This window comes from Lonchura striata, chromosome 4, assembly GCF_046129695.1.
Source record: "Lonchura striata isolate bLonStr1 chromosome 4, bLonStr1.mat, whole genome shotgun sequence".
Lineage (NCBI taxonomy): Eukaryota > Metazoa > Chordata > Aves > Passeriformes > Estrildidae > Lonchura > Lonchura striata.
The window spans coordinates 43,819,324-44,107,681 of record NC_134606.1 but is presented as its reverse complement, the minus strand read 5'-3'; the positions used below and the strand labels follow the sequence as shown (position 1 = coordinate 44,107,681).

The 288,358-nt window shown below is 43.0% G+C and overlaps 4 protein-coding genes across 7 annotated transcripts; 3 read left to right on the top strand and 1 right to left on the bottom strand.

Annotated features, from left to right (window-relative positions):
* The first annotated feature begins 76,331 nt into the window (after positions 1–76,331).
* On the top strand, positions 76,332–81,971 carry DUSP4 (dual specificity phosphatase 4). Of its 2 annotated transcripts, none has more exons than XM_021532596.3 (4): positions 76,332–76,725; positions 79,449–79,585; positions 80,003–80,222; positions 80,361–81,971. In XM_021532596.3, the coding sequence occupies exons 1-4, from the start codon at positions 76,332–76,334 to the stop codon at positions 80,744–80,746; spliced, it is 1,137 nt and encodes a 378-aa protein (XP_021388271.1). In that variant the 3' UTR covers positions 80,747–81,971. The 2 variants fall into 2 exon arrangements, with proteins under 2 accessions (XP_021388271.1, XP_077639057.1); XM_077782931.1 differs by having other exon boundaries at positions 76,332–76,854; positions 79,425–79,585.
* A 74-nt stretch (positions 81,972–82,045) lies between these two features.
* On the bottom strand, positions 82,046–207,369 carry TNKS (tankyrase). Its single transcript, XM_021532595.3, has 27 exons — positions 206,871–207,369; positions 199,308–199,532; positions 178,791–178,886; positions 144,785–144,821; positions 143,849–143,924; positions 125,784–125,878; positions 122,727–122,793; positions 122,112–122,298; positions 120,052–120,173; positions 117,466–117,557; positions 117,297–117,375; positions 108,499–108,670; positions 107,243–107,322; positions 106,097–106,242; positions 104,981–105,146; positions 102,093–102,312; positions 101,716–101,825; positions 99,061–99,249; positions 97,493–97,730; positions 96,755–96,837; positions 94,888–95,008; positions 94,181–94,278; positions 92,750–92,824; positions 91,430–91,535; positions 90,397–90,583; positions 89,475–89,631; positions 82,046–87,473 (listed from the first exon to the last, which is right to left on the bottom strand). The coding sequence occupies exons 1-27, from the start codon at positions 207,358–207,360 to the stop codon at positions 87,387–87,389; spliced, it is 3,801 nt and encodes a 1,266-aa protein (XP_021388270.1). The 5' UTR covers positions 207,361–207,369; the 3' UTR covers positions 82,046–87,386.
* Positions 207,370–215,236: 7,867 nt separating this feature from the next.
* Positions 215,237–250,556, top strand: MFHAS1 (multifunctional ROCO family signaling regulator 1). Of its 3 annotated transcripts, none has more exons than XM_077782937.1 (4): positions 215,237–218,426; positions 244,133–244,259; positions 246,449–246,891; positions 248,375–250,556. In XM_077782937.1, exons 1-3 carry the CDS (start codon positions 215,237–215,239, stop codon positions 246,450–246,452), a joined length of 3,321 nt encoding a protein of 1,106 aa, XP_077639063.1. In that variant the 3' UTR covers positions 246,453–246,891; positions 248,375–250,556. The 3 variants fall into 3 exon arrangements, with proteins under 3 accessions (XP_077639063.1, XP_077639062.1, XP_077639064.1); XM_077782936.1 differs by having other exon boundaries at positions 247,692–250,556; XM_077782938.1 differs by lacking the exon at positions 244,133–244,259 and having other exon boundaries at positions 247,692–250,556.
* A 2,014-nt stretch (positions 250,557–252,570) lies between these two features.
* Positions 252,571–261,172, top strand: ERI1 (exoribonuclease 1). The gene is made up of 7 exons (XM_021532594.3): positions 252,571–252,682; positions 253,286–253,461; positions 255,546–255,756; positions 257,078–257,161; positions 257,807–257,916; positions 258,991–259,105; positions 260,276–261,172. Exons 1-7 carry the CDS (start codon positions 252,608–252,610, stop codon positions 260,516–260,518), a joined length of 1,014 nt encoding a protein of 337 aa, XP_021388269.1. The 5' UTR covers positions 252,571–252,607; the 3' UTR covers positions 260,519–261,172.
* Positions 261,173–288,358: the final 27,186 nt, after the last annotated feature.

The following is a 288,358-nucleotide window of genomic DNA, read 5'->3' as shown; positions in this document are numbered from 1 at the left end:
ATGCATAAAGCTTTCCTGAAAGTGCCATTAACAACTGGGACACCAGGCAAAGGACAGGACCTGCCTGCTTGGTAGCTCACAGCTGTCACACGTGGCTGTGTTGGTTTTGATGCAAGGATTATTGAGCACACATATGAGGACAAGCAGAGCCAGACCATATCTCTATTGTATTTGGCTGCCAAAGTGCTTTCAGCCCATCTGAGGATAAAAGAAGGACCCAGTTGTATCACTGCCTGTTAAGTTACTGTATGAGTGACTAGGAAATTCTTGGCTCTGTCTGAGAAAATGTCCTGTACTACAGAGAGGAAAACTGACATGGTTCTGGCCTGCCCCTCTGTAGGCTGTTACTTGGTTTCTCACTGTGGTTTTCCTTCCCCATCAGTTTTCTGCACTAATTTTGTAATAACAGTTAGCGCTGGATTTCATAACACAGACATACAACATGCAATTAGAAATTGCTTTGTGTGAAATAAAGTAGCTGTGAGTCATATCCAGACAAGTGAATTATCTGTGATTATTCAGCCAAGAAGGGAGACAGTGGTAAGCAGAGGAATTTGCACACCAAGGGCTACACATTATTATTAGCATTTCCATACTGTTAGGAAGCATAAGGAGGAAAGCAGTATACTGTGGCAGGGTTTATTGGGATGTCTGTGTGTAAACATCCATGTGATTAAATCCTCATGGGGAGGAACAGGTGATTTTCTTCTGATCCTAAGACTTATGCATCCAAAGAATAGCAACACACAAGTGACATTTCTACATCTTTCTCTGTTTCTAAAAAGAAAAATAATAATGGGATAGGGGAAGATACATACATATCTTTTAGAATTCTAAATTTATGTGAAGCAAATCTTGTATATGAGGACTTAGCCTAATGGGGAACTAAGATTTCTTCAAAGGGGGATGGAAAAAAATAGATTTTTAGCACAGCCCTTGTTTGATGTATCTATTTGATCTGCTTCTTCTTGTCCTCTGGGAATGAAAGGTCATCTTATGAAGGGGCCTTGGCTGCGCAGAAACAGCTGGGAAACCTTTTGTAGTGAGGGGTTGCTGGCTTTGTGAAACCAGGTGGGTTTCGCAGTGGTCTCCCAGTGTGTTTGTTGTTTATTGGCAGGTGCCTCCCTGCTCAGGAGCTGGGGCTGCAGTCTGGGGTGTGGGCAGGGGGCAGTTTGCATTTCCCCAGTGCCAGTGAATCAGGCAGTGAGAGAGACAGTGACAGCAGGGACGGCGTGGGCAGGGAGCGTGCCAGCTGCCGGCTCCGCACCGCTGCACGCTTGTGTGGGAAGGGCGATTCCTTCTGCAGGTCGGCATTGAAGCTGGAGCTCTTTCTGCAAGGCAAAGAGACTGGCAGCACTTGCTAAAGAGCATCTTCACAGTCCTTGGGGCATTGCTTCGGCTGCCCAAAGAAGTTTGTTTTCCATCCACTGCAGAGAATCAGTTGACCCTTCCCCAGCCAGTCACAAATGCCTCCATCTGTAAAATGACAGTGAGAAATGCTTAATCTTCCAAGATGAATCTAACAGATGCTTCTCCCAGGAAATGAACTAAAGGTTGCAGCTTTGCTTGAGCGATTGTGAGTCAGGTATGAGTCATTTCTCCCTTGAAGGGCATCTGGATGTGCTTTGCTGATAAACACACAAAGAGCACAAAGCCTGGGGTGAAAGGTTATCCCAGGAAGGAGAAACTAGAAAAAAACCCAAAAACCACAAAAAAACCTCAGAGATATACCAGGGTACCCAGAACCTCCTCTGTGGCCCAGAGGATGCATTAGCTGTGGGTTTTAATGACATTGTTTCTCAACTTCCATTGCATGCTAACTTGGAAAAAGCTGAGAGGAGCTTTCTGTTATAATGGAATTTGGATATTAGTATTTTATCTATTGCTTCTGTGGCTTCTGATTGCTGCAGGTGCATTGAAACCAGGGAAGTGGGAGTTGTGGAAAAAGTACACTTTCAGCTGTTTTTCCACACCAAAGCAAGGTGGTCTGAGTACAGATTAGAGTCAGAGAGTGATACTGCAGAATATCTGACACCTCAGTAACTGATCTGTGTGAAAAAATAGTCATTTATAGGAAATACCATGATACTGGCTGGCTTTCCAAAGCAATCATAAATTAATAAAGTTGGTGCAGAATTTGATGGCCAAAACTATCTGGCCTTGTGCTATGCAGATCAGAATAAAGAATTACAGTGTTCCTGCTTAGTTTTAAAAAGATCACAGAAAAAGGCACTGGACTATAAAGAATTAGGTGTAAAGCTTGTTTCCAGGAGCAAGGCACAGCTGGTTTTAGATGGTCCTGTTAGCTTAGTGGTAATCCCTACTCCCACAGAAGTAGGAAAGCTGGCTGCAGCAGCAACTAATTAGCATTAATTGTGCTTCATCTGATGGGGCTGATCCTAGCCAAGTGCAGCCAGGCCAATTTTTATACATTGTTGTTCTGACCATTTTACTATCAAGCTGTTCCTTAGTGATGTACACTTATTTATGGCACTGGGCCTACAAAAAGAGCTGAGCACCCTGCTTTAGGAAGCCACTGGAGCGTGGTCTGTAGGAAGAGCTCCTATCCTTTACCAGGCTGACAGCTATATCAGAGAGGGGCCAGACAGGCTTGCCAGCACACAAGGCTATTCCCAGGTCAGGCATGAAGAGGCTTCTTCCAAGTAGAGGTAGGTCAGGAGCAACTACTGTGAGTTCAATTTAATTATGCTAATCAATCAAACAATTAGAGGGATAAAGATGCTGACTTGTGGGGACAAAGAAGTAGCTAGCTTTTTTGGGCTAGTTATCAGCTGAGTTTGGGCTGGGAGTAGAGGTGGTGGGGAAGATTGATATAAAAATCTCTCATTGTGTCTATGGCTTTAGATGTTGTGAATGTTAGGATTTTTAGATTTTAGCCTTATCCAGATTTTTAGATTTTAGCCTTATCCACTTTGTCATGTGGCAGAATAGGTACACTGGTGGAGATGCAATATCTTCTGGTTGCTGCCTGCTTTGAGCTGGTGCTGGCAGATGCATGGAGTATCAGTGTTCCTTGTTTATTTGTGTTACAGGAGATCCTTGCCCTCTCCCTATGCTGACTGAGAAAGCTCTAGCTCATCCCTAGGACCATTTCACATTTGTCATCTTGACAGCTGGAGGGTTGGATCATGTTTGGATCATCTCATAGCCAAACTGTCGTGCATGTCCCTGACCTGAGCAAGAACATTATCTTCTGCACCAGCTACTCACAAATGGATTTTCACCTGTGGCACAGCCACGGTTTCAAAATCATCAGTAAAATGACAGACCAAAATGTGACTAAGATTGAGAGGTTTGCCCTTGGAGCCCTGTGCCATGGTGCAGATGAGAAATGCCAACCTTTTGAGGGGCATAAATCTGCATAGCCAGGATGAAGCAATAGCACAGAGGAGGGTCTGTTTGGGCTTGAGCATCTCTTCCAAAAGTGCTCTTAACTTGAGATGCTGAAGCATTTACTGTGTCCCTTGAAAGTCGTTTTATCTACGTCAGTTACCTTGACTGGAAAAACACAAGCAAAGAAAGAGCACACCCTTCTTAAAGCAATAGGTATCACTCAGTAAAGAACACATTTTTTTATCCTTCCTCAGGTCTGAAATAGAAGCAGCAGACTTGAAGGTTAAACCCAAGCTACACAGTATTGCATTAGGTGTGTACTAGTGAGGTCCCCTCTGCAAGAAGAGGTGTCTGATACCTGTGAAATAGAGGAGGGAAGAGGGAAGCAGGAGAGGATGTCTCTGAAGGGAGAGAGATCAGTGTGTCCTGATGAAGAGGGTTGTAATGGCTGCAGCTTTTCCTGCCTGGAAGTGAAAAGCACCTTCAGGCCAGACCTGCAGGGATAACATGTTAGCCTGCTCTGTTTTCTCCTCCAGACCTTGCTGTCACATACAGGCTTTGACAAAACAGAAGCAAGGCGGGCTGGAAAACTTCCTCAGAAATAAAAAAGTCAAGAAGTATTCTACTCAGAAAAAGGCTTCCCAAGGCTGGTGACGTACTTCAAGGTAGTGAGCGATCGACCTCAACAGCAGAAGGGAAAAAAAACAACAAAACTATCTGTTCTTCCCTCTGGCAGGCTCCAGTGCCTTGGGAGACAGCTCTGCTGACTCATTCAGAAAGCAGTTTTCGAAACACGACTCCTTCTCTTGTATCTAGACAGGCTTTTTCCTGGGAACAGCAGCCCACCTGCCCCAATCAGCAAAGGCAGGCTTGGAAACCTGTCCTCCTCCTGCTCTTGACTGGCTCAGGTTCCTTGGCACAGGCACCTTCCACTCCTTGGCTGGCACTTAATTCTCAAAAGCCCAATTGCATAAAAAGCTGGGGTCTGATGTTTGGAAGTTTCTCCAATGTGATGTTCATCCCCTGTGCTCTAGGGTAGCAAGCCATGAAAACCAGTAAATAAATAGCTATTAAAAATACAAGGAACATTAAACAAAAGAGATTGCTGGTTCAGTTTTTTTCCTGTTACACAATTGGTTTCTTCTACATAAAGACAGGAGCCTGGTGCAAGGTAAATATAACTGCCTGCTTTAACATGCAAATTCTGTCCCAGGGAGGTGGGTCTGTGCTGGTCCCCCTGCAGGATCTGTATATGCAGGTGTACTCGTGCTGCTGTTGGACACAGGGTGCTGGCAGCATGGCATGTTGGATGGCCTTTTTTGTGTGAATGAATCAGGAATCCTTTATCTAGCTCCTAGCCAGATGACATCACTATGTCTATTTTGTAGGTGCTAAGGAGTTTTGTTTTTTTTTTTTTGCTTATGGGCAGATCAGGGAAAGTTACTGGGTCAATCAGAGTATCAAGATGGATGTGTAGGAGGTCAGCCCAAACAGGGCCTCTTTGGTACCAGAACTCTTTCCACAGGGAACTTTTAGTGCTGGCATCACTGCAGCCTTCCCCCAAGCTGTGGTTGTGGTGGCTGTGTGGGGAAAAAGTAGAATTTTATTCACATAGCTCTTGGCAGGGCTCACTCAGTCCCAAAGAAGAGATCTGTGCTGGAGAAAGGAGCAAACTCCTCAAGGTTTTCCCTACAAATTGCCACGAGTTTGACACAGCTGGAATCAAGCTAGCATCAGTAACATCATTCTCTGAGCAACCTCACAGCAGTGAAACTGATAGGAATTAGGAGAGCTTCCTCTGGGAACTGCTTGGTGGCAGCTTGGATGAAAGGGAGGATACACAGTAGTTGCCTCATCTAAGTGGCACAAGCAGGCTCTTGTGAGCGGATCTGCGAAGCATTTTATCTCTAGTCTGCTTCCCAGGAAGTCAATTATTCTTCCCCACTTTGCAGGGGGCAGGCAGCACATGCAGTTTCTGTAGGAAATAAGGGGCTGGTGAGCAAAGAGGACCTGGAGCCTGGGCATCTGTTTTACAGGAGATTGGATCAGATCTGAGGGCTGTGACTGGCTCATCTGCCTTCCTGGCTGGTGACAGCTGACAGCTGTGCAAGACAGAGGGAGAGAGGGAGGCTTGATGTGAAAAGAAAGGGAGCTGGAATTGCAAAAACGTACTGATGATGGTTTTGCTAGGAGAATTCCAATTCCAAATCTACATGTGATGAATTAAAACCTGAAATGGTGTTTAGCAAACGCTGCTTGCCAGGCCAAATTAGCAGCCTCATTTGTTGCCAGTGGCAGCTCTTTAAAACTCTTAAAGACGGGCTCCTTTTAAAATGTGGCATAAATAGGATGTTTTCTCAACAGTAGCATTTCCTTGCTTGAGCATCGCAGTAATTTTTGTCCCCTTTGGTCTCCCACAGCTGGTATACCAAAAGAAAACGCCAGCACAAAACCCAGCCAAGCTCCTTGGAAATGTAAATAGACCGGAACCACTGGTGTCCTCTTAACACAGCATCAATCACTGCTGGGTGCTGGAAGCGGCAACACGTTTGTTGCAGTCCGGGCAGCCACCGAGGGCAGCAGATGGAGAAGGTTTAAGACCTTGTAGCACAGTTTTGGAGTTTCTCTGCAGAAAATGGAGCACAGATGGGGTGTGCTTTGACCTGCTCACTCAGTAACCGCAAAATCCTTGTCTTTTCAGACCAGCTCTGTATTTATCTCTGGGTGTCTCTGTTTATCTCTGTGGCATGGCTTGGAAACCCTGCACATAATCACTACTCATGCTGGTCTTTGTTGGCTGTTGGCTGAGCTTCCTATGGACTTGAGGTGAGTTAGCAGACAGTAAACTAAGGCAGATCCTCATCTGCTGGTGGGCTCTTCTCAAGAAAAATTAACCCATTAACTTTCTCCTAGCAGACTGTGTTTCCAAAACCAGTAGTTTTTGGAGACAGTTGCTGCAGGGGAACTGCAGCTGGTGATCAGCACCACATCTATCAGCCAAAAGAACAGAAACAGATCCATGCACTACAGAGGATTCCCATGCCACAGAGACTTCTCCCAGAAGGCAAAGGAACCTTAGAAAGCAGTGGATGATAGGCTCTCCATTGGAATGGTGGTGTTATGAGATGCTTTGAACTGGTGATGGAAGTGTAAGGGAGGCTTTTAGCCAGAGTATGTTCTGAGCAGTAAATACTGGCTTTACCAAACAAAGAATAAGAGGAAGTCTGCTGAGAATTTTAGGGCAAAGGGAGAAATTCTTTTAAGGAGAAAGTAATATAGTAAATACTGTGTTATGCTCTGGTTTGCCTTGCAGTATAGCTCTCATTAGGAAATAAGTGCAGATGTGATTTATTGGGTATGCCACATTTGTGGTGAACAGGCAAAAGTCTCAACAGTGGATGGAACTTCACCTGTCTTGTTTCAGATTTCTCTTGGCCAGGTCTACCAGACACACACCTGACTGCTTCGCTCTGTTGGTCATTAGGAAGGTAGTAAGTGATCCTGATGGACACAGGAGGTTAGAAGATGACTATTTTGGAGGCTATACCAGAAAAACTGCTTTCAGATATTGTTTTATTAGAGCAGTATTTGTTTGGTTTTGGGGATGAATTTTGGGCTGTGTGGAGCAGGATAATGCACTGTTATATTTTCCTGAGCACCTCATGTAGGAGTATGCCAATTCTTGGATGTCCTTGTGGGATGTTTGTTTCACAGCCAATTTGTGTTTCAAAGCTTGCATTTTCCAAGAACACCAGGTGGTTAAGCGAGTCATTGTTTTTCAGGTTACTCTCTCTTTCATGCCACGGAGCAGCAAGGGGTGCATGACGCAGCTGCCTACAGGAACTGCTGAGGATTTGTAGTCACTAAGGCTGGCACATACTAGAGAGGATTATGGTTGTGCTGATGGTAATGGGACTGATGCATCAACCCAGCCTGTGCAGAACCACAACTCAGAGCAGGGGATGATTTCTTGCCACTGTGGGAGGATATTCACACCACCTCTTTCTTTTAAGATGTTTATCATATGTTGCCTCCAGGGAGGATGGTTATGAGGCAGAGCCCAGCCTGGGAGCTGTTACACATCCTTTTCTCCTCCTCTAACTACAGGTGGAGCTGAGGGGCCACTTTCTAACTTAGGAAATAATTTGACGAGTCTTGCTGCCTGAAGTACATAGATTTCCTTTTTCCCTGAGTAAGTCCTCCTGATTGCCTTCATCTCCCTTTGCCAAACCAGTTTGGGAGCTGATTACACACACACATATACGTACATGCAGAGCAAAATTACTTCACTGATTCTGCTCCCTGCATCCCACAAACTTCAGGATTAATGCAATGAAAACGGTGGGCAGGACTAGACATCTCAGGGCAGTGACCACCATTGTCAAAAAGACATGAACCGGGACAAACCTTAAATCCGAAGGCCCATCTTTGGGGATTCTGACCTTGAAGGAACAGCCTAGAACTTGCTGGAGATGGCAGAAGATATTACTATTGAACCTGGGGAGATGCTCAGAGGTAAACAAAAAGCACAATGATGCTTGGAGGAGCACGGCTTAGCTCCAAAGAGATGCAAGGCGGTGTTGATACTTGACTGTTGATACCTGAGCTGGTCCTGCCCATCTGTGACAGAAGTGCACTTTGATGTAGAGTAAACCCCACTGGTGTGTGCTAAGCATGCAGAAAACCTCAGTTTCCAGAGCATCTCTCAGAACTATGTCAGAGTTCCCTGCCACAGGAGCTAACCCATTCTTCTGCACACCTGCCGATGCCCTTCAGGGATTAACAACCCATGGCAAAGCCTGAGCTGGATCTGGCACAGATGGACTCTCTGTCCCTGACTGCTGCAGCTGAGCAGCTGCTGGCTCTCAGGGCAGGGGCCCCTCTCAAAGCTCCTCTTTTGGAGACAGGATAGCTCTTCCAGATGCAGCATGGGGGAGTCAGGGAGGAGGCAGAGCTTGGCTGTAGATACAATTGGTTGTAAAGGATGTAAAACCAGCAGCACTGTCTACTTTCTGCTCAGCATGGACAATACACCCTCACCTTCCCACGCAGTACCACAGCCATTGCTATTGTATTTATTATTATTATTATTTTCCTCTCCATTGTTAGAAGACATGATTCCATTGTTGTTATTTTTAGCCTGCTGGTTTCGGAGCTTTAGGATGCTACCTGCCGAGCCTCTGTTTTGATTCAAATCATACCTTTCTCCTGGTGTCATTCCTATCACAGTGACAAGCCCGCTCCTGAAAACAACAATGGTGCATTATTCAGACTTTGACTTTGCAGCTGATGGGAGATAAAATTATAAAGAAGGGTAGGTGAATCATCTGCTCTGAAGCTCTGATGAATACACACAAGACGCTCAGTTCGCAGCTCTGTGCATTACAATGGATGAGTGGAGAAAGGGGAACAGTAAGAGACTAGGACAAATGCAGGGAAGTAAAATGGCCATACATGCTGGTAAGAGGATGTCTTTCCCACTCACATGCTGGACTCTCCTGGCAGAACTGGAGCATTATGAGAGTGCTTTCACTTTTTTTTTTTTTTTTTTCTTTTTTTCTTTTTTTCTTTTTTTCTTTTTTCACTCCTGCCTTGCAGTGGATTCAGTGAGAAGAGGGAGTTGCTGTGGTATGAAGATGGGGATCTTTCTTTCATTGTGTTGTCACTGTCACCCACATGGTGCTCCACAGGGTGTGTGAAGGCCTGGAGAGTGGCATCAATACAGGACTGGTGGCTCAATAGAGGACTTTGAGAAGAAGCTCCTGCATACACCGAGGCACATACAGCTTGGGGGATGGACCAAAGTAACAGAGCTTCATGTTCATTTTTAAAAATCCATAAAATCCTTTCCTCTACATGTTAAAGAAATAGAGAACATATTATCTTTTTCTCTACCAAACTCTTTCCTTTGCTTCTCTTACCTCAAAATACAGGAAAATGAGCTTGCTTTGAGAGCTTTTATGTCTTAAAAGTTGAGAGGGTGGAAAGCTCTTTTGTTCTTTATTTTGCTTCACTTGGAAGACCTGGAAAACACAAAAGAAAGTACTTCTTTGAATATTTGGTTTTGTTCTGTTACTCTCCTTCAAGATGTGTCCTTCAAGCTTATGAACAAGCTTTTTGCATTTTTACAGAGGAACCAGAGGATTCAGAAAATAAATCTACACTTTTCTAAGTGCCATATCTCCGAGGCATGAATCCTGCCATAATATCACAAATTTCTTTAGCACTAGACCAGTGCCAAATCTCACCAGTTAGGTGAGAAGTCCAGAAGGTGACCTGAACATGGTGTCTCCATGTGCTGTAAGAGATCAGACATTGCATGCCAGAAGGCTCCTTCAACTTGTAGGGTCAGTTCCAATAAAAAATGAGAAATAGCTATAACAAATAAAGCTTGTTTATTTTATTTACCAGGTGGGTGGGTGAACCATTGGCATGAAAATTGAGGGAGATATCTTTCTGGTCAAAATCAGCTCACCTAAGCTTTCCAAAATCTATAACACAGTATGAAGCAGGCTATTTTTAAGGAGAGAAGGAAGGACCATTGACTCCATGCTGACGGCTCATTTTGCTGCATTGTGGTTGAAGCATGTGCTGTGGTAGAAAGGGCTGCAAACCAATATTAAGACTAAACTACTTGTTCATATGTATGAAGCACTATGAAGGAGCTGGATGTGTCAGTTGCTTTGTCATTTGCAATAATGTAAAGATAATGGGCATAAGAGATCTTGCTCCAGATGTAAAAGAGGAATGAAAAGTGTGAGGGTTTTCCCATATCCATAGAGATCAGCCCCAGGGCAAGAGACACAGTTTCTTTTGGAGCAGTTGTGCTCTGCCCAGGCTGTACCGAGAGCTCTGATTCTTCAGGGTCACAGAGGCTCTTGGTACCTTTCTCTGTAGCATTGATCCTCTGTAGTCATTTAATAGCTTCACATTTATTGCAAAACCACTATTCACATTCCATTAGACTGGGGGAGGGGAAGGCTGTGTGCAGCAGTAGCAATGTACATTGTCATGGTTCACAAACTCGTGGCATTTGACAAGTGAGAGGAAATTGCATTTTTCCCCCACTGTAAAGCAGCTACAGCAATGGAAGGTATGAAATTAGTCAGTCTTAGCATGCATTAATCAAGGAAAGGAACTTGAAAATGCCCTTGGAGAAAGACAGACTGAGAGGCTGGGCCTAGAGCCTGTTTTTGAGGGTGGCACATGCTAGAGAGACATCTCTGGTCAATGGCAGCAGCTGGCTGGGTATGAGCAATGGGTGAGAGACAGTTCAGTAGCCAGTCTGGAGAGACCATGCTATCATGGAAACAGCTAAGATCAGAGGCTGATGAGAATTTCAGCACTGGGAGCAGGAAGAAGGGGAAATTTGGGAACAGCAGGTCCAGGGGAAGCTTTCCTGGAGCACCTGGGATGTTGGTATCTTTGGGTTGTTCCCAGTGAGAGACCTCCCGCAGAAGCAATTCACCTGGCTCCGCAGCTTCTCTGCTCCAGTGCTGTCCCTGCAGGTGTGGCAGGCGATGGATCTGCACAAGGTGTGTGTTCCCCGGTTGTGTGGACCTGCAGGTGCCCGACTCCTGACAAACCTGCTCTGCACAGGACAACACTGCATCCTCCTCCCTGCAAGCACTGCTTTCTCCTGGGTGGCTGTGACACTGAGACACAGAGACATTCTCTTTATGTCATTGGGCTGGGGGAAGAAATATCTGGAGAGAGAAGTTTGTGTTGTCCCCATTCCCATGGGAATCTGGCTGGAAAATCCCAAGCTGGCCTGAGGTTTAGTGCCTCTGGAGTGCCAGGAACAGTGTTGGAAGTACAAGAAGAAAAGACCATCTCAAGCCAGCATAAAGACAGTGATAATCACTGTGCTCCATGCACAGCCAGGAAGGTGCTGTTCCCTCCAACTCTGCCTGCAGAATCACTGAGAGCTCACAAAAAAAAGCCAGCTTCATCTTTGCAGCTTCTTTTATTCAGTGTGTAATTCACCCTTCCACTTTAGCTTATAGTTGTGTTTGCTTTCTCCTGTGTTTTGAGGCTGTGTGTTTGAGATCTCTGGGTGGACAATGATTGGGATTGGTGCTGAATACAGCTTTTTGGGGTTGATGTAAGACTGATTCTATTCATGAAACTTAAGGTGACTTCTTAGCTCTAGAAATATGAAATGAGAGTACAGCTCACCTTGCAGATGGTTGACTAAAATATTAAACAGTGATTCACCATTACTCACTGTCGCATCAGCTCATAAATTTAAAACAACTTTCTTTCCTATCTTTTTTTATTTAAGGAAAAATAAAAGAAGTAAAGCTTTATCATGCAGAACTATGCTAAATTGATTCTCCAGAGAGGTTAGCTAATAAACTTTTAACTGGATTCTGCCTCTTAACATTCGTTGAGAACTGAAACAATCAGGGGGGAAGAAATCTTGCTTTTCTATGTTAATAGAAAAAATCCAGGAGTGGTGACATCTCTGGCAAAAAAAAGGTGGAAATGTGAATGCAATTGTCCATTATACTGCTTAGAAGGATGAAAATAACAGCTGAACACTGTGATTACAGGCCACAGGAAATAAGAAGGTGCTGTGAGTTGTTTCTTGGGTCCCTATTAGCTGTCATTAACCATTGCCTAGGAAACAATTTGTTTGCCCCGAAATCCTCATTAAAGAATTCTCACAGATTTCTTCCTATAAAGTAGGCAGGTTCTTCTTTCCTTCAGCAAGCCTCTCTCTCCTAGGCTGAGCACTTACTGCTGCTGGGAGCTCTGGCATGTATTTTTCTATTTGTTTTCAATTTACAGCAGGTTTGGTGTCTTGGTGTTCAGAGTGCTATGGGGAGTAAATCTGCTGAGTGGGAAGCAGTCCTAGCCTGAAAATCGTGCAGCCAGAGGAGAGACTGCAAGAGGAGACCAAGACTATCAAGGTGAGTGGCAAAACTGGAAATTTGAACTCCTGGATCTCAAGCCAGGACTCCCTATGCATACACCAGCCTACTTAAATTGACTTCCCTTGGAAGGGGACTGAGGCCCCTCTCCACCGATTTGAGCTGCTCCTGAGAGTTGATTTTGTCCCTGGTACAAGCTGCCTCCCATACACAGCCATGGCATGTGACTTACCAGTGTTTGTGCCTTCTGGAACTCATCCAGAGGTCTCCTATGGTTGAAGGAGTGCCTGCTGTAGAAACAAAAGTTGATGAGGGACATCCAAGAGGATGGAGCCAGTCTCTTCTCAGTGATGCAAGTGGACAGGAGGCAACAGGCAGAAAGTGATGCACAGAATTTCCACTGAAACATGAGGAAGAACTTTTTTCCTGTGCAAGTAAAACATTGCCCAAGAGATGTGGAGTCTCCGTCACTGGAGAACCCTCTGGACACAATCCTGTGCAATGTGCTCTGGGATGGCCCTGCTTGAGCTGGAAGGTTGGACCACATGACCCACTGTGATTCCTTCTAACCTGACCCACTCTGTGATTTGCAACATCTCTGCTTGTGAGAACCCCAGCCTTGCTCTGGGGTCTCATAAGGTGGTGAAATGCCTCCTCCAACCCATGCTTTCAAAGAAAAACTCCGCAGGCTTTTGCTGTTCAGTCTCAAGGCAGTTTATTGTTAGTTATCTAACAGATTGTCTTCTTGGGCTGCGGCTGCTTGGTCAGCAGCCTGGGTAGAGGCACACACACACCCTGACATCCTCTCTGTCTGCTGTCTTCTTCTTCTCTCTCCCCGCCCAGGGCTGCTGCTATCTTTTATAAGATATATTACGTATTACATGTTTATAGTTTTCTCCCAATACCTACTACCTATATTACAAAGTGCTTTTCTACTCTAAACCAATGTGAGTGCCAACATCACCAAGAACATGGAGGTAAGGAAAAGAAGGAGGAAGAACAAGATCAGCTCACTTTCCTCCATCTTAGAACTTCTGACCCCCATGTACAAAGTAAAAACCCCCCTGTACAAGTGTTAAAACCCCCCTGTACAATACTAAAAAAATTTTCCCTCTGTTTTGTAACTACTTTTACTATACTATCTAACCTTTTGTGACTGCTTGTTCCACCTCCAAAGTTGGTAACTCATTCCGTGGCTCAAACTCAAAATCACAACTGTTTCCAGTTGTCTGCCAGGGTCTAAAATGCTTCTGACCAAGGCCTGGAACCTCTAAAAATGTCTGAGAGACATTTTGAGTTCCTACATCTGCTGACTAATACCAAAATTCAATGATTTTGCTATCTTGTATCATCTCTCATCAGCCTTTAGTGGTTGTAGCATTTATTATTTTTAATGTCAAGTAGAAAGTAAGCCCCATTTTTAATGATTATTCTGCTTCTGTGAATGAAAGCTAGTGGGACCATAAGCATCTCTAGGCTGCCAGAACGTTGTTTGCTCTTTCTTTCAGCCAAATAAAAGCAGAGAGAGTCAGCCTAATAAAACAGCATATCATGAGCCCTTGTCAGTGACCAGCAAACAGTTCTGAAAAGGAAGGATGGCAGAAAAGCACTGTCACTAAGAGCTTTGAATCATAGCAGTGAGATGAACAGAGTGAAAGCTTCTCCTTTTTATGCTAAAGTAGAAAGGATCCCTAGCTTACATCTGGTCTGGGGTTTTTCTGACACTGGCCTGTCCCATGCAGGAGTGAAGCCAGAATGCATCCAGAAAAGGTACTTTGGTTCACTGGGCTTCTCAGGAGTGATGAAGTTCTGCCACAAGACAGGTGTCTTCATTGTGTTTGTCTCAATTGCTCTCTTGTAATGAACTTTGCCCAGAAACCAAGTTTTATGGTAGAGTCCCGATGTTGTCTGTTATCTCACCATGTCCTTAAGCTCCCGGTTCATTCTTCAGCACAGGGTAGGCATGCCTGGTGCCTTTGCAAAGGTTGGATGCAACAGATCTCCTGGCAACCCTGGGAAGCAGAATTTGGCTCATGCTTCAGAGTTCTCTTGGTGGAGCCTGGACCTTGCAGTAAGCATGATGTGTGAGTGTTGGAGAGAGAGAAAACACCACAGGACCTGAGGCTCAAGCTCTTCAAGGCCTCTTTCCCAGCTTTTCAGGTGAAGATGGGCTTTAATATCACCCTTGTTTCTGCCCCTGGCTCCTCTTTGCAAACCATCACTGTGCTGGTACTGGGGTTGTTTGGAAGAGGAAGCATTGCCACGGGCTCCTGGAGAAGTTTCCATGCTGTTGTGCTGCATCTCTCCTGGTGATCAGTTTCCCTGTTTCAGGGGCTGATCGCATCCAAGCTGCCCTGGAGCACTGAGCTCTTGCAGCCAGGGACTTCAGGTGCTGACCAGCGTGAGTGAAAGAGGGCAGGCAGTGGTTGTGCAATGTGCATCAGCATTCATGCTTCCCATATGATGCCATTGGTAGGAGTCTGAGAGCTGTTGTAGATCTTGTTTGAGGGAAAACTGTCTGGAGAATGGCATATTTGTCACTTGGATATTGGATATGACAGGAAAAGCACATGGTTCTTCCCTTCCTTGTGCGCTCTGCCCTTAGACACCATGGCAGCCTGGGAACAGCCAGGATTTATTTTGGTGTGTTGTTTGCCTGTGCTGTCCTGGTGAAGGGTGAGTCCTATGCAACCTTTCTGTCCCTTCAGGGTTCCTGTGAAGATTTCCTGCTTTCCACCATAAAGAGGGCCAAAAATGCTTAAGGAAATGGTAATTTCCGAGGCAACCACACTTAACAATTTCATCAATTAATCAGGAGGAAACTAAGGAAGAGAATGGGAAGCAGATGCTCAGAGCAGGACAAGTCTATGAATGATTGATGCCATCTAAGAGACAAGGCAGAATTTACTCCAGGAGAGACCTCAGCCTGGGGCTGAGGTGACTTCCTATGCAAGAGTTCATTACTGCAAAATGATGGCAGGGAGCCAGGAATGGCTTCCTAGGTATCCAGTCCAGTATGTAGAAAACGACAAGGTATGCTGCAGAAATACAGGTTGGCTCAGAAAGGCATGTGAAGACTCACGGAGGGATGGAAGAGAAATCATATACTGGTTTTCCCTACCACATGCAACAGTTCTGTTGAGCCTAAGAAAAATTGGATTTTTGATGTTCCCCAGTCAAAGTTGCAAGTAGGTGTGATCTCTTCAAGATGTTAATATCCTGCTGCATTTGTGATCATTGTGTGTTAGCTGACCTGTTTGCTGCAGTCCAAATGCAGGACTGCAGCAAACACATCCAACAACCAGGACTGCCCTGAAGCATTGCTTATGTGTGCAAGGCAGCTGAGGGAGATGTTGGATTTATTCTGGGTGTCCATGGTGGAAATAAAGGCTGTAGAGGCCTTAACCAAAGTTATCTGCTCTTGTTCAAGCCCTGCTGAGAGCATCAACAACAAGGGGAGGAAATCATGCAATGATTTGCCAGGTTATGGTGAATCTTTGTGTTGTAACACGCAGTCAGCTCCTCTCACCGCGATTCCCCGAGCGGTGCCGTGCTGGGTGGCGAGGGAAGAGAACGGGCGGCCGCTCCCCCTGGGAAGCTCTGCTGTCCCAGTTGGTGGTGGGGAACAGACGGAGGCGACACGGGACTTGGAGATGAACTGGATGGTTTATTCAGTGAGCCCCACGACCGTGTGCGGAGGGTGAACAAAGATTTTATACAGGAACTCAAGAGGCAGGGTGTAGGAACTATAACCAATGAGGGTAGGGCTGGGGAGGAGTTTAGGATGGGACTAACATAGCACAAACCTATCAGGGGAAACGGGAGGGGAGTAACACAAAGTAAGCAATAGGGTGTTGAGCCTCACCAAATAGAGAATGCTCTGGAAGCAGGGGAGGGGGCTAGGAGGAATGACAGGGAATGTTCTAGGGAAAGGGGCAGGGAAAGGGAGGATTGACAACTTGGAGAGGAGGGGGTTAAGGAAGAGTTTGGGAAGATTGACACCTGGGGAAGGGAGGAGATTAGGGAGGGGGGGTTGAACATACACAGAACAAATATCAAATTAAAGAAAAACACACCACAACAACTTTGCTCTTCTCTTGCAACTTGATTGGAATGATAATTAAAAGGTCTTAAAGATGATACAAAGAAGTGAAAAATGTCATGATGAGATAGAAATTTGTTAGAGTAACTTTGAATCCATGCTTTATTTTCTTTGCTTTTAAAACATATTTTATACTTTTTTTAATGGCATTTTTTGATTGTTCCTTTAATTTCCCTCCACATTTAACAATGCAACTTTTTTTTTTTTTTTTTCTTTCTTTCCGGTAGAAGCAACTAACTGAACCAAATGATGAAAACAGCATTGTAAGCATTCCATCTATATGCAGCAGAGCTTTTCTCTAGATGAATTCATGTGACACTGTATTCTTTCCTTAACACTTTCATTTAAGTGAGTGCTGGAACAGACCTTTTGCATAAATCAGCAAGAGAAAACAAACCATCTCTTGCTATAACCATTTGTTCCTTTTACTTCAGTAATAAATCCCTCCTGGGAATAAGGAGTTCATGTAATTTATCATTGATCCTTGTAATGCACATTGTAGTATTGTATTTCACATGCCTGGAGTGCATCTTTTGATTAGAGCAGACATCAGCTTTCTGCTTGTAAAAGCAAATGAAAATATGCTCTCAATGGCAAAGTTGAAATGAGTATTAATTGCATTAAATAATCAGTGAGTAAAAGGGCAAGATTCCAATAATCAAAGTGTTCATAAGGAGAAAAGCTAATCAGAAATGTTAGAACCAGATTAAATTTGTTGTCTTTCCTAGGATGGATTTATTGTCTTTAATGATATCAGCCCTGTGGCTTTTCATTTTCTGATACATTCAAAAACCATTAAGTACATGTGCCAGCTTGCATTATGGATACCTGAGATAAAAGACATTTCAGCCTTTGATTTCTTTAAGTTAATTCATTTTAGACCTTTTCTTTGGTAAGGACTTTCACACAAAAACAGGATTAAGCAGCTTTTCCAAAGCAAGGGAAACCTTGGGTTCTTCCAGGTGTAATTTTCTGCCAGGTTCAGGGATGAGCAGAGACATGCATCTCTCTGCATGTATCAGGTTGGGCTGGTGGTCCATGATGGTTCAACACTGCATGTATGTCAAGTCTGTGTCAGGAAGAGGAATGAAATGTCAGGGCCTCAGCCACGACAACTTTCACAAACAATGGCATCCTCACTCTCCCCAGGTGCTTCCCAGTGGCCCAGAAGGTCTTTTCTCAGGAAGTCTTTTCCAGGTGGCAACTCAATCTTTCAGTTAGAAAAGGTATGAGGCTCAGGGATGTTCCTGAGATGTGAGATGTTGGGAAGTAGCTTGCCTGAGTTATGGGCATGACCTCCTTTACTGTGGGAGCTCAGCACTTCAGTTACCTTCCCTTGCCTCTCCTGATAGTGTCTTCCACCTGGCAAGCAAGTAAAGAAGGAAGTGAGAAGGTCAGAGACACCGAACAGTGCCATCAGGCAGCTCTTCAACCATCCAGCTCAACTGCTGTCTAAACCTTGGGAGAGACATAAACTGGGCAAGGAGTTGGTTCTTCCCCTAGCCAGTGTATTGCCCTGGAGTCTGTTCCCTTAGTAGTGGGTCAGGATTGAGTGATGGCCATTTCCTAGGATGACTGGGGAAGACATTCAGTGGGTAAAATGACAATCCTGAAGGAAGTCTTACACCAGACTGTCAGAGGCACCTACCGGGGGTTGTCAGCTCTCCCTCCCATGATGTCTTGGTGACGGCCCTTGTTGCTGTAAATCCTAGACACATAGGAAAAAAGTTTTGATTTCTTTCTCTCTCTCTCTCTTTCTCTCACTTTCTAAAATCCGATTGAGATGCCAAATGCATGACTTTTGTGTTGGTCTGCCGAAATGAGAAATGGCATGGGGTAAGTGAATTGAACATCAGACTGAGTGAAGGAAGGGCAATTAGTTGTGTGGTCTAACCCATAAATAGTGTCCAGAAGCCTGACTGCAATCAGACACCACTTCATTAGTTGGACTGTGCTAATTATAAGCCAGTACAGTGGGAGCGTAAGGAGAAGGAGTGATGTGCTCTCTTGCGCAATGAGAGCCGTGTGATGGGCTTAGTTTCCATTTAGCAACAAACATTTGTGTCACAGTTTCAGACCACAGAAGCTGAAAGTTCTTTGTGTACAGGGGAAAATGCTACGGGTCAGCTGTGGTTAACCTGTAAATAACAGTAACAAAAGCAAGTATATGTCCATCTGAATAGATTGCAGAGTCAAGTACACCCATGATGAGGGCTTGGCTCATGGTCAAAACTAGGGTGTCACAAGAAGGGGTGACAAATGCACTGCAGAAAGTTGATGTGCTTTGTTTTGCTGTGTGCTGCTTACGTCGATGACAAGGTTCTCAGAGGAAACTCTTGTAACCACAGCATCAGTTTGAAGTCCTTCCTGGCCAGCAATGGACAAACTTTGATTAACCCTGGCATAACCAAGGTCAGAAACAAATCAGAGAAATGTACTTGTGTGCACATGTATCCACCACTGGTATGACCAGGAATACTGCTCCAAAATTGCTGAATTAAGTAAACTTCTGGAAACACTCTGTTTTCCTGGGAAAAGGGATCTGTCTGTATTTCAAGTTGTTTTGTTGTTACTCAGCAGCACCTTAAAAATATTGACCCATGTTTTGTGATCAGACACTAAATGGCTTTTTAAATTAAAGAACAGTGGCACTGGAGAGGTATTCTTTGTAAATCAGAGGACTTGCTCTTTGAGATATGTTAGATGCTTCTCACTTCTGAAAAGTCAGGAAAAACATGCATGAGAGAGCAATTACAGTGTCTGCACATTGCCTGCATGGATGTAGACTGCCAGCTAGGAAAGCCTTTGGCTGTGGTTCAGCACAGAGTAATGAACTGGGCAGCAGTTTGGTTTCTTTGCCTGAAAGAGCTACACTGGTCTGATTGCAGAAAGGGGCACAGGTACTTGCTTGATATTTCCATTTAAAAGATAGGGTTGATCTTTAGGAATACATTATTCACTCAAGCAGCAATGTCCTTGGTGCCTGCCTGGCCCAGGCTTGATGTAATTGCAAAATTCAGCTCGAATGAGTTGCCTCTTTCTCAGAACATGGTGAGGCAAAATGATGGATTAAAAAAAATTCTGACATCTTCATGACTCTTTCTGCTTTGAAGCAGAATGTGATATTTGGTAGAAGAAAGTCAGCTCAGGGTCATGCTTTCCTAGCTCTAACTAGGGGCTGTATTGATCAAAGCTATATATATTTTTTTTTTGAGTCAAAACTTCCTGTTGTAAAATATCAAGCATAGAGATAGAATCTGAGAGTGGGTAAGTCTGCTCAGCTCAGACCACAGATGTCTTAGTGTTTTGGAGGATGCAAAATGCATCTTGATTGTGAATGTTTTGGGCAGAGCAATTCCAGAGTGGAAGGGGCTGAAGGAACTATAGGTGTTCATAGAGACAAAACTGGTCTCAGTACTTCTGTAACTAATTAAAAGGAGAAATTTTCTCTTGGCTTCTGCTGAAGGAAGGTAATGTCTGGGGCAGATACTTCCTCAGTCATGGCCTCCAGTCTGCAAAAAAAAGGGCATTTAAATAGATGAGTATCGATGGAACCAGAGAACTCCTCAGCTCCTTCACCCACAGACTGACCTCTGCTGACCTTCTACAAGCAGGCAGAGGAACTAACACTGCTGTGGGGTGGTGAGGAAAGCAAGGGAAACCAACTGTGTTCCTGTAAGAGGTGAGGATGTAGTTGCATCCTCTGGGCACCTGCTTTCCTTGCTGCAGGTGAACCTGCCTCCCTGATGGAAGAACTCAGCACAAGCTGATCTCTGATCTGTTGAGCAGGCTGGGAATAGATTCTACTGCTCTTGGTAATGTGGAAGTGATGTGGGATAGGACCACTCTCTGGGGTTGTCCAGCTCTATGTTTGGTCATACTTTGCTTTATTTTATCCAATCATCTAACATAAACTCATAAACTCCAGAGTCCATGTGATATTATTCTATGAGCTATATTGCTGGACAAAAGGGAAGATGCACAGAACATGAGAAAAACAGGAAGGGAGAATACTAGGCACTGGTAGTGGAGGTCTGCTCTCTCCTTCTAGGGCAATGTGTTTGCTTATTTTTTTGCAATTTATCTTATCTTTCCAAAGAGAAAGAGAAGATTCATCTGTGCCTTCAGAAAGAGGAGCAGTGAATGATGTCAGAAGACAAGATGCTTGTTAGCAGGGCCATTGGTGCTAACAAGAGTTAGAGCAGCTTAGGAAAGTTAAATACAAGTGTTCTATAACCTTGGCTTTCCTAATTAGAACGGGATTGTGAGCTTAGTTGTGAACCCATCCACATCTCTGTCTTGGCTCTGACTATCCCAGCTTGCAGCACTGCCTGGCTGTAGTTCAGGTGAAACAACAATCAGGTGAATCAACAACAAACTCCCTGGATGGATAGACAGAGAAGAGAGTTTAGTTGTATGAATGTAAATTATGTCGTGCTGCTCCAGGCCAGAGAGGGAACCTTGGCCTGTGTTATTTCCCAGCCCAGATAAAGCTACTCAGATTTCAGCCCGTGGTCAAGACCTATTGAAGCGGTGATGCCTTTGAGTCACTCTATAGAGTCAGCAGAGCATCATCTCCTCTGGAGAGATAAGCAGCAGCATTTCCAGCATGCTGCAGTCTCTAGGGAGGGAACTTTGGCAGCTGAGACATGGGGAGCTGCAAGTGCTGGGGCAGGGTCCCATGTGCTATCCTCTGGAGGCCCACCTTGGTATTTGAGTCAGAATGACTCTTCTTTCCCTTTCTGAGTCACTGCTACTGTCTATTTTTGGCTTTTGCTTTAGGAAGAGTGGTTGATAAGAATGAGATAAAGAGGTCAAAGCTGGTACCAAGGGGTGCATACCAAAAAATGTTTGCCATTACTAGACGAGTCCAGTTGGGCTATACTTTGTATAGCTCTGCTGTATATAGTTCTGGGAAGTAGATTGAGGCAGAAATCCAGCACTGCTTGGGTTCACTGAGCCCAAAGGATTGGGATGGGGTTGAGATTGCCTCCAGTAGTGGAGATTTTTCAGGTGCCCTGGTGCCCTGCTTGTGAAATGCATGTCCCTGACATAGTTCCAGAGCCCAGCCTTAGCTTGGAGAAGACCTTAGGGAACACAAGAAAAGTTCATCCTTTACTTTCTGGCCAGAAGATGACTCTGGAAAGAGGGACTTACTACTGTTAGGTCAGTCCTGGAGGGGATGGGAGTTGTACCTTAGAACAGCACAGGCACAGGTTTTAGTCCAAATACCTCATCTCCTGAAGGGGTTCAATTCTCTACTCCTGTATATCAGGTAGGGAGAAAGATTCCCTATCTGGAAGGACTTGAGTCTGTCCATGGACTTCACAATACTGAGCTTGAAGAAGATTGCTGAAAGCAGGTGGGAAGACTCCCCCTCACCCTGGTGAATAAAGTGGCAGCCCATTTGCACTGAAGGTTTTGTAAAAGAGGAGGTTTCTGGGATCCAGCCTTTTGGGGAGCAGGATACAGACTCTCTATATAAGAAGTGTTACTGACAGTGCTTGAACTTGAGCTGATGGCTGCTATACTCTGGCTGAGCACAGACTGCATTAAAAATGGCATTGAGAATAACCTCTAGGCAGTGGAAGATCTTTGTCCACTCAGAGAATGAGAGATTGCTTCTCATAAAGGTAGACCTTAATGTGGAGGCCAACCCAGCCTCCAAAGCGGTGGTCACTGGGGCTTCCACTCCGCTCCTTTGGGAGGGAGCAGAGAGGAAGTGAGAGGCATCAAAACAATCTATCATTTTAAAATTAAGTGATGTCTCCTCAGTTCACAGGGGAGCTTGGAAGTAATTTAACACCAATAAAAAGAACAGAAACAAGCCCTGAGAGAGGCAAACCTCTGAATGGGCTCTGCTAATGCTCTCCAGCTGTGTATGCCATGGCCTCAGTGTTTGGTGTCAGCAGAGCCCTCTCAGGGTGTCACTACCTTGTATGCACTCCAAACCAGCCATTTTATCTTTGAATATTAATTTACACAAGCCAGATTAAGAAACTGTGCACATGAACTGCCCCTTCAAGAAAGATGACTGAAATTGTTGTTAATTAGCCAATAACAGTAATGAAAGAAGGTGGCTAAATGGTCTGAAAGACAGAAAAGGAATAGCTGAAAAATGTCAGGCAAGGCACAAGGTGAGATGACTGATATGTCATGGCTAAATGGAAGCCAAAACACCCCCTAACATGCACAGGGTAAGGTCCTGCAAAAGACATCCTTAATTTATTAATCTAGCAGAAATTATTCTTTCTAATTTTAGCACAGCTTTGCTGCCTGTATGTGATGAATGTTCCTGTGTGGAAGTGCACTGGAACACGGGGAAGCAAATGCTTGCTGGAGGGGTATCTTTCAGGCAGTGGCTGTGACCCAGCAAGTGGTGTTCCTGGGCTTCCCATCAGGGCTCCACACCTCAGCAGGCTTCACTGTGCCCCTGCTGCTCTGCCCTGAAGCTGGCTCTGGGGAACAGCATGAGCCTTCCTGTCAAGAAACAAAGAGACAAGGGGGTCTGAGAGTCTCAAGATGGATTCCCCATCACATTAAGGGAATACACTGGGACTTGTGCTCTCACAGGACCAGTCAGGCATTGGTTTTATTGGAATAAGAATTGATGTTAGGAAGGAGGAAAAACATTTATGTTCCGTGTCAAAAGTGTGCAATAGAAACACAGCATGCCAAGGCAAGAGCCCTGTCCCCAGTGGAACATACATCTCCTCTTAATTAAATCTCCTGCAGCCAGCAAGCCCCATTCAGTCCCAGCAGTGAGCTGTGGATGATGTATGAGCTAAGCCTTTCCAACCCACCCACGCTACACATCTCTGCTTGCTCTGTGCTGGTGGGCTGCTCAGGATAATAGCAAAGCCAGATGCAGGGAGAAAGTCCCTCCACTGGTAAACAAATTATTTACAATATTATTTTTTTTAATCTACTCCCTCCCTGCCCCTGCCCTCTTGGAAATATTGAGCATGAGGAATTTCAAACAGTTAGGAGGTTTGAGAATGACTCCTGCTGCATCTGTACGGCTGTATCATCCACAGCCTGGGGGGGAATGTGTGCTTCACAACTGGTTCCAAAAAAAGAGAGGCAGCTTATATGCTGTGGGTCTGTAAGGGGTCTCTGAGCCAGCCAGTTACCTTCCCTGGAGCTTCCTATCAGTCAGAGAGGCCAAGGTCTTCACCTGCCTGTTACCTGACCTTTTTGAGTACCAAGTGCATACCAACTCACATGGAAGGCCAGAAAACCTGGCCTGACTTTTTGAAGCAGCACTGTGTTTTACCCTTCCATTTGATGATGAGCAGTGTTGTTCTGAGGTGGACAGAGCATCCTGTCTCCTGGAGGAGAAGTCAGGAAACAGCTGAAACCTCTTTTTTGCCAATACTGTAACCAAGAAAGTAAATTTCTCTTTTCCAGGGGTCAGGTCATATCAATCAAGTCATAGCAATGGCTCTGGTTCTTCAGTGCCTTCTCTGGCTGCTTATGCAGTTTCTCCTGCCTCAGTCACAACAGAGGCTTTCTAATAATCCCTCTGAAACCCTCTGTGCCATGCTGGTTACGCATTTCAGTGAGCTCACAGAGGTCCAGGTTTTGCACGAAGGCTTGAGCCTGTAGTTCAATTTGCACCATGTTGTCTCTGGTCCTTGTGTTCTTGCTGAAAAATACCTAGATGAAGTCCAGAAACACTTTACAGCGGTACATCATCTCTCTGCAATAATAGTAAGGATATTTTGTCTTTTTATTATCCCCATTTGCCACCATTCTTGGGATCAAAGCTCCTGTAAGCACCTGAAAGCTGTATTACCCTGACTTTCAGCCGGTGTGGGCAGATGCATTTGCAGGGTGGTTTCAGCAGGACAGGGCTAAAGATCTTTTGCTTGCCAAAGTTGGCAGGTGAATCTTTGCTGATTTTCATTCATCTTCTTTACTCTTTTCCTAATGGAAGTCTGCTTCTCCCAGGGTGTAAACAGCATGCCAGGTGTTTCTGCAAAGTTAAGGCGATTAATTGAACCAGCCTCTCCTGCTGCCCAAGCAATTTAAGACAGTTCTTTCAGTTCTTTGCTTTTGCTATTATTTCCTTGATCAAGAAAAAAGATTGTTGTTCTCCAAGGGAATGAAGAAAGAGACTCAGGGAAAGGTTTGGGGAAAGAAGGTTTTTAAAAAAATGGTTCAAAGAGTTACCCTGGGTCCCTCTTTTTGGATGACTTCACTGGAATTTAACTCTTTCCTTGCAGTGAGGATTTGTTCCCATTTATGTTAGCATTAAAATCTGATTTGTTCAACTTTTTGAGTGGCAGAAGGAAGGTACACCTAGCACACCTATATCTCCCTGCTGTTAAGATCTCAAATCTAAATTTGATGAGATTTGTTGCAATGAGGCATTACTGTTTTTGTGCTTGCTTCTTTTATGCAGGTGCTGGACTAGGACAAAGCACCATTTCTGAAGGTTATGATGGGACTGTAAAGACCGTAAAGACCTGCAGAGAATGAATCATCTGCACAGCTTATGCATCCATCCTGGGATGAGATGAAGCCCATCTGCAAATAGCTACATCAGCTCCCTGAGTTTGGATGCATATCTGATGATCCATCAGACACGAGGGAAAAGGTTCATAAGCAAATATAATGTTACAAATTTAGAGCTGTCACACTGGCATGGCAATCTAGGTTTTGTCTTTTCTATTTTCTTTCTGTTTTTGAAAAATCCATCAGCTGTAAATATTGACTCCACTGATGGGGGGAAAGATGAACGGGGCTCTCAGCTCTAGGAGAAATCTGCCAGCCCTGGGAAACTTAACCTCAATGCCCAAAAACCCACCACCTCTTCATGGACGAAAGGTACTACCTGGTAAGCTGAAAGCTGAACAGTATTAGAATCAGGTTTGTGATCTTGAGGGTTTTTCTAAAGTTGTTCCTTTTTCTTTTGAGAAAGCTACACATTTGTGCATATTCACAAAACTAAACCCGGGTTCCATACTCGCAGCACCCAGACCAGGCAGACCTCGATGAAGGCCAGGTTCAGTCAGGAGCGAAGATCATCACTGAAGTTCCTGGTGACAAGACACGTCCTCGGTCAGTTTAGGAGGCCATCCTGCAGATGAGAGGCCAGACCCACAGGTCTGTGGCCAGGAATGGGCATAGCTGTGGCTGAGCAGCACCACAGCACAACTTCAATAGGAAAGGAGAATCCAGGGGCTGGGCTTCAATGGAAGTGTTGGTTGTGACTATGCTTATATGCAGCCAGGGCCTTGACAAGTCAGGAAACCTGGCTTACAGACCTATTCTTGGGGACTGGACCATACTGTTGAGTTAATAAACCAGGAAACTTGAAAATCAAGTGCACTGAATTCCCATATTTATTGACTTGAAATATTCAAGTTGGATCTTATTGGTAGGTCCCTGGGAATCCCTGCACAGTTGGATGGCTGCAAAGCCACTTGAGTCATTCTAGTGTAAAAGTGATCCTTTTATGAGTTTAGCTGAAGGACAAGAGAAACTGTTATTGTTATTGATTTTTTGCTTATCCAGTAATTGTAGAAAGTACAGGGCAGTCAAAAGGTGCTAATGAGCAGTCATAGAAGCGTCTTTCTTTGGAGAGGAGAGTATGTTTCCTGAGAGGCCTGTGCTGGCTGTTAGCAGCTAAAGAGACCTGTGCTAAAAAAGAGATATGCAAATTTGGGGGAATTGTGCTTTTCCCTTTGTGTGTTTTCCAGCAGGAAAGATCATAGCATCATAAAGCAATTTAGGTGGAACAGAACTTCTGGAGATTTGCCTCCAAAATCTGCATCAAGCAGGCCCACCCTAACTGCTACATTATGTTGTTCAGAGTAATTAAAACATCTCCATTCTCTGGACTTACAGAATGTCTCTGCAAGTTAGAGCTCAGAAAGGAGCTGGGTCCAAAATGCCAGCGGGAACAGACCTGGTTTCAGCATGCATTTAGTTTATTTATTTTTCTGAAGAAACAATTCCATTGCTGGATCTTATTCATAATGCAGCTTAACACACAATTCTGACTCAATCTTATTTGTTGTGTGTTGTTTTCAGGAAAACCCTTTTCCCTTTCTTTTCCTTCACTGATCTGTATCACATGAAATAAAGGATGCAGCCTTCTCTCACATGCCTGCCTTATGCCTTAGGAGGGTTCTGCAGTCAGCACTGGACTACAGGCAGCATGCAGGGTCTTTGGACCATACCTGCCTTGCTGTGCCTGCCTGGGACATGAGCTCATGCTTGCTCTGTGGTCTGTGCATTCCTTCACTGGCCTTCTGGGATCTGAGTCATTGTGCCCTCTCTTAGGTGTAGAGTAATAGCAAAACCAGTGATGAATAATCATAGTTAATAATAATGCTTGCCTAAGGTACTTGGTGCACTTTGCTCCCAAATAACTGTTGAACGAAAACACCCTGTCTGCTGGGGACATGCCGTGGCTCTGCAGCACTGTGAGATTTAACAACATCTGACAACAGCCAGCCCCCTGGCAAGCTGTAGTTTTCATCCAGCCATTGCTGAGCCTTTTTTTTTTTCCCCATGGAAGTGCTGAAAGTCAGCTAAGTAATGCTCTTCCAGTGAATTAATTCCCCCAGCGGCATGTGGACCAGAGTGGATCCATTCCCTGGGTGCTCACCCAGGAAGTCATTAGCAGCTTGCAGGCAGAGGTCGATCCCATTACCATGGTTTTGTAATGCTTTGTTGAAAAAAATAAGCCAGTGCCTTAGGATTGAAGCTGACCTTGAATGAAGAAGGAGGAAAATCCATCATGTCTGGAGCCTGTCTCCGTGGGCTGAAATGCACTTCTGTTGGGATCCTAATTTTTGGGAAAGCAATTTAGGGAAAGGAGGAAAGGTGGGAGCAAAATTTTGGATGTGGAAAAATTGTTTCATCAATGTATGTCTGCTCCTAAAGAAGAGCATTTAGTTGACTCCTTGTGTCCTCTACAGTATGACGGAAAGGCAGCTGGAAAAGGAACTGACTAGTGCACTGATCTCTGTGCAGATGTTCTGGATGTGACTGTGTAGCAGTCAGTTGAACACATGAACAGACTTCATTTCCCTGCTGGCAAATAGTACTCATTTATCTTCAGAACTAGGGTGAGTCCTTTCTATGAATGGAGAGTAGATCCTTTCAACCAGTAGATCCTGGGTGGTTGGCAAGTACCCAGATAGAAACAGAATCCAAAGGAAGTCAGGTAAGGTATCCGGCTGCATGACTCACACATTAGTCCATGTTCTTTCTCAGCTGGATTTTCTGTTTTCCGCAGTTTTAGTTTTCAGAGTACAAGTGGAGGTGATTGTGAAGAGGGGGAAGGATAAGATGTCTCTTGCTGTGGACCCATTTGCTTTTCTGTGGTTTGAATGGATGAGGGGGAGCTCTGTTCCAGATAGCTACATGACTACATGCAAGGGGATTGGAAGAAAGAGACATGCTGTGGTTGACACTTGCACAGCTTTAGGGATGTCTTCTGGTGTCACTAGGTGCTATCTCATCCAGATTTGGACTTCCTCTTTTCTGCCTATCAGGCTCTTCTCTGTGATGGCCTCTGTTAGTGAGTCAAAGCATACTATTCACTTTGATGTAGTAATACAAGTGTAAGCTGCTTTCTGCTTAATGTGGGTCCATTTGCTTCTATTTATAATGAATTAATATTTTCTTCTGTGCTGTGAACAGTAGCACTAAGCATACAGCAGGTAGGCTGCTAATTTTGCCAGCAAAGCTGGTTAGGGAAGGAGATAAGAGGAGAAAGAATGAATCACTGAAGGGAATAGCTGGCTCAGGCACTGGTGTGTTATCATCACGACCGCACAGCAGTTTCTGTGCCTACTCACCCGCCCAGCGTGAGGTCCATTTGGACCTGCAGAGACGCACTGTGACATGAAACTCCCCTTCCTTTAGGCTTCCCAGAAAGCTCTGGGCACAAATGAGCTGGCAAAGAGGTAGCTCAGTCATGATCTCCAACCACTGGGAACCTGCAGAGTATTCCTGACTGCCAAGTGCTGCCTGATCCAGTAGGCAGAGGCAAGTGTAGTGAATGGATCCAGATATGAAGCAGTTTAGGGAAAAGCAGGAGGTACTGAGCTTTATTGCCTGGGAAGTAGATTAAATCTTGGGACAGCTCATGTGGTAGATTCCTCAAAGTCCTTGCACTGAGAAAAGGTATCACTTTCTACATAATGGCATCAGATGTAATTTTCTGAAGAGGCACACTGTTATGAGTGATGGGAGAATGTGTTTGAGCAATTGGCATAAATGGAACGAAAATCAAACACTACATGGTGGTATTGGATCACCAGAGACCTCTGTAATACGAAGGTGAATAAGTTGTTATAGAGTTCTTAGCATCTTCCTATAGCATTTCCTGGTGCTGCTACTGTTGGGTCCTCCTGGCTCCTCAAATTGATGTATTAAACATTCCAAATTTCATAGGGGTGCCCACCCACATATTGCCATGGTTTTAACTGTGTAAAATTGTCTTTGGCAGAAAAGAAAGGATTTGTTCCAGGACAAACAAACCATTCAGCTCAATCAGAAAAGCTTAGAGATAATCACACAATTCTGCTTTTGTATACAATAGCAGATACTATGTGATACTGACCTAGGTCCAAGTCCGACACCTCCAAGTTCATCTGCAAATCCTCTTGAATTGCTGGAGAAATGCCAAGTGTTGTTTGTTTTTGAAAAACAGCAGAGAAAGTCTCTCTCTTCTTCATTTTTCTTCCTCCTCCTCATCCACAAGTTAAAAACCAAGGAGGATAAAAAGAGCATCCTAAGGGGGAGAGTTACCACATGCTGCTGCCAGTGTTAGGAAAACAGCACTGAGTCACACAAATAATTTTAGATGCTTCTAAATACACTGTGCTCTCAGCAGGCAGCCTTTCCAGCTATAATCTCGCTGGCTGTCCCTAATTCTGAGCACACAGTATACTCTGCTTCCTTCCTGGTTGCAAATGAGTCAGAATTTCTCTGTCACTCACCTGAGCCAGAAGGAGTTTGCCAGCTCAGTGCTTGAACACTAATACACAATTACAGGGTGTATTCCCTCACCGTGTAAAAAACCCACCCTCTCACAATCCCAAACAAAAAATGCAAGATACAATTGGGATTCCTGACTGAAATGCAATAGCCAGGGAACAGTTTTAGCTGTGTTGGTGTAGGGGGCTGGGAGAGTTGTCTGGCCAGCCCACTTCAGTTTTGCTTGCTGTTTGAGGAGATATCAGCTCTCAGCAGCCAGAGGGTTGCCCAGAGGAGTGGCCAGCATGGACACTGGAGGCCCCCCGAGACTCAAACCACACAGCTCTCACTAGCTCCATTAAAAATAATCTAGGAGCAGGCCTCTGAAGAAAAGAAAGTGGAAAACAGAAGGGGTCAGTCCAGGAATGAGGAGGAGTTTAGAAATCTCATGAGTCTTCCTATTTCTATACTGCTATCATCCATGGAGAGCAACTCAGCTGGTGGTTGGCTGGTTGGTTGGTTGGTTGGTTGGTTGGTTGGTTGGTTAGTGGGCTGGGTTTTGTTTGTCTGTTTGGTTTTTAAGTAAATAATATTTTAAAGGAAATTTGGAAAATTCTGTCAATCCCAATGTGGGAAAAAAAAAAAAAAGAGAGGCAAAGTTCAGTCTTAGATGAAATTATATATTTGCCCAATTCTATTTTTTTATCAGATTAGAAGAACTTTGCTTTATTTTTGTCTGTAAAAATCAGGTAAGTGAAAACACTCCCAGATTCTACCTCTTCCCTTAACTTAACCTTGATGGGTCTTTAAGTTTATCCATATTTATTCCTTTCTGTGTTCAGTATACACAAATACTTTTTATTCGATCAAACAAAAACAATAAAAAGTTAATTAGGAAAAAAAAAATCTTATCTAGAAAGCTGTAAAAGGCTTTATTATCTTTGTTTTTGAAGGGCAAAAGAAAGGGGAGTGCCAGAAGTAAAGATGTGAAACATCAAGGAATGAAATGGAGAACACACACACACAGAGACATACACATAGAAAAAAGAATGCAAATGAGAAAAGAGTAATGCTAAGGGGAAAAATTATCCTGGGCAGTAGTAAGCACTCTCCAGAAGAATAATAGGATCATGACTCAGGATCATGACTTGTTCTGGCATCAGATGTGGACCAATGAAATGGCAAAAGTGTACATTAAAACATGGCAATGCACAGAAAGAGCAAGAGGTCGCCAAAGGAGATGTAACTGGCTCCAAGGGATACCAAGAGCAATTTATTATCAAAAGATGTTCAACTTAGTTAAAAAAAACCCAACACTAAATGAAACATTGTCCAAGTGTTCTCAGGGGAAGGAGAAGGACAGATGGCAAACAGACCCAATAGCTCCCTGGAAAGGCTGGAAATTGCTCATGGAAAAGGCAATGACGAAAGAGCAGGTGATGAAAAAGTGGTGCGTCTGAAGATAGACTGAGCTCCATGAGCAGATGGGGCATTGGGTACCTGCTGGCAGAGACTGAAGGCACACTTTCAGAAACTGTTTCCCAAGTAAAGTGGATCAGATCTTGCCCACACTGTGCAAAAAGTGAACAGGGAATGTCCCTGTGGTGCCTACATGCTATGTGATCCTGTGAGGCTGCCATGAGCTCCAAATGCAGTGTGGAGGTCATGAGACCAGCCTTTGATCACTGAGAGTTGAACTGTCTTTTAAATTCCTTCTCGCTAAATCCCCACTTTGGAAAAATTGAGAGCAAATTACTGGAAAAATATTTTGTATCTTTTCAAAAGAAAAAAGGTGTGCCCACAAAAAGCATATTTGTTTTTTAAGGTCAGGTTTTGGTAGTGACGGGAGGCTACAGAGGTGACTTCTGTAAGAAGCTGCCAGAAACTTCCCCCATGTCTGGCAGAGCCAACGCCAGCCAGTTCCAGGATGGACTCACGGCTGCCCAAGGCTGAGCCCAGCGGTGGTACTGGTAGTCACTCTGAGATAACACATTTAAGAATGGGGAAAAAACTGCTGCAGAGCAGCAGCAGAGACAGGAGTGAGGCTACGTGAGAGGAGCAGCCCTGCTGACACCCAGGTGAGTGCAGAAGGAGGGGCAGGTGCTGGAGCTGAGGTTCCCCTGCAGCCCTGGTGATGACCATGGTGAAGGAGCTGTCTCCCTGCAGCCCATGGAGGTGCACAGGAAGCAGAGATCCTCCTGCAGCTCCTGGAAGACCCCTTGCTGGAAGAGGTGGATGTCCAAAGGAGTCTGTGACACTGTGGGAAACCCACACTGGAGCAGGTTTGCTGCCAGGACTTGTGACCCGTGCAGGGAAAGATCTCTCTTTCCTCAGCTAAAAAGCAAATTTAAAACTCCCAAGATTTTTGCTGCAATTTGTCATTTCTAAGGAAGGTGGTGAAAAAAAAAATCCAAAAATTAGTGGATATATAAACTGCTGGGAGACTTCTGTGCTCAAGTTCTCAGAAAGAATTTTCTTCTCCTAGTCTCCACTCAGAAACAAGTCTAGATTTGGCTGGCAAACCCTTCTATTGACTTCAGTAACACCATGAGCTGGGGCAGGAGGAATGAAAGTATAACCAGGTAGGTGGAATTTTCAGAAGAGAGTCTGGAGTGCTTTAATACTAGCCAATGGCTAAATTTATTATTGACCTTGGCTTTGTTATTGCAAACATCTGAAACAGTTGTCATAAGGGTTTCAAAATATGTGGGCAGGAAAAATGGCAACTTGACATCTGGGAAAGCTCTCAGCAGCTTCTTCCTTCTCTGAGAATTAGGCATCAGATTGAATCAATTTGGAATTGCTGTCCTTTTAGTTATCTGCATGCTAACAGCTTCCCAAGCCTCCCTGAATCTAGCAGAAAATGGAAAAATCTAATTCACAGAACAGAGCTAGAAACCACTTCCCCTCATGCTCTAATTATATCGTAAAAATGGGAAACATTTTTTATTTTTATTTTCTAAGAAGTGCTTCTCAGTGCAATCGATGCCTCTGTCTTGGAGTGGTTTTGTGCATTATCAGGGCAGTATCATTCAGTAACAGATGGAAGCTATAGGAATTATTTCCATCTGTTACGGGAAAGGAAAATCATTTTGCCTTTAAGTGGTGCAGCATGGGAAAATAACCAGCTTACATTTTTTTTTCAGGCGTATTTTCTTGGTGGGTTTTGATGTGAGGTTGAAGAATTTTGGGATGAGTATCACTGTGGTCATTGCTGGCCTGCAGTGACCACAGATGTTGTACAGGACAGCTGCTCACCTTTCTGTGGGGACATTCTTGTTGGTGGCCCCTGAGATGGGGAGTGAGAATGAATGGATATCACGTGGGTGACCAAATGCATAATGTGTTTTTCTCTGTCTCTGTCCTACCATTTAAGGCACCTGTAGAATGGACATGGTCAAAATCCAAAGTATGCTTCCACCAAAGCATTCACTGAAAAGCAGTCTGACTATCAAAAGCCATCAACAGCAAATGCTGCATGAAACCAAAATTCTGTGGAGACATTTCAGTGCTGTCGATACATTTGTGGATAGTTTGGGAGATTATATCAAATTAAACCAAACTTTCTCCTGTAGTAGGTCAGGTGCCCTTTAAATCAGGGCACATTATTAGTGTGATATACATTGACAGAAGATGTTGTGATGCTGTCCCAGGTGACAGACTCACAATTAAGTTGGGAATGATAGCACAAGTTAGACTATTGTTAAAAATACAGAATAGCATAGAACAGAACAGAACAGAACAGACCAGACTAGTTCAGTTTGAAAGTACCTCCAATGATCATCTGGGCCAACTGTCTGACTGCTTCAGGGCTGACCAAAAGCTAAAGCATGTTGTTAAGGTCATTGTCCAAATGCCTCTTAACCACTGACAGGCTTGGGGCATTGACCATCTCTTGTTTGGCTGCTGTCTTGGTAAGGAAATGCTTCCTATCACCCAGTCTGAACCTCCCTGGTGCAGCATTGAACCATTCCCACATTTCCTGTCACTGGGTACTAGGAAAAGAGCTCAGCACCTCCCTTTCCACTTCTCCTCAAGAAGCTGTAGAGAGCAATGAGGTCACCCTCCAGACTCCTTTTCTCTAAATTAGATTAACTCAAAGTCACTCCTTACTGGATATGCCTTCCTCATGCGTCTTTATTTAAAAAATAAAATAAAAACAGTAGTTATCAGTAGTTTGCTGGCAACTGTCAAACTGGAAGGGCTTTAGAGATCCATCTTCAAGGATTAATATATTACTAAATTGGACATATTAAATAGCAAGTGGCATGCTATTTAATTTGTGGGGCCAAATTACAAGAACTTTGGCAGCAATGATTTTAGCATGATCTCTTGAACTGGAAAGAAAATCTGCAATCAGTGAGATAAAGTTTGATAAAAGACAAGTGAAAACTTTGCACTTCAGAAGTTGAATTCCCAATGCCATGCTAGCTGGACAGAATTAAAAACCTTGTGAACATGTGAGCTATGATCTTTATATGAATGGAAAATAACTGTCTGAGCAGTACTTCAGAAAAACATGTGGGGGTTGTAGAAGAGCACAGACTGACTGTGAGCTGTCTGTGTGATCCTGCTGTAAAAACAAGGCAGGACTCAGAGATGCTTTAACAGCATCATTGTCTGTCTTCTACCTAGTGTTTCTGAAGAAGCAAAGGAAAGAGAAAATATCATTCAGGAGGAAGAATGTAATATGTTGCTCAGAAACTTTATCCTTTTGTATCCATTAAATGTAAAATTTCCTTCCTCCCAAGATCAGATCATGATGGGATTTCTTCGGCTTATAGAGGTTGATCTAAATAAACTTAGGATGTCTTCACATCTCTCGAATCCTGCAATATAAAATCACAAGAATCCTATTTAAAAATCATGTGCACAATAAAAATAAATGCAAACCTGCATCTTTAAGAGCATAGATATTTAAATACTCACAGGAGGACTCCACAAGTAGAGGACACTTTGAAGGACACTCCGTCCTGTAGACTTTTTGAGTCAAGACCAAACAGAATTTATCTTTGGCTTCAGCTGAAGATTCTGATCTTCCTGCCATGAAGATTTCTTCAGAACCTAATGCAAGAATAACACTTGCGCACACTGTACCTTTCCTGGCAGATCAAAATTTTCTGCGTACAAAAATGTAAGGTTTGTGGTACCTCAGCTGTGAGGGTATTTTTTGATCACATACATTTTTTTTTCTGGACCACTGTGCTAAAGATGTTTTTCTTGGTTGGCATTACATAGATATAGTAATGAGGCAGAGCAGGAATTCCTGTGATACCGACATTTTGCGTTTTGGGGCAAAAGGTGCCTTGTAAATCCACTGCTTTCTGCTTTATTTGCCTAGCAATGGAGAATTTGCCTCTTTTGACAGCAGTGATAAACCCTAAAAAAAAACCCACAGCCACTTTAGTGTAAGCTGCAGAAAAGCAGGATGCAGACCTGTGTCTTGAGGTGGTGAAGAGCTATGAATTGATGCCTTCCTCGAGAACCAGACCTGTGAGGCTCCTAGGCACGGTGCAGGAGCAGTTGGATGCTCTCAGCGACATCACCGTGCTGCTGTACAATATTACTCTGGTACCAGCTCCAGGAACTGATGTCAGTGCCTGGGATCTGCTTTTCACCTGAGGTATGGTATGCCACATCTCAGTCTGTAGAGGATCTGGATGAAAATCTGGGATATAGTTTAGGTTTGTTAGCTGAAGTAAACTTTGAGTCCTCGTTGGCTGTGCTGACACATTAAGTCAACCTGCAAATGACAACAATCCATATTTAGCAGATGAGGTATTTCTGTTAAAATTTATGAGCCTCTTTAAACTTCCAACCCATTCAAAATTACTGGATTGCTTCACCTTTTCTAGTGTGAAGCCATGAAAACAAATTGGCAGTATCATCTAGAATATCTTCCCTGTCAAAGCAAGAAAGGGGCAGCAACACATACCTAGAACAGACGGTTTGGGGTCTTGCATCAGCCAGCCTGTGGTGTAAATATTTCTGCTCCAGCCAAGCAAAGATGTGTCTGCTGAGGTCAGCTCTGTGTTCAGCCCTTGGTGTGCCATTGTAGGATGGCAAAACTCATGCAGGGCACCTCCCAAAATCCTCTTGTTTTTCAGGGAGGCAAGGGCTTTCCTTGGCTCTCCCTCATTGCCACCAGAGGGCTCTGGGAAATCAACAAGCAGATGTGCCCTTCTAGTTTGGCCCTTTAAGCTGCACTACACAATTGCAGAAGTCTGTAGATTCTACAAAGGCAGCTGAGACTAGGTTGGCTTGGAACAATATATTGGCAAAGGTCTGGAATAATCCACCAATATTAAACCTGCTGGGTGTCCACACAGCTATTGTGTGTCAGGACAGCAGAAGAGTCGGAGTGGCTTGAGTGAGATGGGAACTAAACAGAGTGCTGCAAACAGGGGCTGTACACAGGAAATTTAGAAGAAACCATCCAGGGTGAAGACCCTGCTATTTGTTCTGCAGTGGGTTGGCTGCAGTTGACCATTTCCACACCTGAACCATGTCTCAGAAGTTTTATGTTCACAGCCCAGACAGCACGGCCACATCTGTCCTGGTGCCTTTCCTTCTGAAGGCTGGTTTCACAGGGCACAGGGGGATGTCTGGCTGAACTGGCCTTCCTCACCATGGCAGGACAGCATGCTGAAGGATGACTTACACATCCATGGGGAAGAGGCTTACCCCTGGGTGACAGGAGAATGGTCTGGGGCGGGAGGGAAGTGTACACCAAGTGCCATTTTAGCAGCACAAGTTTGGGAGGGGAAAATGTATTTTTTCTTTCCCAAACTTCCCACTCTAAAAGTAGCAGAAACTTTGATTAGATAAGTGATTAAAGTGTATGCATGTCGCTCTCCTTCCTGTTTCTTGAATACAGCAGAAGATATATTGAGGTAGTAAATTTGTCACTTAGGTGGAGTATTGAAATCAAAGACAACAAGGTTTTTTTCTCATTTCTCTGCATTGTAATTTAGTTTAGTTCACTTATTCTGTAGTAATTTAAGTAAATGACTGGGAAATTATGAGCTCATTGCTGCACACCATGTTGTGATGATGAATTCATTCAGCTTTTTCTTAAATGTCACAGATGGTTACAGATGAAAGCCCAGAATGAGGTGGACTCACTCACTAGAGACAAGATGAAGGGGGAGAGGCGGAATTCCCCTCATTTTAGTATTTCCTCTTCACTCAGCAGACTTAAACTATTCTCAAACCCTCTAAGCATATATTTTGGGGGGAAATACCAGCCAAATAGGATCATGTGATCAAAGATGCCCATGAATTGTTTAAGAGAAGCTCTGCTGTTACGTCCCAAACAAGCATCATGAATAAAGCCGTGGGAGGGAGGCAGGAGGGAGAAGCAGAGAGTCTAGCACACAAGACATGTTGTTATCTAGATCTGGATCTTAAGACATCAGGAGGTGTTTGAAACAGCAAAGGGACAGACCATATCTCAGTAGTGGCATCTCAGGAAGATCAGCAGTAGGATGAGGCCTCTTGCAATTGCCAGGGAAGTTAGTGGGAAGATTTCCACTGAGTAATGCTGCTTGTTTGTGTCATCTACAGCATAAAACCTTTAAGGATGGAAGGAAGCCATTCTTATGACTTGGAAAACTAACCACAGAATCACCATCTGCTCTGGAGTAGGGACCTTCCCCTTCAGAGGGATGGCCTTTGGGACACCTTATTAAGAGGCAGATTGGTGAGAAGAAGGAACAGGTTAACTCTTCAGCATTTCAGCATCCTGTGTCATCCTGAGAGCTGTGTTAAATTGCTCCCTTCTCTCTTCTCTGAGGTTTTCCTGTGGTTAATTAATTACAGAGAGAATTCAGAGCCTTTTGTGGGTAGTTTGTCAACTTTGTGCTATGAGTCAAGAGGAGAGCACCTCAACAAGTTCTGGAATGTGGGTTGGGCTCTATGAGGCATTCCCAAATTTGGTAGTTTATCTGGATTTGTCTGGGACACCTTGCATCCTCCTTGTGTGGCCAATCCATCTTGCTTTCGAGGCAGCACATAGCATGGAACATGCAGCAAGCAAAGAGGGTGGTAGCAGCCATCCCAGGGAATTGAGTTGATCTTGAATTCACCAAATGGATGCAATATTGCAATACCTTTCCTTCAGCTTGCCATTGATGTTGTAAATGGCAACAATGAACAGAGAAAATCGTAATGAAATCCTTCCTTTCCTATTTTATATATAATAATGGTACAAGAATATGAAAATCTGGACATATTCTCCTTCCTTCTTAATAACCAAGAGACTGAAGAGATAGCTAAGTATAAGTGTACCTTTGACCTCCAGACTCCACAGTTAAGCCCAAACTTACACAAAATATTAGCCCAGAAAAAGCCATGTCCTTCTGAACAGCAGGCACATTTTTTGGCATGACATGGGTTCATCTCCTTACCATCTCTTCAGAGGTCACTTCTCCAGGAAGGGTTTCCTCCTGCTCCTGTGTAATCTTGCGGCTCAGGCTCATGGCATTACCACTGTGGAAAATCAAAATACTCAGTGTTCAACTTGCAGGGGTTTGGTCATAACTTACCAAGTATCCCCCGAGGAGAGGCTGTCTTATTTGAAAAACCTCAGGTCTGTGGGCAAGCTCAGGTTGTTTCAGCAGGAACTGCTCTTATTTGTGGTTTATTACTATGAAGTGAGCTGGAAGAAATTATGAAACTACTTCAGTGACCAATCATACAGCTCAATAACAAGTGCACTGGCACTCAGATGAAGTTGAGAGTCCACTGGCAGACACAGATCCAGCAGATACTGGGCTGAAGAAAAAGATAGTCTTGTAGGTAATTTGCAAGCAGTAAATTGGTGACATTATGCCATAAGGGATTCAGCAAGTCCCATTCCTTGTCTTCCTGATTACTTAAACAGTGCAGTCCATGTTTTATGTGTTTGCCTTCTGCCCTGCTCACAGCATTGCGTAAATCCACCTGTATGAAGGAGTCTTGAAAAAGAAATGGAAAAAGATTCGTAAGAAATTAGATTTAAATGGCTGGTGTGTGAAGGAAAGAACAATGTTCAAAGATCAGTATAAGGGTATTAGGAGTATTTGTCATTCAAGGCCTTCTGTATTTTGATGCAGTATATAGCAATCTTTCTTTAGTGATCTTTTTGGATGTGTTCCCACATTAAAATTGTGTACTAAATCTTAGAGCTTGAAATCACAAACAGGAGAGAGAAGTGATAATGGGAGGACCTTAGTAACCATGGGCTTAAAACAAGGAAGAAATTTTGTTTGTACTAGCTGTCAGCTTCCTGGCTATCAATTGTAGGATTCCTTGGTTAACCCTGACCAGCTATCTGAGCAGACTTCAGTTGACAGTCACAATTGGTTTGGGCTAGTTATGGCTCTTCTGCTTGCCCACAGTAGATCTTGAATAAAAGGTCAGTCTCTGTATCCTCTTGGCTGCGCTTTCTCCATGAGTCAGTCTTCTCACAGGAAGGCAAGACTTTTCCATCTTTTCCAGACTTGATTCATAGTAGGATCTTGGAATCTGCAAGACAGATCCTTGGGACTTCTCACTTGAGAATACAAGTGTGACAATCACTGGGAAACAAGAGCACAAGACTTGGACTAAAACACCAACAAGAGATGTTGATGCTGGTGTACATAGTTAATGGAATGTACAAGTACAGAAAGTCATATCTGAATCTTGAACCCAGCCTCCTGTTTCCTTTTCACAAGCTATGAATTAAATGGCATAATCTGTGGCCTCAAATTCAGCTTCTGCTTTTCCTAACCTATCAAGAAGATCGGATGGGAACTTGAACGTGTAAACAATCCATATACTAGGAGAAGACTGTGAACATGTGTTGGGCTTACTTTCCTGGTGCATAATTATTACAGATACTTAAGTACCAGAAAGGTTGCACAATACCTTAATTACTGTGTTTAGATGCAGCCTGTTCAATGTAGGACTCATATTCTCTGGCTCTACTTTCTCTTCAAGGTGTAATTTGAACAATCATTGCTGAGATACATGGGTGGCCAGCGTGCACTGAAGTGTTCAATATGGCTCATACAGATCAAAAATGGGTACTTTTTGTCCTGCTTTTTAAGGTGCAGCACGTTGTGTGCTTGTGGGCTGTTGTGTAAAAGTTGCCAATCCTTTGAAGTAGAAAGAGGGGAGATTCATATCCATGTGTGATGGAGATTCAGTGATTCCTCTTATAGGCACCTTTTGGTTGTTTCCTCTTAGTATCTGAAACATATGTGCTTCTGCACATACTTGTACTACCTAATCGAATTGGTATCCAGATTATTAGGGGAGTAGAAGAAATTTTCAGATGAATCTGTGCATGATTCTAGGATGGTGCACTACAAACATATTTGGTACCTGGTGGTACACCTGAGTTGACTGTTTTTCCTTCGAAAGCTTGAATGAAATTAAAACAAAACAAAACAAAAGAGACAGGAGATGGATTCAATTTCACATAAATCTCATGATGCAGGTCCAGGAGAGGGGGGTCATCCTACCTGGCTTCAGGGGTGTGCAGTCTAAGGTTGCTGCTTGGTGCCAGCATAACTATTGGTGAGGAGGCATTGTAGGATGTGGTGTCTGTAAACTTCCATCTTTTCAGGGACTTGGTTCACCCCAGCAGCAAATCTGTTGTAGATGAAGAATTTAGTGTCCTTGTCCTTTCTCATCACTGTCCTCAGTAAAATTATATGGATAAATCAAAGAACCTCATCCCTGTTTCAATCCCCTAACTCAGCACTAGGGCTGCAAAAGCATCTGAGGATTTTGAGAGAGGCTATATCTCAGGTGGCTTCTCACTTCTCAGCCTTGGGTAGCAACTGGTCCAAGCCAGGTCTAAGGAATTTGGGCAGAGGGGTCAGTAGAAAAAATAGAATGGAAATGAGCTGTGGCAAACAATTCCTAATAGAAGTACCGTGTGAATGGAGCACCTATGTTGGACCTTGAGGATTTATTCCATCTTCTCTCAGTCATGCCAATGCTCTCAGCCACAAGCAGATTCAGCAATCCCTTAGGCTCATTCAGAGTCACTGAACATCTACACTTTTGTTGCTCTCTTGGAGACAGTCCATACTCAGGATCCCAAATTGGGCCACTTCTTAGACCACAGATAGGTTAATTAGGACTGATTTCCTTTGGGGCCCCTCGCTAGGAACATGTCTTCTAGACCCATAGGCCTAAACAAAACATTAGTGTCTCAGCTCATCTAATGCTGTTTGCTTAGCTGGCTCTTCCCTCAGCTGTTTTTTTTTTTTTTTTTTTTCCTATCTGAATGAATAAACAAAGCCACCCAGTTTAAATACCTGTGTTACAATTTTTATCTGAGCAAGGGAACATTTCCCAGTAGCTACAGCCACGTGCACAACACTAAGGACCTGTGGCAATTAGCAAGTGCGGGGAGAGAATATTGGGTCATGTTGAGGCAGGTTTTTCAGTAATTGTAGAGGGACAACAATTAGAAGGGGCAGGAGACTCATTAGGTACTCTAATCCCCCAGAGTAGGCAGTGGATTGCAGAACAGCCTTCCAGTCCAAATGATTGCTCATAGCTCATGGTGTGCCTGAAGTACAGTGAAAAAAATACTCACTGTCTTCTGAAAGGTAACTTGTGTGGGTGCACATCAGTGATGGGGCTGGAGGAAGCAGTGTGGGTTCTCTGACTCTTTTAGTCATAACTCTCAGCTTCTGCAAAGCAAAGGGACCCTGGTGCAAGACTACCATCAGCCTTCCTTGGTGATCTCATTTGTTCCTCTTCCCCTTGTACCCTAGCCTCCAGCTCTTTGCCCCCTGGAGACTTTCACAAACTCAGTGCTGGCAGCTCTCACAAGCAGGGCAGGGGAAGTCAGCTGAGAGATGAGAAGAAGCAGATAATGTTCAAGGAGGTGCAGAAGGAACTGGGTATGCTCAGCCTGGAGAAGAGAAAGATGTGTGTAGGAGAGGGATCTAGCTGCTGTCCATCTCTGCCGAATGGGGAATTACAAGAAAGAGTCAGATTCTTTTCCATGCTTAACAAGGACAAATGTCTCAGCTCTTCAGCTTCTCTCCTCCTATGGCATGTGCTCCAGACCCTGACCATCTTGGTGACCTCTGCCAGACTTGCTCCAGCTTATTTAAACTTCTCTTGCACTCAAGAGGCTCAAATCTTGACACAGCATTTCGGATGCACCTTTGTAAGTGTGAAGCAGAGAGGAATAATAATTTCTCTTGGTCTGCTGGCTGTGCTTTAGCTAAAGTTAACTAGGGAGCAGTTGGGCTTTGTCGTTGTGGAAGCACAGTGCTGACTCACATTCAATGTCTTGTTTGTCAGGACCCTCAGGCCCTTTTCTGCAGAGCTACTTCCCAGTTATCCAGTCCCCAGTCTGTCCTGGTGCAAAAGGTCCTTCATCCCAGGTGTAGGAGTCTGCCCTGGACTTGATTAAACTTTGTGAGGTTCCTTCTGGCACAGTATTCCAGCCCACTGCAGTCCCCCTGGATCACAGCCCTGCATTCTTGCCAACGTCAGCTGCTTCCCCCAGTTTGGAGTCATCCTTGAAACTGGAGAGAGTATGCTCAGTCTCATAAATCCAGCTGATGAACAAGATGGTTTATGTATTACTGCCCCCTAAAAATTCAGATCTTAAAGAGGTAACAATTGCCTTCAGAACAAACTCAAGTTTTTTTCATGAAGTGGGAAGAAATACCTATCTTCTGGACATGTTTTAAGTAAAGTATTAAGATTTTTCTAGAGCCACAGGATTCTGAGGCCTCAGGGTTTCAGATGTTGTAGGAAATACCATGAGACCTCACTACATGTTAACAATTAAGCTTATAGTTTAACTACATGCCTTTTGCTATTTTCTGGTTTTATAGTCATCTGCTCTTTGTGGGATTACTATATATCCCAAATATATTGCACATGGGCTACAGTGATGTGCAGTAGGGTCACAGGAAGGTGAAAGCTGTTTACTATGCCTCTGCCCTGACCAGAGCTAGTTCCTGTGATTTTCACAGGAAAGGCATTTTTTTTCTCCATGGAAGAGCTTTCTGGGGAATGTCAGTGCTGCTATTTTGAAGCTCCAAATATCCTGAGGATCTTTGGTCTCTTTTTTCTGAAAGAGTCTAGTATCACCAATGGACTTGTTCAAATCCTTCTGCAAAAGTGAGATGCTTGTTCATCATTAAGTTAATAATGGATACACTACCAAGGACACCCCAAAAGGAATTGTGTTTTCATGTCTAGAGATATGCTTTGTCAATGTCTGAGGCACTGGCCATAATTAGGATTGCCGCAGGAAAAAGTCCAGCAGAGACAGAGCTGGAAGGAAAGATGTGAAACACACTTTGCTTGAACATTGGAGATTGACCACAGCTAAGTGTGGAGGATGATGATGCATCTATGGATGCTAGCAAGTTTCCCAAGCATCCAGCTGCTGTGTCTTGACTAGAGTTAAACAGAAAATCAAATGTGGAGTCAGGAAGGAATTTGAAGTAAATTGGATAGCAAAAGCAGTGTTGAGTTAGTTGTTGTTTTGCTTTCTGCTACAGGGATGTGGTCTGTTTACTAGGCACCCATGGGAATTCCACTTAGCAAATTTCTCTCCCTTGCAGGGACCAAGGACGCTGGCAAAACCTTCATCTTGATGTCTTCCTGGAGTAGGGATTTTTGTTGGTTTTGGGGTGGGTCTGTTTGGTAGACAAGCTTAAGAGCATTGGAATTGCTCTGTAGCCACCTGCTGTACATTCTACATCAGACCATGCAGTGCCTATCAGACTCCTGTATCATGGACAAGTGCAGCTCTTCTGAATCAAGTTCCACCAGAAAATTCTGAGTCTTGGGGCATCCCCCAGACCAAGCTACCAAGATCCACTGACCAGTCCTTGCTGAGCTGCTGCAGCAGGAACAAGAAGTACTGTTTGTTCCCTCATTACACACATAAAACCTATTAGCAAAGTTCTGTCCTGGGCTCTAGACCATTTCACTGCTGTCTGCTGACCTGATTGGAATGAAAATTTTAATGGCTTCTAGAACAGATCTTCTCACAGATTGGGTCCAGATGGAGTGAAAAATCTGTTGGATCATGTGTAAGCCCCTGTATATCAGAAGAAAAACATATCAGAAGAGAAGCTGACGGTTCTCTGCACACCCGCATTGCCACAAAAAGAAAGGTTCAGATGCTTCTTTGAAAGGCAAACAAGTATATGGCAGACTCTATCTTGCGTAATACCTAATAGAAAGTCTGAGCCACCTCCCAAAAGATGAGTGACATGTCTCCCCACCTTTGATAAAACATTGTTGACAAATAGCAGGTTTGCCATAATTAGAAGCATAATAGCTAGGAAGTGCAGCTCAGAACCAATTCAGGCATCTAACTCTCTCCAGCTGCTATTAAAGCTGATGTCTCAGGCAATCAACTGCGAATGGGTATTATTTTCTAATTGAATCCACAGCTCCCTACATGTGAGATGTGAATGAATGAGGTAAACACACGTGCAGCCAGCAAGTCTCACAGTTTGCTGTCACCCCTTCAGTGCCACTTATGTGGTCCTCACTCGTCCCAAAAGCAGTAGGGACTTCACTAAAGTTTTGCAGAGGCCTCAGGGTCTAACACTGTTAGCCAGGGAAATTACATCTGCTTTGCTTCTGATGTTTTGATTAAGGACATTCTTAAAGCTGCATGGATATTCTGCAGGCACAAGAGACGTTGGAATACACACCCACAGTGAATATCTGCACACCATACAAAAGGGCTGAGCTAGGAACTATGAAATAGCTTGATAAAACACTCCACCTGCTTTATCTGGTCTTGGCTCCAGCCTTCTTTCTGATGGAGGCTGTCCTGTCTTGTCAAAACCCTGTCAGAAAGGAACTTGCAAGAGATGCTACAGTGCTGAAGTCCCAGACTGAGCACTATGGGAACAGTAGCAGCACCAGACTGGTCTGTCCCTGTTGGAGTGCCACAGACATACCCAAAAGAAGTCTGCCAGTCCATTCTGTATGTGTGAATGGACAGAGGTGTTTTTTTTTCTTCACTCCTGGTAGAGCTGTGATGCCTGTGTGGATGGAGGGCTGTAGGCTTGGTGTACCCTGAATGCTGCAAGTGCCTTATCCCTTCTGGGAGTGGTTCAGAGCACAGGAACCATGTCTCTGGCAAAACAGCAATGTTCGACCAGAACACAAGGAAGGAAGAAGATTTAATTAGAATTAAATGGCAGGGCAGCTTCTGAGATTTCATACATTGTGTACCTTTTCCCCCTTCCTTCAGCCTGCATTTGTCCATTGTCTGTGTCCAACCTCCGGATTCTGTTTTGTGTTTGCCTATAAAATTATAAATTTCAAATGTCAGAAACCTTCATTCAGTCTGGGTGCATGTAGAGGTGTGTGGTCTCTTTCTAAGCTAAATAGATGAGTCTCATCCACCTCCCACTGGGAGAGAGTCTATCCAGCCTGTATCCTACCATTCTTGCCACTTTCCACCTCAATGCTTTCTGTGAGTCAGCAAGCAGTGTGTGACTCAGTGAAAATACACATAGGCAAAACAGCCATGAACTAAATTCAGTGCTTGCTAAAGAACATGCAGGTGTTATTCTGGGGATCAACAAATATTATAATGATGATGCTGGGTGGATTCTGTCCAGAAAGGTGTGCTGTGCTGAAGGAAGGTGGGAGGAGAGCCTGGGAGCAATGCAGCAGAATTTGGAAAGAAGATTTGCCTCCACAGAGAGACAGCTTGTCAGGATTCACAGCAGAACAACAGGAAGAGCTATTGGAGGAGGACTAAGTCTGTGGTACCCCTAAGTGAGAGAGCTGCATGTGGTGGAGGCAAATACAGTAATTTGTACGTTAGAGTTGCCCTCTCCAGATCAGCTGTAAGGTGCTCCCATTGCTCTGAAATGTCAGAAATACCTAGAGGCAGAGCAGCTCCCAGGATACCATGGGGTCTGGCAGGCTCATTCAAGTCAAAATACAAGGTGCCCTTTAAGCAGGGAGCAGAGCTTGGAAAATCTGCAGGAAAACCCGCCTCATTGTAAAACAAGAAAGTTAAAATAGAGAAAGACATACAGAAATGGCTGGTTCGGTGCAATCCTGATGTAAAAGACCTGATGCAATCACCTCAGCAGAGTTCCTGCTCCTCCTGGCTTGTGTGAGTGTTTCCTCAATGCATGAGACATACATTCAGAGGGCAACACCACTCCCTCCTCTACCCTTCCCATGCCCAGAAGCACTTCTGACCGTGAGAAAGTTCTGACATGCAAAGAAGACTCCTGTAACAACGCCTTGCTTGCTGTCAGCTGAAAGCAAGTGACACCCTCTCTAATGACTAGTTTCAGAAAGAAAGCAAATACACAAGGATGCGCTCACCTGTCCCAGGTGATCACTGCTGTCTCCCACGGGTGAAATTGCTGGGGCTTTTCAACACATGTGCTGCTGGCTGGTGAGGTCACATCCTAGCTGGGGGATCAGAGGGGCATGAGGGACATTCATCCTGCCAGATGCTGCTCTGAACATTGAGCATCTGGACACTGCAGTGTAGTGCAGGGATATTTCCCAAAGACTTCCCAGTTCTTTGGCAGGAGGGTACAAAATCCCTTAAAGATCATACACCAGTGGGGAATGGAGCAAAAAGTAGCTCCAAATCCTTCTTTTTCCATGTTTTTTGAAGTTACTGCCCCATAGACTAGAGCCAATACTGAAGACCCTAATGCCACCTTTGCTTCCTGTCCCTTCCATACTTGGAGAATTGCCCATGGGAGCCTCTGGCTGGCAGAAGCAGAGAGAGCCACATTGCACATGTGAGGGTGGTTTGGTAGCCTGGCTCGGAGCATCCAGAGGGAGTGTCTGCTTCTGTCAATAGCATTTCCAAAGAAAGGAGCCAAATCCACCCACATGGGTCACGGAGACTGTCTTTCTGCCACATGCCTTCCCTCTCGCCCAGCCCTGGCAGGGCCCTGTTGTTCCTCACGTGTTGCCCTGCGTGCAGAGGACACCCACCAACCCCTGCCAAGCTCCGTGGCCCATGGATCTGCTTTCAGAGCCAAAGTATCTGTCCAATCCACAATTCTGGGGGGTAGGACTGGGATTTGGTCTTTGATTTGGTTTGACAGGAGGAGTGAGGATTGCAACGTCAATCAGAAATGTGAAGATGTCAAAAATGGGACCGAGAGGCTATATTAAAAAAACAGTAATACATAGGATCATGGCTCATGGAAAATACAAAATAGAAGGGGGCTTTCTTGTCAAATTTTGTGGGGTTTTTTTCTGTTCTTTAGACTTCCCATGTTTGTTTTCCCCATGGTCATGGCTTTGTAATTCTCTGCAGAAGTAAAAGCTTTGTTGCTTCAGCAACCCCTCCAGACGCATCAGCCTTTGCTCCATCCTCAGGGGCTGGTAGGCACTTAGAAAACACAGAGAGGGCCCAGAGTGAATGCCAAACAGCCAACTTCCTATGTTTATTCATCTTCTCAAAACTCAAGGCTTTTAAAGAGATTTTCCTTCAGCTCTTCCGGAGATCCCCATGTGGCTTTTCTTGCTTTGGGTGTGAGTGCAAAACTCTTCTTTTAGGCAGGGTATATATGCTTTGAAGCTAAACCAATAATTACCTTAAAGGTTTAAAGTGCTGTTCTTATTTCTGCAGAGCAGGCCACACATATGTGCAGGGGCAGACAGGTGTGTGGGTCAGAACAGAGACTATAGAAGTGGCCAGGAGAAGCAGTGGGATCATTGACAGCAGCAATGTCTCTCTCTCCTTTAGATCTAGATGCAGTAATGTCCTTAACTATGAGTTTAAATTTAAGCATCTTGGTCAATTAAAGACAAATCCATGCTCTAATGAGCTGCAAACCCAGTCCCAGCAGAGCTTGGAGTGGCAAGCCACATCCCTCTCTGCTTTCCAGAGAAAGCAGCACACAGGGCAAGAAAATCCTCAGTGTCAGAGGTCAAAACTGTGTAAGATCTCAGTAGCCCTGGTTTTTAGATTAATTTGGCTGAGGAAATACGAGCGAAGAGATGAGGAACTGCTGAGCATGACATCCAGGGCCTGTCTACTGCTTCCCCCACCTTTGGTGTGTCAGCTATCATGGTAAGTGGGAGCATTTGCTCAAGACTGGACGAAAGCAAGTGCCGCTCCTTTCCTCAGGAAGATATGGCTAACTACAGGCCAGCCAGTATCACCTCAACTAATCCTGGAGATAATTTCCAGGCTCCTGAAGGACAAGAAGGTGGTCAGGAGAAATCTGTAGACTTACAAAGGAGAAATGGTGCTTCAATGACCTGACACAATTCTGCAAGGAAGTGCAGGACAGAGCAAGGTGCTGTACCAGCTGTGAGCTGGGTCATGTCACTTGTTTGCATATTTGTATCTTTTTGTGCAGCCCTTGGACTACCAAGGGATGAAATCTGAGAAGCTGGGATTGTTGGGGAGCTGCTTGCAAAGGGCTGGGTTTCCTCTCACTCGCAGTGAGCGTGAATGGGTCAGGGGAAATTTCATCTCCACTTTGCCTCCCCAACAGCTTATCCCTGGGGCTGGGGCATGGCTGCTGCTCTGATCTGTGCTCTGGCAGTGGCAGCAGTTCTCCATGAGAAGTGGGGCAGTGCTTGGGGGTGCTTCCAGCCAGGTGCATTTCAGGAGACCGGACTGGTAGGCATGTTCTAAGAGTATTTCCAAGATGCTTACAAACTCATCAGTCAGCTCCTGTGTGTCTGTAGTCTGCATGAAAACAAGCCAGCTTCGGTATCTCAGTGGGTTTGGTGCTGCCGTGGCAGTCTCTTTCAAATACCTCGTCTCCATTCAGTGGCTTTCCTGAAAAGATGACAGGTTTCTCAGCACTGGGATGGGAGAGAGAGAGAGAGAAAGCAAGATACTGACCCTGGGTTTCCTCTGCCAGCCCCTTCCAGGCTGTGCAGGAGACCCAAGACATGCACACAGCATTGACTGACACCATCTCAACTTCTTCTGTCTGGTGAGAAGGAAGAGAAACATCACACCAAGCAGGGGTTTAGCCTTCTTGCTGGGCACAGAAGAACCACACCTGCAGATGGAGTGATTTTCTTTCTGTCCATTTGCATCCTTCAAAAGTTAGAAACCTTCCTGTTATCTCACATTAGTCAAATGCTCCTGGTTTTGTTTAGAAAGGTCCTTTCTTTTCAGGTACTCAGTCCTTGTAGAGCCTTTAGCTGGGCATCCTGCACTTTTGCTGATTTCTTAGACAAGGTTTTGGGGCTAAATTATGGGTTCTGTGCTGCCCTGCCAGCAGCACAGTGGCACCAAACTGTTTGCCTGCAAATCATAGGGACTTGGATGGCATTTACTTTATTTTTTACTTTTCTGGCTTTCAGTTGCCTAAGTCTAGTCAGAACAAGGATGCTGTTACCTATCCTGAATGCTGAGCTGCCTGCACAGACCTGGTATTTCTCTGCTTCCTCTAGAGAATGTGATCTGGCAGTGGTGGTGCATAAAACACAACTGCCAGAGAAAAGACAGTGCAAGGGACAGCTTTTGTACAGCAGCCTGTGACCCACACTGCAGCCTGCTACAGAGGTGGAAGGTGTCTGGCCCCACCACAATTAGGATCACTTTTCTGTCTTTTCTCTCACAGGTACACTAGTGCACACACAGAAACTTGTTAAGCAGGAAACAATGTCCCTGGCATTGTCAGACTTGCCCCACCACCAGATGACAGCACACATGACCCACATGCTCAATCCCATGCGTGCAATTCCAAAAAAAAGCCTGAATAGTTCCAGTGGGAAGGAAATGTTGATGCTACAGCTCAAAGGCCAGAGATATTTTGGACAGACATAAGGGTGTTTCAGAGATGCATAAAATTATCCCATGAAAAAGTCATCCATTTTGACATTACCCTCATGTTCCTAATTCTGAGGAAAAAATGACAATGAAGACCACATTGAACAATGTAGTCAGCTGGTCCCACATTTCTCAGCAGGCACCATTGTTTCCAGTTCTGGACTTCATTTTGAAGAGCTCAAGAACATGAAAACATGCTGCAGCTGACAGCCCTGGATAAAATAAAGAGGTGGCAGTACACCCCAGCATAGATGGTCACTCCAGAGATAAGTCACCTGTAAAAAGGCAGTGGAAAGAAAGAGGCACATCTAAGGCTATGTATTAGATACTCTAGCTTTAAGGGCATAGTATAGCTTTAAGGTGGGCTTAGAGATAAAATCCAAAGACAGTGCTGGAGTTGGAAAAGATCTTAAAGTAAATTGGCCCTGGCTTCTTTTAATTTGCTTTTACCCAGAATGGGGACAGTCACTGGTGTAGTCTCCTAGGCATTCATGAGGTGCAAATCTGTCCATGACTACTTTTTCAGCTGTACTCAACCAGGCAAAAATAAAGGTGTGGGGTTTAGCCAGGCTTCCCTTTAAAAATAGCTGTCCCTGTTCAGTTAAACACCCGTGCTCCCAGTTTGTTGTCCACTGGTGAACATTCACCCATCTTCCTTCCCCAGCATTGGTTTTCTCTACACAGACCAAACTGTACAAAACTCTAAGTCAAATTTATCTGTTGTTGCTCAGGTCATCCCAGCCCCGACTGCTTTTGAGTTGGACCCTGCATTTGAGCACATGTTACCCAGCTGTTATCCAGGTGCTTGATGAACTGAAATGCCTTAACCAAAATGAAAAGCAACTTCTTCATTAAGAAGACATGCCATATTTTACTTAACACTTTCATGTAGCACCAAGATTTATTGCGGGAAATCACCAGCCCACCATATCCATCTTCTTTGTCTCATTTTACATGTCAGGATCTTGAATCTTATCAGGAGGGCAATTTGAGATAAAAATCTCAAGAGAAATGTGGCAGAGCATATGAGTGGAGTCTTTCTGTAAAAGAAAAGCAATATTTCATGTTAAAGGGAAATATATTTTTTTCTGACAGTTGATTTTGGTATGAATCACAGCAAACCTTTATTCCCCCCTAAATTTTTGATTTTTCTATTCAACTGTCCTGTGTCTGGCAGTGACTGCCAAGGTTTTCAGTCATGTGCTAGCCCAGTTTCGGATTTGGTGGAACTCTTGTGAACCAGGAACATTTCAGATTTCTTAGTAAATATGCATTTTTCAGTGAAACTGAGTAACTCTCTACACATACCTGAGTTGTCATCAGCACACACAAACACATCCGTGCACACTGATAATGTACAGGTACTCACACAGTAATTACAGAGAGCTATTTTCAGATGCACAGAGGTTTATTATGAACAGTGAAAAATAAAATAAACAACTATTAGGAGCAACCCAGTAGAGCTCTATTAACTCTGCAGGAGATACTTGTCAATTCTGACAGAATGATAGGCTTATACTGCAGCTCAAGCCAGTCTGCTAATACAATCATTTTGTTTCCACAGCTCACTTCTGTGATAATTTTAGGGCCAAAACTTTGCTTCTGAGGTTTCATTTTCTGGTGCATTCAATCCCAGCCTTTGGGGGAGAGGGGGGCAGTACACAGGTTTGTAAAATTACAGAGGGTTTAGGTGGGAAGGGAGGTCTGGGGATCCCTCTGCCCTTCTCTCCCTCACTCCCTCACAGCCAGGTCAGATCTGATGGTGGATGGTCCCCAAGGATGGAGATGCCACCATGCCTCCAGGCCCCAATCCAGGACTGTCTTGCTCTCCTGCAGCATATTTATTTCCTGCTACCTTGTCAGTGTTTGCCTTACTTCGTGTTTTTGCCCTGATCTCAGCTGGTCTCTCAAGCATGTGCTGGTCCCTTTTCTTCTAGATCTCGCAATTCTGGCTGGGCTGCCTTTCAACTCCTTTCTCTTAACTTTGGGAAGAGGAGCTATGAAGATGTCATAGCACAAGATAGATTGTAGTCCACATCTACTGGAAAAAGCAGAAGCAAGGAATGACAGTGAAATCCATGGTCAATGGAGTGAATATCTGATCCCAGCATGCATTTAATCGTCCAATTCTATCTGGGCAGGCTAAATTTTCCCATTTGGACAGCTCTGCATATAGCCTGATTTTTCTAAAATGTGAATCATCTAGGTATGCTTGTTAAAAATGAGGTCATTTAATTGAAATGCTAAATATGGCCTAGGATTTGATTTCTATTTTTACCACATCTCTGTTTAGGACAAATAACATTTTTCCTTCCTTTGATGGTGAGCAAAAGCCTGCTCAGGACATATTGTGGGGTTTTTCTATCACTTACCAGATACCAGTGTGAAGTCTAACACTGATAGAAAATTCACTACTCTGGTTTTTCGTAAGCTCTCCATTTCTGTGCTGTTTTTTCAATACTTCAGGCCCAGATTTCACTTTTGACTGTAAAATGAATCAATATGTATTAAAAAAAAAAAAAAAAAAGAAGAAGAAAAGAAAAAAAGAAAGGAAAAAGAGTTGTGTACACTCAGACCTTCCTGCTTGACTAGACAGACCATATCTGACAAATGGTGCCCGAGGAGTCTGTGAAACCTGTGTTGGGAAAGGAAGCTGTGTGACTGTATTTATATGACTCCTTTCTTGCTCACTCACTGAAAACACAACATCTTCTTGACACAGAAGGACTGCCTTGGAGTGAAAAGCAGGGATGGCTCGTGTTGTACAGTTGGACTCTGCACCCAGGGAGGGAGGAGAGCAGCTCAGCCTGTGCCAGACACGCTTTCTGGCTGCATGGACAATTGCCTGATGACTCTCAAAAAAGAGCAAACAAAAGATCAGTAAAAGCTACAGACATCTAACCTAGTGTCCTAGACATATGGGGAGAGACGGGTATCATCAAATTCAACATTTCCAGCCCAGATCCTCAGCATTTTACTGAGACCTTTCATATGTGGCTACATCACTGGCAGGACCTGGACTTACACCTTAGCAGCTACCAAGCAGGAATTAACAAAATTACCCTCCAGGAGGAGATGGTCAGCAGGGACTTGATGTCTTCAGATGTGGACAGATTTTTGGATTCAACAACAGAGTGTCTTAAAATCAGGCCAGCTTGCCTGGACAATGGTATTGGAGGAATCACGGGCCAGCTGTTGAAGAGGGGTTTGCATAATAAGACTTAGGGTCTGGAGCATGAGCAACTTGCTTCCACAGCTGAATATTATGAAATCAAACCAAGTTCTGGAACTCAGCTGAAACCTGAGCATCTCATCTACTTACTGGATAATGGAGGGAGATGAGAAGACATGGACTTCTCTCCTGCCTAGGATTACAGACTTATTCCCTTTTATCCAGGCTAGTTTTCTCTGCCCCGCTCAAGAAGGATCTCTGAGATAAAAGTGATTACGACAAGATGCTAAGTAAAAAACCACTCTGGAATAGCTAGAAAGAGCAAAAGACCAAAGTGTTGGAGATTTCTTCCGAGGCTCTGGAAGTAGTGCATGGACACCCAAGCTCCTCGTGACAAACCTGATCTCCTGCGCAGGAGTGATGATGAACCCTCTTTCTTGGAAAGCAGAGTCACTAAAACCATGGATCATGATGCATTTCTTCCCATTCTCTTCTGCTCTGTGCATATTTCCCCCTGTATGTAACTCCTGCTGCTGTGATCACAGGCATCTGCAAATGTGCAGATGCAGATGAACAGCAAATCCAGCCCTGCTGCAAGTAACAGGAATTTCCACCCCAGCAACAGCAGCTTTATTAATTCACCAAATCACATTGGCTCAGGATTAATTACGCAAGCTATGATAGCATGCATGGACTCCACAAGCTTGTTAGTGATTCATGTGTGTTTTAGCCTCCGGGAAGAAAAAAAATCAATATGAGGTAGGGGTGGTACCTTCAAATCAGAGGGGCAGTTGAGCCAAAATGGCATAGCTTTCTGCCTCCTCCCGTTAGCAGTAGATCTTGCTCCTGGGGACTTCCATAGAGCTCACAGATACGCTCCAAGAAAACAAGAATTATATTTTTTTTTTCTGTGCAATTTTGTTTGTAGTCTAACAATATCGCTACCTTTTTTCTTTACAGGCAGGAAGTCCTGTGTAGGTGTGTGGTATTCCCAGGCCAACACCTCACGGCCACAGAATTGGCATGAGAGCTGCACTACTCAGGCCATCCAACCCCTCTCTACTAAGGGCTGGAAAACGAAGTAAAAGCATGGGACTAACATGTTTTTGTGCTATCCCAGGGTACTGTCCTGGCCTCCAGGTGTGTGCAACTGAGGGAGTTCCTGAAGCGGAGGCTCTGTCTTTGCAATTAATAGCCCTCGATGGATTTTTCTGTCATGAATTTGTCTAATTGCTCTTTGAACTTGTGTGAGCTTTTAGCATGCACAACATCCTGTGGTTCAGTGTGTCCATGCTCTAACTATGCTCTGTGCAAAGATTCCCCTACTTTGGGAGCTGTCAGCTGCTGTCATTTGCTTCTCCCTACCCCTGCTCCATCCACTCATCAACATGTGAGCCAAGGAGCACAGACCCAGGCCTGCTCCTTACTGTGGCCCTCCTGCCTACTCTCCTTTAAGAGATTAGCCACAAGCACACAAACAAGGAACTGCTGCATCCAAGATAAATTTTTATGTGGCAGGGAAAGCCAATTTAAGAGAATTGATTGGTTTTGACTGCTTTGGAGCTGGACACCATTGTGGGTGTGATTCAGTCAAGTGCTAAGACTGTGCATAGCTCTGAGTCTAAAATTTTTTCTTTTGTGGCCTTGCTGCCTAAGTCAGCTTTTGCAACAGCAATCAGTTTGTGGAATGAGCTTGTCAAGGACAGGATCACCAGAATATTTATAGGTACTAGAAGAGACAGTCTTTGAGCCATGAAGGAAATTGAATTCTGATGGAACATGTTATTAAGAGCAATCCCTTCTGAAGGAAGCCCTGCTCCTGGGCCATGTGTCTGGGACCATACAGAGACTCCTCGTAGGTCACTGCACTTGCAGACTCCATAACCATAGCTATAACATGAGTCAGAGTTGTCACATCCATGGCTTGCTGATGGCAGATTGAAAAGATATGTGGTAGGTGATTTGAAATCATTGATAAGGATAATGATTATGATTATGGATTAATCCTCTTTTTGCAGACTAAACTTCACACATTATTGGTGCCATCAACTACAAGCAGCCCCTGGACACTGGCTGCAATGCACTGTGTGCCAATTGCACAGCTGAGCTGCTGCAATACCCTGTCCTGTTCTCATCAGGAGTAGGATCAGGCAAAGGGGAAGACCTGCCTAAGAAGGAGGTTTCTCAAAAAGCCTAAATATCCATTATCTTTGGAAAATGTATTTTTTTAATGCAGTTAAAAATGTAGTTTTTTAATGCAGCCTGGCATATACAGGTAGCCTTTATTAAATATGTTGATGTCCTCCATGTCCCTGGCTTCCTCTCCACACAGTTCCTCTGCCCTTTCATTATGTTATCAACTGTTGCATGGTTTAAAAAAAAAAAAAAAAAAAAAAAAAACCAACAAAAAACTGTTGTAAATTGTAATCCATTTTTACAATTCAGAAGCCTTTACCATATCACTGAAGACGATTCATTGACCACATGGGCTTTGTGGGGCTTTGTGTGGACACCTTCATGGATCAGGCCCTGTTTGTGGATTCATACAGCTGAATGTGTCTAGTATCTTCCGTGATTAATGCCCTGAAATGGCAAGAAACATCTGTGAGGTTTTCTAACTGGTTGCATTATGTATGTATCAGCTGCTCTGCATGTTCACAGAACCACAGGCAGAAAGGGTCAGATTAAAAGGAACCACAGTAGGTCATCTGCTCAAGCAGGGTCATCCTAGAGCACATGGCACAGAATTGTGTCCAGACTGCTCTTGAATATCTTCAGTGAGGGAGGCTCCACTACTTCTCTAAACAGCTCGTTCCACTGTATGGTAACCTGCACAATAGCTATTTAAACATTTATATTTTTGTTTAACAACAGCATTAGCTGTGGGAAGAGTGGTGGGTTTTTCCTATTTTAAATGCCTAAACAGGTTGTTTATTTTCTCCACAGGCATTGCTGATCTTAGCTGCCTGCTAAATCTAATGGGCACAAGGCCCTTTACCAAAGCCTGAGAGAGCTGTGCAAGGATAACTGCATTTAGTGGCCTTGAGTTTTAGGGATTTTAGGTTCTCTATTTTATGACTCAGTTGTTTTTCCAATAGGTTTGTGAGTGCTGTGCTGACTAAACAGTGCCACAGATGGGATGAGCTATAGCAGGGAGAGCAAGAGATGTTCAGTTTGGGAATTTCTAATTCTTTTACCCTGGCCAGGCTGATGCGCCCACTTTGCACCTCAAGGAGAATCCTGCCCTCCTGAGCTCTTGCCTAACTCCTGCTGAAGTCTAAAACCAGTGTTTGGAAATTTTTTCTTGTTAAGGGCAGGGCAAAAGATAATCCTCATGTGAGAACAACCCTCAGCCTCTGTGCAGTTCTGAAGTTGGAACAGGAGCCTGGACAGCTGGGGAAAGTCTGGTAAAGACTCAGGATATGACTTTCCTGAAAACACCCAGCAAACCACACTGCTTCCCTCAAACAAGCCAGGACTTCTAATTTCAGCCAACTCTGGCTATTTATATTGTTATCTAACCCAAAGCAACACAGACCAGTGGTAGAGATACCCCAGCTGTAGCCAGAGAAGCCAGCTTATTGCTTTAATGATAAACTTTCAAAGAAGGCTTGCATGAAAAGCAAAGTGTTGGTTAAGTGAATTAATTTTCTTCTGGTCTGAAGGATGCTAAATTAGCCACCTCTTCCTGGCCCATCTTCCCTGGCAGATCTGTGTGGCTTGTAACTTGAGGACACCTCCAGCCCAGGCCCCATCCATTATGCAGCCCTCTTTCACTGAAGAGTGGTGGTGCTTAACTGGGATATGCTAAAGGCAGACCTTCAGCTAAGCTGTTTTAACACCAGAAACCCTCTGTCCCAGCCCAGGGCTCAACACCCTTAATGTGGTGTGAAGGCCTGTGGGAAAGGTCAGGTTTCAGTAACTCCTCAGATGCTTAGTAAATCTAGACTTGATCTTTCTAAAGGTCTCACATAAGATGGGCAATACCAAAGAGCCAATGTCTCAAAGCAGGACGGCTTGAAGTCCTGTTGTGGCTGATGCAGAGGAGCAGATCTCTGCATCAGATGATTCATCTGAGCAGTCTTAGGAGGATGAGTCACTGGCTGGCAGTTGCTGGGTCTCTTTATCTTGCCTGTGAGATGACCTGCGAGGTGGCCTTCAGTGTCCCCCATGTCCACTGATGGGGCTTTGCTGGTTTCCTGAGACATGGGCTGAAACTACCTGTGCTTTGCTGCCCTGGAAGACAACAGCAGCCTAGAGGTACCAGCCATCACTGATTTCTGGGTACTGCCTCGAGATCTCTTCCCATGCTGTGTTTTCCATCCCAGGGTACAGAGGGGTAGCACACCACAGGGTTTAAAGGGAAGGAAGCATAAAATTGGAGATTAATTGACTCCTGTACCAACAATTCACAGGACTGAGAGGGCTCTCTATTTGCAGGGCCTTTACCAGTGCCTGCACATCTCTAGACATGGCTAAGCATTTTATATTCTTTAATTAAGTGAGCAGTAATTCTCCAGTGACTTTTTTCAGAGGTCTGAGTTAATTACCTGCGTATGTATAAGAAGAGTATCCTGCCTGAGTTTGATTACTGGCTGGGCATGGGAGAGCATTGGCAGGACCCTGTCCCTTCACTTGCTCATCTTTGAGTCAGTGCTGTGGCAGGGACTGACTCTGCCTGTGGATGGCCCGAGTTGAATCAGCTGATTTTATTTTTGTTCATTGCCTTCTCTTTCTTTTCTTTCTTCTGTCTCTTATGAGCTGCTCCGTGAGGAGCCATGTGGCACTGTGTGGCTCCATGCTGCATAAGAAGCTGGCAGATACAATCCTGGTTCATTTGGCCCATTATCTCATTACAGGATTCTCTTATGGTCATTACTTTATCCAGCCCTCAGAGCAGCTCTCCCACCATCCCACTGAGACTATTCCAGGAGTGGTGTCTGTCACTACAAGTGTTTTCCTTTGGGCAGGAACAGCTGTGCCAGCAAGGACCCCGAAAATGTTTCCCTGTGCACACATTTCTGTGCACATCTTACCTGGTCACACAGGCACACCTGCTCTGCTGCAGATTGAACTGGTGCTGGTGTGTTCCAGGAATGCCTTGTGAAGCTGTGCCTGCAGCCAGCAACTCTGGTGGGTTAGACAACCTATGCTGGGAGGTCTTGGTGCTGCTGCTGGAGACCAGGAATAGGCAAAATCAAAGGAAAATTAAACTTTTCCATGGAGCACATGGGAAAAGAAGGTGTCCTAATACTCTTCAGAGTGCAGCCCAAGACAGTGACAGCAAACAGACTGAATACCACGGCACCTGAAAAAAAGTGCTCATTTTGTATTTTGAATTACTCTTGAGTAATATTACCAGTGCATCAATGCAAAGGAAACTAAAAGCCACATCCCAGAAATGGTAATATATTTGTACTGTCTCATGACACCAGTGCAGAGCAGAGAATAACAGCACTCTGTAAGCCCAAGTTCCTTCCAACTTTCTCAAACCCCCTGCTCTGGTTCCTTGAGGTGCTTTGTTTTGAAATACAACTTAGATTGCAGTGTTTTTGTGCATTCAAAAAGCTCACCTGTCTCCTGGGTCAGGACAGACCTTTGCACGTTGATGATCAAGGTTACAAAGGGATCTTGTGTTTCAAGACAAGACAGGGCGGGTTGTCTCTGCTGGCTTCAAAGTGTGGGTTACTGCTAAAGGGAAGTGGTACATGGCACGCTTCACCCTTTGAAGGGTGCAGTACACAAGGACACAGCAGGAGCAGGAGCACCATTTAGCTCCTCTCAATGCTCCCCTGTTCCCAGAACCTTTAAATCGGTTGCACATATCAATTAAGTACAGCTCACACACCCTATGAGGCAACTAAGTGCTATTTTACTTATTTTATTACAGATGGGGAAACAAACGTGTGGAAAGGCCTGCAGACACGTGGCTTCAAAGCCTCTGGCAGAACACAGCCTTCACCCATCTCTGCTGCGTTCCCTGGGTCGCTCTCCTCCCCTGTTGCTCCTCCAGGTGAGGCAGGCTCCCTCCAGCCCCTCCCCACTGCACAAGTGCCAGTCTCCAAAGCATGCTCTAGGTCCTCCCCGCCTGGCAGTGGCTGAAGGTGGGTGAGCCCTGCAGGGTCTCACTCTGCTTTCCTCGGGCAGAGAGGCAGCACCTGCTGACCAGGCAGCCTGTGTTTGGGATGTGCCTGCCATGAGGAGGCCTGGTGAGCACTGGTGTCACTGGCAGAGGCGGAATAATTGGTTGTACTGATTAATTCTGGGTCTATTGGGGGTCACATATTAACAATAAACTGGAAATGCCAACTAGGCTACATTCGTTCTTGATTGATATGGCACGATTTAATTAACCCAGGCTTATATTTGAGCATAGCCCATTAGCATCTGGTATTAAATACTCTCTGAACTGCCTGAGCTTAGCAGCTACCGTAAGGAAGTAATTTGACATCTATTCAGGAGATTTAATTGAACCATTATGTGCCTGTGTATGGTACTGAGTGCCATTTAACCATTGCCCTACGAGCTGATTCATTACTAGGCCCAGGTGAACAAGTGTGGGGGCTCACAACATGGCTCTCCATGGCTGAAGCAGAGACAACGCTGCAAGCAAGATGGATGCCACCCTGTTTGTGTGGCATGCAATGGATAAGTTGGGATCTGCAGGCAAAACCTGTTTGTTTTACTGGAGAGGCAGAAAGTATTAGGAACTGGCATGAGCCAGAGAGGAGCAGTGCATGAGGTAACTCAAGAAGCTTTCCAGCTCCAGGGCTTTTTGGAGAAAGAGGACAGCACTCAAAATCGCTAACACAAATGAATTTCAACACCAACAGACTATCTCCAGGGAGGGGGGCATTTAAAGTGACATATTATAGACTCCTATGAGCCCAGACTGCCAGGATGACTCTTTCCCCTTTTCTTTCTAGCCCTCAGGGCTCTCAGGGTGAGTGAGATGGGTTGGTTCAGTGGCAACCACTGGGACTGAAGGTGCTGTGATGGAGATCCCACTTGTGAAGTCAGGCAGAGACTCAGTGAGCTGGGGCACAGTAGCAGAGCTCTCCAGCCTGCCAGCTAAGGCTGTTATTCCTGCAGGCAGTGCCACTCTTGTGTTTCATGCACCTGTTGGAGTCTGTTGAGGCACTGGCCTTGGAAGGTCACCAGCTGACACCCACTGTGGGGCAGAACCAGCTCCAAACATCCCTGCCAAACATGAGTGGGTCCTGCCCCAGGCACGTGGAGGAGCTCAGGAGGCTGCATGGGCTGTGAGAGATGGGTGGGAGTGAGCTGCAGCACCTTGGGTCTGGGGCCAGCCCTGGAAATGTTCTCATAGCCTCCCATTTTGGGGACCTGACCCAGCAACTGGTGAAGAAGCACAGTTGGTTTGTGTACAAGGGAAGGTTAAAATTCAGCAAGCTGCTACAAAAGCACATGCAGACATTTCTGCTGGGCTGGACACCTTCTTCCCATGTGTGTTCAACTTTCCTCCTTCAGATAACATTACCCCTCCTTTAATTTTGTTGGAAGGAAGCAGACAGCTATTTGGCAGGTCACAGGAGAGCTCAGCATCTCCCCGAGCCTTCAGCAGCCCATTTCCGGCTGTGGTTTGATCAGGTTTCTATATTCATCACTGCGTTTCCTGTGGGGGCATTTCTGATAAGCTCTGCTCTTCACATCCTGTGGTCTCCCCCTCGCCTCTGGCACTCACAGGATGTTCGCTGCACTACGAGCAACCAGGGGCTGCTAAATTACTTGCCAAAAATGACTAATAGCTGGGTGTTGCAGGCATCATCCCGAGGATGGGGTGAGTGGAATGAGCTGAGGCACTGGCAGGCAGGGTGCACTTCAGGGTCTGGGGGCTGTGCTAAGGAAGTGCCGGCTATTCCACAGCTATGGACTGAGGAGAGCCCTGGGAGCTGATTCAGCCCAAATTTTACTCAGTCCCCCTCACAGGTGTCCCTTTGACTTGTCTCTGTTGGAGACACCCCACTCCTGCTGCAACTGAGGGAGCTGAGCTGAGCTGAGGGTTTCAGTCTGGACCACTAATGTATAAAGGGAGAAACAGGAAAGTGCAGGAAGCAGGAAATAATGCAAAGAATTATGACCACATTTTCAGATGAACCCCATTCTCTTCTGTCAGGTCCGTATATCAGTGAATTCCTCTGATTTCTTCTCATTACAATTCCAGTAATGTTATTTAACAGTGAAGCTAAAAGTCATTTCCAAAGGGAGATTTAGCGAATTTATGTGATTCCCAAATTAAAGCCTGGAGAAAAGCATATGACTTGCTCGCTTAATTGACTTTCAGTACAGTTTTATATTTCTCACCACTGAAAAGCCATCATCTTCCTTTGAAACCTAAAATATTTATGTGGGATTTCCTTTATTTCTTTCTTTTTTAATCAAGGCCTAAATTTTGCTCTGCTGTGCCAGTGTAAATCCAGGCATTTATTAATGCTCCCAGACTTGGCTGAGTGCAGTGGCTTGTATGTTAGTGACCCTAGGTATGTCTGCACCTCCTGCAAACACTTTGCTATGTACTTTCAGATCCTGAAACAAGGAGTGGGTTCTATCCTTGCAAGTCACCTGGGAAGGAGTTCCCCAGATGTGGACATCAGCAATTTGGCATGGTGTTAGGCTGTGGCTGGGAAGGAAACGTGGTCAGCAGTCTGTGTGCCCTGCTCTGGAGTGGAAAGAAACTTAATAGAAAGGATGTGATAGACCCCTAACACAAGCTGATCTTGGGGGCAAAGGCATGAAAAGGATCTGGTTCTTTTTTGCTTATGAGGCTGCAAGTAGCTGCAGTTTATCATAGGTACTAGGTTGAGAAATCTGACATTTGAGAAATATCACGTCAGAAGCTGTAGTTCCCATTAAAAAAAAAAGGAGAAAAAGCCTCATGAAACAGCTTCTCATTTGTCAGGGACAATCATGGGAAGAGTTGAATAAACAACCCCTGATTTCCAAACAAATGCAGTCTCCCACTTTTCCAGGGTGTAACAAATAGCTGTCACAACACCCAAAATCTTGGCGCAGAGAGTCAGGGACTTAGCCAGTGCCAAATATTATAAGCATTTGTGGAGGAGTGTACCTTGGCCAAGGGAGCCACCTCTTCAGATGGGAGCCAGGGAGCAGCCAACTCCAGCACGGGTTTAGCCACAGCCCTGCCTTGATCAGCACGTTTCCAGCACAGGCAAACCCCTGGCATCCCAAATCCTTTCAGAACTGGGAGACAGGGCTTGGCAAGACTTTCAGGGTGGCTCTGGATGGTTTCATGCTGGGCAGCATGGCTTTGCTGCACAGGATGGTGGACAGGACCAGGGCCCAGGCAGACGTCAGGTGCCTTGCACATGCAGAGCACGAGCACCTCACCACCCTGCCAGACCCTGCCAGGGCTGGGTCCCACACACCAGGCAGGTGTGCCCAGCCTCACCTTCTGGCTTGCCCGCAGAGCATGGATTACAGCACAGACACCAGTAATTAGTGCCATGTGCACTGAAAACATAAACAGGCCATTTCATCAGGACCCAGCCCTCAGCCCTTGCTGTGGTCAGATGCCTGGGAAGCCGCTGGCTGGGATGTGTGGGCTCCTTCTCCCACGTTTTACAGCCTGTGGGCAGGAACAGCATGATTCTTTTGCTGGCTCCATTGCTCTCAGAGTTTGCCAGGGGTGGGGGGCAGTCAAAGAAGGTTCCACTTTATGGTTGCCCTGCTGGAGCAGGTCTGTGAACATCTTTGGGGTACACAACAGACAGTGCATGCACGTGCACCTCCTTCAGCTGTTGGCAGCTAGCTAAGGAAGGTTTTTCAGTCTAACATTAAATGTCCTCCATTCAGAACAAGTGAACCTAGAATTGGATCTGGGATAACCTGGATGTTGCCATGTGAGGAATAGGTCCGTAGTTAAATGGGGCTTTTGCAGCCCTAAGATAGGACTATTCCTTGTACCTTTGGCAACCAAATAAGCACAACCTTCCCCTTTGCTGCCTCTCTTAGTGCATTTTTCCTGAGATCCCACCATGTCCTCTGGGTGGGCTTGGACTTTTTTGCTGAGCCATGAGGGCCATAGCCATTGGCTAAAGGTGTTGAGACACTTAGCTGAATCTGAGATCCTAAAACACTGCAACAAAGCATGGTGAAAGGCAGGTAAGCCAGGGACTGGCTGCAGGTACCAGAGGCCGGACAGGGGCCCTTTCAAGCAGCCACAGAGGCTCTGCACCAGGAGCCAGAGAGAGACAGGCACACAAATATAGTTCAGAACAGAGGAACAAGCCATCCCTTTAGCCAGCAAAGGGAGGTGAAAGCAAGACGTGATCTGGTTGCAAGGTAAGTCCCCTGCAACATCCTTCAAGATGTGAAGGCTGAGGAAGTACAATGAGTTGGACATGGAAAATACAATTGGGATGGACATTTCACCCCTGGAAACTTCCCTTGGGGGGCGGAAAAAAAGTGACACCACCATGCACGAAATGGAGCAAGCATCTAACTATTTATACTGCTGCCCAGGGCTGTTCCTGTGCCTGGAATGCCATTTCTGCTTTCTGCATCTAATCTGTGTTTCTCATCTCTCCTATTCAACTGTGGTTCGACACAGTGCTGCTTGTGGTTTTGGAAAAGAAGAGATCTATGCCAGGCACAGCACTCAGGAGGCAAACAGTGACCTGGTGGGCACAGTTACCTGGGCACTTCTGAGGTGCTTTTATTTGCAGCTGTGTGAGCGTCCTGACTCATCATAGTACCTTTTCACAGACAGGAGCATGAAAATCGGGAACAGCCTACTGAAACCCATTAGCAGGCAAGCAGAACAAGCTGTCCCATCTGCTGTTTATTCCTTTCAGCTTTTCCCAGAGGGAAACCTAACTATGGGATAACGGCTTCGCAGTGCCGGACCCCCAGGCTCAGCTTGGAGCTGCCGGGATCAAAGCTCCCTGCAGAGCTCGGGCAAGGCCCCCAGGACCTTTCTAGCGGAGCCTAGATGTTGGTGGCCTGGGATAGACATAATTTTGTGCCTTCAAGGGAAGCCCAGGGCTGAAAAGCTTCCCTGCTTCCAGGTTATTTCACGCAGGAGAAGCCCAAAGCATCACAGTTGCATGGCTGTGCATATGTGCATCCCAGAAACAAAAGCTCTGCAGTCAGCCCTGACAAGCCAAAAGTGGGTCAGGTGGAAATGCGGGAGACCAGTGACTCATCTTGTGGTTGGCTGGGCAATTTGGGAGGAGAAAAAAGCGGCCGTCTCTAGGAAATGGAGCACATTTCCATCCCTTTCTTTCCTCTGCCCCTAATCCTAACATCTCTTCAGTCAACAAAATGATAATGCTGTAGTCAGTCCTTAATGCCAAAGAGCACTGTCCCTCAGAGGAAGGATTTAAATATGCCAGCAAGGCTGAATATCTGTTTGAGTCGAAGGGTTTGCCCCCTTCACCCTGCCCCACACTTGAGTGAGAGGAGTTGGGCCGGGTGACTGAGTGTCTGTGCACAAATAGATGCATCCTCACAACATCACATGCTGGCCCAGAGGCTGCAGCACCAAGAGAAGGTGGAAAGGGACTACTGCTGGTGTAGTTCCAGAGAACACTTCTGCTGATGCCAGGGAGAAAGCACACAGGATGTCAAGGAGGGACATGTCTTCCCTGACACCCTGACATCACCTCTGTGTGTGCAACAGCAGGGGGGAGAGCACACAAAGCCAGGAGATTACAGCTGCTTGTTAACAATATTTGCTCATTACATCGAGCAAGCAGCGGTCATTCATAAGCCTGGCCAGCCTTCCCTGCTGGGACTTTGTGTCTCATGGCCAGCAGCCACTGCAGCTACACAACCTCCCTGCTGGTGCCTGCAGTCACGCCAGAAAACTTCCCACTGTGCAATGAACAATGCAGGATGGCATAACTTCGGGGGGAGAAAGGGACAAAGAGGACATTTTGCCTGCCAGGGATTTCACACTTAGGAAGAGATGCTGTGGTTTGGGGAGCAGGTCTGCAGCCAGCATCACTGGGCAGTGGGGAGCAATCTGTGCTGCTGTGATAGTCAGATGAGGATGAAGAGGGTGTGTGGCAGACAGAGCTGACCCTTGCCTGTGTGATGACAGGTTAAAAGCTGAGTCTGAGATGCTTTGAGCGGATGCCATGAGGAACTGGGCCCCCTCTGCTCCTCCTCTCCAGCCCAGGGCCCCCTGCACCAGGGACGGCCTTCAGGGAAGGGGATGTGGCCACCACCCACTTCTTCCTTTCCAAGTGGGTAGGAAACAACACTAAATGCAAGACAAATTTCTCCTGTGTCAGGGAAAAGGAAATGGACTAATGCAAAACCAATCCACGCTAGCTAAGTGTGCCTTTGCTCCCCATGCAACAGGCGCCAGCAATGCTTAAGCATGTGTGTGCCCCAAACCAGCACTCAGTTGGTGAGACTGGAGCAAAAAGTTGTGTGTACAATTAAAACTACTCGCTCATCCCAGTCCCTTTCCCTGTGAGACCCCGCCACAGTGGGCACGTGAATGTCAGTGCTCGCTGCATGCCCAAGTTGCACTTTGCTGAGGAGAAGGATGCTCTTCCCTCACGGTTCTGGTGCTTCCAAGCCCTTCACAGTCCTTAATGTTTTGGCACAGCTGTTTTTCTTCCAGCAGCCTCAATCAAGGAAGTTCAGCAAAAGAGAATGAGTGGTATAAGAAATGTCCTGACCAACAGGACAGGGCAGCAAAGCTGATAAGGACATGAGTAACTCAGGGAGGAAAAGATGAAAATTATCACAACAGATTTGATGTGCATTAGAAAGCTCAGCTTTGTCCTGAGGCCTTTACAGGTTGTTCCAAGCACACAGAAAGAGGGAGGCCAGCCCTCATGCAAGGAAGTAACTAGCATATCCCTGCTAATTTGCTCTCCAAATGCAGGGAAGGGAAGCCAGGCAGGTTTTCCTGTGGCCCAGGAGGTCGGCAGGAGAGATGCCATTGTGGCCCTCAAAGTTTTTCTGCAAAGTAGTTCTGTGACCACAGTTTCAAAAATTTTCATTTCAGATAAAAGTGAGTTTTTACAAGGCCAAACAAACACAAGGAACAGCTCTGAAAAACCCTTGTGTTGGAAATTTTCCTCTCTTCTTCTGGCTTACATGACACTTCTCTCCTGGGCTTGCGTCAGCCCAGGAGTTTGGGTGGAACTGAAACCAAGACATGGTGCTAAAGGGCTGCATGGACTGCCATGGGTTGCAATTGCACCTCTAGATTTACCTCATCAGGAGACCCCAGGCACTATTCCTGATTAATGATGTTCCCTTAATGTGATGGTAAGCTTGTTGAGGTCATTGCTTCTGAGAAAATTGTTTCAGTTTACCATCTTCAAATCTTCCTGGTGGCATCACTGGTGCTGACAGATGGGCCCATCCCTTCCTCACAAAATACCCTATTTCCATTGGGATTGTCTCAAGGCTACTTCTCTTAAAATGCATCTGGCCATCTTTTTATGGCAACATTTTAAATTATAGTTCAGATAACTGCTCCAAGCTGTGCATTCAGAACTGGGCCAGGCCCACCAGCTGGGTGTTCCTCTATTCAGGAGACCCCCAAGGATGCTCAGAGGATTGCAGGAGGCTGCAAAGGCAGCAGCTGGAGCTGTGTCTCCCAGAAGGGGTGCCAGGTCCTTTCTCTGCATGAGGAAGCCTAGCAAATATTGGGAAGGAGAGGGCCGTACCCAGGGGTCCCTGTGATTACAGACCACCCCTCTCCCCTTGCAGTAAGGCATGTGGAATCAACATCAGCCAAAGGGGGCTTCAGGTTTGTGGCATAGCAAGGCCAGTGTCTCCCTAGAAATCTTCCAGAGGTGGCACAGCACTGGAGCAGGCAGCTGTGACAGCCACCAGCTGGCCCCACATTGCTGCATAATTCACTTTGGGGACTTTGTCTTGCATATCTTCCCCAGAGGATGCCCAGTGAAGGGCTGGAAGTTCCCCATTTTTTCTTTTGCTTCCTCTTTCATGCACTTTGTCACCATTACTCTGCCCTTTGGAGAGCCTGTGGGGCCGCACTGTCTGCACCCCTTCCTTCTCCACACTTCATTTCCTATGTCAATCTTTCCTCATGCCCAGTACCATTACTCACCACACTCTCTCAACCACTGAGCAATGCTCACACCAGGGATTCTGGAAGAGAGATGGAGAAGAAAACCCTACATTTTTCAAAAGAAAAATTTTAAACCCCAAAGAAACAAGGAAAGTTCAGCCAGGGCAAACAATTCTTCTGTAGCTTCTCCCTGCTAAAATGCAAAGGTGAAAAGAGATGTTGCTGGGAACCTCCTCTGTTCCAGCAAGAGAGATGTGGTGGGAAGCTGGGAGAACCTGGTGCCATGGTGCCCACACTTGCCGTGCCTTTGGCTGGGGCAGCAGGTGGCTTTCATCTGACATGGCTGAAATTGCTTTTCTTAGCAAGTTTGACTCCAGAGGAGGCAGATTATTCACCGTGGCCTCTGCTAGCTGCCAGCTGTCGTGGCAAAACAGATGGCCCTGTCTCTGGAGCTGTGTATTGAAGGCTCTCAGCAGCAATGCTGAAAACAGGTGAGAACAACCCCCAGACCTGACATATCCATTTGTGTATGTTTGTGACTTGTCCCTTTTATTTTGCCTCCTATGCAAAGCTTGCTAGAGCCTATCTTTTCATTCATCTTTGCCTTCAGAGCAGCTTGTTTGACCATGTCTCCCTTTATTATCAGCCACTGGTGAGATGTGCTGACAGCAACAGCAGCATAAATGTGCATGGGCTCCCATGTCATGCCACACTCTGCAAAAACAAAACTCTGATAGTTGTGTTACCCCCCATGAGCTCACTGAGCTGGAGCTCAGAGCCCAGAATGACAGAGCGTGAATAACCAGCAGCCTGGGGAGCCCCGGCATAAAGAGTATTCATCCCCTGAGAAAAGTGGGGTGCTCTACACTTCAGCCTCAAAGATGATCTCCTGACACAATTATGTGGCAGATCTTGATGGAGAAAAGCAGTCTAAAAATGCTGAGTTGAAACAGGTCAATGCATCCTTTGTGTGACAAAGCAAGTTGCCCTGCAAAAAGAGCAATATTTTTCAATCAGTTGGGCAGAATTACACTTTGATTTTATTAGGTAGTTCAGTGCAATACTGTTATGTCCCCAAATAGGGTGGCAAGATGCCATTTCTTCTGCTCCCATAGCTGAGAGGAGATGGGTTTGAGATGACCATCTCTTTCAGGACAGAAATGGAGAGGAGCAATGAAACAAGGAGGTGGCAGGTTCAAAGCCAGCCCAAGGAAATGGCTCTGGCATAATGAAGCAGTGGAACTCCTCACTGCAGGATGCTGTGGATGCTGAACATTTGCATGAGTTCAAAAAGCACCCAGGCCTATTCATGGAGGAAATACCTATTAGGGGTTATTAGGAGCACAGATCCCAGCGCTGGCTCAGGAAGTCCCCCAGGCACATTGCACAGGATGGGAAGAGTTGCCTGGAAAGCACTGGCTCACTTGCCCAGGTTCATGCTGTTTCCAAATTGCCTGAAGCAGGTTAGCTGCCCTTGCAGCCAGGTCATTGATCCAGCTGGACTTTTTACACCTCTTTATTATTGCTGGAGTATCCACATCATTTGAGTGCTCCCCATGTTATTTGACTGGATGGGATATCTACTATTGAACACACAATTTTACTGTTTTTGCTATTCCTGCTGTTGGACTACTTACTCTCTTTACTGGGCTTTTTCTCTGTTTCTGCTGCTGGTGCTTGACAACACTCCTGGAGTGGCTTAAGCCCTTTGAAGGGGCTGCTCAGAGAGTCACCAGGTCAGTGGTGGGTTGTGGCTGGCAAGTAGTCTGTCAGAATGTTTCCTATTCTGCTGGGGTTTTCTTTTCCCTTTATTGAACACATTGGGCAAAGCAGAGCAGAGAAGAAGTGAGCCTCTGGGAGAGATTTTCAAGGGCAAGGGCATAAACTCTTGCCAGCAAGGCTGTGGCATGTGCCTATCTGTCAGCATGCCAACTGCTGCAGAAGCTGATTCCAGCCCTGAGAGCATATGTTTGGCAGCAGCCTGAGAGCCCGAGGTCTCTGCTGCTTCCCTCTGCCCCTGATGGAAATACCAAGGCCAAGGCAGCAGGATCAGGCCTTTCTCAGATAAGGCCTTTTTTGTTTGTTTGTTTTAACAAGAGAGACCTCACACTGGCACAGGAAACCACTGAGAAGCGAATTGAAGGAGGCTGGGACAGTTGTCCAGCCTCATTTCACGTTCCTCCGGAGGCACAGAGCACCACCAGCCAAGGTCTCCCATCTGTTCCACCTCTCAAAGAGGGCCCAGCTTTAAAGTTCAGTGGGGACGCCTGGGACAAAGTCCATGAAGACCTTCACGGACACAATCATCTGACGTTTTTGGGTGTGAGTCAATGCCTGATGCACCAAGACAGGAGGTGAATCAGTCACAGGGCTCTGCTGGGGGTGTCTAGAAAGAATCACGGCAGCTGCGGTCACTTCTGACCCCCTGGGCCATCCACACTTGACCCCATGGCTGCCTCATCTCCGGCAGGGGACAGAAAGACACGACAAGCCAGGGCCACGTGTCCCTGCCAGATTCGTGTGATCAGGTCGCAGCAGGAGCTGAGATCATCTGTGGAGCAGAGAAGGGAGATTAACTGGAGGCACAAAGAAGCCCCAGAGGGATTTCAGACTTTCTCCTCTTGTCACAGCCTCCTGTGGATGGCTGTGATGCTCAGGTCCCTGGGGTCCACGGCTGCTGGCACAGGGCCCGTGGGAAGGATGTGCGATTGTTCGCGTGCTGAGACAGCGCCCAAGGCAGAGCCCAGGCTGGGAGGCAATGGAGAAGGAAAAAGCCTGTCTTTAAACTTGAAGCTGATTTGGGGTTTTGTCTTGTCACAATTACGATGATTGACTCTCTGTGCCTCAGGAGTGATTTCTGGATATAAATCTTCCTTTGGTTTTTTTAATATACATTTGCCATTGTCTTGGTCCCAGGCAAGCATCAGGCCATGCCAGCCAAGTTAGAGTCACAGAGCTAAGGCTGCATTGGCCTACGTGAGGCTGCTTTTGTTCTAACCCCTCTGCTCAGCAACTTTACACAGAGCAACACCAGTGTGAGGCACAGATACACAGAAGTAGCACAAATGTGTGTCAGAAGGAGTTCAGCTACACTTCTGGCCTTTGAAGAGTTCAAGCTCAGCAATCTCCCTGTGTTTAGTAACCACCCATGTGCTTTGCTTCCAGGAATTTATCCTTTTACTTTTGATGCTCTGTAAACTCAGAGCATGCACAGGTCCTGCAGCAAGGTGTTTCCCTGGTTAACAGCTTGTGCAAGTTGGTGCTCCTTATGTGAGTTTGACCTTGCCAGACAACACTTTTGGTTCCCATGTCCAGGCACCTGGATGAACCCTCAGCATCTCCATGCCTCACAAGAGGGCACAGTCCTGTTGAAAGAGCCTCTGAGGAGCCCAGCTCCCACCTGGCCCACTGCTTGAGGGACAAGAGACCGAGTTTGTCCCAGGAAAAGCAGCAGGTTTCCGTTCCCCTAGTGCCTGCCACTTGGGCCTTGGGATCAGGAACGAGTACAAGGGAGCTGCTTGAAGCCAATTGCACCCCTTGTGTCTGTAAAAGAAGTACCAGACACAAATCATCCCTCCCTCAGTGTAACTTGGAGGGATGTCCCAGTTACTGCTGGCACAGAACAACCTGTATTTCCACTGCTGTTTCAAAACTCATACAGGTACCACTGCTACATTCATAAAAATTAGTGGGAGATTTGTCATTCATAGCCTTAGTGTATGAGTCTGACACTATGTATAAATAGGTTATAGTCACACTTACATAACACTGCCTTATTTATGATCTTAAGCCCAAGGGAGAAATGTCTCTTCCCAGCCCTTTCTTCCTAGCAGAAAACGTCATTCAAAGCTCAGCTTCAATCCTATCACTGAGGCCGGATGCTTAACCAAACACTGGGAAATTCAAGCGAGGCATTTCTCTTTCAACTTGCAAACAGTGATGTACCCAAAGAAGGCAGCTGCTAGGATCTCTGTGCCCATGATTAAATATTGCACCAGGGCTGGAGAGTTTTCAGGAGTGATCCCTGGCTTCAGAGCCATGAGAGATATAATGTGTGTTAAAGGCAAAATGTCACAGGCTATGTTAAAGGTTAAAATGCCACATCCCTTAGCGGCTTCAATCTAGTTCTCAAAGCAGACCCCTTACACTGCATTTGTCTTACAGCAAACTGAGAGGAGGGGATCAACTTTCTTTCACAGATTCACTTCTCTGGCTCTCTGCTGCATCCCCAAATCCTGCAGCCAAAGATGTAAGACTAATCCCCATGGCACTAAAAATTCTGGGATTAAGAGACCCATGTGCCTGTTTTATCCACCTCTGCTTTATAATCCTTCGTTTTAATAACATGACCACAGACCATGTATGTCCTGACACCTGGAATGGGGAAAGCTTCAGGGTTTTTGTGAAAAGCAGGAGATGGAAGGGGATTGGAAGAGGATGCTGATGGGGTCTGACACAGCACCACATTTGTATAAAATCATGACAAAATGTAAAGCATAGTCTGCGCAGATTCTTATATCAGGAAGAAGCTTCCCAGTGTGGGCTACCCTGGTTCACCAAGGCTGCAGCAACATTCAGCAATCACCCTGGATCCTACCACCCACCCCCCAGTCTGAAGCACTGGTAGAGACTGTGCCCAGGAGACAGCCAGGCTGGCTCTGCACCTGCCGGGACCCGAACCAGAGCTGGTCTCTGGTTCCTGGTGTTGTGGAGGGGTGATATAGAGGGGCAAGTCTGCCACACCTGTGGGAACATTGGGCTCCTAAGTCCTTCAGAGCAGGAGTGATGGATGTATGAGTTCTGCATGCCCTTTCCCACTGTCCAGTCTTCAGGAGTCCCACCAGCAGCGAACCTCCAAACCCTGCAACTGGTGTCCCCTCACACTTCCCACCAAAACCAGGCAGGTCAAAAAGAAACAGCACAGGATTTTGGAAGGCTCCCTGTTTCTGCAGGCAGAATTTAGGCCTGTTGCAGAGCAGCCCTCACCTAGCAGAAGCCATTGCTCTTCTTAAAATCTTATTCCCATTACTGACCATGCTGGATCAGGCCTCACGTTTCTCACCCAGAGTAACTGGGGCTGCACTGACTTTTACAAGCAGAAATAAAAGCAGTGGCAAAAAGCAGGAGGTTGAGAGAGAGAGAGAGAGAGTGGGGAGAGAAACCAAATCTGCAGCAGAAAATCTGCAGGCCACTTTGTATCCTGCTAATTTGAGTGGGTCCGGCCCTGATCTCATTTGCATGGGCATAAACCATTTGTAGCTATTGAGGTACATGGAGGACCCATCAATGTTCTGAAGAAGTGCTCCTTTGCTTTCAGGAATAAAGGCTGCTTTTTCCATCTTCCAATCTAAATCAGATCAGAGGCCCAGAAATGAGTCTCCTATCTAGTGATTTATGGCTCTATCTGATATTGCAGGGAAAAAGCAACAGATTATTTGTTCTTCTTGAGATAAAATCTGTAGGGCTGGAGTGGGGATTACACACCAAGGCCTCAGCAGAGAGCAGAGAAAGCAGACCTGGCAAAGCTCCTGGCATTTTTCATGTGCTGTCAAAGGCTTTTGGGTTCGCATGCGGAGAGCTTTGTGGCTTGAGGCAACAAAGACTGTGGCAGGGTTCAAGCAGCCTGGTGTGAAGGAGCAAGGATGGGATAGGGAAGCACCTCAGCCCAGCCTGGAACAAATCCCCTTCCTTGGCTCCCTTGCCTCTTGCTCCAAGCACACACAGTGTTTTCAAAAAGCCCTGAGAGATTGTCTGCTGAAAAACTAGTTATGGCTGAGCCGCTCTTGTGACTGCCCACCAAGAGCTGCATTTCCTCTGGCTGCCTTGGAGGATGGGGTGATGATCTGGGACATGCTTGCTGAAATATGCTGTTGTGACCCTGGGACACATCTGGGACAGTATGGAGCTTAGCTATGAGAAGCCAGTGCAGGAGGGATGCATTTGGGCCTGAACAGCTACCTGCCCTCTGGTTCTTCCTTCTCTCCAGGGGTGTCCCATGCTAGGCAAGGCGCTGCCCTGGGGCCTAGGCTGGTCACATGCTTCTGCAGCTGAGGGGTTGGAAAGCACTGAAAATGAACATTTTCCCCTCCTCCACCTTCTCAGCCAACCTTGCATAATTTCCCCTTTAGCCTCTCTAGACAGGTTCATTACAATTCCCATCCATTAATATGTAAATATGCCCTAGAGGAAAGACAGCCTGAATTTATTAACATGAATCTTTTAACTCTTTCACTGCTGCACTTCCCTTTGTGGACAGGAGGGTGCATTCCCCAGCCTGGAAAGCTGTGAGGAAGGGAGATGGCAGGAAAGGAGAACTGTAAAGTGCTCCAAGAGGATAGAAGGGAACCATGCCCCTGTGGCACTCTGGGAGGGTAAGGCTTTTCGGTAAGTGCGGACTTGCAAGTTGCTAAGACCTTGATCCTGCCTTTCATTTCTGCCAAAGGCTTCCTGCACATGCCAGGGCAAACCACTCAACCCTTTGGCCAGCCACTGGCAGCAGCCAAGGAAAGGTGGCAGTATCTTTATGCTGCAACCATTGCCACGTGCCAAGAGTAGTGAGGATGTACCTCTGTGCTTTGTCCATCCATAGCTCCACTGGCTGACCAGGAGGATGGAGGGAGTCAAGCTCTTGGGAAAACTTCAGCATAACAAAGTCCTGGCCACTGTTCCTGCCCAGCGGCACAGAGGCAGGCACATCTGTCAGGTAGCTGAGACCTGCACTGTGAGCCAGCACATCAGGACTCCATGAGTGCACACTGGGGCCAGGAGCCAGGGGAGCAGAGCCAGGAAACCTGGAGGAGTCCAGAGGGCTCGCAGAGCTTAGCATCTTAAGAGCTGCCCACAGCAACTATTGCCCACCCAGGGGAACTTATGCTTTGGCATTTCTCTGGGCAGAAAAAACCTTGAGGTAGCCCAACAAATGGGGATCTATTGGCTGGCAAATTTACAGCCTGACTCTAATTTGGTTTTCACTGCCACAGTGAGATGAGGTGTAAATTCCTTTTTCTTAATTCAAGTTACATATTGACATTTAATCATCCAAATATGTGCCTCCTTTGACAATTCATTTCCCTTCAACCCTTTCAACAATTGTCTTTTCTGGCCAGGGCCCTATAAAAGATGATTCCTTGACTCTGCTGCAAAGGAAATGAATGTATCTTGCTCTCTCTCTTTTCTTTTGGTTGTTTGTTTTCCAGTGGGATATATTTCAGTTTGCACCATACGGATGCTCTTTGACAGGAATATTAGCTTTCACACTTCTCTGGGTTTACAAAGTCAGGCATGGAGCCATGTGGTCTTCTCCAATCTCCACCCCCTATCCCCAATCTTTTCCATACACCCTGCCCCTTCAGCCCACATAGCTGTGCTGCTTCTTTTGACTTGTGGCTTCTGCTTTGCAAGCATTTTGGGTGACTCTCATCTTAATACCTCTATAAATAAAGTTAATTAGATTTCCTTTTGAGCTAACTGCAGTGAGGGAGATCCTTCTTCTCCTCCAGCGGTGTGTCATGGCCTTGCCTTGGTTCATTTTGGGCACTCTCGCCTTTGGGTTCAATTTCTCCACATCTGTGAGCCACCAGCCCCAGCAGAGCGCCAGCTCCAGAGGTGACCAGCCAGGAGCACAGATGTGACAATGCCTAGTGTGGGTGCACAGTGGGATTCCCAGCAGCCTGACTGGGTGCAGCTTATTTTCCAGGAAGCCAAGAACCTGCCACATCTAGATAGGGCAGCAGGAAGGGATGAAGAGTAGGGAGAGGGTTCAGTCACATGGAAATACCTGAAAATCTCCACCAGATGCACATGCACACACATCCTTCCACACTCTGCCCTGAAGTAATATCCTTCATCAGTGCTCTTGCAAACATCAAGGAACGTCAGCCCAAATGCCCCTTCCTGCACCCATGACAATACTGCCCTCCTCTCCTACCTCAGATGGGTTTGTCCCAGTCACACACTGGATGAGAAAGGGAAAAATAGGATGATGGATCTGCCTCCAAGGACATACACTTTGTGCCCTTGGTTATCCAACTTTAGCGTAAAAGCTGGAGTGAATAGTGCAGAGGGCATTTGAGACACCAGGCTAGCTCATCCTGTGTTGGTGGCCAGCAGCTGCCCAAGAGGAACAAAGAAAACAAAATATTTTAGCATCAGGCCTTGCACAAAACTTTTTAAGATGCTTTGATGATCCAACTTGAGTTCAAGGACTCTTGGTACGAGAGTATGATTTCCCATTAATTTGTAATCAAATTCTCAGTTTGAGATTTTTGTCTCTGGCAGCTTTCTCTACAGGAAGAAAGAATGTTTTTGGTATGTCACTGGCCACCCAGAGTCTGCTTTACTTCAGCAGAAATAGGGTTTTGCTATTCTTGTGTTTGATGCATGTTAGAATGGGGGACGATTAGCCTTCCACCCTTGTATTAGGCAACAGGCTCTAATGCACCCTGGAGGGGGGTTTATTACACAAATGGCAGCTGTGTTTCCCCCACAGCTCATCTGATTTGGCTTGGCTGGCAAAAGGTTGGCATGGCACACAAAAGCCACAGGTGCAAAGATTGGGCTGACTCAGGCCGAGGGGAGAATCCAGCAGCGGTCAGAGAGCAGAGTGTAAAGGATGCAGGAGTGTCACCAGCTGTAGGTCCTGCACGTGTGTGCTAGGCTGGATTCCTCCCAGGCAGGCACACACAGCAAGGTGTTACCCTGCCGTGCCTGGGTAAACAGCGACCGAGTATGCAGGGGAGGGGAAGCCAAGCTGCCTCTCCAAGCGCTGCCCTCTGTGAAAAGCAGTGACAGGGCAGATGAGCTTGAGTAAGCATTGGGCCCCTAACCTTACACCCACCACATCCAAGTCCACATCTGGATAGCTGAACACCTTCAGGTCTCTGAAGCACACTCACCTGGGACTGGCCGGCATCAGCGTGCAGGAAATGCCCTGAGCACTGTTGCTGGCATTGTGGTTTGCGATGCTGCTTCTGTTTGAAAGCAGTCTGAAAGGGGACTTTGGGGTGAAATGATTGCTCGGTGTTTGGGTGGTGGTTATGGGGAGACCCTCCTGGGACACTTCAGGGCTGTGCATTTACTCCTTAGTCTTTTAATAGAAAATTGAATTCCTCTATGTGAGGAATGAAATCAGGCAGGGTGCTGTAGTGTTTTCAGGGCTCTGCAGCCAACGAGATGCCGTTTTCTGACAGGGGAAGCGTGGCCGTGAAAGATGCATAGCCAGAAGGACCCAGAGGGACCCTGCAGAGCTGACAGCGGGCCCTGCTCAGTGCCCCCCGCCGCGGCAGTCCAAGCGAAACAGCAGCAAGGAGACAAAGGAAGAGGAATGTGCGCAGCGTGTGCCCGGCCTGCTGTGTGCGTGTGCCTGAGTGTGTGTGTGTGTGTGTGTGTGTGTGTGTGTGTGTGTGTGTGTGTCTGTGTGTGTGTGTGTGTGTGTGTGTGTGTGTCTGTGTGTGTGTGTGTCTGTGTGTGTGTCTGTGTGTGTGTGTGTGTGTCTCTGTGTGTGTGTGTGTGTGTCTCTGTGTGTGTGTCTGTGTGTGTGTCTGTGTGTGTGTGTGTCTCTGTGTGTCTCTGTGTGTGTGTGTGTGTGTGTGTGTGTGTGTGTGTCTCTGTGTGTCTCTGTGTGTGTGCGTGTGTGTCTCTGTGTGTGTCTGTGTGTATGTCTGTGTGTGTGTCTGTGTGTCTGTGTGTCTGTGTAGACGGGCGCGTGTCCCGCAGCCTGTGCACGCGCGCGTGTGTCCCGCAGCGTGCGGGTCCCGGGGGGCGCGGGCGGGGGTGACACGGGCTGCCCCGCGGTGACAAAGGCGCGGCGCGTCGCGCCGCTCTCGCCCATTCACAACCCGGACGGGTTTTCTTTTTTTTTTTGTGAATGGAGGCGGTGACGTCGCCGCGCCCGCGCGCCGCCTCCCCTCCATTCATGCGGCCGCGGCGCGCCGCGAATGGGCGGGGCGGGGCGGGGCGGGGGCGCGCGCCGGCCGCCGCCGGGTAGTAAAGGCTGCGCGCGGCGCGCGCGGGGGTGCGCGAGCGGCGCGGGCGGCGGGCGCGGGGCGCGGCGGGCGCTCGCTCCCCCCGCCATGGTGGCCACCGAGGGGCTGCGCGAGATGGAGGGCAGCGCGCTGCGCCGCCTCGTCGGCCGCGACGAGGCCGGGGCCGGCGGCGCCGCGCGGTGCCTGGTGCTGGACTGCCGCCCCTTCCTGGCGCACAGCGCCGGGCACATCCGCGGGGCGCTCAACGTGCGCTGCAACACGATCGTGCGGCGGCGGGCGAAGGGCGCCGTGAGCCTGGAGCAGATCCTGCCGGCCGAGGGCGAGGTGCGGGCGCGGCTGCGGGCCGGGCTCTACTCCGCCGTCGTGGTGTACGACGAGCGCAGCCCGCGCGCCGAGGCCCTGCGCGAGGACAGCACCGTGGCGCTCGTGGTGCGCGCGCTCCGTCGCGACACGGCGCGCGCCGACATCCGCCTCCTGGCAGGTACCGCCGGCGGGAGCGGGCGGGGGACACCGGGAATGCCGGGCGGGAGCCGGCGGCGGACGGCCGCCCGCGCCCGGGAGCGAGGTCCGGGCTCGCCGTGCCCCGGGCGCTGCGCTGCCTCCCCCCGGCGGCGGCTGTCCCGCAGAAGTTGGGAGCCGGCGGGAGCGCTGGGGGCCGCACGCACCGGGGCTGCGCCGCCCCGGAGCGGGGTCCCGGCTCCGCCGCAGCGCGGCCATCAGCCCCGAGCGTGGGTGCCCGGGCGGTCTGAGCCGGCTCCGGGGCATCGACCGGCCCCGTGGCCCTCCCCGGGACCTGAGGGAAGTGAGCGTGTTGGGGGGAATCCCCCCACGCTTTGTTTGAGTCCGTCCCCGGCCCCGTGGTGCGCAGGAGGTGTTTGTGCAGGTCAAATACCTGCTGTCACGGCGATGTCCCCTTGCAGCGGGCAGAAACCCCGGGGACGCCTCTGTGCTCCTTTTGCGACTACAGCAGGGATCAGGACTCCCCCCCTCTGCCGTGTGTTAAAATGGGAAGCTGTGCACATTTGGAGCTGCTGGTCCTGAGAATTGCCTTGAGATGATTTAGAGGCGGGGGATGCTCAGCTGGGGTTCCTGGATGAGCTCTGGGGGGCTTTTTCTTTTTTGTTTACAGCCTGAGAGTCAATTTATTCCTTGGCTTACTTACAGCAGGAGTGAGGATGTGTATGCAGAGTAGCAAATCCATTAAGAGGCTTGATAGATGGAGGAACTAGCGCTTCGGTTGTAGTAGATACAGTAAAAGCAGCAGGAGCTGTTCCAGGGATGCGATACGACGTGCTGCTGCGGGAGTGCCTGTACAGCAAGGGCTTGCTCAGGAGCAGGCTCCTTCACCGCGAGCCAGCGTGGTGCTGGAGCCACGCATGTGGCAGGAAATGCTGCTCTCCTGCAAGGGTGGCCTTTGTCAGCTAAGAGCTTCTGGTGCCTCTGTGGTTCTCGTGGGAGGTTGGTAGGAATGGGAGCTCTTTTAAGGAATGGGCTCCGAGAGACTCAGTCTCAGCACTACAGTCTTCTTTTTGCGTTCCACAGAGCCACTGAAATAATCTTGTTCTGATTCCATGAGGGCTACACTAACCCAGAGCTGTGCATGCCCAAGTGCACATTTGTGGGGTGCAGGTCACAATGAAAATCCTGAAGTGTTTTGTGCAGGTCAGGCTGCTGCCAGGTTCCCTGTGAAGCAGCCGGCCTGGGGGTTGCTTGGCCATAGGCACCTGCTCTGCCTGGCTCCTGCACCGGGCAGGGCTGGTGTGAACAGCCAGGAGCTGCTGGATCAATGAATCTGATGAAATTCATTGAAGAGAAGCATTTGAATAGGTCTCTTTTTCTTTCCAAGAACCATTCTTTCCAAGATTTTTCTGCCCATCACCCTGGGTAGCTTTTCCCTCTCATGGTGTGATGACCACTGGAGTGTGATGTAGTAGATCCAGAGATTTTAAGACCAGAACCCTGGAACTTGTCTAACAAAGACTTTTGGTTTTGGATGCTCTTTCAAATCGAAGCAGTAAGACTGTAAAGGGATGTCAGGCCGGGGAAATGAAGCTTCTGCAAACTGTCCTGGCTGCGTGGGAGGGACAATGCAAATGCAGTGATAGATCTGCACGGTTCTGCTTTAAGGTACTAGAGCCCTTCCTTTTGTAGGGGGAGGAAGCCACAAAGGACACTGGGATGCTGGCAGTATCGGGCTCTAGCTGCCCAGGGATCCCTGGGCTGCTTGAGAAGCTTGCTTCCATTGTTTTGAATATCCAGCCTTGTTCAGGGCAGTCTCAGAGCTTAGGCTGGGTAAGAAGTATCCTGCTGTACGCTCTGCTAAGCCAAAATCTGCAGGCATAGGTCCTGCAGTTGGTTTGAGTCTTCAGGAACCAACCTGGGAGTCAGGGCTTGATCTAGCTGGAATCCTATGATGATAGTAAAATAATGATTTTCATTGATTTTGAGGCTCAAAGTCAGACCCTTCAAGGATGTCAGGGTTGTTGACTTGATCTGAATGAGAGAAGGAAATCTCACCAGAAGTGTTTATTGGCAGGCCAACACTGCAGTTTCCCTGTCCTGGGAACTCAGTGGGATTTGCTCATTTCACCGGCCATGAGGAAGCCGTGACATTCCCTGTGCTGCTTATCCCCCTGGCAGCAGGTCAGATGAACAAGCTGCTCCATGTTCAGCTTGCACCTGAGTCCTTGGGAAGCAGCAGACTCCTCTCTTGGAGAGCAGTTTGGCTGTGGGGTCAGCCAGAGCCAGGGCTTTCCTGGTCTGTTGTTTTGGAAGCTCTGAGCTGGAGGGTCAAGCTGGGAATGGGAGACCTGCCTGTCTTGTGACAAAATGATGTGTCAAGGGAAGAGGAGAACTGAATAGTCTTTGGCCTCGGAGCAGCTTTTCCCATTTAAGTCTGAGTATGCTCAGAGAGCAACCTTGGCCTCATTCTGGAGTTTTGGCTGGCAGTATGCAGGGAACCGAACCCTGGACCAGAGACTTTGGGTGGCCAAGATCATTGCTCTTGGTGCTCTTGCTCCAAGGGAATGGTGGGGCCGCAGGGATTTCCCCCTTGCTGCCAAGAGCCTGACTGCTCCTCCTGGGGCAGGAGACCACTCTCCATCGCTGTAGCATCATCTAGTGGCCAAGGGCATCTCCGGCTGTGCCGTTCCGCAGTCCTGTGAACGCGGTCTGGGGTAACACTTTGTGCCTCTCTTCTTGCAGGGGGCTATGAGCGCTTCTCCTCGGAGTACCCTGAATTCTGCGCAAAAACCAAGTCCCTGAGCAATGTGTCACCCCCCACCAGCGCTGAGCCCCTGGATCTGGGCTGCAGTTCCTGTGGGACCCCTTTCCATGACCAGGTATGTCTAAAAGCCCAGTGCTTAGCTAGCTTGACTGCCCTTCCAGCATTACAACCTGCTCCAACAGGAGTCTCTCTGCTCTCCCTTAGCTGGGGCTCACGAAGCCAAAGCCCTACTTCCTTTCCTCTCATGGGAAAGCATGGTGGTCCTCCTAAGCCCAGGGTGTTTGTGTGCCCCGCTGAGTGGACACGCCCAAATCCTTTTAACCCACACCTGCCTGTTTCTGAATAGGACAAAGGCAGATAGAGGAAGGGCTGAAACAGGTTTAGCACCTCAGGAAGGCAGCCTCTGCTCCCTCTTCTGAGGACCCTGGATCGGGTGCCAGGTTGCCGCACAGCTCGTCGTTTCCAAGCCATCTGGATGTGTGTCCTGCCTCCCACTGTCCCCTGGTCAACCTGTTGTTTTCTTCTGTCACAGGGTGGGCCTGTGGAGATCCTTCCCTTCCTCTACCTTGGCAGCGCCTACCACGCAGCCCGGCGGGACATGCTTGATGCACTGGGCATCACAGCCCTGCTGAACGTCTCCTCAGACTGCCCCAACCACTTTGAGGGGCACTACCAGTACAAGTGTATCCCTGTGGAGGATAACCACAAAGCTGACATCAGCTCCTGGTTCATGGAGGCAATTGAGTACATTGGTGAGTGCCCGTGCAGAGATGTCGTGTCCATTGGTGGCACCGGTGGGAGGGAGGTCAGCCACCACCTGCAGGTTGGGTGAGGGGCTGGGCTGTGGTGGCAGGGTGTGGGTCTCACATCTCACCCCTGTTGCCCTCCAGACTCAGTGAAGGAGTGCTGTGGCCGGGTCCTGGTGCACTGCCAGGCTGGCATCTCCCGCTCAGCCACCATCTGCTTGGCGTACCTGATGATGAAGAAACGTGTCAAGCTAGAGGAGGCCTTTGAGTTTGTCAAGCAGCGCCGGAGCATCATCTCCCCCAACTTCAGCTTCATGGGGCAGCTGCTGCAGTTTGAGTCGCAGGTGTTAGCCACTTCATACGCAGTGGAGGCCGTCAGCCCCTCGGGGACACTGCGGGAGCGGGGCAAGGCCACCTCCACCCCCACCTCGCAGTTTGTCTTCAGCTTCCCAGTGTCTGTCGGTGTCCATGCCACCCCCAGCAGCCTCCCCTACCTGCACAGCCCCATCACCACGTCGCCCAGCTGTTAGCTCAGGGCCGAGGCCAGCCAGGCAGGTAGTGCCAGGCGTGCAGGGGCGTGGAGCCCTGTGATGTTAAGCAATAGTGCCGGACACTGCCATTCACCCTGGACTCACCATCCTTTTCGTAGGGAAATTTTTTACCTCATCTTGGTTTGTTTGCTTTTTATTGTTATGTTTTGAAAGCACGAGGTTGTAAAAGCCACAAACCTTGACACTGTCCAGGCTCTTTGGGGGAGGAAAAAGATAGTATACTGGGTTTCCTCAAGTGCCTGGTCTTCACGTGTTTCCATCCCGATTTTATTGTCTTGTTTTTTTACACCTCCCCTTCTCCCCATGTTTCTGCCTCAGCTCATCTAGGTTGACAAAGGAGCATACCCTGTTTTATTGTGCAGCAGCCTTCCCCCTTGCAGAGAGACCTGTGTGTTTATGGCAAGTGCTGCTTACCTGAGCCAGGTACACTTTGGACAAGCAGAGCTGCAGGCAGGGCTTTGGGGTGAGCAGGAGTGGTGGCACAGGGCTGCCTGCACTCAACCTCAGCCCTGCCAGTGGCTGGGGAGATGAGGCAGGAGCTGGCAGGCACCTGCCAAGTCACCAGCTGAGCCTATTCCAGGGGGAGAGCAATCTCTGTGGTTGGGAAGTGGTTTGGAGGGAGAGATGTAGTCTGAAATGCCTTTTCTTGCCTCTGTGGATCACTGGTTTCTAGAAAACTTAGGTCCAATCTCCTGTGGCTTTAAGATGAGAAAGAAGGGGTTGGGGCAGCAGTCTGGGCTGCTTTTGATTACTCTGCTCAGTTTCCTCTCCACCAGTCCCACTGCTGCTCTTCTTCCAAAAGGAGCAGGACGGGACATGGGTGGGCTGTAATGGAAGAGAGAAGCTGTGGGGTGGAGGACAGGCTGGCCCAGAGGTGTCATTCATCCAGCATTTTCAAGCTTCTTCCACATCATGGCCAGCCCTTTTCCTGTGCTGAGTCTTGTTCACCTGTGCAACATTTCTGCAGCTTTTGGTCCAAGCCTTGAAAATGCCTCATCTTCAACCCACCTGGAGCCTTATTTCCCACCCTACCTCTGTCCTTCCCTCCAGTCCAGTCCAACACACAAGATGCCTGTGTGGCTGATGTACATATGTATGGTTTTGTTCTTTTTTTTTTTTTTTCTAGAAATTAACTTTTTATTTATTGCCTGAGGGAGGGAGAAAACATTGTTTGGAGAAAATAAAAATAAAACTGTTTTCAACAGTTTGGCTGGAGCAAATTTGTCCTAAGAGCAAGACAGAACAGCAGGTTGTGCACACATTCCATTTTCACAGAGCAACTGTTAAAAATGTATTTATTGACTTTTAAACTATTACAAGTATTGCAGATCAGACATTTAGCCAAGCACACTTATAGATCAAACTCAGTTGTTACAGAGATGTTACCTAAAGTCCACCATGTAGATAGGCTGAGAAACTGCCCATCGTCTTCAACTTTGAGAGAGAAGGTAAAAGAAGAAATAAATAAATGATATCCCAGCTCCAGGTAATTGGCAACCAAGAGAGGACAAACACAGGGCTAGTTATGAAAACAAGTTACACAAAAAAGGTCTAGAAATTCAACCCCTAGCTACATTGCCATCTGGGTTGCCAGAGAAAGCTATTAGGAATGACAAAGCACAAGCTCATGGGACCACAGCACAGGAAATCCCCATTTCAATTTCCAAAGCTGAAGCAAGTTCTGCAGATGTTAAGAAAGTGTCAAAATTATCTTGTAATGACAGAGATTCTAATAATCTACATTAGTAATTAAGGGGACCAGCACTAAAACTTGCCGCAAACAGGTTCAGCAACACCAATACATCAAAACCAGTCAGATAATGTGACTTGACAGGCATATGTGTCAGTGTAATGGAAATGCATTTGCTTCCCAAGTCCCCTACAGATTCCCAGGCTCATTCACCTTGCTTCAGAGATTTTAACACACATACAATGTTCCCCAATCCCCTGGGTTTCACATCTACTCTGTGTTTAGAGGTGGGAACACTGCCGCTCCCTCTCTGCACTCCTGCTACTTTTGGAAAGACCAGGAAAGCATGCTCTGGACTGTGCCAAGCCACCACCTCTGATCACCAATGGATTCAAGTCTGTGGAGGTTCACAAGCCAGTTGTTATGTGAGGCAAGAACTGAATATATGCTTTCCCAGGTCTTCCCTATCCAGGCTGCAGCATAGCTTACATTGCTGGACAAATATTCAGCTTAACAAAACTGAAGCATGCATTAGATGCATGACCTCTTGGATTTCTAAGCTGGACTTCCTGTGGGAAAGCAGCATGGAAACAGAGAAATCCCACTGAAAATAAATTCACATATTTCCTGACATTCAGCTTCTGAGAATGATTTGCAATGTTCAAACTAATCTGTTTTGTGGCTGGACCTTTCTGTTTACCCATCTTGAAAAATCCTGTTCAGGGCAATTTCTGTTAACAGTCCCATATGGAAATTGCAGGCAGTGCATGAACTGTGCAGAAACTGATGTCATTGCAGGGTTGCTGGAGGCTTGTTTGAGATTTGCCACTGTCTTAAGTAGCCCTCACAGGCCATGCAGTGGCATAACATGTTTGCATCCCTCAGCACCTCACACATTCACAGGGAGCAGACATCTCCTCTAACCTAAATAAACAGCAGGAGCAAGGAGGTTTCCAGAGCCAAGAAAGTGCCTTTCTCTAGGGGCTACTCCCTCCCATATACCACATACCTTTTCTGTGTCTGCTGGCCACCACAGCCAAGGGTGCAGAACATTTTGCAGGGTTTTCTCTCTGCTTCAGTGTAGAACTTTATTTTGGGGTATTCCCATAACAAACAAGCAAAGTTTAAGCTTGCAGGCAAAATAAATTCCTGCTACATAATGCAGTGGGATTCAATTGCATCACATGCAAACACTCGAAACAGAGTTCAGAAAACCAATAGTGACTGCAACATGGTGGAACTAGTATAAGAGGTTTGTAACAGTCTCTGTGGAGCTGGGGTCAAACACAACTGATAGATAAAAATAAAAATGAAAAAATAAAATATACCTTATTAAGGTACTGTACTGTCTGTTTTTAATCCTAACAAAAATTTTGTTGACAGCAATCGGAATGCAGTGTTACTCTGCACCAAGTATCTAAGTCATCAGTCTCATGGAAACAGTTTCAGCAATGGAGAGCAGAACCCTCCCTCCTTTGTTAGGTGGTGACTTTTCTTTCTGTTTTTTCTATTAAGGTCCTGTTGCAAAACTACACAGAAGCTTCAAAATGCTGCCTCAAAGGGACACTGACAAAAATCAATAGGCCTGAGAGACACATTGTCCCTTGTGCCAGCAGACACCAAGTTCTGTCCCTGGTCTCCCAAGCCTATGAGGGCCTAGCCCAGTGTTCTTACATCCTCAGCTCCTACTGTGCCTCCCACTGGTGATCCAATGCTGCAAAATGAGTATCCCCGTATCAGGGGACTGCTCTTCTCAGGAGGACAAAAACTTCATTTCTCAGGAGGCAGCAACTGCTGGTTATGGGGTCACAGCATGTTTAAGGTCCCACTGTAGTTAACTCTCTCAGCTAAAGCAGCAGCGTCTGTACCGTTACCAGCCTGCCAAGTGCACCACAACCACAACCGGGTTTTAATGGGTAACTTTGATGTTGATGGGCAGATCCTCACTTTGTTTTGAACAGTAAGAGCAGCTATGACAACATATGCTACTCCTGCACAGGTGTCTACAACACACAGATGCATCATCAGGCCTGGGTATTCCTCTGTGTCTGGCCACAAACGGATATAAGATCACGTCATTACGAGACAAAAAGCACTGCAAAATTATTTCCTCACACAGCACCTTTACTCTGCACAGAAAATCAGAAAGATTAACACTGGCAGTTCAAAGATACTGGAAAGTAGAATCACAGAATATGCTGAGCTGGAACGGACCCATCAGGGTCACTGAGTCCAACTCCTGGCTCTGCACAAGACAGCCCCAGGAGTCACACCACGTGCCTGAGAGTGTCCAAAACCTTCTTGAACTCTTATCAGGCTTGGTGCTATGACCACTTCCCTGGGGCCCCTTTGGGTGAAAATCCTTTCTCCTAGTATCCAACCTAAATCTCCCCTGACTCAGCTTCATGTTGTTTCCTCCAGTCTTCTTACTGGTCATGGGGGTGAAGATATTGGTACCTGCCCCTCCACTTCCTTTCGTGAGGATGTTGAAAACCTCAATGAGGTCTCCCCTCAATCTCCTCCAGGCTATTTTTATCCTCCAGAAGTTTCAGGCTGCAAAAGGAATCCAGACTAGCCATGAGTTGAACCAGCACATAGGAAACAACAAGCAAGAACAGCATCTGGTGTAGGCTCGGTGGGGTTTTCCTTTTTAGATTTGTTCTTGTTTTTGAAAGATGTAAAGCTTCTAACTTTCACGCCCACATTAACCATTTTGCTCACCTAAGCAGCACAGCTGTTTCACCATTTAAAACTATGTCTAACTGGGGATGGAGAGCAGCACTCACTCTGGTCGCTATCTGAAACCCTAGAGCAGATAGGCACATCCCCTCACTCCATTATTAACTAAATGAAAAACAAACCCCAAACTTGAATGGTGAATACAAAGCTTCAAAGCCTAGTGGTGATCCTTGCAATCCTCTAACACTATGAAACAAGCAGCCAAAATACAAGCACCCAATTTATCAATGAAACCTGTTTAAAAGGACAACTAGGCTAGAGCTTGGCTGGGACTTCAAAGCTACATATTTAATCAGGTCACATAATGAAGCAAGAACCATATATCCACTATCAGCTCAAGAAAAGTAAAACTCAGAGTTCAAGTTCTGTTGAAGTATTGCTATTTCTAAGGTTTCCTTTAGAGATATTACAAACAGATTATGTTCAGGTAGCCATATTGCATCAAATGACTGATTTTACAGTGGATGATATTTCTTGTGAGAATTACTTGCTTCAACATTAATGCCTTAACAACAAAAATAAAAATGTTGTCTTAATGCTGAAAGTGAAAACTCTTCAGGATTAAGTCTGTTTAATACAAATACATTAGCAAAATCCCACTTGTGGGGAGCACATATATTTTTATGAACTAAGAGCACACTGTTCTGTTGCTTTCTTGCTTTAAGAGAGATAAAACCTGAATGCATGAACTGGATCATCAGATACTAAATAGTGCTGGTTGATAGGGTAATGTACCACATTGTGTCCAAAGGAACATTTTTTTCCTCCAGTTTTTACATGGTCAACACTGAAGCACATCTCCTGGTATTAGTTGTTAGGAAAAAAATTAACAGGTCTTGATCTTCAACCTTCTCTGAAACTGTAAAACATCACAAAAAAGAAACCATATCCACCATGTTAATTCATGTTAAATCCATATTCACCATGAGGGGGACTTTTGAAACTGTTTGATGCTGTGCTATGCAATGCTTAAAAATAACTTTCTCCTACCCAGCAAAATAAACCTGGGAATTTGGGAAGAAGGGTATTAAGTGAATAAATCCTAACTTTGTTCTCTGATATACCTGCAAACAAATCCGCTTGCCAACTGATACTTTAAAATTTTGTTCTCATCAAAATGTAAAATTGATATTTAAAAAAAATTATTACTTTTGTAAATCCCTTAAGCTCTTCACCTATGATGTCACACACAAAGATGTGACAGGAACCGCCCTAATACACTCTCCCTTACCAGCCTGAAACCCATTTCCTGGGTCTCACAGAGGGACATGAACCAGATATGCCCTCCTGTATGAAATCTTCTGACTTTTCACCTGCTTCTCCCAGCAAAACCATACCCTGTTGTAACTAGAGAACATTTCACAAGCTGCAAGTACTTAACAGAAGCCTTAGAAAATGTCCTTTTAGAGATGCCAGCAGAAGGCATGGACCGGTTTCATGAAGTTCTTCTAAGCACAAGAGCTGGTTTTACCCTTGCAAACAATTCCCAGGGCTTCCCCCAGAAAACTCACACAGACAAGGCAGCAAACTGACATCATTTGTTTCCACTCTAAAGTTACACTCACTCATGTTATAGTTTGCTCAGAGGTGTGCAAAAAAACCCCTATATTGAATAACTTTACCTAGCCCCTCCTCAGATGAAATTTATATTGCATTGTAAATGATTTTAGTCGACTTGACTTTGTGCAAAATATCCTCAAAAAAGTTCTGGCTCAACTTCAAAATACAAAAGGAGAATAAATAGGATCTCTTGAAAACAGGAAATGAATGGTGTATGCTGAAAAGAAAATGATGGGCTTAATGTAATTTATCTGCAAATAAAATAACTAGAAAAGTAGTGTCTGAAATTTTAAGATGTGAGATGGCAGCAATAAAGATTTCCATTTGCACAATAATGTTCCCAAGGTCTAGATCAAAACAATATTATTTTACACATGGTATCTGCAGAGACTAGGAGCCTGAGATATGTTATTAAAAGGCAGTCCCTTGTAAACTTTCCTCAAGAGGAACAGTAGCAGTTGAGTATGCAAGAGTCACTCATTATCATATTCATCAAGACAGCGATACTTTATAAAAGACATACAGCTTATTTCCAGGTTGTTAAGGATTTTATGTGATACTGATTTTCTGAAACATGTATCCATCCAGTCCAAGATTGAAGTCACATCCTTCTCCACTGCTCTGAAGCTACTAGGTCTTTTGTTCTGCTGCTGTTGCTGTCTGTGAAGGAGCTTCTGGTTTCACAATCTGGTATGTAATGAGATATTCTGGGTATGCCTGAAAGTAAAATAAGAAAAAAACCCTGGTTTATGCAAAGGTAATTCAGCAAGTTCCGGTTTTTGCAGTTCACTGAACAGGGAAGGACAGCACAAAAACCAGCTCTATGTTCACAACATTCAAGAAAAAGTGGCTATTTCAAACCTAGCCAGCACTATGTGGAACTTAACACCTTGCTTAATACACAAATAAAAAGATGTTTCTTCCACACAGCCACTGCCAAAAATTGTGTGCAACAGGAATTCAGTTACTCTTCTTGTTAGCTAATCCTACAAATTGGTCAGTGTCTGTTAAGTTACTCAAAAATCTCGGATGACTGATGAAGTCTGACCTCAAAAGGGTCAATAGCTTGCGATGTAACCTGAAAAAAGCCTTTACTGGTAGTAAAATATTTGGCCCACCCAAAGCACATGATCCAATATGTCATCTGTCCATCTGCCCAGTGTTTCCTGGAGACAGCTGGTAGCCAGTTCAGTCCCAGAACAAAGCTGGAGTTGATGGAGGGCAGGGCCCCATTCGGAGGAACATCGACAGATGAGAGGAGACTGGGCCTACAGAAGCCTCATGTAATCCAGCAAGGGCAAAGGCATCTGAGAAGAATTCCTTGTCACACTGCAGGATGAGAAGCCACTCAGCTGAAAAGGTGATGGGGTCCTTGGGTGACAGCAAGCTAAAGCAGAATCAATAGTATGTCCTGGCAGCAATAAAGGCTGCAAGCATCCTGTGGTAAATCACCAGGTGTAGCAGCAACTGCATTTATTCAGTACTCCATCAACCACATGCAGAAAACCACACAAAACTTTTAGTTTCTCCAATACAAGAAAGATGCCAACAAGTTGGAGCCAAGTTCAGCAAAGGACCAATAACATAGTCAGGGGCAGAGAGCACAGGATAAAGAAGATCCTGAGAGAGAGATGGCTTGTTTGATGAAAAAAGAGAAGGCTTTGTAGGACCATCATTGTCCCTCTATCATATAAGGTCACCTGACTGGTCAGGCACAATCTGTGCTTACTGAAGCTGTGCTGCTGTCTTGGATCACTTCCTGGTCTGGCATGTGCCTTCCATGAGGATCTTTTCCCTTATATTCCCAGACACAGAGGTGAGGGTCACATATCTGTTGTTCCCTTGTGTCTACTTTTCTCCCCTTTTAAAAAATCTGAGTGATGTCTCCCTTCTTCCATTCACTGGAGTCCTTGCTTGACTGCCATGACTTTTCAAACATCACAGAACTACAGAACATTCTGAGTTGGAAGGAACCTGCAAGGACACCACCAAATCCAACTCTTAAGTGAATGGCCCATACAGGGATCAAACCCATGATCTTAGTATTGTTAGCAGCATGTTCCAACCACCCGAGATAACCTGAGGGTATGATGGAGAGTAGCTTGGCAACACCATCAGCCAGCTCCCTCAGGACCTGGGATGTTTGTCATCAGGCCCCACAAATTTGTGGTTATTCAGTTTGATCAGGTGATCAGGGAGCCACCCATGGCAGTAACCAAAACACTTTTTATAGAGTCAAGGTCTAGCTGAGTTATTCAGATTAAAAATCAACTTTTGAAGACTCCTGTGGTACTCCAGATGCCATTTAAGAGTAGTCTCTGTCACTGCTGGAAATCTACAGGTAAAAAGCCCAGAATCCTCATGATGTACTAGAGCCCCAAAAATGCATGTGACCTTGATACTGCAATAATGACACTAAAATGCAGTGGGAGAAAGACAGCTTACTGAGAGAAGCTTCAATTCTTAATAAACTCCATCAGTGCTGCACAGGGGAAATTAGGCAATTCTGCATGGTATAAATCAGAGCAGATCAGTGGATAGGAGTAGCATTTGCTGTCTAGATACAATTCACTGTTTATTTCTCCATTTAAATGAAAGAAAACCCAACAACCTAATCAGCAGCGTTATCACAGCACACTTGGTCTGGAAAGCAGCCACGCCCCATCTCCAGCTCCAAGCTCTGTCCTTTACAAAGGCAGTCTCTGCCAACCCACCTACCTGCTCCCCTCTGTAGATAACATACTCGGCATAAGCCAGTCCATTCACACTTGGCCTGCCGATAACAGAATGGTGCCCGGGAGGGGCGTGAGCCATCTTCATTGTGCTGAACTGAAGAAAGGATTTGCCAAGGGTCACTCTACAGAAGAGCATTTGTCTAAAACGAAGAAAGAGAGTATCATTTTCAAATATCGCACTAGGAGTTGTATGCTTCCAGGAGGACTTCAGTCTTTTGAGCTGATTTCATTACAATTAATTTCTCATAACTTTTTAGAGAAACACTTTAAGAAACTAGTTCTAAGACTGTATAAAACCTGTCACAAAAATCTTTCATGAAACACAGAATGGAAAACACATAGTTTGTTTAGCCCTCATATGGAAGCCTGTTCTAGTTCATTTTATATAAAGCTGTTGAAAGAAGCTGAAACCTTCTGTATTCCTACCAGCAGGCAATAGACAGATGTCAAAGTGTGAGAAACACACTGGTCTACTCCAGGACAAAACAAAGCTGTGATTAAGTCCTGTTCCAAAATTATCTACCTCCAAAATTATGTGATCCACAGTACCACACTGTACTGCTGACCACCACTTTGCACTGCAGTTTTGTCCTAAGAGTGCCTGGAGTTTAATTGCTATTTTCTCCTGACTCTTCATTTTCAAACTTGCTGTTTCAAGCCTCTTTCCTGAGCCACAGCTCACTTTGATTTATACTCACTGCATGCTTAGATGTAATTTTTGACCTTCCTGTGAGATTTGCTGCATTTATATTAGTTTTTGTTCAATCTTAACAAATGGAAAACTGCATTTTTCCTGACATGACCAAGCTCAAGTGGCCATTCTTTGCCTGCATGTCACCCTGTGCCAGGATCATAAAAACCAGAACAGCCAGAATTATGTGTGGGGAACTCTGCTGGATTCCTACCTGTGGCAGATGTAACAGGACCTGTCTTTGTGTGTGGGACAGCCAGTTCCTCCCCCTATTCCGTACACGTATTGGTTGCTTTTTGAGGAGTTCTCAGCAAAGTAAATTCCAGCTCCAAACATTCCTCCAATGTATGCATGCCTTTCATCAAATCCTTTGTGAATGATAGCATTAATAAATGGAGACCCTAGAACAGTGACACAAAAAGACACATACTGGTTAAGTTGTATAGTAACACAAGACTCAATGTCAAATCTGCCTCCAATAGACCATTAAATACCAGAAAGTGTGCTCAGTCAGCTGGAAGGGGGCGATACCCAGCAGGATGCAGTGATGTGTGGGATTTATCATTATATACCAAAATCCCACGTGTGACTCATTTCTCTTACTCATTTCACAGATCTCATTAAATGGCTTTCCCCCCACTCACATTTCAATGCAATTTATCTTGTCAATGCACACCCTCTCTAGGAGTCAGCAGTGGTTAAAGTGGGGCAAGGTGTCAGGACAATCATACGCAAAACCAATTTTCTATACAGAATCCACAGAAGAATCTAGGACAGAAGGATCTTCAGGCAATTGTCATTTGCAGGCATTTCTAGAGAAATCTTTCTGAAACTCTGATTCCTTTCCCTGATGCTTGTCTGAAGCACCAGAGTAAAACACTTTTACTGCGTGCTGCTCCCCTCATTTAGAAGATGCTATGTCTTTCTCATAGCAATGTAACATCATCCCTGCAGCTTTACTGGAAATGACTAAGATACAACTTAGCAAAAAACCTCCCTCTTTCTTAAAAGTCTGAAACATAATAAGAGTATTTCTTATCTAGAGTAGCTTTTTGGATTGCAGTAACCACACAAAGTAACTCCACCACCTCCACATCCCCAATGGACCCCCAGCATTCCTAGTGTAGAAACACAATTACTTGCATAGGATGGTGACACAGCAACAACAACACTGCCTGTGGGTCTTTGCAAGGTTTGGGGTTTTTCTGTTAAATACCAATACATACAAAGAGACACTACTTCCTTACCGTGAAACAACATGCGCTCATTGTGATGATTATGATTCTCCTCTGAGACCTCCTTCTGTCTGTGACAGAATCTCTCCCGCAACTTCTTATTCACTACCTTTTGAATCTGCAGCGGAACAACAGATCCACCCATAGTGTTACCAGAACATTTCAATCTCTCACACATTTGAATTGCAATTGAAATGAAATCTAGTTTCACAAAGTTCACATTAATTTGACTGGGAAACTGACAGGAAGACTTGTGAATACTATGAAGAAACCCCATGGCTGTCCTGCACACAAGGCTGAAGTCTCTCCAACAGCTCTGTAGCCCACACCTATAAATACTGAAACTACTGTGAAACTGCAGCCTAAGTCCTCAGGTTTAAGGACAACTTTTGGGCTTCTTCTCACAGAGCTTTCAATACCACAAAGAACTACAAACTGTCTGAAACTCCTTCCTGCTCTGCTTTGAGCTCTGCTGACCAATCTCATCTAGCTCTTTGAAACTTGCTGTCTAGTTTAGGTTTATTTTTATGAAAAGAACCAACTTATAAGTAATGAGATGTGCTGTTTAATCTATCTATATAATTTCAGCCACATGCTCTAATACCACTGTGGTCTCTGTAAAGGACTTCACCATTGGTTGGGAGTAGGATGGAAGAATAATTATTTCAGGATGCATGATCTATTGGATCAAGTTGCAAAGGCTCTGCACAGGCTTACTTCTCAAAGAGATAGGCAGCACAGGTTTGCTGAAGCTCAGAAACCAAGTTCTGTTCTGATTCCCTCTATTTCCTTCTCCCCAGAAAAAGAAACCAGAAAGAGTACTTTCCCTCAGAAAGACAACACTATTTTCTGGAACAACACGGCTTGGAAAATGCATTCTTCTAGTTGGCAAGGGCAAAGGAGGTGGTGTCAAGCTGGAAAGTTGCATAGGGAGATAGAAGCATCTTATTAGAAATCATGTTCATCCTTTCACACACATACTCCAAATCTCCTTTAAAATGGCAAGAAAAGACTACACCGAGAAAAAAGATAATTCTGTGTTGCAAGGGTCAAACACAGAAGTTATAGGCCTTTGAAATTCAACCAGGTTCTTCACCACCTCTGTCTACAACATCAGTCCTTCAGACTCCTGCAGGAGCCCAAGTGGACACTTTTGCCTCATGCCCTGTGCAGAGCACGCATTCATTTCAGCACTTGAGTTAACTCCATTCCTGAATATCATTTCAACAAAGAACTTAAAAATATAAAAGGGCAAACCATTAAACTGATTCTGCCTGCTGGTGCAACTGCTAACATACTTTACCACATAAAACTGAGAGATTTGAAACTTACCCTGATGACATTGTATCTGTTGAAGATCCCACCAGCATTTCCACCATCCCGATGCTCCCGGATTGTACTTTGCATCTACATAAAAAACCAAAATTGAAAGTTCAGCACATAAACCTTCTAGCAAGGCAAAGTATCCATGCAATGTCTCAGTGTATCACTGGCAACAACAGATAATCTTGATGGAAAATTAATTAAAAGGTGTAAATAAGAAAACAATCTCTGTTTTAAATTGAGGTATACCCTAATTTCTCAAGCAGCAAACACATGCTGTTCCACAATAGGGAAGCTGGATGATGCAATTATCCAATCCTGTAATAAAAATCTACATAACAAAAAAGAGAATAATGGTACTTGCTATCAAAATGATATACAACTACAAAACCTTATTTAAATTAGAAAAAAAACTTTGAAAATTAATATACAAAAAGATCACTTCATAGTAATAACAAATATGATTTTAATAAGTTTAGTTTGCATTTCTTGGTATTAGGGAAATACCTGCACTGTAAATTCTCCTATGTCATTAGCACAGCATTTCTCATTCCCTCAGAAATAGTTTCATTTTGTCTTTTAGAGAAGTATTTATAGCTACAGCAACAATATTTTGTAACAGTTCAAATAAATATTCCAATTTACTATGGCAGACAAGTGACCCTTTCTTTCAGAAAAGTTTATAAAAGAGATGCACAGAAACTCCAGTTTATGACATTACTAATAAAAATACACCCATCTAAGCTGGCAGCAATTCTGATTATCTAGACTTTTTAAATTACTCCAAACACTTCTATGCAATAGTGTAGGAGCATGACACAAATAGCAAATGCACAGTAAAATGGAGTTTCTTCAGGAAGTATTTTTTCTGATATGATTTTTGCCTTCAAAATGGTATGTGCCTGTAGTTTACTTAAATAAAAGAGCATGTGTGTGTGGGAGGCAAAATTACAGTCAATTCTCAATTATCCAAGAGCTGTTTATCTGGGTTACAGATTAACTAAGCCACTGAGACAAGAGAAAACAAGCTGGTTCACAGAAAATGATTAGAGAATTGCAAAGCCTTGATGCCTTGTTTTCATACATAGCTTTTAGTTTTCACAGGTCCACCTATCTACAGAAAGCTGTGCAAACCCTCCCTATGAGACAATATCCAAGACAAGATCCAAAACACAACAACAAAATAAAACTGGAATAACACTAAGTGAGCAGACACCACTTATTAAAAAAATTGGCAGGACATAGCAAAATAATTTCTATCATTGTTCTGCATGGAAGGACAAATGAAGAACCCTAAACTTCATATCAGATCTATGCAATTCATACACCAAAGCCTATTTTAGCACTTCCAACACGTATTGCACACTTCAGCTCTGACAGGTTATCAGTGGAAAGAAAAATATATGGCCCCTGAAGCATTAAGAAAGGGATTTGGATTACCTCCTCTTCTACGGACTGATACTCCTTATCATCAGGAGCAAGGTCAAGGAGAATGGTCCCCTGACTCACACAGTGGAAAGTCAAATAAGGATTGGTACCTGCAAAGAGAAGGAATGACAAGGAGTAAAAAAAACAGGAAAAACCAATACTGGCTCTATTTGTATCCATCATCATTATTGTTCTTTTTAAACAACCTCAGTACAGGAAATGCAAAATAAACACAAGGCATAAGCACAACCTCAAAAAGATAAAAGTGCTTTCTTTAGCAGCAGCAGCTTTAAAAGAGAAGAAAAATACATGTGGGATGTAACTGCCCTTTATTGCTTCCTCTTTCCATAGAAACATCTCAGAAGCTAAAACCCTAACAGGCCTATCCTTCAGGATATAACTGGCCTGTGGGTAGGTATGGAGGGCATATCAATCCAAAAGCTCTTCTCTGGGTGAAACAGAGTCCTGAGAAATGAGAACAGCTTCCAAAGTTGCCTCAGGGGTATCCATTCTCTGAAAAGTAATCACTTGGTCTGGTATCTCCTTAATATATTCTTTAGCTATCAGAACCCACTCAGCCACCATATCTGCAGCAAATACACTTTCCTGACATCCAGATTCTTTCAGGTCTGGTGACAATGCCTACATTTAGAGAAACTAACTAATGGGAACTCGTTGTGTGCTACATTTAGACTAGCCAGTAGAAGTGGCATATTTACCTTGCTGACCTCCTAGAAGTCTCTCCACACCCTTTATTAATTTGTGGCGATGTCCGTACGCATTTATCCCAATTTCTTTAAGTTCCTCATGCCCCATGTCAGCCAACACATCCAGGGTTATCTGGAAAGGTGAAAGATCACAAAAATCACTTGTCAAACCTGGCCTGACTTTCAAGGCTGGAGACCTATCACTTCAGAAATTGGAAAGTATTCATGTTGCAACCAAGAGCATAAAGGTAGATTATGTTTTGCTTCACTTCTACTTGCTGCCACCTCCTGGCAAACCTCTCCCTTTCACAGGACCATACCCAGCTGCTACAGCCCGAAGTTGTGCAAAACTTTCACTTTTTTCACACCAATTAGCAAGAACTGGTTCTTGAAGAAGGTTCTCACAAACATTTTTACTTGGGTAGAAGGGGAATGCACTGAAATGCTGGCACAAATATGAGAGTGCTCTTGAAGCATTCAATGTTTCACAGCCTTGAACAATTCATTACTTTCTTTACACAAGCAGAAATTAATATTCTATAAGCTTACTGATAACGAGCCAAGGTGCAAAAGTGCATGTGAAGGTAGTGCTTGGAAAAAACAGCTTAAAATAATAAGCTTAAAGAAGATGAGCTTGTTTTTTCTACAAAGAAACTTACAAGAGCAGCTAGAGTATTTCAAAATTATTAATATATTGAATCCGATTTGCATTATTAAATCTTATTAGCAGGGGAAGATCTTAACAGGTTAGGAGTTAAGGAAGCAAAAGCAGAAAAAGACCAGCTAGGCAACAGAAAGGTGTGAAAAATAATAAGAAAACCTGAGAAGCGTACAGCTTGGTTTGAGGTTGCTTTCCTTCTGAACAGAAGGAGTTCCAAATTAAAGAGAAGAGCTTATGCTTCATATATCAGAAAGAAAGAAGTTCTATGGTAGTTTATCTTTGAACATTTTACAGAAACAGCTGGAACTGTTAAAAAACACATTACATTTCAAACCTCTGTTTCCTGATTCCTCAATAAAAGATTAGCAGCAGAGGCCAGAGTTAAAAATAATCATCAAAATCAGTCTCTTGCACCTGTACCTTTCACTTCCACATGTACATCCATCTCAGTCATGTAAACAGATCTATTTAACTGCAACATGTTAAAGTTAAGAAACGGTACGTAAAAGGAATCTACAAATACATTACAGTACTTCTGCTGTAAAATATATTGTAAGCTTGAGAACCCTACATTAGTTATACCCTTTTCATATATTGTGAATTATTGATAAATCTGCATGTGCTGTTCCCCCATTTCTCAATGACATTTGCAAGTTAGCCCAACAAACTCAGTTAATGCTATGGTACTAACCTAACTGGAACTGTAGCTTCTGCATTCTGCAGTGTGACTATTCCCATGCTATCTTTTTATTTCAGCATATAGTCAAAGTGGAGGGTTTCCTAGATCTAACCAAAGTATCACATGTAGCACTACAGGTGGTGAGAGGCTTGTTTGGCTGTCAAGACTGCTGAAGAACAACACAGGTGACATTTGAACCTAACTTCATTATAGTCATCATGTTCAAAGTTCACAAGGTTCAAAATAACTCTCAGAATACAAGCCAAATTGGCAGTCACAGCATATGTGTAAGTGAAAGCTACTTGAAACCTGAATCCAAGAAGAAAAGATATTTTCATAGGTTTTGCAACTTCATCATATTGTATCAGCAATTAATTTGTAGAAAACTGAAAGAAAACTTGAACACACTTGTTTTTATGTAGATGTGAAGTGTGGGTTTTTTCCTTCCCTTTTTCAATTAGAAAATGAAAATGTCACTTGAATTTATTACATTAGTTTATCTCCTAAACACAGAAATAGAGATGAGGCTTGCCACTTACCTGTTCTGTCTCAAAGATGTCCCGAAGGTGCTCAAGACCCAGGCTTTTTAAGAACTGGGTAATGTTCATGTCAAGACCAGAAACTGTAAGAGAAGAAACAAGCCTTTACATCCTATACATCTGATGTAACAAAAAACCAAACCACCTTAAAAAAAAAAAACAAGCAATACCACTGATTCTCTTAAAATTCCAAACTCTGATTCTTTCTACAATCAATTTGTCTATGTCTGTAATAAACAATCTACTTCCATTGTGTCAAAGCTCATCACTGTTCTCTCTTCAGAATCAACTATTAAAAGCACAAACCATCTGTGACAAATACAAGCTCATACTGCAAAGAGATATATTTTTGCTATGTGACCCCCTTGGAGTCTGATCTAAAGCATGGACTCCAGATACTAATCAAAGGGTTTAAAAAGCCTTGGCAAAATCCCCAGCCATCACAATCAACTCCTTAATCAAAGCAGTTCTCACTGGATTTTCTTTATAAAGTCAATGAACATCTGGGCACCTAATCAGACCTGCATTTGTAGTCAGACCTAATGACTGATAGCAAACACAGATGAACAGTTAACAGTGAACAGTTAACAAGTATCAGACACTTTAAAACACAGGTAACGTTCAAACTGCACAGTATTTTCTGGCTAGTCAGAAATGCTTTTCAGATAAACCAAGGCCTGTTTTGATACTAAGCTACTGTACTTCTGGCAATGTAAACTTGTCCAGCAGCAAATGTACCTTCTCCTTCCTTCCTGTCAGTTCCTGCTGCTCCATCCCCAGCATTTGATGCCCCTCCTACAGCGAGTTCTGCCAGTGGCCCTGTGAGGTTATCTATGCTGCTGGCAGCAGAGAGGCAGGACGGTGTGGATGCTGGCGAGATCACAGAGGCACTAACAACAGTAGCTTGAGGCTTGAAGCATGTAGGCAAAGCTTCTGGAGGCATCGCATCTATCAGCAAAGCTCGGATATCATCAGCCTGAAAAAAAAGAAAGAACACCCAACATGAGCTCCTACTATCACAAGTACTGATCTCTGGAAACAGTTTTTAATTGTTTTATTCGATTGTTCTGGTCCCCATTAGAAAGCAAACTGTCAGCTTCTGTTACAGGGGAATTCACACTTGCAAGGACATTTTGATTCGCTACTCAAGACATAGGTGAATCATGTTCTCCCCATTTCTAATGGTATGTAAGAAGCTACATCTAATTTTTTTCTGGCAGAATGATTTTATAAGTACTAAAGCCAGGGAGAACAATACAGCAACTTTACATTAAATCCTTCAGAACCTAGGACAGGAAATGCTACTTCTTAATTTCTCTGTCAGGCTCAACTTCAGGTGCATTAGAATAAGGTTTCAGTGGAAAGATTATCACTGCCTTTGCTATAATCGCATCTCTTGGGTTAGAATAGAAAAAATAAGGACAGGAACTCAGGAGAAGTATGATCTTAGCTAACAGCTGGATTTAGCCTTTATTGATTAAATTAAGCAACACCCTCATCTGCAAGAACTTCCTCCTTAAAAATTCTTGTAGAACATGATTAAGACACCCTTATTTTCCCCCAGAGAAATCAAGTAATTTTCATATCCTTCATCACGAAGTAAGTTTTCTAGAGCTCAGATTACTCTGGAGGATATTTCTTGAACTCTCCATAAATAAATCAATAACCTTAAAAGATACTTGCACCGAGACCAGACACAGCATCCATCTGGTTGCATTATCTATTCCATCAAGATTGTTTAAGCTGGGGCATACATGTTCATATAACCTTATTAGGCTTTTAAACCATTTACAAGTTTACAGAAGCCAGTTTTAGAGAAAGTTTGATAGCCACCTAGAGGTAGAATGAATTATTTGCAATGTTCTTTTGGAGTTAATTTTAAAAAATGGAACTGAGCTAACAAGAAGGCACTAAGCGTAATAATCCACCAAATGTTCCCATTCCTCTAAAGGCTCATCTGGTGCTTCTCCTAGGTTCAAAGAAATAATAACCAACAGTACACAGACTGACCATCATCAGAGACATTTCAGAGAGTTTTATTTCTGGGAATGAGGAGATTGATCCTAGGAGTGAATACTTAAGGAGAAGCAAACCTTAAATCACAAGCCATGCCAAGATTTCAGCCAAAGGAAAATGCCTGGTCCCGTGGATAAAAAGCCACAAAGAGGCACTCAGGAGATGCCATTCTCTCTCCACCTCAGCACAATGGAAGCTGAGGACTGCTGATGCCATAGAGCCATGGAAATGAATGTAATATGCAGAGTACATCCTCCAGAGCAGCCTGTGGCTGGCTAACATGAACTTACTGTTGCCAGGTCTAGTGGTGTCTGACCCTCTTGGTTCTTCATGGTTGGATCTGCTCCATGAGCTAACAGCAGAGCACAGAGCTGTGTCCTTCCTTTTTGTGCAGCTTCATGTAAAGGTGTGAATGCCCATTTATCTGTTGCATTTACACATGTATTATATTTGATCAACAGTGCTGCTATGTCCACATGCTGGAAAACAGAAGAACATCTTAATCAACATGACATTGGTAAAACATACACTCCTTCTTTATGCTGGAGGTAATGGTGCCTAGAGACTCTTGTGGTTTCTCTTTCCTGCAATTCATTCTGCTTCCTGTGTCACAGAGTAGCACACTTCTCTAGATACCAATTCATACTGCAGTCCACTGTGCACTACCAGATCATTCACCAGCACAGAGGAACTGGGATCAGGTACAGAAGCAGATTTCTGTCACATCACCCCAAGTGCACAGCATGAAGTTTGTGCCAGCTGCAGCCGCAGACACGATACTTAATCCTTCATAAAAAATTATTTGTGGACAAACCTGAACTGGTGAATTAACTGGGCTGCAACTTTTGCGACACAATACTAGAAGCTCTGAAGATCAATGTGTTGTGCTACTGAGCCATCCCTGTGTGTACACAGAAGTCTTTGTTGTACTTTCTTTCTTGAAAGACTTTGAACTCATCTGTGGCATCACAGATCTGTTCTATCTTCACTCATACTTTATGAGAGCTGTAATTGATAAAATATATTATGAGTGTCACAAGAAACAGCTGTTTTACATGGGTTATAAAAGTAATGAACTTATAGCCCCATGCTTCCATCAATATACTGTCCTTGAAGTCTCCCAAGTAAAACTAAGAGAAACCTGACAAATGAAATTTTTGCCTGCCTCTAGCCAGTAGATCTTTCTTGTGCAAGACAGCAAAGAAAAAAAAGCAGGTAGTCAAAATGAATGGGTAGGAGCACGAAACAGTGAAATTTTAGGCAGAGGCACAAAGAATTGCCAATGGATTTCCTTCTTCCCCTCAATGACAATTAAGTGACTCTTTGCAGCTCTCATAAAACAGCTTGGTCTCTGAACAAGTGTGGTTTGAAAATACTGCCAACTTTATTTCTCCTCTCTGCCAAACTTCTAAAGCAATTGCTGTTCATGTGATTTTTCTGTCACAGAAAGCCCTATTGAGAGACACATAGCATGAAGTACTGGGTGGGAGAACTGAAGAAACTTTGTAAGGAAAAGGCAGAGCCTATGAATCTTGTCAGTTATGAACTTGTGAAACCAGTACTCCTCTCTACCTCCCATCACAGAGATCTGAACAGGCTGATAACAGCTCAGAGAGAAGTGTTGGATGCCAGGAAAGGTATGAAGCAACTCTTAACTACATAAGTTGATGGAAAAGCACCAAATGTTTTTAATGTTTTGTAGAGGGAGCAGGGCAATCAGGTTAGATTAGCATTATGATTTTTAGAAATTATAATCGGCTAAAACCAATCTCTGACATTTCTCTATGCCAATAAAAAATGGTTTGGGTTCGTGTAAAATGTGTGTTTTGTTTTCTCACGCCAAAGAAAAGAACAGTCTTGCCAACAGAATTTATCTCTAGATCTCAGAAACATCCTGGGAATGAATGCTTAAAGACAGATGCTGATAAACAATATCACTTGGTATTAATACCCTGTAGCATAAAGGAATTCTGTGTTGCTTTCTAATCTTTCATCAGGATTTGGGGCTTTTTGCTCTTTGGGACACTGGGATCCTAGAGTGATGTAAAGAACCAATACAAATGGCATAGACTGAGTTCCATTGATGCTCTTTTTTAAAACAAGGTGAACACTGCACCTTTTATTTCATTTGTTCTCAAACAAAAGCAATCATGGTTCTGTTAGGGCCACCTGTTCCAGATTTTGCTGTACTTGTGCCAGGTAAGTAACAGACAAAGCATATAATGAGACCATCAAACCCAATACTTCATGATCCTCTCTGACTGTAAGCACAGTGCTAGGAACTTCTCCAGCACTGTCTCTGTATAATTATTTACAAGAGACTTCTTTCTCACCCAATCCACAACTAACAACTGCTTATAAGCAACCTATTAGGCATCTGTGCAACTGTGACACAGATGCTTACTCCTATATGGATAAAAGAGGGCCTGCCTCATCTAAAATGGTTTGAATCTGTCACTGCACCCCCTGCAGCAGATGGCTTGCCCTGGAGGGCAACCACATTACACAGCAGTCCTTCAGCTCTAGCAACAGATTCCTACCAAACCCCAGCTGTAACACACCTCCACATCCCTGTCATCATCTGCACATGATCCCCTGGTATTTTTCTCTTCCTTCCACCTAAGTCTTTCAGAGACAACTTGAGGTCTTTTCTGTTTTGAGTATCACCCCAAACTGTTCAACCTTGTGCATCTGCGTGCCTGCATAAAAGCTACATTGTAGTCATATTCTCAAATTGCAGCATTTAACTGCTACAGCACACCTGAATCTGTGTCCTGTTTAATGTGTAGGACTGCAAATAGCACTCACAACAGCAACTTAGCCCAAAAAATACTTCATCAAAATCTGAACCGTGTTCACAGCAAAACAGCTGCAAAATAACTGGCTTTGGATATGACTTCAGAGTCCCTTGCTGTTCTACTCATGGCAAGACTGCCTGCACATACCCCATAGGATGCTGCATTGTGTAGGGGAATTAATCCTCCTTTGTCCTGGGCATTAACATCAGCACCATGCTCAAGAAGGTATTCAGCTACTTCCAAATTGTTGTAACCAGCTGCAGAAAAAGCACAGGAAAAGAAATGAGGTATTAGGAGAGCTAAACTAAAGAAAAAAAATTGACAGAAAAGCTAAGGCAATTTTTCAACTGCAAAAGTTCCTCTTCCCCAGTAATTGTATTACCTCCTGAAATATGGTGCCATAGTTAACTCTTTGTACAGGACAATTCTCTGATCCTCTTCCTATACCAATCCCAATTTTGGGAAATTACATCTGTAGACCTACCATAAATATGCAAGCCTTGAAAACCTGGCATGTCACCCACCTGCAAGATGCAGTGGTGTTGAATTTCTTCCCTGGGTGTCTCTGCAATTGATATTTTCTTGAGTACACAGCTTCTGCACTCGTGCCAGGCACCCTTTCTTGGCAGCATCTAGCAAGGCAGCATCTCCTCGCAGTAAGTCCTGGATATCTGTGTCCCCTTCTTTCACCAAATCCAAAGGAGTGTTCCCATCTCGGTTCTTTTTGGTTGGATCAGCTCCATGCTGCAAAGAGCAAATGGAATGCTAGTGTCACAATCGTGCACAGAGCAGTGCACGTGTGTCACTATTTTGTGACAAAATCCCAAATAAAATGGGATTTTGCAGACCTACCATAATGAAGCAATAATTGTATAGATTTGTAGGCACAAGAAAATTAATTTAGAAGTCTGAGGCCTAAGAGCACTAGTCTGAAACACAGCTGTGTGAATCTCAATTCCACAGGCATGAATGGCAGCCCTTTGCAGGAGCTGTACCTGCTCTGCTTGGAACTGAAGTATGTTCAGGAGCATTTTTGGATATAGCTATTGCTTACTGTCACAGCAGCATGAAAGGAAAGCCAACTGCAAGTATCTTGCTGCCAGTCCTTCCCTTCTCCTGAAAACTGGCAGGAATCAAATGGCTGGTAGAGGTATATCCTGAGCACAACCTTCTGAGCTAGCAAAACCAGGCTCTGAGTTTTGCTAAACATCACCCTGTTATAAAAAGGCATTTGTTTCAGAAGGGAACTAGCAAAATACTCTTCTCTACACTTTCCAATAGACAACAGCACAATTTTAAGCAGTTTACAGGTCTTTGGAGAAGTGAAAAAAATTTTGGTGGACAAATGGAGTTGGATGACTGCTGGAGTGTATCTGTGCTGGTAAAACACGTAGATCCAGCAGTGATAAGAACACAGTATTATAGCACTGGGGGATGAGAAGGGGAACATACAACTATGTAGAGCTTATGGTGTGAGTCACGTCCACATTCAGTTTTGTGGGAGGACAGCTCCTTCCCTATTCACTCTCGGCAGCAATGGGGAAAAAACAAAGATAGATAAAGCAGAGGCAGCTGCTGGTGCTAGAGTTCTCTGGCTGACCTCTTCAGAATAGTCAATCACAGTGGTCCAATCCCTGCCAGCAAGTCTACCCTGCCATTTCCCATTGGACTGGGAATGAGAGAACAGCAATGGGTGAACAGAGGGAATTAACTGCTTTGTATTTGGAAGCAGTACAACTGTGCAAAGGATGAAGAGCAAGGGGCAGAAAGGACAGAGTATTGATTACACAGAGCAAGTTTCCACATATATGGTTCTTCTAGTAAGAGAGCACTCTTTGTGCAAAGCTTTTTAGACTGCAATGACTTCTCTAAGATATGACCTGAAATCCCTTAATTTGAAACTCATCAAAATTGTAACAATTCAAATATACCCCAAAATAAATATTTAAATTAAGAAGCAGTGTCTTCTGAGACCCCTTCCAAGGCATAGAAACAAATGAAGGTGGTCATTTCAAAGAAGGGTGATTAAAAAAGACACTGTCTCCAAAATGCCTGTTTATTTTTGTTTCCTTCTTCAAGCAGATCAGGAGAGAAGGAGCACAAGTCAGGAGGGGCCAAACTCAACATTCACAACTCAGCAGAACTGACAGCACTGCCAGCTGGCATAGGAGACACAGCAGGAGAAACCCTGAGTAAACTGCAGTGTGAGCACATATCCACAGACTCCCAGAGACTTTACATCTGTGTCACCTTAAGGGCATATTTAGCTCTTAGCTTGTGAAAGAGTGATTTTAAAAAACTAAATTTCAGCACTTTTCTATTTTCTGTTGTACATCCATTCAGGATCCTCTGAAGACAAAATATGGGTAAATTCCCTGTGCAATGACCAGCAAAGGACAGAGATCTCTAGTGTCTTTAATGCAACACTGTGCTTGAGATATTACAGGTGCTCCTATAGCTTGAGCTAACATCTCTATTAGGGTGTTCCTTCCAGGCCACCACCATGCCTACTCCACAGACATGTCTTAGTATCTCCTGTTTCTGTTGTAGATGCGCTTCAAACTATCATTCTTCTCTCTCTGACTGCTGTTTTGGTAATCAAGTGAAATAATTAATGATATAGGAGGGCAATAGTGGGGCTTAGCAGCAGCAAATGAAAAGTGGCTGGGGTAGATCCTCATTATTTATGCATATTCTGGCTTTCTTCTATTTTAAATGTTGTGCTTCAGAGGGACATAAGTAGGCAAGGCTGAATGAGGAAATGGGATTGGCAAGAAATTCTACTCCAGCACCCCCTTTCATCTTCTCAGGTCAGGATCTGACCTTAGGTTAAGAAGTTTCTCAATTTCATGTTTCTCACTGGAAATATCTTTGCATTACCTCATGCTCTTTACAGGTTCTTCCTCTAAGTAATAATGAATATTTATGCCACAGTATATTAACATGCATTTCCTCCAGGAGCTCAATAAATTATACATTAACATAACAGTTTTAAATTTCTCTCATACCAAACAGCATTTAAGGACCCACCTTCCGCTATTGCTCTGTAACACACACTTGCAAAAGTATTAACAGAATTTACTTAAATGCAGTAACTATTTCAGAAAGGGATAGATAGCACAAGGTAGGGAGTTCTCATTTTTACACAAATTCAGCTGGTTTTTCCAGTTTCAAAGTCTTGTCCTGCTTTGCTAGCAGTATTTATACACATACTGGAAAACAGTACTTGTACAGGTGACTCTTTTTAAGTCAATGATATTACACAAGAAAACATATGAAAGTTGCAAGATAAAAACTGATTCAAAGATACCACAAAGAATTTACTGAACGCAATTAACTTTGCATTAATTAATCTTGAGAAAAAATAAATATATATGCATTTAAAGGCAGATCTGACATCTCCAGCACATACTTTTAAAAGCAGTTTGCAGATTTCATATTTTCCTTTTGCTGCTGCTTCATGTAGAGGAGTGAATTTCCACAGGTCTGCCACGTTGACAGAAGCACCATGCCTCACTAGGAGTTCAGCTACTTCGTAGTGTCCATAAGAACATGCATTGTGCAGGGGCACTAAGCCACTAATCAAAGAGAAAGCATTAATAGCTAGAGAATAAAATCCTACATGCAATCAGTAGATAAAACTCCCCCTTTCACCAGACATTATTGTTATCTTTCAGTCTTTCATGGTTTTATTTCTCTATTTTAAAAATCAATTAAAACTTAATTATCCTCCTTCAATTCTCATCCACATGACTTTTAAATACTTAGCAAGCCCTAGTGTTACAGCTTCCACAAGCAACTTCAATGCTGTTAATAACAGACAAAAACCAAATGGCAAGACTCACATTGTTCTGAGTTTGGATATTTGAGTGTAAATTTCAAGAAAGACATAACACTATATAATATGTTTTAAGTGCAGTTATTAGTAAGTACTGCACATATGATAGATACAGAAAGATACCCAAACACTTATTCCAGGTCAAGCCTGAAGATACAGTGTTGGAAATTTATTATCCCTGACCATGAACTAATATAGGGAGTAAAAGAGTGAACACAATCATGCTGCTTCACAGCTAATGGGAAAAACATGTAAATGCTTTATATAATTTAACTGAATATTAACTGTAAAAATAATTAATTATAAAAGCTAAAATGATTAGAAAAATGCCCGGAGATATCCCTGGTATTTCACACCATTTTATTCAAAACTAATTTTATATCTCCTAAAACAAGTTAAGGGCTGCTTTTATGCAAAACAAAGTCTCCAAAATGGGCAAAAAGGTGAAGAGAAGCATCATGTATTACAGTGCCAGGTATGTACTTGATATAGCTTTCCCAGACAGCAAAGTATGTTGTAATGGCCTATGAACCTCCCTACAATACAGGAACCATGCAGAATAAGAACGAAAGAGAAAAATTTTCAAGAGGAAAACACAATGGTCACTGAAATCTGAAGTAAAATTAATAGGTGGAATATAAGCCTCACACTAATAGAGAACAGCAGAACATATCAAGGAATGAAATGTACCCTTTATCTTTGGCATGCACATCTGCTCCATGGTGCAAGAGATACTCCACCACTGATACACGGTTATATCCTGCAGCAAAGTGCAGTGGTGTTGAATGACGACCTTCCAGATCTCTGCAATTCACATTTTGAGGGCTGCAAAGTTGCTGTGAAGACAAAAGAACACAAAATCTAGTACAGAACTAAAACTAACAAATAAGGAACTCCCCAAAACCAAATGGCAACAACAAAACCTGAAACAAACAAACCCAAAAGAAAATAACTAACTACGACCTTCAAAGACTACAACACAAAATTTGATCCACTTATACGAATTTTTTAAGTATCAGGAAATTTCTTTCCACTTATGCAAAGTTAAAAAAATAGCAGCTCTAAATTTACAGCTGAAAGTACTTCTATAACAAACAAGACTTAAATGATGGAAGCAGTGTGAAGATGTGCATAATGTATATGAAAGGGTGAACCTCTACATCATCAAGTACCAGGTTCAAGGCCATGTAACTTTCTCCAGATATATTACCATTTCTGGCCTATACTGCCTTCAGAAAACCAGAAATATTTAGCTTAGTAGTCAAAGGAGCTGCTGGTGCACAAAACTGCTGCTGTTCATATATTAATATATATCATGTTGAAGTTCAAGGTGGGAAAGTTGCACAACTTTGCAGGCTGTTTTGTCCAAAAACCAAATATAAAAACCAAGATCAAACCTTCCTGCAATGGTGGGATTCCACGGCCTGACCCTTCACCTTCAGATTAAGGATGGTTTAAAATATTAAATCTGCTACCTGTTAACAATATTTCCTTGCCGTTGATTGAGTCATGCACCTGAGGGCTTATTTTTACTAAACTGTGATTCTGAAAATCACAGCGTCTGCTTCAAAGAATTATGGCTGCATCTGAGTCCATCGAAGACACGACTGTGTGAAGGACTGGCAGAATAAACAAGCAGAAATCCAAGAGAAACACACCTCAGTACACCTTAATGTACTGCCTTCTAGAAAAAAAAAAAAAAAAGATCCACGACTTCCCATTTTTTATGATTTACCATTCATTGGGCACTGCTTCCACAACTCATGTAGCAGAGGCTTTCATAAACCTTGCACAGCAATGCCAAGTAGAAAATTCACAGGAACTGCTCAAACCTACCTTCACAGTTTCCAAGTCTCCAGCTTTGGATGCTTCTAACAAGCGATAATCCACATCGGATGTGCGCACGGGTGTACTTTCTACATAGGGAAAAAGATGTCTTAGGATTACTTAGGATACATAAATTGTGTTAACTTGTGCTTAACGTATTTTCCAAAGCTGTGCGGTGGAGTTGGTCTGTGGTTACTTGTGAAAATGCAGCTGGGATTGTGATGTTCAAGTTCATATTGCAAACATGTCTGAATAAGGAGCTTTAGTTTTAGAGCAACCCTAAAGCTGACATGATTCTGCCAACATTATTCTCTCTCAATCCACATACATACATTCATATGCACATTTTAACAGGTAACACTACCCATGTAACCAGCTACATCTCAGGAGCGGGTACACTTCAAAACAGTCCTTCCTTGCACTGCTGTAAAATGTTTTTTCCTTTTTTTGTCCTGTCTTAAGGCAATATTGTTGAAAACACTAGAGGAAATGGAGTTTCTAGCTACCATGCATCTTCTCATCTATCTGGATATCTGCCTCTATTTGACTACTGCACGTCTCACTGTAAGGTGAGTTATTTGCTCTTTAGTAGCTATTGATGCCATTATTCTCCTCTGTACTTGCAAAAATTCAAATGTAATGTGGGTAAGAGAATGCAAACCCTTAAGGACTTATATGAAAAACAGTGGCACCCTCTTCAAACATCTATTCATCTTTTTAATCAATGATATAAACAAATTATTAAGCACTATCCAAAGCACTTTCACAACAATCTTTCTCTACTGGGCAAGCAAGAGATTTGAAGTAAAAGTTCAAACAGTTTAGCAACAATCAGTGTTTTTCTGCCAGTAACACTCTGCTTGTGACTGCTGAAGTATGGAGTACCTAACATGTTGGCTGATGCAAGGAAAAAGGTTTCTTACATGCTCAGCAATATTCCAGTTGCCTTGTAACTTGCTATCAAAAGAATCCCAAAACTCCCTACACATGTGCCTTCCTACAATCTCTTTGTACAGGAACATATTCTAGATCTACAAGATGGTTTTCTTCTTCCTGATTTGCACAAAATCACTGAACTGAGCAGAGCTGTTTATTTATTTTCTGACAAGTGTCACATAATACATACTGTAGTTGTGTGCACTTGATGGCTAGGAAGGAGAGATGAGCAAAATAGTTCAAGTCTCTTGCATTGAGATAGAAACAAGATTCAAAGGTGTAAAGTCAGAAGCTGAAGTTCAAATACACAAACCTTTACTTTTACTCACCACTCAAGATCTGTTGCACTGCTTCATTTCCCATCTGTGCTGCTGTGAAGCCTTGCAAAGAGATGATGGAGGGATCAGAGCCATAACTCAGCAACAACCGGCAGGTCTGCAAGTGCCCTGCTAACGCAGCCCTGTGCAATGCTGTTTGACCAAGTGTGTCCAGTGCATTCATCTGAAAAAGCAGTAGCAATATAAAATAAAGCACTGTTGTAATTAAAAGGCTGCACCTGTCCCTGTCCTTAACAAAAAGAACAATAAGAAGAATTTTCCGGCATACAAATTTACCTATCACTTCTTCTGCACTGCAATTAAATAAAACCAAATGACAAAACAGGCAAACACTCCAAAGGAAAAATAATTTACCACAGATGTCTTCCTGTCTTTTAGTAACACAGGTTATTTGTTTGCATGACTAACAAACAGTATAGGATCCCCAAGAACCATACTTCAAATCATGATCAAGCTTTTTACAAATTTGATGAAGGTCAACCTTGTGCAAGAAAAGAAACACTATCACAGCAGGAGAAAGAGGTAACTTGACATAAATTGTTACCAAACAATTCAAAGATCTTACACCTTTAAGGAAATTACCATCTGTCATTGTCAGAAGGAGAATAACTCAACATTACCCAGTACTAAGAATTAATGCAAAACAAAGATGTCAAATGAAGAATTCTATGAAGGAGTCGGGAGGTGGGGAAGAAGTTGGATGCAAACATTTCCTCCTCACTTTTTGTGTCTTTACATGAATGTTAAGTATAATTGGATATAATTCTTCTCAATACAAGGCTGTATGAACAGGCAAAATGGAGTTTAATTTTCAAAGAGTATGATATAATGGAAACACATCCGTCTGTCAAGATCTAACAGAGCAGCTAAATAACTTGAAGCATCTTTCCCAGTGCTCTATCAAAAAAAGGAAGAGAATAATAGAGAGCTTTAAAAAGCGGAAAAACCCCCATGAAAATAACCTTTCAAGAAGATACTCTGTACCTAGCAGCGATTCATGACAAATTTAAATGCAAATGCCCAACAGCTTTTTTACCACTTTATGAAATACAGAACTACTCTCTAGTCTCTGCAAGCAACTCAGAACCTGTTATCTGTTTCCAAGCCTACAGATTGCAGGCTGTGAACTGCATGCATAATAAACTTTGTTACTGTATAAAATCCACCTTTTTACCTTCTCAAAATCTTTGTGGTGACAGCAAACAAAGGTTTTGCTTGTTATTTCTCACCTAAAATGCAGCATGCAAACCCTGCTACCCTTCCACAAAACCAGAGAAAAAGCATTTTAGTTAAGACATTTATTCTATAACTGAATGAAATGTAACTAAAACTAAATGAAATTAACTATGCAAAGATCTACTACCAGATAGGGTAAAAAATAAGTAAAATACCTGCAACACTGCAACATCAAGTCACAAAAAAGAACAAAGAACAACCAAACAAGAAAAATGAGATTCGATACTGTCTGAAATTATTTTACAGACGGATAGGGTAAGAATTTGTCAGCTCACAAACCTTTCTTGAGCAAGATAGACAGGAGAATAGGTCTGCTTTCTTCTAACTGCACTCAGCTCATGCCACTCTAATGGGATTGCCCTAAAAGTTTTGTTTTAAATAAAAAACTTACTGCTATCATAAATATTAACTAGATGCTGAATGTCCCAAATCCATCATTTTGTTCAGACGATGATCCTCATCTGTTTCAGGACACTGGATACCTTTCACCACTGATAAGGGCACAGAGGAAAGCAGAACTCTGGGGCTACACACATTTAGTGATGGTAAAAGCAGAATGAAATGAAATTTGTGGATTCTCAAAGTAGCTGATAATGCTCTGTTCATCCAAAAAGGAAAATCATAAATAATGTATTCTTTAATACTGACTTCCTGCGTTAAACAGGCCTGTACTGAACAAACTGTAGAAGCAATAGCAGCAAGACATTCACTGTGCACAACGCGATACTGACTATGTCCCTGGAAAAAATGTTAATATTCATTTGAAAAGAACACTGTCAGAGTCATCAGAGCCACCATCTCGTATGTCTTATCCAGATCTCCTTTCACCTCTAAGCCATTATCTTTCCCAACAATCAATTATTCTGACAGAGAACAATTGATTGTTGGGAAAGCAGAACATCGGCCAATTGAAGAAATACCTGCTTCCTTCTGAGAAAAAAAAGGCTGCAGCTGACTGAGGGATGCATGCACCAAATGCAGCTGCTCTTTACCTCAGGAGCAGAGTTAGGCTTTGCAGGACAATTTCACTGTGAATATGTTCACTTAGGGGCAGATCTTCTCTCACCAATATTGCATTACTTCTCTAAAACCAACCAAAGAATATACACCAGTAAGGCTTAAAGCAAGAGGACTTCCAAATGAAAATTAACTTAAGCACAACAAATTGAAATACAAGACTGAGATTAAAGTCTTATAAAAATCAGACCTGGTAAGACATACACCTGGCTTAAACAATGTTCAATACCAGGTCCAAAACCACGTACCCTTTCAAATTCAAAGTCTAAACTCTGTTTAACAAAAAATATGAAATATGTAATGTGTACTGCTTTAACTGTGCTCTGAGTAGCCAGATTGTTCAAGCTGCACTTATTAAAAAAAAGATAAATATAAATTTGGTCCCCTTTATAGGCAGTCTAAAATTAGAAATCTGTAGCTCTGAATTATCTTACAGACAAGTTTTCTGCAAGGAGTTAAAAATGACAGGTTTGACAGTTTTATTCCACAGCACACTGGCTCTGGATCAAATTTTTTCACCTTTTAGCATGGAAGCAGTCATTCCATTGCTCAAAATGCAACATAAAAGCAGAATACAGTTATCAATTGAAAAGAGTTTGTAAATAAGTGGTTTCAGAGAAAGATACTGATCTGTTCAGTACTACCCAATGCAGACTTCCTTCTGTTCTCTCCTCTCTCTCCCTTAATTTCCTTTTGTCCATTCTGAACAGACACAGTAGAGAAATGGAAATGGTCACATACCATCAGACAGTAGTGAGATTTCCCCTTCCCTCACTGCTGCTCTCTAGGAGCAGTGTACACAGTTATGGCAATATTCCCTTGGCTGCCAGGCACTTGTGGGAGTTCAACAGCTCAGACCTGTTCAGGAAACATTTTTTGCAAGATTTCATAATCATATCACCTTTCTATCAAGATCAAATGTCCTAAATATCCCTCCTGCTCCTTGACACTACAAACAGCAGCACAAAAAGCAACAGCTTCCCCAAGCACTGCGATTTTCTCTGTGAAATCTTTCTCAAAGATGTACATTCCAAAAAACACATGTGAAACTTGTGCTCTGCCAGCAGTTCCATATCACAGTATCCTTTCCTGCAATGCAAATGCTCTAACTGCTCTCTTCCTGCACTAATTCTGAAGACAAGCTTGCAGTATGTCTTGTGTCTTGTTGTCTGTCCTGGGGTGACTTTATGATGCTTGTATTCCCATTCATTTGTTTAGTCCTTTTGCACCTTTAAGATTGGTTCAGAGAGCGAAGCAGGGGAGAGAAGTGTGGAGGTCTCCCCCAAAATTCACCCTAAACCAGGACATTGTCTAACAATAAACACAGGAGTGAAGCAGCATTGGTGACAATTTCAAGCACAGTCAGCAGAAGGAAGCAGGGGAAAAAAGGGTCAGTTTTACTCTGAAAGCTCCTATAGGATTCAGTCAGATGTTCCACAATTACCTCTTCTGCATAAAAGCTTAAGATTAAGGTCAGGACATTTGGATGTGTAAGCAGTGAGAAAAGTTGAACCAGTAAATCACAACAGACCACACAGTTCTTTATGTTGTTAACCATCATAGTCTAGAATCTGCTACATTTCTGGAAGGCAATTTAATTTTTCAATTCTTACTGTTCCCTGAGATACTCATACCTCTCCCTGAAATGCTGGAAGTGAACGTGTTGCAAAACTAGGTTATTCAAAAACATTTCAGTTTGTTGTGTGGGTCTAGATAGATGGTGAACATTTGCAAATCCATGATCTCGAAAGGCTGGCAACATGCTACTCCAATGCACTGAAACAACTGCATTATGCAAAGATGCATAAAGCAAGATCCTCCCAGCAGAGCAGAATGAATTAATTTCTGCTACCATCATGAATAGGGACACTATCTCTCTGACATGACCTTATAAAGGTTCATTTTATCTTGCAGAAGAGAGGCATATAATAATTAAAGAGCATTCATCATCATTTCTGCACTTGCCCAAGATACTATTGAACTCACATCCTTGCAGGTCTTTCTTTCCAACAATCCTTCCAGTTCAGAAAACATTCTAATCCTTTACTTCTGCACTGCTAGAAAGCTGAGTGTCTTTCTGAACACATTAATTTCCCATGTGTCTATAAATTTGGGCAACAACCTAGTCATTTGAAATATTCAACTATCTCGAAATACAACAAAACAGGATGAAATGCACTTTTTTTATTAGCTCACCACTTTCAAATTATTTTTAAAATTAAATATTTTGATCATCTTCAAAGATAAAATCATGGCATCTGAAGATTTGATTACGGGTCTAATAAAAATTGTATATGTTTGAGGATTCTTTGAAGATGCTCTGCTTTTATTTTTCATATGGTACTTTGAGAATATTCCACATCAAATAAGCAGTGGTGTGAAATGCTGTCTCACACAAACAGGGCAGGCAAACAAGGAAAAACTGGCATTTAAAGCCACAAATATTTATGATCAACATTCTTGAAGACGAGTCTAAGAAATCCCAAGGTTTCTCACCTGTTCTTTAAATTGACAGTCAACTTCTCCAAACTCAAGTACCAAGCTAATGAAACCATCTTCCATGGAATGTGTGTTGATTAGACATAACATGCTGATGTGCAACTAATGTGCACAAGGACTTCACAGCTCAATTAGGAACCTAGTCTGTCCTGTCAGTAAGGGCAAGCAAGACACACCAAAAAAAGCAATTTATTGCTAATTGCTTGCCAGTAGGTTAATTCTTGCCCATACAAATCACAGAATATCCTGAGTTGGAAGGGACCCATCAGGATCATCAATGGTCCTGTCTGCACAGGACACCCCAAGAGTCACACCAGGTGCCTGAGAGCATTGTCCAAACACTTCTTGAACTCTGTCAGGCTTGGTGCTGTGACCACTTCCCTGGGGAGCTGTTCCAGTGCCCAACCACCCTCTGGGTGAAGAACCTTTTCCTGATATCCAACCTAAACCTCCCCTGACACAACTTCATGCTGTTCCCTCAGGTTGTGTCACTGGTCACCAGAGGGAAGAGATTGATGTTCTCATATGTTCTTTCTGTAAAATAAGTCTCAATCAAGCACATGTTATTCAAGAAGTCCTTCACTGTTTATTATCATCTAACATACTTCAAACAGCAAATTTACACAGTGAAAACATTATGGATAATTAAATCCAGCTCCAAGACACAAACCATCCCGTGTCCATCTCAAATTCCCTAAAGCAGTCTTTATCATGCTTTAGCCCTTTCCATAGAACAGAAAAAGGCTACACATACAAACTTCACTGTATGTGAACTCACTTTTCTGACACAGCTGCTCCTCATGAAAACAGAAGAATTTCCTATAAAATGCTAAAACAATCCCAAATTGTTTTCTATCTACAGAACTTTATATGATATTGTCTTCTAGAGCTATTATTGCTGGGTTTTTTTGTAGATCAGCTGTCTTCCTTTTGTCATGGTATTTTAGAAGAAGGAAGTTCTACTTTCTTTGAAGCCCTAACTACACATATTTTTCAAACTGTTACTCTCTCAGTAATCAGTAGTGGTTTCCAGAAGGGGGATTAAAGCTGGCTTTAACAGTGCCTCTCATTTGACAGAAGAAATGGCTGCAAAATGAAAGAACTCTACATTGTAGGTGTCATCCATACATACTTCAGTAAGCATTTTGTAAGAGATCACTATGGAAATTTTTATTTTATTTTAGATTGAAAAAATAGATTTTGATGGAAGAACTGAAAATTTTGGAAAAGGGAAAGGTGTCTGGTTATGGGATAATTTGTTTTACTATTTGCATTAATGACTGTGGCACAGGAGAATTGTGCTGAAGGGCACAAATATAAAATATTAGCAGAATCAAGATTCTCTGTGCACTGCAAGATTTCAGAAGAGATCTGAGTACTACTGTCTCATATCTATTAAAAAGGCAAATATGATCCCACTATGCATCAGTCAGGCACTTACAACAGAGGTATGGAAGTGCCATCATGCAAGGCAGTGGTGGAGTAAAGTCTATTCTTGTTGCCTGAACTCCAAGATTTCCTCTGGTGCTAGTAAAGAGAAGGGGTTTTAAGGACTAATAGGAAAGACAACATTCCCTTATGAGGGAAGATTAGGGGTTTGAGGTTTTTAGCCTAACAAAACAAAGGCTAAGAAGAATCAGTTTGTTCAATGCAAACACCTCACTAAAGAAAGCATCAAATAAGAGAGGTATTTTAAAAGCAGGAGGGTGCAGTTCAAAGAACAAATGGATCTTCACTGGAAGGCTGCTATCACAGGGAGACTAGATTCACCAGCTCATTAGAACCCTCTCTTGTAAAAAATATAACCAGACATGGTCAAAGACCTTAATATATCTGATTACATCTTATGAAGTAACTAAAATTTAAAACACAAAAAGAGAAAACGTGTGTTCCAAACACACAACAAAAAAAAAAACATCAACACCTGTATCATGATTCAGGAATGAAAGCTGCCATGTCACAACAGTCAGAAACAAAGAAATCAAAAGTATCTGATGAACTGAATGCCCACAGTCAAAGCATGAGCAAGAGGTCAAATGATAATATATAAGCAAGACAAACATTTTAGAGTGATTAAATATGCCTAGTTAACTAATACTCTTGAGCATATCCCATCTGGGAACTACAAAGTGCCTCATAAAGCCTTAATGATCTACCTCTCATTTAGAATTATGGGTGCATTATTTACTGTTTTACAGCTAAGAAACTTTGGATGCTGATCCACTGCACTATGGAAATATGCACTTAATATTAACTTTGATTAGTCTCCTGCCATGCACGTAAGTGCTTTGCTAGATCATAAATGTGAATGGCCTATCCTCAGAATAACATAGGATATGGGATATGAATGAAGAAGGAGGTTTAATGATCACTGTGTACCTCTATTTGCATACTGTTGATGGAATAAATGACAGAACACACCACTCAGTGTCATTCTGTTGATAACCGTGCACCACTCAGCACCATTAATCAGTTCACAAGTGACTCATGGATCATGATTAGGATTCCCAGCTTCAGGAGATAAAAGAATTATAAACTATCATCAGAATGTGCCACTGACAAAATAAAATGGGTCCATTCTAGTAAGGATGCCATCTTTGAGCTTACTCCTAAACCTGACTACAAATGACATAGATTTTCAAGAGAGCACTAATTTAAATAAGGAGAGTACAGCAGTAGCACACAGAAGCTCCTTGTATTTCAAAGCAGCTAGCACTTCGGTATCAGTACATTTGAAACTCCAGCATGTCCAGTTCAGTGACTACCTAAATACCATCAGTACTGAATTTCTGTGCAAAAGCAGATCCATAAAAATTATGAGGTATCTATTCCTACAGCAAAATGAATTTTTTTTACTTTCAATGCATAGGCATGATACTAAGAGTGAATCTGGGAAAATAATAACCAACAGTTTTAATTATTATAATCAAGAACTTTGGCCCTCCTTTCCCCCTTAGGCAAAACTTAGTAGTCACCACTGCATTAAGACTCTCAAATACGATCAACTCTGCTGTGGAACTGTTGTTAAGCTATTTTATGATGCCATTAAAGTACTATGGAAGTAAGTAAGAAATCTGGCAGTGAGTTCTTATAGAGGCTTATAAATTAAAATTCATTGTTTCAAAATAAAAACACTTAACTGTGCATACAACTACATTGCTCATACCTCCTATCACAGCAGGACTGACACTTGATCACTATTACAGACAATAACATAATATAACAAGTAATAATTCAGGTAACAATAAGGTAATAAACAGGTAACAATGAGCTCTTCATTTCTAGCTCCCTGAATGGAAAGGAAGACTTAAAAAGAGTAATCTGAGCCCCATTCAAAGCAAAAACAAGGAGATCTTTTATATTTTAGCTAATGCAAAGAAAGTATCCATCCAAAAGAGTTTCTGAGAAAATTAAGTAGCAATACATATCATTACCATGAATATTAAGTTTACTGCTAAACTTGTAGAAAGATCATTCCAAAACACTTTTGAAAGATGCTTAAACACACTCTAAATAAAGTCAGTTATAGCTTCCTCTGCGTTGAGTAACTTGCTGAACAATGTGTTCACAAGCTCACAAGTTACTTAGGTCAGCACCTATCAATAGCTAAAGGGCACAGCCAAACAATCTAACCCTGAGAATAAGAAGCAAGCAAGGGCTAAGGAATACTCAACAGTAAGATACTAAACTCAGTGTTATTAACTTCAGTCACTGGATATTTTCAAGTCAACAAGAGAAAGCAACATGAGGAACTGAGATAACCACATTTATTAGAAAATATATCAAGGTTCATTAAAAATGAGTAAGGTAGGCTCCTAAAGCCTGTATTCAGTTACTTTGAGAGAATTAATTTTCAAATGGGATTCCTGAGGATCCTGTACTTATTTCAGATAAAACACATTTCAAGGTTAACACAAGAAGCACAAAGCTTATAGACTAAAAGGCAACAATTATCACAAAAACTTACATGGTATATAATCAACATAACCCTTCTTATTGCCCTTTGTCTTAAATAAAATAAATGCAAGTATATTTACCTTTGCTCCATGTTTATGCAGAACTTCCATGACATCATTATGAGCTTTTTCAGCTGCAACATGTAAAGGTGTCATGAAACTAGAGGGGGGAAAAAAAGTGATGTATTAGTTTCTTATATTCCTAGCATGACAGAGGCCTTTGGAAAACTCAAACATTTGAGAAACCTACTCTTTGTTTTTCTCGTTTACATTTGCTCCTTTCCTGAGCAATAGTTCTGTAACTTGTTTCCTCTTCGGATGCACGGCAGCAACAGCACAGTGCTGCAAAAAAAGTAAATACAAAGCACATTTCAACTACACAGACCATAAAGAACTTTAAAGATACATTACTTCATCCCCTAATTATTCTGTTAAAAACAGACTACAAAATTTACAAACAGAATTCATCATACTGAACAAAATACAGGTTAGTGATCACTGTTAAATTATTCTATGCAGAAAAACAATTTTAATTTTAAAGCTATTTATCACTTAGGAAATAAGCAGTATGGTCCCAACTACATTAACCAGCTATCAGGACAAAACTGACACATAATGAACAAAGGAGGGAAAAACAAAGAGTTTGAAACAGCCTAACTTTTTACAGAGGGTTTCCAAAGGGGTCTATAAGGATTCTGCTCAGTTGTCAAATTGACAGGACTAAAATGTTGCTTTGGTTCTTCTTCTGTTCCATACTGACCTTATTAATGGCCATTTGTGCCATACACCCAACTACAGATTGTGTAATAAGCAAGCAGGCAATACATTTCTCTTAGAGTATCTTTCTTCCCATGCTACTATGAGAAAGACACAACCTTCAACACAGGGATTCTCAATGCTCATGCCTGCCCTTGTGGGACCACACAGCCCTTTGCTAGATCTAACTATTGTCCTAAATGTGGCTGGCATCTGTTGGCTTCTCAACAGTAGCCCTATCAATGCATTCCTGAAGCCTGGAATTACCAGCATGGTTCCAGATAAGATTAAATACCCAGCCTTAAAATCAAGTCCAGAAATGCTTATTTCAAATGTGGACATCTCAAGATAGCAGACTATGAGAAATAGGAGAAACTTTTGGATTTTTCTGTTTATATCTTTACCCACATTTTAAACCAGTAACCCATAAAAGGTAGGAAGCCTCCTGGAAGAGTTCTCTAACTTTCTAATAGCAAAACAATAGCCTTTACAATTAGACAAACCCCAAACCCAATGCTAATAGGTAGCACTAGTACCAATAAGCATCTTTTGTCCAGTGTCAGCCTTCATTATGAAATACCTTTGCCTCCATATGAAATACCTTTGACTTCTATACTGCTGTTAATCAGCAGGGCACATCCAAATTTTGCAAAGGCAAGCTTTCTAAATAACCATTAAGATCAACTTTTGCTGTGAAGTGAGGCAGCATTTTTAAGGCTTTGCAGATAATGTCCTGTCTCTATTTCCTGTTTATGTGATAAACAAGCTCTAAAACACACAAATGCTGAAGTATTGCCAAACCTTATAGCATCACTAAAACCTATGTGAGGTGCTTGCTTTGGCCTTTTGGCTAATACACCAGAGACCCCAGTGGCCCACGGAAAATGTTGTCATGCTTAGGGCACAAATAGCTCAGTTAGATTACACATAACCTCATCTGATCCTAGAAGCTAAGTCCTTTCATTTGGACTGGTGACAATTTGGAAATCTCAGGCATAGCAGCCAAAAACTGAAAAATCACAGTCAAGCACTTAGTGAACAGTGAACCAAATACATCAATAGAGCTAAAATATTCCATTTGGTCCAGCTGTCTCTGCAGAATCAGCAGGCAGAAAAGAGCAAAGAACATCAGAGGACTAAGAAGTGATAATTACAGCTAAAGAGATGCCACATAGTGACAGTTGATACACTCAGAAAGAAAAGGATAACATAATCCCAAATTTCATACTGTCTTCACATTCAGCCTATAAACCTCTATTCTCTATCATGCTTCTAGCTTCAGGCGAGGATGCTGAGTCCTCCACAGAGGAAACAGAGCATATGGATGCTTGGTACCCAACACACAATGTTCTGATCACAATGTTTCCAATACTAAATATGCAGTTGCATGCCTGCAGCCGAGACCTACCACTGGGAAGAAAATGTTCCATTGGAATAAAATATCATAACTATAGTGGTTTTAATAATACCATCAGTCTCAGCTTCAAAGTTTTCACTACATCTGGGATACTGGCTGTGCTCTTTGCTTCCACTGCTTCTTTAAACAATTAAATAAGAGCGGAATAATACCAGGAAAGTCTCAAAAGAGCCCTGTTTCTGTAGCTAATGTCATTGTCAGTACTGACATTGTCAGTACTATTCCAAACCTGGAAGACTCCATGATATACACCTATTTGCACCACAGTTTTACATATCCTATGACAAAAAATGGTAATCCAAGTTTGTTCACATAAAACATGAAGGAAACCCTGGGCTACTGAAATAAAATTTAAGCCCATAAAAAACCACAGCAACAGTCCAACAAAAAAAGAGGTTTATAGGAAAAAATGCAAGAGAAGAGAAAAATGAAAAGGTGAAGAGTGACTGGACTTCTGTAACCTACCAGAAGGAAGGAAAAAAGTGATAAATTATATGATGTTTTTTCTATAATGGTGATTTTATTTAAGTATAGAAAGTGTTCAATGCCAAATTCTCTATCTCAGATGATGAATGTATTTTCATAGTGCAGAAATAAAACTCCTTGACTCCAGGCTCCCAGCACATTTATCATGAAACAAATGGATTGACTCTATAATCTCACCAGTGCAGTCTCATGTGACTGTGGCTGCTTAAAATTAATGATCTCCAAAGCAAGTGTCTTTTTCACTTTGGCTAGGTCTGCCTCTCTGGCTGCTTGCAGTAGAGAGTGTCCTTTGAATTCATCTGTTAGAGGAAGAAGACACATTTAATATTCAGCAAAATGTCACATTTATAAATGTTATTGCAGAAAGACAGCTATACTCAGTAAGAGGAAAGAGGAGTGCTTCTGCATGTCTTTGAGTGGCAGCTGCCCTGGGACACAGAATGTGAAAGAAGCTTTGCTGAAACCAAAGAGATATGCTAAAGGATAGGGGAAGCTATTCCTTGAGTTAAATCCTTACAGCTTTTCTCCCTTTTATCTTCCATCCATTGGACATGTATATGTGACCTCTACATTACCCACTTCTGTATTCAAAGAAGCACAATGCTATGAGCTATTCTTAAGAAAATAAAGCATTACAGTTGTTTTTAAAAACTTTATTGCATTTGCAAGACAAATAATTCAATGTAAAGTATATTAAGTATATATATAATTTCTATAAAATTATAAAAAACAACAAAACCAACAATCATACATATATAAAATTTAAATATAAAATACTAAACTATTGGTCTTATAGAAAACTGACTAGCTAAGCATTTGAAGCCAGTCTGCTCCAAAGGTGAAACGAGTTTTGACAGCAGTCATATCTTTGCAAGGACGGATTGCTAATTTTGTTATTTCCAAATATTGTTTGGTTCCATTTTAAATAACTTTGAATTTGAAAAGAAGTGTTTTTCTCAAAATGTTCAGACAAAAGGCAGGTCAGGAAAAATTTATCTGAGCCTAGAAAAAATACCTCAATTTCAGTAAAAATATAAATATTTTTGTTTCATAAGTAAACTTGAAATCCTGGGTTTGTTAGCCTAGGGGCTTTTTTCTCCCACCTTTGTTTTAACGTCTGGTTTAAACTTCTTTGTAAGAAAAGCACTACTCAAAGCACAAATGCAAATAAATCTTGAAATAACAAATATCATGTAATTTTATTCCCCAAGGATAAGACAAAATAGCTCAAGAACATAAAAACATGATATTTTTGGGATGCAAATACAAGCTATCCCATCAAGATACTGTCAAATTTGACATAACGTTCACATTTGTTTACAAATTTCAGTGGATATTAATGGCCATGAATCTTCCCTCATTGCTCTTGAAGAACTCTATATACACAAATAAACTGAAGTTTAAATTGAATTTTTTTGCTTGTTAATTTAAATAAATTCTATATTAACCTTCTTCAGAGCCAGAAGCTATAGCCCAGGACTCAGAGTAGAGAAGTATCTAATAGATACTAATGCCCTCCTCTTTTCTTCTAGACCAAAGCTTTCTGCTGCACATGATCTTGCCATCTTCCCCTGCAAAGAATAGTGACTAGACCAAAACCTGACTGGCTGTGATTTTGAGTAGTGGAGAATCACATTATTAGTGCCTGGGGGCTTCTGCTATACTGGAAAGGTGAGAGATAAAACCAAAAACTTATTTATAATTGAGATGCTAATTCTCAAGAAGTTTTCTGTAACTTCATAATGCTTTGTTTCCATATATGTCTCATTTAATTATCTTTTGCATTTTAAGAGTCAGAAAACAAATCCCTCAAAGAAGGAAAGCAAAGGCATACAAATTAAAATTAGAGATGAAATATTGGTTTGTAAACAGCATAAGGATTGCTGCAAAAGAAAGTGATGGAATTTCCATCCCCAAGGTTGCACACCAAAGCTTCAGAAAGTTTCTAAATGCAATACAGAGCCTCAATATAGAGGCTCCTATGTGACTGAACTGGACTTAAAATATAAAAAACCCCTGAGGTCACTGATTCAGCAGTGCCTTAATAATTCTAAGCTTCAGAAAACCAGGCAATATGACCAACAATGTATCAGAGGTACCTGTGCACTTCAAAGTGCATGCACAGCTGCAGCTGCTCTGCTGCTCTGTGCTCTCTTCTGAAGCTTGAGGAAGGTGGCCTGGAAGGAAGGCATCCCTTTCCACCCACCACCAAGTGTTTTCAGTCTGGAAGCACTTACAGGTCAGTCTCTCCCTGAGCTCAGGCGTTGGAGCCATGTCAACCGCGCTCTTGCCGTGGCAGTTGACCAAGGTGGGATCGGCGCCGTGGCTCAGCAGGAGGGAGCAGACCTCCACACGGTTCTTGGAAGCAGCCTCGTGCAACGGGGTGAATTGCCAGAGGTCCATAGCATTCACGCAGGCACCATGCTAGCATAGCAAAAAAAGCCTTGGATTAGGAAGAAACCGTTTTCAACAACTAAAAACCTTACAGATTTTTATTTTATTATAAAAATTGGTTCAAATCACTCATGTATGAACACACACACAAAATTAATTAAAAATACCAGCATACACCAAAACACGTTAAATCTGAAAAAAATAATTGGAATTTTTATGTGAGCTGATTTTTGAACAGAAAGATTCAACTCTATTATCAATCCAAAGAAATTAGATCAAGAAAAAAAAAACACATATACTGTTTCAAAGACCTACAGCTGCAGGCTTCTGAAATGACAATATGATGTTTGAAACCTGTTATTATCAGGAAGAAAAAAATCTTACTTTTCAACTCTAATATAAACAATTCATCTAACACATCTAAATCAACAGTTACTACTTTCCATCCTTCTGCTTACCTTAAGCAGCAGCTCTGTAACCTCATAGTGTCCATAGGAACAAGCGTTATGAAGAGGCACAAGACCACTGCATGGAAGAAGAAGGCAAATGACAATTTTTTTAAGTGGCATTTTTAAAGGAGGAACAATTCTCTCCCTACTGAGATGAAAAGATAAAATGAAAGTTAAAATATTTTAAGAAGTTAAGCATTTAAAAATTAGGATTTACAATCTAATGAGAAAATCTGACTTCCCCAAACAGCACATTATTTAAGTGTGGCATTAAAACTAGGGGTTTTGTTGCTTGGTTTTTGAAAGTTTTTTTTTTGTTTTTTTTTGGGTTTTTTTTGGTGGGTGGTTTTTTTTTTCTGCTTTAACAGGCCACAGATATTTAATCTACCATTAAGACTAGCATTAGCTGGCTTTGATGTGATCTTTCTTGAAGCTATTAAGGAGGGGGAAAAGTCCCATTCCACATTCAATTTCCTCAACGGTGTTCTGCTTCTGCCTAAATAGGAACTCCTGTTTAAATAGGAACTCATGTTTAAAATGCTATGTGAAAGGTTAAAGTCCCCAGATAACTCTAACTAAACTCCTGGGTATCTTATGACAATGTACAAATATCCATAGAAAGCAGACTCAAATTGCTGCTCTAGACTGTGGAATGACCTGATTTTCCTCCATTTTTACAGTACAACCTATTTAACTATTCAAGATACTTCTAAGAGAGTCCCTGTAATTTTTGTAGTGTTATATTACTGCAGGCCATACTTAAAAATGACACTAGCAAAGTAAATAACAGGGATTTATTCACAAGCACAAGATGTAATAAAAGTCCTGCATTGAAAAGGAGATGTGAGATGGGCAATTACTGCAGAGGACAAAATTAGTTTAATTCAAGCCAAGCATGACAGGCTAGTTATGGCTCAACAGATCAGTACACATAATACATGAAAACCATAATTAACCCCATAATACCTATGAAAAATACAGGGGGCATTTCCCAGGACTGCAAAACCAACTTGGAGATAATTAGGACAGCAAGTAGTAGACAGCAATTAAATAAACTTAATTTTAAGGTGATTGCTCCCAGAAGCAGCAGCACATTTGTCACAGGAGAGGAAAATTTGGGGAAAATTTGTCTATCATTACTTTTCTTAATTACAACTCATGGGTGCATGTGCGAGTCAGAGAGAGACGACCCATTCCACAGAGCACTCAAAACACCTGCCCCCTTCCAAAATGATGGTCATCTCAGAGGACTGAGAGCTCCAAGGCCTGTCAGCAAAGACAATCCTGCAGCAATGCACCTGGCCACTTCTGCAGCATCCCCTCCCCTAGGGGATCCTTTCCTAAGGGAAAGGAAAACCAGTGGAGAAAGAGCTGCTTCCTAGCCTGGGCTTCTCCCTGGGAGCAACTGGAAATGATGGCCATTTAGAAAACACAGAAAAATTCCTAAGCACTTTCTCTGAATTGACTCCATTGAAGAGAACCCAAGAGTTCTATAAAAGCAGTGTAGCCTAATTTAGCTCCTTAAATGAAAAGTGACAGTTATTAATAGCCTATTTACTTATAAATTATGTATAAATAAGAAACAGCAAGGTAAAACAAAACACCAGACTGATTCTAAATGTGTGGTGCCACTAAAAAATAGTGGGAGCTTACTAGGATGTTAGATGTTTCTAAATATGCTTGGGTTGTTTTAAAGTTCAGTACAGATTAAGTACTGAAAGGTTTTCCTTTCTTTGTTTGCTTTCCTTCCTCTCCTGCTCCAGCCCCAAGTTCAAGTTTAACTTAACTACCTCTCACACATTCCAAGCAAATTGTTCAAAACTCATTACAGCATCTACACTGGAATTTTCTACTAACTGATGCTGAAATTTTTTAAAGGTACAAAAGTCCTTCAACTTGCTTAAATAATGCTGGCTCTACCTAAATAGGTATTATATGGACCTTTACTGTAGGACTTTTGTGATTTATTCTTTGTGTGGTTTTTTTGAGGAGTGTGAGGAAGGTTTTTTGTTGTGTTTTAATTTTTTTTTGGGGGGGGGTTGTGGTGTGTTTTGGTTTTCTGTGGATTTTGTGGGGCCTTTTTGGGTGTATTTTTGTTTTTTGGCTTGCATAATATGTCATTATGCATTTAACAACACGATTGTTAAAAAAGCCATTGGGGTAAATGGACAGATCAAAGAGCTACAATCAGTGAAACTTTAAAAGTTTAAGTCACTTAGGACTGTTTTGGAGAGAAAGGGAAAAATGGAAAGAAGCTATGAAAATTTAAAATCTCTTCTAACACTAGGCTGGACTCAGCAGAAAATGAAAATACAGGAAGTTCCTCAGATTTGATGCTGAAGACAGCACACACACATATCTTACTTCTATGGATTCTGAATATAAAATGTATGCTTTTAACTAGGACCCGAATTTCTACCATGTTAGGATTATGCCTTCCAATCCAACCATCATGAAAATCATCATTTTAGAGATCAGAAATGTATGGCTGAGAACAATGCACAGATTTTAGATTTATCATTTCAGATTTCTGACTGCTGTGCACTTTGCTGATCTTACATAACAACCACCCTTAATGCAAAAATAGAATAGTTTAGCCTCTACTGTATCTTGATTTTTGCTGTCAGCTTCAATGAAGATAGATCTATGAGGACCACTAGTTGTGAGCACATGAGCATTATTGATGTTACTTGGAATTACGTCCTTATATGTGAAAGGATAATGAGACCACAGAGAAGCTTTTCAATACACATCTTTTACTAAGTCCTTGTATCTTCTCCCCATTGCCTTTCCAAAAATAATGCTGTTAGTCCATAATTTTAACGGGTAGTCTGTGAATGGGAGTAAAGCTCACAGTTGGAAAAAAAATTAAAGGTGTAAAAGAAGCCTTAAAACAAGTGCAATCGCAACTAATCTGAAGCATACTCAGATTTTGGAAGCAAATATCACATTCTTAGACAACTATTTGAGATTGTACTGCACTATGAATCAAATAAATAATTCTATATCTAGACTACTACAAGACCACTGCTGCAAATGGGTAATAAATCAATTAATTTTACATACCCTTTGTCCTTTGCGTGAACATCTGCACCATGCTGAAGCAGAAGCTGGACTATCCGAACTCTGTTGTAGCCAGCTGCTAAGTGTAAAGGAGTGGACTGCAAAACAAAAGAAGATGAAGAATGGGAGCCACATCAATCTGAAGTCCTGCACTTCCTGCCATTGAAATACTCTTAGTTACTCTTATACATTGCATCAAGATAAGTTAGAGTATCCTTCTGTAATTAGCTCAATTAACAAATACACAACATATGCAGGCCTCTCCTGCTGTCAAACCAAAAAAATATGCCTTAAGGTGGGTAAGAATATAGGCACCCCTAGGGCAATAACAGCCTCTTAATTTAAAGCTAATAAAAATCATTATCATCATAATCATCTCTGCACCAAAGAAAGTATCAATATGTGTTCTGTACTGTGCTGTGGTAAGACAAAGAGAAAACTGTATACAGATTGCAGTTGCCTGCAAAATACAAGTCTTCATCAGTAATGGACCTGGCTGCATAATAACAGAGTAATAACACCTTTCTCCATGGCTAACTCATATGAATTTTAACTGAAAGCTTTTGAGTTCAGTTGACAACAGTAATTCCCCTTGAAGTTTATTTTTAAAAGCTTTTTATTATGAAAAAATTTTTGTGTGCTGTCTCAGCCTGAAGGGACTGCTTTCCTACAGAAATGGATGATGTTGTTTCCTCCTTCCCAAGGCTGAGAAGCAGAGGATTTTAAAGGGATCTTTGCTGCAATTTATTTTGTGGCATGCAACCAAATGATACAATATTCTCACAGTAAAACCCCACACATAAAGCAGCTTGAAACGTGGGAAAATGTACATATCTCACTGTATTCTGCCAAGTATAGATTTAGTGTCAGCATTAAAACATCGTTAAACAGTGGAGATGTCACATTTCACTATTATCAAAGAGGTTAAAAACCAAAAAAAAATCAAGACAAATGGTCTCATCTGTGATAAACAGAAGCAAGTACTATATATCCATAAACAGTATGGATTTCCAGGAACACATATTTAATATATCTATAATTTGGAAGCAGTGTGTATTATATTTTACTAAAGTCTCAACACTTTGCTACTTGGCTTCAGAAAGTGTAACCACTTTGACAATTACCAAGTTGTTAAAGTCCTGTGTATCATATTGAGGACACAGGTTGTACTATGAGAAATGACAGCACAGGGTATCGCTTAGAAAAACACCTGGGAAACTCAGTAAATTTAGGGAAGGAGTTATACAAGTTTTCATAAGACCCGTGTTCAGAATTATCTATACTGAAGATAAGGACCTCTAACATTCCTAACATGAAGATCCCCAGAGTGTTTCCAAGATACAAAGTACCAGTAACAACAAAAATGTCCAACCTTCTAGTATTTGACCATACAAATTATTAGGATCTATTACTCTGTTTAAGGCTTCTACTACTGAATTAAGAATTTAGACTAATCTAGAAGGCAATATATTCTTTTTCTATCTACCCCTATTATAAAATAATTGTCTTCTGTGTTTCTAAACGCTAATGAAAATGTGGATAAGGATGATTGACACTAGCAGAACATTTCAATACTACTTTTTATGACAGTTGCCTTAGTTTGGTTACTAAATCCAGTTTTATCAATTGAATTAGTAACTCAGAGAACCTAAAATTAATTTGAAATGGACTACAGTGTCCATTTCAGGAAATGGACAGTCTGTCCACTCAAAAGTCTAGATTCCAGAAAATTGGAGCCAAGCATTAAATGTTTGGAACACTGCAGAATCCTTTAACCTCACAACAATTAAACTATATCCTTTCTTGTCTGTGTGCCACTTCTAAAACAATTATGGCAGATTTCCAAAATGATGCTTTACTAATAGGAAACATTATTAACAGAGATATTCTCAATAAAGACACAGAACCCTGGAGTCTTGCTCACTCCTTAAAATCAAAAGAAAAACTATTATGACTCAGGCTGGGACTGTGCACTTTGTATTTCTAGGGTTAATAGATCTGCATTTGCCAAATAACTTCATTAGAGAAGAAACACAAAACTTTTCAAGCCTATAGCTGCACAACAAATGGCATAAATTAAGCAAATCAGCATTAACCCAAATCTTTAGACAACTTATACCCCTGTCTTTCAGAAAGGTGAGCTACATGCAGACACCCCATTCCCAGGACTGAAATACAGAGTATCTTGTCTTGCCCAGCACAGCAGGAATTATTTATCTGCAGCCAGGCACCTGACACTTGGTGTGCTTGCCTTGCGGGCCACAGCAGCCTGAGCGAAGCTGTGTGCCGTGCTGCGGCCCCTCTCCAAGGAGGATCAACTGATGCTCCCTGTGCCCATCCCTGGGGATGGGGCTGAGATCTCCACCAGGCAGCATGCTGCTACTCTGCAACTGCAAACACCCAGGGCTGGAGAGGCAGGGGTCAGAGGGCCAGAGAGACCACTTAAAGTGAACACACACACAGGTGCAGGAGCAGACAACCTGGAGTTCTGCTCCCCCTGTGTCCACAAGCCAGCTGATCATTAGTTTGGCTAAATGACTCTTAAAAATGCTGTGTTTACATATGCTTCAGGAAGGAGAAAGCGGGGAGAAGCTGTCTCCATGATTCTTAAAAACTTATTTTCCTTTCTCATAAGAAAGAGCCATACTACAGATTTAATAGGTAAAAATATTAATCTGGAGTTACAATTCTGTATGCTAATTACAGCATTTAGGTAACTAAAAGATAATATTGTGCTACATGAACTACTCATGACATTATGAGCCCTCAAAAAAAAAGTGAACTATGTCAGTAGAGAGTGATTTTTAAAATTCACATGCTATTTGTATAGCATCAGGAAAGTAAAAACTAAATACCATTGACAGCAATGTCTACTGCACCTGAAAGGTATATCAAATTAATTACTTAATATTACAAAAACAGATTCAATAAAGCTATTAATTAAGCTCTCCTCCCATATCTTGCAAAACTCGGCAAGACTTATTAACAAAAATCATTAGAGGGCACTTACTTATCTTCCAAGACTCACATTCACAGTTACCAGGCCAATCACACTGGCTTACTTGCTCATATAATTAAAAAGAGTATAACTCCATTTTTATTAAGTAAAGTAGACCATCATGCAAGATGCTCATATTATTTGAAAATTTTATGGCAGCTGAAACTGAGCCAAAGCATGTACTGAGAGCACTTTAAGGAACATCACTGTACACAAGATGGCAATTGCTGTCAATCTATATATACCTACTATTTATACTGAGGTAGGTGTTTTTGCGTTCAGGCTTTTTGATAGTGTGTTGCCTGTGAATACACAAATGCATGTTTTAGAATGAATACTGTTCTCAGTGAGCCTTAGGTATTTTTGCACTGCTTTGTTATCAAGAGCTGATTTGATGACCCCTAATCAAGGTCAGCTGCCTTGGACTTGCCATCCCCTGTTCACCTGCATCAAACAAAAGGGGCCCTGAGGGATCTCCAGTGCTGCAGGCTCTGAGCAGCTTCTCCTAAAATCTGAAAATTTGTTTCAACAAGCTGTCCACAGGCAGTGTGGGAGTTCCAGCTCCAAGCACCATTCGTTTCCCTGATCCTGCTAAAGGGTCTTCAGCAGCCCTCAGACGGTAATGCTGCCACTGCCTCAGAAGAAAGTTTTATTTCAGATTCAAATAACATATTTTAAGGGCAATGTTAAACCAAGGGATCTTATGTAACCATCTTATATTATGCATTATCTGCATGATTAATAACAGCTGCAGGAACTGTTCTAAAAACTAATATCTCCTCTTCTTGTTTCCTACTGCCAAAACCTTTATATAAGGCTATCTGATAAAAATCTCAATCTATGTGTTTCTCTTATTCTTAACTTGCCATTCCAAAGGCTATTAAAATTAATAATCTTATTACATAAATAAGGTCTCATCACACATCTTATTTACATCAATATACAGTGATTTAGAATTATCATAAATTCATGTAATTGTCTACAGGAAGAGCATTATCATAATAAAGAGGCAACACACTGATTTTGATGGTCAGCTCTGGCCTTGACATATGGCTACTCTCAAGCTCACAAGGTCCCCACAGGGATATGCACCAGTAAGGGTGGCTCTTACACAGATGGGGAAACAAGTAAAGCTTGGCAAAAAAATACCTAAGGATATTGTATGCTTATTGTTAACTCTTCTACAACACCCTGCTGACAGAGGGCACACACACAAAAGAGGGAGGGATTTTAAAATGTTTCATGCAGACTTTACTATTTGTGACTTTTTATAGCGTGTCTAATTATCTTCAGGTTTAGTAGATTTGGAAATTGCATGTACACAGCAAATTCCCATTTAACAAATGTAGTTAAAAAAAAATTATTGTATTCAGTTCATACTGCCCTTAGAAAACAGCAATAAAAATGTCTTTAAACTCTTGTAGTTTGTCATACAAACTCACTTAAGAGAAGTGTTTCACCTCTTTTAAATTAAGAGAAGAGCACAGAAGAGACCTTTGTTTCATAGTTTTACATAAAAATGTTTTTAAAGATGTCCTGACTCCTGGCAAAGCAAACAACTTCCTCTTTACTGTGTTAGAATTTATGACAGAATCTTTCTTTCCAATCACAGTAGTCTGTGCTTGATGCTGCTCTCTTGCAGACATCTCTAAAATGAACCACATCAATCATGTGGGCACATCAGGAAGACATTCCGGATGCAAGCAGAGTACCTCCTGTCACCACTTTATCATTCTGATAAATGAGGTAAGAAAACAAGTTGCAACAACACCACAATCTTGCAGACACATTCCTAAACTTTTCCACTGTGGAAATAATGAAGCTTTTCCTTTGCTGCTCAGATACCAACTTGCATTCTAATTTTAAACAGTGGACCAATCTTACACCTTCATTTTAAACGAATTTGGAAGCTTTCTTGGGAAATAGCTCATTAACAGCTGTTTGTATTGAGCCAAGACTGGACTTGCATACAAAATATTTCCTTCTATAAATACTTCAAAACACTTTCAAATAACTCAAAATGATTATTTTATATTCCTGCTTCCTACCAAATTCACATTTGGTACAGAAGAAATAGAGTTCCCTATCCCTGATTGAATAATTATGCTTTTAATGAGCAGGAAAGGGTCCATGCTTCTGTTCACCAGTCATATGGCTTGTCACCCTAATCATGCAGCTTCCTTGGTCATTTTATAGCAGTACTGAGTTACTTAAATTTGTGGTTGACAATTATGCTTTAGGGACAAACTTATAGATGCTGCTTCAGGAAAACAAGTAATGTCAGACTGCTGACTGTAGATGAGCTAGCTGCAACTCTGGAGATAAGCAGAGGTGAAGAGCTTAAACTACTTATGTAGTTTACTCTTCTGTAAAAAAAAAACCATACACCCCTACAAACAAACAAAATTCCTAAAGACAAGAATTACAAAATGCTTAAGGCAGACATTTCTCACTCCACTGTTTTCAGTAGTAAATTAACTGCTTCATCTTCAGAATACAGACTCTAGTAATTAATTAGACTATTGAACTGGACAGGCTTAGTATGGTAAAATTCCAAAATATATCATGTCACAGATTTCACATACTGCTTTCTAACAGCTAATGACAGGGAAAATGAACTGAACAGCTCACTAATTCAGAATCTGCAAATCAAACAGTATCTTAATTTAGAGGTCTGGTATATCAAATGATCTCTTGGCAGGTGAGGGGTGATGGTGGTGAGGAACCAAGTGTTTTGAGCTGTAAACCAGCAAAGACAAAACCAGCTTGATTGCACAGACACAGCAGTGCTAGGACAGAGCATCAATGGGCAAGAATGTCCACAAACTCAAGGAAAAGCGCTCAAAAACACAGAAAGAGAAGAATAAAAATACTGTACACACTGACAGAGTAAGGCCTCATTTGGAAGAGACTGCTTGGGTGCCAGACCAGCTCCTCATATCCAGTGAGTATTCAAATCTATTCCTTCTCAGGGGAATGTACTATCCAAACAACTGACTACTGAATGCTTCTCTAGTAGATCTGACCTTTGAGAGACAACATAATTTTCTGATTGTATATCTGAACCTTTAAGACCACATGACAAGGGCTGGCATTAGTTCCACACATTATCACAGTGACCCTGTTGTACTGCAACTTGGGCTAAGTGTTGACAAATAATGGAGCAGGAGATTTATGAGAGAAAAGCTTTTTCAATCACTTACGTGCCTAGTGTAGGGAAGGACCAACAGCATGACAAGTGTGATCTTGCACAGGAGTAGACAAAGAAATAATTGGAGTGTCTTCATCTCAAGGTTAAAATAAGGTAGAACAGGAAATCACAGAATCAACTAGGTTGGAAAAGACCTTTGAGATTGAGTCCAACCTATGACTGAGCATCACCTTGTCAACTAGACCATGGCACTGAGTGCCACATCTAGTTTCCTTCTAAACAGCTCCAGGGAAAGTGACTCCACTAGCTCCCTGGGCAGCCCATTCCAATGACTGATCACTCCTTCTGTGAATAAATTCTTCCTAATGTCCAATCTAAACATCCTCTGGTGTAGCTTAAGGCTTTGTTGTCTTGTCCTGTTGCTGCTTGCCTGGGAGAAGAGACTGACTTCCACCTGGCTACAGCCTCCTTTCAGGCAGCTGTACAGTGATATGGTCTCTTCCGAGACTCCTCCAGGCTAAACAACTCCAGCTCCCTCAGCTGCTCCTCAGAGGACTTGTCCCCCAGACCCTTCACCAGCCTTGTTGCCCTTCTCTGGACCTGCTCCAGCACCTCAACATTCTTCCTGAACTGAGGGGCCCAACACTGGACACAGCACTCAAGGCGTGGCCTCACCAGTGACGAGTGCAGGGGAAGAATGACCTCCCTTGTCCTGCTGGCCACACCATTCCTGACACAGGCCACGATGCCACTGGCCCTGGCCACCTGGGTACTCGGCTGGCTCACATTCAGCTGCTCTCAACCAGCATCCCCAGGTCCTTTTCTGCCTGGCTGCTGTCCAGCCACTCTGCCCTCAGTCTGTAGTGCTGCAGGGGTTTGTCACCACTTTCAGAAACAAACCTAGAAACACAGGCTAGGGGCAACAAGGTAAAGGGCTCAGAGAGATACTTCAGTCTGTTAATAAGAACACCATCGATCTTTGAAGAATTTCACAAACACCAGATCCCATAAATGGGACACTAGTAATCTTTGACCTCTTCCTAAACAAGAATTAAATGCAACACCTCCTCCCTTCCCTGAAACTTTTCTATATATACACATGTATCTCAGACACCATTTGGCAAAACAGTTCCACAGAGGATGTGTCAGAAAAATTGAGTAACACTTCTCACAAAACCATAGTATTCTCAGAAAACTGATCTTTACAAGAATCTCTTCCATTTCTACATGCATATGATGAAGGTGTAGCTGGGGATGGAACTGCAGAATGAAAAAGAAATTCTGGGGCTTTCACCATGAAGCAGCATTTGTAGTTTTCCCAGATTCAGAAGCACAGAATACATCTCTGGCAGCACTCAATGACACAGGAAAAGGAACTTTGAGATGGATTATCAGAGGAGCAGAGGAGTATATGCTGTTTCTTTGGTGATAGATACTGACAGCTGAGGAACAGTGGCTTGCTGAGCTACATAAGGAAAAAATTACACTAAAGATCCACTCTCTTCTCCTAAAGGAATGTGGCTAATGTTATTTAACACTGAAAGGAGATCTATGCTGACTTGAAGATATGGCTGAACACCACACAGAAGCTACTCACAGTATCATTATGTCCAGCATAGCCATTTTTAGCAATCTGAAGAAGATGCACACTGAATCACCAGAGAACCAAAACTGCTGGGGTTTTTTGCTGTTGCATTCTCTTCTTTTACCACTTTCTGTCAAAATCTTTCATAAAGTCATAGAATAGCCTGAGTTGGAAGAGATCCATCAAGGATCATTGAAATCCAACTCCTAGCCCTGCACAGAACCATCCCCAAGAGTCACATCAGGTGCCTGAGTGTTGTCCAAACATTTCTTGAGCTCTGTCAGGCTTGGTGCTGTGACCACTTCCCTGGGCGCTGTTCCAGTGCCCAGCCACCCTCTGGGTGAAGAACCTTTTCCTGATATCCAACCTAAACTGCCCCTGGCACAGCTTCAGGCCATTCCCTCCGGTCCTGTCACTGGTCCCCACAGAGAAGAGATCGGTGCCTGCCCCTGTTACTCCCCTCACCAGGAATTGTGACTGCAGTGAGGTCTCAGTCTCCTCTCCTCCAGGCTGAGCACACCAAGTGACCTCAGCCACTCACACAGCTTCCCCTCAAGGCTCTTCTCCATCCTTATTGTCCCACTCTGGACACTCTCTGACAGCTCAGTGTCTTTCTTATATTGTGTCACCCAGAGCTGCCCCCAGCACTCGAGGTGAGGCCGCCCCAGCGCAGAGCAGAGCAGGACAATCCCTCCCTTGCCCAGCTGTGCCTGATGTCCCCAGGGCAGGGTTGGCTCTCCTGGCTGCCAGGGCACAATGACTCACATTCAATGCCATGGCCCAGGACCCCCAGCTCCCTTTCTGCAGTGCTGCTCCCCAGCCTCTCGTGCCCCAGTCTGTGTGTACATCAATGTTTTTCCTACTACACTCAACTAACAATCCTTTATTTCCCTTTTATTTTTACCTATCTTATTATTTTTACTACTTCTCTCCTTTATGTATTTACTTTGCTTCCCCACCTTCCCCTTCCAACTAGAAAATTTCCAGGCTTCAGTTCATAATATCCTCTCATTATTAAGAAGGAATAAATTAATTTGACCATTTTCTCTGTCAAATTAGCACTTCACTCATTTTATTGAAACTTGGGTCAGAAGAAACTGTTATGAACAACACTTGCATATTGACTACATTTCAGCTCTAGTGCTGAGTAGGAAATAAGCACACGTTATATTTTGGAATTTAATTAAAACATTAAATATAAAATGATTAATAAAATTAAATAGACAAAATGGTCTTTTTGCATTAAATAATTTGCAAATTTTAGAACTAAATTACTTTATAATCCAATCAAATATCCTTCACTATTCCTTTTGAACAGCAGTCTTGCAAAATACAGGGAAAAAGGCAGAAAATTTATCTTGTAATTCTAATTGAAAAGCAATGATTACTAGAATATTCTGAAGTATTTCATTTGTAAGAAATAAGTTTCTTTGATAAGTAGTCACAAATAATATTACTTGGAAAAGACTAATCAAATCTAAATTTTCATGTTCATCAATGACAATGCATTTTGGCTTTTTCCTTCCCTTCTATCCTTCATCTGCTGCCTGCTCAGTCAACTCAAACAATGATTTTAAAAATTGTTATGTAAATACATTTCTTCTTGCACATGAGTATTTGCAGTTCTTTTCATTTAGAACTAAATTGATCACTCTAAATTATCCATACAACCTCTGAAGTCAATGATGGGGTTGTATGAGCAAGTGATAACTGATGTGCTGGGAGAAATCAGAGAAGCAGAAAGGGCAGAAAACACAAGGGCTTTGGGTGACCTAAGAGGTGAAATGTTTGGGTGCTATCAGTGATTCTTCTACAAAGGAAGTGCCTTTAAACGTCACATAGGTAAATGTATCTACTGGGATGGTACTAAGTAACACCTGAAGCAAAACCTTTCAGTAGAAGCTGTCTTTAATAGCAGCTGTAACACACTCAGATTCAACTCATCCACAGGGGAAACGCTTGCTAAAATAATCCAACATGAGGCACCAACCTTCATAAAGTGGAGCTATGTAAAAAAGGGCAAGTTTTTAAAACTAAGCTAGAATTGGTAGGTAAGAAAATTATGTCCTTACAGACAGCACAGAAACAACTAGTGAAGATAATACTGGAGATGCTTTGCTAATGCATACCTTCTATTGAGAAGGGCTTGATATAGTGAAAGAAGCCAGTATGACCAACAGCAAGCTAAAAATTAGTAAACTTTTAGAGAATTAAGAGGACATTCAAAAAGCTGAATTTACAGGCTGGAGAAAAACACAAGGACCACAAACACCAGTAGTTTAGAGATGAAAAAACAAGTAGACAGGCAACACCAGTTTAAGTAGAAACCGGTGAAATGGATTCAAACTAGACATAATTTCTTGCAACCAACTAGGAGCACAAAATGCACCAGACAGTTCAGGGGGGCTAGGTGATGCCAGGGCAAGAAATGGAGGTCTTACAGGCAAGAAGGCACTGTGAAGAACTGAAGGAACTTTTTGTATGGTATACATCTTAAAAGAAAGACTAAGTCTTATTCCAGAATCCCGGTGAGTGAGCACATGCATATTTGGGAGCATGGAGAAGCTTGGCAAAGGATCTCTCTGAAACTAAATTAAGCATAGAAGAGGTAGCCATCCCCATAAACCAAAATGAACATCAACAAATTGCCAGGACCAAACTAGATCCACTCTAGAGAGCACAGGAGAATGAAATAGGTGAATTACTGGTTGTACATGACTTTCACTTAAGATTATTTTGGTATGTGAAGACGTGGAAGTTACAAACCCATCATTAGTACACATTTTGGGGAACTACATACAGGCCTGTAATCTTGATGTCTGTACAAGTAAAACTACAATATAATAACAGCTAGAATTAATGAACACCTGCATAACACAATCTGCTTGGGAAGATTCAAACACTGTTAAAAGAAGTACTACATTTCAAACTTGGGTTTTCTGAAGCAGTCAACAAGCACATGCATAAGGGTAAGCCAACAAGACAGATTACAATAGGTACTCAATGGGTTTTTTAACTAAATCCTCACCAATGGTTTATTAGGAAGATGATGTTAGGTCCTCAGTGTACAACATATCACAACAGGGGGAGGTCACGAAGTACCACACTCCAAAGCAAAAAGCAACAAGAAAACATATAGTTTACTTCTCAGTACTTCTTATGCTCACATGCAGGGATTTTGAGAGGAAAGTGACACCAAGCATAGAAATATCACCTACAGCATTCACTACAGTCAACCATATTCAACCAGTCATTCACTCAGTCCCTGGACTGAGCTGCTGCATTTCAATTTAAAACAATTTCAGCAAGCTCTGTGAAGGAAGGGCTCCACTCCTGAGATCACAGTAGAAGAAATATCAGTACTCAGCTTCTGGATGCTCTGTGAGCTGTTAGGAGCCAAAACCAGAACAAAGCTTTTAGTTAATGTGCATAAAATATTACATGGCAGCTCTGCCCAAATCTGCCAGTTTGACTTGTTTTCTCTTGACAAGAGATGGGTAATAGCCTAATGCGGGAAGTCATCTCCTGTTTGAAGCTAATCATCAAGGGGAAAAACAGTTCAGGTATAAAAAACCCCATGCCTTCAACACATTTGAGGCTTCTTGAAGAGCACATCAATTAAGATCTAACAAATGAGATTTCCTGAATTTTAGAGAACAATACAAAGAGAATGATGACAGAGTAAAGAATTTCTTCCTAGTCCTTTGGTGCACAATTTCTGTTTGTGGACATGACAGAGTACACTGCAAATAATACGTGAAGGGATACTCACTGAAATGTTTTAGGGAAAATATTTAAGATCTTCTAACAGAAACTTAAAGGCAAGTAGATCAGTTTTACATTTTATTCATCTTTGGATATAAAAGGTTTTAAGTGACATCAGGGATAGAAATTAAGCCAAGTCATCTATACCATAGAAAGTCTGCAGAAGCATTCTTGTGTTACCCATTTTGATCATTCTTGGCAGAAGTAAAATAGGATCACAGCATAAGAAAGTGAATAACTTGTCACTTTTTCTAACATGCATGAAGCCTGGGAACTATAGTTTTATAAGAAATAAAACAGTGTTTTAAAGGCAAAACACAGTTGTGACCATTTTTTAATGTTCTTTGTACGTATATGGCATTGGGCACTTCTGCCCAAGGCACAACACAAAGCTTATGACACTTGCTTTGTAATGTTCTTGTAATGCTGGAAATGTCACCTGTTTTTTTTTTTTTTACAGTACACCATTGACTAAATCCAGAAAACACCTTCAAATTTGAGTGCAGGATTTGATTTAAAATATTTAACTCAACTATTTGACATGGTCTAATGAAAGGTGTCCCTGCTCATAGCAGGGAGGCTGGAACTAGATGATCTTTTAAGGTCCCATCCAAGCCAGGACGTTCTGTAATTCTATTTATCAATCTACCAGCTCACACCCTTAGATAAAACCTTGATATACACGTGTTTCATGAAACACACACAAGTTCAGTGCCAACAAAGACTGCAGTGTCCAGAAGCCATCAGCCAGAGCATTACACAAGCCAACATCAGCTAACAGCCTGTGTGGTTATTGCTTATTTTGATAACTGCAGTTCCACAGTGCTGTAACTGCACATCAGGAAACTTCTGGCAAATCTTTGCAGGACCACAAATGTAGAACCCAAAATCTGCACATTCCCCACCCAAAAAACTGAATCTATAGCATTTCATGAAAACCAGACTGACATTTATGCTAGTAAGCAGCAAGTGAGCTGATTTAGCAAGGGCTTGTCTATCCAGTTATTGTGAAATAACTGTTTTGAATTTGTGGAGCTGTCTTTTTTCCGAAACAAAATGACAATTCATGAAACAAATTTTAATATTTTCATTTTATTAAATTCATGAAGGAGAAGGAACTCATTCTGAACCAAGAATAATACACAGTTAACTATTATTCTGTATTGCCCCATTGCTCCTCTCCTTTGCACTAGTTGGTTATTATTTTGTTGTAGATAAGCCTTAAGAGTAGAGACTGTAGTTACAAGCCACACAAACAATGTATACCAGCAGAAGAGTTCATAAAGCTTTGAGAAAGATGAAATGCAAATTGTGAAACTAGGCAAGACAAAAAACTCCAGACATGTAAAGTCCACACTGACATTCAGATATACCCTTGGGCATGACAAAGCCTTACACTGGCTATCTGTTCACAAGTCTTTTGCTCAAATAATCAACTTTTGTCTGTAGAAAAGTACATTTGCCTAATACTCAACTTTTTTTATTGTATATGAAATAGTTTCTTCAAAAATATATCCCACACCCATCTGAATATAATCTCTATGACACAGATTTACAGAACAAACAGACGTATGGATTTATGCAGTATTCATTTTGATTTTTATTCCATAGCACAATAAAAATGCACACAATTTTGAAGGTTTACTGTTTCACCAGCACACAATGTGTTTACATCTTGCAGTACGTGGCATTTTTCTTCAACTCCCAGCTCCTAAAGCCAAGAATATTACAAGGGAATTTAAACCTCTACCCAAGTCTGCAGGTCTAATAACTGTAAAGTGAAATCTTGTGAAAATGTGGATCGATTGCTCCATATAGACTCAGAAATTGGAAGGTATATCAATTTTCTTTCCAATTGCGGGATTTTTCTTGAAAATGGCTGCAAACAACCAGCGCTGTGGAACAAGGGTTGCCAAATTCATTTACCAGCAGCAAATTGGAGTCTCCCTGGTAAGAGGAGACATAACTCACCTGATTTTGTTAGAATTTAATTTCTCTTTACCAGCCCTTTGTTTACAGGCTGATCTCGCAATAGAGAGAAAGGTGCAGAGGAAGCAAGGGAAACAATCTGTAATTTCATCCAACTACTACTTACTACCAATGCTACTTGGTATCAGGGATGTCACATAGCAAAAGCTGAGGGGCACTTTGTTCTCAAGATCTTTTGCAGTGGTTACCTCAGGCCAAGGATGCTGCTACTCAGCACTGCATTGCAGACCTTCTCACACTTGGATTTCTTACATCTGAACCCTGTGCCAATGAACCGGAATGAAGCCATGCATGAGAAAAACTAACATCCCTACAGAAGGAAAGAACAGGCTTAAGCAACAGCTTTAGTCAAAACCAAGAGGCAAGTGTGTCTCCAATGACTCACAAAGGTTAATGAAAAGGCTTGTTACCGGTATTTTGGATCCAGAAATGTCAACAGGTAGTTTGGAAATGTGTAATAACAAAGGCATTGCAGAAGCAAAATACTGAAGCCCGTTATTGGTATTTTGGATCCAGAATTGTCAACAGGTAGTTTGGAAATGTGTAGTAACAAAGGCATTGCAGAAGCAAAATACCAAAGACTGGTAGTGGGAGTTCTTAAGGGCTGAAAACTGGGAACAAACAATGGGACACTACAAGTCAGAAGACAACAGTGACAGTAAGTGAGGTAGAATTACGTGCACGATAGAAATGGCATTTTAATTAATTGCCTATTTTTTTCCCCATGGGATCACTACATTATCCACAGTACTGGATGGTCTCATGCAAGGAAAAACTGAGGTGTGTTGTTTGCAGGATCCCCAATTCACCTGTTGCAAAAATAACATTTCTAGTTTCCAAGGAAGGATGTAGGGAGGGAAGGTGCAGGACAGAAAGCAATGTAGCTGTGGAGGAATTTAATTCTGTCCTGCCCTCTGGTAGCAATTCCTGCCTCAAGTTGAATACCTGAGATCACACTGCTATAGGTAATGCCATTGTATTCTCTGTTTTTCATATAGTTGATACAAAATGTAAATAGAAAATCCAGCCACAACAGAAACTTTACTTCAAAGTAGAAAGCAAGCATTTTATTTTTTAGTTAATGACTTTTTATGATTCTAAGAGCTCAAAATATTAGATATTTGGCCTACTTCAAGACATGCACCTTGAGAAGACCACCCAAACAACTGTCTTTTGCATAACTCCTTACCAGAGGAGTTGGATTCCTTTGCATATGAAAAGGTTTTATTCAACCAATACCTGAGTATTTTAGTGCCAGCATGATCTGAGCCTGTATAATGCAGTGCAGGAGCAGGATATTATGTACAACCAAAAATCCAACCTCCTATTGCTAATAGCTACCATGTCAGTTGGATGCAGATCCCTTTGGAAAGCTATGATTAGTCATGTGGGAAGTATCTTGTAGAAAAGAGTTCTTATCTGAATTGCTGAAACCAATGCTTTCTTATCAGCTCAGATACTTCTGCATTTTTAAAATGGAGGCAACATCAATTTCTTCCTTAAACACATTAAACAGCTTTCAAGTGTTCACATCAGCTTCCTGAAGGAAATAAGTGGACTAAGTGCTTCTACTCAACCTGCAGCCATTACATGTACAATTTTAAACCTGTCTCTTGCCACTGCTTTAGGCAAGTAGAGACTGTTGTAACAAGTCAGAAACCCCCAAAAACTACCAGGATCCCTGGTATGCAGGAACGCTTCAGCTGATGTTTAAAATTGCTCTTTGTTTTGCACACTCCTTCATTTTTCCCTCCAGAAGATAATGGTAAGAGAAGCCACACAGAATATATTCCCTCTTCAGACAACAGCTCAAAAGCTTCAGTAATGTGAACGTTTCTGCAATGACCATAACCTACCTAAACTGTGACTTTGGAGGGGAAGAAGGAAGTTCGGTTTTCATTCCTATTTGTCTTGACCTCTATGCTAAATAAATAGATGGAGCAATGGTTATCAGCACCAGATGTAACTGTTTTAGAATCATGGAATCCTGTCCAGTAGGAATCAGACTCTGGCTGTCAACACTTTTCAAAAAGGCTGCAAGCAGCACCCAGAATGCAATAAATCTTTTTTATTTTCAACCTTAGCTGGTTTCAAACCAGCAAGATACTGTCCGAGTTTTCCAATTCTTTTACCCATTCTATAAAGCACAATTTCACAGCACATGTGGTGTTTGAGAAATCCAGAACCCCAGATGTTAGTATGCATGGGACACAGAAAAATCCCCTGGGGCGGGGGGGAAAGTAAACTGAATGCAGTTGCACCCCCAAGTATGGGGGAAAAAATACTATCATCTCCTAATACAGAAAAAATAATTACCCATTCAGTACTGGAACTCAATTTCTTTACCCACACAGCTAAGCATTCCCTTATCACTAGACTAGAGCTGGACATCTCAGAAAAATCAAGGAATGCACAAACTGAAGCAAGAGGTAAGCAGACTGAGGAAAGAGTTGGTGGGTACAGGTGTGCTGCAGAATAAGCATGATGCTGAGAATCTCGGGCCAATGCGCAGAGTCTGCATTCCTGGCCCTGAGAGCTGCATTAAAACTGTGGCCTTATGCTGTCCTAAGTTTGAGGCTTGAATGCTCAGAAGATCTGCAAAACATAATTACTAAAAGCATCAAGGGATGCAAAAAGCAACTTCCAAAATGCACAAATTCTCAGCTAGTAGAAATCACTGCAGACCAATGAGAGGCAGCTACACTGGTGGAGACTTCCATTTACAAGCTCTCTTAATTTGCATTGCTTAAAATAAACAAACCCCAAGTCATCTTGCACTAGGACAGGACCTGAAAGCTTTGCTTTACAAATTAAATACTTAACAGTTATATAGCACACTTACTACAAAGCATTAGTAAACCTTCCATAGCTTGTACATATGTGGTGGTAGAAAAAAGATGTATCTGTTAGACATAATTTTTAAAAAGCTAATTAATATCAACAGCAAGGTATCTTAAAAGCAGTTTCAAAAACCAGTGCACTTACCAAAACCAACCAACCAAACACATTTTCAAAGTGTCCACACACAGGAGCTTTAACTGCAATATGCTTTCCAAGCTTTGGGCACAAATTTTCTAATTCAGAGGCCGCAATAATACATAAATACTTTCTGCTATCTCAATACGAATTTTAAAAGCTTTGTATTTTTTTTTTTGTTACTTTGAAGTGATAAATGTTCAAGAAAACATCTGCAAGAGCTCATTCTTTGCCCTGCTGACAGAAGTCATAACTCTGCATTTGGCCTTAAATCAATAGTGATGGGGGTTCAATTATTCAGAAATGCACTGCTGTACACCACCCCATTTAATTATAACACAGGGCACTATTAATACCTAAACACATTTCTACTTAAACAGCAAAGTCTTAAAAAAGGAAAAGGAAATTCAAGAAATATGGGCAATATGTTTAATCTTTAACTGTGGGGAGTCTTTCATCAATTCCATCACTGCTAAATTAAATAAAGCCCTTGTTCAGTTGCCTGTCCTCAGTTCATAAAATCAATTGTTTTCAAAACCTGGAAGAAGCATCAACTTTCAGTCAGTTATAAATGTAAATAAGCAAAAAACTGGCTGGGTTTTCCACCACATAGTATGTATGGTAGACATTACAATTGATAAACATTTTAAAACGTGTATAAAACCCAGGAATTTTTGTAAAATTGAGCTGTATTTTTTATAATCAGTAACAACATACCTTTTAATCAAAAGTGTAAACTGGCCTGTCTTTACTAATTTCAGTGGAACTGGGCTGTTCCACAACAGGTCCAGGGTGGGCAGAGGTTTATACTATGCCAAAAAGACTCCATTGGAAAAAAAAATATAAAAGAAATCACTCCCATGCTTTTCTCTCCAAAAATAGGATGTACTGTTACAGGTAAAAGACTTTAACAGATACATATTAAAAACATTCTGGTACACAGTTTAAAAATACCAAAAAAACAAACCAACAAATCAAACCAAAAAAGCCCCACCACCCAACATTTGTAAATCAACAGTCTAGACAGACTATCATCTCGAAGTCCAAAACATCAAAAATCATAGGATCTACTTCTCACTCCGTATGTTCTTCCCTCCTCCAGTTTCAGCCTAATTCTTAATTTAACTCATTCAAACATCTCCGCCAGAGAAAGTCAAAACAATTATGTTAAATTTAAGAAAATGCAGAAGGTGTTAAACATAGCAATACAGTGCCAGTCTACGTGGCAGTGTATTAGGAGCTAAGCTGAATAACAAGCACCTCACCCAGACAATGTTCAAATACAAATAATAACTAACTTTCTTCCCTTAGTTATTTTATCCATCTGCAACAGTACATTCTGTTTTTCTTACAAAAAGTCTTAAAGTTTCTTTTACATGTAGACCAGGGTTTGCAATTTAAAAGATACACACAAAACCCATGTCTGTTGACTTAATCTGTCACAACTGCCAGTGTCAAGTGTACCAGCATTTAATTTTATGATGAAAATGCATCACAGGTTCCCCCCCCACTATACATTCTCTTGATTTATACATCTATGCTTACCAGTATGCTTAAATTGGCCTTTCTTAAATAATTGAAATATAAAGCAGGTATTAACTTACCTTACGCCCATCACTTGCATGGCAGTTCACATTTAAAGGAGTCAATAAAGCCATCAGCTTTTCTTCATTACCACTCCTGTAAATGAGGAGAATATTATGGAAAGGGTGGGAAAAGGGCAGAGCTCTTTGATATCCATCTCCTCAGTAAGTATTTTGCAAAGTATAGTATATTGAAATTTGTACTGTGTCAGGGAGAATGTTGAATGGCTAAAGAATCTTCTGAACATTTCAAAATGAAGGGTAAATACAAAAAAGAATACTACATTTGCAGTTAAATGTGTTGCAAAAGATCATACAAAAGCACCTCAATTTCTCTCCTTAATCTCATATTTCCATTTTCTAATTTTACAGATCCTTTGAAAGCCATTTGTCAAAATAAATTATCTGAATTTAACATATTTTCATAGCATATGGCCCATAACATTTGAAACAACTATATACCCATACCCAGAATTTTTAGAAGGGTTAACAGTCTATATAAATTGGTCTTGTGCAGTCAGAAGGAAGGATGAAAAGCACCTTTGCAATATACAATTGAACTTTACACCATTTGTATAGGCTTCCTTATGCTCTGTTCTGATAAAACCTATTTTCAAAATACATCCTTATGGTAGCAATAAAAACCAATAGAAAAAAAAGATTCCAATATTTAAATTGCCCCTAAAAAGAACAGTCACAAAACAATAAAGAGGATTTAAGCAGCTTAAAGCAAAAACTCAATATTAACCTTATAACCACCATAGTGGGGGATTTCAATTACATAAACAGGCTTTTACATTTATACCAGACTAAAGTCTGAAGAGATTTATGCTAATTAAGTGGTTTGCTTGCAGCATTTCATGGAAAGGCAATGACAAAACAGTACTATTTTAAAAACCCCTTTTCCTCGCCTGCTTCCACCCCCAAAATATGTTTTATATTCTAAGCAGCACTCACCTAGCAGCTTCCAGGAGTTCGTCCTTCTTGTATTCACCTAAATGATTGCAAAATATCATGCTGTTAGCATTTGGCAGAAGACAGATTAAGAAATGCAGTAGGAAGCAAATACAGAATTAAAACAGAGAAGAGGAGAAAAAAGCCCACACCCCGCTGGGTGATGGAGCTGTGACGTTAGCCAGCTTGTGGAGGCAGCATCACCAGTACCTTGGAGACGGGCAGCAAATTGACGCATCTTCTTGTCCAATCCTCAGATGGAAAGGCTTTCTTCGGACAACCAATGACTGTGAAATCTTGTGTCCAGAAACACAGTCCCGCTGATAACAGCATGTCAGCTGAAGACAATGTCCCCACCCCCTGCCCTATTCAGTATGTCACATTATACTTGGGAAGCATAATAAATTCCAAGACAAAGCAAGGCAGTGCGGCTTTTGAAAAGGTACAAATTACTGATCTCCAAGGCTCTCACCTGCCTATTTGAATGGTAATATTACACTTCACTAAGTTCTTTAGAAAAGCACGGATTAATAAAAAAAAAAAATCCAGGTATTATATCATCTGCCACTTTCCAACAAAATACATGTTTGAAATAAAAAGCACAGACAAAAGAGGATGAACTCTGCAACAGATTTTGCTACAAGACTGAGATTAGAGATAACCATGAGTAATGTTAAAGCAACATTTATATTTGAAATCCCGAGTTAAAATAGACAATTCACAAGGATTGCTGCAGCACAGCACTAAAACTGCATGTTAGTATTTTAAAAAGAGCATGGGACAAGATAACCTATGGAAGTAAGACAGAATTCTACAAAGCTGAATCATTATGACATTGTGCAATACAAATGGAATGGAATTTAAATTCAGAAATTAGAAAAAGTAGCTTTTTAGCAGCTTTTTGCAGTCAGAGAATAGAGTGTATCCTAGACCCAAAAGGTAGAGGGTTTGAAAAAACATACTGTATACCATCTGCCAGAGAATTAAAGCCTCTAACCACAATGCTGTAAGAAAAACAAGAAGAAGCAGTCACAAAAGAATAAAAAATCCCCTTTGTGCTGCCTCCTATGTGTAATTTTAATAAGCCTCCAGTGAAACCCTCATTACAGGTGAGGAAGGACACTGGGCCATGGAAAATGCCATTTCAGATGGCAAGTAAGATGGAAGGTTCATCTGAAAACATCCCTTAAAAGAACTTCTGTAAGGTGCAGGAGGAGAGTTAGAGTCCCCATCCACCATCAAGAGCTTGGTTCTCCCCCCACCATGGCTTCTCCAGCTAATGGCAGAGGGTGACAGGAACCACAACAAAACCAGACCTTTCCTCAAGGAGTTCCCTTTATTTTAGCATCCTGCCTTCACAAAAGGGTAAGGAGGAGGTGAGTACACACAACCATGCACTTCCTGCCTATTTCGTTGGATGCAGATGGGGAATTTTCAAAAACAATATCTACATCTCATCATATAGGTGATTTTTCCTTTCACAGGTGTGTTTAATTGCTTTCTGAATGACATTCAGCTTTGGGAATTCACAACAACCTGCAGCAAGAAGTTCCATCATGCCACTCACATGATGGGGCTCCTAGGAGAGCTGGTCTGTGAAACCCAGCAATGGAGCAAATGAGTTCAAAGCAAAGGTATAACTGGTTATTTCAAATATAGACCAGGAAGGTTAATCTAGCTTTTGAAAGAATTTATGTCTATGTTAAGGAAAGCTTCATCATGAGACAAAGCAAATGACATGGAAATATGACTGCCCTTGACTTGCTACCACGCTCCAGCTTCATCAGAAGAGGGACCTGTCCACCACAGGCAACAGCCTTTTCTAAGCCATGGTACATGTTCCTCTTTTTCTATTTTAATGAAGATAAAATACTGGGCACAGTTGTGAATGTTTCAAATCAATGGTAAGTGAAAAGCTCTGGCCAGCATGTGAAGAAGAAAAAAAGACCCTTTATTACTACTGCATTGTTTGTGCAACAATCTCAAACAGCTGGATTTCCTTCAGTAGAGTTATTGGCCTGTATATATCAACATTTAGAGACCCAACCAGATTAAAATAACTCTTTGCACATTCTGGTTTAGCAATGCATCTAGTAGTTCTAACCAGGCTTTTGAACATACTAGGTTAGAGAAGAGTAATAACACTTTTTCTTTGTGCTCAGTAAGTTAGTATTTTATCACACAAAAGCTGTTTCCTCTAATACTTTGAATAGCAGAAGCATTACTGTTCAATGAAAAAGGAAAGCTGTGGCTCTTGAATTAGGAATGTCCCCCTGTATGCCCAATTAGATCAGTTAGTTTTACTAAGCAGTACTTTTTTACAAAAGGTATTTACAGACAGGGTTGGAATTAATGCAGGTTTTGAACTTCATCATGGTTCTACACTGATTAGGATTAGGAAAATATTATCTTGTAATTGGCTAACTTTATTACTCTCAAAGAGCCACTGTACTTTGCAAATCAAAACCTAAAATCATATAAGCACTTACAGCACACCACTAGGTCTGTTAAAAAAAAATAAATAAAAGGTCAAGTGAGCTCCACAGGCTCTGTGGGATGAAGAGGACCCGCTTGGCCACTGGAGCAGGCAGCTGGTGGGATACCACAGCGCCGAGAGGGGTCTGGCTGATGGCATTTGGGAGAAGTGGGTGGCGCTGGCCGCAGGACCGAGTGCTGCTGGCACAGGCTGTGCTCCCACCAGAGGGCTCTGCCAACACAGCTAACACTGCTTGGCTACGCAGCTTATCAAAGGCCATCCTGCAGCAACTGGCCACAGCTACCTCATAAAATATTCATTTGCAAGCATCTGAAAACAAACCATGCATGCATGGGCAGAGATGAATTTCAAGTTCTAAGCAGAAGTGCAGGAATACAGACCATCAACCTCACACAATACTTCTGTTCAAAGAATGTCAAACTGACTTTAACTAAGCTAATAACATCTCTTAAAGAGCTCCTCTGCGCGGGCCAGAATTTACAGTTTTGCAAAAGGGCATCTGCATGCCAGGTAGCCCAAAGACAGCTGGCCTGGGAATTCCTTAAGGCAAAGACAAGGTGCGAAATGTGGAGCAGAGAGCATCATAGCAAAACAGTGTCCCTGTTGCTACCTCATCAGACAAAAGCTAGTAGGGAAGCAGAAACCACTCAGCGATATTCACTGCATTTCATCAAGTTCATTGTCTACAGCTTGCTCAGAATTCTTTAAATGAAGTTCTCTACTTGATCCCAGCTCCAGATCACACCACTGCTGCTCCATTTATGCAGGAACTAGAAAGTCACCGCTGTTAACCACAGATAATCAGTGTCTCAGATCACAGCTACCATCAGGCAGCTAACCAGCTCTCTTTCTGCTTCCCTCCCAGGAGAAAACCAGCTATCTCCAAGTCTCCTGATCAGCTGCTGCTACACTGCCACTGCTGTGTCTGGCCCTAGCTGCATTCTGCAGTAGCTGATTAGCAAATTAGCAAATGCTTATTAACTATCAGACATCAGTGGCTGCTTGCACCTGGTGGTTGAGCAGATCAGTAGCGGGAAGCTGGGAAAAAATAACATAATGAATCTATCTTTACAGACAAATAACCCTATTTCACTCTCTTCTAAAAGTCTTGACATTTCAACAGAATACTGAAAAACCTACCTGAATGCATGGCAAAAATCAACAGTGCTTTTTCAATGCATCTACACTCAAAGCCAAGGTGAATTTCTTTCCTATACCTCCATACAAATCAGCATTACAGAAAACAGCCAGACCTAAAATGTTAAGCTGGACAAAGCAGGTTTTGTTTCACCATAATATCACATCAGCTTTCCACAGTGAAGACAATGCTAACATATGCTACAATATAGTTTCTTCTGAAACAATAGATCTAACAAACATTCTAGAATCTGTTCGCTTTAGTGGACCTGTACAAGTAGTTTTAGTGCTACTCATATGAACACCACACACATCCTTTTTTTTTTCTTAGTATGAAAAAATTAGTATTTTCACTACAACTGTACTATTTTAGAATGCTGTACTTATCTTGAAGACACCATCACTCTCATCTGTCATGTTTTCAGACTGAGATTGAAAAACTTTAAAAGATTGCAAAATATCATGTCAAGTGACTGGGAAGAAAACCCAAACCTTCTGCAATTCAGAACACACTGGTGTGATGAAAAAATTGAAGGGGTTCAGACTCATCTTTTCACCAAAGTTCAATACTCGTGACATCTTTTGTGAAAATTACATATGGAAAAGAAATCTGAAAGGTTTTTTTCCAGATCCTTCCCCATTATCCACCCCTCCATGCCTATAGCAAAAACTATGGCTCTCCCCTTCATTTCTTATATTAATTCCTGCTATCAGCAAAAACAATCATCCACTGTAATTCCCACTACTTTAGCCATGCTCAATATTAATAACTAATAAACTGCTCCATTTTTCAGCCATGATTACTTTCTCATTTCTGTAACATCTCTGCTTATGCATTTTCTCTACAGGATTTCAAGGAAAACTTTCTGGAGGAAGACAAAGGACTAAGAAACTCTCTTTGTCAAGGACTTGAGTACAGTACAGGTGGATAGATAGCCAAGCTGCTCTCATATTACTGCATCTTTTTCAAAAGCCAGCTCCCTACCCTCCCTTTCCGAACAATATCCACAAACAAGTAAATCACTCAATTCCCCAGAATATTCTCTAAAGAGAAACCACAGAAATACCTGTAATAACTTTCATACAGCATGGAAGAAAACTACCAAGGAAAGTATAAAATGTAACTCTCAGGAAAGCCATACTGTATAAAGGCAAGCTCCAAAATTATGCTTCATCACCTCATCTTTCTCTGAAAAGAACTCTAGAGTAAATACAGACAGACTAAATTTTGCTGTTTTTCCAATTTTCCAACTATAGATAAAACATGCCAGCAAGCTGGGGACAGTGTGCCTGAAAATTCATAGCTAGATTTAAAACTGAAGCATTTATTTTAACCAAAAAAAATCTATATTCTCTTAGCTACAGCAAACATGACAGATTTTATAGTAACAAATTGTACAGATTTAAAGAAGTGGGGTTTTTAATGTTTGCTAGAAAATGAACAGGAGACTTAAAATGCATCTATGTACCAAAGTTTTGGGGTTTTTTTTTACTGAAGAGTACAATCATCTCTCAGTACATCTGAGGCTGCCCTGTGTATCTAAACTTACTCTACAAACTTGAGGAAACACAGGCTGCCACCTCATAAAAAATGCACGTGTGTTGCCATGCTTGCCCTGCAGCACACATCCTGGAAGGAACTCAAATCCAGTTAAATCACTCCTCTAGGTCCCAGACAAAAATACAAAACATTTCCTTTGCCTGCTGGGCCCCAGAATAGTGAGCAGAAGGGAGGAACTCCTTTATAACTGGAGGAAATGGGGCAAACCTGTCAAACACACAGCAATGAAAGAGCCAATATATATTTACGAAACACTTAAGCAAAGTACAGCAAGTAAGTCCTTAATAAAAGAATAACAAAACAGAGGAAATAGATTTTGTTATAATGAATCATTCTGTCATGGCAAAAAACACAAAACTGATCTGTCAACAATTCAATTTAAACGTTTTTGAAAACATGCATATCTGAACAACAAAATAACTCCCCAAAATTAACCCATTTGCCTTCCTGCTGTGGGCAAATTTTCCCTCCTCATGGGTTTTTATTTGCTATCTGAGAGTCAAAAGACAGTTGGAAAATACAGGAAAGTGTGTACAAATCAGGGGAAGAAAGGCAACAATGCCCTGACTGGAAACAGGATATGTGGATTGATATGAAAGACTAGTACTGGTATCCCAGAGTAAAAAGCAGCTGCTTAACTTGGAACATTCTCCCCCTCCCTTATCCTCCCCATCAGATTTTATGATACAGATATTATTTACTTAAAAACAATGGTTCCGTTTGTTTTGTCTCATTTTTTAAAAGTAATCTTTTAACACCTTTTCTGAAGACGTTTGCAGTAGCAGTGCTCAGTCACAGTAACTCAAGCTTCTCCTGACCTGAGCATTGGTAGGGTCTCTGCATATTCACTAAGGCAAAGAGCAGCTCTGTGCCCTAATGTGACTGAGAGCATCTTCTAAGATGAAAGAAAGCTGCAGTTTACAGAAAATTATTGAAATCTAAATCTGCAAGCTGCTATCCTCATTAAAAAATAACTATTAAAACACCAGCTGGGGAAAAAATTAATTTTCTATTTACACTCTTTTTGCTATTCCTGTTGGAATAACATACCACAGGACAGAAATACAGCAATAAAAGTATCTACTGCCAATGTCCTGGAGGTCTGAGAAGGGTTACATTATTTACCAGCAATGAAAGAATAATTAAATATACACACAACTCAAGTCCTCTAAACATTTTCAGTTCCTTATATCAACCTCATTATTTTAAATGCTTTACAGGTTAAATGCATAATAGAACAAACTATTTCTGTTTAACAGGACCTACAGTGATCTTGTAGTCCAACTGCCTGACCAAAAGCTAAAACCTGTGGTTAAGAGCACTGTCCAAATGCCTCTTACACAGTGACAGGCTCAGGGCATTAACCATGTCTTGTAGAAGCCTGTTCTAGTGTATGACCACCCTCTCAGTAAAAAATGCTAACATGCACTCTAAAAACCTACCCTGGCACACCTTTGAACTATTCCCACGCCTCCTGTCATTGGATCTCAGGGAGAAGAGCTCAGAGCCTCCCTGTGTACCACCCCTCCTCAGGAAACTTGAGAGAGCAGTGAGGGCATCCCTCAGCCCCCTCTTCTTCAAACTATACAAACCGAAATTCCTTAGCTGCTCCTCAGAGGTAAGAGGATTACACATATGATTTCTTCAAAAGAATAATTTATTGCTCTAAATGACAATATAGTTCATTATAAAGACTGGAAACGAAATAGCACCACAGGATAAAAGTCTGAGAGAAGTCAAGAGATACTAGCTTGTTAATTAAAGAGCTTCAGTTTACCAGAGTGCTGTCATTATAAGGAGGACATTCCTTCTTCAACTTTCATTCATGCTCAGCAAGTTTCATCAGATGCAGTACAGGGCTGCCTGTTCAAGACATACCCTATACAAAGAGACCATGGACACCAGTCATCAGTCCTGCCCAAACTGTTGATACACCATGCACACTTTACTGCTACAGGAAAATTAAGTGCAAGAACTCTACTGTCATAGGTATATGTATAAATAAAGCATCTTCCAAAACAGGTGCTCCCTCTGTTGCTGGACAGAAAGGAAATACGTAAACTGCACGTATCTTCAGCATGACAACTCTGCAGGTTTCTGTGTAAATCTGCAGTAAAATATAGTTTTATTGTGTTCCACATGAAGTAGGAAAAAATTCTGCCTTCTCACTCACTTTCAAAAATCTTACTAGATTTAAAGACTCTGCATACCTCAAATAATACAAAATACACTTGGCCAGAAAGTATTTCTACATTCCTCATTCATCATAACCATACTAAGGAAAATATGTTTAAGTGGTCCTCTTATTAGGTAATGTAGTTACCAGCAGTTCCTAAACCAGCTTATTTTTCCAATAGCTTTATTTCAAAGTTATTCTAAGATACAGTTCATTGTTACCTTTCAAAAAAGTAGTATATTAAACCTCCATTTAACTTAAAAGGAAAGACCTTGCAAGAGTTAACACAGGTTCTCTCTACTGTGCCCTAGATGTGTTAGTTCAGCAGGAGCTAACTCAGTAGTCTCACTCCTCCCAGAGAGAACATACCATCAAGGAGAAATCATACTGTACCTTCCCCACACCAGTTTGGGATTCCTGCTTATCCCTTTCTATAAAAGCCCACTTACTGGTGCAGGAAATGGCGAGATTATTAGTGACAGAACTTGCTTCCTGATGCTGACTCTCCTTTTTGCCATCCTCTGAGCATCCTTTAGCAGAGCAAAGACAGCTTATAAGAGAATTGGGTCTGTCTTCCGAGAGCAGCACAACGAAAACTGCAGGGAGGAAGAACAAATGCCCAGAAAAAGGACAGCTCTTGCTGGATCACACTATGCCCTTAAAAGAGTTCTAGCCATAACATCCTTTGCTGCAATCAAAATGGTTTTGGATTTTGATAAAGGACACAAGGAAAGGAACAGGCAAGGAAATATTCAAAGAGAGGGAACACAAAAAATTTCTGGATTCTCTTTTTCCATTCAATAATCACACCAGCAGCCCTGACCTTTGGCAGTGGGCTCTCAGGCATCCAAGAGTCTAAGATGTCAGTCTGCCTCTGATTTTTGTCAGACAGATTTTACAGTTACCATTTTGGTCCAAATAGAAAGTTATGCTTGGATACAGAAGCCCACATAACTCTTGAGCATACAAATGGCGCTTCACAAGAAAATTTCCCTCAGTGGTGTCTTTCAGCAACTCAAACCACTCTTGTAAGTATGATACTTCCAGATTTTGGACAGGGGGACTCCTAGCCAGCAGTTAAGAAGGATCCCAACAAACAACCATATTCCTTTTTCTTACCTTCTCCAAGATGCTGCTCCCAGCCTCAGACAGAATATCTTCTATAGAAATTACAGCCACATACAGTAAGAAGCCACAATGCACGCAAGTTATAAATTATTTTCCTTCTGATCTACTAGCTGTTCAGGAGAAAAACACTTACCTACTGCCTTGCATAAGTGCAGGCAGACAAAAGTAGGCAGATACTGGAGAGGGAGCTACATCGACCCTGCCAATGAGCAGGAACAGGTTTCCCTGCATAGCTGAACATGATTTCAAGAGAAGAGAGATCCATGAAAGGAAGATTTACTGGATAATTAGACCAACAATTTCTAGAACACTGATCAGAGTTCTCATCTAGCTCCCTGGGGATAATGCACCATTTGAAAAGGCATCACTTAAAATATTTACCTTTTAGATTTGTGGGGAAGATCAGCAATGCGAATGCAGAAATGTTATTTTCTCCATTCTTAGACAAGTATATTTAATCTTATACTTACATACAATGCTGGTTTGGGTTTTTGCACATTCCATTCCTCTAATTTTATAATAAATTCTTTTTTCTTGTGCATATAGGAAAGAAATTGTCTTTCTCTACTGGAAAGGCTGCTCACAAAAGATTTTTAGCTATGACTGCTAGAAAATAAGTAAAATCTGCATATCTCCTTTCAAAGGAAAGGTTATTTTTGTTTGTTCTGCCAGATGGAACAAATCTTTCACTTCCAGGGCAATAGATGACAAGAGACTAACCAGCAGAGCCACATATGAAACAATATATTACTGACAAAATAATGTCTCTTCACACAGATCCGCCTTACACACATTTTAACAAGAACTTGTTTAACAAGAACAAAAAAACTAAGTTTGTTTACAATGGCAAAATGGACACCCAGGTTTTTGGATGGTTCTGCAAACTGTCAGCAGTCAGCATCATATTATCTGTTCAATTTCAGCACAAAATTGCCTTTAACATGTGAGATTTACCTTGCAGGTAAAGGTAGGGGAAATGTAGACTCCCTGCATTCATTCCTGCAATAGGCCTGGCCACAGCAGGAAGTCTTTCCTGAAGGAGGTTAACTCAGACTGACCATACATTGAAGTGAGCTTTTACTGCCCAGGTTCAGTGGAGGAAGTCAAGGTGCCAGTGCAGCCTACACCCTGCCTCACTCCTGGGCAGAGTACTGAGAGCCTACCACTCCAGGGAAGCCCACAGCAGGAGATCAGGCAGGAGCAGAACACACACCAACCTGCCTTATGACTCTGGGCAAGCCAGTGACTGCAAAAGAGTATTTAGCTTCAGAAGTCATGGTGCTTAATCCTCTAAGTATAGTCTTTTAGAGTAGTGATTATTAATATAATGAAGTAGCAGAAGCAGTATGACCATTCAAAATATTACTAAAGGCTGGATTTTATTAATCAAAAAGATAGATTCTCAGTTTCTCAGCTACTCAGAAAGAAGATTCTGAAGGCTCTGCTCTCCTTTTCCACTGTTCATGGGAACAGAGCTTGTAAAGGCAATGTGCATATTTTATTGAGTCCAGCTCCCTACATGAATCTATTCAAAAGCTTTTTAGAGATTAATAGCCCAATTTCCCTCGATTTGATGACATCAGATGTTTAGGTTTTGATACTCTTGCCCCCTCCCATGTTACCTTCCTGAAAGTAAAAGTAGACTGCATACAGAAAATGAAGGAATTCTTTACAGAATTAGTCATTTGTCATGAGAAGCTGATGCTTTAGGGCTGACAGTGGTAGCTGTGAGGATCTGAGAGGTATTTAAAGGTACTGATATGCATTATAGGAGTTTTATTTTTCAGATAGAGACAAACTCCTCTAGCAAGTCTATTAGGTTTATTCCTGAGAACAGCTGGCAGCCTTATCAGTCACTTGTATGACCTGGGTTGGCCATGCCAGACACATCCACATAGCAAGTGGTAATGACTTCGTTGAAGGTGGCAGACAGATGGAAGCTGCCATGAGTTTGCTTCTTGTGTAAGGACAGAGTGGTTTGCCTGCCTGGACTGAAACAACAAACTGAATTCTGAGTTTATGCCAAAATGTTCTTGACATTATACAAAATAAACATCAAATAGACAAGTACAACATTGTATTCCTAAAATGCAAGCAAAAACAAATTTGCAGAGCACAGAAGGATACAGATCATGATGTTCTGTGGCCAATAAATAATCAAATCAGGTTATGAACTGAAAATGCTACTGAAACAGCAGAAAATACAGAAGGTTTAATTTCAGAACACAAGGGAATACCTTCAAAAGAGTAAAGAGCTTACTTTTTATGTGACCAAAGGAAAATACAAGTCTAGAGAACTGAAGACAACATTTCAAAATAAATGCTTGAAAATGTTATAGTGTCAGTCCTCTTATCTCAACACAGTGTGCAGTGCAATACTGCACACAATGAAGCTTCTATTCAAAAGAATAGATACTTGACAAAAAAAGAACATTACCTATGACAAACAGTCTCCAGGAGATACCTTTGAGAACTTTTTTGTATTTGTAAATTATTTGAAATGTCCTTATATACTGACATATTTATATAACCAGTCCTTTTCCCTACATTCTCCAAAAAGCCCCAAATCACTGCTTGTGTTCTTCGCAGAGTAAAATTCCATGCCTGTATTTTCCCAGTCCCTGAAAAATTATTGTATTCTCTCTGGAATATAACAGTTTGTTCTTCTGCCAAAAAGGAAGCCATCAACCACCAGTCAGCTTTTCAGCTTCCCTTGGCTCATTTACTTACTCTAGACTGGTACCTCACCATCTTCATTTTGCTCTTAGAAGATACTTCACCCGTGAAGCTCTACAGACACTTCATTGCTGCAGACAACCAGTAGCAATTTATGGATAGAAAAGGCACACTCCTTTGTGCATAAATAATGTGGTTATAATGTTTTACTCATTCTTGCCTTGAACACTACCTGAAGACACAACATCCTTCTCTGCTTGGCAGCACTGGCTTTCTTCACACCAGCTTTGCCTCGTTTTTAATCAGGATGGCAATACAGAATGCAGAGACAAAAGAAAAATAGTACTATGAAAAAATGGAAACTGCACAACATCACAAAAGTAAAAGAGATTTGAACAAGCACCTGCCTATCTTTGTATCCCCCAAGAACACTGAAGAAACCAGGATGTCATTTTTATTGAAGACCTGGCAAGAAAATGCCATAAATTCACAACAGGTGACATTGCTAATTCAGTGCCTCCTTTTAAGGAGAGGGGAGATCAGTTCAAGCACCTGCAGATCTTCATGCTTAACCTCAAGAGCAAGTACACAGGTCAAAAACAATTCTCAAAGAAAGATGACAGACACAGTATGTCACAGGATCAAAAGGTAAATTACCCCAAACAAATCTTTGATGCAATAGTTTAAAGGGAAACACAGGACATGTCATCCATGCAGATAATTGGGGAATAATGAGTTCAGATGGGGATTAATACAGATATTATAAGAACAACAAAGAACCTGAGTGGCAGACAAATCATGTTATCCTTGGGAAAAAAAAAAAGGCACTGAGTTCAAAAGTAAGGGGCAGACTAGTCTGTGGTTCGAATTACTTATTCCCACTAACTTCAATTCAGTGCCAGCCCATGTAGTGCTCTGGCAAGGCTGATCACTACAATAGTCAAGGCTGCCATTAAACTGAATTACAACAGCAAGATAAAAAAATATATATAATTGTGAACACAATCAGATCCATAAAGTAATGACGTGACAAAGGACAGACAGGTAATCCAGAGCCATCAACAACCATACTGTCTGTGCCTATGGAAGGAACTCAGCCAGGCCAGATAAAGTTACGGAATTCTGCTCCGGGGATATCCAACTAAAACATTACTTTGTTTGATTTTTCTTCGAACATGCAGGAGGCCAGGAAGCCTTTTGTACATCACAATTCCTTACTAGTCCTTGCATCTTTTGTATATTTATACTGAGTGCCATCATCTTTTTCCTTTCTGGGAAAAAAAAAAATTTACTCTGCTCTGCCAGTGTGAAAGAATCAGGGCCAGATTTGTGATCCTGTAGGCCACCAAAGCTATAACAAGATGATTTTAAACAAATTAAATATCCACTCACTGTGCTTTTACTTGCACCCTTTACCTTCCGCCTTCCAAGCTAAATTCTGCTCTTTTCCTTTTCATCTGAACTTTTCAAATTGTATTTATATTTTTCCACTACTGAGAAGCTTAGATAATAAAATTACTACTCCAGGTCCCCAAAATAATATAGTTAGAACACTCTAAAATATGTTTACCTTTAAACATGCATGTGAGCAGCCCTACTGACCTTGATATTCTCATGTTAAATGCACTTCAGTCAGCTGCAGCTACAAAGACAAGCCATCATGTTTCTTCACCACAAAAAAATAAGTGCCTTACTCTTCAGCTCAAGCACATAATCAATTGCTCTGTCTGGTGCCATTATCACAGCCAGCCTTCCTTCCTCGAATGTTTTACACATGCATTGTATAGCGGTGGAGGAGCACAATAACAATAAGAGTTATCAGTCTCTCTAAAGCACTCAGTAGTCTATAGGAACAATAAGCATCTCTGAGTACTGAATTATGAAAATTTGGACTCTTCCTGCATTCGCATCAAGTACCAAATCCTCTCCTCTTCTGACAAGCTAGCAAAAGCTAGCTTTCAACTCCTATATGATACGGACTCAATTAATTCAGGCAGTTTCATTTCAAACCTCTCCAACCTCTCCTTGATTGCCAAGCAGGGGGAAGTATACTTCAGCCCTCTGGAGACCACTAGAGGAGGAAGAAAACAAGGGTAAAAATAAGGATTTGTTTCAGACATGACTTTCTCAAAGTATATAGGTACTTAGAGAAAGAAGCTGTTCTAGAGATGATGACAGGGAAAAGAAACAAAACAGGAAAAAGAGCTGGTCCTGGACAACAGAAAGAAGAGTTAGGACAGGAACTACTTTAGTATCAAGAGAGACATTTAAGAATTCCCCAGGTGAATTAAGGTGTATAAATATTTCCTTGGTGTGTAGCACACCTCACTGGATACCATGAGTCTATACACAAATACAAGAAATGGAAAAAGTCAGGATTTTGCATCCAAATCTATTCCAAACATTTAAGGCACCCTGGACTGTAGTTATTAAACACTGACCACTGACATACTGCCTTGTTACAGATACAGTTCTTCAAACTACCTTCACCAATAGTAAGGCACTTTTTCTCCCAAGACTGTACTGAGAAGCAGGGCTTTTAAAACACATTCATCTGACAGCTATGATACATGCAAACAAGATTGTAAGATGAATAATATATTCAGGACCGGGTGACATTTCTCAACGTCTTCACCCCTCAAAACAATAGCAAGATTCATCACACCTCCATACTCCATTTGCTTAGCAAACACCTGCAAAGACCAAAGGAATGAGAGCAACAGCCACACTGCAACCTGCAGCATACAGCTGTCCTTATGCAATACACAAAGGCCAGCAAATTCATACTGATGCCATTCTCCATTTTGTTAAAAAACCTTTGACTGATTCAATAACAAAGAACAGCATTAAATATAGCATGGCAGGACAATAAATTAGGGACAATAAATCTGCATTAAAAGAATGAAAAGCCAAGTGACTGAAAAAACCTAATCCTCTAAGGAGAAAGTATCTTTGGTCACACATAGGAAGACCTCCCGTTATTTCTGCCAAAGACAATGCCAATCCATACAATTAATGCAAAAGTCTGGGTTAGTTCATGACCTAGAAGAGTTTAAGCAGAGGGTTGTAACAAGACAGGCTGACAAAGGTATCTCCAATACTTCTGAACTCTGGCCTGTCTACATAAGCATTTAATTCTCCATCTAGAGAGGGCTTTCAAAGTAATCATAATCCTGACTTACTGCAGTTTTGTGCACATGCCATTGCAGTCTTGGAAGGCACCACATAGACCCTTCAGGAAGTTTTCAAAATAATGCACTGTAGACCCTTACTTAGTAACTGCTATTGTGTATGCCAAGTCCACAGGACTGAACCAGACCAGAGATACCCTACACCCAAACAAAACCCAAAACTCCTTATATTTAATAAGCTGTTGACAGGAGAGATGACAAAGGCCTCTAAGTTTTTCTATTTCCAAAGCAGAGAACTGAACCTGACTGTTATGCCCGGCAACACCCGATCTCAGTATTTTACAATCTAACTAGAAAACAAAGCAAATACAGTAGAGGAGAAAACAGAAATAAGATAAATTATGAAGGGACATGAATCAGGGAAAGAGTAAAGAAAATTGCTTCCAGGCATATTAATATGAGAAAAATGAACGTGTCTTCACAATAACAGAGCTAACATTTTAAATTTTCATGCAGAGCAGCAACAAAAGACAGAACTTTTTAATATTAATATCATTTCACCCTGTAATAGAAATTGGAAGTAGAGAAATAAGCACTTTATGAGGAGAGGAGGCTAAAATTAGACTTCACCAGTATATAGAGAGAGATGGTATTGCCTGCTTAAAGCCAGCTTTTCTGACACACTCCAGAAGACTAACAGCACAGTATGCTAAGGGACTATTTCAAAGCTGTCTCCCAGCAGTAAGAAACTTAATCTTTACCTCACACTCCCCCACACTATACTTGCACTCAGCCTATTAGTGTGAGAAGTCCAGCAATATTCAGCTGCCCCTGCCTGCCCATCCTAATACAATTCAATAACCTCCTGGAGCAAGGACTGGGAATAATCTGATGCTTCCAAATGCTGAAGCCAGTATTTGTAAACAAAATGCCTGAGACAAAACCAGGAGCCTTGACATTGCAATAGCCTTTGTCAATAGCATATTTATAAAGTCTAGCTCCTTTAAAAAAGAGGTGATGCTTCCCACTGTAGCTCTTACTTCAGCTGTGTCTTAAAGCAAAGTGAAAATCCTACAACTTACAATTCACCAATTGATTTATACTCTAGACACAAGTACTTCTACCTTAACTCAGATCTGGACCTACCAGCATATAAGGAGCCCCAATTACTGACTAGGATGGAAAAAAATACCAAGACCTGGACCCAAGTTACCTGTGCAACTTCAATTCTGACATTTCTGAGTATGTTCACATCTGACTTTCAGCCTTAAGACATTTCTGCAATTTTCCTACCTCCCCCCATTCCTATATGTACTTCAGTAAGTTTGAGTTTGGTTCAATTCAGGCAAAGCTACAGACAAACTTTAAATCATGTACTTTCCCACCAGCAGATTACACATATTTTCCAGAGCAGAGGTGAAACAAGAAGCAGTGTTCTTGGAGAAGTGTTACTAAATGCCGTGACTGACCAACTGTCAATTGCAACATTTGATGTTTTTATTTGGAGGAATCAGGAAATTGTAGAAATATAATTTACACAGCTTATTTTGTTTTTTCAAGAGCAAAGATCCTAGCTGTTATCAGGAAAGAAATGCAAAGTAAACGCAACTAAAACCCAGTTTGAGTTTACAAAGCACATACTACAGCATACTAATTGCTTCATATTAATTGCTTCCTTAATTTGAAATTAATATGCCTCTGACAACAGCAATATTTAAAAAAATCATCATTGTTAACTCCTTTGTCACCTTGTTAAGTGGTCAAAGGAGTTCACTAGCAGCTTCTTAACTCTATTCACCCTGTTTACATTGAACGACTGCTTCATTTGAACAGCTCTTTAACAACTAACTCCTGGTCAAGCTTGCTGGTCTGTATTTGCATTGTTTCCTCAATTTCCCACTATTTTGATACCTGCTAGCATATTGAGGAGCATAGCTGGTACCTTCAGGAAGTCAACAACAACAAATACTTCCAGCAGCAATAAAGTATACATCTTTCAGCCATAACCTGAAAATAAAGTTCTTCAGAGGTTTTGTAAATGAAAATTTTCAGAATCTTACAGTCACTCAAAATGATGGGGACTTCTACTGGGGCAGCTAAAGGCACACCTCTGAATCCAGCACAGGCACCTGCCAAATTTGAAGTTTCTGCATCAACCATGGATATATTAAAACAATTCAACACAAATATTTTATTTTAGACACTGAGAAAATGGCTTGTCCTTACTGAGTTGCCACTAAACCTTTTTAACTTTTTTTCCACTGCAAGAATGATCAAACACTAGATCATTTTGGCAAGAGAACTTGCAGAGTCTCCACATTTGGAGCTTTTCAAAACCTGACATGGTCCTAAGCAATCTGCTCCAATCTGCTTGATGCTTTGAGCAGGTGGGTTATCTTCAGGGGTCCCTTCCAGCTCCAGAGCTTCTGCAATTCTGTGACACCAGACTAGATTTTAGATCTCAGATATTCAAACTTTACAGTATGAAAAGGCCATAAACCCATTAACAGTAGGCTTACATGAAACAGCAATAAATGAATCTCACGTATTTCTGGCTCCCAGGCAATTTAATATCTCTGTTAAAACCCAAGGGCAAGCGACAACTAAGAAGGAAGAAATCAGATCAAGAAGAATTGTTGAACTAAGTAATTTCAGCACTTCAATTTAAGCAGACTTTTATGAACAGACCTATAGCAAATTTCAATTTAAACTGCACAGCCTGACAACACTTCCTTGCTTTTCCTTTCAAATATGGGAAACAAGGACAAGCATTTATGGGATCAACAATCAGAAACAAGAAGAACACTACAGAAAAACAAGACAGGCAGGCCCGAACTGAGAAGACATTCTTCAGCAGCCTTTCAAAAACGTACCTGGCATGAATATAATGCAGCAGTGTTGTGCCAAATCATGTCTTGGACATGCCCATGATGTTCTCAGAAGGACCACCCTGGGTAAGAGTTAGCTCACTTAAGTCTGATTTAAAAACTGACTACAACTGTCTTGCAGTAGATATTCAAATTTACTGGTTTGTGCACATGGCCTGCAGCAAGACTAAATTGCCTACGCCAAAGGGAGGCAAAACAACCTCCCCTGTACCAATCTTCCTAGACTTAACACTTTTTAATATCTTTGAAGCAAATTTACCAGACCTAGCACATGATATACAGAACACCATTAACACAAGGCAAAGGAGTATTCTCCTGGTAAAGCATGCCACTGTATTAAAAAACACAAAATTCTCTGACAAAAAGGAAAAACACTAGTGGCAAGATCACATTAAGTCCTGGTAGCTGGACCTCAGGAAAAAACCTTCACTTTCAGCACTCTGAATGATACCTGAGGTATTCAGATGACAATTTGCTTCTCAGGTTAGGATTTCTTTTGACACACTGGTATATATATTTTAATAGATCCCACCTTCATTGCAAATACACTGGTCTTTTCTTGCACCAGAAAAAGGCACAGGTGGATCCCTCTGTGCTTTCTCCATCACAGTATATACCCATGATGAATGGCTCTATACATGCGAATCCTGAAAAACAGAATGGACCTGGAAACATCGCAACAGACAGGAGACCATATCCTTCCTAGTGACAGCTCTTGGACAAAGATGAGGTGAGGTGACATTTTAGAAGCATATTTGTGAACTTCTAAATCATTATTCCAAAAACTATTAGCTGAAGTACTAGCTGTGAAGCCTCTGGAAAATGTTAAGAGACTTATTGGGACAGGATGAATAGCAGGAAATAAAACTTCTGGTAAGTAGTCACACAGCATGACATTTTCCTTACCCGTTAAATGCAATACTTAATATCCTCAGCTTTATTTATATTTGCTCTATACGGAGGACTAAATGCTTTCTTTAGAATAGAAAGTGCTATCCTAATTAGCATAAAATTCTGCTTTTAACATTATAGATGTTTTTGCTTATATAAGTACTAACAACCACCACTGCAGCAATGCCGAATGAAATCTAGATATATTTTTAAATTATTACCAGACTGTAAAGCATAATGCAATAGAAATGACTAAAATTCACAGTAGTCAAAATGTGTACGTGGTGAATGCTAAATGTAAAATTACAGCTCCTCTTCATGTACACTGACAAATTACTATTACATTCTGCATTATCATTTTTGAGGATCTGAAAGATCATGCTACTTATAATGACATCAACTGTGTATTTAATTACAGCTAAAACTCGCAAGAAAATCTTATGAATTATCACAGAAAGGATCTATTTAAATTTTTTAGAGTAATATATGTTTCTTCCAAGGAGAGATAAAGCTTGAGTAAACAGTATAATTAATTGCATTCAGTATTCATTCTTTTGAAAGCTCAAATCACAGAAATTTAATAATATTTCATGTCTTACTTCTGTAGAGGCAAAGTATTTTCCAGAACAGTTAAGAATGTAAAATGGAAAATCCAAAATTCATGTTGTAAAAATGTTACCAAAAGACTACATGTAAAATGTCAAAAGGTAAATTGCACAGCTGGGGGTCAGTGGAGGTCTAACCATTTTTGCACTATCTCCAATTACTGTAAGTTTTAATATGAAGATAGCCATTTGCAATTTTAGGCTGTTTTAATATGAAAAAGAAGAGTTGAGAACTATTCTGTACATCAATCACATCCTGGATAGAAGCAGAATGACTGATACATTCACACCATGGACCCAAAGGCCTTTCTGGAATGGGCAGTATTAAATAACTGAGGTTAAATTCCAGATGGCTGTATTTCAAATTAGCCTGACAGCGATGTATACATGGTGCACGGCAGATGTCAGTCATTACCACAGAGGCTCATTTGGGGCGCTGACGTTAGCAGTGCTTTTAACAAGCTTGAGTCTCAGTGCGGTCAGCAGGAGCCTGTCTGTCCAGCTTCCAGCGTGCACTGAGTGCAGGTGTCAAGGTTTGAGCAGCAGGAGGTACTGCTGGGTTGGCTCCTCTGAGAAGGAATATGGGCTCATCCTGTGCTGGACACAGCCACTCAGAGCTGGCTCTGACAGACCCAACGCTGGCCAAAGCTGAGCCCAACAGTGGCACTGGCGGTGCCTCTGCGCTGATGTATTTAAGAAAGGGTAAAAACCAGTGCACAGCAGCTGTGAAAGAGGAGTGAGAACACATGAAAGAAACTGTCCTGCAGACACACAGGTCAGAGAGAAAGAAGAGGGAGGAAGTGCTGCAGGTGCCAGAGAAGAGATTCCCCCCACAGCCAGAGCAGATATCCATCCACACTGCAGTCCATCAAGAACATTCTCTAGAACAAGTTGTATCAAATAGAAAAGTGAAGAGAATAAAAAGAAGGGGTGAAGGGAATACTGTCAGGGCACCTGTTGCAATTTCTAACCAAGTGAAAGCTGTGAAAACCATAAAGGTACTGTAGGGAACTGAGGAAGGTGCAGGGGGAGAGACACGGTGACATGAACTTTGCTCTCAGTTTCTTCCTTCCAAGGCCTGGACTTTGTTAGGATGATCAGTGCTTGCAAGTTTAATTACTATGGACACAACTTTTTACTGACGAGGAAGTTACTGACAAGCAAAGTTTCGTAGAAACTTCCTTGGAACAACTACGTAGAAGAATATTGACCTGAGGTTTTAGTAAGGGAAGATGCAGCTCTTTTGCAGAGATGGCCCATTACATTTATGGATCAATTAAGTACCAATGCTTTTTCATTTCTACTTCTAAACACTTTGTCCAGACTTAATACATGTATTGTGGCCCCATGTTCTGCCTAGGGTACCCCTCCCAACACCCAAGCTGTCCTAACTCTCACAGACACAGCTATACAAATTGCCATTTCCAAAGGAATAAGACTAGGGATATGAAAACATTTTCCCAAAGAGATGCTAAAAGGAGATAGCTAAAACCAGCTTGCTCATTGACATAGTGCTCTTCAGCTCTTCACAGCACTCCCCAGTTATACATGCACAGAAGCATGGGAAATCTGAAGAGGAAAGACTTAACTCACACGTTCTCTTCCATGTTCTCAAAGAGAAAGGGAAAAGTATTTTATACTCCCTTTTATCTACTGGATTAGTGTGAGGGAGCTGATTTTATATTTTATTTTATAAAATAGTTCTTGTTCACAGAGATAGCTTGCACTTCTCACTTCTGATCTGGGCCCTAACTCTGCAACTTGCTTCTTGTGATCAACTCTCAAAGATCAAACTTAGCTGACCTCATCCCACAATTTCCGTCACCAAAACTCATTTCCCAAGCTGTTTAAAGGACTGATACATGCAACAATGAAAAATACATGAGCCACCTATGGTCTAATGAGTGCTTAACATTATGGAAACACTTATCAACCAAAGCAGCAGGATCTGTGGAGTCTGAAACAAAGCAGCAGAGAAATAAGCTTATTATCCATAAAGAAGGAAGCCTAATCTTAAAACATTTCTGACTAATAAAATATCAGACACAGCCTACATTTGTTCTAAAAGGGAAATTATTAAACTACAAGAATTGTAGCAAAGGATAAAACCTCTTTTGTCAAAGTTTTGAGCCTGTTGCAAGGCTACGTAAAAATACCTCCAATGTCTGTAAATGGTATCTATAACACCTGTAACAAGTCTCAGGACCCTGACTCTAAATCAGCATTGAAAACTACTATTCTACTCTGAAAAAAAGTGTAGCTGTCTTTGTGGGACAGCAAAAAGCACTGTGGAAAACAAAGGTTTCAGATACATACTAACTATTTAGGAGAGATAATCAATAGCATAGCACACATTTTATGGTATAATGTTTTATAATTCTAGTTCTGTAAGTGTTGCAACATGACAGAGTATGATTTATCAATGCATTTCCAAAACAAAAGGGTTTTACTTAACTTACAATATAGCTTGCCAGATGTATGAAAGATTTCCATTAATAATGTGGTACCAATTCAAAATTTTGTGTCTTCATGCAAGACTGACAATAGATTAACTATTATGTTAAAATTAGAAACCATTCAAGGCTACCAAACAAGTAAAGCACTTAATCACACAGTTCTTTTAAGCATAAGAACAGTCGCATTGCACAACAGGAGGAAGTTATGAAGCATATGATTAAATGCAACTAAATTGAGTACAAATCACAAAAAAAATGTAATTTTGAAATATCTCTAAAGTACATTGGAAACAAATGGGATTGTGAGACATGAAAAAAAACAGTCTTTTTTTGCCAGAGTCTGTCTTTCATGTATGGAAGATGTAAAGATAAATGAAGACAACAGCTGCTGCATTATCAAAGACACATATTACTTCTTACTTCCCAGTGAGGTCAAGCTTTTAAAAATCACCTCAAAAAATATTACATGGAGGTTCAATATTAAAGCTTGATAGTAAGTTAACTTTTGCTATATTATGGACTTTGAACCTTCGTGCAAGTTTGATGAGCACCCACATACAAATGACAAATTCGATCTAATTTTAGAGAAAATTCCTATATTGCAGAAACAATCTCCTTCTTACATCCAAGAGACTGACAATAGCCCCCCTATCTAGTAAAATACTTCCCTACCCTTGGAAAAGCAGTAAAAAACAAAAACAAACAAAAAACCAACCAAAGAAACTTCACAAAAAAACAAACAGGAAGAAAAAAAAAGTGCAGCAATTATCCTCATCAAAAGGATGAACAGTAAGTATGAGAAGAAATCTCATCCACCACCTGGATAGAACAACTGTAGTCATGAGATAAGAAAATAATAAATTAAAAGAAAAGAACTCTTGAACTTTGAAAATAAAAAGCAGCAATGTCCATTTCTAATATCCTCTAAAAAGACACCAAAGAAACATTGAGAATAAAAGGCTATTGTTCCTTGTCCCCCTTATGCTGCTTGGAGTGAGTGGAAATAAACATAGAAAGATTTGCAAGGCTTGTCCTATGCCCTTGAATTATCAGAGTTTCCTGCCAATGCTACCACGAAGAACCTCATGTCCAAAGTGGAAGACTGCACTGCAGTGACTGCAGGAGACTGTGGGACAGAGCTAAAGAGGAAAGAGATCTTACATTAATCCCAGGATTTGACATGTGAGGCCCCATTTCCACAGGGAGCACCAAGCCAAACATCTTGCAGCTAAGAAGTATGTTAGACAGACACAAAAAAGAAGCTGACTCACATCAACACATATGGTTTGAAGGGTAAGTTCTGCCTTTTCATACCTTAACACAACACTTTCATAAACAACCATCATGGATAATACTCCAAGTTAGTTAAAATCTCAGCCACACTCTCTACAGCTCAGAAATTTAACTTCCATTTGTAACGAAAAAGCCCACCATATTTCTTCGTTCATAAGGACAATAAAAATAGAAAATGCAAAATAATGGGTCTGCATGTTCATTACTCTGATGGGAAATACTGCTTTGACTTGCATTATTCCTTTATACCCACATATCATAAATAATTGCACACAGAAAAAAAAAAACCCACAACCTTTTACAAGTAACTTGCTGCATTTTATAAAATCTGGAACAAGGCTTTGTCTTCCTCACAAGATGGGGACTACTACCACTGCCTTCATGTTGCCCATTTTACCCCCAAAGGAAAACAGCACGCACTGAGACCTTCATTGGAATGGTCTTCATCTCCCTTCCCAATATGGTGAGCATTGTAGCCCTGCTTCAGTATGTTCTGAATAAACCTCAGCTTAACCTGAGATCTTTCTTGGATCATAGCTAGAGTGGCTCAGCATCAGGCAGGATTGAGACCTAAGGATATGCAAGAAGAAATTAGCAAGTTCCATTTAAATGCTAATACTTATTCTTCCCAGTGAAAACTGAAGTATAACAAGTGATCTCTCAGCACACAGAAAGAGCCTTGATTGTTATTTAACGATCACAACGAATAGTTAGAAAGCATGAAATGAAGCTAATAAATCTTCTGTTGAGCCTGACATTTTCAACAAACAAAAGTACTCAAAGTTTTCAAAAACAGTTCCATCCAATTTTCTTCATTTTAGACTAAATTTTCCATGTTCTTCAGTTACAGATCCACATACTGGCACCATACAAATTACACTGAAACACCCAGCTACTTGAACAATTTTTTAAAATATTTCTTTTCAGTGGTATCTGTACAATATAAAATACATTATATTCTACAAAGTTCAAGTTCATGCATCAGCACTATCTGTTTGCCTTTCAATGATAAATTAGGATATTAGACAAACACTACAGAAGCAGGTTTTTTTTCTTTTCTTATTGCAGCCTCCTAGGAGGATATAAATACAGTTTGGGTTGCTTAGGTTTTAGCATTTTTAAGCTGCATTCTATTCTAAGTACAGGTAAACTGGGGATTGTTTGACAATTAAATAATTTTAACAATTAATTAAACAATTTAATATTTTTTTAAATACTCAGTCATCAAGATTGCTTTTTCTTTCACCTCTGCAAAAAGGAAAGATAAAACAAGCCAAAGTTCCCTAGACTCCAAACCCTGTGACTTCAAACTTAGTAGTCAATATTTATATTATTTGTGATAGTGTGAATAATCAATCAGTAAAATGGCTCCTTAATCTAACAGAAACCTCTTAATTTATTCATAAACTTGCACCACTAAAATAGCTGTTCAGAGAGAAGCATATTTCTAGAAGCTTCTTCATGCACCAATCAAAAACAACACTTGTGACTTCAACTACGTAAAAACAATACTGTCATTACCTAAACCCAGAAGTGCTTCATTTTTTTTGATAATATAAACACACACACGTGTGTGCACATGAGAATAACAACACTCCCACACACTACAGCCCCAGTATAAAACAACATAAACTCTCTCCAGAGTTAAAAGCATATGTAAAATACAACGGAAGCAATGCAGCTCTATTTCATTCTTACAAGTGGGCCACTCTTTAAGTAGAGCTTTATTTATTAAGACTCCACATTAACACTCCATATCATGCCATAGTCAGCTGCAGAGGGGTTTTTGGAATATTTCTAGAAACGTAACAGTCTCTTACTGGTTCCAAGTATTCTCTGCAACCTGTCCAACAAGGAAGAGGTCACAGCCATTTGCTTTAGATTACCTTCCTCCCCCTTCCCTTCCCCACATACTGCCCCTTCAACAGAACAAGTTGTGTGGATGGCCTCAAGTGTCTGGACACCAGGCTTGTGTCGTGGCACAAAAGCACATCAGACCTGTGGTGCTTGGCCTGTGTGAGAGTATAAGTAACATGATACTAAGAATAAACTTCTCCTACCTCCTTCATCTCTTGAAAGATTTGTATATCAGAGAAATATCTAACCCATGGCCATGTGAAATTTAAACTGCATCTGAGTCTGCTGAATCAGATCATCTCATCAAATAAGTCAGGTTAATTCCATTTCCATTACATATTCCTACAATTATAAAAGTTCTCTATGCCAATTATTTTGAAAGACTTCAAGGTAGGTGGTCTAAGCACAGCACCACATGAAAGAAAAACAAACTTCACTCAAGAAATTACTTTTTACAATAAATCAATTGCAGAGAGAGCTGATAGCATTTTTGATAGCTGCTAGGAAACTAAAGGTTACTTAACAACTATGATATAAACACCAGTTCCCAATCATAATGCTGCCAACTTTGAATTCTTCAGGCTGAATTTCTTGCTTATCTCAATCTAGTTTTTTTTAAATTATAAATTCACCACATCTGTAAGACAAGGAGTGTTTGTGCTATCCATATAGCTCCTACATAATGGTTTGTGTATTTGAATGTAATATAGAACTCTCCTCTGTCTTTGAGAAGAAACTTCAATATCTAGATATTTTAGAAGAGAGACTTGATTGACCCAAGAGCTCTGCCACATTTTAAACTTAGAAGAAATGCCTACTATGGCCAACCTGATAAATCCAAGTCCATATGTCTAAACTGTTGAAGACTAGAGCTAGGATTACACAGATCCAGGGAAAAGTGAGTAGATACCTACACAAAAAAGGGACAGAGATAAAGGAGAGTGCTGGGCAATGTCTAAAAAAGGTGATGCTACAAGAGTCTATTTTAAAACACATTCCCCTCCAATATCTGGTTGACTTTCCATACATGCTAAACTCAGCCTGTCTGTATGTGCATTCCACTATGACCATACCACTTTCACAGGATCCCTGACTGACTCTCTGCATTCAGCATCCTGAATAAGACAGCACAAAACTAAATCTTATCTGCCAGACACCTGCTTTATTTATAAATGGGAAACCACATAGAAACTGCTGGAAGGAGTAACTTAGCTGCAGAATCCAGTGCACATCCACAATCAGTCCATGACAGAGCATTCTAAGGTGAAACAGGATATCCAAGACAAACACACATGGTGTGCTTCAAACCCAGCAGAAGAGCAATACAGAAGCTGGGACGTGGAAGTTGCAAAGAGCTTAAAAAAACCTACAGTGCACTGTTACTGTATTCAGTCCAAGTTGTCTAATCTACAAGAGAATTTTCAAGTCCCTTTTAATTTCAAGAATATTAACTCCTTGGCAAAGTCCTACACTTGAACTTAATTACATCAAGCATGTGTGTAGTGAAGATAAAGGGGACACACAGTTTCTGACCCAACACAGTACCCTATGCTGCATAGGGCATCCTGTGCACATTTCTCATGATAGCAGGAGCACCTCTCCGGTGGCAAGAACACACCCACTCTCACCACAACAAATTTGGTGCAGCATCTCTGCACAGGAGTGCCCAGCACAGCCACACTCTGCAGTCTTGATTCCTCCCCAGAGTACAGTCATCCATCCTGTTGAATGAGGCAGTGGGGAACAGTACACCGTCTTACGTCCTAACATATGCATTAAAAGGTAAAATTAAGATTGTCTTCCTCTCCAATTTCCTAGTCCATATATTTTCTTTACACAACATTAACAATCTTTTAGATTCATCTGTTAAACCTGGAAAAAACATAATCTTAAATATTTTGTGCATGAATTCACAGACCCCACAGATTTTAGCTGTAACTGGCTCATCGCTTTCAATGTTTAAACAAAGAAAACAAGTATCAAAGACTTTTCTAGAAGCTACAGTATGAGATATAAAAGCAATGGGAGCTTTTGTATGCAGGAATTGTCCTGCTAGCTAAAAATTCTTTCCTAAGAATTCTATGCTTGCTTACAGGCTAAATTACATATTAGAATCAAGCATACACAAAAACTACGTTAAAATTGCAGAATGACTATCTTACTTACAAATAGAATGAAATACATGAGAAGCAACATGACGTAACAGTCTCCATCCACTCAATTCTTATCACTTCACCTGGCTTATTAACATCTGCAGTATATATTGTGAAAAGGCCATTTTGGTACAATAATCCAGGAAGGTTATCCATGAACAATGGGAAAATGTAGCAGAGATCAAAACTGTATTTGGTCTTAAGACTGGCAGAAATTGCTATGAAATTCAGAGATGCATAACAAAATATGAAAAAAAAACCCTAACAACAAACCCCAACAAACAAAGCTTAAACTTAGCAACAAAGTAAATTACCTAATCAACATTTAGAGAAGAAAAAAAAAATCAATAAAGTATAAGATAGGTCAGTGCTCAAGGCAGAGCAACAAAAAGATGATTTCTCTGATGCACTATGGAAACAGAAAGGCTTCTTATACTTTTCTACTATTATTTTTCCTAGAGTAGCATGAAAAATATATTTTGTATTCTTTACTTACAAGCTACGGAGATCTTACTTGTTATTCTGTCCATATGAATAACAACAAACCCTGGGATGAAATGCTTTTTTCCAGTTTGATGTTGTAAAATTTCAGTGTGAAGTACAGGCTAAATAAATTTCTGTACATCAGGTTTCTGAAAGCTTTCAAAACATCCACAACTCTATATAACAGGAGAACTGAGAAACAGAAAACCAAAACACCCGATTTAGGTGTTCTGCAAAAACTCTGAAAAGATAATTTGTTCCTTTGACTACTTTAGAGTTTGATTCCATCTGAAGAGTAAATACTACTGAACTGTTATAACAGTAAAAAGATAAAAAGAGTGAAAATCCTTGCCAGGGGGATGGTGTAAATCAAAACCATGCTTTTCATAAAAGCACTATTCCTAAATCCCACAGCGCCTCTTCTTACTTGACTACCTATACAACACACTATGGACTTTGAACTCCTTGCCTAAATTGAGGTTACAAAGAATGAAAAGTTGCCTGATCTAGGCTAATACCCACATTCCAAAGAAGCCACTTCAAGATACACATCTAAGCTTAAACAAAAGACAAGGATAATGGCACTTTACTCTAAAACATGGAGCAGGAAGAAAGAGAGCTCTCATTATCCTAAAATTAAGCCCTATGAAACAAGCATCCAAAGCTGAAGTTACAATAGGAAGAAATCTAAGCACATTAAGGCATGGAAACGGACTTTAAGCAGCAGAATATACACATCAGCTCACACAAATCCTTGCAAAAGTTCCTCAATAAGAGATTAAACAAATTACACAGTTATAGAGTCAGAACCAAAATACTTCAGACACTTGAGAGCTGGAATAACTTGTTTCCTTTAGGATAAAATACACTGCAACTTGTGTTAAATAACCTACCACACTGAAGGAAATGTTTAAATTATTTAATTACAGAGGAAAAACAGTAGAAGCTAGAAGAACCTAAAAGAAACTGTGGGAATCAGCAACAAAATGGAGTACTGACAAAGCAGTAAGCACTGCATGCATAATACAAGTCACCTAGAATTATACTGGAATATAAACCACAAACTTCAGAATTCGGAATTGCTTTAGAGACTCCCATAAACCATTTAGCTCTTCTGCAATCAGAGAGGTAATAAACAAACTTAGCCTGAATAAAACCTGCAATAACAAAATGCCATGAAAGCTATTAAATCATCACTCCAGAAGTCAATGGGATGCTGTACCAGAGCACAGTGCTCAAATCAAGATACATTATCTTGAAATAATAATGCAGTGCTGGAAAGCAGAAAGAGAATCAGCAATTCCAGCAGTACCGCCAAAGCACAACTTCCTTTTCACTGAGGTGAAACTTTGTATGTCCACATTCTAAAGCTCAAGAACCGCTCTTCTCGGGGAAGAAATATAGCAGAAGTGCACACCAAGTATGACATAATATCTAGAACAAAGAGGACTGTTTCTTCTATGTTTCTCTCAATGAGAAAAAAGGAAATGGGTTTTATTCTGTTTTAGAACTGAAATGTTACCATCCCAGAACTGAGAGAAGATGGCATTTAACTCCTGGCTTGCTAAGCAACCTGTGCATTTTCTTCAAAGAGAAAAGTGGGAACTAGACCGCATACTAAATGAGATTTTTAAAACTACACATTTATAAATACATCAAGATAGTTGTCTTTATAATATTCTCTAAAAAACCATAAAACAAGATTTAAAATCTATAGAACTAGAGCTTCTAGATGAAGGCCACCAAAATGGTAGACATTATGTTCCAGGTCTGTGCCACAACTGCCTTTTTCCCATATTTTTCCAAAGACTGGAAGAGCAATGGCCTCAGCATTCTCAAAGGAAAGCTGATATTGCTCATAATGCTACAGGAAGTAAATGTAACACCATGGACTCCAAATGTAAAATCATCATGTGCCATTCATACCAGTGAACTAGAGCATATGGTTTATTTCCTTCCCTTAGGTCTTGGTAAAAAGGAAGAGTAAACCTACCCGAATGCTAAACAAGTAACAATCACAAAAACATACATTCAAAACTTAAAAAAGTTCTGGGAAAGGTTCTTCAAACCTCTTACTTCAAGATGTGTATCAACAGCTTATACAAAATAAGGTGAACGTCTTCTGCAGGTCAATGATATTCCTCAGCTGTGGGATTTCTTGCTCTTTTCTGTAAGGCAGCAGATCCAGCATTACTGTCAGAGAGGACAATGGCCTGGACAAGTGGGTGGCCCAAACCATTCTAGCAGCACCTGCCCTTACCATGAAATCACTTTTCCTTTTGTACTGACATTTATTATACAGTTTTGTACAGACAGAAGCTAAACCTTGTCCAAATGATCTGATTTAGAACACAGTATGTAAGAATTAGATCAATTAGAGGAAAGTGGGAAATGGTTGTCACCTCCCAAAGTGATGTGCTGTTGTCTATACAGAAGGCCTTCAATAACCTAAGATTACCTAGAAGGAAATAACACCAACCCAGAATGAAATAGTTTAGGATTTGAGACAGTCAAACTGTAAAGGTGCCACAGGAAAAACAAAATTAACGAACTAAAATACCTTCTCTTCCTGCTATTTTTAAAATGGCTAAGTTGTACCTAAAATCCATTTTCAATTCTCTGAAGTTCAGTAAGCTTATTGTAATGAAATATCATATTTTTCTCTTCCTTGCAGGTAAATTACACATAAATGTCAGTTCACTTCAAAAAGAATTGTGCAAATATATTTCAATACATGAACTATTCTTCCTACTTAAATTAAAAAGTTGACATGACAAATAGATGAAAACATGAATCCTCATTAACACCTCTAGTAACCTTAGCCCAGCTATACTTTCACTCATCAAGCTATCCTTCACCTCCAAAAAACTCAAGTGAGAAATGCTCAATAGGACCTAAAGCACTTTGTTTGTAAAAGACATTATTTCCATAGTAAGCAGGAAGATCAGAGTCTTGTTTAACTTTGAAAATTGATTCTATTAACAAACAAGACATTATTTCAAAACTAAGAAATCTTCCTTTAATCTAGAGATGCAGCAGTTTTCAGGCTTTTTTCATTTTGATCTTTTTCAAGGGAGTAATCCTTGAAACCAACAAAAACCAACCCCACAAAATGCTGGCATGAAGTAGACAAAAATATATTATCCAACAAAAATGCCTTCAGCTCCTGCTAATAGGTCCTTTGGAAACTGCTCAAGTACAAAGAACAGCTATTCACATTAAGAAAGCATTTCTGAACAGCAGATAATATGGGGAATAAGTGGCACTTATTTTTTCCACTGTGTGGAAAAAAAAACCAAACAAAAACATCATTCACTTAAATCATTAACAATAGTGTTGGCTCATCATATACTGTACAGAGAAAATATAAAAGGATGTTAATCTTTAAAGAGGTAATAATCAGGGTAAGAAAATAATGAAGATTAATATGACTAGCAGTGCAAAAGCTCCCAAAGGCCCAGTTTTGAATGGGAGTGCCACAGTGCTATGTATGGCAACAAAGATGAGCTCCCATCTCAGAAACCACACACCCCAAAGACAATTAAACAGAAAAAAAACCCCAAAAAACCTAGGATATTAACCAGGTGTGTTTAACAGTTCTTAGATGTGATATGTTTTTTGAGCCTGTAGTATCACTTCAGCCTAGAGAAAAAGAGGATTACAATCCTTTTCCTGACAACACGATTCAGGAACAGTATGGGATGCTAAGTAAGAATAAATAAAATATTCACCCTCTCAAACATGAAGTGCTTGGTTCACAGAAATGCTGTCTATCCTGCAAAAGGAGGAAAATAGGTTACTTTTTAGGTAGTAAAACGCAGATTCCTCAATTATGTAACTTCTTTTTTTTAAGAAGATAGTACTAGGTCTTTAATTTGTGTATCATTCCCTTTATTCTACAAAGAAATTTTCAAAGTCCATTTCCATCAAAAAATTAGCCTTGCATCTGCATTATGTATTCTTATTAAACACATCTTTTAAGAGGATGTTGCAGGAAAATGGCTGGAAGTCATGCCAGAAACTACTGCATTACATGTCCTTTCTGCAATCTAGGTGAAAAGGAGAGTATACATTATTCTAGTCTGGAAGACAGAAAATAACAAGTCATTGTGGATTGAGCATTTGCTGCCAGAACAGCAGAAATGCTTTTTATGCAGCATGAATTACACTTTTAAAACACATACAGAACTCTTTGTCAAACTGAAAAGGTTTAATCAATTACCAAGAAGTTTTCTGTTTACTTTTGCTGTGTTGGAGGTCAAAGGGACACTGTAATCACAGTTCATTTGCAAAGCAATTAACACAGATGCACAAACCTATGCAAATACATGGTCAAACAAAGTTTTAAGAAGAAACCTGTGTTCTTCAAGAACCAATACAGCAATGTAGAAAAGTCTGTTATGGTCATATGATCTATCAGGATTCCTATGAGGAAAGGCTGAGAGAACTGGAGAAGAGAAGGCTTTGGGGTGACTTAATTGTGAACTTCTAGTACCTGAAGGGAGCCTACAAGAAAGATGGTAAGACACCTCTTACAAGAGAGCGTATGCATAGGAGAAGGGGGAATGGATTCAAACTGAAAATGGGTAGGTTTAAGTTGGATGTTAAGAAGAAATTCTTTACCATAAAACTGGAACAGGTTGCCCAGAGAAGTTGTGGATGCCCCATCCCTGGAAGTGGTTAAGGCCAGAGTGGATGGAGCTCTGAGCAACCTGGTTTAATTAGAGGTGCCTCCTGTCCACAGCAGGGGGGGTGGAACTAGATAGCCTTTAAGGTCCCTTCCAATCTAGGACATTCTATGATAGACACAGATAGAAAAAGGAATCAAAAATAACAATGAGAGCATCCTTGACATGCATGCTCCTTAAAGACGCAAATACAGTTGCAAATTACAGACAGTGCTCCACTTCCAAAAGCTCTAAATATGAGCATTCCTAAAACCCCACCATTCAATACTAAATACTGAAAATCAAGTTAATATATCCTCTCATCCTTAATCCAGTAATACCTTTAAGTTCTGATGCACCTAATTGCAAAGAATTGCTGTAGCTAAAGATTATCCCCAGTCAGATAGATCCTAAGAAATCCCTTAAGCCTCCTTCTTCCACAGGGATGAAGCAAGACCTGAAGGTAACAACATATGGAAAATGCATGAGAAATAGCAGCCTAACAGAGACAGTATGAAACAGGGCAACACCCAGAAAAATGCAGCTCTTAATAGCTAGCCTCCATTTAAATGACATCTCCAGTACCAGGTTTTTCAGTTATTGTGCATCACATGGCAGCTACAGCCCTGACTGCACAGCCTGCAACTCAGGTGCACAGCACAGAGCCCTGTGTAGCCAAGAGCCACCTTGAGGACAAAGCTGAAAAAACAAAAGCTGATTTTCTTGCTGGGAAGAACAAACACATACAAAAATGATGCTTTCTTATGAACAACTAAACACATCTATAGCACCATTTGTGTCTGCATGCACAACCTGGTAACATTCACTGGCTGCAGACAGCTTCAGTCACTGATGTTGTGTGTGAGGCATTAGGGGTAAGCCCAGAGACGGGCACTGGCTGCATTTCACAGGATGTTCTCAGAGGCCTGCTTCAAATTCATCTCCACTTGTCAGTAATACAGTGACACATTGCCCTCTCCTCTGCCTAAAGCATAAGGTGATCCAGTGCCCAGAGAAATCAGTGAAGCTGACATGAGGTCACAGACTTTCCTAATCTTCTACTATCCACTGAAGATGCATAGCCTGAAGAGCAGCTTGGGCTTTGTAACCCTCACACTGTAGGTATATCAAGTTCCCCACAACCAAATGGCATATATCCTTTAACACTTCTGAGGTACAGTGACTCCCAGTTGCCCTCTCTATATTCAGCATCTGTACAACTGTACCCATTAACAGCCAAAAGTCAGATCAACCTGCTTAGCACATCTAACATTAGTGTTAACACTGTAGGAACGTGTTTAAATTTGACACAGAGTAATTAAAGTAAATCATATGTATTTAAAGTACACTGTTCCAAAGGCACTCTTGAATCACTGCAGCGCTGTAGATAATTATGTATAGCACTCAGTGCACTGAAGAAAGAAGACGATGAGGAAATGTTCTTGACAAAGTGAAGGGAGCTGGTGTGCTCTGAACATAATCTGAAGAAAGAATATGGGTGTTTCATAGCACATAACCTATAAATTAAGCTGTCAATAAAAAGAGAATAGGGGAAATAGAGGAAAAAGAAAAACAGCTATTCCTTCAAATGAACCTCAGCTGCTGAATCCCTTTCTATAAATCTAATTGCATATATTTTGAAATCAAATATTATTTTGTTTTAAGCATTATTTCCTAGATGACAAAATCAGCACAGAGGACCATGTATTTCTTGATACCAATTTGACAGACAACTGTATTATACTTTTCATGCTCACTGGTATGCCACAACATTTAATTTTTTTAAAAATCAAAGCTCTGTAAAAACAAAGTTATATCTGTAGGATATTTTCATGAAACATTTCTTTGCAGCTAATAGCCCCTAAAAAAGAAAAAAACTGGTAGATTAGAAAGGGTTCAACCCAAAATGACTAACAATGAAGAGGAAGGAAAGTACAGCATGTGAATCTGCAGCAAAATCTAATGTGAGTATTGATCTCTGCAATCAGTAGCAGGTTGTCTTTCAGATCATAGGTACTTTTATAGTTACACAAACGTCCTTGCTTGCTTAACAGTGAAGGTCTTAAAACAATTGACCTGATTTTTTTCTAATTTTTTTTTTCAGGAGGTAGGGGATCCTGTTCAAACTGTCTATTGGGTATCAATTAAAAAGAAAAATCTCAGAGAAACACAGTAAATAATAAATGATATTGTAACACAAAATAATAGCATTAGCATAAGTAGAATAAGCAAATCTATAGCAGCACAGCAGATTAACAACAATTACATCAACATGAAATCTGCTAAAAGACAGTTTTTAAAATGCTCTTACACAACAGAAAATCAGGAAAGGCAGAAGGCTCTTCTGATGCTGAACTTATACACACAAAATAATCTCAGGTTACGCTGCTGAGAGATGTATGCATCTTACCAGTGAGTACAGCTTTTGCTGAAGGGTCTGCCAGATCCAGTGCAGATTTCCCATCGGTGTTCCGAATGTTTGGATCAGCTCCGTGCTGCAGCAGCACTGTGCAGGGAAAGCAGAAACAGTATCTTACCTCAGGTATACACAGGTTATTTACTGTTAAGTGTCTCCTTGGCATGATGAAGGCATAAACAAACATTGCACAATTTTCTTTATTTTTCCTTCTGTTTTTTCTCCCTCTCTCTCCTTTTTTTTTCCTTTTTTTTTTTTTTTTTTTTTTTTTTGTTAAGCACTGCAGCAAAGGATCTTCTCCAGACTAAGGCTAAGTTGGTAAGTTAAGATATAGTAAGACCACATGACTTTGCATGATAAACATGAACCCAGACTCTCTTGGAATATTCAGGTTTGGGTTCCTCCTGACAGCTAGCTGGTATGCTGTGCACTCACTGACTCACACTGGGAAGTCTGCTGTGGAACCTGCTTCTGCCTTTACTACCACTACTGCTGCTTGTTACCACTCCTGTTCCTTTTCCAGCTGAATATTCCAAGTTAACCCGTCTCTATAAATCAGCAATACTCCAGCCTTTCAGTGGCTCCTCATTTGTGTAGGAAACCTTAACCACGGCATATCAGCTCACCTTCAAGAAGTGTAACAAACAGGCTACGATTTGTAACCTGGTACCCTACAGACTGGATGCTCAGAGGCTGTTATACTCACTGGTATCTCTTTTCCCTACTAAGTCTATAAACACATGGAAGTGCAAGTACATAAAAACACTTAGAATACAATATACAACCATAAGGCTAGGAAGGCATTGATACAGTAAACTATCAACTAGAAAAGTTAATTATAAAAAATCCCAGTATTTCACCTGAGAACCCTTTTGATCAGAACCAACATAATGCAATACAGATCACCACCTCTCAACATCAAGACATTTTGTACAGAACTGGAAAACAAAGCCCATTAGAGGCCTGACAAAAAGGCCCCAGATGTCACTCAAAATAAGCACAACACATTACAAATTCAGAGCAACACACTTATTTTGTACAACTGTGAATAACAGGACAGTATACAGACACTCAGGTCAAGGAGATGAGTAATAAAAACCACCTGACATTTATGGTTGTTCACACAACATTTGTTGAGATACAGCTGGACTGAAGTCAAGACAAAGAAATAGTTGCAAACAGTTTTTGTAACTAAGGGTATCAAAATACTTCACAGGCAGAATTCTTCAGAAAAATCATAATTCAATTCAGAACAAAACTAAGTACTGATACTGCATATATATATTTTAAAAAAGGTTTAACCAGGAAACACTTTTCAGAAAACCTTTTTTTTCTAAACTAAAAATTTAACTTGTAGTATTGTTTTTATTCAAACCTCTTTTCTTATACATTTCTTACTTCAAATTCTTTAAACATTGCCCAACTTCATATATTTTAACTTACAGGTTACAATGCTACATGCTTGCCCACAAGCTGAATTTTTGCAGAAGCCTGGTGCTTCAGTGAAGTAAATTGACTTATCTTATGCTTTGATGAGAAGGCACAATTGCCTGATATTTTTTATAGAAGACTCAAGTAGGAAGCCTATGAAGAAATTTAAGTTTTTTTTGTTTGGCGGTGGGTTTTTTTCCCCCATGTCAAGACAAAAACACCAAAATGGGAGGGGGGAGAGAAAAAAAAAGCAGCTAGCACGTGCTCACTGAATCTTGTTAGGATCTAGCACCTACATTTCTGAAGACACCATCTGTGCCATACATGCTACCACCCACTGTGAGATCTTACTCACGGACAGGTTTGAGACTGAGCCAGCCTCTCAAGCCAGTCAGGCACACTGCAGTAGGAACAGGCAAACAAGACCTTTTGCAGATTTTTAAACACAACAGGCAGTATAGGAACTGAGTATGGAAAGACAGATTCTGTTATGCCCTATCTCTCTTCCCTTGCACCCTGTTAAGTGACTCTAGATACCTGGGAAGAGGGAAGCCATTTGTCCCAAGAGGCACCAGTGTAAGAGTAGACATTACCAGCAACTGATCATCTATCAAGAGAAAGCAGCCAGTACAAAACAATGAAGCACTGACCAGATCAAAAAGCAACAAAGGATTCACATGGCAAAAAGCCTCAGACAAAGACCTAGGGGAGAAAACAGAAAAAGAAGATGTGGCAGGGGAAAAGATAATAGCCCAGAGAAAAAGTCCATGAAGAAAGACCAAAGAGAGGAATGACTGGGATCTGACTCATTCAGAGGTTTGGAATAGCATGTGATGCCAAATTGAGAAGGGTTAGGGGAAGAAAGGTGACTTTAAAAAATGCCAGATAACAGATGTAGAACTCTCAAAGGCATCTGCAACTGCCTGAGTTCAGTGTTAAAACAGAAGCACATTTTCAAGTCTCTTGGTTGTTCCAAAATGCAAACCAATCAAAGTGCTTCCCTGCTGCTTCTACTGGCACACACAGATGACGACACACACGGTACTGCTTCCAGATCCTCTCCTGGTAAAACAACAAAGGATGATGCAGTATATCTAACCTGCTCAGTCATGCTAATGAACCATAAAGGATTTGGCCAACATAAAATTTCTGTGTCCAGTTTTCAGCCTTTTTAAAACCTAGGCAAATACATTAACAATTTACTAACAAGGCTTAAGCTGGCTGTCTGCAAACCCTGGAATTATTAACTGTCTGTGTAACACACATTTAAAGTGGCCAAATGAGATACAAATAAATAACCTATCAGAACTCAGTTGCTGTAACCATGAAACTCATCCTTCTTGTCTCTTCAATCATTCATCCCATTCATCTTCCGGCTTCTCCAACAACCAGGGGTATGGTCCTGCAGATACTGTCATTCCATCCTAGAAACACATCTATACCATGGAATTAAGGCAATAGCATCTTGGGGAAAACAAAAAAACCCCACAATTATATAAATAAATACTTCATTAGAATGCATATGAACAAAGGAAGCAAATGTGTCACAAAAGCCATCTTATTCTTATATTTCTTCTACTGACTATTTTATTCCAACATCTCCATACCTTTTAAGTACATAATCTCACAAAAAGATATCCCAGTAAGTGATGTTGTCATCAACAGGAATTAACAAGAGAAATACAGCATTTGATGTTTAGTGTATCAGTATAACACAGCTGTACTTCAATACCTGCCAAACCCCAGGTAGCTTCTAATTGAATGTTCTCCTCCATGTTCAAAACCTTTAACACTTTAACAAAGAAGAGAAAGTCTCTTCTAACAACAGGGCATTTCAGATCTACACACAGTGTGTCTCTCTAGATTTCCTTTTCAATTCACCAGGGATGTGTAAAAATTTCAAGATACATCTCCTCTGTGAGGAAAAAACATTCCCTCTATAAAGGAACACAAGACAACAAACCATTCTAGATAATTGTAGCTATTTTGGATTTCAAACACTGCACATTGGTTTTAGAGGATGGTTTCTGAGTAGCCTGAAAAGGTAATGTGGAAATAAGTTTCTATCAAGGAACTTCTGTTCCAGTTCTGTACACTGAACAGGCAATTGTAAGGATGTTGTACACAAAAATTAACTCCTGAAAAGTTGTTAATTGGCATACTTGGATATGCTGGTTTATTTCCTCTGGACAGTGGGGACATTGGGGTGTATTATTTTGCTGTATTGAAGGCAGTGCCCCTTAATAATCTAGCAATACCATTAGCAGAGTAGTCCTGCCTTTTCTACAGACCATATTGTACAAACAGTATAAAGAAGGTCTTTTTATTGAATCTTCATATCGCGTATAGATGTCAAAACCCCGTAACATTAACTGTAGTATAAACATAGACTGGTCTGGAGTTCCAGTTTTTACCCTCACTGCAACTGCTAAAATACTTGATGTTTAGGTTCTGATCTTCACATACTATCTGAAATACCTTATTTAATTACATTGCCATTATATCAGATCAGTACTAGAGAAAAGAAAGGCTGTAAGTCTTACTATATTTTTTTTAAAAGCTACTGAATTGCATAGAGCACATACTACAAGTACTAATTATTTCACATTATTGTCAACTCACTACAGCAGGATGACTCCTAAAATGACACACTTGGCCCACAGCCTTCTGGCATAGGTATATTGAACTGTGAAGTTAACCAACACAACCTCACTTGGCTGTCAAGAACAAACATTTTTACTTTTGTTAGTTTCAACCTTCACATTTTCACTTCACATTTCAAGGTATGGCAAAAACTTCCCCAGAAGCTATCAACAAGCAACAAGTGTGTTTTTACTGGGGTGAGGTGAAGAAGTTTGTCTACATAGAAACCATCACCCATATACTTAGTCCTTCCTGCTTCTTACTCCCACAGTTGAAAGTGCACCAAATGAAAACACTTTTGACTGAAATACATAAATACAAGGAAATAGAATAGGGATTAAAATACATTTGTTTGTTCATATTAGCACAAAGATCAGTATAGTTCAGATATGACTTCTCTAGCCTCAAAATCCACAGCTTCCTGACTGTTCCTACAATAATGCTGATGGAAAAGTTCACATTTGGTTTCAAATCAGATGAATGCAAGTACAAAAAAAAAGACCACATCCAAATTTTTGACTGTTGAGTGAAAAATGCAAGAGCATCAGGCAGACCTCCCAGAAGTATCTGTACTGCAAGCTGCCTACTGCTTTTAATTATATTTCAAGAGTTGCTCACAGCTCTACCATTGCCTATTCTCTCCACTAGTTTTTTATCACTGTCCCACTGCCTTGTCCTTGGGATCCCTTCCAGCTACCCCAGCTTTACTATATAGCCTTTCTTCCCCATTTTCAAATTCTACTTCTGGAGATGATCTCCAGAGGTTCTTTTCAAACTATCAGTTTAGCTTTATCTACTTACTCCCGAAGAATCAAGGTATAGAGGACACAGCCTAAGAAAAAGGCCTCTATTTGATTTACAACACAGGCACTATCTTCCATTTCTCTAAATGACACCTCTAGAGCTGATCTGTCCCTCACTAACTTTAGGTCCCAGGAACACACACACCTCTCAGTCTAAGTCTTGTGTAGGATGTTTCTGAGCTGACAAGAAACATAACTTGTTCACCTCCACATTCTGGAAACATTTAAACAAACCACTGGAATCCAAAGTATTAATTTTTCTCAGCCATTGATAAAAGCATCTTCTCCCCAACTACCAGTATATGTCAATCAAACCACTAAAGTTTTGAAGCTTTTCTCGTGTTACAAGAACACCAGTTTCTTGCCTAGATATTATACTTTTGTGATTTAGAGTGAATAATTCAATTTTGGCAAGTTACCAGATACATAATCCTATATATAACAAAAAATGTAGCACTCTACTCTTAGCATTATAAAATTGAATATATAAGATATGGCTAATAACATCAACCACCACTGTATCACAGATTAACTTCCACCTCTGTGAGCAAACTCAGTCTTGTCTGTGTCATGGAGAAACAAGGTGTAGAACTCATCAGCCATTGGAACTACAAGAGAGACAGGATCACTACAGAGGCTTCACAGAGCTCTAAAGATTTAAGTATGGCTACTGGACCCGATGACATCCATGGCCTCAAACACCCACTCCCAGCTCAGTCAAGAGGAGTTGGAAAAAAAGGAGAAACCAGTCCTATGCTCTTGACTGCCCCTCTATAGTGAATTCCATCCAAGTTGAATGAAGAGAGGATTATGGAGCAGAAAGGCTAAGCACACTAAAGCACCTAGTTCAGAGTCAGGATAGGATAGAGGCAATAATCAGATATATCTGGAAACACTGCAGGTAGATCATTTCTAAGAAGACACAATAACCTGGCAACAGATCAGGGACAGGAGTGTCTAGAAGGCTTTTTAGTATCTCCAGAGAAGGAAACTTCACAACCTCTCTGGGCAATCCTTTTCACCTAGACCACACTGACAGAATTGGCACACCTAGCCTGTGCTGCCCACCCTGCTTTGGGGGGCTGCAGCTGCAAACATTTAGTCAGGCAACAAGACCAATTAGAAAACCAATCACTTGCCCAATCCTCAGGCAACAACATGACACGCTCTGGTTAGCACAAACAAGGACAGCACAGGGACACAAGCCAGTGATAGGAGCTGAAAAGAGTGATTTTGTGTTTCTAGTTTAGAGTACATCTAATGTTATCAGCCAAAGTCCTGCTGGGTCAGTGTGAACTGCTTAGCATTTCCCATCATTTTGCCTTCTCTACTTCCCTTGTTCAGGGCATTCCATTTTCCCATCATCCCAGACATGGGTTTGCTCCCAATGAACCAGCATGTTGGTTTTGTTCTTTGTTGGGGCCAGACAGAGCAGGAGACAAATACACCAAATACAGTAGTATGAAGCAGAAGCTTACAAAAGCAATGTTAGGCTCCACTATGTTGAAAGAAAAAAATTTAAAGGGAATTAGTTGGTGCTCCCCAATAGCCTAGACAGAAACAAGAGTTCTTGACAGAAGGAGGGGACAGCAGAGAAGTAGCAGAGAAAAAGTGATAAAGTTCTGAGCAACAGAGAAACGTCAGGGACTTTTCTGCTGATGTATTAGGCACTAGTAGGGAAACATCTGTGAAATGCCTCAAAGGAATTCTGGCATGGTCCTCCAAGAAGGTAGTAAGGTCAGTGAAACAGCTGAAGTGTCTCCATACCAGTGCACACAGCACGGGCAGCAAACAGGAGGAGCTGGAAGCCACTCGGCAGCTAGAAAGCTACAATCTACCCACTATCACTCAAACATCGTGTGAAGGACCACACTGCTGAAACACTGCAATAGACAACTAGAAAATCTTTAGAAGGAAAGAAAGGAAATACGAAAATCCAACCAGGTGACTGCCCTCCAAGAAAAAAAACAACAAAAAAGCATTGACTCTAGACAGCTGCCTTGGAAAAACAGCAATGCAAAAGTTGAGAGTTTATGGATAATAATTAGGGGCCAAGCCAACAAATGAAACTTTATGGCTGGTACAGTCCACCTCATCAAGGGATGCTTGTTGATAATCAGTTCTACCTTCAGCTACAGGATGTGTCATTTTTGCAGGCTCTGATCCTGCTGGGGGACACCAATCATCCTGACATCTGCTGGAAAAGCAGCACAATAAACTGTAAGCAGTCCAGGAGACCCTTCCAGACCCGGTAAAGAATGGAGTAAGGACTCCCATGTTTTCAGAGAACACTTTCAGTTGCTGAATGAATTAATGGATGGGATCCCCCAGGAGCTGCCCTCAGGGACAAAGGAGCCAAACAGAACTGGCAGCCCTTTAAGAACATTTTTCATAGAGTCCAGGAGTTCTCAATTACCATGTGTAAGAAAATAGGCAAGGGAAATGGGAGATAAATGTGATCAAACTAAAGTGTAAGAAGGAAATGCACAGTTCTACAGGAACATTGGCTAGAAAAAGGAAGATTAAATTAAACATATCCCCTTCTCTTGATAAATAAGACATGAAAACTAGAGAAAACAGATATGGAGAAGGCTGAGCTATTTAACAGTTTTTTCACTTCAGATTTCAATATGAACCTCCCTTCTCACATCTCTCAGTTCCCTGAACCCTCAAGGCTGGGACTGCAGACTGCAGTTCCCTCCACTCTAAGTGAAGCTCAGGTTGAAGACTACTTGAGATACCTGAACATTCATCAGTCCATAGGACCCAGTAAGATGGGTTCTGAAGGGATAGGCTGATGTTGAAATGGCCAAGAAATTCTCAATCATATCCAAGAAGTCTTAGCAGTAAGGCAAATGCCCAGACTAGAAAAAAAACATCAGACCCATTTTGAAAAAAGGTAAAAAGAAGATCCTGGGAACTACTAATCAAGCAGCCTCACTCCACATCCAGTAATATCATAGAAGAGTCTCCTGGAAGACGCATCAAAACACGTGGAAGACAGGGAGCCGCTCAGAGACAGAAAGAGCAGATCATGCCTGACTCATTTGGTAGCTTCCCACAATAAAATGATTCCATCAGTTGACAGAGGAAAAGCTACAGATGTCATCTACCTGAACCTCTTGCAAAGCTGGAACATCCAGAGAAGTTGTGGATATCCATCACTGAAAGTGTTCAAGGTCAAGCTGCCCAGGGCTTTCAGCAACCTGATGTGGTAAACACTATCCCTACCCATGGCAGGGGATGTGGCCTACATGATATTTAAAAGTCCCTTGCAACTCAAACCATTCTTTGACTGTAATCCTGCAGGCCAGTTCCTGGAGATCCAAAGTTTTAAAATTTATGCAGACAGATGGTGTTAAATGGTCATTTTCAAGTAAAAGAAAGCTAGCTCTCATTTAAAAATGCTATTTGGATCAAATGTGATGTGCTCTGGATAAATACAGCACCTGCTTGCATGTTTGTGTTACTGTGTCATTAGATACATAATTGCAGCAACTGTTGGGGCATCAGGATGTGGGAGGAGACAATACACACAGCCCAGAATATGGCTCTCCTAGCAGAGGCATTTCTTGCTTTACAGCTAAAATGCCCATTTGGTCCAGGCAGGCTCAGAGGACAGCCATATCTACTATCTCCCTTTATTGACACAGATCTGATCTTTGAAAGGCAGCTTCTCATGACTCCACACACTGCAGAAACTGCACTAATTCCTACAGTAACAAGATGCAATACCAAACCAAGCGGAGGCCCAGTAAAAGAATACTTGGAAATAACACTTAGAGATCAGGTTCCTTCAGCTTATTTGAGCAATCCACAGAAAGAGGCTTCAAGGCAGCAGTAAGAAAACAAAGAAACACTGAACAAGGTCTCCCAGTAGCACCTTTTTGCCTGTTTGTTTTGAAGTGAAAAAGATCTAGAAAAAAAAATTACACAACATCACTTTGAAAGGATCTTATTTTAACTCCTAATTTTTCAGAATGACTCTTCTATCTCAATCATTGTTTACCCCAGAAGTACTTTCAGACTTTGTTCAATGAAGTTTCAAACCTCTCAGCAAGACAACCTGACTTCCTGTCTATATCTACATACCATAAACCTCACTTCTCAGTGTACTGCAAGACTTCAATGCATTCTAGACCAAAGTTGGCACTAGATGTTCCAGAGATCAGATTTTTCTAATCAAAGCAAGGTAAGGGGAAGGGATCTGACCCAGACAACCAAAACCACAAGTATCACTGCCACAACAAGAATTCTTCCACAGGGAAGAAGACACTTTTTTTAAAGGCTCCCTCCTCCCTCTGTGACTGCCTTCAAGTCTTGCCCCATAAGTAGGTGCATCCTGAGTTACACAATCCTGAGTAACATGCTCTAGGGAATTCTGCTTGAGTAGGGAAACTGGACTGGATCACCTCCAATGGTTCTTACCAACCTTACTCATTCTGTGATTTTAACTATGATTAGTTTTCTGTATGTAGGAAGCACTATGAAATTGCTCCCTGGTATGCCAGTTCTGCCTACCTGCAATTAAATATGCATAGAAAGAAAGAACATGCAGAAGGTTCCAGAGCCCGTAGGCAGCACAGCAGAGGCTCATAATATCCCTCTGCCCTCAGAGAAAGAGCCAGAGTAGATTGCTCAGCCTACATGAACAGCAATTCAAAGCCTTGATCTAGCCTCAAACAAAATATCCCTGTTTCATTTTTCTGATGTAACAGTTTTCAAGCTAAAATTTTCCATTCCAGCTAAGAATGAGAACAAAAGTATATGCAGGTTATGTAGAATGCAAGCTTCTAGAAAGCCACCTCAAAACCTAAGTGCAATTGCAGTTCTTTTGTTTGTGGTTCTTTTACATCATGTAAGAGACAGTGCTGCCATTCCAAAACACTTCCCTCAAGAACACTGTCTGCACAAAAAGCTGTGTACTGTAAAGGAAGTTTTGGGAGTTCCACAATGAACCTGCAAAATACACTCTAGAAGCTTCAGCTACGGGGAAAAAAATAAATGCAAGAATAAAAAACCAAACAAAAAACCTTTTATTGAGCTAACAGGCAATGAAAGACAGTACACTAAGCATTTATTTAATCCCATTTATTTGCAGCCATGCACACGCGCTCCTTTAACACTGAATCACATTGAATCATGGAACAGTTGCCAAAGAGACTCATGTAGATTATCCTCCCTGCTGCAGCTGAGCCACCTAGACTCAGTTGCCCAGGACTCTGTCCAAATGGCCTTTCAGTACCTTCAAGGAAGCAGATTCCACATCTTCTCTGGCCAACCAGTGATTACTTGTCCCGATGGCAAAAAGCGTTTCCTGATATTCAGAAGGAACCTCCCATGTTTTGATTTATGGCCATTTCACAAAAGGGCTTTAAGCATCACATCTCAGTGTGTTTGAGTAGACACCTGGAACATATACACTATTAAGTGTGCAAACTGGAACAGAAGACCCTTTCATCAAAAGAGGTCCAAAAAACCTAACAAAAACCATTTTGCTCATTTGTAGATGGTATGGATTGAGGACTCGCTATGGAAAATCACAACCCCTTTTCTTGCAAGCAGCAATTTGCAACTAGTTTAATATTGGTTTAATATACCATACTAAACAGCTAGAAATTTGAACTGCTACCCTACTGTCTGAACAATTTATGTTTTCACCTATATCCCAAGCTGAAAGCTGCTTTAAGGACAATTCTTCATTTCAATTCTCCCAATTTAACTTTTCTCTAAACAAATTCATCTTTCTGCTTCAAGTTTTATTCAAATAAATGTCAGCTATCATCCTGACATCCCACTTGACAGATTAAGAAACCTGCTTTCAGAGTCCTTGTAAAGCAAAAGCAGTCACTGAGGCAAATTAGGTCAACAAAGACCATGCTAGAAGGAAAAGGAATTGAAGAGAGTTAAGAGAAACCAAAGATTAATTCCAATCTCCTGCATAAGAGAATTATGGTATGGTCCTCTTCCCAATGAAGTTTGAGGGCAAAAAAGTCTTGGTGGAAGTCAAGTTACAGATTGCATGTGAAATTAGCTGTGTGGCTATCGGAAGGCACTATTTGCCAGTGAACCTGAGAACCAACATGAACAAAGATCTTAAAAGTTTATGAGAACCTGTCCTGGATCTACCATTTTTCCAAAACAGAAAAGCACCTGAAAAAACATTAATTGAAAGGCTTTAAACCCTAGCAGCAGCTCTCATGCCATCTTTCAGTGAGGTGAACACAAGATGGGGGGGAAAAAAAAAAAATTCAAACCCCAGAATAACTGTCACATTCCACAAGCACATTCCTCCTTTTCCAGAGATTAATTTCAGTGCCTACCAGCTTTCAACAGTACACAAGTCCAACAGTACACAGACAGTGTCTTTGACACACACTATATGGGACACAGAGTGGTATTTTCATATTATTAAGATCTGAAACTCTTTAGATTAAATAAGCCCCAAAATGGAAAATAATTTTTGCATGTTTCATGTAAACTTGAACCTTATGTCAGTTTTGTAAACTCATTGTTAGTCCACAACATAGTTATTAAATGTTTAAGAAATACAAGTAACATATAAAATCTTAAGAATAACAAGTTGTCCAGTCCATGAAAACATGATTACTCTACTAGCAACTGACTACACATACCAGAACTGTAAACTTTCTCCAGCAACTATCTTAGATCACATTATTAAGTAAAACAGTAAGATTGCTGTCAATTTTTAAAGTCCAGTACTATATCCACTTTTTTTTCCTGCAGCCCTAGAACTGCTCACCCCCATGGCCTATTGATACAGAGAAGTGCAAGTCTTAGTGTATTTAACATTAGGTCCCTGACAAGCAAATATACTACAATGCAAAAATCTCAATCTGTCAGGTGAGATCATCAATACTATAGGTCTCAGGCTAGGGAACAATGCATGTTACATCAGCCTGAGTGAGTTCTTTTCCTGGGTTACCCATGTCCTGTGCCATCCTTGTATCACCCCAAACAAGATTATAAAAACAAAATGTTCTCCTTGCATCCCTCATCATATACATTCAGTATTCTGAACTATAATACTACAGTTAGGTCAAGAGTACTGTGGCTAACCAAGGAACTACTTAGTATTGCTTGCTTGGACAAGACCTCAGCAAAACATGAGGACTACATGCAGCAGCATGAATACAGGATTCACATCAGACAACCTCAGCCTTGCTGCTGCATGGTGCATTTGTATAAACATGGTGAAACAATGAGTTACAGGAGTCTGTGCTTATCAATCATGAGTCCTAGCTGAATGAATGCTGAAGTGAAGACCACCCAGAACAAGAGGCAAGAGCTCAGTATTTCCAGTAGGCTTCAAGCACCCACAGTTTATTTTACACACCTGCTTTATAGAAAAATAAAATCATTAAAAAGAGATACCTTCCTTTATTTACTATATGACAAAGATTTATTTGCCTACACATTTTTAAAAGCAAGACTTTTGTATCCTGTAGTAATATTTCAATCAATGTTTTCCATTAGTCTAAGAAAGCACCCCAGACCTCTGCTAGAATGTGCTCCACTCAATTGTTCCCTTAACATCTACAGATTGTTTTCAAACCACGTATGAACTGCATTAAGGACCACATGGTTCCACTAAGAAGCTAAAAGCATATATTGCTACAGTAATCAGAAGCATTGTCCCATAACATTAATTATTTCTGCAAGATATTTAGAAAGCCATTCTAAACTCATACTGGACATCTGAAAGCAGTTTCAGTGTCTGCAAGAGGACCATCTGTTCCATTACTCTGTTCTCAATGATATGCAACTTCTTCCCCTCCCTCTCAGTTTGCAAATAGATAACATCCGTATTTCTGAAGACCTTAACTTCCCAGAAAGACCCTATAGCAATTTTTCCAGTAATGTTTGCATATTATAATACCACCTCCTTCACTGCAAGAAATCAGGGTCTGATTTGATGACCACTTGTAAAGAAACATCATAAAATAAATTATTCTTTGCTTTGTCCTCCACAGACGCTCCTGTGCCAAGCAAGCAAACAAAGAAAAATGAATTTTGAAAAAGAAAACAGGACTGGGAAAAAGTCTATAATCTAGATAGGCCCAAACATATTAATTATCAATACAATTTAAACCTAACAGAAAGAAAGACAGCTTTCAAATTATGCATTGCATTAAATCGCAGACAAGGCACCTGATTTGTACATCATCCTCTCTGCTATAAAGTTTACTGTTGATTTTGTTCCTGAAGAGCACTTAACCTAAGGATTAATTCAGCTCAATGTTTGATCCTTGTAAAAAAGTGCTGTGGCTTGGCACTTCCACCTTGCATCAATGATCCACTTATTTTAAGGTTCCTTGCACTCCATGATCTTTCTTTGTTGGGTACATATGTGTGACTGACACTGCTCAGAGAGATTTCTTCCAAAAGTGTCTATCACAGCTACACATGCACAGGTACCAGCGTACAGAAACTCCTGGAGACGACACTCCATAACAAACCCATCTGCACACAGATGTCACACACTGAAGAGGTAACCCTCTCATACAGGAATTTATCCATTTCCCTCATGTCTTTCTGCCCAAGTCCACCAGGGAGCACTGCACTTGTATATGCCATGGCAGAATGCCTCAAACCATTGTCTGTTGTCACTTTTGACAAAAGCCCTGTTGTCTCACACTCCAGTCCATTGTTACTATGACAACAGTATTACAATGCCTCCCAATTACCAATGTTTTATTTCAGTCGTGGATTCTTCCACCCCCAACAGCTCAGAGAAGGCAGCCTTATTCGAAGGTCTCTTTCAATAGGGCAAGTCTGAACTACAGATGACTGAACTACACTGTAGATGCAAAAAATGTGAGACACAGCCCTCGAGGCTTTTATTTCTGTGATGAATATTAACATTTAGAAGCTAGCATAGCTTAAACAAGCGGCTAGAGGACATGAAACTATTTAAAACCAGAAACAAGTACTTAATTGAGAGAACAGAAGTATTTTTCTACTCAAGCTAAAACATTAAATTTTCATCCTGTGTCTGCTATCATGCAAGGTTTCTTTAAGAAAGGCCCCATGAAGAAACAGTATGAGAAGCATACAGGTGTTTGAGTCACTAGGTATGCACCAATTTAAAATTACTTTGCTACTCAAAGAAGCAGGGTTTCAAACTAAGGCTGTAACTTACACAGCAGAAACAGACCAAAATAATTCCTTGCAGTCTGATGAGCCTGCTTCCACAACAACTGATTTGGCTTTGATCAATATCTGAATAATAAACACTATTAAGAATAGCTAGGATTTTTATTTTGCATACTGGGACATATAAGAGATAGATGCTGTTAACAAGGACTGCTTGTGGTTAAGCTTATCAAATACAAAGTATCTTTCCTCTCATATCAACATTAACTCCAGCTACAGATAGGAATGCTCCACACTGTAGGGATTAATTCATGTCCTCCTAATAGAGCAAAAAATCACAATTCTGGTACACAAGAACAGCCTAAAGCTCTTTAAACTTTTCTGCAACTTAAAGCTCAAATACAAGTCACTGTATCCCCACAACACACTATGAACAGTCAGTAACAGTATTACCCCCGTAGTTCAAATGTCAAAGCAGGAATAGTAACAATATTAAGAATATTCTGATATAAACAGCAACAGTTAAAACACTTTACATTTTAAAGTACTTACTTGAGAGCATTTTCCAATGATTTTACAAGTCTTTGAACATCAGATATCTGGGATGACTCTGTGAATCTAAGCTTCCTTCTAGAAGACCAGTTCTCCAAGAGAGTTTTCAGGAATTCAGTACATCTCTCCCCCAAACAGCATGCACAACCAGATCCCAATGGAACTCAATTACCAACATCCCCTCTAATTCTCATTAAGGAGCTACTAGCCTCCTTACAGGCTTCTGTCATCCAGCGGATAAATCTAAGCCAGTTTAATTAATTTTCAGTTAAGATACCATCTTATCCCTGTCACCCCAGCTCCTTAAAGAACTGGCTACTATACAGTTTTGCTCCTTGACAGCACTTCTTATGATTTTTTTTTTTTACTTACTGTTTTTTCAGGTAGTAAAATCAGACACTGCTTTAACTTTTACAGTAATACAGTTCCTTTCCTTGGAAACACTCTGAGCATTCTAAAATCTCTTAAGACAAATTTACCATAAACTGCAATAATGTCACTATCTGCCATACATTCATTCTTTGCAAGGTGACCAAACAAATGAGTAGTTCAATGACTTCTACCTTTCTACAATTCCTTTAAGGTTCACCGTGAGCTGCTTCTACCCATAAAATACCTCTCATAAATTTTTTTTAAAAATCCTAACAGAAGGTTTATCTGCCCTGCAGAAAGGGGTCACGTAATACTTCCTTCACATCTTTCAGTCAAAACATGTGTACTAGCAGAAGATAATAACTAATGAATTCTTCTCTTTCCTCATTTGTGAGGAAGCACAGCAGGGTGAGAAATGTTTTAAGATGCTTACAAAGAGGCATTTAAATAATAGTGATCCCTATATTGAGGGCACAACCTATACATCGGAAAAGCTGTTAGCTTAAAAATGTTTTGGCTTGTTTGCTTGTCGTATCTCTCAAGTGCAAAAAGAAAAAAAAAAAAAATCAACTTGCACAGAAATTCTCTGGTCAAAGAGACAAATGCACCTTGACAGAACCATTAGAGGTCACATCATAGCACTGGAACAATAAATTCATCATGCCACAGGATCTTTGCAGTAGATTTTATAACTAGCCTGAGGAAGCCAGTAAAAACACTAGTCTCAAGTCACATTAAGTAATTATGGGTGGATCCTTTTAACACTGCATGGGCTAAAAGTGATTTTTAAAAACTTTTACAGCTTTGTACAGCGATGAAGGGAGCTTTTCAGTAGATAGAATTTTTTATTTCCCTAAAATTACTATAGTACTCTTCATGTTCAGATCCGTAAATCACGGCATCACCATAGATAGGCTTGTGTTTGCATATTTTGAAGGATGCCCTTAAAAACTAAGCAGGTGTGTGACACCTGAGATAATATTGAGCCTAGCAGTCCTATAGATATCAACACTTAATTGGAGATCCACACAGGAAAAAAAAAATCTCTGCAAGAACAGCTACAGCTTCCGCAGAAACAAATGCACTGGAGGGCAAAGCAAACTCAGACAAACTGCACAAGCACAGCTTCTGTAAGGTTATTTTTAGCCTAGTTTTTTTTTTAACAAGAAAAAAACACAACTGTGCTACACAAATAGTTTTAAAGGAGCTGTTAGCGCACAGGAACTACCTTATAGTACTCCCATGCAGTGCTCAGCAACCAGAAAACCAAATTAGAAAGAAATTAGGTTACCCTAGAAATCTACTTCACCCGTTTTTGGTGTCCATATCCCCCATACCAACCCCTCACCCCTACAAAAATGGCTGGGGGTGGAGGAAGGCAGGAAGCAGAAAAAACAGAATATTCAACAGGATGACTTAACAGAAGACTCTGCTTTTCAGCTTGGAAAAGAGACATTTGATAGAAGAAGATATCTATAAAATCACAAAAGACATGCAAACTGCAAACAGAAATGACTGCTCACTAATTCTCATTAAAGTCCTGAACAGCTTGCAATAAAAGTCACCAAGAAATCAAAAATAGTTTCCTCTTCAAAAAAAGGGAATATTGTTTTATTTCAGCAAGACTTTTAAACTGTAAAATTCTTTTGCCAAGATTATGACAGCATTTAAAAAGTGAACTGGAGCTTTCAAGTATTTTGTACATGAATTGCTATGTAACACAGTTCAAATGCAGCCTCCTTATCAAGTTCCTAAATTGCTGATTGCCATGGGAAAGGATACATTCAAGGCTTTTACAGTCTGAGATCATAGCTTCATTTCTGAAAAAAAGATATATGGATCTTCATGTGAAAGTCTATGCTGCAGTCAGACTGAAAAAACAGATAATTCTTTCTCCACAGCCCAATATGCAGAACAGTCACTATCCTGACATCACAGCATTCCTCCAAATGCACATTGCAGAGTTCAGTACTCATCCACTATTCCAGGACAAAATACAGCACTGAGATACAAAACCACTCTTCATTAGCCCTAGAAGCAGTTCACAGACACTGAAAATGTATCCTTCTGACAGATAAAGCAAGCCTAGAAGTCATAAATACTGGAGGATGCCAATGATTGATTCCAATGCTTCAATAAATTTAGTCGAAAAACTGATTACATAAAGCAAATTGTGTTTTCAAGTGTAACTACTTGGCAACTAAACAGCTCTGCAGTGACTGAACACGTTTCAAGAGATTATCAGCAAACCAGCTGAGTACTGCTTACCAAGACCTTCCCCACCAGAACACAAAAGCAACTGCCACCTAGGAGAGCCAATACTCCTCCCATACTCAGCATCTCTCCCTACGCTGTCCTACAGCTGCAATATGCAATCAGTAAAACAGAAGAGAAAGAACTCGCATGAGCTATTTGATGTCTTACTGGGTTCACAGTCTGGTGAGTTTTTGCCATTCATGTATACTTATTTTTACACAAGCTTCTTCCAGTGGCAGGGTTTGTACCTATTACTCTAAACTCAGCTCAAAAGCTGAGCACCTACAGTAACTTTAGCATAGATGTAGACACTCCATTCCAACACTTCTGCTAGACACAAGAGTGCTCTACTGCTGGAGTCACCATGTGTCTTTTGCTGGTCTTCCTACTAGGCTTCAATGTCTCAAATTTTTCTTTGAAAAATCATTACTCATGAATGTGCAACATCTCAACACTCTGTTCAGTTATCAGTTTTTCCCTTCTTGACGTGTAAAGTGACCAAAAAAAGTGTTCTATGCTAGATGTGATGCAGAAAATATGCAGGCTGTGGTGGCAAAGAAGCAGCAAAGGAAAGAAGGTAAAGTGAAAAATTCTCACTCATTTTATCATTTAAAAGAAGATGCCAAGAGTAGGTAGCCAAAATTAAGGTCAGATGACTAATTTCTACACAGGCTATCACTTTTCAAACAGAAATCCAAATTCAGCAAAAAATTCCAGTATGTCAGGATTTCTTTTCTTCAAACAATGCTTTTTAAAAAGCATGCCCTGCTTGTTTAAAAAGAAGTGCTCCAAGGATCTGTTCTTTGAATTTTAATTTTTTTTTTTTTAACAGACCGGTTTCTTCCATCATATCAGTTGCAACAGAATACACTTAAGGCGTAAACAGCAGTACTGTACAATGTATTCCAAAAATATATTAAAATATTCCTAGTCAGAATTCACGCCCTAAAAACATTGTTGCATTATCCAGGTGTAAAACATGTTCCTTCAAAAGGCTTTGAAATTAAAGCTGAAGACCTCAAAATACAAGTTTTATATAAAACTGCTAGAAAGAAACAGGAATTCTGTAGAAGACAGCAGAACATGCTTGCCCACTAGATATAAATTGCAAAATCACTATAAACATGAAAGAACAGGCTTCTTTGTCTAGACTCATGTCCTATCAGTTTTACAGAATCAAGTCAATCCCAAAGTAGCATACTACTTTATATTTTCATAATCTGGTGCCTGGTGACACTGCCTTTAGTAGGAACTCTCACCCTGACAAATGAAATATCTAACTGAAGTACAACATACGTGGATAACTGTAACTAAACCAAGCAGAACAGCATCATGCTTGCTTGCTTAAAATAAATTATTAAAAAATGCCCCAAAATTCCTCCAGAGCTACTTGCAGGCAGATTGGAGAAGAACTGTGTGTAGTGCTACAAGCCTGCTCACTGCTTCCAAGGAACTCTAAAACTGCTCCAGACAGCAGAAGAGCTTTGGGATTTGATCAGCAAGTACTACATGCTGAACATTTACATATACATGGATCATACCTAGCATCAACATTTAGAGTCACAGATCTAACCTGTCCACAGAATACATAATGAAGTTCTGTGTAACACAAGCCATACATTTAATCCTGTGCTTCCTTTCACCAAGTCTACAACCTCTTGCTGAATTAAGAGCGAGCTTTAAAGGTATTATTAATTCATTGATTACAGAAATTAAATCAAAATAGCTTAAATTTCTACCAGTATTGTCCATCAAAATGAATGTATCACATAATCTCCCTCATCTGACCTAACCCAACTCCTCCTGAGTATCAAAGTCTTTAGACAAACCACCCAAAGCAACACTACCCATACTGCCTTGCCAAATCCTAAAACCTCTGTCACAACCAATCTGTAACACACAACTGTGCTGCTTCACCCTTTCCTGCTCTAATACAAGGTTTCAAAAACTGAAAAAGACAAATCTTTTCCAAAACAAAAGATCAATTTTCTTTTCAGTCAAACTTTCTTTTATTTTATTTGATTTTCAGTCAGCAGTTACCAACATCAGACTGACTCCACCACAAAACAGACCAACCTTTAAGTCCCATACTAGACTCCAGTTACTGACTGGAATTAAACTTACTTTTCTATTCAACATTGTCACAGTAGACTGTTACTGAAACCTACTATATAAATTTATATCTTCCCACATACTGCTGCATAATCAACTATATTAAATTTCTATAGAATATTCTCCATGTTTTACCTTGCATACAGACATGAAATTACATTGCTTGTAAAAAGAAGAAACAGACTGAAATAGAATATTGGAGGAAACACCAGAATATAATTTCACTCAATTTCTGGTGTTTATTTTTAAGTAATGACTTAAATATTGCAATAAAGCTAACAAAATATTTCATTTGGTATGTTTTGTAGCTTTCTATGAAGGACTTCTATGTAATAAAACTTTCAGAAAAAAAGACATTATCTGAAAGTCTGATAATTGTGTCTTGTCATCTGGATAACACAGAACGTATAGTTCATAATCTTAACTGAAGTGCCTACAAGTCAGGTTTTCCTTTACACGCTTGATTAAAAAGAAATGGTGAACAGGTAATTTTATTCAGGTTAGTAGATGTTAAAAGACTGCAAGCTCAAAAAACAGCTCTGAGGGTAAAAAAAAATTAAAACAGAAGTTCCTATTTAGAAACAAAGTAGTACTAAGTACAGGAAAAAAAACACAGAAGTTAAAGACATCCTGACTGAAAAGCTCTTTATATGTTCTGAACAAATTTCAAGCAGTTGAAATGTTCAATTTTATTTGAAATTCCTTTGGCTCCAGGCTAAAAAACACATACTAAAAACAGATCACCACTGAACAATGGTGTCCTGTAAATTGTTCTGGAAAGCGCCAAAGGACCAAGTTGTTTCTCCATACTGCATGGAATGAAAGGTTTACTTCTCCATACTGCATGGAATGAAAGGTTTACCATCTTCCTAACCACTTACACAACACAAAGAGCAGCCAAAAAAACAAAGACTTTATCTAGTAAAGCTAGTTTTCTTGACAGCAACCAAGAAAGACAAACCTACATATTCAGATTTTAAATACTGTAATTTAACAAAGAGACTTCATCCAATCTCTCCAGGATAGTTTTTCTGATGCAAGTTCCTCAAACTTTGTATTACAGACCAACAAAAAGTTAAATTACTATCACTATTCCTACCTGCAAGAAAGTAAAAGTCATTCACTTTTAAAACAAGCAATATCTTTCATCCCAAGTTCAGCACACAAACAGTTACAGCTTCACAAAACAATCAGGTAAAATTTCAACCTAGCAAGTGACACTTACCAATACACACATCTATTTTCCCCTTGATAGCAGCCTCATGCAAAGGAGTGTAGTTCCAGTTGTCCCTAGCATTTGGGTCTGCCCCCTGACACAGCAGCAGACTGACCACTTCTGCATGCCCAAAGGAGCAGGCGTTGTGCAGGGGTATCAGTCCTCCATCATCACGAGCATGAACATTGGCTCCTGTCTGCAGCAAGTGCTCTACAACATCCTTCCTTCCAAAACCTGCAAGAGAGCATATTTCTGTTCATTCATCTGACAAAACAACATGATTTAGTACCTAAAACTGGTCACTCTTAGTTCAGTGTACATTATTCACGTCCCTCATCTACTTCTTGGTTCATTTCACCATAAAGTCAGACTCTGTTCACCTGCTCAAACAACAGCTGGACAATTCACTTACAGTCATGACACAACAGAACCGTGTTCTATCAGAGCCTGCCAGTCTATCTCATTAAGAAGACCTACAAGGCTGAGCATGCTGAATGATGAGAGGGATGCAAGGAAAGTAACAGGAGTATCAGTTGTACTCTCTCTTGTATATGCCCAACTAGTGATTCCACTTAAAGCCCCCCATCAGTTATTCAAAAGCTTTCACATGGTAATAGTTTACAGACAACTTAATTACTAATATTCAGAAAAGACACATAATTCTTCGCCAAATTTTCAGAAAGTTTGGTAAAAAACAACTGACTTCCCAGTAGAGTTGGAAGAATGCCTTCCCTGGTGAGTACAATACACCAAGTAGTCAGTTTGATCAGTTTAAGTACAGCTGAACTGTTTCACCCACCACCCAATTAATGACACTTTAACTCAACATAGCAAGAACTCCTCCAAATGCCAATTTCAATCTCTGCAAAGATGGAATATACAGTTTGACTTATGACATCAAAGACTTATGATTCTCATTCGGTGTTTTTCCTCCTCCTTTCACCACCTTGATTTAAGAACAAGACTCCCAAAGGACTTAAATTTTACAGAAGTTTATAATCACAGGTTAAGCACACTTGTAGGTATCACCAGGACCTTAAGCAAAGCTGGAAAGATGCTCTTATTAAAAGTAATCTCACTTGTTAGAGCACTAAACACAGTTTATATGGGAATAGAAGCCCTTGAGGTAGAGGAACACTCTTAGACACATGATCTTTTCAAAATGGTTTTATGCTATAAGCAAAGAGTGAAAGAAATCCAAGCTAAGTCACTGTGTGTCACTGCTTTACTACAGCACACACCAGGATCAGACCTTTTCACTAATACTTTCCCAAGCACTTCTCCCACTTCACTAGACTGAAAACAATTAAACTGAGTGATTTAACTAAGTAAACTGAAAAGTCTTCAAGCTGGGAAAAAGTACATGTGGTTCAGTATTACTGAAGGTCTACGATTTTGCATTTATATTCTCTTGTAAATTTATTCAAAAAAATTTTAAATGGGAAGGAGACATATTGCACAAAGTATTAGAAGATAATTCAAGAGAACACGTTACTAGTCACAAACAAAGCAAGTCAAAACTTTCTACTAAGTAATACATTTGTGACACTAATAAAGTTCATGTTCCACAAATGCTACCAAAACCAGTAAAAATTTCAAATTCAAGGTCAGTAACTTATCAATTCATCTTTTTTTTACATGAAAAAGTGTGCATTTTGTGGGCTCTGAGGCCGTAAGACTTGCCAGGATGTTTCCTAATTGACTACACAATTTGCATTCTTCATTGTATCCATATGAATCCAGCTGAAAATTATTAACCCCATCTGACATCACGCAAGGCAGAATTAAACAGTGACTTGGCTTTACAAAAACCTGCGTGAGGTCAGACATCTCGTCTATGACAAGGATACTCAAAACAAGTTGAGTCAGAGTAGTTTCAGAATGATGTCTCAAGCAAAGCTTTCCAGACCAATGTAATCTAATTTGCTCTACGCTGCAGTACAGGTGGAGTGGTTGAATCAGGTGTCTCTGCGCAGAGTGGAAGTGTGTCATAAGTTACCAAGTACCTCTTGCCATTTCCTGGCTCTCCCTCAAGGAACACTCAGTCACTACTTAGATCAGCTCTGCCTCTACAGTTACTTATCTTACTCATATATGTCAAAGCAGCTTGTGTTTTTATGATTAACAGCTTGCTAGCTGACAAGCCAACTTGATCAGCTCTCTAAAACTCTGACCACTGACTGCTTCCCAACCCAAGTGAAATCCCTTTGCCTTCAGGATTAAAGCAGTACACTCCAGAAATTTTCTAGAGCATAGTTATTTATGCTAGCCTTCACAAAGTGATTAGACTTCCAACAGTTATAGTTAGTGATATCAAAGGGATGCTTAGAACAAAACTGCTTTCTCTCAACAGCTTTTTGCCATTACTACACACATAAGCAGAAAGAAAACAAGTTGTATCACTGATGCTTTAACAAGTCACCTTAAATCAGGTTTCTCCAAGCCTGAGTTTCAATAAGACCAAGAAATTCCACTCTGTGATCCCAGTTCCATAACTTCCAAATGCCATTCCTGGAAGCTTCTACCTCTTCTTGGTACAGAAGTGGGCATTAAGCCACAGCTCAGCAATCAGTAGTACTCTCTATATCCCTGGGTAAAACACTAGAAAGAGAACACCTGTAAAGCTAAAAGAATGTGTTGACAAGAATGTGAGGAGCAAACTTCCTGATCAAAAAAAAAGTTTAACTTCCCTTTAAATGGGTGTGGAACTGGACAGGCTTATGACTGTGGCTATATGAAGAAACTGAGTAGGACTCAGCTTATTTCTACCAGGTCCATCCACCTAGTCATTTCTGAAAGAGACACTATTATTAATTATTTACCAGCAAGGACTAGGAACCAAAGTGTCAGCAGGAAATACATATGCATCCTTTTATAGGGCCCAGTGTTGTTTCAAAAGGAAAAGAGCAAGTCTGTTACCAAGCTGGCTCAAGGAAAAAGCACAGATTTCAGACAAATGCTCACAGGAGTTCTCCCCATCCAGGTATATTAATGGTAGAAAAGTCACAGAAAATCAACTTTGGCATGTGAGTGCTCTGCATGGAGGATGATACACACAGAGCCATGAATGCATCACTGTCAGCCTGCTTCCAAACATAATGAACCAACACACTTCAACTTGCAAACCATATAACAACGCACAGAATGTATCTTAAGGCTGAGAAGCAAACTCACACCATATCCCATACAAATTGTACCTAAAACATGACACCTCATCACAGACTAAAATCACCCAACTATTAAAAAAAAAGTCAATAGTGTTCCCAACAGGAAAAAAAAAAACAACTACCTCTCACATACATGTCAGGATCCATCCCCATACGGGCCACCAATTGTTGGCGTCAGCGCTTAGCGCCAATCGACAGTGGATGGGAACTGACGGTCACCATTAGTTTATTACCTCACTGTAAGACTTTCATACCTTCTCTCTGAGTTCTCATGGGCAGCTCCCACAACACTGACTCCTTTTCTCTTTCCTCTCCACAGCTGGCTGACTTCTACCTGTCCCTATCACAACCACCTGACCCTTTCTGTCCCCAGCAGCACAGACTGACCCTTTCTGTCCCTAACATGAACACCTGACCCTTTGTGCCCCCAGCAGCACAGACTGACCCTTTCTGTCCCTAACATGAACACCTGACCCTTTCTATCCCCAGCAGCACAGCCAACTGACTCCAACTCTCCTCTCAACCAGCTAAACCACCCTTTTACAACACCCATCCTTACTGGACACAGCTGTGACCTATTAAAGGCAAGGCTATTTCTACTCTTTGGTAATTAGTACAACTGGAACTTCTTAGGGGTAAGATTGCCTTCTGCATTATCTCTATTCTCCTACAATCCATCCTCACACACACACACAGAAAAACCAAAACATTTGGTTATGCTGGCAAAAGAGATATTTTATCAATTACGTGTCAGCAACACCATCAAATGCAGAATTGTCGGGCCAATTTACAAGAACAGAAAACACTGTTGTTACAAGTAGTTTCAGCCACTGAAGGGCATATAGTACAGAAAATATGTTCTTATTTTCGTGAAATAAACAATGACAGATCTTTCTCAAGGAAAAGAGGTAACATGTTTAGATCAAAGGAATGCAGCAGAAAGACAAGCGAGTGAAAAAGTGTGTCTCATTCAACCCAGTTTGAAGAAGAATGTTGGTATGTAGAACACAGAATATTCCAATGAAGAGGGTGCAAAGTACAACAGAAAACAAGTTACTTCTAACACAAGTTAACAGTTCAATTATTTAATTAACTCCTTAGCACAGGATGACCCTCTAATAACATTTAAAACCTGGGTTTTGTTCAGACAATTGCTAAGCTACAAACTGCATGAAGAGTACTCAGAGAAGTATCATATGGAAAGAATAAGTATATAACTCTTCTCTAGATATCTGCTTTTGGCCACCAGTATTGATAAAAAGTTAAACCAAACATACCTTTTTCCATGCTTAGCACAGCTACTTTTTAAATTTTTTTAGCAAGCTAGATTTTATTGAAATAAACTGAATGTAAAATTCAGTTTATACTTCCACTTAATTTATTTTTTTGTGCATGTTTTAAAGTCACTCAATCACTTTCAAGTCTTTCAAACCTGCTGTTTGGGTGCTGCTGGACAATATCCAAAGCCTACGCTAGTACCAGAGATCCAAATATCCTGCAATCAACATAGCAGTTGATACAGGACTGAGTTTTCCCCTCTCCAAGCAAGGAGGATGAAAGGAAAATTATGCTTTGCTCAACCTCTTCCTGCTTGCATGAGAGGCCTCTATAACTGTGATATCACCTCAGTATTAATTTCTCCTTTATTAACAGCTAGGTTAATAAAGCAGGTCAGATTTATTCAGCACGCTACTTGACACTTCAACACAGAGCCGAAGAACCACTTCCCCTTTATTCAGTTCAATTGGCAGTTCAGGTATCCTAAACAGAGAAAATGTGAATAAAACTGTTGCTCCAATTTGATGCAGCCATGCACAATTTATCTGGAAGTGAATAATGGACAGGTGATTCCGACTCCTAGAAACAGATTCGGACCTATCCCCAGCTTTTAAAATAATTGGTAACAGATTTCAGCTCTCCAGCTTACATCTATGCCAAGGATTCTGAGTGCTATCAGAAGTCCCTCATTTTATAGTCCTGCCACAAGAAAGGACATAAAGGTGATTTTCAAATTAGAAACCTTATAAAGCCTAAGGAAACCAAAACAATATTTTTCACAAGGAACTATAACTGGGGAAGTTATCCTTCCCTATTACAGTAAAAGAACTTAACTGCCTGGCATTGCTGCCAAGATAGACATCTGAAAAAACAGACTGAGCTGGGGAGAAGTCGAGTACCCTGTGAGAGGGGGAAGGAAAAACAAAATAAATAAAGTTCAGTACCAAAAACGGGAAATGAAGACGAAATTAGAAGGAGAATTCCTCTTTCACAAATCACAACATCAGAAGTGAAACTCTATTCACCTAAGAGTTTAGCTTCAAGAAGATTGAAAAAAGCAGTTTAAAACACGACCTCCTGCACTCTCAGCCACCCATTCCCTACTGAAGGCCATACAATTCACACTATGTGTGGCTCATAAACATGGGCTATTATCCAAAACACAGCTTCCTATACACAGCAGACTGCTATGCTCATAAGCAAACAAGTTTTATTTTACCTTTGGCCCACAAAAGAGATCAAATCAACACACTGCATCACTGGCAGGTATACACTGCTTAAGATCAATTGCATTCAAACAACATGCTTGCTTACAGACCTTTCCAAAATGATGATCTCAAGATCTATGTAATAAGAAACGTGCCTAATGCTCTTACATGTCTAATCCACTGGCACCAGACAAGCAGCCATTTGAGATAAAGTAGGTATGGTATCTAAGGGAAGTCTTTAAATCTAGAAAAATGGATATGGGAATTTGTTAGATACAGTAACTTCATTTGCTATTTTCCTCATGCTACAACAAATCACCTTCCACTGCTATTACAGTAACATCTTAATAATACTATCAACTTTCAAAACCTTACCCCCTCAATTAAGTTTTGTCCATTTCTTCTCTAATCAGAGCAGACATTACCCGCTGCAGCTTCAGCACTACAGTTTGTACAGACACTGAAGTTACAACCTGAGATCTCAGAGTTTTAGGGGAAACAGCAAGATCTAACTTTAAGTTTGAATCCAAAAGTAGCAGAGCAGACTCAAGCTTTCCAAAACATTAAGAACTTCATAAGCACACATGCAGTTGGTACCAGAAGTAAGTTCAAGGTTCATCAAAATTAAGTCCATCTCCATACCCCAGAAATTTGCTGCGTTTTAAACTCCACTTGCTTAAGCCCCGTCTCAGCAGTAGAGCTCAGAGATCAAAGAAAGAAAAGGAAACAGCCCAGGACCAAAAGTTCCCTTAGGGGCATTGTCAAATACCTCTTGTACTTTGAAAATGAAAACAAACCCATACAGTCTCAGTGTGTGTTATCTAACTTATAAATTGTACAGCACTATTCAGAGTGCCAGGCAACACTGTGCCATAAAATGTTCATTTTGCTACTGATTTAAACATGACTTAGAGCTACATGCCAGCACTCAAACACTTATCACTCGATACAGACTTGTTAATTATCTTAATTTATGTGTACCAGTGCACCACAAAGCTCAAGCTAGATCTGTGCACTTCACTATGTAAGGTGCAGTTCTGTGACACCCTGGCACACCTCAGAGAGCTCTCAGACTGACCACAGATCTAGCAATTGTACAAGCCCTGACTTAGGAGTAATGATTTAAAAGACTGTCTTCATTTTACTTTTATAATGAATTTTGTGTGCCTCCAGTGAAGAATACACCCTGTAAGAAATATTTTTTTATGAACTGCAGTAATCTGTTACAGTTCCATTTGCCAAAAGGTAATATTTACTTCCAGTTAGTCTACACTGTTGGACCTTACTGCTAAACTGTTTTTATAACATTAGTTCTGATCACAATGACATCTCTTTTCTGCACAAATAAGTATATTTTTTCTTGGACACTAATCTAACTTATACCGTTCAGCTGTTCCACTTGATCCCTTTCCCCAGCCTACTCAGACCACAAGAGATGCAGACATCAACCAGCAACCATGCTGAAATGAGAGAAGTTACAAAGTACAAGGCATCAAGACTGAAGTACTTGTGCATCACAGGACTCTCTGAGCTGTTAGAACGCAGATGAAACCCATACTTCAAGTCAACTCTGTCCTGAATTTCAGTTTCCTGCTTCCTAAGTCCACTGCACAACTTTGCAGCAGCCCATGGATATCAAACACCGAGATCACTGTCCATACTCTTAGGTCTTAGAGTCTCTTTACGCTCCCAGGATCTCCTCTCCCACTGGTTTCACCCAAAGGAAGGGGATTTAACAACCAGCTCCCGACAGCCTGTAGCGAAACGCCGCTGGGGAAGAGCGTGTGCTCACACTCTTCCAGCTTAGGCTTGCCCACTCCCGAGTCACCGAGGCGCTGCCCGAAGCTATTCCAGGAGAGCCCTGCCTGTCCCGCTCGCTGTCACTGCCCCGGCCGGGCACGGGAGGCTCCGGTACCCACCGGCGGCGAAGTGGAGCGGCGTGGACTTGCGCCCCGCCATGTCCTTGGCGTTCACGTTGCCCGTGTCCACCAGGCGCTTCACGCGCGTCACGTCCCCATTCCTGCAGGCCTCCAGCAGCTCGCGGAACGCCCCGCTCGCCGCGCCCGGCCCCGCCGCTTCGGGACTCTCCGCCGCCGGGCTCGACGCCGCCGACGACGACGCGGACGAGGACGAGGAAGACGAGGAAGAGCCGCTGGAGCTGCTGCCCGAGCCCGGCGGCGGGACAGGCGCGGCGGCGCCCGACCCCTCCGCACACTCCGCGGCCGGGGGCCGGTCCGCGTCGGGGGGCGCCTCGCCCTCGGGGCCGGCCAGGCTGGGGCGCTGCGCGGCCGGTGCCAGGCTGGGGCTGCGCGGCGGCGAGGCGGCGGTGGGCGGCGGTGCGGCCGGGCCGGGCGGCGGGTGGTGGTGGTGATGGTGGTGCTGGGAGCGACGCGGCGGCACCGCCGCCATCTTCGCGCCGCTCCGCCCCTCCCGGCCCCGTCACTGCGGCAACGGCGCCGCCCCGCCCGCGCTTCCGCCCGTCCGCCAACCCCGAGCGCCGCGCACGGACGTGACGCCCGCGCGGGGCCCGCGGGGCGCGGCCGCACCGCCCCGGCACCGCCCCGGCACCGCCCCGGCACCGCCCCGGCGCCGCCCCGGCGCCGCCCCGGCGCCGCCCCGGCACCGCCCCGGCGCCGCCCCGGCACCGCCCCGGCACCGCCCCGGCACCGCCCCGGCACCGCCCCGGCACCGCCCCGCGCGGGGCGCGCCTGCCCCCTGCCGGCCGCGCGGGAGGGACGGGCGGAGCCCGGGGCGGGGCCGAGTCCGGGTGGGGCCGGCGCTGCCCGGGAGCCGCTGGGCCGGGAGAGGGGCGGGACGGCAACTCGTCAGGCGTGGCCTCGGAGGGGCGGGCGAGGGACGGCGTTCACCCGCGGAGCCCGCTGTAGGGGCGAGGCGCCCTTCTTCCGCCTGCACGGCGCGATCCGGCTGCGACACCGGAGTCTGAACAGCTGCTTCTGCACAGCCGCCGCTCGTGTCAAAACTACAGAAGGGCTTTGCAAGCTAATTGCAACACCCCATGGTCAGATCCAGGCTTTGTGAAGTACTTAAGAAGCATCGGTATGAACTTGTTCAGCTCACCGCCGGCTTTCCACAATTCATGTTTCACCATCCAGGTGCTTTTGTGGCATCAGTGATGTTATGTATAGTAAATATAATTCGCGCCATTCCTTGTATGAAATATGTAATATTGGATGCTTGTTAAATCATGCCCGTTGTATTAGTTCCTCCCCCCCTTCTCCAAATAAAAGAAAGGACTGATTGCTAAAACCTTGGCCTCAGGCAGAATTTTCCCTATAAAAACCGCCTATGCCAGGATGGAGGTGTGTGGGCATAGGAGAAAACCTCTGCTGAGGCTGACTCCTTGTTGCACACCCAGGGTCGATCCCGGGCTCGGCTCTGTCCTTTCCGTGTGGCTGACTAGATAGAATCTGACCGCAAATAAAATTATTTTTATTTTTAATCTGGCTGAATAAATTCTCATTTATAACAAGTGACAAACAAATCACATTCCTTTACTGGTCACGCCAGAGGTGGGTGGGTTACCCGGCCCCCATGGGTAGCCAGCGCTCACCTCCCTTCCCCTGCAGGCGATCCAGCCGGCAGCGTGGCTTCGTAGAATCACAGAATCGTGAATGTTAAGAGCTTGGAATGGACCTTAAAGATCATCTAGTCCCAACATCCCCTGCCATAGGCAGGGAACACCTCCCTCTAGACCAGGCCATTCAAGGCTTTATCCAACCTGGCTTTGAACACTGCTTCATTCCAGTACAGCTCTTTTTGTAAAGCCAGGAAATGATGGAGTGAGACTAGGAGAGAAAGCTGATGGAGAAACTTAAGTGGAGCCTCGCAGTTCTTTAAAAGTTGATTAGCTAAGCTGAAAGGCCACTTCTTTACTCATTCCATGGAGGAAAGCAGCACTGGCGCAGAGCCTGTTGGCCAGAGCAAGGCAGTCACTTAAAAGCCACATGGAGCAAATGGTGGAGAGGAGCCAAGTGGGGAACACTCCATTTGCTCAGAAACAGCAGAATGTGGAGAGCTGGAACAGGAAGCTGGGGCAGCCAGGCAAAAGGTTACCCAGGGTAACCAGTGCTAAAAGGTAAGGAAGAGAAATCTAGGGATATCAGGGATCAAAAGATGCCCTCTGTAAGAATAAGCAGATCTGAAGAACGTGGGCAGAAGCAGAAGCATTTAAATAAGGATTTTGGGTTGGATTTGGAAAGCAGAAGAAAGCTGAGATCACAGTTCTCCTGGCTTTCTGATATCTAGGGAGGATATAAACAATTATGGTTTAAGTCAGAACGCTCTAATAGGTGTTACTGAGAGATCACTTAACTTTAATCTGTGAGAAAAGGGAGATTCCATTGACAGGAATAATATCAACAGCAACAATTTCTGGAAAATTCTCAGTACACCTGGTAGGGCAGCAGCCACAGGTCAGAGAATGGGAAGAGTGATGAGGAATTCCTGTTAAAAGGATTTAATATGGCCAAGGCCAGCTAGCCTCATCCTAGCCAGCCTCATCCTTAGCTGTTTGGTAGCAAAAGGGCTTTAGGAAGTGTTTGCATAGCACCACCATGTGATGTGCTGAAGAAGCACTGATAGGTCTAGCGCTGGGAGCACAGAAAATCAGAAAATAGGAATTCAGAAGAAATTTGGATCTGGTCTAGTGCTACTACATACCTTTCTGCTGGTAATGAGAAGGGAGGCATTAAATCAGTCACAATGACTAGTGGAGAATGTGAATGTGCCCAGCTCAGTTCTTGTTTGTTCCATGACTTAGAAGGCATGCGCCTTGACCAGGCACTGAGAGAGCTCAGCAGGACCTCCCTGGCACTTGAATCTGTACAGCTACTGCTTCACAGCTGCCTTTCATTTTAAAGTTCCAAAAGGACTTTGCAAGCTAATTGCAATATCCCCCTTTGTCAGAACCAAGCTTTGTAAGATATTTAAGAGGCCAGAGCATCAGCATACACTTGTTCAGCTTACCACTGGCTTTGTTCAGCTCACCACTGGCTTCCCACAGTTTATATGCCACCCTCCAATTGCTTCTGTGGCATCAGTGGCAAAAAAACCTCATATTCCTTTGCTCTCTCTGTATTTCCCATAAACCAAGGCATCACTTGTATGAAATTAATAGGTATGCAAACATTTATTCTACTTCCCAAACGAATTTTAAAATACAAGTAGCATTTTTTAAACTGGGGATGCATGGTGGCCTGAAAATGTAATTGTTGGTTGTAGAATTGAGTAAGGAATGCTATACTCAGGGTCAACCTTCAAAAGAAGGCCAGAGAGGTATTGGTAGATGAAAAGCAGGACATGATCCAGCAATGTGCACTCACAGGCTAGAAAGCCAGTTGTGTACTGGGCTACATAAACTGAAGCATGGCCAGCAGAACAAAGGAAATTCTTTCCCTCTAATCCTCTCCTGTGAGACCTCACCTGGAATACTATATCTAACTCTGGGGTCCTCTAGACCTGTTGAAGCAAGTCAAGACAAGGGCTACAAAGATGATCAGAGGGCTGAAGCACCTCTCCTATTAAGACAGACTGGGTTGTTCGGCCTAGAGATGATAAGCCTCCAGGGAGACCTCATTGTATCCTTCCAGTACTTAAAGCAGAAGTATAAGAAAAAGGAGAGAAGGACTCTTACACAGGCATATAGTGACAGAACAAGGGGGAACAGTTTTAAACTAAACAAGGAGAGATTTAGATTAGATGTTAGGAAGAGATTCTTTACCATGAGGGTGGTAAGGCACTGGAACAGGTTGCGCAGAGGAGTTACGGATGCCCTGCCTCCAGAAGTGTTCAAGGCCAGGTGAGATGGGGCTTGGAGCAACCTGACCTAGTTGAAGATGTCCCTGCCAAGGCAAGGGGGTTGGATTTATCATCTTTAAAGGTTTCTTCCAACACAAACCTTCCTGTGATTCTATTAAGGAATTCCTGTGCCTAGGAAGAAACAAGCAAAGCAATTAGGATTGACAGTATGAGACCTATCGATGGGGAAGTGGGTACTGGTCATGGGTTACATTGGGCAGTTCTGGGGATGCACCTCCTCTTCACACTCCCACATTGCGGGGGTCCCTATCCTACTGCATTCCCAAATTTCTCCTTAGTCTTCCTGCCCCACAAGTACAGCCCCACCGCTCCCCTGCAGAAGGCTGAGGCAAACAGCAGTGTTAGTCATCCCTGCCCTTCTCTTTCCTCTGCCCAGAGCATTTCCAGGATCTCTTCAAGTGCTGCCATCACCATATATGGCTTGTTAAGCCTTGGGGTAGATTCATAGTACTCCCGTACAAATGGTGGGCAAAACAGTGTGGAGAATGCAGGTCTCAGCAAAATTTTATCCTCACAGGACTTCTACTTGAGGTTGAGGAGGAACGTGTGGAGGATCTTTGAAAGCAGTCAGTCAACCCACTGCTTATTCTCCAGCCAGCCACTGAGCCCTTGGAGACAAGAACTGGTGCCAAAGCAGGACCCTGGGGTTTTTAACAAGTGGGCTGCATGTCTGGTGGTGCAGAGGGCATGCAGTCTCCCAAGGGCCTGCCAGCCTCACTCACTGCTGGTGCCAGAGCCTGTGAGCTTTGCACTGGCCCACAGCACACCCTGCATCTGCTTACGACAGCAGCTTGGTGCTTCTGTTGAGCTGATTTAAGTTCATGTCCTGTCACAAGCAGCTGGTTACATTTGCACCTCTTATCCTGCAAGGGCCTAAAATATTGTTGATTACTCAGTGCCTTTTGCCTGACTCAGTAAGAAGGTTCTTTACATAGAAATCTTATTAATGATGCAGGTGCAGGGCTCAGTAAAGTGGAAGCACTTCAGATTTCATCTGAATAATTAAATTCCATCAATAGGATTTTGCAGGACTACTATTTAAAATTAATAACTGCAAATGCAATTTTGACATATAATGGAACCCACTGAAATGGGATTTTTTTTTTTTTTAATATAAAATGCTTTATAGATTTCCTGGCAATTTTACAGCCACCTGGCTGTAAGTCCCAGCTGATCCTGAGCAGCAAGAGAGGGGTTTGGTGTGGTTTATGAATATTGTTAACCTCCAAAAACTAGGAAATTACTCCAAAACCAGCATCCAGTATGCTGATGCTCATGTTTAATGGACCTTTAGTAAGCTAATGAGTAAATTGAGAGGAAATGAGAAAGTCATGTTTGGAAAAATATGTCTCCTCTGCCTAAGAAGATGGGAAGATAAGGGATCATCTAGGTCTGTACCAAAAGCCACATTTTCTGATAAATAGAATCTTCCTTTTCCCCAGAACCTACCTATCTCATTCCCTATTGGCAGCTTTGACTGTGGTGAATGTGTTGAAAAAGCCAAGAGAAACCATCCCTGGCTGACCATCAGAGATTTGCAGACTCATGCAAACATAAGGGGATAAAGTGTAAGGTTCATAGGAAAGCACCAGAGCTTCCCTCTTTGGAAAACCTTCAAGCAGCTCTGGGGATGTCTTTGTGTCAACATACTGTTCATCATGTTTCTTCTGCCTTAGCTTCATTCATCACCTACAGGAGCTTATCAAAGTTTGAACAGTGTTGCATGACTTCTCCCTCTCGATGGGGTGGAATTCAGCTCCTGCTGCTTTGCATATTTTGATAGGAAGGTTGACAGTCAAAACTTTCCCTGCTTAGTGAAAAGAACTTACCCTGTCCTTGCATGCTGCCAGAAAGATATGTTTAATACAGGCTATGACCTCTAATAGCAGGCAGATGGAGATAAGCACTTCTCTCCCTGGTGTTTTTCAGCTGACTGAGCCAAGCAGCTGCTTGGAGCATCCCCAGTGGAGGAGCTCCTCCAGTTTTCCCATGGGAAACAATGCAGTGGCAGCCTTTTGAGTTCACTTGCTGCAGGTCATATAGCAACTGGAAGCCTGCCCTGGCCTCAGAGAGGATCTGCAGTGCCCACAGGAATCATGGGGTGGGTGGCCCTCAATAATGATGCTGCTTTTGGTGTCTTTACCTGGCACTGGAAAGAAGAAAGCTTGCAATTGAAGAAAATTTGGCCACTGCCATTGAAGCCAGGGTCAATTTTCCCTGCAGAGGTCTTCTGTTTCTAGAAAGACTGTCTTGATTTAAAAATGTAATTTTGATAGCAACAGGTTGGGTGGTTTTGCATAAAGGCTGGAAATGAAACCATCAACCTGGTTTCATTTCAACAAGAGCTATTGGGCAAGAGGGTGGGAGAAGAGAATGATTCCTTCTCCACTAGGAATTGAATGTGCCACTTTAGAAATAAGGAAGGAGAGTGCTTCTTTTGGAGTACAGTGAAGGGCTACTTCCCACGTGACCTTCAGAAAAGCAGACACAAAAACTAGGTTAGCCCAAATAAAAGATGTACTGACCCACTGCAGGGATGCTCTGAAAATAAATGAATACAAGGTTGGAAACTACTTTTAGATGAGCACAATTTAGCAAGAAGCCATGAAGTATTTCTGTTTCCTAGGGCCAGGATCTGGAAGAATTTTATCCCCAGGTTTAGGACCTCTCAGTAGAGCCTCATGGGTCATGAGTATCCCTGCATACCTCTTCTCCAGCAGAAGTCAGGCAGTGGCCCTAGAGCCAAAACATGGTCCCAGCCCTCAGGACTGCCTCTGCTGGCTTTGGGCAGCTCCTGAATTCTACTTGGAGATGTGTTTTGCCTTCGTACATCCACACTTTCTCTCACTATGGACTTTCTTCCCTGTCCTATGTTTCCTTTGGCTGGCTTTGCCAGCCAACTCAAGATTTTCCCTACACAGAGTGATGTCATTCTCAGGCATTTATCAGAAACCTGGTGAAGGTCTGCTAGAACTCAGAGGGCTTGAAAAATTCTTTTATCCCTGCTTGTCTGCTAATGACAGGAAACACAGAAACTGAATCTGAGCCTTTGCAATCTTGTAGTTTTAGTAATTTGTAAATGTAATAATTTAGCGCAGTGACTATGGCTCAACACAAAGTTGGTTCAGCTCTCTCCTCCTCTCCAGGCACAGTTAGATGCACAGGTTCACCCAAAAAGAAAGGTGTCATTCTTGTAAGGGCTTTCCACAATAAGGAAGACAATAAAGGCTGTGAACCTGGTTGCCCTGTAGACTACTTTTCATTTCAAATCCTTTATTTTTATTTTCATAGGTCTGAAGTAATAATTTATAGCACACTTCAACGGTAGCTGTTAGAATAAGGTGAAAGGTTACTTCCACGGTGAAAGGAAGCACCAAAGCCCCCAAAGCATGCTGGAGTGTCCAGTGCTGAACAAAGACAATGACGTTTTAAAATCTGTGAACATTTGGCCACGGTGCATCGCTGCCATTTGTAAGGGTAAGGTCACACATCTGAACAAAACTGAGCGCCCACAGCCTTCGTCACCCTGATTCGCGGTTCCGCTGTAAAAGGGTTCTATTCCCCCTCTATATCAGAGGTGGAAATTTCCACGCCTATTTCTCCGACCCCCTGGAGCAAAGCTTGACTGAGGAACCTGAAGAAGGCAGTGTTTAGGGTCTGGCCAGATGGATGCAGCGCAGGAAACAAAGCACGGCAGGAAGGTGGCAGAGTTGCTCCGATTAACCAGAGGGCTGCCGGCTTTCGCACTCTCTCAACACGGAAGAACATTTACTGAATGGGAAGAAAGGTTAACCTCGGTTTCTTGCAGGGCTGGATGAAAAATCAGCCCTTGCGTCAAGAAAAAATGACAGGGGGTAACATAACAGCTTCTGCCCTAATTCCGTGGTGAGTCGGGCGGCTCGCAAAGCTCTCAGCAAGCCCAGGCGCAGGGCGAGACCCGGGGCGGCGGCTGTCACACACCGGGGTCCCGGCGGAGCGCCCGCACCGCCACCAGCACCGCCACCGCTACCGCCCCACCGCCTCCGAGGCCAGGCGGGCTCACCCCACCGGGGCACCCGAAGGGCCGCTCTCTGGGGCGTTGCCGGCGGTAGGAGCCGCCGGCCAGGACTCTCAGGCCAGCACGCAGACCCCTCTTTCCCGGTGAGAACGGGTCGGGGCCCGGCAGGCAGGGGCGGGGTGTCCCCCGGAGGCAAGGCCGGCTCTCCCCGGCGCGGGGCGGCGCGGCGCTGCCGGGGCCGGGCCGTGACCGCGTCCCGCCCCCGGCGGGGCGGCGGCGGCGGCGGTACGTGCGCGGGGCGGCGCGGCGCGGCGGCAGTGCCGGCGCGGAGCCGCGGGGAGCCCCGAGCCCGTCGCGGCGGCGGCGACGCGCAGCGTGGCCGCGCCCATGGCGAGCGGCGGCGGCGGCGGCAGGTAGGGTCGGGCGGGGCGGGGGCCCGCTCCCCCGGCCATGGCTCAGACGGAGCCCCCGAAGGCGGTGCAGCTGTGGCGCGACGCCGCCCTGCGCGCACGGAAGCTGCGGGGAGGCCCCGGCGAGCCCGAGCCCGAGGCGGACGCGGGGCCGCCGGGGGGGCCGCCGCCGCCCCCCGGTGCCGCCGCTCCTCGCCGCCCGTCCCTGGCGGCGGCGGCGCTGGGGGAGCTGGAGGCGCTGAACCTGAGCGGGCGGGAGCTGGAGGAGCTGCCCGAGGAGGTGGGTGCCGCCCTGAGCGGGCTGCGGGTGCTCAGCCTGCGGCGCAACCGGCTGGGCCGCCTGCCCGCCGCCGCCCTGCGCCACCTGGGCCGCCTGGCCGAGCTCGACCTCAGCCACAACCGGCTGCGGGGCCTGGGGGACGGCGGGGCGCTGGCGGGGCTGCGGGGCCTGCGCAAGCTCAGCCTCAGCCACAACGAGCTGGGCGCCGAGGGCCCGGGGCTGCCCCCCCGCCTCGCCGAGCTGGGCTGCCTCGAGGAGCTCGACCTCAGCTTCAACCGCCTGCGCCGCCTGCCCGAGGGCCTGGGCCGTCTGCGGCACCTCCGCGCCCTCGACGTCGACCACAACCTGCTGCCCTCCTTCCCTGCCCCGGTGCTGGAGCTGGCCGCCCTGGAGGAGCTCGACTGTTCCGGCAACCGCCACCTCGGAGCCCTGCCCGAGGGCATTGCTGCTCTCCGCCGCCTCAAGATCCTCTGGCTCAGCGGCACCGGGCTGGCATCCCTTCCCGAGGGTCTCTGCCAGCTGAGCGCCCTCGAGAGCCTCATGCTGGACAGCAACCGGCTGCAGGCGCTGCCCGCTGGTTTCGGCAGACTACAGCGGCTCAAGATGCTGAACCTCTCATCCAATCTGCTGGGGGAGTTCCCCTCTGCCATCTTGGCACTGCCCAGTCTGGAGGAGCTCTACCTGAGCCGCAACCAGCTCACTGTGCTGCCCCCTCACCTCTGTCAGCTCCACCAGCTCCGCACTCTCTGGCTGGACAACAACCGCATCCGCTACCTGCCTGACTCCATTGTGCTCCTCCACAGCCTAGAGGAGCTGGTCCTGCAAGGCAACCAGATCGCCATCCTGCCTGAGGGCTTCGGGCAGCTTTCCCGTGTCACCCTATGGAAGATCAAAGATAACCCCCTCATCCAGCCCCCCTATGAGGTGTGCATGAAAGGCATCCCCTACATCGCAGCTTACCAGCAGGAGCTAGCCCACTCTCAGCCTGCCCTCAAACCTCGCCTCAAACTAGTCCTCATGGGCCTAAAGAACGCAGGAAAGACTTTGCTGAGACGGTGCCTCATGGAGGAAAATGAGCAGAGAGAGGACGTGGAAAGCCTGGAGGCAGGGAACACCCAGCACAGAGGGTTTCCTGGGCAACAGCAGGACATTGGGAGGGTGGCAGTTGGGTGTTGTCCCTTTCCAGAGCCTCAAGACAATTCCTCAACTCGGGTATCTGTCATGCAGCAGGTAGAACATCTCCCTGTTGAGCGGCAGGACATCCCTTCTCGTGTTTTGCCCTCTCACCGAGAAAACGGGGACGCAACATCCCGTGCACCGTCGCTGCCACCCAATGCGCCCCGAACACCACTGGGACTAGGACTATCAGGAGGCAGTAAGGGCATTGAGGTGATGGACTGGACAGCAGATGCAGAGAGGGGCCTGACATTCATTGTATATGAGCTGGCAGGGGATCCGAGCTATGATGTGATCCAGTCTTTTTTCCTCTCCCCTGGAGCCTTGTACGTGCTGGTGGTGAATTTGAGTGCCTACGTCCCTCAGCACTTCTACCCCTCTGTGGGCTATTTCTTACACTGGCTCAGTTCCAAGGTGCCCCATGCTGTAGTGTGCATGGTGGGAACCCATGCTGACCTCTGTGCGGAGCGGGAATTGGAAGAGAAGTGCCTGGACATCCATCACCAGATCGCTCAGCAGGAGAAGAGGGATGCTGAGGGACTCCAGAGCTTAGTCCAGCAGGTGGATGAGGCTCTGGGACAGGACTTCGACCTGCGCTGCTCCAGCCCGCATGCTGCCTTTTACAGGGTCTCAGACAAGAACTTGCGGCGAAAGAAAGCCCAGTTTCAGTATCTTCTCAACCACCGCCCACAGATCCTGTCTCCAGTGCTGCCTTTCAGCTGCCAGGACCGTTGCCAGGTGCGTCGCCTGCGGGACAAGCTCCTCTCTGTGGCTGAGCACCGGGATATCTTCCCAAACCTGCATCGGGTGTTGCCCAAGTCCTGGCAAGTGCTGGAGGAGCTGCACTTCCAGCCTCAAGCACAGCAGTTGTGGCTTAGCTGGTGGGACTCTGCCCGGCTGGGCTTGCAGGCAGGTCTGACGGAGGATCGGCTGCAGAGTGCCCTGTCTTACCTGCACGAGAGTGGAAAGCTGCTCTACTTTGAGGAGCATCTCACCTTGCGGGAGTATGTGTTCCACAATCTGCCGCGGCTCATAGACATCCTCAATGTCTTTTGCCAGCGGGATGCCACTGTGCTGCTCCAGAAACTGCTCAGTGACACTCAGATTGACGAACTGAGGACCACTCAGCTCCATCATTACGTGGAGGGCTTTTTGCTGCATGGCCTCCTTCCTGCCCATGTTATCCGTCTCCTTCTTAAGCCTCACGTCCAGAGTCGGGAGGATCTGCAGCTCATTCTGGAGCTTCTGGAGAAGATGGGGCTGTGTTACTGTGTCAACAAACCCAAATGCAAGCCCTTAAATGGGGCGGCTGTTTGGTACAAGTTTCCCTGCTACGTGAAAAACGAGGTGCCCCATGCAGAGGCATGGATCAACGGCACCAATCCGAGCGGACAGTCCTTTGTGGTTGAGCAGCTGCAGATTGAATATAGCTTTCCATTCATTTTCCCACCCGGCTTGTTTGCACGCTACAGTGTCCAGATTAACAACCACGTGGTTCAGCGGTCAGATGGCAAATACCAGATTTATGCCTACCGGGGAAAGGTGCCTGTGGTGGTGAGTTACCGGCCTGCCAGGGGAGCTCTGCAGCCAGACACTCTGTCTATCGCTAGTCACGCGTCCCTACCAAATATCTGGACAGCTTGGCAAGCTATTATGCCTTTAGTGGAAGAACTGAATGTCCTGCTCCAGGAATGGCCGGGCCTGTACTACACTGTGCATGTCCTTTGTTCAAAGTGCCTTAAAAGAGGGTCACCCAACCCACACACTTTTCCAGGTAAGTCATAGTCCACCTGCCTTTCATCTCTTTTGGAGCTTTGCCCCTTCTAGAAAGGTGTCTTATGAGGTCAGCCCTAGCTCTGTTTTGTGGTTTTTTGGGTTTGTTATTTTTTTTTTCCTTCTTTTTTTTTTCTTTTTCTTTTCTTCTCTGCTCTAACTCCTTTCCCTGGTGTTTTGAGTCATGAGAGAAAATATTAGGGTAGCTCCAAGGAGACAGGCTTAAAATAACCCTATTCTGAGAGGAGGGGGGTGTTACATCCCCCTTTGTCTGTGCCTTTTCTCTCTGCTTTTTGGGTTTTGGCCCTGAGAGTTGGCAGTGCCATTGTTGAGAAGTCTCTGACCTATCTTTGTTTTAATTCCTTTGAATGGGACTGTGGTGTTGGGTTTTTTTCCCCCCCCTAGTTCGTTTTACCCTACAGCTCCCACTTCCTTGGAGCTATTTGTAAACATTAATAGAGATTCCTAAAACAGTGCAGGTATCCCCTGTTCCCACTTCAACCCTCCACTCCCAAAACCTGGCCTGTGCTGCAGTCTCTCTGAATGCAGGAAAGCTCCTCGTGGTAAACAATGGGTTGTTGGTCTCCAAAGCCATGTGTAAAAAGAGCTTTCTCTGAGCATCCTGTGAGCCCTGTCTCTAGTGGGAAGCATTCCTCACTGAAGAGAGAAGGATACTCCATCGTCTTTGTTTAAGTGTCTCACCTAGAACTGATTCCTTAACTGTGCCTTTTGGAGCTGTTCTCAAGCACATTTTCTTTTCCTTCCTCAAATGAAAAAGCATAAGCTCTGTCCTCTGAAACGTGACTGATCGTGGTGACTGATCGTGCTGTCACCTCTAAAGATGTGATTTTTATCGGTGGTGTTTTCCAGCAGCATCCGTTTTACTTTGTGTGTGCAGGTACTGCCTCTTAATTGGTGTCCTTCCTGCTCTGGTTGGGTTTGCTCTGCAGCTTGCAGAGTGCCATGGGAAATGTGCTTTGATGTGTAAATCTGCATGAAATCAAAACACACTCTGGACTGTGAGCAATGCTCCAGAAATCTGCATTTTAACAACCATGTTGGATGTTGTTAAATTGGAACATTATTAAGAGGTAGCCTAAAATTGTGCAGGGAACTGTAGCATAATTCAATCAAGCAGTGGTGCTGAATTTGTTCATAAGCAAATGGGATGAATAAGGTGTGGGATTTTGGGATTTGATTTATTTTTTGTTTGTTTTTTGTTTTTGTTTTTTTTTCCTCTGATCGCTTAGAATAAGGAGGTGCAGTTTGTTCATCAGCCTGAGTCCTGGCTTCATCAGCTGTATCTCCCTCCAACTGCTCACTTATGTAAGAGCCATTGGACTGGGGAGGTGAACCCATGCTGTGAGACATGCTGAGTGATCTCTTTCTGCTGACATGGTGCACAGGGCAATGTGATCTGCTTTCAAAAAAAACCACTCTGGAAACTGAAAAAACCAAACCTGCCACAGAACCCCTGAAAGAAACCCCAACAACCCTCCCCAGAAACCTGCCAAAATTAATCATGACAGCAGACATGTCATGGGCACCTACTGGAGATTTAACTTGTGAATTCCAGTCTCCAGTCATGCATCTCTTTTATTTTTTTTAACTGGTGAATGCTTTGTGGCTGTCCCTTTTCTCCCTGTGAGTAGATGATGCTTTAAAATGGAAATTTGAAGAGGAGCCAGACTGTCTGCAGGCAGTTGGTGTTGTTGCTGACCCCAGTGATTGTCAGAGCAGGTTCAGAAGCATGAGAGGGGCATTGAAGGACCTTTTCCTTGGACTTGGCTGTGCCACGTATGTTTTCTTAGAGGTGGGAAAGGATTTATCTCGCCTGGGAGCCAGGCCAGGTGTGCTGGGAAGGGAAGGCTCAGGTAAGCTGTGTGCTGAGCACAGCAGGAGCTGGGGCTTCTGAGCCAGGTCTCCAAATGACACCTGGGTGATGCTGCCTGTGGAAAGGGAGTTGCAGCATTTTTGAGGCGCTCCAGCAGGGAATTTAGGCCCTGCTATCAAGGACACAGGATAGCATCCCAGGTGTGACTCTGCCTTGGGGCAGGGAATGGCTCTCTCATACATGGATACTGTGTGACTCTAGCTGGGAGAACAGCAGATAAACATGTTTAAAAGGCAAGGTTGATCTGTGGAAATGCTGAAGAGTGATGAAATTAATATTTTGAGAAGCCTGCTTGTTGTCATGGATAATGCTTAAATGTAGCTCAGGTTTGATCTGGACTGTATGAAAAATGTGAACTGTGGTTTGACTTGGGAGGCCTGCATGTCTGCTTTTAAACTAAAATATTCCTTGCTGTGTATCTGCTCTATGAATAAAAGACTGTTTAGAAGCCTCAAATGGCAATCGTGAAGCTCAAGACTTTTTTTCTTCCCTATTTTGTTGATCAGGAGGCGTGCATGTTTAAGTCATGCTGCCAAGCTTGCTGTCATGCAAGTGAATCATGGTTGGTGTCGTTTTTGACAAGGTGTAGGAAAGAGAGGGGTCTAATGATAGGAAAATATGTAGTGAGGGAGATGTCTGTGCTTCTTTCCAAGCTCTTTTAGTGGAAATCACTGGCAATTACAATGCTCCTAATACTTAAATAGGTCTGTGGGCTTTTTAGGACTGCACTGAAGAAGTGCTTTGCAGCCAGTTGACCTTAATAAGGGAAATATTTCTGTGTAGACACTGCCAAATTTGTGCTCAAAAATGGAAGTGCAGTCTGGCTCTCTGTGTGGTTGTGCAATCTGTGTCGTCATTCATGAAACTGATGGTGCATTCTTTGGTCACCCAGAATTTTTATTAGAATCCCTTTCAAAAAGAGAGTTCACAAGTTGAGGATTAATCTTTGCTTTTCCTTTCCTTCCCTTTCCTCTCTGTCCTGCACACTATAGCTTCCATTGATAATACACAGAGAAATAATCTAGGAATAGGGCTAATGTGCATAGAAATGGTAAATAAAAATAGAGATTCTGGATTCAGTTTTCTGAGGGTTTATTGCAAAGAGTGAATGAAAGTGATATAAAAATGCCTTGTTGGGGTCCTTTTAAGGAAGTTTTTGTGTTTGAAACAGTTTTGTAGCTGGGTGAAATAGTAACTGAATTGGCATCTGAGCTGGAATCTCAGTTGCTTTGAGGCTGCAGTCATCCACTTGGCTGATAACAACTCAGTGTGTTTAGTTGTTTTTTTTCTTTTACATTTGCACTATATATAAATGAAAGCGTCCATACAGGCTAAGAAAGTCATATCTGTCTTTGAGTGACCAACAGGAATGGTTCACCTCTCCAAGACAGTAAGACCTCAGCTGGGTCATCACAGGCATTGTGAAATGCTCTCATTTCTATGTGATGTTCTTTTAGCCCCCTGGACTGGGGAGCTTTTAGGTTATTCATGTCCTGTAAGCTATTAAGTGACTTGAGATTGGGGGGTGGAGGTGGTTTGCCATCTGTCTGATAGTAGACACGTGTGCTTTGTTTGGACAAATGTGACTGGATTTTCCAAGCTTGTGTTCATATGCACCTGCTAACTGCCCTGCTGGTGTTTCCCCTTGCCCTGTGCTAGGCTGGGTCTGGGTCACCATAGCCTCTTCTAGACTGTCTTTTGTAGAAGGTGTCCTGATGTCCTATGCATGATTCTTTTGGTGTTTGGGCTGGGAGGAATTATGTTTGACTGGTGGTTTTCCTTTATTTCTGCCTTGTGAAGGGGCTGTATGAGTGCAGACATAAGGAAGTCAGAGTCTGTGTCCATCGCAGAGGATGAACAAAATATTGTCACAAGTAAGATGAGGTGAGACGGGTTTTCACAGAATAGAAACATGACAACATTTAAAGCCATGGGCAAAGATACTGTGTAAACCTAGCAGCCCCTGTCCGAAAGGATGCTTCAGAGCCATTGGGGAGCTCTACTGAAAGGCTCTAGAGGACTAACAAAAGGTCTCTTGTGGAAAGAAAGTGCACATCTGCCACCTGCCTTGCTATCCCCTTCTTTAGGTATCGGAGCAGGGAGGAGATAACAAGCCTCTACTCTGCCTGTCCCCCACATTGAGGGTGAGCAGAAGCAGGGATTATACTGCCAGTCACTTAAGGGATACAGATGGAGGTGTCAGAGTGTAGTTCTCCTGTGAGTCTCTCTGTCATGGCTAAAGCAGGGCTAACTAGGCTACCATATGCACATGATTCTAAGTGAACCATGCTCACCAGCCCTGAGTTAGAGTCAAAAGCTATCATGACCTCCCTTGGTGGCTGGGATGGAGTCAGGAAACTGAGAGGTGGAAGATCCTGTGGTGTGTCATGCTGTCGAGTCACCCCATGCAGGATGAGCCGAGAGCAGGTGAGACTGGTTTTGTCAGAAGGGCTCTGAAGTTGCTTCCAAATCTGAGCTGCTGCTCGCTGAAAGGCTCATGTCAGGTATCTAATTCCACTTTGGAGTCATGTTTTAAGTAGCTGGGGTTCTTTTCACAGACAATTGCAGTAGAGCAACACCTGCTTGTTACAGAACCTGACGCTAACATTAGGCAACCTTCTATTTTCCCTGTTTTGCAGGTGGAATCTTTTTTGTTTGACTTTCAAAGTAGATGCTGTGGCTGTTTTGGGGCTGTTGTCATGCTATCCTGCAGGCTGTACCTGCAGCAGAGTACTAGTTGGAGACAGTGAGACAAGGCTTCAGCACCATGTGAGCTTTGACTGTGGGTGATCTTGGTGGCAGGATGAAGCTGAACAGGGCCCTGTGGTCCAAGAGAAGAGAGGAGATTGATTGTTTGACTTGGGGAAGCTACTGTCATTCTGTGGCTCTAGAATGGATAATTAAGTTTACCAATCAGAGCTGATTTCTGTGATGTTGAAGTGACAACCTTGACTGGTGTGACTTGCTGTTGGTAACAGTGTAGAAACACGGTAGTAGCCTATGTGTCACCACAGATTTTTAGAGATTTCTGTCATATTAACCTGTGTGCTGCAAGCTCTGTATTTGAAGTCCTCTTGTTTAGTGGCTGAGGTGTCCTGTAATTTAAATAACGTGTTGAAAGGGACAACAAATATTCTGTGGTCTTGGAGGAATCTGAGAAATTGCCAGAGGAAGAGTGTGGTATGCAGAGTGGATGGCTGCCATGGGACTGTCCCTGGTGGGGTATAGATGTGGGAATCAGTCTTTGGAGAGAACTGAAGTAGTCAGTGCAGACCAGGGCTTGTGCCTGACAGTCTGGCTCGGGAGGATGCAGGAACAGGAGGGAATGTGGATGCCAGAAGAAAGGCCTTCTTACAGCTGTCCTGCAGTGTCTGGTTACCTAATATTGTGTGTGTTTGAGGGCTTTTTTTTTAAAGCTCTTAATATAGAACTTGCTAGAATTACTTGAAATTAGAATGGCAACACTTAACACTGCTTGAAGAAATCCTCTTTCTTGCTTGAAGGAATCCTCTTCCTTATTCAAGAAGTTCCTATGCATTTCTGATAAAAGAAAGCTTTCCTGTTATATCCACTCTGGTACAGGGAAGCTCTGCTGGTTTGTCCTTAACAACTTGTCTTGCCCTGACCTGTTCCCTATGGGGGTCATCTCTGGGCATTGAGCCTCTGGACTTTGATCTGCCACCACTGAACCAGGGAGATGCTAGATTTGGTTGAGTGGATCTTTTTGGTTTGGTTAGTGAGGCAAAGCAGAGTTCTTGGCCTTCAGTGCTTTACTTTTTTTTTTTTTTTTTTTTTTTTTTTGGTTTGTGTTTTTTAATTACAGTTGTTGAAATTTGTTTCTGCAGGAAATGACCTATAAAAGAGTTGCTGGGTACCAAATAATTCTTTGTGGCATTGTGTGAGATCTGTTTAAAAGCTACTGACTGTGATGGTGAGATAAGCTGGTGTTGGAGGTTTTTACCCTCTCTGGAGTCAGCTGATTATGTGAGGATTGGTTTGTGTGCTGCTTCACATGCTTTCAGGTGTCATGAAACATGATTTGCATTGTCTTGTGTGCTCACACATCTGGTGATATGATACCTGCTTCTACAAGCACTGAAGTGGGAAAAGTTTTCCTGTGTAAATTTAGTTGAGATTTAGCATGTGAACGATCCACATGCAGGTGTATTACAGGGTCTATTCCTCATGCATCTCAGGAGAGGATGGTGGGAAATCACCAACAGTAATGAATCTTTGTCATCTGGGGATGTGAACATGTTACTTGGCATTGGGATAGAGATGTAAAAAAACAATATCAGTTTAAAAACAAAATAAGAGTGTATCTGGTAGGTAATTCTCCTGTATGCTGTGGTGTCAATTGTTTTTGCAGAATTAAACAGGCAACTGTGATAGCCTAGCGTGCTCTCCAATTAGTAATTTGCTAATAGTAATGCAGTCTGCTTGTTCGGCTCTTGAAAACAATTTGCTAGGGAAGAAAGGGAAATGGTTATGTAGTGAAAAGTCCTGTGTGGGGTTTGAATTCTTGGAAGTCATCAGTGTACAATTTTTTTATTACCTCACCCACATCATGAATAGAGGAAGAATAACCTCTGTAGATATGTAAATAAAATTTTGTTCTGGGGATTGAGTATAAGATCATCAGTTGTGGCCTTTTACCTCCCTCTCCTTATTTGTGGTACCTGTGCTTGTCACACAGACATGGACAACTGTGAGAGTAAGCAGGCTGGTGCCAAATAATATCACCTCTTCTCAGGTGCTTTGGAGCTTGTGGGATACCTATTTCAGGGAACTCCTTGTAGGGAGAAGGAGTGGGAAGGGAGTGCCTAAAGTACCGTGTGAATTACAAGCACCAAATTCCTCTGCTGCAAACAAAATATGTCAGTGCTTTTGACTAGCCCCTGTGTCTAAGAAAGTAATGCACTTGCGTTACAGGAGTCTCAGCCTGCCTTCATGGTGTGTTATATGTTGGTCTTACCTACATCAGGAGAGCTGATGGGATTCTGGTGACCACAGCATGAAGGAGGAGAGGATGAGGAGGCCATGGTGTCTTTAGAAGCTGTTTCATGGATGAAGTTTACAGTCTCAGATGGCAAGGTCACCTATGTGAATGTGGCCTTTGTTACAGCTAGACCAGGTGGGAGAGTTTTGTCCTCTAGCACTTCCCTTCTGGGAAACCAGATGTAAGAACTGAGACTGAGGGTGAGAGACCTCTGAAAAAAAAAAAAAGGCTGGTGGCTTTGTTAGAAATTTAATTTGGTATGTTCAGATGGACTGAACATCCCCACATTGGAGGGCTTAATGGTTCTTCCTCGAGAGGCTGCTGGAGGCTGAAGACGTATTGCACTTGTGGTATTTTCCTAGCTAAAGCTTTGTGACAACTCTGATCAGGTTGCCAACATGGTCAGTGGTACTGTGGTTTCAAACTTAGGCAGGTTCTGTGGCTAGGGGTAACTTGTCTGTGGCCAGTGGATGGAGGCTGTGCTCAGACTGAGCTGTGAGTGCTGGAGTGCTTGCCTGCTGGAGTTGGTTGTGGTTTAAAGCAAGACCTTAATTTCAGATTTGTTTTTTTGTTTTCCCAGTGGTCATTTTCAAGAGCTCTGAGCTTTACGCAGAGGTGTACCGAGTACACTCCTTACTGGTTTTAGCTGTGGATTCCTGGGGGATGAGTGTGAAAATGGCCTAGGACCTACACACATTACAAGGTAGCATTAATTTTGAATTGGCAGTTGAGCATGGCAAGCTCTGTACGAACCAAACAACAGCTTTGAGATGAGCAAGGTGCTTCAGTTGGGAAGGCCGTGAATCTGAGTGCTTCGTGAAGATCAGACTAGACTGAACGCTGAGGGCAAGTAACCTTCAGCACAAAATAAAGTTCAGTTTCAAATCCTGTTCAGACCTGCCTTGTATTGCCAAGTGCTGACTCAGAATTGGTGCTTGAACACTCCAGGAAGCAACTGTATTGTTGTTGATCTAGGATACATTGAGTTGTGCAGATAAGATGATGGGAGACTTCTGCTGGGCTTTTATTGGTGAGATTTTGCAAGCTTTTCCAAGTGCATTTCTGCAAGACTCTTTATGGCAGCAATACCAGGATATCTCTTTTATCCCATTTTAGGATGATGTTTGCCAAGAGTCGAGTTTAGAGAAGCATTTTTATTTATGTTATCTGAGGGAACCTACAGTGTTCTGGGAAAGCTCCTTCCTCCTTCATTCATAGTACCTGTTGCTTTCTGTAGATTTTTCAGTCTCTTCCTGTTATAGTGTGCCAGGAACAAAACAAAAGTACAACAGTGGTAGGACAGGGATTTATATGCCTCATGCCCACAAATGCCTGGTGATATAATTAATATGGTAGGCTTTTGTCCTAACAGAATACTAAATTATAGCACACTTCACTCAAGCCTTGTTTCTTGAATCATGTGTACAAAGTAACTTTCCAGTCTGTGTGCTGAATTCCTCTTGGAGCATGTTCTTTAAATTTTTAGCAGGTGTTATTCTCTCCAGCAATACCCAGTGAGCAGTGGTATCTGATAAGGCACAGATCCTGCCATACAGCAGGGAAAGATTGTTTATGAACTTCCTGAAAAATTAATTGGCTGTGGTTTCCACAGCATCAAAATCTGCAGGGTTTGATTTGAGGCAGAGGTGCTTGACCTAATTTGCTTCCAATGCATCTAGCAGTTTCTGCCCCATGAAACCATGCAATGGGAAAATATTGAAGGTGTACAGTGATTTGGCCTTGCTTGACTTTTAGAGACATGTGCAGTGTATTTGGTTCTTCTTTATCAGTGCAAGGTTGGCAGCAGAGGACTGCTATAAGGGCTGATTTTCCCCTAGGCTATCCCAAAACAAGTGTTCTCACATTTAGGAAGACTCCCCCCACTTGCTGCATGGCCAACATACAGAGGGAGATCTTCTTGCAGCAGAAGAAAAAGGCATCTTTGTCATGCTGTTTCTGAAAGTTTATGATGGACACAGCAGAATTGCAAAATTGTCCTGCAGTACAGACCATGAGTCTGCATGGTGCAGCAGCTGCCTGCTGCATCTCTAGTTATCTCTAGCTGTTGTTGTGGAACTCTGTTGCTGGCTATTTAGTACCTCTCTTCACTCCCTGTGGCCTCTTTCCTAAAAGCAGCAATCAGGTATGGATGGCAAACAGTTTTTTTCTGAAGAGATAGTGTTAGAAAGCAAGAACTTAATGTCCAGAGCTGAAATGTACAGGCTGTGTACAGTGTGGAGGATGGAGAGGCAGGGACCTGTGTCTGCAGCTGGCTGACATCAGTCTTGTACTCTAAATATTCCTATTGCCCATGTCTGAACAGTTGCATTTCCAGCTCTCATTAAAATTTTCAGATAAATTGAGATCAATAAAAGAAGTACCAAAAGATGGAGTAATGGCTGGTGATAAAGATCCATTCTGAGAAGCAGTCATCTCATATTGACGTTCCTGACACTTGAATTTTTATCTTTCCACCCTCTATCTATATTTATATCATGTCTAACTCACCAGTCTGTACACATGCTCTCTTTTACTACATTATGGGGAAAATAGCGTGATTGTCAAACTGCTGAGCTTTGCACTTTTCAAGATTACATCCTCAGTGTATAATAATATGCAGCTGTATTTATTGTGATGTGTAATAGGGAATAGTTTGAGTTGTTTATGTAGAATTCTTTCTTTTTTTTTTTTTTTTTTTTTCCACAAAAAGAGCTGAACAGCTGGGACCATATCTGTATGGGACCAAAGTGGGACTTGAGGCTACTACATAACTTAGCTGTCCCCTTCTTTTGGAATTCTTCATCTGTGAAGCTGTGAGTGGCTCACAGGAGCAATGACCTTCCTTAGCAGGGGGATTTAGTCATTATGGGACACAGAGGAGCTGGAGCAAAAGTGACAGCAGGGTGGCAGCGGGCTGCTGTGCACACCTTTGAGAGATCTGCTCTACAGAAGGCATCTTGCAAATTGAAGACGAGCCAGGGCATGGGAAATTGCAAATCCAGACAAACTGATGTCTGATTCAGCAACAGCTGTGTGGTGACAAACTCTCACTTAATGATAGAGAGCTGTTTCTGGGTCTAAAATGTTTTTTAAAGTGTGCTGCAGGTTGAGAAAACTGCTGCTGTCTTGGCCTCCACTGCCTTAATGTGGGCTTTGAGCCAGCCAGCCTCTGTCCCACTGTTGAACTTCTTGGTTCACTCCATTTTGCACCACTGTATTGCTGAGCACCCCAACTAGGAACAAGCAGTGAGAGCTGGAATAATCAGTTCTGGCTCAAAGTATTCCCTGGGTAGTCCTTTGGATGGGTTGACTTTCTTGGGGAAGCCTCATCTGGACTGTATCTTCAGGAAGCCAGCATGCCGTGTTCAGAGAGAAACAAGCAGATGGACTTCTCCACATTTCCAGGACATTCCAGGCAGGGGAAGATGGACAAACTTATCCTTTTATATGTCTGTGCTACTGCAGTGAGAAGAAGAGATGAGGATTTTATTTCCTCTCCTGGTCTGCACGTTGCTTCTTACACCCTTGCTGTATTTTTGTATTGGGTTTGCATGGCAAGGTTTTGGTAGCAGGAATGGGGCCCTACAGAGTTTGCTCCTGTGAGAAGGTGCTGGACACTTCCCATCTCCTTGACAGCCAATGCCAGATGGCTTCAAGACGGATACACTGCTAGCCAAGGCCAAGCCCAAGCCCATCAGAAATGGTGGTAGTGCCTTTGGGATACATATAAGAAGGGGAGAAAAACCAAAACCCCTTGCAGCAGCAATTGCAGCTGGAGTAGGTAGATGCCAAAGCTGGCTATGATCCCGTGAGAAGCCTGTGCTGGAACAGACTTAAGACAGGTCCTGTGGACCCATGGAGAGAGGAGCCCACACTAGAGTAGATTTGCTGTCAGGACTTAAGACCCAATGAGGGACACCAGTCCATGAAGAACTGCAGTCTGTGGGATGGGGCCTCACACTGGAGCAGGGGAAAAATGTGAGGAGTCCTTCTCCTAGAAGGAAGGAGCAGCAGAGGCAATTTGTGATGAACTGGCTGCAGACCCCATTCCTGACCCTCTGTGGAGAGGGAGGAGGTAGACGAAATTAGGAGGAAAAAGTCAGGACTGAACCTTGAGCCCAGGAAGAGGGACTGGATGGGGCAGATTGTTTTAAGATTTAAGGTGTTGTTAAGATTTGGGTTTACTTCTCACTATCCTTCTCTGATTTGATTGGTAAAAAAATTAAAGTAATTTTTCAAAGTCAAGTCTATTTTGCTCATGACAGCAACTGGTGAGTGATCTCCCCCTGCTCTTATCTCAATGAGCTGTTCATTGTATTTTCTCTCCCCTGTCCTATTGAGGAAGGGAGTGATAGAGTGGCTTTGGTGGGCATGTAGCATTCAGCCAGGGTTAACCCACTACAATTTTATAGGCAGAACTGCTGGATGAGGTTGAATGTGCTGAAGCAGAGGCTGCTTGGTGGCAGGATTCCAAACCAGGGAGTCAGTAGCAAGCACCAGGCCTACTTTCACTCGTTGCATAATCAAATGAGTTTTCAGCTCCCTGTGCATTTCTCTAAATCTTCCTTTTGAACAGCCTCTTTCTTTGTCCGAGAGATTTTCATGCTCTTATTTCAGATAGTGATGGCATGCACTAGATTTGGAAAAGTCTCATATCCATATGACTCTGGTATATCAAAGTGGCTAAATTTAGAAAACCTAACAAAAAAGAGCTTCCCCTTCCTGTGATCTGACATAATGTTTCTTGGTCGCTGTTATTTTTACTATGGAACAGCTTAAATCTATTTTGGTTGGGCACTAAGTGATGGCTACAGTGTGAAGGAAGAAATTTGTTTCTGTGAAGTCAGGCGGCTGAGGGCAGCCTCCTCATGCTGAGTATGTGCCAGTGCTGTGTTGGGGCCCCCTTACACCCTGCTCAGCTTTCTCAAGCCCTGCCTGCTCAGTACAGGGTCTCTAGGGCTCAGAGCTTTGATGGCTGTGAACTTCTTCAACATTTTGTAGATGTAGTAAGTGGCAGTGGTGATGGATTTTAATACACACACCCCCCCAGTACTTAACTCATCCTCCAATCAAGGACAGTATAGGAAAGAAGTTTGACTGGCAGCAAAGTAGAAGATGTAATGGGAGTTTACTTGGGACCTAGTCATGCCTCTGGTTTCACAGGTCTCTTTAATACATGGATCTTTCACTGTAGACTCTAAGGACCACTGTTAGGACTGAGCCATCCCTGCCTGGAAAATGCACTGGTGGAATCGTGCCCTGATGAGCACCTTTAGCTCTTGGTGTCAGCAATATGTTATTCAAGCTTTCAAACTTTCTTACTCATTTTGGTTTGGGATTTTTATTTGTTTTGGTGTTTTTTAAGCCATCTCTTTTGTTAAAACTTTCTCTACAGAGGTTCAAGCTCATATTTCATTATAGCTTAACTGCTCTGCTTCGACAGCCTTCTGACTTGTTTCTGAACATCCCACGCCTGCTTTCATATTAAGATGGAGTGAAGGAAGACAGCTGGTATGTTGGGAAGAGATGCCTTTTTTTCTTGACCTCAATATCCCAGAAATCTGCTGAGCAAGATTTTATTTCTTACTTTATCATCATTTTAAACTTCTGGTGGACAATTGTGTAGAAATGTTCAGCGAGTGAAAATGGAGGCAATGTGAGCCTCACTCTGGAACTTCAGTTATCTCCAAGTGCTTTTGTTCAGGTTCATGGTGGTGCTGGAGGGCTGTGTAGGGAGCGAAACTCCAGTGGGCTTTGTTCTCACTAAAAGATCCAGCCAGATCTGCATACCTGAACCTGTACTGTCAGGAGTTTTGGGCAGGGAGTCTTGCTCATGCAGTCATGTGAAGGATCATGCTGTGATCTAGCATTGGTGACATTTTCATGTCAGCTTGAGTAAGCAAGAAGGTTGTAGTTTCTCAAAGGAGCATATGTGTGCCCAGAGGGAGCCCTACAGGCTCTGAGGTGATCATTGCTGGATTTTGGAAATAACTGATGCTTGCATAGGCAAATAATTCAGCTCAGCAAGTGGCTGCTGTGGTCAGCTTGGAGCCTTCCTAGGATGAGGTGCTGAAATAAACAATCAAGAGTTGAGTCTTCTGTGTGTCTTTTCCTAAGCAATATGTTTGTACCTCAAAAGTTCAGCCAAACTAAAGACTTCCTTGGATGAAAAAAAAGTTTGGGAGACTTCTCTTGGGATCAGAAAAAACAAAATTACCTTTCACTGTGTCTTTTGTAATGGAAAGCTACCACAAAGCTTTTGAAGCTGCCTGTTAGTTTCAGCTTGTTCTTTGTCCTTTGAAATAAATCATATCTTACTTTTCTGATGAGAGTCTTTAGCATATTATGTACATACACATATGCACGTTTTTTGAGTGCCTACAGTTAAGTTTAACACAATGTTAAGAAAATGTTGCTGAACACAGCAAGATCATGTTCAGTTTAGTAATTCAGACAGGATCTGATTTTTTAAAAAGAAAGAAGTTAAAATAAATAAAGAAACGTGCCCCCCCCCCCCCCCCCCAACCAACCAACCATTGGGCTGAAGAGGGATGAGAGGAGATGCTTAGTGAGCTGTTTTGGGAAGTGTGAGGTTGGCTCTGAATCTGTGACTTGGACCTCTGGCCCAGCACTTTGCAGTGCTTCCCATTAAAAGCTGGCAGGTGTGCAAGTGTGGCCATGTGTCTTTGGCTAAGGGAAGCTGAGCAGTGTGGCTGTTCACTTTCTGCATGGCTGCTCCTGCCCCTGCGCACCAGGGTGAATGCTGGCAGCATGGTCATTGTAGTGAGGTTGGGCACCTTGAAGGCAGTTCTTGACCAGCCTCTGGTTTATCACCAGTATAGGATCACAAGTTGTCACATTTTATGGCAGACCCATGCCCAGGCTTCAGGTCAGAATTTATTACTTGTAGCTGTGCTTCCTGGGGCATTTAGCATCAGTATTTCCCTGAAATAGCCCCTTTGGTTGAAAGCTGTGTGGCAAAACAGCCTCTGCTCTGCATCTGCTGCATCATACAAGTTTTGTGCATGATTCTACTTCTCTGGCACGTACCAAGTGCACACGATCACATCTGAATCTTGCAGGTGAGCACTGGAACTGAGAGCTGCCTACAAAGTTACGGCTCTGCAGAAGACAGCACTTTTACCCCTTGCTCTGTACTGCTTTATTCTCAGTTGCATAATGCAGCGTGATGCGGATAATCCGGTCATCATTACAAAAGGATTTAAAACCCCTTTTTAATCAGAAGTCATTTTTAATAAAGCTTTTCCTTGCTTGGAGGACTGCTCTCATGGCTTGAGTGTTTAAGAACAAAATGCAGGAGACTGAGGAGACTGAGGGAGGTGGGAGTGAACCAGCTCAGGGAGGAGGGAGGCAGGTGCCCCTGTCTGGCTCCCAGGCAGTTGCTGGTGAAGTCCAGAACTGTGGGACTCATTTCCAGTAGCATCAAGCATGCAAAATCCTTATGTGCCCAGATGGAGACAGCTCGTAGGTCTGTGTTTTCTCAGAATTTTTCACTCATAGAGCAGACTTCTGGTGGTGGAGAGAAGGAGAGGCTCAATCTAGTCCAGTCTGGCTCTCCCTCTTTTAACCCTCTGTGTCCAAAACACTGGTAGTCCTCTACAGCCTCCCACATCTCAAAACAAGCTGTGGTCCTGGACAAAGGGCAGCATTTACTTCTCTTGTAGTGGCAATGACATATAGTCTGTGTAATTGACCTTATTTCTTTGGCTGTTGCTCCGCTACAGTATTGTGGAAAGTGCATTTAATAGAACAGTGTGTGAACTCTTATGTAGCTTTGAAATGTATCCACTTCCCGCTTTTCTGGCAGTAGCCACCTCTTGAGCTGCTACACCTGATTCACCTCCCTTTAGAGCAAGCCTGACTGGGGACCTGAACTCTGGCACTTGGCATTTGAGAGCAAGCATTCTGCTTCCTGTTTTTTTTTTCAATCCCAGTAGTCCTCACTCTTGGTATACCTCCAGTGTATGCTTGAGATATCCTTGAGTTTCCTCTTTAATCAGTGTAAGTTGATGACTGGGAAGTTTAAAGGTGGTTCCTCCCCAAGACAGATCCATCCAGAGGAGGGCCAGTAACCTTGCAGTTCAGTTGAGTTGATAAAACATCTGAAGGAGGGGGGAGGTCAGGCACCAATAACACTGGTGAGTAAGTACCCTAGAGTTACCCACCTGGTGAAAACCTATGAGTAGTACTGGTTTGCAGCACAAATAGAGGGACCAGGAGAGAGAGCTCTGCTCCAGGACAGAATTCCCTATGAGAGAAATGTTCAGGGAGGGGAGTAGAGGAAATGGTGGAGGAGTTAAATGTTCTCCTGGCAGCACTGCTGCTTCCCTGGGAGGCTGATGAATTCTTTCTGGGCCCCAGAGCTCCTTCCTGTTATAGTAACAAATGTGACTACCATAGAAGTGATTTTTAAACAGCAAAGATGGATGCTGCAGGTGACTTTTGAGCACTGAGAAGCCAGACCAGATGGCATTTAGCAGGCAGTGAACTCTGTAAGAGTTAAGTAGCAAAGCTATTGTTTCTGTATTCTCATGACTTCTCACTGGGAGGCATTCAAATGGTAGAATAAAAAGCAATTGGTCTCAGCAGAGATAATACTATTAAGCTCATAAACAAGTGCTTTTCATTGGGAAAAAGGTATTTGTAAGAAAAAGCTAGATATTGCATTGATTTATGGCAATTAGCTGTCTGTCACCTATTTGGATATTAGGGAATGAGAGGGTTCAGACAAGAGTGGTTAAATTATTGGAAATGTTGAGGAATCACAAATCAACACAAAAAGAAAAGTTAAAAAATTAGCTCTCATCCCCTCAGGAAAAGGGAGCAAGTAAAAGCTGTTAATAGTAAAAGGACAGAGCTTCATTCTATCATTGAGCAAGAGAAAGCCAGCATGTCACTCAAACTTTGAAGACTGCAATTTTGGTAATAACAAAAGATACTTTAAGCCAAACAAATAGAGCAGATTTGAAACAAAAATCAGGTTTCCACCACCTCTCTTGGCATAGGAAGGCTCAGGCTCTGAGCTCTGTGAAGTGCTGCTTGGGCACTTCCATGTGCACCAGCTGTGCTTTTATAGTGGCTTTATGCAATTTTCTTGCTCCAAAAGGAGAATTGGCTACTGGTCTTGGTGCTCTGCTCCCTCTGATTTTAGCCATATGTCTTGATGCAAATCTACATCACACTTTGTTTCACAAGAAAGAAATGCTTGAACTAAGGATGTTCTTAACAAACTAGAGCATAAATTAAATATATGCAGAGAAGGAAGTTGTATGTGATGTCCTTGTAATTAAGGAAACTCTCTGATCCTGCAGCTTTGCGGTCAGCTAAAGCCATACCTGTGGACAGCATGTAGTGTGGGGTTAGTTATTATTATGTAGAAAGTGGATACCTTTGAAGGAAAAATTCCAAGGAGGCATTTTGTTCCAATTAAGCATGAGCCTAGAATAAATTTTTTGATGTAGGTGCATAGATGAAATTCCCCAGTAATGTGACTTCAATATAAAGTCATGTTGATAGATTAGAACAGGGATGAGCTCAAGCTGGTTCAATAAGCAGGTAAAACACTTGATTTAACATTTGAATATGAGCAGGACCTTTGGTGTAAAGGCTTTTCTCCTTAGACCAGTCAATATTGAAGGGTAAAAAAAAAGGTTCCTGTGTTTAAGTGGGCTCTTTGGTTGTCCTGATGAACAGCGAGTGTTTTAGAGTGACCAAAATAGCTTTACAGAGGAATATTGCACATGCATCTCACCTTAAATGATCTAAGAGAATACTTAGTGCCACAGGTCTGAAAATACAGTTCCTTCCAGTTCAGTTTGCAAAACACACTGTAACTTTGGAATAGCCTTAAGGCAACAACAACTCATGCAGTCAAGTTACTTTTACCCAGAAAGAAGTTTACTTAATCTCGGAGAAAACTGTTGGGCAGAACAGGTAGATGCAAGTCTTGCATGTGTGTTTTGGTTTGTTCTCCTTTTTCTTGGCTGGCAAAAGGTAAGTAAATGAAAAAAAAAAAAAAAAAAAAAAAGGAAGAGAGGAAAAGAAAGGATGCTGTGGCAGAGTGTAAAAGGTTACTATAGGGGAAAACTCCGAGTTTTTCACTTACCAGCTGGACACCTGTCAACTTGTAGAAGAGGAGCTTCCTAGCCAGAATCCTACCATCAACCGTAGCATGCATGGACATCTTGTGAGGAAGGAGCCAGCCAATAGGGGAAAAGACTTGTCTCAAGTGCTCTCCCAGCCTTAGTCTGTTGTCAGCAGATGACATCAGCACACGGATTTGTCTCTTTAGTAATGCTTAAGGACACTTTGCCAGTCGGGTCTGCTTGTGAACCCTTGTGTTGCAGGAGTCTGCATCAGGTGCTTACTTTTGCTTTTCCTCAAGTGCACCATTTGGTACCTGTATTAAGGCTTTCTAGTTTTTGTGTTGGAGCAGGCAGAAAACAATCAGCCAGTTCTGTATGCAATATTAGTAGCTAGACTGTTGTGAGGAAATATGACTCGCAGACTTGACTAATTCTCTGAATTTAGCAAAAGGGCAGGCAGAGTCTTGGCTTTGTCTCATCAGTTGCATAACGCTGGAAGTCAGTGGGACTGAGTCTTGTACAGCCTGCTCTGGGGGCTGGCTTTCCACATGGCCACCTATTAATGTATTGTGACCTAAACACAGACAGAGGCAGCAGGATGGTTTGTCCTGGTACTCCCTGCAGACTTCAGTGGATCCTGCCTGTTAACTGTTTATCAGTTGTAATGGCTTTGAGAGCTCCCTTAAACTGCTTTTTTTTTCCATTTACTTGCATCTGCAGTGTGCTGATCATCTAGATGAAAAAAAGGGTCAGCATCTTCTTTGTGATGGAATTACTGTTTGGAAAGATGGGCTGAGACTGGTGGGAGTTGTTTCTGTCTGGACTGTCTGCAGCCAGTGGTGTCTAGTGTTCAGGTGGATGCTCTGCGTGCAGTTGTCCCTCACTGTTCCTGGATGAGAACAGACAGGTTGGGGCTGGCTGCAGCTTTCTCTCTAGCTGGTGCCTTGCCTTGGCAAACTGAAAAAGTGCTTATGGCAGATACGGCTGAAGGGGTGGAATTAAAAATAACCAAAAGGTAGATTCTGGGCTTGGTTACTCAGTGACAGGCCTGTTTCTATTCTGGGATGAGGATAATTCGCACTGAGCTCATTACACCATGACTCTCCCTTAAAATGCCTTGACAGTCAATTTTGTTCCAGCTAATAAGGTCCTAAAATGTTAATGAAGCAAATCAATTTTTCATGGCTTTGTATTGCAGTTGTCAGAAAGTGCTGTGTTGCAGCATGCCAATTCAAAAAGCTTTTCAGATATTAGAAGAACAGCAAAACATTCAGCAATTTGAAGGATGTTTTATTTTCTCAATCTTTTCCCAGTGCCCCCTCTCATTTTTCTAAGACTTTATGCTGTGCTGTTTGCTTGTCCCCTTTGGTTGCATCCTTTCTCCATTGTCTATTCTGGTCACTCATGGGAAGAGATGGCTTGTTCCCACCTTCCCTACTGCACAGGGAGAAGAGAGATGGAGTGCCTAACAGAATAGGTAGAGATGAAACTGGACAAGGAAGGCTACTCATTCTGAAGTACTATTTGAAATATATTGTGTTTGATGGAACAGAGTGGAGAAATGGCATCTCCTTCATCCCCTTTCCTCATCTTTTTGGAAGGAGCAGTAGTGTCAAAAGTCACAGCCTCTCTCCTCATGGCAATTTGCTGAGATGTCAGTGTTACCTGGCATACATGCTATCTGCACTCAGTATCTCATGGACTGCAGAAGGAGGAGAGAGAAGTGGCATTCATTGTGCAGCCGCATTGATGGTCAATCATTTACCCACACTGGCTTAGGAGCAGGTTAGATGGCAACCATCTTTTATTTCTCAGAACTGCTTATTTTGTACTGCCAGCAGGAGACAGAAGGCTCCAACTTTCACAACTGTTCCTGGAGTTATTTTGATGGAGCTGTTTTGATCATTTACTGCTTTCTGCATTTGTGTTTGTGAGTCTGCAGATGGGAAGTACTAAATTGTGTGGTTTGGGGAATGTAAGGGGTTTTTTAATTTGCTTTTAATTTAATTCCATTTATAACTATAGTTAATTTCTATGTGCCTGAGAAAAATATAATTAACTAATGTTTTGGGAAAACATAGAGTTTTCCAAGTTTTGTGCTTGGAAGCCTTATACAGCCACACTGGTAAGGGATGATTTCAAATAACTCATGAGGAGAAAACTAGTGTGGGAGTTGTAATTTGTTATTTTGAATTTGAATAATTAACCCCCTGTAGCTGTTGAGTGGAACACCCAGAGGACTTTGCACTCAAGTTCTCCACTCAGAGGTGTGCTCAGTCCAGTGCCAAGGGCTTCCCCAGAGTTTTTGCAAATGCTTAGGTGTGTCATTGTCATCTTTTGCTGTGACAGTGATGTGTTAAGAGCTAGCTAATGCTATAATGACTTGGGGAAGATGGAGGGTGTTTAACCCCCTTAAGCCTTCCAGACCATAGCAGGTGTTTGTGTGACTCTCCCATTCCCTGAGTGGCAGAAAATAGTCAGTGATTGCCAGGCACAGCATCTGTCTGCCTGTGTCTCCTGGACAGGCCTTGCAGAGCACTTTAGCCTTTGGCACAGCCCTGGGCTCCCTGCCAGTGTAATTAGCCTGGTAGCTCCTTAGGTAGGAGGTAAAGTGCAGGGTGATCTCAGCTGCTGGGGGAAAAGCTGCCCAGGCTTGAGCTGAGCAGAGCCCAGCTTCTGCAGCACCTCCAGGGTTCCTGGCCTGGAGAAATGCAGCTCTGGGATCTGAAGCTTCACTTGTCAGCTCCAAGCTGAGAGGCAGTGCTGTCTGTTTCCAAAGCTTGTTTTGTGTTTCTCTCACCTCACATGACTTAAGAGCCTCGAGAAAACAATTTCTTGTGCGGCCATCTGGGGGAAGTATGCAAGGTGAGCCATATATATGTCCACAGTCAGAGCTGACGCTGTGAATGCAGCAGCTAGGAAGGATGCTCTCTGCACCCTTTTCTCTGTGCTATCAGCTTCTGGTCTTGGGGACTCATCTCTGTAGGCTAGTCCTTCACCTTGCAACTGGTTGCCTTTCCCACTTCACATGTCCAGAGCAAGCTTTCTTTTTGTTTTCAAGCCTTCCTTTTTTTTTGAAACTATCTCAAATCCCAGGCTCATTTGTTCCTAGGCATGTACTTTACCTGATGGGTGGTTCTGCTCACCAGCCTGCTGTTGTGATCATTACTTACCAACAGAGTTTTTCTTCTCTGTTACCTTTTTATCACAGCAGTCTCTCCCAGTAGGGCTATTTGAGTTTTGTTGTTGATTTTGTTTGCTAGTTCTAAGCTCCTCTGACTGGGGACTGCAACATGAGGCTTATGAAACTGTTGTTCATAATGTGCATTTCACCCTGCTCTGCTCTTTGTTGTTGTTGTTGTTGTTGTTGTTTTGTGGCCAGGAGAATGACCTTCAGTGAGAAAAAAATATAAAATCCTAACTTGGAGGTCTTTAGCCAGCCCTCTGTCTCAAGCAGGCTGGGTAGATCAGGTTGCTCAGGACTCCAGAAATAAATCAAGTGCAGTGTTCTATCTTTCTGGGGAATATTTTTGTGCGTGACATGCAGGCAGTGCTGCAAGGAGCATATTAAAAATTCATACCAGTACAGAGCAGTATTTTCTGTGCACAGTGCTTGAGAATAAGCTTGTGTGTCATGCACATCGACATTTGTATGAAGCAAGTAATTAGTTTCATCTAAGCAGAGAAGATTTAAATAGTGTGGAGTAAATGCAGGCTTGTTGTGAGACACCATCTCCTTCCCTTTCTTTCTGCCAAAACTCCTGGAAGATTTCTTCTAGGACTGACTGCAAAGTCCCAGTGTGAGGGCGTTTCCTGCGCTTAAAGCAGAAGGGGAAATCTGTGCACATGGGTATTCATCTCACCCTGAATTTGTGACAGCTTTGATGTAATTGTGTAAGTGCTCCAGCTAGTGAACCTTAAAACAACAAACAGCCAGACACAGAAGCTGTAGCTTCTCCAGCCCCAGTTTCTTTGCAGTCGTATGGATGAAAGGGGATGGGACTGCATGCAAGGCAGAGGGATGTTCTGAGAGCCCTGTTTTCTGACTGCTGTTGGAAACCAAGCATGAGGCATGTGCTTTGGGTATGCAGGCAGTGTTGAAGTGTTCTATTCTCTATTCTTCTGAAGGCATGACTGCTGAATGCTGTGCTGAGAGATGTCACAAGCAAAGATTAGTCAAAGGAGGCTTGACAGAGAAGCACTTGAGGCTGTGATGTAAAGTCTATCTCCAGTCAACCTCACTTGGCAGTGGTTTGTGTTGGAAGGCCTTCAGCAAGGAGGAAGAATGAGAAGGGATTTAGGGTAAGAGAACATGAGCTTTGAGGCTGCCCTAGTGAGTCCTTGGTTGAAACAGCTCTGGGATGGAGTAAGTGGGTCAGTGATGAAGCAAGGCAAGATGTAGGAACAGCTTGGTTTTGGCTCTCGTGCCCTTGTTGTAAAATAAAGCATGAGCAATATATCGTCAAGGTGCCTGGCAGACTGAAGAGAGAGAAGCAAGACCACAGAGCTGGGGTCAGGTCCTGCTCATCCACTGCTGGCTGTTTGTCCCAATGGGGCCCAGATTCTGACAGCATGAAAATGATTAACATCATCAGGCTGATACTGTGCAAATGTACTGTCCTGGGAGCTCTGAGCGAGAGGAGGTAGCGTGACAGGCCGGATTAGAGTATCTCATCCTTATGCTCTTGCAGCAGATTCATGATACATGAACGGGGAACCTTGGGCCACTTTTCACAGCCACTGCAGTGGGGACTGCATGAAGGCAAGTGGTCTAGGTGGGATTTTCTTCCTGCATGCCAACCTTCCTCTCTGTTAGGCAGCCAAGTAGGCTTACAGCTGACACTGTCTGGCTGCCAGCGTGGAGTAACCAAACACTGCTACAACTACTCGCTTTTCTTGCTGTCAGCGTCTCTCCTAGCTCTCGGATTTGTCACGGGTATCTGGCATTTCACGGGTATTTTCTAAAGGCCAGAGAAGTGTGCTTTGCAGCATGCATGGGTCTGATCACTGGCATGAGCTTTGAGTGAGACTGTGCCTGTGTGTGTTCTGGGATAAAACAGTGGCAGTGAAGAACATCTTGCTGACATAGAAGTGACTGCTTCAGGTGAGCTGGCTAATGCTGAAAGGAAACAGGCCTTTCTGGTAGAGCTCTGGGAAAGGGTGAACGTTTGTTCCTGCCTTTCTCTGCAACTGCCCAGGTGTAGCACATTTCTTTTAAATGATGTGGGCAGCATGACTCGCTCAGCCCATCTGCCTGGGGGTGTTTACAAACCAACTTATGGCAGCAGCCAAACTGACCATGGTAGTTTCATGACAGGATCTTGTTTTGTGCCTTAACCTTAACTTGCTGGGCAGCACATTTTACCAAGCTGTGGAGACCAATTTCTGTGCCAAAACACCAGGAGAGTTGTCATGGGACAGATACAACTTTCTCCACTATTTGTGCCATTGCAAAGAGAGGCAGCAAAGGAGCATCTTCTCAAGCATTTGCTCTCTGTTTGTAGGTGCTTTTCACTAGGCTTGGCAGGTGCCTCTCTACTATCAACTGATCTGGGATTTAGATGCATCTAAACATCAGGCCTTGATCATCAAGTACCCAGCATTAAAGTGCCTTTAAAAATAGGGCTCATGCTCTTAAATCAGATTAATAATCTTAGTCATGCAGATTTGTCTGCTGAAAAATGAAGCTGTTCTTCACGTGCTTGACTGTCATAGTCTTTAGCCTTAAGAAAAAGTAGTGGAGTTTTGGTTAAAACCTTATTGCTTCTGTGGAAGTTAACATTAAAATCTAAGTCCATGTTGAGACTAAGATAAGCTTCGTGGTCGTGTGTGTGCTATTGCAGGCAACCTTTCAGAGAGGGCAGGCAGAACTGAGGTTTCCAGTAAAATTTGTGACATGTAGGAATGTGCAAAGAATGTAGAGGAATGTGCAAAATACAGTCTGTACATAGGGGCAGAACAAGTACTGCAGACACAAGGTGCTACATTTAAACTACACTTCAATTTACCAATTAAGCCAAGCAAACACCTCCCCATGCCAATCACCTTTTGTATCAATCAGTCATTGGATCTCCTCTTTCCCATCCTGATGTGGCCCTGAAGACTTTTATTGCTTTTATTTTTATTACCGTTTGAGTAATTTCTGAATAGAAATGTGAGGTTTCTGAAACCTCTAAGAGATTCTGGGCCTGGAGGGTTGTATCCAAGTAGCATGTCTCAATGCTAGTTTGTTATAGTATACATTACAGTGCATATTATAATGGCATTTGCACTGGCTTTTATTCAGTAGTGATATGAGGTGTTATTTAGATAGTTATAGCTAGTTCAGTATTGTGATGAATTTGTGCGGCAAAGATGACCAGTTTGCAATGAGAAGGGGATAAGAACAGTATAGTAAAGCAGCAGGATATCTTTTAGCTAAGAAGGGGATGACTAGTAAAGATGCATAGGTGACATGTCCTCTTGGTGTGTGATATGTCTTACTGAGAAATTGTAAGAAAAGTCTTTCTTCTGGGGAGCAGCATGTATGTCAGCAGGATATGGGAGTGGGGCTGGAAGAGATTTGGTTGGGGCTGGGTACAGGGTAAGGTGAGCTTTATCCCAGAGACAGCCTAGAGAGGATGGTAAAGCCATGAAGAAAAGGAGGGTGATTGAAGAGCCATGGCAAGGGTTTTGCCTGCAAATCAGACATCTGGTTTACCCTACAGCAATCTCCTCTCTGTGAGAGATCACCATCTAAGTATTTCTAAAGTGGGAAGATGGAAATAGAATGAAGGTTCAAGCAGACAGACCAGTCTTATTGCACTCCTCTGATTTAAGATCTACTGGTTATTATCCCTGTCTTTAAAGTGCATAATGGTGCACTGATTTTGTGACTCGTTTTTCAAAGATAGTGCTTTCAGTACAGTTATCATTACTGCAGTTTGGAAGTCAGCCTGGGGTTGGAAACCTGGGAATTGTTGGGAGCTGGAGTCCTGTGGTGTACATGCTTGATGGGGCGCAATTCTGCTTTCAAAATATGACAGCTCACGTAATTGAAGGCGCTGCCTTGCAGACTAAACTTTGAATTGCAAATACCATCACATTTCTTCTGGTTTGGAAGATGCATCTTCCTCACTTAAAAGCTGCACTGCCAGTTCAGGTTTAAATGTAGATGTGAGGTGAGGGGAGATACTCAAACCAAATGTGAATTCAGATTGCAAACTATGGGAGCAAACTGGAATTGCTGGCCCTACAAGTATCTTGCATGGGGAAGTGTATGTATTCCTTGCCAAGCCCTCCCCTCTGTTTTCACTATATGAAATGACATGCTGTTTTCTGAAAGTGAGAAGAGAAGCAGAACAGGGAAGGAGAAGAGGGAAGCTCCATTTGTAAGGCTTCATGCCCTGTGATGGGGCAGCCTGTTATGCTATTGCTGCACAGGCTGAGCAGTACTTTAAAGTGTGATTTCTTTTCTGTTTTTCCTGGAGTGGCCGGCAATAGTCACTAGACAGAAAGAGACATTTTCTGATGTTTTTTAACAGTAGAGGAATTTATTGCAAGTGCATTTAAAAATAGAGGAGTCGAAGGACCATCTGTCTTGAGTGTTTTAGTGGAAATGGGGACAGCTCACAATGGCTGTTTGATTGATGGGTCCAGAGAGTTTTGTGTGGACCTATGGCTGCAGCCCACTTACAGCTGGCCTGCCTCTGTAGAGAAAGTCACTGATCAAGCCAGTTGTGACCTGGTGCCTCTGCTTTGGGTAGGTCTGTTTGGCACCCATGCAGGCAAACTCAGAATAATTGAGCCCTTGCTGGTCATCTCATATTGCCTTTGAGAGCTGACCCTCCTCCCAGAGGTGGGTCAGCTCTCAAAGGCAATATCTATCAGAAACACCTATCAAGAGGTGTTTCTGGTGCTTTTGGGTGTCTAAGATGTAGGTGGACTACTCTGAGGAGATGGCATGTTGATGACTGGGATATCTGCCTTGCTGGGACCAGTCATGTGTGGAATGGAGCCAGGAGGAAACTTGATTTGCTCTGAGCAAGCTGTTGGGGAGTGTTTCCCAGGACTGGGCACATCTCAGCAACTGCCTTTCTTCTTTCACTGTGCTGACCTGTGTCTTGCCTTGAACTACATTCTGCAAGGGTGCCAGCAGTGAGGAGCTGCCAACTTGGCACTTGAACAGTGGAGCTGACACAAGTCACTTCACAGAGGGATACCAGGCATTGTGAGAGTCCCCCACTGCTAGTGACTGAATACAGAGCTCATATTGCCTCCATTATGGAAGAGCTGACAGCTGGGAGCTGGGATTTGCATGCTCAGCAGAGTATAGCGTAGCTAAGGGTCCTGACAGGATGCAGCAGCAGTCCCATAGCACTTGTGGCAAATGCACCCAGGGAGAGGGGCATTAGGGAATCTTCCATCTAGATGCTCTAAATCCCTAAGGAGCTCTTGAGGCTGTGTGCAGTGATTCAAAGCAGAGACTGGAAAGATGGGAGATGTTACGTGTGTGGGGAGCAGCCTGTCTTAAAGCTGTACTCCGGACACTCACCACAGTTACCTGTATGGGACCTGCTCATTTTGCAGGACCAGTAAGCCCTCTTGCAGTGCTCACCTGCATCACTCATGGATGTTTACCTGGTGAGGGGGTGAGGAAGGGCATACTAAATGCAAAAATTGCTGTGCACATATGCTTAAAAATTTTCACTCTTTTCCTTTATTCACAGGAGAACTGCTGAGTCAGCCGAGACCAGAGGGACTGACGGAGATCATCTGTCCCAAGAACGGCAGCGAGCGAGTTAATGTTGCCTTGGTTTACCCCCCCACTCCTACTGTGATCAGCCCTTGTTCCAAGTGAGACCAGAAAGCAGACCTATTCCCCTGTCAGTAGACACCAGAAAGCCTACGTAAAACATGCCCTCACTAAGCACTTCTTTCTGGAAGATAACAGCCCCACAGCCTGGGGACTGTTCTAATTATTTGTGGCTATAGGCAGCCCACTCAGAGGATAAGAAGTACAGTGAAATGGGCTGAGGTGTTCTCTGAGCTGTGCTGTGGCAGATGCAAGATCAGGAGATAATGCAGTCATAGGTGGGTTTTGGTAGGATGGGACCTCAAGAGATTTCTGTACACCCCTTTCTCAAGCAGGACTACTTGCATAGGCAGGTCAGGTTCCTTGGGATCTTGTATGAGAGTGTCGTCCTTGGATGACAAGGATGGAGGTGCCACCATCTCTCCAGACTTTATTCTGGGACAGAACTTCCTTCCTTTTGTTCCATCTGATTATTTTATTTTATTTTATTTTATTTTATTTTATTTTATTTTATTTTACTTTATTTTATTTTATTTTATTTTACTTTATTTTATTTTATTTTACTTTATTTTGCTTTATTTTGCTTTATTTTGTTTTGTTTTGTTTTATTTGCTTTCATTGCCATAAGATGCATTACTGGCTTGTGTTCAACATGTTCTCCACCAGATCCCAAGCCAGCAGGACTCCAGGCTATGGTGGTGCATGGGGTTGTCTGACGGAATCTGTGGTATTTAAATGATCCCAAGATTGTAGAAAGTCTCTGTCCTTCAGCCTCGCTGCCAAAGAAGAAGTCGTAATTCATCTGTGCTGGTTTTCAAGGTTGTTTATTCTTGCTTATTTGTAACATGTTCTGCTGCCCTGCCACAGGTCTGTCCTGCAGGGCAGCGTGCGGGGCTCTGCCCCTCAGTGTGATGTTACAAACATTATATACCAGAAACTACCTGTGCTATATTTACAATAATGTGCCAATATCTGTCACCTACATTGTGTCCCCAGCCTAAACCAATAGAAAATGCCAACATTACAGTAAAACATGGAAGACATGAAGAAGAAGAAAAAAGACAGGAGACACCAAATTTCCTCCATCTTGCCTCCTTTGAACCCTTTATCTAGAATCCTAAAATTCTACTTTTGCACCTGTACCACACTAATTATTGCTTATATCAAACACTCGGAGCTTGTAATTCATCCTGTAAAATAAAACTCTTTTCCAAGGACAGAGATCAGAGACAGTGTCTCTTGGGGCTCTGTACGGAGGGGTTTCTGACCCCCTGCCAGGGTCCCAGACCTTCCAGGGCAGCCAGAGAGGGATGCCCTGGATTCCCACAGTTGTCCTATTGTAGCAGTAGAGTTATACACTTGTCCTTGTTGAATTTTACAGCACTGTTGTTGGTTCAGTCCTCCAATTTGGTGAGGTCCCCTTGGACAGGAGACCTACCCTCTTGTGTATATCTATGTATAGCCTATATGTACTTCACAGAGTGGAATGTGCTAGGAAAACAGAGCTGTATTGTGATGGGAAAAAATGTGGAACAACACTCATGAAAGCAGCCAATGCCTTGGCTTTTTGATGCATGGGTTGTCCAGCAAAACAGAAATTCAGGTGTGGTCTGTCTAATCGGAGTGGCACAAGGGAGTTTGGTAGGGAGCTTATAGGAGTAGCTGAGTGTCTTGCTGGTGTCTGCTGCTGTGCTGTATGTGAATGCCCGTTACTTTCACTTCAGTGTCTTGACAGTAGCTTTAGATGCTGTTCTCTCTGTTCAGTACCCTCCCATTCCAAAATACCACTCCTGGTAGAGAATAGTTCCAGTGATGGGTGGTTATTGAGCTGTCTGTGAAGGTGACATTGAAGTGCCATGTGGGGCAGAAAACAAAGATACCCTGATACTGAGCCACACGTCATTACTGCCTGTTCATTTGGTTCTCCTGTGTGTGTGTGTACTTGGCACAGCACGTTTCTAATGTGCAGGTGCCATTTTTATTGTACTGTGCTGTCAGGCTATGCCTCCTTGTCCTTTAGCCTGCTTTCCATAATGTCTGTTAACTGTGTCCCAGTTTCATAGTCACTCTCCTGGCAGGAAACTTGTGTTCTCAGAAAGGTCTGTGTTACTCTTACCTCACTTCACGCTCCCTATTTAGAAGCCTAGAGAAAATCATGTGTCTTGGGTTATTCATCACAAGCACTATGAACCTTGCTATATTACTTTTTCTTTATCCTTTTCTCTTCCAGATAAACCGTCAGTGCTGGTGCCAAAGGTTTTCCATCGGGCAGAACATGGCTGATGCTTTGCAGTGCTCCCATCTGTCCAGTTGTGGAGTTGATGCTGACGGGGATCAATGGGACTTTGGACTTTGGACCCTGAAAGAAATGCTGTGGGGCAGGGGCAGCTCCCAGGTGGGGGCCTCATGGCTGGAGTGGATGAAGTCATCATCTGGAGGTTGGGGATGACAAGGCATGAAGGAAAATGCTTGCTGCAGATGGCAGGGCCGCTGGCCGGAGGGAAAACACTGGGGATAGGTTTCTGTGGACCCATTGATCGTGTGTTGAAAACCCATTTGGATCTCATGATGAATGTAAAAATGTTCTTGGTATACCATTTAATTCAGACCTGCTTGGAGGAAAGTCTCTTGAAATGAGCTGTAGCAGGATTCCCTGGATTTGTTCCTGGACAAGTGAGTTTTGTGGCAGTTGGCCAAAGCTTTGCTGGGGAGTGGGTTGGTACTGTGAAGCCTTTAAAATTGCTCCACCACAAAAGAATTGGCTGTGTCCCATTCAGCAATCTTGAGTGTGGGCTGGCAGAGAAGCAGGCTGGGAAATGTTTCCTGCCCTGTGTGTTCACATATGTTGTGCCATGAAGTGGTGAGGATGTGCAGTGATCACGCAGGGACAAAAGCAGGGCAGTCAGTGTGCCTCTGGCACATGCTATTTATTATCCCTAGTGTTACCGATATCTCTGAACAGCTGCTGGTCTGCCATGTCTGGGTGCTCTGGTACTGCCATTGTGGTACTCTGTGCATTGTGTCCACTGGAGCACTAAAAATCTAGATCTTGGTCGTCCTCCATGGAAAGCCACAGGCATCTTTGTGCAGAGATCTGGTGAAGCAGTGTGTGGCTGTGTGATCCCAATCCCCTTGGGCTCACATTGGCACCTATGCTTCATAAGCAGCCATCTTCCCTCTCCAGATGTGGGAAAGGGCAGGCTGAGCACTGGTACCAAAGTTCTGGTTTCTCCCCCAGCTGTGTGGCTTTGAAGACTTCTGAGATGTTGCTGGTAGTTTGTGCCCTGCAGCTGAGCCCTGGTAACTGTGTTGAGTCCTGCTCCATGCAAATATTTATTTAATGTAAATCAATAGGAGGCGAGCATTTCCACAGCCAGGATCTCTTCATCGGATGGTGGGGGAGGTCTGAGAGATGAGGAATTTAAAACACTTGTGTTAATGTACAGCTCTTAATTTTTGCTCTGTGATGGCAGATCTGGGATGGGTGTTACAGGTCAGCAGGCAGTGCCCACCAGGATGTGATCTGGCCAGGCCTGCAACCACTGCAGAAGAGTGATGTGTCCTGTTGGGACCTGCCGCAGTTGCACAGATGATATTCCCTGGTTTCTGATCCTTCAAATGCCAGCCTAATGTGCGAGGCTGTTAATCTTCCCATTGGCAAGAACTTAATGCTGGGAAAGCAGGGCAGAATCCACTCCAGCAGGAGATCCAGAGGCCAGGTAGAAGAAACCAAGCCATATACGTTACTTTAGGGGGAAAAGCTGCCAAATAAAAGCTGGCAGCTCAGTCAGCTTCCTGTCTCTTCAGGGTATTGTTCCAGCTTGGGGAGGGTATCTTGGGCTCAGATTTCATGTGTTGAGCTGCTATCTCTTATGTCAGTGAGAATCATTTATTGATTGTGCCTCCATGTTGCTGTGGATAAACTGGAGACTCAGAATTGTCTGTGGTGGCTGGAGAAGGTGAAAGGGAGGTGAGATCTTTGAATGGTGCTCAGGAATAATGCTAGGAAACTCCCTTGTCCTGAGTCTTGCTGCCCATGAGACATGCCTGATACAGGCAGAACTTGTGCTAGAGCATTCCCTACTGTCACCTCCCATGCTGGGTGGCCTTCTCCTCCTGTTGTGCTGCTACTCATCTCTCTTTCCGTTCTCCATAGGAAGAAACTAGCGATTTGTTGCTGTGAAGTTGCGTGGAAACCACATTGTAAAGAAACCACAAACTGGAATCCTTTTCCAGCCGGATGCCTGTTTCCCGTGTGCCCATCTGGTCTGGGATGTGTGAGCATTGAAGGAGTGAGAGGACAGAGCAGACATCTTACAGCCTGCTCCTTGGGACCGCAGCCCTCCTGCCGGGGCGTGCCACCTCTGTGGGAGCATTCCCTGGCCTTTGCAGGCATGCAGGCTGCTGCTGTGCGCTGAAGCCGTAATGCCGGGAGTGTGGCAGTGTAGAGATCAATCTAGTTGGGTCTATTGAATACGACACAGTGATTGCTCATCCACCCACTGTTTAGTAACTGGTGTAACTGTGTATTCATCCAATTTTTTTTAATATGCAAAAGCCATTTAATTTTCTATGCAGTTCAGAAACATCCTGCCTTTGCAGTTGCCAGGTGGGAGATCCATGCAGGAGAACCAAACCAAGCAGCTCATAGTACTTTTGATTTTGCTGTCGCTGTCTTTTAAGGATGCAGCCTTGGATCCTCATACAGTGTCCCTTTGCTGAGCTCCTGCCTCAGACCCCACATAATATCCCTCAGCCCCAGGGATGAGGGCCCTGTATTTTTGAAGGATCTGTCATTTTTCATTAATCAAGCCACAAGGAAAGAGGGCTTGAATGCATTGCCCTAAGAGCAGATACCTGAGTTCAGAGTATGTATTATGTTCCAGTTCTTATCCCTGCTCAGGGAGTTACCACAGTTAGAAATTACTAAGGCCTCTGTGGACCACTGTGCAGCCTTTACTGAAGATGTATTATAAAGAGGTCAGAAAGGACTGGGGCATCAGCTGTCTCCCTGTGGAGCTGTCAATGAATTTAACTCCTTTGGAATAGGAGGAGAATCTCCTGGCAGTCTCTAGATGCCTACTTCACCCAAGATGATTGTACTGGTTTTGCTTATTGGTTTGCAATCCCTTGCTTGACCAGTTTTTGATTTCCTGCTGAAACTGGTTCAGACACATTTGGAAGCAGAGCTAGCGAGCTGCTTTTGCACTCCAGGACTTTCAGCAGCTGGAAGATGTCTGGAGTACCTTGTGTTACACTCTGAAGCAAAACCTGGGATTCAAAACTGCATCCGTCCAAGTCAAACTCCCAGGACAGCAGCCTTGCCATGTCCCTAAGCAACATACAAATAGGTAGAGATGAGAGAGAGTGAGCTCAAATGGTGATGCTGCACACCTAGGTCATTTTAGGGCTTACAGGAGTACTGGGAGACTTTTGGCAGCTGCAGAGGGTCCTGGGTGATGGGACACCTCTGTTTTAACTTTGCTATAAGCAAAAACGTCTCAGAAGTAAGATTGTTTCCAGTCTGCCACAAGGCCAGGATCCCTTTGACTAGTCTCCTTTCATGGCAGTGCTGTTCTTTCTGCATTGTCTCTGCTCTGTGCTTGGGGGATTCAGCTTTAGAAAGTTAAACTGAAATAGAGGCTAGTTTGGGATTTACCCTGCCTTATAGTCTCTCAGATCAGATGAAAGAGACTAGGGGCTGCAGAAACATGGGTCATCTCCTTTGCAGCATCCCCCATGCCACAGTTTTATGATGGCTGTAAAAACTCAGTAGTGTATTTGGATGCTGCTTTCCCAGGAACTCCAGATGTGCTTGGCTGTACTGTAGCACTGGAACTTAAGTGGGATCCCTGTTCTTTTTCCCATTGTACCTCTGAGGCAGCTAAAGTTTGTCCAAGCAGTTGAGGCTCCTCACTGTGAGGAGTTAGATACAGTTGTGTCAAAGGGAACTGCAAATGTTACTTAGGAGCTCACTAAGTGAGATGAAAATCCACTGGCTCGCTCCTGCAGAGCCAGATCCTGGAGCTCAGTTCCTCTCACGCCCTTTGGATGGGATCTTGAGCTGTCATTCCTTGGAACAGCTGTGCCGGGAGGTGGAGATGCTGCACTGCAGTAAGCACAAGAAGAGGCAAGCAAGTGGGCCTCAGTGTAGCACTCATCACACGCTTCATGGCTCAGTTCATGGACTGTAACTGCAGGTATTCATATAATCTACGTCACTGGGCAGGACTCTGCACACACACACACATGCATGCCCAGACATACGCGCACCACACCTCCACTTGCCCACACGTCCTCGCCAAAATGACTGAAAATAAAAGTGATCTCAATCTCCAGGAGAGTCCTGGCTGTGTGATTTGTTTTTCCTCTTGCAGTGCCTCCTTGGACTCTAGCTCTGGAATGGTCTGCACTGGCTGTAGATCTGTGCTGTAGCAAAGTCATGGGGAGATTTGCCATTGAGTGAATCTGAGCATGGAGCCCCATATTTAATATCTGTGAATCACTGCCCACTTTAGCAGGGCAGGTGTTTCTGGGGAACAGCTTTTTTACTCACTACCTTTTAAGGTATTTTATGGGTTTGTGAGGCCAGCTCAGTGGCTCTCATTGGTATCATGTTGTTTGCATTTGTGAAAAACTTGGTTTCCTGCTCATGTTCAGAGCAGGTTTTGGAGGCAAAGTAGTAAGGCAGATGGTCCTCTGTTTGGCAACAGGAGCATTTGTGGCAGCACCAGGAGGATGAATTAAAAATGGGAGTAAATCCCTTCCCACTGCTGCAGTTTGACCCCATCTGGCAGCTAAGCATCATCACAGCTGCTCACTCACCACCACCTCCTGGTAGGAAGGAAAATAGGAAAAAAGTAAAACCCATGGGTTAAAATCAGTTTAATAATAGAAGCAAAGTAAATATAATAATACTAATAATAGCAATTGCAATGAAAGAGAGAGGAATAAAACCCAAAAAAGATGAGTGATGCACAGTACAATTGCTCACCACTCACTGACTGATGTCCAGCCAGCCCCTCCCCCAGTGATGGGGGATGAACATCAGCAGCTCCCAATCAACTCTTCCTCCTCCCCTCCATTTATATACTGGTCAAAATGTTCCATGGTATGGAATATCCCTTTGGCCACTTCGGGTCAGCTGTCCTAGCCATGCTCCCTCCCAGCTTGTGCAGCTTCTCACTGGCAGAGCACGAGAAACTGAAAGGCTTTGACTTAGAGTGAATGCTACTGAGCAACAACTAAATCATCAGTGTATTATCCACAATATTCTCATACTAAATAAAAAAAAAAAAAAAACAAACAAAAAAAAAACCAGCACTGCAGCAGCTTCCAAGAAAGCTAATATTGCAGCCGGAAGCAGGACATGCACGTATAGCCCCAAGCCTTTGTGTGTGATCTCACTTCTGTCATCACTCAATGTGGAGGAGACAGACCTCTGTGGTACGCCCACCCGATGATGACAAATGCTACACAGCAGGTCTAGGGGAGGGGATGTCATCATCTGCAAGGAGATGCTGGTGTGCCACAGTGAGACGGGAGGTCCGACTGAGGGTGGGTGCTGGGGCCCAGCCACAGCAGGGCAGAGAGAAGGTTCTAGGCTGCTAAGTGACTGGCATATGTGGGGGTAGGTGTGGTTGCGTTAGTTGGGTGCCGGTACACATCGGCCTCCATCGCTGAGGGATGCTGGACAGCATTTCAGGACTACGGGAAGCACCAGCAGGAAATAAACTGACCTGTGATGGACAGAGAGATTTCACTGTTTTGCTTTTGCCTCCTGGCCAAGAAGAGCCAGAGAGCTTTACACGTCTCATGTCGCCCACCTCACCCTGCTTGTTGACTGTGGATTAAGGGATATGGGGAACAGCAGGCACGGGAAATTCCGTGGCAAGGAGGGGCTGGGGGTCAACTGCGTCCTTCTGGTGGCTGTGACCTGGCACCCAGCACGCCACGGGTGTCCCAGATCCGTGTTTCGGGTGCTCTGTGCAAAATCAGTGCCATGAGAAGGAGGACGGAGGCATAAATGAGGTGTCTGCCCAGTGTGTGTTTCCCGTGAAACGGAGAGAGGTTCCAGAGAGCTGCCGTGACCCCACGCCCCGGGGGAACCCCTGGACAGCCCCTGGGGGCTGAGGCGGCGGTGCTGCTGCAGAGGGGCAGGGCCGGCGAGACAGCGGGGGCTGAGGCGGCCCGGGCACGCCCGGCACACCCAGCGCAGCGCTCGGCGCCGGACGGGAGCGCCGGGAGCCGCGGCCGCACCCGCTCGGGTCTCACGGAGCCGCCCGAGCGCGGCGGCGGGCCGGGGCCGCTGCTCCGCCCAGGGGCGGGCTCCGCGCTCTCCCGCCCCCGACGGGCCGCCGTCCCCGCCGCGCTTCCCGCCGGCACCGCCATGGAGGAGCGGGAAGAGAGCCGCCCGCAGGCCGCCCGGGACGAGGCGGCGGCTGCTCCCGCAGCCCGCCCGCCGGTGAGTGCGCGGGGCGGGCGGCCCGAGGCCGCGGCCCGCCCTGCCCCGGCCCGCCCTGCCCCGGCGCTGCCGCCGCTCGCCCTCCCGGGCCCGGCCCGCCCGCGGCCGCGCTCTGCGCGGGCCCGCGAAGGCCGCGAGCAGCGGTCGGGAGCCGGGAAGTGCCCGTAGTTTTCCCTCTTGTTAATTGCTTTGTTTTTCTTGCACGCGTTGGGCACCGGCCTGCGTATCCCAGTCGGTGTGGATTCGGGTTATTTCAGTCCGGAGAAATCTCGCTGCTCGTGAAGGCTTTGCCCGTTCGCACCAGAGAACTCTTTCTGTTGAGATTAGGATGCGTATTCAAGTTTTGTCTCCAAGAGCTGCCCTTCGACACGGCTCAGGACACGGGCACCACTGCCCCTTTATTCTGTTGCTGTTTAGGAAAACATTGTTTCAGAGCAGGCGTCAGTATTGATTCTCTTACCATTCTATAAGCTGGTTCGCTCAGTTTGATCATAAGTGTGGTGCTTTTCTGCTTTCTGGTGCCAAAATGGGCTGTGAAATGCTCGCATGCAAGCATCTAGTTTTGAGCTTCTTAAATGACTTCCTGATTTCTCTTTCTTCTAGGGTAGACAACATTGTAAGATCAGTGATCAAGAAACTAATGGCAAAACCTCAGCTGCCAGTTCAAACGACTTCAGTGATCCGATTTACAAAGAAATTGCTATAACCAATGGTTATATCAACAGAATGACCAGAGAAGAGCTCAGAAGTAAACTCGCAGAGTTCAAGCTTGAAACCAGGTTATTTGTAAACATTTTGATTTATCTTTGAAAGCAGTAGAATAATGAGGGATGATTATTTTAAAGTTTAAAAATTCAGCACAAAGTGAAAAGCAAACACAGCACCAAACACTGTTTTATGTTCGATCTTGTTGCAGTTTTTGTTGTAGGATTAATGCACACCGCTTAATGTGTGCTGTCTCAACTGGCAACCCAAAGAAATGCTTGAATACATTACTGTAAGGTATTTCTCATCACTTTTTGGTCAAGGGGGAAAGAAGAACTGCAGTGGTTCTCAGGTGGTGCTGCAGACCTTCATCATACAGCAACTTGCTTCAGAACATCCATATTTTTATTTAGTGTACCTGTACGGATCTGATACTTGCTGCAAACTCTGTTCATGGGGCTCAGGATTTAATCACTGCAGAGGAGAAGTACCTTTAGATGGAGAGTCTGCTACTCTGAATACATATGCTAGAAAAATGTGAAAAAATGAATGTATTATAAGCTGTATTTGTCTTCACTGGGGCAGAGGCAAGGGAGTATAGTGTAGCTCCTGCTGTACTGGAAATGACCTGCAGGATTAACAATTCTGTGGCCAGGCAAGATACTGAGATATTGTAAAGATTCTATAGGCAGCAGGAATGAGGAAGTAGTGGTGGCGAATTGGTTTGATAAATTAATTTAATGCCTCATGAAGAGAAAATCTTATTGTTTCTTGAGAAAACTTCTGGTAAAACACATTAGATTTCTATAGCTATTTAGCAGTTGCTCTGATTTAAAAATTGAAAGCAGCATTCAAATCGTATATGTTGTGTTTGTGGCCTTCTCTTAGGTTATAAGTTTTCTATATGAGTTTTTTTAATTTAGTTGTAAATGCTGAAAGCTTAAAATTTTTCTTTTACCAAGCTAGGTTTCTTTTTTCAATATATTCAAGCAAGTCAAGTCAGAATATGTCTTACCTGTAAACAAATAGTGCATCAGTTCTAATGTAAAGAATTGAGGAGATTACCATACACCATCCTTTCCTTCGAGGTTATTGTGATAGTCAATCATTTCCTAATTTCAACTTTTTTTATAAGTTTGGTGAAGAAAGGTAATTTCCCCCTTCATCAGCTCCCATACTGTCTCAACTTTTAATGAACTGGTCATTGGCTTAAACTAGACCAACAGACCAGAATGAAGAAGAGTTATCTCTGCAGAAGCAGCTGATGTTCTCAAATGCGTGTTTAGCAGTTTGGTTTCAGTTCTTCTTTGTGGATCACTGGGCTGCTTTTCTGATAATACCATTTGCTACACATATCTCTTGCAGCTTCTGTGATTTCATTTGCAATGAATAATTTTGAAAATAACTTCTTTGGAAGGGTAAATTATCCTCATTTATTCAGCTCTGGTTTTGTACATGGCAGTTCTGGCATATGCACTCATATTAAAATGTTTATATTAAAAGGACACAGTAAGTAATTTCAATTGCTTCCCATGTGAATTTATTTATAGCCACAAACCTCCTGAAAAGCAGGATCTTGACCAGGAGGTTTTTCTGACAACTAAAATCTCAAATACTTTATTTTAATTGAGTTATTCAAGCTCAACTTTAAATTTAAATTGAGAAAGATGTAAAATGTGGATATTTAAGATGGATTCTGTGTTGTTTATGCCACTGATGCAGAAAGGCCTGGGGCATGAATCACTTCAGATAGAGGGCACAGGGGAATATGGGTGTAGCAGTATTTCCTCCAGGGCCACAGGTCAACCAGGAGTAATCTACAAAGACTTGAGCTTTGGAAGGGCTTTGGATACTGAGTCTTGCTAAAGCAGAGGTGACTGCAGAGTGTCTCTGTGCCATGCTTCTCAGTCTGTCTCTGGTATTGCATTGTGGGGGGTATCACAGCCTCTGCGTCATCCCAGAAAATGGGTTTAATGTAATGTAGATAATGGGGCTAACTCTCCTCGATGATAAACTGGAATTCAGGCTTCACATGTGCTGGTGTTCAAAATGAGGGTAATAAGTGTTGAGCTTTCAAATGTTAAATATAGCTTCAGTTTTACAACAAGGAAATAATTAAACAAGAGTGTGATCTTTGTCACTTTCCCTATTTCTTTAGAGGAGTGAAAGATGTACTGAAAAAGAGATTGAAAAACTATTATAAGAAACAGAAGCTGATGCAGAAGGAACACATTAGTGGAGAGAGCTGCTATGACTACATCTGTGTCGTTGACTTTGAAGCAACATGTGAAGAAGGAAATCCACCTGAATTTGTACATGAAATAATTGAATTTCCTGTTGTCCTAGTAAATACACGTACCCTGGAAATAGTAAGTGATCTGATGGCTGTGTTGGTCTTTGAAGTAACTTGTTTACATCAGAAAGTTCAGATTAGTCTTTAAGTAGATGTTGAACTTCATTAAAAATAGCATACTTTTTTTTCATAAGGGTTTATCCTCTGTGCCTCTTAGGTACAAACAAAACTTTCTCTTCTGAAAGCATTTTCCAAATCATCGAAGTAGATCATTCTTTTGCTGTCGACCCCCTCTATTGATAGGAGTTTCTCATGTATTGTTCCCATCTGTCCTTTCTTTCCCTGCTTTAAGGCCCAAAAATCTATTTCTAGGACTCAAGGCATTCATCATAATCAAAAATGATCAATTTCTGTGGTCCTGTATGAGGTGATCTAGAAGACACTAATGTAGAGATCTAGAAAGTGAGATTGAGTGAACTCCACTGTTTGTCAGGCTCAGCTGTTTCCAAATTGTACCAAACAGACCAACAGCTGTGTAACCTGTAGCCTCAAGTGCTCTGTTCCAGTCCAGCTTTCTTTTAGGATAAACTAACTGCTGCTTAACTGAAATTGAGTGACCCAAGTGAAACAGGATGTGCAGACACCTCTGACTAATGGTTCATTTATGAAGAACTCTTAATGGGAAGAGGATTTCCAGTAATCATTGCAATGCTACAATAAAGTATAGCTGCATGTATGACTTAACAGAAGAAAAAGGATTGTGCAGATTATCAGGATTGTTTTTATTGCTCTTCGAGTGGTTTTTTTTTTTTTTTGCCTGTCCAAACGGTTTTGTATAACAGCAGGGATTTGGGGCTTTATTTTTTCCATGAAACTTTCCTTCAGTCTTCACTCTTGTGTTGCTCAGTTTCCCAGACTGAGATTTTGTTTGTCTCTGCCTGGCTGGCATCCAGAGGTTTAGGACTTGCCTGAAGCTTCTGAGGTGTGCAGCTGGTTACTTTCCTTGAATTGCAGGTGAACCTTTAGACATACCACCTAAAAAATATAAGACTTTGCTCATGCCTCTCACTTATTTTTTTCCTTACTTTCACTCTTCTTTTCCCAGATCCTCTGTTTTTTTTGCAGTCTGTGCTTTTTACCTCTTAAATCCACATTCCCACTCTTTGGTGCCTACTGGCTGAGAGGAAGGCCATGTTCTGGTTGGAAGGCTATCTGTGCTGTTAGGAATCTGATGATGGCCTGTCAGGAGGCTCCTCCTGGCTCAGGAGGTGCACACTCCCTTTTGCCTGTAGCAGGACAAGTAGCTGCTGTTGCCCTTGGGCTGCAGGCGACACAGAGAAGTTGCCTTGCAGGCTGAATAGTGTGCTGCAGCTGGGTGATTGATTCTCCTGTTACAGGAGGATACCTTTCAGCAATACGTGAAGCCCGAGATTAATCCCAAGCTTTCAGACTTCTGCATCAGTCTGACAGGAATAACCCAGGTAATTTGCACTTTTATTTCTTCAGGAAGAAATTGAAAAAAAAGGGGTGTGTTGTTGATGTTTTCAGACTGGTAACCTTTAATGGTAGTATTTCATGGTTATTTTTCTGCAAGGCCTATTCTCTTAATCCTTGTTTTTTCACTCTCCCAGTTATCACAGAGCTGATTTCACTAAATTGGTAATTTTGTGGGAAAAAGTATTCTCTTTTTAATTCATGTGGAGAAAGGTAATCTTTAGTAGGGCAGAGCACCTTTTGAATTGCATCAGTTCCTCCCCTAATATTTTTGTTCTGAAGAGTTTAGAGTCTTAGGATGGCAATGCCTTGTGATAAGTGACTTAAGCAGGAGCCTGGGAAACAACCTCAAAGGTTTTAATCCAGGTTCAACTATGGACTAACCTTGTTACCTTTACAGAAGCTATTAGGAGGCTGGCTCTTGTAGCAGTGCTTTTGTGGTGCTATTTTTTCAGTTTAAAAAACCCTGTCCAGTCATCTGTTAACGTGAAATCTGATTTTATAAAGATTTTGATGAAGCCAAGTTTTTAATTGCCCATATACCGATACAGTTTATACACTTAAAGCTGAGGGATTTTTTCTGAAAAAATGTTCCTTGCTTTGTTGGTTTTTTTTTTTTTTTGTTCCCTTAGGACATTGTTGATAAAGCTGATATTTTTCCTCAAGTTCTGCAGAATGTTATAGAGTGGATGAGACAACGAGAACTGGGAACAAAGTACAGCTATTCCATGTTGACTGATGGGTATGTCCTTATGCAGCCTTCAGCCCAATCTAAAACTGCAAAATCACGTTTAATATTTTTGAGTGCATTGCTAAAGATGAATCAGGACACTGCCATTTCGCTGGTTTTATTTTATTTGAAGTTTTTGGTAAAATGGGTAAAGCTGACCTGAACAATTCAAAATGAAGCTTAAATCCATCAGATGGCGCCGTTTCTTTCCTAGTGGTCTGTATGCAACAGAGTGATGCTGAAGACTTTATACTTTGTTGTTGCTGTAATTCTCCATTTATATCCAGTGCATAATACCTGAAAACAACACTCTGCAATTTTTAATTTTTAACCTATAATTACATTGCTATCTTTGGAAGCAACAGTGAATTAAAAAATGAAAAGCAAAGCTGATCCAAGACTGGTTATATTACTGGGCCTAAATGTCTCTGAGAAATCCCCTCAGTGAAATTCTTTAAGGAAAATAGGTGCATTGAAATCTCTGTTGTATAGGTGTATATGCAATCTCTGTAGGTGAGATTGTATAGACAGCTAGAAGAGATAGGGGAAAAAAACTGTACTTTAGCTTGCAGCTTACAAACTTGTAGGGGTGTTTCCCTTCAGGAAGGTAGGCTGCTAAATAAATAGGATTATGATTTCACATTTTCATAGATACCTGGTTTCTCATAAAACTAGGTGCAGTCTAGTTTCAATCACCTACCTGAAGTAGAGAGATAAATGCATACCCAAATAATCAGGAAGATTTAACGTGTTGCTTGCTTCCCTGAGGGCTGTGTAAGCATCTAATTTAGTGGCAGTTTTCAGTGTTCATGTGGTAGGTGGAGTCGTTGGTGTGCTATTTTTTGTCCTAACTGTTGTGGACCTGAAACCATCCTGGTGAAAGTCTTGCTTCTGTCATTATTTTTTCCCCATGATTAACAAATTAATATTAAAAAATTCTTTATTGGGACTATAACAAACAAGCTTTTCCTAAACTGTTTTCATTCTACTGTTCACCAGAGACAAGACAACTTAGTTCTACAGCTGTGCAATATGTAGAACACAGGATTATATATGACTAATGTTTTCCTCTTTTGACTTCATAAGATCTTGGGATATGAGTAAATTTTTGAACACCCAGTGCCGTATTAGCCGCATCAAATACCCTTCTTTTGCCAAAAAGTGGATCAATATTCGCAAATCATATGGGAACTTCTACAAGGTTTGTACAAATTGCTGTTTCTCTTACAGGAAATTTTGGTTTAAAAGTCTAGAATGCTCTGTTGTGCTTGTCATCTCTACTTGTGTAGTATAAATTGTAACACTAGTTGCCTGGTGCCTGATTTTCAAATGTGTTTCATGTGCAGCTCTCACTCCACTAATTGCAGATCATATAGTTACTGCATTTTGATTTTAATCTTGTTTTTAAGAATTGGGTTGTGCTCATTGAAGGATTGTCTAAAAATGTTATACTGGTCCTCTTAGATCAAGTAGTTCAGTTGAAAAGACTGTCTTGATTTTTCAATTATTTTTTCCTGTTTTCATGCAATACACTACAAAACTAATTTGTACGAGTACCCTCATGGAAACTTGACTTTAGACAATGTAATGGAGGCAGGGAAGATTAGGATGTATCTACAGTGGAATCAAATTGTCAAGAGAAAAGTAATACTAAGTTCAGTGCTAGATCTTATTGCTGCTTTCTGTCAGTACCATAAAATGAGTTTTTGGAGATTCTAGCAAATTCCCAATCAGCCTACTCTAAAATACTTTTTTGGAAAGGGATTTCAGCCTAGCTAATGGTCTTCTTTTGAAGGGCTTTATCATACTAAATGTAACCTCTAGATAAAAGAAAGATTAACATTTAATAAGGGAAGAGCTTTGCTTTGTGCTGAACAAATCTTACAGGGTTGCTGTAGGTGTTGCTGATCAGGTCCTGTGAAGGTTGAAGGCATTCAGGAGCTTGATGTCAGTGAGAATCAGGAGCTTGGTGCTTCTTTAATCACTTAGAATTTAAAAGGAAAACCAAACTCAGATTCCCTCTGCAATGCCACTGTTTTTTGTTTTTTATAAAGATGGTTAAACTTAGCTAGGTCACGGCTTCCACCCTTGCCAGCACAAGTGTATCTTGAGCTGGTGCTGGTCAGAGGCTCTTGACAGGATCCCAGGTCTAGACAAACTCCTGTTGACTATTTCTCCTCTGTAAAAATGAGTGTCTGTCTCACCAAGGTGCTTTGAAGTTAAATAGTTAGTGATCTGACAGAAGGCAACATGAAAGTCATATGTGACTTTAGTAGGCTTAAAATCTGCATGTGTTTCTAGTGCATTGTGTTAGATTAAAAAGACTTGGTACCAAACCTAATCCTTGAATGTTACTCACTTTCTCCATCAGGTTCCTAGGAACCAGACCAAACTGACAATCATGCTTGAAAATCTGGGCATGAATTATGATGGGAGACCTCACAGTGGACTTGATGACTCCAAAAACATTGCAAGGATAGCTATAAGGATGCTGCAGGATGGCTGTGACCTGCGGGTGAACGAGAGAATTCACGGTGGACAGCTGATGACAGTCTCCTCCTCAGTCCCCTTAGAGGGAGCCCCTGCTCCACAGATGCCCCGCTACAGAAACTAGCAGCTCAGGGCTCCGCCCCGGGAGCTGCCCCCAGACACCCTCTAAAGACTCCAGAGCTTATTAAATGGCCACCTCTGCCAGCTTGTCTGCCATGCAGAATCCTAAAGCACCTTAACTAATCATCTCTGTTGAAATAAAGAAGAGCATGGAAGCTGTTTGTTCTTTGAAGCTATTACAACAATTTCTTTTTGTACTGATGATTTCCGTTGTTGTTTCCAACTTTGCTAGCAGTGAGGTGGTTATCTGGAATCCAGACGAAGTGTTAAGCTTTTAAGAACATATAATTTGAACACCTTCTAAGAGGGATTGGGCCTATGTGCTGCTGTTCCACCCCAGCCTGTGGGCAGTATTTGTTCACTGTGATGTACTCCAATGATATCTAGCATCTGCTTATTCATTGCACACAAATAAGCCATTCCTGGAAGAACTGAAAGAGCAGTGGTTGGGCTGGCCCTTCCTGATAAGGTACTCTGCTAAGGGCTCCTACCACTTATTTGGTTTTTTACAAAGTCTAGGAGAAATGGGTGTGCATTGATCAGTTCTAAAGCAGTAGAGGAGTACTCTGTTGTTTGGGGTTCTTCTTTAAAGGATGTGTTTGTCTGATTCCCCATCAAATGGAAGAGCTGGGTTTTGAATAAAAATTTCATTAATGTAGTATGATTGTATTTTTCTAACCTCTGTTTCAAAAGAGAAGGTTTTTTAGATTTTCACTTTAAGGATCCCATCTCCTATTCCTGCATGGCTGTCCTTCATTTAATGTTGTTTTTAGACACCATCAGCCATGTGCTCTTAAAAATGAGTGAAGTAAAAGTAAGTTAAAAACATGCCAAGTTTCAAAATTTCATGCTCTGTTATTATTACATAAAATTAAACAAGAAGCTTCTCATTCATGGCTAAAGACGTGTTCAGCTATTTTTGGTATCTACTTGTGTTTCTGCCACCATGAAGGTATGCCTTTATTACAAAATCTAGCATTGGAAGATTAATATAATTTTATTAAAGACTACAGTTAATGACTAGCAACTTCTGCTTATTCTCCAGGCCTCAGATAAGATGATATTCAAGAGAGGCCAAATTTGCTTTGTCTCCATGAGCTGTTACAAAGTACACCATTAATCAACTTTGCATTAGAATGGGTTGTTCTGAAAAGTGGAATAATGTATTTTGGTTGCTCTTATTTTGAAAAAAAAAAAAAAGAAGAAATTTGCTATCCCTATATTACAATACACCCTTTTTTACCACCTACATTCAGGACACAAATTAACCACTTAATAAACTTTGCTAAGGACACTGTTTGACTAATCAAACTCCTCCCAGCTCTGCTTCACTCTTCTGACTTTTAAACTGCATCAACTGAAATGTGAAAACTTCCATTTTAAATTCATGCAGGAGGAAGAAGTATTAGTCACTTCTCAATTGCTTCATATGATTTCTTTCTCGAGTCACAGGTTTGGACAGTCATAACTGCTTCACAGTTATGTTTTTTGGTATTGGTTTTTTTTTTCCCTGAAAGTTTTTTTATTGTATTGGGTTTTTTTTTTCCTGAAAGCAAGTAGTTGTTCTCTTCTAGAGAACTTTGTTAAACTTTACAGTTGTTCTTCCTTTTGTAGCCCTACTTGATGGATTTTCACAAGGTAAAATACAAATCTCTCTGTCAGCCCCTATTTTGTACAAATTCTTATATGCGTGCTTTCTTTGTGTCTGAGTTACTGTTGTACAAGTTTCTTTGGTAAAATTGAATCTAGTTTAGCAGATCTCTCCTGGGCATGGTGGCAGCCAGAGACTTTATCACTAGTCTTTATTTACAGGTCTGGAACCAGGCTCACAGTCAAATGAGAAACTTTTTTTTTTTTTTTTTACAGATTATACTACAGGTTGCTTAAGAGCTGACGTAATTGTGCATCATTTATTTTAAGTAGAGAGTTGTTTATTTTTGCTAAGTAACTTCAAAAAGATATTTTGAGATAAGGGTTAAATCATAACTGTTTTCTGTTTACTGCTTGAGTAGGTTGGGACGTTTTCTTTCAGTGAGCTGCAGAAATCAGTAGAATCATTCCAGATATTTTATCTTTAGTGGATTAATGTAAAACTGTAAGGTGTAAGTATTTTCACAGAATATTTTATTTTGTGATTTTGAGATGAAGTGAATTTAACAATGTTTGCTGATTTGTTTGAAATGTAAAAAATTTATTAAAATAATTACATATTTTTAAACATGTCAGGTACTGAATTTGGTCTGTAAAGCATGAGATGATTTCAATAGTCTTGGGGGTCTTGGCATCAGCTCGGCTCATGATTTGTCTTCTCTAGTGAACCAGCAACATTGCCATGGCTGAATGGCTTAAATCCCATTCACGTGACTAGTTCACAACACTCAGTAATGAAATAAATTTCCTTGGATACTTCACAGGGAAGGAGGCACTTAAGGAAAAAAATGGTTTGGTGATTTTACTAGTGATGCTCATACTCAGCCAAACAGTGTTTTTTCAGGTTGATGTCATTTGTTCATCCAAAGAAGCTTGCTGAGAGCATCTGCTGTAAATAATATTTTAATTTATTAAAAGGAATCTTCCCATGCTGGAAAGAATAATTGACAACTATGTAAAAAGCAATCTGATTTATTTTCTATGCAGAAAAAAAAGCATTCAGATGTTGATTGCCTTGTTCAAGTTAGAGGCTTTATTCTGTTGTTGCTTTTTATTTCACATTTCAGGAGCTGTACTTGAGTAATTCTACTACTACTGCAGACAGTGTTTGTGGAACAGTAGCAACTTTAAACAAAGGGATTGCAGACTAATTTCAACATGAGTGCTTTCAAGTAGATTTCTTAATATATATTTATATGAATGTGAGAGGGCTTCACAGAAGCTTGGGGTTATGTTAGGAGAAAAGGTTTCTCAGGTTAAAGAGCAGTAACCTCTCTGTCCCAGTGAGCAAATGCCTGAGCAAATGGGAAAGAGAGGTTACAACAGTTCGGAGCTTCCCATTAGCTCCTTGTTGGAGGTGTGGCTACAGGGGCTACTCACAGCAGCTCAGCTGTCCACAGAAACTGCTTTTGCCTGAGCTTGTCTGATAGCAAGATAATTTAATAGTTTGGTCTAACAAAGTATTTACTTCCATATTTTGTTGGAAATTAACATTGCAGTGAGGAGGGGGCTGTTCTGTGGAAATAAGTAAAAACCTCAGTTCACCTTACATTCTCATGGCCTTGGAGAGCTCTTGGCATTTCACTGCAGGCTTTGACTGCTCTTTGAAAAAGTAGTGTTTTTTCACTCATCTCTCTCACCCTCTCACCCTTCCCATGGCTGTTTTTAATTCCTTCTTTTCCCTTTTTCTTCCACTAATGAAAGTTTTTATCTTCTGGAGAGAAGTTTGTGCCAGGTAAGATCTGTGTATGCTCTTTCTGATAACAACTGACAGGCCCTATGAAAGAAATTGGAAGTCTTATGTGTGGAGGGTAGAGGAGACCCAGTCACTGACTGCAGGCTTTTGAGATGGGCTAGATGTATAGAACATCATTCTGCTGCAGCCAAGACCATTCTGGCCTCTTCTCAAGGACTTCATGTTTGGCAGCCCCGTGGGGTGGCAGTGACATCTCACCATGAGCATTCCCCAGGTGGAGATCCATGAGGCAGCTGGGTGTGGTCCGTGCATGCTTCTGCTCTGCCTTGCACCGAGCTGTGGCCTTAGCTGAGGAGCCATGGTTGGGAGCAGGCTAACACTTCATTCCAGAGCACCTTCCTCCAGCAGAAAACGGGGTGCTGATCTGCAAGGATGGATGCTGACAAGGCTTTGGAAGTTGAGCAGTTGCTTCTCTCTTGGGTTCCTTATAGTTCAGTCCTTTCAGATTTACAGCCTCCAATGCTGACTGGCTTTTGCCCTTTTTAAATTGGAAGACTTGGTGGTGTGGGAGAAAAACCTGAAGCAGCTTAAGAGGCGTGCTCTTTAAACTAAAGGAGTGTGACTGTTTTGCACTAAAGTGGCCCCATATGGAAAAAAGTATTTTTCCAGTGAATGGCAAGAGCCTTGAATGCCTCTTTATGGCACAGGTGGTCTCTGGGTGTGTTCTGATTAGGGATGTGATTCCATGGGTCAGGCATCTGTCTCCTCTGTGGCTACTCAGTTCAGGAGTGCCCATGGGGTAGCACCATGTTCTCCTGCTCATGTGATCTTAACTTGGTGTGGTCAGGACTGCACATCTTAATTGTAAATCTTGTGGTGCTGCTTGCAGATATATCATAGTGGAATTTTTGCCTACTTTCCTGGCTAAATTAGTGCTAATTATGACGTTTTGCTGTTTAAAGTGAATGGTAGTAGTGGTCTTGCATTGGTAAAGTACTTGCAGGTGATTCTGACCTCCTTTGTTTATTTGCCCTGTTTCAGCAATGTTAATTTTTAAAGAGCACATGTAGCCAGATGGATCCTATGAGCCAGAGATGTCTCAATAAGCAGGAATTGCTTCATTGTGGTTGTGTTCAGGTTTGGGGTGGCATGCAGCACCTGGGCTGCAGAGCATGACACACCTTCCCAGAGAGTCCCATGCTGAGCAAAATTTATTTCATATTAATTCCTAGCTTGAATTGGTAAATTAGCAAGTTGGATACTTAGGCTCTGTGCAGGATGAAAGCATTTTATATGCAATTTAGAGGCAGGTGTAGCAGCCAGCTGTGAGACTCAGTGTGCCCTCCTTTGCTCACTTGAAAACACTCCTGTTTGTGATTAATTTCTATTCATGCATATAGGAACTGAGATGACAGAGGACTAAAAAGGGAGAAGTGACATTTTACTAGTTGACCTAGGCAGTCTAGGCCAGATATTAACTGTCCATATAGTCTGAGCATTTGATACAGCTGAACTTTGACAACAAACTCTTTAGGATGCCAAGCACCGTGTGCAGAGGGTGACTGACTGCTACTGTGCTGAGCTTGGCTGTATTTAAGCACAATCTGGGTCACACCACTCTCAGCAAACTTCAGTAAACAGGCAGACTTGAAGATAAGGAGTATTTATTTGAGCTGTGAAGCCTGGGAGGGGCACAGCTGGAACAGAAATCAGGCTTCCTGCATCAGAGGGAATCGTGTGGTGCCTGCAAAGCATATTTGTTGGTGTGCTGCAGATCTCTGGGAGCCATTTTCTTCAGCTATGCTGATGCTTTTGTTTTTGCCTTTCAGAGTCACATGGGCATGTTTCTTCTTTGGACCCTTCTCAAAAACTTACATTTGTTGGGTTCGGGGGCTGGCTTCTCTGAAATTTTCTGGTTCACTCCTTGTTCTTGCTTGTTTAGCATACATGAAATAGACCTTCTCTGACCCTGCCCGTACTGATTTTTTAGCAAGCCATGTCTGGAAGCAGCTGTAATCTCTGCTGCAATCCTGTCTGCACTGCTGGCCCTGCTGTTATGCACAGGTCTTACAGAAACCTTATCAGATCAGGGACTGCTGCCTTGAGGAGTGCAGTGCAGGGGTTCCTGAATGCTGCCACAGCCATTCAGCAGACACCAACAGTAGGGAAGACCGTATAGGTAAATGGAGACTCTGTTGGCTTCCTTCACATGTCATGGCAAACAGCTTGTGGCAAGTTCTCATGGTTTAATGGTGCTTTCATTCAAGCATGCTGTCACATGCACATCACTGGAGGTGCTGCCACCGTTAGAGATTAAAAATCATGGGATGGGCAGGGTCATTTTGAAACTAAATGACAAATTAGATGTGTGATGGGTATTTGTCTGATTGGTATTTGTTTCCACACTAGAGCTGCACTGGTAAGTGTAGCATCGTGTGGAGGAGGTAGTGTGGTATTTTACTAGATCCTGCAAGTAAACCAGTTCAAATGCCTTTTTTTTCTGATAGATTTTCATTAGTCTTCAAGCATGGAAAACTTTGTGTTGGCCTTGAAAGAGGAAAATAACATTTTAAAACTTAAAAAAATTTTAAAATTTTCTATTTGAGGGATTGAGAAGATGAAGAGGGTACTAGGTCTACATATGATTTCAACATAGCAGGAGGAACTTTTCTTCCACTCTAGTCTGGGAGATGGTGATATCCCTGCAAGTGCTGGATCAAGGCTTCCAAAATGAATGATCTCCAGACAGTGCTCTTTCACTATGAAAACATAATCATTGTAAAAGCCCATGATTTACCTCCCTTTCAGGCAGAAAAAAGAAATGCTGCCATGCTGTCCTCCTGCCAAGAGACCTGCCTTACCTTGGTGGGTACTGACTGACATAGACACGGGAGTTTTTGTTTTTTAGTGACATGGTTTGGCAGAGAGTGAACGAACTCCTCTGTGCTTGGCGTGAAAGATTTCCGTAGGCGTTGTAGCAGATGTGTCATACTGGATGAGACTTCTGTCTTCAACCAAGGTAGTCATGCTCAAGAGCTGCTTTTCTGACTGGAGAGAACACACACCCTCTTGGTAGCTGTGGTAGTGAACAAAATGCTCTCAGGTGGAAACATCAGCTTTTGTGTCCAAGAGATTAAGAGCGTGGATCTTGGCTGTGTGCTGCTGGGTATAAAGGAAGATTATCCCACTGTGTTCATACTGGATATGAAATGTCTTCACATCTTAACAACTGAGCTGGTGGCTGCAGCCACATGGCCATTGCTGTGGGGAGCTTTCCATCTGTTCCTCCTCTTCTGTCATCTGCAGAATATTTTTTTAATTGTGCAAAATCTCCTTGAGCACATCCTGCAGTTCAGTCAGCTCCTTGTGCTCTAGAGCCATATAAGCAATTGTAATCTTTAAAGTGCTTCCCCCACCCCTAATCTTTGAGTTTTGGAGCATGTGTAGAATGGACTGAATTGTCTTCATGCACTCTAGCTGACCTCTGTTCCTCTATCCAGACTTAACTTTCAACCTGTCAGACAACAACTGCTCTGTTCACTTACGGTTTTTTTGGCAGGACAAAGTCTGTAACATACACACCTTGAAGTACAAATGTCTGCTTTCTGTCCCACTTTTGCTCTTCTGGTCAAGCTTTCCACTCTGTCCTGCACCAGCTGTGCTCTGTATGTCTGGGATACAGCTTTCCTTTTGTTTTACCTCCTTTTTCCTCTGTTTCCTGTGTTCCTGACCATGGCATCTTACCATAGTTAAGCAGTTCCTCACTGTCAGACATACAACCTCCCAAAGTGTGTGCTGAGCCCTGTGGTTGCTTTAAGGAACTAGACAAGTGTAGTGGCTTTTTGACACTGACTGTGGTTTACAGGGAAGTTACTAGTCCTGTTCTAAAGAGGAAATCCAGGCATAGAATTAAATTGCTGTTCAAGTTTATGCAATGACTAAGGAAAGTGCTAGAAATGGAAACCAGCTGCCTTGTCTCCTCAGCTGCTGTCTCCCATAAACCCTCTACTGTTTCTTTTCAGTAGGCAACATTTCAGTCTAGGTTGCCACCAGAGGAAGAAGCTGTGCCGCTGCTGTTGTAATTTTGGCTGAGCTGTTGAAGATAGGCCTTTGCCTAAGGGTGTTCCACACAAGGTCCTGGTCTCCAAAGCAGCCTGCTCTACATGCCCTCTCTGGACAGGCAGGATGTGTCTTTTGCAAGCACTTTTCTGAGCCATGGGGCATTGCAGTCTTCCCTGGCTCTAGCACTGAGACTTCCAAGAGCTCTGGGTGCATACAGACACTTCAGCTGACAGCATAAAACCCTCTGTTTGTGATGACTGCAAAGAACATCAGCAATTGCTCTTCAACTCTCTTATGCTGCCAGGAGTTGTAAAGATTAGTGGAAGACACACTGACATGAATGGAGAAGGAATGTCTAGAAGCATCATGAAGAAATAATTACAGATGTCTGGGAATGAAGGGTGCTGATGGCATTTGTGTTAGCAGATTGTCTACACCTACAGTTCATAGAATCCTAGAATGGTTTGGATTGGAAGGGGCCATAAAGATCATCTAGTTTCAGTTCCTCTGCCATGTGCGGGGATACTTTCCACTAGACCAGGTTGTTCAAAGAGCCATCCAACCTGGCCTTTAACACTTCCAGGAATACTCACTGGAATGTACCATGGACAGCCTAAACCCTGACAAGACAAATCTGAAATCTCAAGGCATAAAAATATGCTGGTTGGATAATAAAGGAATGGGATTGGTGCTCTTAGTTGTCGAGATAAAGAGACAAAAGACAGTGAGTATACCCTAATGATTCACAGAGCTAGGACAAGATAATTCTAGGATTACAGTTATGCCAGAATCCTCTACCGATCCGTATTGTTTGATTTATTTTGGCTTCATGAGAGCATAAAAATTGGTCTTAGGGGCATATATGCAGACAAATCCTCAGGCTGTAGGGTGGCTGTGGGCCATTTAAGATGCTGCAAAGGCACTGATGGACTGTACAGATCCCACACAATACAGAGGGCACGTGACTGTGCTTGGAGCCAGCCTTCCATAATCTACGAGAGAAAACAAAAGATGGCAGGGCACTGTAGTGTCCTACTACAGAACAATTTTGTTGATCCACTCTGAAGGGTACAACCTAAAATGACAAAATGGAAAAGGAATCTCTGAGTCTTTCCAGATATCATGTACAGAAGTATGATGGAGCATGCATTTTCAGCAGAGTTTAATGGTAAATGGAGACCAGCTAGGGAGTTGTCTTCTCAAGAAGACAGAAGGATGCCTTTTGATTAGAAATGGTTGTCACTTGCTGGATTTGCCAGAGTTATAGCTTTCAAACTAGTCCTGTTCCAATTCCACTTTATTTCTTCCTGTCTCGGAACAGCTTGGCACAAACAATACATAAGTCCCTCTATCTTAAGCTCTTTAAGAATTAGACCTGTAGGGCCTGCTAGGAGAAAGATTTAGCTACCTAAACACAGGTGTCTAGTGCCCTCTGGTATCTGAGCTGTCTGCAAAAAGCGTGTGGGACTTGCAGGACCTCCTGTCATCTGAAGCAGCAGCTGGGGGCCAGCCTGGAGGCCTGAGACATTTCCAGTAGCATTGCTGCTCATACCTGTGTGAGGGCACTGGAATGGTGCTCCTGGAGCAACTCCATGGCCCAGTCAGCTTAACAGAAGAAGCATGTACTGTCAGAGGATGAACTGTCCCATTGGCCTTTGCTGCCTCTTTATATGGCAGCTGGGAGGTGGAAACTGTTCCTGGTGCTGTGCAGCATCCAAGCTTCCACAGAATTTCATTACAGAGATGGGGATTTCAGGTAGCCAGGAGAGGGAATGCAATTGTGAGACCCAGACATGATCCCCCAGACATCAAAGGCTTTGAGAAATTGGAATGTGTTTCTTTTCAGCTCACTCACTAGCCTTCCCAAAAAGCATGGGAGGAAGACAGTTGGGTCTGGGTTTAGGTGTTTTGTTTCTGCTCTTCAATGAAAATCAATAGTGACAACTACTCTTCAACTGCTGATTAAGGTTGGGATCATGTTCTGCTACACTTTGCACAGGGGTGGTAGTGGAGCTGCTCTGGAAGTCAATTACTTGCCGAAGTCCTCAACTACAGTCAGTGTGCTTAGTCTTTGGCTTTTAGAAAGTCTTGAACTGGTTCAAAGTTGGGGAGAGTCTGAAGCACTTGTGAAGAGATGAAAGTGTGGTGCTTATTTTTTGATAGTGGTTTGGTGTTAGTGTTTAAGCCAGGATGAAGTGATTTCAGCTTTTCAGATTCTTAGATTGAAGATTGAAGGTTCTTCTTCAATCCCATTTGGGATGCTTGGTCTTCATACTTTCGGGGTTAGGTGTCACTCCCTCTCAGGGCAACTTTTGCCTGCCAAAGTATCTCTGTGGTTGTCTGCACAAACCACAAAGACTGAGACTATTGTCTCTCTTGGTGGAACGTGAAAAGGTACATTCTGCATGGGCAGAACAGAGCTAATTTCTGTGCAACTGTGTGAAAACAAGTGAAGCAAACCAGAGTGCTGGGCAGTGAACCCAGTCTTGCAAGACACTGAGACACAACTGATTATAGGTGAAAGGGGTTGTCTAGGGAACTGTCCCTCCCCTGCAAAAAGAATGCCTCCAAAAAATGGAAGGAAAAAAATTAGTGTTTTACTATTTTATTTATTTTATTTATTTTTCCCTTTGTAATCTTGGAGCAGCCAATCTTTCTGGGCTCCCTTCAGCTGCATCCCTCCTTCTCCTCAAGAAGCAGTTTTTCTGCACCAGAGACTGTTCCTGGTAACAGAGTCCTGCCTCTGGAAAAGGTAGTGCAAGGCCTCAAAGGGATGTGCATGCAACACTGGTAGCACAGCACTAGCCTCTTCCACAAGCATGGATGTGCTTTGTTTTAATTATTTAACCAGGAGAATTGGAAATGACAGTGAGACTGTTGAAGGCAGAAAGGGACAGAGGGCTGGCTATAAACAGAGGGATAGCAGTAAGAGAAGTGCATCTAACAATGGACTCTCCACTGTCTTCAGTCTGGTCCCTCAGACAGGCTAAAAAGCCCCACCAGAGAAAGAGGATGGTCTCACAGAGGAGAGCAAGAAAGAATGCAACGTGGATACAAGCAAATACATGCATAAGCATCTGTGAAAACAGTGGTGAAACCTAGCCATGTGCTTTACAGGCAGAATCCTGCTCCTCCCTATAGGCTGTATCTCTCTTCTACCCATAGGTAGGATTTACAGGTACCAGAGGGAGCAGGGATAGCACCCTTGGCACAACCCATGGGACAGGGAGTTACAGAGGTAAAGACTGGCAGACAGCTCCCAGGCTGAAATGTGTTCTTCATGAACAGTTTGTACTGTTCTGTGTAACAGACATCTGTAAACATCTGGGAACAGGTAGCAGAGCTAATGTTTGCCAGAGAGTTTGTTTGCAATGAATAATTCAACCAGTCCTGCTACCCTTAAATTTAGATAATAGTGCTGCAGTCAAAGGCTTTACAAATTTGGCATCTAATGCCATTATGGATTTGTCTCTATGTTTGGCCTGGGGCCTGCGCTATTTCACAGGTGGTTTTGACCTTGTGTGACAGCATCACTGCAAACTGGTTCCCTTTTTACCTGGCAAATCAGGCACAAATTCTTTAAGCAGGGTGCTAATTCCGAAGTAGTAAAGCAGCCAGTGTTGTTTTAGAGGAGACTGGAGTTGGGGATGTGGATGCTGGCTGCAGGTGGGCATCTGAAACACCTTCCTGGAGTTCAGCCATTTTTCTTCCGGATGCCATCTTGCCACTGGTGGTGGTATTCCCTCAGGGTCCCCTGAGATCTTAGCTGGCACCTACTTCTTGGACTCCAAATCTTTGCAAGGTTTCTCCAGGTGGCACCTCCTTTCTCTTTGCCTTTTTCTGATGACTGTAGGACACCCTCTGTATATGGCACTTCCAGTTCATTCTGGTTCATCTTAACCCCAAAACTGGCAGGCTCAATATAAAAAGGAGTCTTCAGCGAATGCTAAGGGACTCAGAAAACAAAATTACACAAGATGGAAAACAAAGTTAATAAATATTATGCAAATGTAATTGTAGCATAAACCTTAAACCCAGATACATATTTGGCAGTGACTAAGCCTTTCCTGCAGTCCATGTTACCATGGATTTGGTGTCCACAAGTCCACCCTCTCTCCCAGCTGTTGCCCTGTTTTCTGCAGAGCTTGTCACACCTCTAAGGACAATTCTGGTGGTGCTTATCCAGCTTCACTCTTGTTTTTGGACAGGACAGAAAGTATCCTTGATGTTCTAGAGCCATATGTTGTTTGCCCTCAAGGGTGATTTCTCCTGATGAGCTCCCACCCACTTGATGGGAGCAAAGGAGATGGTTGGTTTCCATCTGCTTGATGTTTGTAGCTTTGTTTCAGAAGAACAGTGTCCAGTTTGAGGACCTCCAGAAAAAAAGATGTCAACAAACTGGAGTGATCTGACTAGTCATTATATGTAAACAACCTCCAAAAATACAAGTTGGCAGAAAACCACAGTCCTTACTGGTAAGGCAGGAACAGTCCTTGGACAGGGTGGTTTCTGTTATAAATGGTGCATGTGTGATGGAGAGACATGCCTTTCTTCTGAGCCATGGCTACAGGGAGAGGCAGGGTGTGGGGAAATAATCTTTTACTCAATCTACTTCTGAGCTCTTGACCCTGGGAGAAGTGTCCTGTCAGGCAGGAAGGGTCTGATTGTGGTCAGAGAGAGGAAGGACTGAGGAAAGAGTCAAGGCAGGACATGGAACTTCATCATTATGTTCACTGCTTATATCTGGTCCTGTCTTGGGTGTCCAAGATGACTCCAAGTACATTTCCAAGGTCAACCAACAAGGACTTGGAGGTGAGCAGGACCAATGGCTTCCAAGCCATGGAAGTGCTAGTAGCCAATTCTCCAGAAAGAGCAGGAAGGTATGTGTAGACATAAGCATGACTTCAAATGCTCAGGCCAATTTCAAGTTTTAGCCTTTCCTGAAATTCCTAAGGAAGCACCAGCATTTTTTTCAAGTTGCTACTGCTTTTTTTCCCCCAGCCCTAGGTTATTTTTTAAACTTGCTAATGTTTGATACCACAGGTTTGTGATTTGTCTATGGACTACTGAAACAGAATTCTTGCTTTATTGCTATACAGAAAGTCTTTTGGTCTCTATCAAGGAAAATACCAGAAAGTATTGAAATCATGTTTACTTTACACTTTATTTCAATTTTCATATATTTGCAGTCCCCTGTAAGGTAGCAATTTTGTAGCAGCATTCTGTTCTGGTTTGTTTACTTTGGAAGAATCAGCTGAGGATAAATTAATGCATTTTGTGTTGCTCAAGATGTCAAATAACTGGAAATGTCACTGTGGCAATGAAGGTCTCACCTTGAAAAAGGTCACTGCTTATTCAGGTGCTCTTTTTTCCAGATCTAGCTGGAGCAAAATGTTGGCCAAGTAAGTTCAGGCAATCTTTCACGGGGAGGTAAGCACAACTAGCAGTGGGAGATGAAAAGCACTGATATATCTGAGGTCAGCAACCTCCAGAAAATAGATCCCACTGGATCCTTGTCCCACTGTAGGCATTTTCACCATGCTGGCAGTCGCTTAAGCCAGCTGCAATAGTTTCTGCTTGTGCTGCTGAAAACTCTCTGTTTAAGACTTTGCATGAGAAAACAACATCTGAGAAGGAGCTTTGAGTTTCAGAGTTGTTAAGAAATTCGGGGCCAGTCCCTTGTCTGTGTTTGTCCAGTAGTAAATCTTCTCTTTGGAATTTTTTTTCTTGGTGTTGCCACACAAGGCTGTAGGGCTCTGGATGCTTTTGAATGTTTTTGAGAACCTTTTTCTGCTTGAGAAGGCCTTCGAGTTACTGGTAGGCTGTGCTTATACTGAATTCTGCTTTACATGTTCATAGCCATGTGTTTGACTGCAAGGTGGTCTGTCCTTAGCTCACCCTCAGAGCAACATAGAAAAGGTCTCTGAGTAGGCAAACACAGCGAGGTATCCTTGCTCAAGAGCTCGGAGCTGAGAGTGGAGAACATTTCTTCTGTCAAAGGCAAATCATTGGTTTTACAGCTTGGACCCACTGTCAGCTGCACAGGACTCCTCCTTGGGGGTCTCCTGTGCAGCCCTGGTGCCTTGTGGTGGACAAGGACCTGGCCAGAGCAGCCCAGCTGTGTCCCACACTGCTATGCCTGCCTGTGGAGTTGTGAGCCCGTTCTCACCCCTAGTCACTGTGAGGCTCTGGCACTTGGTCATGTCATCTCAGATTTGGCACTGAGACTTCCTCCCCTGCCCTCTTCCTGGGAAAGGGCTGAAAACTGTTGTAATGGGCCATCAGATTTGCCAAGTGTCAAGTGTTTGTGTTTGGAGCAACACAAACATCCTTGATCTCTGCTCTTCCAGTCTGGCTTTTCTGCTCTCAGGAGCCAGAGCAACAGGGAATCTCTCACTACCAGTGGTCCTACACCATGTCTCATGGAGTGTGATGTCCCTGGAGGAGAATTCCCACTACTGATATGCTCACCCTTGATATTTGCTTGGAAGAGAAGTTTCGTAGCTGTTCTGTGCTACAGCAGACTGACAGCCTGCTGCAGCAGTTCTCACCTTCCTGCAGGATTCTGACCTTCCCTTTCTGACTGACAGAAAGACTACAAATAGCTACAGGAGAGTTGAACAAGCCATCTCACAGCATCATGGGCTAAAAGACTACCCAGAGCCGATGTCCTTCTGCTGCTGGAGGGAGAAGGGAAGGAGAGCTCAGTACAAGTGACCATGCTGGGTGCTTCTCTCTTCTCTTTGTTGGTTGTGTAAGTATCAGTTCATGGGAGGCAGCGCTTCTGCGGAAGCAGTGACTGTGGGTTTTTTTCCTCATTAACTTTGCAAAAGCTGGCCCTGTTCCCATGTTTGCATACTTCTGTCAGTCTTCTAATGTGCACACAAGCCAAAAATAGAGGGACTCAATTAAACACAGACTGCTGGCTTTTGCTCTTTTGCACAGCAAAGATGTTTTTTGAAGGAAATGTAGTGTGCTTATTTAAAAACATATTTTAAAAAGCAGATATGTCAGACTTCAGCTAGCTTAGTATTAGTCTACTTAGCAGCTCTGAGGAATTAATAATTAAAAAGCATTTGTCTCCTTTGGCAAGTACTAGTTAAGAAAGCAACATAAATGAAGAGGGAGTAATTTTGCAGCCATTTTTACCACTCCTGAGGTGACTGGCTTTCTGATTCCAGTTTTAGTTTTTCAGTGTACACAGTTCAAACAGTTTTGGATAGCAACAGTTCATATGGCTTTCACTAAGGGAGTCTGAACTCAGAAACATCTTGTTTTTAAACAGGACTTAGAAACACAGGGGCAGGGAAGCAGGGAGTGAGTGACATGGGGTTTGATTCCCTATATGGAAGATGGTGAGATTCTCACTACAGCACAGGCTCATTAGATGACTTCATGGGGACAATGCCAAATCTGAAAACATCACAAACAGGCTTAAAACATGGTGATCATCACCAAAATCTCCGCTATAGCCTTTGTGTGTTATGAATGCCTTTCCTTCGCAGCATTCCTCTGCGGTCACGTTCAGGTCCATCAGCGTGGGCTGGGCTGGGAGACTGTCACACATCTCTTGCTGCAAGAGCAAACCCAGAGAAGCAGTGCTGGGCCTTAGAGCTTTGTAGAGCTGATGTTTCCCAGTCACACTGCTCCTCAGTGGTCTTGGGAAGTGTCCAGGCTTCCCTCTTGTCTGTCTCCTGCCTGACCTTCGTTCTGTCTGCATTAAACCATTTGTGCAAAGGCTGCTGAGAGCCGCGCTGACCCCTCAGTCTGCCTGCCACGAGTCACGGCAGGCAGCTCAAGGGGACGGGAAAAGGGGAACATTGCACCCATCTTTAGAAAGGGCAGAAAGGAGCACCCTGGGAATTACTGACCTGTCAGCCTCACCCCTGTGTCTGGCAAGGTCATGGAACAGATCCTCCACACCAAGGCCCAGCACTGCGTGTCCTTGCCCGTCTTCGCAGGCTGCCATCTCAACTCGCTGAAGAAAGATGCCATTTCTTCCTTGCCTCTTGGGAAACCTCACCTCCCTTACCTTTCCAGGCTTCTCCCATCTTTGCATCTCAGCCCTGATCGCTGCCAGATTTCTTGGGATCAGTTCTCATGGTGAAGGCTTGTGGATCTCTGTTAGTTACTGCCATGCAAGAGAGTGGCTTCAGTGCTTTAACAGCACCACTGATCTGACACTGCTGGGGCCAGGAGAATGGTGGGATGGCTGGCAACGCATTCTGTGTCTGCAATGGGCTCTGTCCCTTTTATCTCAGAGACAGGACTACTGGCACATGCTTGTGTCACCCTGTGCCATGGAGCAGTGAGAAGGAGAGCTGTGTTCTCCCCATCTCCCTCCAGGAGAGTCACACCGAGGGAGAGGACAGGTATCCTGTGAGTCCACAGCTGTCTCTGGTGTGAGGGTTAACTGAGGAAAGGAAACTTGCAGCAGCTGGGGAAAATATGACTGTTCTCACCAGGGAAAAGGTTTGGAGCCAACAAGCAGTAATAACCCTGCCCTGGGTAAGAAGCAGCAGGCTCAGAGCCTGGCACAGAGCCTTTCCAGAAAGCAGGGCCTGAGTTCCAATGGGATTTTAAAGACTCCAAGGCATGGGTCCAACTTTGAAGTTCAGGGTTTGCTCTGCCAGCACTATGAGTCAAGGAAGCCCCAGACTCCAATGCAGTACCCACAGAAATATTTTTTTCTATGCTAATCTTTCTTTTTGGTTAAAAAATTCCCTCAAGAGTGAATGAAGGGCCTAAGTTCAGTGCGTGGGTTTGGTTCAGTGGGAAGAAAGCCATAGCTGTGCCATAGGCAGACACTGCTCCCTACAAGCTTTCAGGCCTTTCAGGTGAATTCAAACACCCTTGTGGGGAGTGGTTTGCCTGTGCCACAAAAATGGCAATATTTCTATTCTTTCCTCACCCAAACCAGGACGGAAGGTCAAAGAGAATGTGAATCAAGGCTCAGGGGATACTTTGGATTGTATTTTTCCATGTTTCATCACACAGTTTTCAAACACTTGATGTTTGGCATTTTAAACATCTTAATTTTCCTCTTAACTAAACCATTCCCTGGCTCAGACTGTTTTCATGAAAACTCTGGTACTAAGTGACTTAATATTAGTTCATTGGGAGAATTTTTGCCTCCAAAAAGGCAAAAGCTGGCTCCAGCAAAACCACAGCTGATTCTGCTATCCTGTTTAGATGGCTGTTCATGGCCACCTGTGGAAAGACTGCTTAACCCACCCTACAAGCAACTTTGGGGAAACTTTACATCTCTCACTGGGTGTTTCCTGTGGACCTTCTGACTTAGAGTTGCATATGCTTTACTAAAATAATTTTGGCACAACAGGGTTTGGCTCAGCTGAGCCCCAGGGTTACTTTGCAGTTCCATGACAGCTGGTGTGACTGAGAGTTGCTGGCTGGCTTCTGGTCAGGGCGTGACACACATTTTTCTCCTCCTTTCCTTGGGGGAATCTGATGGACAGTGCTGCTTGCTGGTTAGGTGAGAAATGTGCAGCTTGCCTCACCTTGAGGCATCCTTGTCTGTGGTTGCTGCTGTGTCTTGGGGAGAGGAGTGACCTCTCACTAGTTCCTCACTCCTGTAATGTGAAGCACTGTGGTGGAGGAGGATGGCCTTGGTGAACCTGCAGAACTCTGCTGTTCTTCCTCAGACTTGTGAAGGCACACAGTGGAAACAGAAAAAGCCTCTCACTGCCATTTCCTTCAGCCTTAGTCTCCCATAATTCCCATTCTGTAGTGCTGGGGCATCTCTACCCACCTTCTTGGCCTTGGCGCTCCTTCTCCAAGTCCCTCCCTCCTCCACCAGCCCACAAGAACACCCCCTCACCAGCCCACCACTGCTCTCCTGGTGATTGTACATTGGAAGTGGCACAAGGGGAGAGCAAAGCCACCAAGGAGAATCCTTTCCTTATCAGCGTTCTCCGGCCTCTCCTAGGCTCTCTTTTCTGTCCCTCAGCATGACTGCCAGTCCCTCCCAGATCACTGGCCCCTTTCCATGTCCCCTACATAAAGGAGTGGATGTTGGGCTGGGCCCCTGTGCTGGGCATCTTGTCTCATCAGGGTGGATTTGTGGATGGAGTCACCCCTGAGGCTGTCCCCAGTACACGAAGCTGTCCTGGAAGATGATTTCCACATGGGCAGTTGGGCCTTCCCTGGGAGCTACCCCATGGAAAGTAAGAGGCTGTCTGTCTAGGCAGATTTGTTTGGTCCTGTAGGCAGTCTGGCCATAGATATACCCTGTTCTTGTTTAACTGTGCCACATTCTGCTCTTTAGCTGCATGCCAAACACTTTTCCAAGTAAATGAAATTATGGTAGCATCTTCCTCCCTTTCCTGGTCATGGTGAAATCTGGGAAGAAGGGTAGTTTGCAAACACTGTGATAAAATTCCACTTCTTATGAGGTGAATGAAATTAAGAAATCTGTTTTCACTGCTATAAAGTGGGAGCCAGCATAGTGCTGGCAGTAAAGGGTGACACTTGAACTCCATGGGGGAATGATTTATGAGGACTGGTATAATATCACCAGAGACGTGAGGTGCTTTCATTCCCACGGAATGAAAGCTGTGGTCTGTGTGCAAGGGTGAGGGCTCTGTAAAGGAGAGTTTGAGATGACATGTCTCAATGGCAAGTAAGTACACTCACTTCAGGTAACTTCTTAGGACTTTGAATATGGTGTGAAATAATAACCTAAGTTGCCCTGGAAAAATTAGGAAGCTGTCCAGAAAACAGGGGAAGGAAAATTCTTGAGGTGCCACAAATAAATACAGTATATTCCGAGGGAAAAGCACCTGGATCTGGAGTCCTGAGGATACAGGGACTTCCCCAACAGTTAGCAGATACAGGGGTCAGGCAGCCCAACAGCATCACAAAGCAGCAGGACATTCAGTGTAAAGGTAGAGTAGGTGCAGGTCCACAGGAGCAAGGTTTGCCTCTCCATGAAGGCACTTTGAGTTGCACATCCCACACCATGGCCTCACCACCACAGCCCTGTGACATGTGGCCTGCAGGTTATGTCTTGCCTGTTATTAATAACCCTGTGCTGATGTCTCTCCATGATACTCTTGCAAACAATTTTTTCTTCTTCTTCAAGCCAATTATTGGGTGAGAAGCCAGGCCCTTGAGCAGCATGGCTGTCACGTTTCTCACGTCAGGGCACGGTTGGCTGCTCAGCCTGCATGGCAGCAGGAGCACCCAGATGTTTGGGTACCAGTTAGCAGCTGTGGACGTCTCATGGCTTCCCCCAGTAGAAGTGAGGAGGGTATGACATGTATCTTTAGCAGCAGTGGGTTCCCAGAGAGAAGCCAAGGCAGGGAGAGGAGAGCAGGAGCAGTCTTAAGGTATGAGAAAGTGGCCTGGGAATGAGAGAGACAAACCGAGCTGGTGTCTGGCCAGAAAACGATTTGTCTTTACCTTGGAAACATGTCCCTGCCTAAGTGTCCTTTAAACATTCATTTTCTTTTCAGGTGTGTGCATTTTCAGTGCAAACTACACCAATAGAAAATAGAACTGCCCTCTCTGCCTCCTCTTCAGCCTGCTCTCTTCCAAAAGACACAGAGCAGTGACCTTCTTCCCCTCATTCTACTTTTCATGGAAGGTCAGTAAGCCACATCATGCTTGACAATTTAAAAGTGTAAATAAGGCTAAGGTATTTCATGTAATAATAAAATCTAGGTTAGGCAAAGCATATCAAACCTGCCTTTGGAAGTAAATTTTTCCAGCATCCCAGTGATAAGGCATTGGGTGGAATTCTGTTAATAATTGACACAGGAGACACTAAGCAGTGCTATCAGGTTGCATTAGAAAGTCTGGTGGTGACGGCTTTTTTGTTGCTAAACTAATGGACTTTGGCTGCAGCGCAAACTAAGCATTGCCTTGTCAAATGCCTTGGAACAAAATGGATGTGGCCATCCCTTCCTCCTGCCAGATCAATTTGCAGAAAACCTGTGGTTGTCTTAGCAGAGAGAGGCCCTGTCTGTGCTGGTTAAATTTTTGGCTGCAAATCATCATGAACTGGGTCAGAACCTGTGCTGAACTCTGAGACTCAGGCTTAGAATTTCTTTTTCACCCCTTGCACCCTTTGCATAAAGTTTCTCAGGTCCAGCCAAGCCCTGTTCTACCAATGATGACTTCGTGACTAGACACTGTGGTTTGCACGTGAACAGCTGATACAGGTAATTTTAAAAACACCAGAATAAAACACCTTCTCCTTTTGCTGGACTGGTTCTTCCTGGGTTCAGAGGAGTAACAGGCAATAAACCCCTGTGAGAGCCACTAACCTCAGCAGATCTGGCTTAGATCTCACACAGAGAACAAATTTAAAACGTAAGCAAATAGTTTTACAAAGTCATTTGTTAGAGCAGAGCTTTAACATTAAATTGCTTTAACTTTAAACTGGTAGAACAGCAGTTTAAGATCAGGGAATAGAGTGAGAAAGGAAGGGGAGGCTATGGCATAAAGATAAACTTATTCCAAATTATTTACATAGCTTTGAAGGATAAACAATAGATAAAATTCATGTTGACATTGCAGAAAATAGCACAGTTAACTTGTATTGGGTGGGTCAGAGTTTGTACTGCTTCCTGAAGAGGCAGGCACTCATTTCTGGTTCAGGTCACACATCAGCATGAGGTCAACAAGACTCCAATGACAAGGCAGGAAGACTAAAGAAGCTCATCTCCAAAACCTTTAGTCCTGGGTGAATTTCTGTCCTCAAAGAGAGTGCCACTCCAAAATATGCTTTAATCTCAGCTGGTTTGGCCTTGGGTGTTAAGGAAGGTTCCCAGCTTGACCATTCAGAGGAGACTCTCAAGAGTCACACTCCTAAGCCCACACTGCTGGGACTGAAGCCCTTTCACAGTGGGTGGCTCCAGTGACCCAACAGGCACCCCCTGTGACTTCCTGCACACCCATTCACACACAGTCAGACCAGGTTTCCTTACTGGCTCGATCCCAGGTTCCCCATAGCAGAGTCTCAGATGTCTCATTCCATAACTCATGGCACAGTAACACAGAAACACCTGGAGCTGGTGCCTCTGAGAAGGACCCCCAGCAATGGAATCCCTGGGCTTTTATATCCTCAAAATCTACCCTCATGCAAGTGTTGCTCTTCCTCAGAGTCCCTGCTCCTAGCCCCCTCTCTGCTGGCATCACCCCTCTCCATCTCCTTTATTATCAAATAGGTCAGCAATTCCAGGCTCCTGCTATGTCTCCGAGTGTCCATTCACTTGGCTGGCACCACCCATCTTTGTGCCTTTTGTTATCCCAAAGGCTGGCAGTTCTTGGCCTCTTGTCTCCCTGGGCTGCCACCCAGACGTCAATTTGCATCTCAATCTGCCGTCCTGCAGCTACCTGGACCAGATGTATTGGGTTCAAAACCAGAGGTAAAAACTTCTTTCCTCAGATACCCTCCTCCAGCACACAGGTCAGCCAAGATCTGCTGTGTGCATGTTTGCCTCTGGTTTTGTAATCCCAGATGGGCTGCCAGCACCTCTGCCCCTGCCTGCCAGCTGCTGAGTGGGCAGCGCACGAGAAGATCACAGGAGGGATCTGTGAACATGGCAAAGAAATTCACCCACCACAGGGCCGGCCTTAATGGCTGTCTCCAGCACGCCAGCACTGGGAGGGGAAGCCACAAGCACAGACACCCTTGGGTCCCGTTTGCCCCGTGAACTGCTGGTATCTCAATTCCAGTCCTGCATATTTCCCTTGACTCTTCCTCCCCTGTTTTTCAGAGTGGATGCTGAGGCTGTTTTCCAGCATTCCAAGAGAGGAGCAATAATTTCCATGTAGGCCGCCATTCCCCGAGTACGTGCTCAGTGCTGGCTTAGCGCATCGTTTCCTGTGGGAATGCTCTAGGCTGGCTGCACAGAACACGCTAAGAAAATGATTCCAGGAGAATCAGAGTCATTGCTAGAGGAAGGTACACACAAAATTACATCTGGGCAAGCTAAGTGAAGCAGGGAGGGCTGCCTGGCAGCTTGGCCATGCAGTTCTAAGAAGAGAGCTGCAGTCTGGCCAACTCTACAACTCAAGGGACCAGGAGTGGTCAAACAATGGAGCTTTTGCTAATTCTGTGGCGTGGGGCTTGTGGCACCAAGTTGGGAGCGCTCTGTGAGCCACAATGGAGAAAACAGAAACGGTCCCAAATCTGCTGAATAGGGAAATGCCATCCCAACCATTCAGAAAAGAAGCTGGAAGTCTTTTCAAAGTAGTACAATGCCAGAGATAGCTGGTCCAAAAAGGTCCCAGAGATCTAATTATAGCCTGCAATCAATGCTGCTCTTATCCATGCTGCTAATGAACATACATGAAGTGAGCAGTTTTGCTGCTCCAGGGCTTCTTGCAGTAGAAATAGCAGCTTAGAAATAACTAGCTGCTTTGCCTTATTAGGGCTCACTTTGAGTTCTCCCATATTCCCAGCCATTGGTGCATGTCCTTTGGAAATGTGGGTGCTGTAGCCAAGGTTGTTCTGGGTGGGGTAACCAGGTCAAAGTATTGGGGAGGCTCTGGCACAGGCACATGTGGCTGCATCACTGGCACATGGAGAGCTGCATGATGAGGGACAGGCCTCCCAAGAGGGGCAAAATGCCACCTTCCAGAATGTGAAAGAACCCCAAATTTCTAATTGCACAGTGAAAAAAACCCTTTGAGGTGCCAGGTTATATCCAAGAGCTTCCTCACGGAAAGAAAAAGTAATGATGACCCTGCTTCTTCAGGGAATGAAGCACAGAGAACAGAGGCCAGCACCTCTGTGTTATCAGATCAGCTGTTGAAATACAAGGCTGTGCCAGGCAGCCATCTCTCCTTTGCATGCTCAACAGAAAATAGATCCTGTTCCTATGGCTCTGGTCCAGACAACACCTGCCATGTGGAAGGAGAGGCTGCTGCTGCTGTGGAGGAGTTGCCTTCATGCACAGATAGGAGATGCCAGAGGCAGTTCTCAGGCGTCTGTTTTTTTCTGGCATTCATTTTTTTTCCAAACAAACAAAGCACAAGCTCTGTCTTGACCTTGAAGGACTTGCAGCCTTTCACTAGGTGGTGCAGAAAAAGATAGATACTGGCTGCAGTGAAAATAATAATCAGTGTCAAGAGAGAGTCCCTGGCACCAGAAGAGGAGGGACTGCTCTGCTGGGGTCTGACCTGGGAACCAGCCTTGAAGTCACTCAAATATCTTTCTCAAGGATACTCCTTTCAAAAATCATCCTAGAAGCATATGGTCTCAATTTTCAATCTCAATGGTTAGTGACATTTCTTCCCTGTATAGCCTGAAGAAAGTTATTTGGATTATTCATCCCCACAGTTCAAAAACTGCACCAGTTTGGAGTGGTCTGGTTCCCTGGGGCTCTATTTGCAGCTTGGTCTGCTGGGCTGCAGAGATGCTCCATACCAAACAGAGAAGAGATCATTCTCTCCAATCAGTGGCAAAGTTTGAGCTACAGAGATGTCTCCAGGATTCAAAATTTTCTGTTCTCAGGGTCTATACTGTAGCTGGGAACCCACCTTGGTGATTGCTCACCCATTCCTCTTACTAGGTCACCTGCACATTTGAAAAATCTAGCTACTGATTCAAGCTCAGATGGGTTTGATGATTCTAGCTGTTCTCAGTGTTCCTTTGGTGCAAGGTGCATCTGATCTTTTCCTGTCAGACCATATACAAATTTCTTCCTTCTTTTTTGGAAACGAACCCACCTCTGGAATTTGGAAAGGAGGGAGCAGCTAAGCACAAACACAAGCAGCAGAGCTGAAAAGCAACATCAGAGCTGAAAATATAGCTGCTCATGTGCTCATGACCTCCTGTATATTTGAGAAAAAAAGAGCCTTTGCTTTTGTTTGTCTGGAGACAGAGCTGGGAGGACCCTTACTTAGACCAAGTTGTACAGAACTGGATCACAAGTCTCTCTGCTTGAGGCTGATTGTAGGAGGGTATTCCCTCAAGCAGGCAGATTGAGTGTCAGAAATGCAGATTCCCTGAGGGTGGAGCTGCGAGATCCTGACAGATGGGCGCTTTTTCCAGACTCTGGCAGAGCTCTCATTTTGTTAATTGTCTTTCTCCCTTGATCTTTCTACCCAGGATGGGGGAAGATGCTTGTCATCACCGGGAGGGCTTTGCTGTAGGGAGCTGGCTGATGGCAAGAACAGATGAGTAACTGTGTGTGCTGTGCTAGAATGCCAGCATGATTCCACTCAGCAAAGGGACCGCTGGGATACAGAAGACCAAGGGGATCAGTTAGGAATGACCTGCAGCCAATTCCCAGCCCCTTGAAAAGCATGGCTCAAGCTGATGGGTGGCTTAGAGGTGTTCAAAGGAGCTGCACCTTCTTCAGTGTGGCCGTGCAGCTGCAAAGTCTGGGGATCTGAGCAGTGCTTTAATGCTGAGCGTGACCTTAACTGTATAGAGACAGAAGAAACCTGAGACCCTCTGCTGGCTCAGCTTGGCATGATGTACAAGTATGCTGGCACTTTTTCATCCCAGACATTCAAATGTGATGCAGGATTTTCCCAAGCTGTCTCCAGCTGCAGCTATGATAGATTTAGCCCTTCCAGCACACAGAAAGCAAGAGCAGTGAGTGTTTCTGATGCCAGGTTGTGTAACCCAGCATGAGGGGCTTGTCCCCAGCCCTACATTTTGAGACCACCTTGTCCACTCCAGTAGAGGTCTGCAGCCTGGATCATTCACCTGTGGATGTCTACTAGACCAGGCATTATTTCTGAGTGTTTGTTGTAACTTGTCTTGCTGTTGCACTGCTGTCCTGTAAAAAAAAAAAAAAAAAAAAAAAAAAAAAAAAAAATTACTAAAATGCTCAGTCATCCTGCTGTTAACACCCAGGAGTGCATCCCTGCTGGCTTTATGGCTCACTGTTTATCAGCACTGGGCTGTTATTGCAGGGCATTTAGAATTGAAAGATTTGTGTGTAGATTCATTGGTTGTCTAAGAGATCTTGTTGACCACCAACTTAAAAGTTATTGTGTGTCTGCTATGATTGCTTGCATGGCTATAAAACATTCAAAAGACAATTGTTCTGGTCTCTGAAGTGAAACTCTTCTGCCGAAGAGTTTCTGCCACTGCAGAGAAGCAGAGGGTTTGGTAGATTTATTTGGTTTAACTTGCCTCCTTTTGTGACTTGATCTGCTCAAAGACAGCTTCTTGGAGAAAATGGAGCTGGACTGTGACATTCCTCAGCCCAAGAGGGAGACCCATTCCAATGTCTCCTAGCCCAGTGACCAAGTGTGCTGTGGCATGAGGTGTGGAAGGTGCCACATCACCTATAGCTACCCTGAAGCCTGGCCTGCAACACCATCAGGGACACATTCTGCCAAGCTCATAGATAAAGAAGCACTGCATTTCTGATGGCCACTCAGATGCCAATAACTCACAGCAAGTAGGGAAATGCAGGAGAAGCAACACCTGCCAGATGTCCAAGGGAACACCATGTGAAAGGGGAATGGTCGTAAAACCCTCAGTGGACTGGAGAGCACTATTATATTTCTTCCTATGGAAGTGGCTGTCTCCATAGCACTGGGGTGTCACCACACAAACACTGAGGAGTTACACTTCTGCTGCTAATGCTCCAGTTTTGTTCTGGCAGGGGCCATAATGATGGGAAGCAGGGGTAGGAGATGAGTTCCCAACTGCTAAATATTAAGTGTTGGGAGGGAAACTGGGCACTGTTTTGCTTAGATTGGAAGGTGGGATGTAGGTCAATTTAGGCCATTGACTCTTGACAGTGGGGTTTTCTAGAAACAGTGTTGGGAATATGGCTCTACCTTTTACTGCAGAATGCCTTGGAGGATGGCAAGTATCTTGCTGTATGCATATAATAGCTGCTCCCTTGCTCCAAACTACACATATTAGGACTTGCCTTAATCTGATCAGGAGCTGGAACAAACCAGGTGTTTTGTCAAGACTACAACATTGTGCAGAGTCCTTTGATTCTTGAGGACCATGACTTTTCCCCTAGGAGAGCAGTGCAGCCCTGGGACAGGGCACAGAGATGTGGTGGCATTTCCAGCATTGAGTTCATCCACATGGATGAGGCCTTGAGTGACTGCAGTTAGCTGTGAGAGTGGTTTTGCTTGGAGCAGACATATCAGAGACCTCCTCCTACTTGAGCCTGTCAAGCATTCACTAGGTAGATGACATCACCATGGTCTCAACAAGATTCCCACACCAGAAATAGTGGCAGCTATAAAAGCATTTATGCATGTTTCACTCTTTTCTTATGCCCTTTAAACATATTTCTCCTGAGTTACGGAGTTTGAGCCTTCCCTCTTCCTGAGACTGAGTAGCGGTGACAGAGCAGAGAAGAGATCTGTGACTAACGCATCGGCTGGGAGGGCTTGCCCAGATCCCATTCCAGGAGCCAAAGTACTTAAACTGGTGCCTAGTCTGACTTATCTGTGCCAAAGGAACAGGCCAGCTGCAATTATATTTCCACAAAGACACCCTTTTTCTTTCTTTAAGCCTTGTGTAAATGTCAATAACCAGTCTTTAAAGACAGCTAACTGCTTGGCAGTGTACCCCTCCAAGGGGGAGGATAAATACATGCTAGGCAGCTTCACTGGCTGCAGAGCAGCAGAACCTTGCTGGGCCACAGCAGCTGGTTTGAAGCTTCGTTCCATCAAAAAAACCCCAAGGACATAAATATGGTTTATTGCAATAGTTTAGAGCCAGCTGAACTGCCCAATAGGAACAAGTCTGTGGAAACACCAGGGGAGTTTGGGAACATCACAACCGAGCCCCATGCTGCTGGCTTTTTGGCAAAGCTCTGTGCTGCTTCCAGGGGTACAGGGTGCTCTTGGTGCTGCCGAGAGCTGTGTCCTCAGCACAGCCTCCTCCCACTACTCACAAGTGCCCTTCCTGCCCCCTGTGACCACACACAAGTTTGTGGAATACATTGTGAAATCAAGCTGATGCTTGAGTCTGGTGATGGTACCACCAGAAACAGCATCAGGCTTTGAAAGAGAGAAAAGGGCAGTGCACGAGCAAGGGAGACACTATAAAGCAGCAGAGAACTCCAGGGGACATGCTGAAACATGCTGATCCCATTTATCCCTTGCCTTGTGGTCAAGAGACTTTCTCCCAAAGACCCAGTCTCTTAGAGAGGCTAATTTGCTGCTGCTTTGTGGAGAGAAAACTGAAGAATCACTGACTGCTGCTGGGAAATGACGTGCTCTAGTTTTCTTCCCTCTTATGCTGCCCTCTGGTTCCAAGGCAGATGCATTTCCACAGGTCACTCTCCACTTCAAGTGCCTCTAAGAGCTACATTTAAAACCAAGGAAAAGTATGGTCTAGCAGCAAAGTACTTGCTGACCACATTTACACTCCCATGATTTGGAAGAGACATGTCCCTCTGCATATTATCTCATTCTGGGCGGTTTTCCCCCAGAGCATCCCCATATGGGTTCCCCTGGTGTTATAAATGAAAATTTGTCCAGCCAAATTAATATGAAAAAATAAAAGTTATTTTGCAATCAAATTATATCTAGCCAGCCACAAGGAAAGAACAGAGCTGAGTCTGGGGTTGGCCCTGAGTGTGCAACAAGGAGTCAGCCTCACCAGAGGTTTTCCCCTATGCCCACACACCTCCATCCTGGCACAAGTGGTTTTTATAGGGAAAATTCCACCTGAGGCCAAGATTTCAGCAATCAGTCTTTTCTTCTATTCAGAGCCCATATGTTAATAAGATTTTATTTTTTGGTGATGAGGGAGAACAATTCAGTGTCCAGAGTTTGTTGAATCCCTTGATGAAATTTACAGGAATTTGGGAACGCTGCATTCACATGTATCTGCCCAAGGATTTCCATGATATCCATCTCGGGTTGTTCAGGCAAGGGTGGGGGGAATCCTAATACAAACGTGTATACTCTAACAAATATTCAATATCACATATATTAGAAATGGTGCGAATTATATCTACTACATATAAGACCTGACAACCATCTGAAGTAAGAATGTGGGGTGCTCATACAACATTTTGGACTCTGCTCTGCCAGGAGGCAAGTGCAGGGAGACTACATGCTGCCTTTGTCACTGAACCCAGGACCTGCAATCCAGTATGCCCTAGAGGCTGCTGTGACAGCAGTGGTTCAGCACAGCTGCCCCCCTGTAGGACAGCATCCCCAGGCCAGTGGGAGGTGGATGTGGAGCAGCGGAATATTTGCCCTCCTCTCCTTAACCAAACTGTCCCCAGAACACAAACTTTGGAAACCTGAACCTCCAAATACATCCAAGATCAACATGATACCACAGCTTAATTATCTCTACCCAGAGATGGCATCAAAATCTTTCAGGATACAGAGAGAAAAGTGGTTGTGGGAGGGGGTGCAATGGCATGAGCATTCTAAGAAATCTTCGTATAATAACCAGCAAGTACACAATCACACCTGCCACCAAGGGCTTTATAAATGCAGCAATTGCAATATCCG

Coding starts and splice junctions, on each gene's coding strand:
- DUSP4 (XM_077782931.1), top strand. CDS start 76,332: ATGGTGGCCACCGAGGGGCTGCGCGAGATGGAGGGCAGCGCGCTGCGC. Junction 76,855..79,424: donor CTGCGCTGCCTCCCCCCGGC/GGCGGCTGTCCC, acceptor GGTCTGGGGTAA/CACTTTGTGCCTCTCTTCTT. Junction 80,223..80,360: donor GGAGGCAATTGAGTACATTG/GTGAGTGCCCGT, acceptor GTTGCCCTCCAG/ACTCAGTGAAGGAGTGCTGT.
- TNKS (XM_021532595.3), bottom strand. CDS start 207,360: ATGGCGGCGGTGCCGCCGCGTCGCTCCCAGCACCACCATCACCACCAC. Junction 143,925..144,784: donor GAACTCCTGGAAGCTGCTAG/GTGAGTGCTGCT, acceptor CCTCATTTACAG/GAGTGGTAATGAAGAAAAGC. Junction 122,794..125,783: donor GTTCACGCAAAGGACAAAGG/GTATGTAAAATT, acceptor TCTTCCATGCAG/TGGTCTTGTGCCTCTTCATA.
- MFHAS1 (XM_077782937.1), top strand. CDS start 215,237: ATGGCTCAGACGGAGCCCCCGAAGGCGGTGCAGCTGTGGCGCGACGCC. Junction 218,427..244,132: donor CAACCCACACACTTTTCCAG/GTAAGTCATAGT, acceptor CTTTATTCACAG/GAGAACTGCTGAGTCAGCCG.
- ERI1 (XM_021532594.3), top strand. CDS start 252,608: ATGGAGGAGCGGGAAGAGAGCCGCCCGCAGGCCGCCCGGGACGAGGCG. Junction 255,757..257,077: donor ATACACGTACCCTGGAAATA/GTAAGTGATCTG, acceptor CTCCTGTTACAG/GAGGATACCTTTCAGCAATA. Junction 257,162..257,806: donor GTCTGACAGGAATAACCCAG/GTAATTTGCACT, acceptor TTGTTCCCTTAG/GACATTGTTGATAAAGCTGA.